General features: G+C 43.5%; 1 protein-coding gene and 2 long non-coding RNA genes across 6 annotated transcripts; 2 read left to right on the top strand and 1 right to left on the bottom strand.

Moving 5' to 3' along the window:
- The first annotated feature begins 32,558 nt into the window (after positions 1 to 32,558).
- LOC146762383 (uncharacterized) lies at positions 32,559 to 35,397 on the top strand. Its single transcript, XR_014942309.1, has 3 exons — positions 32,559 to 32,649; positions 32,886 to 32,965; positions 34,991 to 35,397. It is a non-coding gene; the product is annotated as an uncharacterized LOC146762383 (long non-coding RNA).
- Positions 35,398 to 49,925: 14,528 nt separating this feature from the next.
- Positions 49,926 to 261,864, top strand: GRIN2B (glutamate ionotropic receptor NMDA type subunit 2B). 4 transcript variants are annotated; one of them, XM_032444362.2, is made up of 14 exons: positions 49,926 to 50,484; positions 51,280 to 51,759; positions 84,879 to 85,307; positions 132,977 to 133,575; positions 174,284 to 174,398; positions 219,543 to 219,751; positions 220,088 to 220,259; positions 220,932 to 221,085; positions 222,634 to 222,759; positions 225,789 to 226,018; positions 241,151 to 241,311; positions 243,341 to 243,528; positions 245,529 to 245,767; positions 247,624 to 261,864. In XM_032444362.2, the coding sequence occupies exons 3-14, from the start codon at positions 84,897 to 84,899 to the stop codon at positions 249,532 to 249,534; spliced, it is 4,515 nt and encodes a 1,504-aa protein (XP_032300253.2). In that variant the 5' UTR covers positions 49,926 to 50,484; positions 51,280 to 51,759; positions 84,879 to 84,896; the 3' UTR covers positions 249,535 to 261,864. The 4 variants fall into 4 exon arrangements, with proteins under 4 accessions (XP_032300253.2, XP_032300256.2, XP_032300258.2 ...); XM_032444365.2 differs by lacking the exon at positions 49,926 to 50,484 and adding an exon at positions 50,532 to 50,885; XM_032444367.2 differs by lacking the exon at positions 49,926 to 50,484 and adding an exon at positions 50,945 to 51,083.
- Positions 174,447 to 178,999, bottom strand: LOC107313634 (uncharacterized). Its single transcript, XR_001555103.3, has 3 exons — positions 178,910 to 178,999; positions 177,167 to 177,409; positions 174,447 to 177,072 (listed from the first exon to the last, which is right to left on the bottom strand). It is a non-coding gene; the product is annotated as an uncharacterized LOC107313634 (long non-coding RNA).
- Positions 261,865 to 288,358: the final 26,494 nt, after the last annotated feature.

Here is a 288,358-nt window from a genome sequence, read left to right as displayed (position 1 = left end):
TCTGACATGTCATTAGGCAAAATTTCCCTTATTTCCACATAGAATGCTTCTAGGCTGGTGAAGATGCAGCAACATAGAAGAGAAGGAACTGTCATCATTTCAGGGAGCAGTTGCTGCTTGTATATAGGGTGGCCAATGCAATCAGAGTCATGGTGATCCTTGTACCAGTCAGGGTCTCATTCAGGGAAGTAGAAAGTTAAGCAGAGTATGGGCAGCTGTGGCTCTGCCAATCTAAAGGTAACTACAGTAACAATTAAGAGGAAAAAACATCTTTTTCAGTCTTAACTACCCACTGACAGAGGAAGAAAAGTCTACTGGAATAGCAAAGTGTAATTTTTGTTTAGAAATGCATTTGAGTCAGCTTCCTACAAGCCTGAATTCATGAGGGGCATGGGAAGTGACGGTCCTACTGGCACCTGGCCTGGGAGAGAGTGGAACTGTAACACCACGTATATCAGAGTGAACACCAGACAAGTCAGTTCTCAAACTGCACCAAGAACTAGGATGGTGTCTGGTGTGGTGAACCAAGGGAGTGAAACAAGCACTTTTTACCTCAGGGAATCACTGCATATATTGGTTGGTGTATTGTGAACCAGCATGAGCTTGTGACTACCAGAGAGAAACATGTTGTGTAAAGTTACTCATAACAAGCCTGTCCCTGAATACGTGTGTTTAGTATGGCAGCATGTTTGCTTGTTGGAAACAATGCTGCCAACCCAAACATACAGAAATCGTGTGCCAAGCCTCCTCTCTGAAAACAAGCTTGCCTTTAAAATTTTCGAAATTACAAGATTAAGCCATCACCACCACCAACCTAAAGCAATACATTTTGGCTTCTTTTTATCTGCCTTCTGGTCTTAGAACACTCATTGTTTGTTTGCAAGCTCATCACACTGTCATGAAAACTAGGAAGGTGTTTGAAAAATGTAAGGTTCAGACTGTTGGATAATTACCTGACTGTAGCCTCTGCAAGGCTCATGAAGCCAGCAGGTAGCATAAGAATTGTACTGCATTTGACTCCTCTGGATTGTATGACCAGGGATATCCTCACCTGAGTGCCATGAGGAATATAGATTTGAATGCTGGTTTGGGGCATATGCATATTAACATGTGTTCAATAGAAGACAAATCTTGAGTAAGTTTAGAGAGTGTACAAGATCTTTAAGGATGTAGAGAAGCTTCCTCTCTGAGTCTAGGTGTTGTGGTTTAACCCAGCAAGCAGCTGAACAGTCTTTCACCCATTCCAGTCCCTCCCAGTGGGATGGCTGCCCTCCTGGCCAACTCTCTTCTGTTTTATAGGTTTTTCACATGATGCCATATGGTATGGAACTATCCCTTTGTCTATTTTGTCATAGCTGTCCTGGTTCTGTCCCCTCCAAGCTCCTTGCTCTCCCCAGTCCCTTTGCAGGCAAGACAGTATGAGAGGCTGAAAAACTGAAGTGTCCTTGGTTCTGTGCAGTGCTGCACAGCTGAAACATCGTTGTGTTATCAACATTGTTTTTATCCTAAAGCCAAAACATAACTTCATACCAGATACTGGGAAGAAAATAAATTATGTCCTAGCTGAAAACGAGACACTAGGTGGAGTGATTTAAGATGCCCCAACCTTAACTGTTCAGTTTTCTCCAGCACTAGCAGCTTCTGCCTCCCCATCTGAACTGGCGGGATGTGAAAGATAGTATAGTACAATGTCACATCGACTTCCTCAGCAATTTAAGCTCAGATAATGGACTTTGAACAACAGTGGATGGGGAACATTTGCATCTTCTGCTCTCCTGGCAGTGGGAGTAAGGATCCTACTGATCACAGTGAGGAGACAGGGGGGTGATGTGCATCTGCAGAATGGTAATGTCTTAAGACCTCAGTTTCTCTGTGTGTCTCACCCAAGGCAAGTCTTTAAAGGTGCTGGTAATGTGGCTTGATATTACAGACTCTGAAAGCTCCTGCCTCAAAGGGGCTTTCTGCTTTCTCAAGAGAGACTGTCATAACCCATAGTGCAGGAAGAAGTATGCATGAGAAGCAGAGTGAGCCACAGAAACCATTTTGGGTTTTACATCTGTTTTAGGTAGGAAACTGCATCCCAACTGGGCAATAATGTGTCTTCCGCTTCATCACTGCTCTGCTTCTATCTGTGATTAGATCCATATGGAGCTGTTTCACACAGGGATCTCTGGTTGGATGCTGCTGCTGCTACTGCTTTGATTTAAGTGCCCTGTATTTGGAGTCAGATCCTGATGCACATCAAAAAGCAAACAAACCCCAAGAGCAGGAATGCAGACGATGTATTAATATAAGCTGTTTGGGTGTTTACTCCATTTCTGACATTTATGCAAGGCTCTTTCTTATTCTAGGAATGTTACCCAGCATAAGTATATAAAACAGTTGGTATTAGATCATCCCTTTTATATTCATTGTAGTTTTAAATAATGCTTGCCTGACCTCACATGCTGGGAATGATAACAGCTGTGTGAGTGCATGTGCAGGGATGTACACTGCTCCACCCTGGCTTCCCTCTCCTGACCGTCTGCTGGTGAGCAAGCAAAATGGCTGTCGTGGTGGTTTCTCTGCCAATCTGCATGGTTTTTTAAGCCCATGTCTCTGGCTGAGATGGGAAGAAGGAAAAAGTGCTCTTTTCTGATACTGTATGGCAAAACTCACAAGATTTCCATGTGAGATGAAGACTCTTCAAATCTTGAATCTTTGCAAGGAAACACAAAAATGGCTCCCAGGGCACGTGCTTCTGCCAGTCCCACCTAACTTTTCCTTATCTTCTTTACTGTTGGGAAAGTGTGTCCTGGAAAATGCAGTGGTCTTAAATGCTTACTTTTCCTTTTGACTTGTTGTCTGCAGTTAGGTTAAGATATTGTGTCTAAATGATATTACTGCTCAGCATTCAGGCATATTTTGAGGAGGAATTGGTTATATTTTTGTGATGCCTCAAGTATAATCGGTGAATGTTCCTTAATATGCACCTGTGCAAAACTGCCTGCATGCAATGGGAAGGAGGGCTGATTTTTTATGGTGGCAAATATGAATGTTCTTCTGTTCCACCCCACTGGCACCACTCTGATGAGCCCATCAGAGCACTGAAGATGTGTACAATGAATGCTAAGCACATCGTGCAAATAAGCACAATAATGATAATGTTGAAATGGGAAGTGAATAATTTCTCTAAATGAAGCTTGGGCAAGAACTCAGATAGAAAGTATGCAATTAAACCAAGCTGGAACTTGATCAAAATACTGAAATGGTTCTAGGAAAAAAAAAAAAAAAGAAAAGAAAAAAAGAAAGAAAGAAAAAAAAAAGAAAAGAAAAGAAAAGAAAGAAAAATAAAAGAGAAAAAAGAAAAAGAAAAGCTCTTTAATGAATATTAGCAAGAAGAACCTTGGCTTTTTGTTTCATACAGAAAAAAAAAAGACAACTGCTAGCACTGGGAAAGATTGGATTCCCAAAAGCACGTCCCTCCTGCACCCACATGCTTTTCCATGGAAAACTGCTATCTTGTGTTGCCTAGGACAATACCCATCAGTTCTGGAAGGGGGACAGTTTGTGTGGGGCAGAACCTTCAAGGTATGAGCCTCATCTGATGGCTGTGCTGGTGGCTGTGCAAAGCACACTTGGTGATGTACCTGGATGAGGATACAGGCAATTGGGATATCTGGAGGCAGGTTTTAACATCTGGTTCTACTGAAATGGATGAAGTGGTTGCTTGAGCAGTCTCATACAAGCTCTGACCAGACCTGAACTGTGCTCAACTTGGACGATCCAGTACAAATGTTACTTACACTCATATGAAAATCTTAGGAAGAAGAACAAGCAGCAAGGGTATTCATTCAAGCACAAGCTTTAAGGGCACATTTGCTAGCATGTAATGAAGACTCAAAACTGTTGCTGACTTTATGATAGTCACAGAATCACAGAATGGTCAAGGTTGGAAGGGACCTCAAGGATCATGAATCTCCAACTCCCCTGCCACAGGCAGAGCCACCAACCTCCACATTTAGTACTCATTAATATTAATAGTGGTGATTGCCTTCTCTTAGTCTTCCATGGCTAGAGGGCATAGTAAAGTATCCAGAGAGGACCTCTGTTAGTTGGACAAAGGTTTAACTTTGGTCGTGTATTTGTGGAGCTCAGTGCACAATTATCCTGTCAAAATTCACTCTGAATCCTTACACTATACATGGTCTGAGATCACTACATTTCAGTGAGTACTGTAATGCAGTTTAAAGAACAAATAAAGCACAATGTTGGGATTTGAGACTGTAGAACTTTTGAAAGGATTTGAGGCAAAAGGAGAACCGTGCAGTGCTATATAATGCTTGTGAGGTGCGTACGTGTGCTCACAGAGGCTGGTTGGGCAGTATGTCTCTGCATGAGCTCATGAAGAGAGGGAAAGAACAGGCTGTCATTCCTGAGGTGGAGGCAAAGGAGGTAGAAACACACTGCCAACCATATCATGTACCTGCAGTCAATAGTTGGGAGTGACAACCGCACACGTTTTTCTTTCCATTCCTACAGAAGACAAATGTTGCTTAAATCATGTTTTTATTCCACAGCATGAATACATTCTTGCTGCTCAGTTGGATCCTTCTTGAAGCCAGAGTGTGTCTTCCCTATGCTTGTGACTCTGAGGGACAGTCCCGCAGCCATGGAATGGTGTCTTCGGGGGACTCAGCAGGTGAAGACTTTGCAGGGAAAGGTACAATTAGATGATCCTCAAAGCCTGATCCTCAGTGGTGTTAAGGTTAATAATGTTATGGAAGTTTCTAGCAACTGGCACTCTGTCCCTAGTACCCAGGTGTTGATATAATGCATACCAAGGCTGTGTGACCACGTCCATCTGCAGCTGGTCCAAGACTGACTGAAGTTAGACCGGTGAGAGTGAAGTTCTTTAGAATGGCACAACCATGGGAATGGAAACTCAATTTACCTGGGGATCTCAGAACAGGAGTTGAAGGAGTTTACTGTGGTGGCTCACAGTAGCTGCTCTGTGAGGTAGGCCTGGTGAATGCAGGTGCATTTCGCTTTAACCTTCCCTTGAATTACTCAGTGCTGTTCAAGCTACATCCAGCTTCCCACTGTCTCCATCACCTGGGCTGCACTACTGCCTCTCCATGCTTAAGGTGCTATGAATTGGATCCAAACACGATTTAAAGTAATTTTCCTCTAATTCACAGTCAAGCAATGGAATAAATCTATCTTCTGAGAATCAGAAGTATTAATAACTCCCTTAGATATGGCCTGGAAGCAAATGAATACCCACATTTTTTGGTAAATTTTCATAGTGTTATTGTACTGTGTGGAGAGGAATTCCATTATCAGAACACATGAATTAAAACAAAAGTAGCTTATTTGCATTGTGATTAACCATTCCTGAGATGAGCAGCTCATCTGGGTGTGAATATATGGCAACAAAGATTGTTTCTACAAAATGGCTTTCATACAGAAACAATTTATTCTTACCTACAGCTGAAATTTGTCACCATAGAAACCTTCTGGATTTGGGGGGTGGGGTGCTCCAGGCAAATCTGTGTCTGTAGCCTCAGAAATCATTACCCAAATTGGGTTTCATTTTTCCCCTTGTTAGTTCACAGCTACATGGTTCTTGCACACTCAGGAGCTGCTCACATAACCATATCAGAAGGAGGCCACATGGATTTAAATTCTTGTTTTCTTTCTTGGAAAGAAGTGGTGCTTGGGGCATTTTTTTTCTCTTTTTTCAACTGGTTCCATACTTGGCTGCAGCTTTGAGTCTACCCAGCTCTCTGGGAGCTGCTGGATTGTGCTCTGCTCAGTTGCCTTCAACATCATCCAATGTTGCTGGGGAAACGCAAAAATCCTGAACTGGGGTTTCAGCAGCTCATCACGGGAGAATATTCATTCACTTACATTTGGCTTCAATGTCTTTATAATTCTAAGTAGTTTTGTTTGACCTGCATGTCTGAGAATGACTTAGGACTTGACAGTTTTTTGGCTTGTTTTTGTTAAGGGAAAAAGCTGACACAAATGTACGTGATTAAAACCTAAGAGAACCCTGCTGCGTAATATTGTGTCAGTATAACATTATTTTAGGGAGGTGTCACCATCTTGATCATTCAACTTCTGATTTTTATTTTCCATTTTATGTATCTAACTACTTCATGCTGCATGCCTGTCCTCTCTTTCTGTTTTTTATGTTGCAGTAAAAGTGAGTTTATGATTAAAGCTCTGGACAAGGATTTTGTGGACTGAAGTTGCTATGAATAAACTCCTGGCTCTGCCTCTCACTCCTGATATAACAGTGTTTGAATCACTTCACGTCTTCATGCTTGAGGTCTACTCAGTAGACAACACACAGTCGTCTTATCCTTTCTCTTTTTGTGTGGGTATACAGTGTGGAAAGTGCCAGAATCGGGGATCTTTGTATTAATGCCTTGATTAGTGCAGTAGTGCCACGATTTGATCTGAAGCTTCTTGAAACAACAAGCAAATATTAAATAACAAGTGAAATAAAATAAATACAATAAGATATATATAAATACAATAAAGCAATGACCCAACCTTAAAAAATTTATTTAATAAAACTCCTGGCCCATCATAGGAACTATGCTCATTAAATAAGCGTGTATTAGCCCCCTGAGACTAACATTTACACTTTATTTTATTCCTTCTGGAGAGTGAGTTAAAGAAATAAATTCCTTCAGATTAAAGCAGGGTATGATTTCAAGTGTTGTCTGGCCTGGGCCATCTCTGGCTTCTGTGCTTATCTTTGTTCTTTGTACCTGCCTGCTAATCTAGAGCAGAACCACTTAGGATTCATCCTAAGGAATAAGACTGCATTTCAAAAGCTACTGTGTGAGCTGGTTTATACTTTCTGGAAAGGTCCCATCAGATCTTGGTTTGTACCTGTGTTTGAATATGCTGTAAGTACATCTGAAGAAGGATTCTTAATAGGGACAAAGCACTGAGGGCAGCAATTCCTTTCTCAATGGCTCATAGCTGGTGTTTTATGCCATGACCCTCCTGACACAGCCAAATAGCTGATGAACATCATTTGTCTCCTTCTGAGCAGGCAAGGAGTGTTCAGCAAGCAGTGGCTATTGCAAGGCCACCCCAAATGCATCAGCAAGGTGATAATGTTAGATAGCACGTATACTGTTTCCGGCTGCCAATACCTACTTGCTCTTCTCAAGGATAAAACATTTATTTTGTAGAGTTTGGCAAAAAGCTTAAAGGCCTCAGAGCCATTGCCATGCAGAAGGAAGTATCCTTCAGGACAAAGTGCCTCTTCTTAGCACCTAGCTCATGAGGCTGAGCTGAATATAAATATGCAGCCACCCACTATGCTGCTGTGCCAGTAGGGCTTGAGGGTGGAAAGCAGCATTCTTGGGACTTTACAAGGCAGATGAATGTAGAGCATGAAATAGCTGTGTTCACAGGTTGCCATCTATATTCTCACTTCCTTTCTACCATCCTTTCCTCTCTGTCAAGGGCAACACAGGATGAAAGGGGAAAAAGACAGTATACTAAGGTTGCACTGAGCTCTCTGATGTCTCTTACGCCTTTTCTCCTCTTCTGTATGCTTCCCTCATTCTTAGTTTGAGTGTGTCACGGAGTTCTCTCTAGAGCTCACTCCGGGACAGTGGGCACAAACCCGGGGCAGCAGGAACAAAAGCCCCCCCCCTTTTCTCTAGCGGCAGTGCGGCGCGGCCCGGCGCGGCCCGGCCCGGCCCGGCCACGTGCGTTTAGGGAGACGGGAAGGGAAGGGAGATTGCGATTAGGTCTAACAAAAAAATGAGGGAGAAAAAAGGTGATCTGAGAACGAATGGCAGTTTAATAACCTAATAACACTAAACAACAACAAGAGAGTTTCAACAAAGAGAATACCAAGTCCCCAATCTCACCGATGGAGCTGTGGAAGGCAGGAAGCTCTGACCACATTGTCTCCTCGCAGGGAGCCGGCCAGCAACCCCGTCCCCTTCCTCACTTCCCTTCCGGTGCCACCCCCCACATGCCCATTTAAGGCAGTCACAGAAAAAAAACTTGTCCCCTTTACTCCCATTATTAGGCATGGTGTTCTGATGTGGAATACCAACACCAACCAAATTGCAAAACCATAACAGAGTGGTGGTTCACAAAATGAATATAATTCAGGATGGGACCCTGTCTTTCAGACTTTTATATCTCTCAGGTTACCAGTGTCCCTTGCCTCTGCAGAATGGGGCATATACATTTGTAAGATTTTTTTTCCCCACAGATATTTTAGAAGGCAACTTCCTTTTCAGTCTATTGCACAAACAACAGAAACAGCTTTCTTCAAAAGGAACATCTCCCAGTCACTGTTCCCACCCTCCACTCCACTGCAAAATTTAAGGCAGGCAGGGAGGTGAAAAGCAATGATTTCTGAAGTTATTTGAACTTTTTTTCCATGTCATTTCGATTATTTTCAGGCTCAGATTGGCATGGAGATGAGCGAAGGTTCTGCTGGGTGCCTGCTTTGTTCAAATAAATTGATCCTCTCCCTAGAGTCCCCTCTCTTGTGTGCAACCAAATCGTATGTGTTTGCAGGAGACAGTATGCTTGTGTTTCTCCCACGACCCTGCTGGCTAATTAGTGTTATTTCTGGAGGTCTTGTTTCCACAGTAACAAGCAATTACCATTGTTCCTTGGACTGCCAAAGTTACCACCAGCAACGCAGAGGAAGATGCGTTATTCTCTATATTGGGATAAAATGCCTTCAATATGTCTTGCTATTCACTGAATGCCAATCCTGACGCAGGTCCTGTGCAAATAGCTCACTCCACCCCCTACCAGTGCTGCTTTTGCTGGTATTAAGAGGTGCCAAATTCTCAGACGATCCAAACTGATCTTCTCAGGTCTGTGGCTACACTGACTACTGACAACAAACGGGGTCAGGATTTCAGCAGCAGGGTGACTGTACTAATGGTAGCTCTGGTAGGAATATAAATAGAACAGCTTGAAGGCAGTTCTTTTGCAAGTGTGATTAGCCCTGTTCTAAGTAATGCTAGCTAGTGATGTCAATAAAATATACTTTCTGTCTTTACCTTATAGCTTCTAAGAGTACATTGGTGGAGCTCCCACAGAGGAATCTGGTGGTCATGAAGTGTCTGTACTGCACACTGCCTCCGTGATCTCCTATGGGGTGATGTGTGCTCATCCACTTCAATCCTCTCTTCCGTCAGTGTCTTTCTCTTTTATTTTGCATGTAGATAGAGTCAACTAAAATGGACTTTAAACAGTCTTAAACATATCCAAATTGTCATGTACATATCAAACAAAATATTAGGCAGTTAGGGTGGGTTCTTGCCAGTGAGAGGAAGGGAGTGATGGGTCACTGGGAGGCTGGACTAAGTTTCATGACTTGGAGAGCTTTGTGGTTTTCACACACAGTCACTCCTGCTCCTGGGTGTGATTCTGTATTCTAAAAAGTTCTGGAGTCACACTGTAAGCTCTGAGTGCCTCTTAACAGAGTTTTCCTGTGAACGTGTGTATGTATGGATCTACACATTTTCCCAAATGACTAACAGCAGGTCTTGGAGGGGGAACATGGACTTTAACCTCCACAAACCAGTGAATAGGGAAGTGCAAAGAGGCTCATTCCAAGATAGTCAAAGTAAAGAGACCAAGATAGATGTTTTAAAACTGCAAAGGAACAGGCTTCTGCAGAAGATCTTGGAAGCAACTGTACTGGAGATGTTTGAAACCTGAACTTAGCAGAGAAGGTGAAGGACATTTCATATCAGGCCCATAAATGAGCATGATGTTGAATAGAAATGGCGCTGCTCTGACAACTGCCAAGATCATTCTTCTTTAACTGGTCTTGGGTAAAAAACCAGTAGCAAACACATCATGTTTTCTTGGGAATGGAAAAAAGAATAGGTAGATGCAATCGGTGACAGTCTTTGAGTCTTTTTAAATCCCATGATTTAAAAAGGAAGTCAAATACAAAATGAAAGAACACTCCTGTATATCATGAGTCTGTTCTAGAGCCCAGGTCTAATTCTTAAGTGACTCTCCAATGTGAATGTCCTTAAGTCCAGAGGCTGACTATGGCGTGAAGGCAGCACCACAGAGCAGGGTTAAGGAGATATCCTTGGGTGCTGGAGAATTTTCTTGAAAAAAAATAGTCCTACCTAATAAAAAAAGGCTTACCTTCTTCTCTTCTTTCATGTTGCATGTTCCTAAAGTCTTGAATTTTAGTATGTTCTGCATGATGGAGGGAAAAATGATAATCTTATTTTCCACAGCTAAGCCAGAAGCTTGTGTCTCAGTTCTGTTTGACAGCATACAAAGCTTGGGTGGTTCATAATGAACTGAGACTCGTTTTGTATTGTAAGGAAAACATTCCGCTCTCTTTGCTCTTTATCTTTAAGCTTTAGGGCACACGCTGTCATCCTAAATTTTCAGCCGGGGTAGTGTGCTTAGTTTGCCAGCGGACGCTAGGTGGAAGTCTTGGGCTGCGGTTCCACTGCCTTCCAAAGGCAGCAGGAGAAGACAAATTGCGCTTCGGGAAGGGGGACCTTTCTTCACTGCTCTCATTTGATAGAATGGAAAGTCCAGGTTCTCCAAATGCGGAATAGGACGAGCAGAGGAATGGAGGAGAAGATTCTGTCTCATCCCAGATCCTCCCTGACACAGGATTTTGTAGGCTGGACTGCGGTGGGAGCCTGAAACATTTCTTAGCTCCTGGGTGTGGCTGGGTTGTAGGATTCATTAAATTTTTCACGGTTTATTTTCCTCTCATTTATATATTCCGATGAGGATAATTTTGACATCCTCGAAAATGCATATGGAATGTGTTAAAAAGAGCTGTAAGTGAGTACTGGTGAGCTGGTTTTATTTAGCAACAAATGCTGGTAGAATGAGCTAAGATGCAGTGCAATACTGTATTTTTGACATTTGCTTTCAACAGAGCCTCCAATCTTAAAGCTATTCCAAACTGGGAGACTTAGAGTTAGTATAGAGAATGAATCATAAGTTAAGTGAGAGCTAGATGAAGCTCAAAATGTTCATTTTGAGGGAAGTTTCAATATCTATAATTTCAAAGCTTCTTGGTATTCTGTCTATGAAAATATTGTCTTCAGTGTCTTCCTAAGAACTGAAAATTATAAACACTCAGTTAGATGTTAAAGAAAAAAACAACAGCAAACATCAAACAACTGATATTTTATTCTGAATATTAGTTAAAGTTTGATATAATTTCCCATTAATTGTAATATAGGGTTCTGTTACACCAAATCGAATCTCATATAAAGACATGTTATGCAATCCTACCAGTAACATAGCAAATGAAATATTCTGTTATATAATTTAGTACAGGTGATATTTCACTTTCAAGCAATAAGTAATGAATTTCCTTCTAAAAATGAACCAGCTTGATTAGTCTCTGCTGAATGAAACAACTGAATTTTTCACACTCTGAAGAAGAAAACATGTGCTGGCTACTAGTTAGGGACCACTCATTTTTGATATCCTAGAAGCCTCATTCCAGGCTATTGGAAGATAGTGAAACATCAATATGGACTGGAAATCTGTGCTGCCAGTCAGCTCCTCTTTCTTCCAGCATCACGTAACCTGCATTTCCACAATGTCTGCACAAAGGTACACGGTACACTTGCAAAGATATTTTTTTCTGGAGATAGCATGTGTAGCAAGCCCTCTTTTACTTGTCCTCATCTCTTCTTGTATGGAGTTTCAGTTCACTGTGTTCTCCATCCTACCCCTGAAATACAGCCAACTGTGAGCTGCAGCTATTAACCATCACACAAATAATACCACAAAACAGATTGTAGAAAGTGAAGAAATTTTAAGAAAGGCAACAAATTGAATGAGGATGGCAAAGGTTGTCTGGAGAGAGATATCAAAGTACAATAAGGAAAAAGAAGTAGTTAATATCAGTGCAGAATAGCCTTCACCTTGATGTTCTGGAGATACCAGCCTCCAAATACAAGCTTTTGAGGATGGCACAAAAAGATGTTACTAGTAGTCAGGTTTCATCCAGGAAGACCAGCAGATCAGCTGCCCTTACCGGTGATTTGTTTTAGACTTTTGAAGTCCCAAGGAAATAGCTGCAGGCATCATTGCTTGAAGTTTTAAAACTGGCCAAAGCTTCAAGATGGGATCATGCAGTAGCAGGACAGGTGAACAGTACAAGATGGAGAAATCAGCCGTACCTATGCCCACTTTTTGTGAGCCTGTGAAAACAAGTGGAAGAAAGATAAGTAAGGTCTGAAGGAACCTTGTGTAGAAAGTTAGAAAAGAGTGTGAACCAGCATAATAGAAGCTGTGATGCGACAAGAGAAAAGCTTTCAAAGAGAGTGCTCTGACAAACTGTTGAACTTAGGATTGGAAATGGTTAACCAGAGGATAGGGAAAATGTGTATTAACATAAGTAGTTATTTATGTGAGTGTGGTTCAATAGGAGTCTCATTCGAATTGGAAGAAGGATTGTTGGTGTCTGCATCTCAGGTTACTCAGAGCCTAGTGGCTGGAAGAGAGCACTGTGGCACAAAACCTGCATGTGAATTCTTGCTGCTTTAGGTAAAATGATGAGGATGGAAGGTTGCCAGACACTATCATTGTGCATTCAATGAACAAACAAGAAGCAACTGCAAAAGTCTGTATGCGTCACAAGTTGCATAGCAACACTAAACTGTCAGATCACTATTATGGCAGTCCTTTACATTATCTCCATTATTAGCCCTCTGTAGGAATTGGTTAATATGATGTTACTTGAAAGTCCACTCCCAGCTGGCTGTTTGCCCTTTGCAGAGTGATGCCATATAACTTGCTGCAAAGGTGTCTCTGAGTAGTACAACAGGGAGAAAAGTCCTTGAGGATCCACCAGCATAGGCATTAGGGAGAAAAAGATGTGTCCATTCAGGATGGGACAGGGAGACAGACCAGGGAGCACCAATATCCTAAGACAGTCTGGTGTCTAAGAAAATCAACAGGACGTACTTTACCCCATAGTTCTCAGAGCCGAGTCTTCACAGATCCAGTAAAAAGGCTATTTTGAGCAGTGAGACACAGATGCTCATAAGATGTGCGTTTTAAACTCTACCAGTGCACTGTTGTTCCCTGTGGTTGGATCACTTCCACTGACCATTGCTGCCATGAAATCCTAACTTCCAGCCAGCTGTTTCCTGCTTTTCAGCATAAGCATTTTGTGAGATGCCTTCTGGCTTAGTGATTGTTCCTGATGCTGAAGCACACAAGCAGTCACAGCATCATCATCTTGTCATGCACTTCCACTGTCTGAAACAAGACCTAAAAAGTCTGCTTGTCTTGCAGCATGTGTGCCACATACTTTCTTTCCTGGATGTCTTGTATAACACAGCTTTTCTCTCCCTTTTTCATTCTGATGCTGCTTTTGCTGACACAGAATCCTGAAATGCCCCTGACACCTCTTTGCAGCAAAGGCAACCAGAGTCACTGGAGCCAAGGTGTAGCTAGAATTTTAAAGACAAACTCCTTTATTGCAAACATCAGACTGACATGGACTTCGGACACTTGTTACAGTGGAAATTAGCTTACAAGTCTTTTATACTGGGTGATAGAATCTCTAAGGGTGGCCTACTTAAGTGGATATTTCTCAGTGATATATCTCCTTTCTGAAGAGTGCCTGGCTGTAAACTACACTGTTATTTTTTTCAAGATCACTGCTGCAAACTGTGAAGAAGCAAATAGACCTGAGAATGAAAAAACAGTCTACTCATCCCCTCCATATAGAGTAATGGAATTATTCTGCCTTTTTAAAACAACTGATGAGGAAACAGACAGCCTCGAGATGTTTTTTATGTTCATGTGCCTGGAACCCAGAGCACACAAATGGCATAACAACCAGAGTAGACACTACAAGTTTGATATTAAGGGGACCAAAATTAGACAAGGTATAAGTCAACAGGTGATAAATATCTATATATGACGTTGCTAAAAGAGATTTGATGACCATGGATTTCATCTTAATGAAGCAATGTCCCATCTTATGCAAAATAACACCAATCATCACAAAGAAGAAGAAAAGGGTGTTCATATGTCTTTTCTACTTTCTCCCCTTGAGCATCTCCTGTGAACATGATCTGCTGGATGAGACACTCCAAAGAGCTTATTTTGTCAGAGTCTCCCTCTACCTGTGTTTTGGATTTTTCTTGCTTCCCCTTTGAGGCTGAGGTATTTGAGGTGATCAGACAGCCAGGAGGTGTGGGAATGGTTCATGAGTAGCCCCCAGCTTCGTAGTTCAGCTGTCCTGAGGACTACCGTCAGGAGGGACTTATTCAAGAGTTCTGCAGTACAGATGGAATTGGGTTTCTCATAGCTGGTCTGTATGTGTTTGTTGACAGACCTTCAATGGTACTTGAATGAAGTTGTCAGTCCTGTTGTAATTTATAGGCTGCATCACCCAGACAGAAGAGTTTCATATCACTTTGCTACCATGGACTATCTGGAGGTTGTTCTATGGGGCTGGTACTCATTTCAGAATCTTTTACCTTTTACAGGTTTTCCTTTTTAAGTTAATCATTAAGATTTTGGTGGAGATAGAGCAGAAGGTCTTCTTTGCTGAATCTAAGATTCTTCTACTGAGACCATATACAATGTTGAGATCTCTCTAAGATTTCTGTCCACATATCAGTCTCACTCTGTCTTACTATGTACCATCCTTGCAGTGCCACAGTTTTAATTCAGTCTGTTTTCTATGACCTCTTGAGAATAATGTTTGCAAGTTAAAAAGTGCTGACTAAGGACAAATGAGAAATGCAAAAGTGAAAATACTCGGGTTTTAAGGAAGATTTCTTTAAAACTTCTGTCAGCATTGCTTGCACGTGTGCTCATTTCTGATAAACATTCAAAGGCTCAAATTTTTTTGTGCTAGTAGATGTGAAAAATAGATGTCAGAGTTGCATGACTACTTGCCATAAACTAAGTGTGCACACACACACTTCATCTGGAGGTGCTCATACACTCCTCTTGTCAGAAAATAGAATAAATAATGATCAGAATAATACCTAGAGGTAGTGATTTCTATCTGTAGATGTGTCAGGAGCTTGCAAATGGGATGGAGTTCCTCAGTGAAGTGACTGGTTTGGTAGTCAGAGCTTCCATCTCTCTAGCTAACCTGCAGAGCCAAGTGAGGATGCAGATTTGATTATTTTCTCTTCTGTCCTTGACTGCACCTTTTAAAAGTAGTCACTCACCCTTTCATTTACTTCTCAGGGCATGAAGTTATCCATCACCACCTAGCACATGCTGCTGTCAATCCAGGCTGTGCATGTGTGCTTACTGATGTGTATTTTTCTCTCTGCCTCTCTTCCTCCTTGTCTTGCTGTTTTACTTTAGATCACCTCTGCTTCTGCCTTTGGTGCTCCTTACTGCAGGTGATCTCTCCTCCCCTGCATCTATTCTGGGCTGGCTGGAGGTCTCATGCAGCAAGGTTTCTTGCAGAACAGATATGGTGCATTTGGCTTTTCGGTACCTCTCCCACTCGTGCTTTTCAGGCTGAAAAATGTGTAGTTCCAAGTCCTCTCTGTTCTTTTCTGTGAGGGTTTTCTACCTGGCAGCCCCCAGAATGAATGTGCAGAGATGCAGGACATGAGAGGATTATAAGGCCAGTGTCCCATTTCCCTTCAAGGTGGAAAATAACAATGGGCTTTACAATACCTCTTGAGGTGGACTTGATAGTGGCTTTAAGAAATGAAGTTTAGTCAGAAGGGGCCAGATCAAAGTGTCTAAAGTAACAAATACTAGAAAAGTTCTGCAGGGAATACCTTTTCATTGTGTTTCTCAGTAAATCAACATAGAGCCATTCAGGAAAAAATTAGCCAATACAATGTTCAAGCACTTCATACACTTTTAATTAAACCACAAGGCCGCAACAGGGTCAGGCTTCAGCTCCCCACAGCCCTGTCCAGCTGCAGCCCCTGCCCAACTGGGCCCACTTGCAGGCCCACAGCCTGCCCTGGCTGCAGCCTGGCCACAGCTTTGGAGCCGTGTTCAATACCTGGTGCTGGGGCAGTGGGATGAGCCCTGGGAGGCTTGTGGCCCTTCCAGTGCCCTGACACATCCTACACTGTGTTGTGTGGGCACTGTTGGACCCTGTCAACTGTGTCCCACTTCACTTATGTGGTTTCTCTTAAGCACTGTGCAGCCTATACCACCACTTGCCTCAGCCAATAAAATTTTTGAAGTGGATGATTCCCTCCCAATACACTGCTTTTATCCATAGCAAGAGTCTTAATGCCTGACAGGATATAGAACGGGTTGCGGAGATTGCAAATGCAGTACTTGGACTAGTAAGTCATTTTACCAGTGCTGTTTCTCTTAAAAGTGATCATTGTTAGAAATCATTGATCTTTTCCTTGTCCTCTTAGTCCAACAATATCACAGCTCCAAAATGGGAAGCCTTGCTGTGTGAGCAGAGATACACAGATCAATATCTTTTCTCAAAGCAGCAAATGAAAATGAGTGGTACAAAGGTAGCCTTCCACAGCCCTGTTAGCAGGAACAGCTTGAAGGCAAGCATCAAATGGCATGGCAGCTGAAATAAAAATAAGCGAATATAGATGTTTTTTGCACCACTCTCTCTTGGTTTGGAGTTTATGGATTATTATTTTCAAGATAATTGCGACTTTTCCTTCACGTATTTCTGAAGTTTCAGGAGAGAGGGAGGCAAGACCTTGGCGAAGGCGAGTAGAAGGTGAATAGAAAGGTGAATAGAAATTTGTGTGGAAGTGGCTGTACATCACAGTGCTGGGTACATCCATTTCAGAAAGGCAGCTAGTCAGAAGAGACTGAGGGGATCCATGCTTTTGTCAGCACATGCTCCTGTTCATACTAAAACTGCAGGCTAGAATGTCTTTGCTCTGGATTTACAAGCTGTTGTATTGTACTGTGCAACAACCAAAGTCCCTAATACTAAAATCCATTAACTAAAGTACAGCTAGGGCGAATTTGGTTTCAGATCTCCTAATGATGAGGTATTTGTGCTAGAATTGCTGTATCCAGTGAGGATTTTTTATTTTTATTTTTTATTTTTTTTGTACCACACAGGAGAGAGAAATTGTGGACAAACTCAATTTTGCCCTTCTTTTTATCCAAAAAAGAAAAAGAAAGGAAGGAAGGAAGGTAAGGAAGGAAAGAAAGAGAAGAAAAGAAGGAGGGGGAGAAACTTTTCAGAGCAAAGAGTTAAAAAGCATTGGTGTGCTGACATCCATCTCTTCATTGTTTCCTGTTGTGGCTAAGGGGAGGTGGATTTTCCCCACGTAGTGAACCTTTTGGATCTTTCCAATTTTGATGGCAAGGTCAAATTCCCAGCCCAGCTGCTGTGTGCACTCATGAGGTATGGCTGGGCTGCTGCTCAGGTGCTGCTTGATGGCCTTGCGAGTGCACGACCTGGCTGTGGTTCGGGTCCAAGGAATCCAGTAGGAAGCCTCCACAGTGAGGACTGAACAAGGCAAGGCTGCCTGCATATTAACCTCTTCCCCACAAACACCAAGAAGGTCTCCTAACACTCTCCTTCCCAAACCTCCACCACTTTTCCTCTTTCTTTGATTTTTCAGCTAAAAATAGGGTGACAGAGGGACTGTGGGGTAAGCAGCTGGAGTAGAGCGGAGCCAGTTGCCATAGAAACCAATGAGCCACTTAGCAGCACTTGCCTTGCTTCTTCGCTTGCTGATTTTTTTTCCTTCTGGTGCATGGAGGGGTAGCATGGGGGGAGACAGAGGACCCTTGCTCACTGCTCTTGGCCACTGGTCTGCCACCAGCGCCTCACAAGTGAGGCAAGAGAAAGGGTGAGGATGGCCATCATGCAGACAAAGAGTTTGGATGTGAACATGTGTACACGCACTGAGAGCTTCCCCTTCACCCTGGCGTCTGGTTTTCCTCCCATGCTTCTTATCACTTGGATGGTGCCCCAAGTATTCAGAGAGCTCTCCAGTCTGCTGTTATCCTGCCTTGTCCATAAAGACATCCTGGTGGCAAACAGTTGTCAAAGCAGGATTTTCTGCATTTAACCATATGTTTTGTTACACTCCAGGCTTGAATGATTATACAGTAAAGGGGAGCTGAATGTGAGAGCTAGGAGTGGAAAATGTTGCTCTCATCTCAGGTCTTCATTCCATCATGAAAAATTAACATTTGGGTGATTATTTAAAAGAGTTATCCAACCTACTTTTTGTTCACAGGGGGTGAAAGTTGCTTTAAATTCACTGCGTATGCATTTCTCAGTGGGGAAAACCTACTTCCTTGAAAGATCTGAGGTGCTAAATGGGATACTTGAAATGTATTAAACTACAATTTGGTTACACCTGATATTGGTTTGCATTACCTGCTGTTTGGTCTGTTTTTCTCCTTTTTTTTCTTTTCTTTCTTCCTCCCCCACCCCCCCATGACTGAAGACGTACACTGTCAAGTAGCACATACTTCACTAAGTTTATTTTTAAACTTAGAAAATATTATCACCAGAAAAAAAAAGTATTGAATTGGCAGCTCTTTAGAGAATGAAATCTTCTTTTCATCCCTGCTGTGGCAGAGCCAGTTTTGGTAAAACGTTCCTACTCTGTTCTTTGTCAGTTTGCTCCAAGTGTGGCTTCCTTGTAAACCAGGTCATACTAAAAAGCTCCAGCTGCTCACACCTGCATGCAAACCCCAGCTGTCTGCTTGCAGGTGCTATTTTCTTTCGCATGCTTTGTTACGTGGAATTAGTAGTAGCAAAGACAGTCTTGGTAATGGGTGTTGCCAAAACAGTAAAGCTGTAAGCAATTTGCCAGCAGAATCGTATCTGGTGAAGGTTGCTGATACAGAGCTGCTTCTTCAGGTTGCAGGTTACAAGCAGTTATGAATGCTGTGAGGGAAAGTCTATGAGCCAGAAATCATGGTAAATAAAACTGACAGCTGCTGCTTCAAGTTGAGTGGATAGTTGATGGGAAAAGTGGAAAGTGTTCCTCTTGCTGATCTGAAAATGGCTTCCTCTGTTCATTGTTTTTAACATGCATGTTGGAGTAACCAATAATAAATGACATTGCGGGGCATTGTATGTTGGGAAGTATAAATGTTAAATAATGAATCCTCATAAAATACTTGTAAAATCAAATGAATAGTTTCACTTCTGCTTACTAGAGGACAGAGAAGGTGTGCATGACAGAGCTAGAGCTGGAGTGGTTTTACTAATGTGTCACACCAGGGCCATTCGTTTAGTCACCCATGCTTCTCTCCTTGTTGCAGAGTACAGGGTCTCTGCAGTCATCTTGTGTGCGATTAACATCCTTTCAGCTTTTAACTGAGACTACAGTGCAAAATTTGGACCTGAATTTAAAAGTGGTTCCCAGATTTAGGCAGCTTGATCCAGGTTTGATGGTGGCCCATTTTTCTGTGTGATGTATAACAGCATCCAAGTGTCTTCTCTTGTATATTGTTATGTTTCTTAATTTCATGGTGTGTTTTCTTTGTTTGTTGTAGTAGCCTGAAGTCATGCATCAAAACTCTAACTGAATTCATGAAAACATACCAAAGGCGAGCTTCACTGGCTAATTAAATCTTCTCTGTTGCACATTGGCATGACAAATATAGATTTTAAACAAAACATAATTTGCTATTATAGAGCTGTTCCTATTCTATTCACCTGATGTTATCAGAAGGCTCTGGCCTAGGAGGTAGGATGTGCTCAATGCGATGCAGAAGGAGCAAAAATCTCGGGCAGGTGGGGGCAGAAATAAAGGGGTATTTGTACACAGAGGAATTCCTATACAGTAGGAGAAAGAGGTGAAGATTACAAAGCAAATACTTCCATCAGCAGGATTAGAAGCTGTATGTCTTCTGTTCTCTTTAGGATATGTTCAGAGCTGCAGCTTGTTGGCTGCAGAAAGCAAATGGGATTTAGAAGGAGAGCTGAGCCCTATAGCAACAGCTTGTGGTGGAGGGGAACAGAGAACTGTCGAGCATGCTGAACATCAACAACAGATGGGCTTTTGTACAAAACATGGTACCACGGTTAGAATGGGAAGGAAAAATGATGGCTTTCCATCTCAGTCACAGAGCATGCAGGAGGAATAGATGTGTTTCTTGATGGTTTGAACTGAAAGTGGGGTTCATCTAGTGTCGCCTTCCTCTTTTCCCTGTTTCCTAAGGAAACCTTTTCGCTTTCTCTCTGCTTCTTGTAGGAAACTGGCCCACGAGTAAATGCTATTCCCAGCTTCAAATGGAATGAAATTTTGGTGGAATCTAACTCCTAATGCTACTCACTACCACCACTGTAATGATTTAATACCCATTCTTTGCGGTTCACAGGGTGACATTTGCCATGAATCCTACTGTCTGGAAGCACTGATGAAGAAGATGCCAGTAGATGCCAGGTAAGCAGAAGAAAGTAGTGACAGGGAAAGAAGTGGCTGGATTCACTGCAGGAACTAGCTCTGAGATGGCCTTGCCACATATGCTATGAACAAAACTCATGCATTTTTCCATTGGCTTTGTCTCAGTTCCGATGGAAAATTCCCTACCTTCCACAGCACATGTAGTTTCCAGAGGAATCCTAATACAAAATATCGTATCCTTTTCATTGATGACATTGAGGTTATATTGAGTTTGTGTTGCACAGCACCCCTGTTTTTTACATAGAATGAATTTTTTTTGCACTGGTTGCAGTTCATTGCTGAACCAGGTGACAGGGATGGCAATGAGAGAGCTGATGCTAAGGTGGAGTTCAGCCACTTCCATACAGGGGCTGGGAAACTTCAGGTTCATTTAGGTGATTTGTCCACTTAGATGAACCCAGGATAGCTACTGTTTCTGTTTTAATTAGGATTATATGCCAGTATGCAACAAAGTTTTTATGCCTTTCTAACAAGTGCTGAAGTGTCGCAGAGCTGGCTGAGATAGGAAACTGGAAGAGAATAGAACAGGATGCTTCCATGCTGTCTGCAGATTCAGGAGGACAGCATTGCATCAGACTGAATCTGTTCGTTATTTTAAGGTTTCCTTAAGGCTCTAAGAGTAGAATGTTATTCCCTGAACAATGCAAGATCTTGCAGCTTAAGAAGAAATACTGCAGCATAAAATGTATTCCATGGGAAATTCTGCTGTGGGAAATGGGGGGCCTTGAAAGAAACCCTCCCACCTTGAGGAGAAACTGAATCCCAGAAAAGCGGATGGATTCAATGTTATTAAGCACTAGGGGAATGAGTTCAACTCCATTGCCCTTTTCGGTGAGATTGCAGCTGACAGTTCAGGCAGGAGGATATGTGCAGTGAGTAACGTGAAGTGGGATAATGCATGCAGAACACTATGTGCTGGGAGACTTACATACGGCTCTTGCTCAAAATAGTGTCTTCAGACATAGACTGTGGAGCGTGTGCATAATGGCTTTTTGCTGAGATTTTTGTAACGTATGATTTTTGATGTGAAGTAGAGGCTTCACTTCTGCATAAAACTGTAGCTGCCATTGCAGACTGTTGGGCATGTTCAGTGCACGACATTCTGGTGTTACTGTGTGTGTACACTAATAATACCTAGATGCATTTCTGAAATGATTGAGATTTTCCCTTCATTCCAATCTAGTGTAATGACAGTTCCTCTCTGAAGTGTTAATCTCGACTGCCCCACACTTCAGTGCAAAGGATCTGATTAATTATTTGTATAAAGGTAGCAAATACACTTTCTCCCATCTCTTCTTCCCTCACTCGGATAACTCAGGCATAATGTCTTTGTGGTTTTTCCTGAGGTCTGCCAGAATCCTTTGTCACTGGGATGAAGCACAGGTATTTGCAGTTGTGCTTCAGAACCAAAGGAGATCTTTGGGCCTTCTCACTTTCACAAACAAAAGAGAACCTGTCTGCTTTCTTTTATTCCTTTTTCTAGGCTGATAACTCTGGGTATTGTTCACTGTCAGCACTAACAGAAAATGAATAAACTTAAAATATGAGTCCTTTCAGCAGCTGAGCAGAGAATTTTAGAATGAGAGCCCTTTCTCAAATTTACTTACTGAAAACCATTCAGAGCTTACTGGACTGCTCTCTGTTCTCTGCAGTGCTGTGAATCATGACACGAAGACACTATGTAAATACAAGATATTATTATTAGCTCTGTCCCGTGTTCAAGCCGGCTGCTAACAGCAACTGTCCTCTCCTTTCATTGAGGTACTTGTGAGATCTGTCAGTCATGGCTATGTCAGCAGCACAAGGGGGGGAGGGTGCAAGTACGTTTATTTTTACTGACAAGCGTATTTGCTAATGAGAGAGGAGTCCATTACTAGAGAGGGAGCCTGTGCGAGTTGGTGACTGAGTCAATTTGTTACCAAGCTCTGGCTTTAGTGCCAAGCATTACTTGTGAGAACTGAAAATCATCATTCCTCCACCCCAGCTCCCCTCTGCCTAGCCTCTTACATTCACTTCTGATATTAACAGGAGATCACAGCTGCTGGGAAGATACAATTTTACAAATGGATGTTGTCTGATGTCAACCTTTCCTCCTCCCCTCCCCAAGCATCTGACATTTCTCAACCAAGCGGACAGATGATAGAGCAAAACTGGGATTATTTCTTTATGTTCATAATAATAATGACTTATTTTCAAAGTGCTTTCACTCAGTAAGGAGGGGGAATAGAATAGCATTTATCCAGCTTGCATTCTCCCACCTCATCTGCTGTTTTTTTTTTTCCTGATGAACAGTATCCTCCTTTTTCCATTCGACCTCCTCCTCTTTTTTCTTCCTTTCTGTATTTCTGGTCCCCTGCACACACTGTTGGTCTAGAGATGGCCCCCCACCTGACATCTGACACAACCATCACCTAATTTGCTCTAGAAACTACCCTTCTGCTTTCCAGTCTCTTTTCCTGAATGGAACCTTTTCCCGACCCAGCCTACTTCCTGTGAGATGCCTGGCAAATATCTTGCTGCCTGGGGAGACACGCTTCATTCTCACTGGAAACAGTAGAGCAGTGGCTACTCTTGGTGTAAGCTATGACTGCTGTCTGCAAAGGAGAGAGAAATGGCAGCTCTCATACTGAGAGCTGAGCCTTCTTCCTCACTACTGCTTAAAGCAGCTGAAACCTCATTTTGCACAAGGTGGGACATCAGGACCATTAAAAAGGGAGAAATTGTGACAATCTCCATAGTGTTGGAAGGGATATGGGGCTGTTGGGCAGACAGAATCTTTCAGCTGCAGTCTTTCAGAGATGTGCTCATCCAGAGCTGTCTCCAATGGCAGAGCGCTCCCTGCAGATACACCACACAGCTCCTGCTTCGTCTCCTCATGCTGCTTGTCCTGCTGCTGGCCGGGATGTTTCTGTGGGGTGAAGGCTGATGTGGTGTCAATACAGGCAGGGGAATGGATGTGTCCTGTACAGCCAGTAGTGTCAATTCTACCTCCAGAAAAGACCTTGTTTTTACATCATAAAATCACAGAATATCCTGTGTTGGAGGGGACTCGTAAGGATCATTGAGTCCAACTCCTGGCTCTGCACAGCATCACCCAAAAATTGGATGGTGTGACTAAGAGCATTGTCCAGATAGATTCTCTTTGAACTTTGGCAAGCTCAGAGGTTCTCTGAAGAACCTGTCAGTGGAACTAGGTAAGGGTAAGTGTCAGGTATGGACCCATCCCCAAAACATAAAAATTCTCAGGTATCTACTCTCTTTATCCACTGCAATACCTTTCTCCAGCTTAGATCAGCTCTTCTTCAGTGAAGCAATTCATGTGTGATTCATGACCTGATTTTTGCATGCTCTCCTTATTTCACAGCCTCTTGGCAGCGCCTTGCCTGCACGCCTGGCAGGTCTGCGTGGAAAAGGTCTCCTCATCTCCTCATGCTATTTGTCTTTGATCTGGGTCTGTGCTCCCTTACCTCTCTGGCCAGGTCATGGCACTCAACCATGCCCTTGGTTTTACTGAACAGATGGCTACTGTTTTTTGTAGGTTCTGAAAAAGAATGGAAACCTGTGTTTTTAACCTAGGAGAAAGGGCAGCTGACCTCCTGCCCACAGAGAGTGGAGGGAGCAGATGTTCTGCACAGTGCTCCTCCCTTGTCACCTTCAGGGAAAATGGGTTGATTTTGCTTCACTCATATTTTGCACTGTAAAACCAGGCTTGGAAAGGAGAAAAGGTGGGACTCTAAACTTTTTTCCCCTGGGTAAGAAAGAAACAGGAAAGCTTGAATGCTTCCGTAGTTGCATTTATTTTTAATCCTGTTATGTTGCGCATTATTTCACTGTAACTCACGTGGTGGGTTGCATTGGGGGTAGAAGAGCAGAAAAGAATCTCAGCAGGGGTGCCAAGGAGTAGAGAAGTGGGGAATACTATCTTATGGGCCATATCCCATGAGCCAGGACAACATGAGGAAATGTGGGCTGGAAAAGAGAATAATTCACTGCAGATGTGGAAGAGCTTGGAGGGAAAATGACCAACACTTGTGGGCGAGAGCTGGATTTTTTTCATCTCTGAGTGGCCACAGTCACAGCAGGGATGATCCAAAGTCACCACCCGTTTTCATGAATGCTGCTGTTTTAGGGAATGTCACGTGTGAAAGAGATGGGAATAGGCAGTTCAAACACAGTGGCATTTCCAGAAGAAAAAAAAAAAAAAACACAAAAAAACAAGAACAACAAAAACAACAAAACAAAAATAAAATATTTTAATGTCTTTTTGGGACTTATGCTCTTAAATTTATTCACAGTTCTGATCCTCAGAATGCCCCATCTGTAAATTCCAGCCCACTCCACTTTCTGTACAAAAGGAAAAGCTGTCAAACAAGAGGTTAAACAGTTTGCACCTAGATCCAGGATGAGGCAAAATTTCTTGCTCAGGTTCCATTTCTTGACTGTCTACTAGACCATAGCCTGCTTCCCTCCCTTTCTTCATCTTCAACTCCTTGCTTTCTTCTACTAATCTACCCAGTTAGTGTGAAATCCTCCTCCACTGTTGGTTGAGCCACATAAGAACAGCTTTCTTGCTTTTCTGTCTCAACTAATCGCTTTTTAAAACATTTCAGCTGAAAGTGCATCTTCATAGCCTACGCTCTTGAATTTTTCTCTTCCTCTGCAATTATTTACCCCTCAAAAGTGGTTTTATTTAGCTGCAGTATGTACATTAAATATGAAAACGTGGTTGACTTTTTTAGAATAGTTATTATTATTGGATGATTTCAGATTGCATGATGAACATGAAGTAAATAAATTTTGCAAAGTAGGTAGGCAGTGTCAAGTGCCAAAGGTCGCTTTAATATTTCTTATTAGCATCTGGCTGTAGGTGTCACAATCTTTGAGGGTAAAGGGTGCAGAATAAAGTTAAGCTGCAATTTGTGTTGGAGTTTCCAGGTCTTTGTCTTTATTTTGTAGGTTCCTTAGGTCCTGTATGTCATTTGCTTTGTTCCCAGCATAGCTTATGACACAGCCCAGGAGGTAAGCTTGGTGAGGCAGTGGGAAAACTCATATCCTGTGGAAGGGATTAAACAATATTTTGTGCTTACCAAGGTAGAGGACTACAGGAAAAAAAAAGCACATTTCAGACTCAGAGAGTATGCCTTCAAAATTCGAGACAGTCAAAAAACTTTCTCAGTTAAGCTTGACCTAAAGCTTGCTTGATCTATAATTTAGATCAGGTTTCAGGCAGTCTAAGCCACTTTTGCTGAGTGAGTTCAGCCTCACGTGCAACAGGCTTTGTAATGGAGTTGACAGGAAAATGGTGTACATCTGATCTCTGGGACAGTATAGCTGATTCTGGGATCAGTTTAGCAGTTGAATTTTGAGAAAAAGATTTGCTTTCCCTGCTCTGATGGGACAACATCCTCCAATTGCAGGACAGGCATTGTTTGTCCTAAGCATACTGTTTTCCCCAGGGTTTCTTGTTTGCTGTCCTATCCAGTCTTCACCCAGAGCCAGTTATGGACTGTGCATGATATTTCCATTCATGTGTTTGTGTAATGTCTATTTATTTTATATGTCATTGATTTTATTTTATTATTTTATTTTATTTTATTTTATTTTATTTTATTTTATTTTATTTTAACAGTTCTGCACACTTTTCAATGTTTCAGTTCATAAGACAGAAAGATTTGAACCCTGCCATTATTTGGTAGTTTGGAAGAGAGATGCCTGAGAAGGATATGACAGAGATATATGAGGTTCACAGAGAGGGGTAGGAAGTGACTGTATTCATATGAAAAGTAGGAATTCTCAGTAAAACATTCATCCAGAACCAAAAAAGAGGCACTTACTTTCTTGAGATGGTGCATGTATAAACCAGCGGATCCACAGGACAGTGCATAGAGCAAAATTATAAATAGTTCTGAGAGCTTCTTGACACATTTATGGGGGGGAAAAAAGGACATTAAGATCTATTAAACACTGACGCAGATGTGATCTTTGGCTCAGGAAATCTCTCAGCCATGGATAGCTGGCTGCTGGGAGAGTACAGTGGGAGAAGGATCACTGTGTATTTGCACTGTCTTTCCCTAATCCACTACAGTTTCCTGTTACAGTCCTAGCACTGGGCTATGTGATCCTTAGGGTTCAGACTCAGACATATGCTGTGGTAGTTAGAAATATTTATTTAAGAGAATAAAAGCAACTTGTTGTGAGTCAAGTAAAAAATTGGTGTTTAACTTCATCAGTACAGGGTGTTTTTTTTCTTCTCTATCTTGTCAGAATTTGTTCCTGTATATGATCAAGGGACAACAACAACAGCTCTGAAGTTAGGACAGTCAATAATCGTTTGGAAGAAATGTTAACATATCTTGATTAAATATTAATGTTATGAGTCATAGGGATTCTTGGATATTGGGGAGGGCTTAATTTGCAGTGGAACCTCTTGAGGGGATTATGGATTAAGGATAAAATATCCAGTATGTGTCTGAGCAATGCCTGGTACAAGGGTTGTTCCTAAAATGTTGATCCCTGATGTAAGGGCTGTGTTTTAGCATCTTTTTAACTGGATGAAGCAGAGAACTCCTGGCAGCTCAACTATTGCAAAAGTTTCATTTTCTTTAACTGTTGTATGCATATCTGTAAGCTTAACAATCCTATTTTTAATATATGAATTGTAGCAAGTAAATACGCTATATCTTTAGTTTTATCTTCGTCTCCTTGTCTGCAGTTAGAAGTGCCTTCAGGGAACTTTGAATTCTAGAGACTATTCCCAAGACAACAATGAATCAGATACCACTATAGTGTTTTCAAACCTTTTCTTTATGCTTTCTGGGCTATTGTACCAGAAGTGCTAAGTCACGGCCTGAAACAGTGATTGAGCACCTGGTGGGCAATCAGGGCCAGCCTAGGGGAGCTCAGCTCCATGCAATGCACCTGAGTGGCTGGAAGAGGTGGAGCCAGGATTCACCCCTTTTCAGACTTCAAGTAAGAGTTGGCAGTGGAGGTAAGGGTAGTTTGTTGGAGATCCTGGCAAACCTGAGTCCTTCAAAAGATAAGCAGCTTGTTTGTTTGTTTGTTTCCTTTTGATTCTGTATCCACAAATGCTGAAATTGGGTTTGTCCTTATTTGCTGCAGCTAAAGACTTTGCCACCCTGCTACTATCACTGTATTTTCCATCGCATTATTATGCTACAGTTGGTATGAGAGTTAGTGAAACAAGATGTCAATATGGAAAAGCTGTTTTCCATCAAGAAGGTTCATTGTTGATGACAAATTTTAGCATAAAGTAAACCAGTGAGATCCATTTCTACACCTTAAGGCTCTTTCATGAGTTTGCAAATGCAGGCTAAGCATGTTTTGAAATGCACTGGTGGCAAATCTTAGAGAGAATAATTGGAGGTGAGAGGGCATAGAGTTCCTCTTAGCTATCTCTGACTTCTGTGGTATTTTTAATTATTTTTTTTAACCATAACCAGCAAAACTCTTCATTCCTTATAGTTAGCAAAGTCTTTTGTTTGAATGCAAGGGTATCAGTGTTGGTGTAATTGGAGATCAGGACAGTAGAGGTCTGGTATATGGAGAGGCAGATTTTTTAACTACTTCTGATGTTTCTAATGGCTGTTTAATTAGAAGGATGGAATATGTCCCAGAAGTAACACTTTATGAATCCTGATGACCTGAATGTACAGAGGTGCCAGGGGAAAATCAAGAGTTGCATACACTGCATACTTCAACTCATTGTCTTCCTATCTGAACTCCTTCCAGCTTTTATCTTTTTTGCCTTCCTCCATGTTCACCATCAAAAGGGCTAGTCTGCCCGACAAGTGGTTGTGTCTGACATGATACCCAGCTGCCCTCTCCCTTCCCTTTTCCATGCAATATATACTAAACAGATTCTCCTTATTGTTCTCCAGTAACTAAGCAACCATGAAATGTCAGCCTGGCCTAAATAAATATAAAAGGATACATATCTTTGAAATATATTTTTATAGATGTATGTATAGTTATATATGTATATGGTCATCTAAGCAAGTTTACTTGTTTATCTGTGAAATCTATCTATCTGTGACAATAGTTTGCACTTCCACCTGTGATCTTGAAGCTTTTTGTTTAAGCATACCCATGCTCTAATGACGGAAATACTATCACTGCACCCAAGTGACAGGTAAGTAAGCTGTGGTATAAAGAAATAAAGTGACATTTCAAGGTCACAGAAAGACTCAGCTGGAAATGCAGGAACAGCTTCTGGAAAAATGTGTACATGAAAATCCTGTAACGGATTCAAGTCCTTCACCCCATTACTGTTTCCAGTACTGCAAGCAGCAGGTTGGCATCTCCCTGTCTTTTCTCTACCCATCTGCTCCTTTATTTCCTCTCTCATTTTGCTCACTCACTGCATATCTCTTGTCCCCTCACATTTTCCTTCTTGTTCCCGGTGACTCTTCCCCTTCAGATGATGTACCCATATGAAGTAAAAGGGCCTTTTTCTTAGGTCCTCTCTGGCTCACTCCTCTTCCTTCATTGATATAACTTCTTTCTGCTTGTTTGCTCTCTCACCACCTTTCACATGTATATACAAAACTTAGGCAGCTGCCTAAGTGGTCATTCCAAGTGACAATGGTGGTGTCTCCTGAATGCTGGGAATGCATGCAGGTAGCAGGGAAGAGGATTCTGCAAGCTACAAATTCTTTTCTATGAGAATAAGCAACATGAGAATAATCTGGGGATGGGGAAAGAAAAGACACTGAGTTCTGTTGCTTATGTTTCATAAACTCCTCCTCAACTTCCAGAAGATGAGGATTCCTGGAAGTTTCTCCTGTATGAAATGCATCTGTGCAGATCTTTGTTATAAGTGAGTCATGAATCCTTGCTTCAGCAAAGTAGGACTAGAGGCTTGATTAAGCCTAGAGGCTTAATGAAACAATAATTTAGATGCTGTTCAAGACTTGGGGCAAAAATGAAGTCAGGAAAACATGAGGTATAAGTGGATATCTGGAGTTCTTTATTGCTCACCAAGGGAAGGATTAGTGTTTCACAGGTTGAGGATCACTGTGGTGTGTTGATCAGTACTGAGAGCTGGTCTAAACTGGAGTCTAAGTGTCAAGGAATTCACTTTTTTCTAAGTAATGTGCACTTGATGAACTACAGCAAGAGAAAGTGTCCTGAGTTTCAGTTGAAGATGCATTTATGAAGTAAAGATATTTGCTTTAGCATCACAACTACAACAGCTTTTCCTTTGTAAATTTTGTGGGCTTAAAGAGGAGTAGGAGGAAAAGAGCTGCAGCAGAGCTGGAGGCAAAAAGGGCAGGAACAGCTCCATTAAAACATTAAAAGTTCCATCCTGACTACCATGTTGTTAGCATGGCTCTGGCACAGCTTTACCATGTGCCAACTCACAGACAAAACCTGATTGGTGATGCCTTTGTCCATAGACTGGTCCCAGGGGATGAAAGAGTAGAAGAGTGCCTACAGGGATATGAGCCACACTGTGCCTCTTGTCTTGCAAATAGGACCTGGTCCGTTTTAGCTACTGAGCCAGCTGGTTGCTAGGAGCAGAGGGCCAGAGTGGGTGTAGAAATATTTTCTTCTAAGATCACAAAGGAAGGCAGTTGAGCCACATCCCTGACTTGGCCAGTCAGACTAGGTCACTAAATGATGTTAAATTGCTCAAAAAGAGAAGTAATGGCTTTTAAATGATGTTTCCTCTTTTGTCTTCTGCGAGGGAAGATTCAGGGCAGCTGGTGTTGTAGCTTCATCTACCAGGAAGCAGCGAGTCAAGCTCTGCTGTCAGTCACAGATGGTGTAATTAATTCTTCTAGGTAGTGTAATTAGTCTGTCCTATCAGCTACATATTTTCTCAGTCAAAATTATTCTAAAGCTAATAATACATAAAACAGAAAACAAAAAAGCAACTCAAAAAAAAGGGGAAGCAATAATGGGAGGAGAAGGGATTAGAACAAAATTTACCAGTGTATAATTTTTTCTTGTTGTACATTTCCTCTTCCCTTCAGCTTCAAACACAATTCTGAACAACTGGTGAATGTAGCAAGCAGAATGAATACAAATTGGCTTACTTTAAATAGCAGTGTGTAGGACTTAGCCAAAGTCTGCTTTCAGATGCTGAGGCGCGATAAGGCACAGATCCTGCAACAAAACTCTGTGCGAGCATTGTGTCAGGGCTGTGCTTCTGCACTGTGACATGCCTGCAGGTTTGGGGTACAGGAATTCTGCAGGAGGTGCATGTCTACCAGTGGCTGTTATTCATTCAGCAAGATCTGCTGGTTGGGTTGCTGGTGCATGGGGTGTCTCTGCCGCTGAGCAGAGAAGGGGCACCCTGAATCAGGAACAGGTTTGGGATTTGGTTCCCAGCTGGGTTATTTGGGGTGGAGTCCATAGAGAAGTGTCATGGCCACCCATAGGTGGGAGACTGTAACCCAGAAAAACCCCTGTGGGCTTGTCTCTTTCTTGGCTCAACACTAAAGCAGAGCAGCTTGCTCAAACAGAGTTCTTTTTTCTTGCAACCCAAACCAGTCCAAAATGAATCTGCTGTGGGAATTTTCTTGGGGCTCAAACTGGAGAGTAGAGCCCAGAAACAGGGGTGAAACCTTCCTCCATCGTAACATAAATTGCTTCCCAAGCAGGGTGGGGAAAGGAGGTGACAACTGGCCAGAACAAGCTGGAAATGGTGTCCATGGGGACCTGCAGTGGGCACAGCCTGTTGTCATGCAGTGATATGCTACCCCTGAGATGTTCTGATCCCACAGACTTGTGGTGACCTGATGGGGACGGGAAGGAATGGTTTTGGGGATGGAGATGCAGTAATGTAGCTGGCCCCTATTGGGTGGACAGCATTGTGGATGACTGAGAAGGACCTCTGTGAGCAGGGCATGTCTGGCTTTCCACAGAAGAAGAAAGGGGAGTGAGCATGCTTGCAAAGAAGACTGGTGCTGAGAACATTAAGCTATTTTGGGCAGAAAAGGAGAAGATTCAAAGCAGACTGCACGAGTCAGCCTGGGTAATGAAAGATTTCTGAACATAGTTAATCTCTCTAATCACTTTTATGTGAGCTCTTTGGGGCTGGACAGGCTCTAGAAGGTCCCATGGTGGTCCTGGCTCGATTACATAGACCAGCACATGTTACCTTGGAGCATCCTGTGCTCACAGTTCTTCTGGCCTGGGGCAGTCCCATGGTGCCTGCATAATTCAGTCTTGCTGCAGAATGACCCTACTGCAAATGGAGAGGGGGAGCTGGCAGAGAGTGTAGAGAGCCTGTTTCCCTGGAGATAGTTATCTCTTTCTAAGAGTGGATTTAGCCCAGATGGGAAAAAAAAATGCTGAGCGGGAACAAAGTCCTTTTTTTAGAGCATGTGGAGGCACAGTCTTCCCTACTGCTGACCCCTGAATCTCTAAAGGCACCTTCTCTGGGAAGAGATGGTGGGGCAGCTCAGTTCCTCTGGTCCTGAGCCTGACACCAGCTGTGATTGCTGCCATACTCCATGTCCTGGGAAAGGGTGCAGTGCTCTGGCCCCTGATGGGGGCTGTCCCCTGGGAAGCGTTTGGTGCCACATCTTCCCATCCTTCCACATCTTCAATTCAGCTGGCAGAAGATCAGCCATGGAGATGCTCACTTGCAGTACCTCTGTATGCAGAACAAGGGCAGCATCATGGCTACTCTCTGTGCCCTGTATTAAGAGGCTTTTTTTGTGTGTGTTGAGCTCATACTCAGCAAATGGCAATGCCTTTTGGTCACTATCGAGCTGATATGGAACTCCTGGCACACAGGCTGAAGCACACAAGCCCGTACATCCTCAGCATGGCTTGAGGGAGAGCGGGATGTGTCCCTCATTCCATGAGACATGGTCATGGTCTCCCAGGAAGGATTAAGTATAGAAAGAACTTAGCTACTTGCAAACTGGTCTTTGTCCTTTAGACACTCAAGTAGCTCTTGGCACCATACTGGGGTAATCTCCCTGACAATTTAGTTTTTATCTTTCTCATTAGATTGTGCTTCCGTATCTTTCCCTCCTCCCTCCCCCCCCCCCCCAATCTATCTGTCTCTCTTGTTGCTAGGTAAAAAACTCAGAGCAACCGCAATGGAAGCTGACTCACGGCCTATACATGGGAGATGGAAAAACTAAGTATTGCCAAAGTGAGCTGCCCTGGCTGCATGGACAGCCTTTAATTGTCCTGGGCAACCCTAGCTGAGGCCCCCACCCACACACTGACTCTGCTCCTTGCCATGGGAGCATTTATATAGCCTCAGTCAGTTTCTGTGCTTCAGCTATTTTGTGAACAGGTCAGTTCTTAGCTTTTCTGGGCAATACTGGAGACATCAGTAATGCTTACTTGGGCTTTTCTTTTGTTAGGCTGCCCAAACTAAGGGAGTGTAAGTACATCAGGTCAGCTGGGGAGTGGTCAAGTTTGATAATCTTTGTAGGTCCTTTCCAAATGAACTATTCTGTATGAGAATGTAGTTGTAAGGAGAAAGGTTGATGCTTCTGCTAATTTTTAATTTTTCTTCTCTTATGGTAGTGACTAGAAAACTTTCTGCAGCAACCTGCATGAGATTCCACTTTAGGCCATGTTTCTCTGACAACACAGTTGTTTCCAAGGTGAGTGAGAAGCACACACTGAGTACAATGGTGCACAACATACTGGGCTCAGGACACTGAGATGCTGAATGATTCTAAGGAGATGTGTGTAGGTGTGGGGGTTCATAGTCAAGAGAAGTGGAATTTAAAACACTTCTCAGATTTCTCTTGTTCTACTTGAAAATGTGCAATGACTAGTGGTGCTCAGGTTAATTTTCATTCCCACTGTTACAGTAGACCTGATCATCAATTAGGCTGGTATGGCAATTTCTCTCATTGGTATGTAATAGAAGACTTTTAGGATGCTGGATTTCATGTAACCCTGGAGGCTGATGTGACAACTAACCACCAGCTCTGGAGCTGTAAGCCTGACTTGGAAGGTATCTGAGAACATGCAGGGGCAGATAACTCTCCATTGTAGCTTTCTACTCCTGCTTCTGTTATCCGAATGCTAAGGATACTTCAAATTCATGCTCTTAAATCTTCCTAGAGTACTGAAACAAAGGCTTGATATGGAGGTAGGTTAGTTTGGTATAGTAATTGCCTGAGCTCTCCTCAGGATTGTGAGAGGAGAAACCAATTTATAAATGTAACTGTCTGAGTTTGTAATGACTGCTCATTGCACAGTACAGGAGCTTGTTACATGCAGTTGAAGCAGCTGGGGTAGAATGAAAAGGATTTGCACCAGGGTTGAAAATGGTCTGCTTTAGGTTCTTGCCTTAGTTTAGGTAGAGTGTGGTTGAAGTGGCTGGAATATTCTTGTATTACATAGTGGCTAGAGTTTAGTGCTGGGAGTATGGTCGAAAAGCAGAGCTATTGAAGAGGAGAAAGGCAATTCACTGTATGTACAGTGCAGAGATCTTCACTTAGATATACTGCACAGAATGTTTTCTTTGTAGTGCCCAGGGTCCCTGGAGCTCCCATACACTGGCTACAGTTTCTGACCAGACCTTGAGTGCTGCTAGTTGTGTTGACGAGCTCAGAAACTGTTCCCTGCGATGAAAAGAAACTTCAAATTGGTTCTCCCATGAGGCTGGTGTGAGATCTGGCGATATCTTCACATTTTACATTAATAAAGTGGAGTCTGTTCCCTTCTTACTTATATGTATACTATGCTATATGAAAACAGTAGATATTTTTAACGTTTCAATAGCTTTTATCAGAAGAAAATGGAAACAGCACTTCTTAAATGTATTTTATCTCTATGGCAGTTCCATAAATTCAGATCTGTGCCAGTTTGTTGCAGTCTATTTTCTCCTCAGTGAGCATCTGCTTAACAGTTCAGTGCAGATACAGAGGGATGGGAACATTCTAGCACACACCTAACTCCACCTCGTGGCATGGCAGAAGTTACTTAGGTCACTAATTCATTTTTCTAGCATAAATACTTTGGTCAAGCAGAATGTTTTGTCAACCAAACATGAGGTTTGTGCTCTCTTTCCCCTTTGTGTGCAGGAGTACTGAGAAAAATGTGTTGTATTAGATGTATATAAATTTTGTATACTTTACCCTTATCTATTTATATAGGTATTGTGTTGTAACATAACCTAACTGCTATGACCTGTTGTAATAAGCTGCAGTGCAACAGGTCCCAAGACCTTCTGGTCCTGTCTTCCCCTCCTTCTTTCTCCCCATTTACCTTGGGATTACGATTATTTTTATGGATTATTCAGTCTCAAAACAAGGAACAGATCTTAACATCAAATGGAAAATAAGTGCAAGACTGAAAATGAAGTGCTTTTGTCTAAGTTTATGGTATTGTTTAAGAAATACCACTTTGGTTAAACAGAGCATGGAAACGAATATAATTATCTATGTTCTAGACTGGAAAGAGTGCTGTGAGGAGGGAGGAGGAGGAAGGCTTCCTGCTCCAGCAAAGGCAGGAGCATATATTCTATAGCAGAAGATCCGTCTGTGCTTCTGAGTGACACCCAGTCAGCCAAAGACACTTGTACATGGTGCAAAATGAGGGCAAAATGTCTTAAACTATAAGACAGAAAAAAGATGCCTAATTAATCCTGTGCTTTCTCCCTTTGTTCTCCTTAGAAAGGAAGATGGTTTGGAAACAGTTCCCTGTCAACTGGCCTTGTCCAAATAGTGCTTCTTAAAGGGAAGAGTCTGCTTGGATTGGTCCTGCTGCAGGGCTGGGACACCACTGAAGGGACATCTTCAGTCACTGGGCTCATTCTGACACTCCAACAGGCCTACACAGGTACATGTGTGGCCTTCAATAGATAACACCCTATTTTTAGCATGAATAACTATATACTCATGTGGATGTCTGAAGAGCTGAAGCCTGCATACATGGTAGAGAAACAGGGATATGTCCAAAGAAGTTGTTTTTCTATGAGATGGCCAGACTTCCAGTTGGAAAAGCATATAAAGAAGTATACTGTTATCTTCAACATGCGTTTCGGATAAGATTTCAAAGTTCTTCTCAAGATTTCTATCTTTGTGCCATGCCCTCTGTTCAGTGACCTGAGCTAGCTGCTCCTTCCCATTGCAGCGACACAGCATTGTACTTGCCAGCAGAAGGTCTGGCAACTGGAAATCCACGATGAGGCAGAGCAATATCACATGGGGAACTTTATAACTGTTCTTGGCAGCACTGAGGGCAAACAGGCCAAGGTTTTCTGCTGTACCTTGTTCTTTTTTCTTTTTTTCCTTCTCTTCCTTAAGCCTTACCTTTTGTCTGTAGTTTTTGCTCCCAATCCTCCTTACAGCAAGAGGAAGTGTATTCAGGTTTCAAATCTACCCATCCTCCCATCTTAGCAGTTTTTCTTCCTGTAAGACAAGCAAGTGCCACTGCCCCAACACTGATGCAGTCCTTGGAGAGGACTGTCCCTGCCAGGACACCCTCCTCTAGATTCTGGGGGAGCACTGGCTTAGCACTGCCTATGCTGTTGGCTTCTTTTAGGCATATGAGACTCTTGGAATGGCTTTCCATGCCCACTGCCCTGTGGTGCAGACCCTGTCCCTGACCCCCAGCTGCCCCTCCCCTGGCACAGCTCCATGCCGTTCCCTTGGGCCCTGTCACACAGAGCAGAGCTCAGCGCTGCCCCTCCGCTCCCTGTGAGGAGCTGCAGCCGCCATCAGGCCTCCATCAGCTCCTCTGCTCTGGGTGAGCAAACACAGGGACCTCAGCAGCTCCTAGTATGTTTTGCTTCACCATCTTTGTAGCCCACTGGCAATGCTGTGTCTGATGCACCCCAGGGTACAGCTGGCCTTCCTGGATGTCTGGGCACACTGCTAACACATATCCAAATTGCTCTCAACTGAGAGTTCCCTGAAATCTTCCAGCATGGCTGCTCTCCAGCCTCTCATCCTTTAGTCTGTGCGTAAATCCAGGCTTGTTCCATCCCAGGTGCATAATTTGGCACTTGCTCTTGTTAAACTTCATGTGGTTGGTGACTGTCCAGCTCTTTAATTTGTCAAGATCTCTCTGTTCCTGAGGGAGTTAAGAGCTTCTTCCAGTTTAGTGTCTCCTGCAAGCTTACTTAATATATCTTTAAGTTATTTATTTATTTTTTTCAAGCCATTGATGAAAATATTTAAGAGAACTGGTCCTGAATTGGCAGAAGCCCTCATGTCAGAGCAGAAGCTCTCAGGACAGCTGTTTTGGACACAGAGATCCCTCTGGGAGCCAGGGACCAGTTCTAGTAGGTGTGCTGCAAGAAGCTTTGAGGAGGGAAACATCATCGCACACATTAAGCCCTTGAATAGCACTTGCTCTGCACAGGCTTGTACTGTGAAATAGTGCAGGGCTCCCATGGGAGGCATGTGGAAATCTGGCATCAGTGGCTGAGGCTCTTTTTCTCTTACAGCATGAGAAGTCTTGGTTCCTTGCGTACCTGTGACCTTGGTCTGGCACAGAGTGAATACCAAGTAAGGAGCAGCTTAGTGCTCAGAAGTGTAGCTAGCGAGCTACAGCTGTCTTAGATCACCTTCCTACAAGATCTACAGATTGCAAGGCAGTAATGGGGGTGTGGAGGGGAGAGGATTTAGTCAGCTGATGAGCCTGGCTTTTCTGTCTCTTTTAAGAAAGCGGATTTATTGGTATTAAACATGTCTCTCTTAAAGTGGGTGATTTAAAATGGAAATTGCCTTTGAAAGGGGATTTCCTATTAACTAGCTGAGAAGGAAAAATAGGATAATACCATCATTCCCATACAGCACCCATAGATGAGTTGATGGAACAGCATGATCTGGTTAACTGTTGTTTCTCCAGAAATTATAGCTTCTTTGTAAGAGTAAGAATTGAGCCTTGCCTAAATTCTTCCTCAAGGAATGGTTGTATGGATAGTTTTAAGAAGTTAATTTTATGGAAGAAGCACCTGTCTTACTGGGCTCTTTGTAGTCTAAGGCGAAAACTCATTAAATATGAATTCTGAGATCAGGGACCTAGTTCTTCCACTTGAGGCCAGGTGAAGAGAGAGACACTAGAAGACTGGACTAACAATTTATGTGTTATCAAGTAGTGAATGCTAATCAAAACTTGGATTAGTGAAAGATTTTACTGACAAAAAGAAAGCCTTGTCTATGCGTGAACTTGCACTAATTTAATGAAGGTTGGCCCAAATAACAATTTCATTAGATCTGTGCAGCCATTTCACATAAAAGAAATGATTTACTTATTTGAACCTTTTCAAATCACTCCATTTAAATCTATACAGTGGTATGACCACACCACCACTGGAGGTGGATATATATGGGCAGGGTCTGAACAGACCAAATCCAGAATTTCTGTCAACAGAGTACTACCACACTTGGGCTGATTAATGGCAGGGTACAGACACATTAGTACTATATGCCACCATTTGGATATTTGTAATATTAAATGTACTGTGTTGTGGGCATACCTTGTCAGTCCTGTTACTCAGTTTTAGGACCTGGTCCCTTTCCCAGGTTCAGGATCAGGATATGAAGCAACATGCAATGGAAAGAAATGACCCTCTAATCAGGATGAAACATCTTTGCTTTTCTTGAGTGTGAGCAAACAACATACCTCTTGACATCCCCATTTCCTCATTGCCCTCCCTGGTTGTGCAGATTCCTCTCAATGCTTGTCCCAGGGAGGTTTTGGTCTCCTCCTCAGAGCCTCAGTCTTGGGCTATGTGTGACATGACACAGAGTAAAACACAAATAACTTCATCATAAGACTGCCATGGCCTTCCTGACAATCTTTTTAAAAGGCTCACAGAGCCTTCTGTCCTTACACAGTCATCTTAGAGCAAACTGTCATGGTGTTCCCAACCACTATTAGTGTTATACCTTGTAAAAACAGAATGCCTCAAAAGTGATTTATCTATGTGGGTTGTCCTTAGATGTCAGTCATACCACAGAAAGCTAATGGACAGCAAGAGAAGGGAGTTGGTGTTTGGGACTCGCAAGTACCGGTCACAGGAGGTATTTTGGCTGCCTCAGGAAGAAGCAGAGGGAAGAAAGAGCTGTGCCAGTGTGGCTGCAGCAAATAGTCAATTGAGGATCTCTCTTTGTCTCCTGCAGAAATGGTTTATATATCCTAGTAAGCTTGTTCCAAAGGTGCCCAAGAAAAGCTGTGTCTGAACCACTCTCCTCTACATCATGATCATGCAATGCATTTGCTCAGGATCTGTGAAGAGTGTCTGTGTTTCTAAAGGCAGATGAAAACACTTCAGAGGTTGGGGTGACGCGGAGGAAGTTATTCCACTGCAAAAGCTCTGTCTGGGAGGGAAAACGTGAAGTGGGTGGTGGGTGCTTCAGTGATTTGCCTTGGGCTGCTGTGGAGGAGCTGACCTTGTTATGCAGCATGATTATGAGAGGCATGAAAACAGCGATAGGCTGAATTCAGTGCTAAGCCTCTTTCTTTAGTTTTAGCCTTGGCTATGGAGATGCAGGCAGAGATCCCACAGTCGCTGAGGCATGGAGAGGCTGCAGAGTGAATGGGGTGTAGGAGGTAGGGGTGGGTATGCATGTGTAAGGCCTACTTTGCAGATATGGCTGCTAACACAAGATGCTCTAATCTGTGTTTTGGATGCACGTCTATACAGAGCAGTCTGGTCAGCATGTTATGGGGAGATGTGGCAGCTTTGCATGGGTGACTTGGAACGGTGTCTTGACCTTCTGCAGTATGTGACATCCTCACTGAGAAAGGAGGCAATGGGGGTACAGAAGATTGGAACTCTATGCAAATCAGAGAGGTGCTTGGCACCCATGAGAAGGCCATTCCTGCTTGAACTTCCTTGGCCTCTGTGCATGCATGCTCTGTCTGTGAGCATGTGTTGATTGTTTGTGTGCATAAGGGCTACTCAGCAATCTCACGAGTGCCCACACTGATGCTTTTGGACAACTAGGGTAGAGGAGAAAGTGGATATATGTAGATACTAGCTATGTGTGGGTGGAAGAGCTGCTGAGAGACAAAATGGAGGCAGGTGCACTGGCTTTCAAGATGATCTGTGATGAGTTGCTGTGATCTGCCATGGTTGGCTGCTTGGAGGATTCATGTTGCTTGGCAACTATGTTGTTGCAGTTCAGCTGCCAGTATCAGAGAAGGGAGATCTTCGGAGGACATCACCACCGGGAGGGGAAGGGAGATCTAGGAGAGGAGAGTGTACGTAATAAGCAGTGACCCATTCTGGTTGTGCTTTGCTCAGAGTTGAGGAATAGAGGAGATGCTGTCTGTGGTCATGTCTGTGTGTGTAATACCTCAGGTTTTTTGTGGAGGAGGGGAGCTGGCAAGCATCTTGATGTGGGCAAAGCAGTTGATGATACAGACTTGTGTTTTGAAGAGGTATATGTGACATGAAGGCGTGGGAACATCGGGGAACAATGTGAAGACATAGCCTTTCCATGACCTTGTGGAGGCACACTGGTATGCATAGGGGCTGCAGTCTGCCCTGATGAGATGGGCTTTCTCAGAAAGGCTCAAACGCTGTTCAGAGCCTGCTTTCATGCTTTCATTGAGATTTGGCTGAGAACAGTAAAGGCACCAGATGTTCTCCAGAGAGGTTCTACCCTTGGATATTTTCAAAACTCATCTGGTTAAAGCCCTAAGGAACTTGATCTGATCTCACAGATGGTCTTATTTCAAGCAAGAGATTGGACTGCAGACTCTTGAGGCTCCTCCCAGCCCACCTTATCCACTGACACACTGACTTCTGGAGCTGATGGTGAGGGATGGCTGCCATTCCTCTGTTGCTGCACCATGATACCTGCATAGAGCCAAGAACTTCTGCATAAAATTTCCAGTTTGCTTCCAGCCCTCACGGCCATCTAGGGACTTTAGAAAACAAAAATGTCTCAAGTGCAAGTGTCAGATATGCTTATGGTCACTTAATTGTGACCAACTGCAGTCAATGAAGCCAATTTTTATTCATTATATTCATCCCCCCATGTTCAGTAGGGCAGTATTGCACTCCTTTCATTGCAGCACACAGAGGAGTCAAGGAGTTTTGACATCTGTTGGATTTCAAAAGAAAGAATATATTTTTAAAGAACTTGTCCTTCTGATGTAAACTCCAAAACTGGTCTTTTGAGAAGTAACTCCAGGGGACATTTATCATTTGTACATATGCTAGATGCTTGCAATCTCAGAACACTAAGTCTGCCATTGTTACCTGGGACTGTGTGATTAGTTATTTCAACTCTGTGCAGCTGAGCTACAGCTCCCAGTAGCTGCACAAAAGAGTAATGCAGATCTTGGTGATGGTTTGAAGGGAGAAAGAGACAGTCACCTGCCTGGTACAGTTGTTCCATAGCCTGGGAAGTTAACCAGTACCAGCATTCTTGCCAGCCTCTTCCCACTAAGCAAAGAAACTGCCTGTACAGTCAGTATATATTTTGTGTAAGCCCCTCTGCTCCATATCAATGTCATATTTAAGTGTTATGTTATTGCTAGCATCTTTTCCTGTATTTTTCCTTCTTTAGATAGCAGGCTGTTCCTTGTAAACAAAGGGATTGTCTTTACTGGGGCAGTGACCTCTGTAGAAATTGTTTTCTAATCTGAAAATACGGATAGCTGGCAAAGGCAAGAAGTTGGGGTCCTACAGAAACTGAGTTATGTGAGAGACACAGATCAGTTTAGTAGGACAAAAAAGATGTACAGTTCTGTCAGGTAGTATGAAAAACAGGGCCATCCTTGACCTAGAATAAGGACATGACCAGCAAGGACACAACAGCCTGCAGGCTCACTCTTTATAAGCATGAAAGAACTGGATAGCATGGCAAGCCCACAGTATTGGCTCCAAACCAACACAGGGGCTTGAGCAGAAAGGCCCAGCTGCTCTTTTGCCAGGGGAACAAGCCACAACTCCATGGGAGCTTTGTGTACTTGTTTCTAAAGGTTACAACAAAGGACAAATGGCCTTGTTGAAAAAGCAAACAACACGAGAGTATACAGGGGAATGGCACAAAAAGAACATGGGATGTAGTAACAGTTTTTCCCTTTCTCAGGCAAACCTGTCTGCCAGGGCCAAAGGACAAGGAAATTTTCACATGAGCCACTTTGAGCTGTCCTTCCAAATAAATGTTGCCTTGCTCTAATGCTCAGCCTCTGTCCTTGGACTGGGAAAGTTGCCAGAGTGTGGCCGAAGCTTTGGGTGGCCGTTTTCTAAAGGTGATAAAGGAAGAGGGATAGAACAGTGTGTACTTTTCTCAATTCAGTTCTTGGTAATGGATGAGGAAAAGGCATAACCTGTTCATGTATGTTCATACTTTCCATTTCCCTGCAACCAGGCAATATAAACACAACAAGCACTTGGATCTTGACAGTAATACATGGAGAGAGAGCAAACTCGCAGGCTGTTGGAGGATAGAGGCTGTTCAGGTAAAGCCAAGCCTTGCTTTGTGAATTTCTTAATCATTTTGGAAGTGAAAGAGAGCTTATATGTAAGTAGAGCTTGGTCTTGGGCTCAGGTTTACAGCTGCTATATGGCAAAAAGAGTAGTCAGAATATGACAGCCTGTGTGTAGTGTATGTAGCTAAGATGCTGAGGCTTGAATTTGAGTCAGACCTAACATGAAAGCAAAACCAGGCTTCTGGGCTCCAAACCAGAAGAGGTTAATGTTCTCAGTTTCATTTTGATGGTAGATTAGAAGAGGCAGCTGAGGTGTACCAGAGGTATTTTGCTTACTGCCTCTTCCTAGATGTCTAAGTAAGGGGATATCTGAGTAAAGGAAAGAAGAAGGTGGCGGTTTTCTTTAGAATATAGAGCAGTCTGACAGAAATCTTAATGCTTCTTACGGCTGGAGGGCTGAACTATTGAGTCAGCTGGGAGTCAGCTGGCTCACTTGGATTTCTTTTGCCTGAGCTGTTTCCATCTCATCTGCATAAAGTAATTTGCCAAGAGTAGGTATCGTTTTTTTCAGGAAGGTGTGGTGATGGTGGGACAGCACAATGATCTCATTTGCTGGGGGTAGATTCTCCCTTCTCTGTGTATATTTTGGGTTAGCACATGCTTTTCATTTCACAAAACTACAAAATATGTGGGCACACAAGCAGGTGACCCTGATCCTGCTGGTGCATTGCTGACCACGGATGCAGAGGTTTTCAGAGCTACTTTCTATCTCATTAAACATTTCTCTTCTGTTTGCCTCCAGGAAGAAACTATCTCAGGACCACAGCTGCATTCTAACTGACATCATTTTTCACTTTAAAATGTACCTACAGAAAGCATTTGTCTTAAATTAGATGGTCAGTACAAACATATAATAAGTGCTGGAGCAAGCACCTAACCTGGACCTCATGGGAACATCCCCAACTTGTAGGCTGTTGGTTGACTGGTGAAATCACTGTTGCTTCTGTTTCAGAGAATGCTTACAGACCCTTATTTTTATGTTGGAAAAGAAATCTGCTTTTATAAAGTCATGCAGATACTGGTTAAGAATCCTTGTCAGTGCAAATGCTTTCCTTCACTAGCATATCTCCCCCACTCCTGCTCAGCAAGTTATTTGCAATACCATCTGCTTCACCTGAAGGAAGAATGAGAAGGACAGAGAGACTTAGTGCTGCTATCGACTCTGAACTTTTCTGGGGAAAAGCCAAGTCTGTTGGGAGGTTGTGAATGACAGCGATTGTCTGGATGGCTGCACCAGCAGGGAGCCTGGCTGGTGAGACCACGAAGTGTCTCTGCTTCAACACATTTCCATTAGGGCGAATCCACTCATTTCCCAATAGCTAAAGCAATTGTTCTGGCTTTGAGTACAATGAGAAGGCAGTCAAATCTCACTCTCAAAGTTACTGTAAAACAGCTGTGGCCTCTATACCTGTTCATGTGCTAAATTCCTGCCCATGTGCAGTGGAATTGCCAGGTCACAGGGTGAACCATGGTTGAGCACCAGGTGAAAAGGCACGGCTAATGCACGAAACTCAGGTGCCAGCAATGTTACTGAGTGACCAGGATTGGAGCCTGGATCCACACCTCAACACCCTCATTTAATGGTCAGCAGAATCTTTTTGGATGGAGACTTGTGAGATGTAACTGTAAGAGGTAAGCAGTTTTTAAATTTTTTTTAATTTTATTTTTAGTTATTATTTTTTAATCTACTATTGCTCAGTGGGGTTTGTATCCCACTAGAAGATGCTGTCATTTTCTTCTTTTGCTATATACCATGTGTTGGTGAGTTTCAATGAAGTGAGAACTTCATTGCAGAAGTAGGAAATGTGCAGTCCTGGTGGTCTGGTTGCTCCCAGCTGAATCCTCAGCACCGGGTCATCACTAAATATATATGTATTAAATGATATCAAAAGGTCTGTCATGTCTTGCAGATGGAGGAGGATGTGGGAGGTGGATGCAGACTCATCTTTGCTTTGCATACATCCCTTCCTTAAAGAGTGAAAGGATGCCCTGGACAGAACATATGAACCTTATGTTTTTGGAGAAACAAAATAGTAAGTTATGCTTTGGCAATATTTCTAGGGCCGTAAAGTGTTTAAAAGAATGAATGCAATCCTTGTGAGAAAATCAAATACTTGTGTCTACTGCTGCTGCCAGCTTTTGCCTCAAGGGTGACACGTGCATATTTTTCAGAGAGAAGGATTTATTTTTTACCCATGATAACTTAGCGTTCTGAGAGAGTTTATAATAGTGCTGATTAACTCTTAGCATTTAGTCTGAGTGAAATATCAGCTCTCATGTCTATATTCCTTTTTGCTCCAGACGCTTTTTATCTGTCTTGGAGCTTTTTCACTTCACTTGTTCTTTCCTTGGAAGCTGGTTTGTGCTGTTCAATAGTACATTGCTACAAGCATTATGGATTTGATGTGTGTATAGGCTGCATAAGTGAAGGTGAGGCATTCTGGGTAGCTTGAAGAAATCTGTGGAACAGCAAGTGAAAAGCTGGATATGTCTCACTGTTTCACCTAGATGCTGTTTCAATGGAATAGGGCTTGCCTGGTACTTAACTAGTGTGTAGGCCTTCTCTGTAAGAAAAATGAAGTGCTTATTTATGGTGGCACCGAAATTGTAGTACTTTGACCCTACTATAACATATAGAGCAAAGAAGTGGTGTGTTATTAACTATTCTATTATCCACAGAAAGCAAGATAAAAGGTGAAAAGCAGGGAGTTTAGGCGGCTGTATCTTACTGCTTTGTATTTTTGTAGTGGGCAGTTTCCCTGTTAATAATGGGAGCTGGGAAGCTAAGTATCTTGGAATGCAACTAGCTGAGCTTTTGCCTTTATGTGAATATTGTGTTAAAGGCAAGACTGACTAGGTAGAATTGTGGTATCCAGTCCCTCAGGGTATGTGCAGCAGCTCTCAGTAGCATGAGCAGTAAACTAGATAATTGGTGTGTTGGTCCTCATCCAATAATAACTTATTTCCTAGGAGCAACTTCAAAGCTTAATCCTAGAATTAAATCCCCTGTTCCTCCTTGGGATTTTAATTTAGTTTTGAATGCTCTGATGGATCCTGTGCTAGAACACTGGAGGTGGCTTTCAGACATACAGGTGATTTTCTTAGCTGGTGTATACCCTGTGAGGAGAGTAGGTGAATGCAGGCATTTCCTTGAAGAGAGTCTTTCAGCTTTTCATCGAGATAAGCCGGCAAAAGCTACACCTTATCTCTTACTGAAAGCAGTTTTCCAGTTTCCTTTAAACCATGAAGGCAATCAACCTAATCCATTTTGCAGCTCCTCCAGTGAAGAGAAGAAAGGGTGTCATCACTTCAAACTGGAGAGAACCAATAAGGTTTTCACTGAGCAGAAAAGCTGGTTCTTTTTTGTTTGTTTGTTTGTTTGTTTTTTAATTTAAAGAAAAGAGATATCTGTTTGTCTTGGTAGGGTTGGAACAGAATGAAGATGATTTCCTGGAGGGCTGTGGTTTCCCATTCATTGAAGTGTATCAAAAAACCATGCCTTGTTAAGCCTAATGAGGGAGAACAAAATCTCCAGCCACTGGAATGATCTTTGCACCCTAGAGGCAGAGGAGAAAGGCTTCTTTCTCAGACCTGTGTGTGGCAGTACTTCAACTTTTCCTCTGTGCTTCTGAATCACACACCAAAAGGGGTGGTGTATATATGGGTGATGTTGGTACAGTGCCTTGGTTGACGTGTGCTGCAGCTTTCGATAATTAATAGTTATTAGACATGGTGGCTGTTGACAGATAGGTTCTTCGCTCTGTATGAACTACAGGTAGAGAAGCCACATACCACTTTAAAAATGATGACAGTGTCAGTCTGAAATCTTGTGCATACTTTGGAGTTTAAAAACAACACATTTCATTTTGAAAGAGTGAACTCCATTGTTTCTTTGTTTAATTTGTACGTATTTCACATATAAATGACCATCTAAGAAAACCCATTTTGGTGAGCCTGGCATTCTGTACTCAAGAATAAAACAAGCCTATGAAAACACAGAGAAAGCTATTTCTTCTTTAATCTACTTCACACTCTTTTGATTCTGTGTGACAAAATACCAGTCCATTAGCTATGTAGGATTTCTGGGGACAGACAGAACATGGCAGAGGCAGTAGGAGATGCTGCAATTATTGCAATGTAAAATGATGGGAGCTCAGTTAAGTGTCTTAGTACAACTGCTGAGAGAACACATGTGTTGCTTCAAAGCAAATGCAGCAGTGATTGCTATTCTGTTCTGCAGGGCTGCTGGCCACCCAAGTGTCCTCTGGGGCTGTAAACAGGACCAGTGGTCTCCTTGTGTCCAGAGTATTTGCAGGAGACTGACCAGAACCCCTTCCAGTGGTTCCAGGTTCAGTTATGCTCTAGTATCTCTTAGTCCTGAGCTATGTTCAGAAGAAAAGACATATGGTTCTGTGACAGATCTCAGCCTAGTCCTTCAGCCAGGCAGTTGTGACACTGTCAGATTTTAGTTTCTTTGCTTTCCGTTTAATTATCTGTTAGAATTTATTCATGCAGCATGATAAACAGCGTCCTTTTTTGTGGCTCTGTGTCGCCATTGTTATGGTGATCTGCAAATGTTGCAGCCTCAGAACCTGAGCACTAGGGCTTGCCAGTGTCTTTTTTGTTTGGATAGCGGGAAGATCCGGGACACAGGCAGGGATTTATTTTGCCACTTTAGGCTGTCTGCATGGAGCAGGGCACAGAGCACTGCATAAAAGCAGCTGGGAGCCGTGGTTACCATGCTCTGGGGCAAACACACAGAGGAATCCTATGAAAAACCTTCTCATAGTGTGAATTCTCCAGAGCAATTTTTGATTCATTGTTTGTAAGACATCATTCTATATGGACATGACTTTTCCTGACATTGATACCACTAGATCTGTTCTTGTGCAGACTACCCATGAATTTCCCATCTTCCCTTTGCTGCAGACCCGTTTATTGGAGTGGGTACTGCACTAGAAGTGGACTCTAGTTTTATGAGGTCGGGAGGATGTTTAATGAGGGTTAAACGTAGTGTAGGTGCTTTGTTTGCAGTCAGGGGTGGCAGATGCTGCCCTATGGGAGTCACAGTGGCTTTGATGCTCTACATCCTCCCCAGCTCTGTCACTGCCACATCCAGCCCTGGTTGCTTTTGACATAAGAACTTGCATCCTTTATCACATTCTTTTATCTTTGGCAGGGCAAGTATAATATGGCACTTAATTTATAGTAAACATGGACACATTTAAAATAAATTCCTCAATTCCTCTTACAAATAACATTTAAGAGGTTTTGAATTGAAGAGACTTTTGAAAAACCAATTTCCCATCAGGGATGCTATTTGTTTCATTTTATGTGGTTCATTCATCTTATTTGATTGGAGAAAAAATCAAGTTAGCCCCAGCTAGCGAGAGTAAACAGTGTCATCGTACTATACTGCTGGAGATTCTGCAGCAATTTTTATGTACCTCCTACCTCCACACCCATTATTTATAATAAATACTACATCTTAATGTGAAAGTAATTTGGGATTTAGATGCTGTGTAGAATCTCTAGGAGAAAGTGCTCTGAAGCAGCTGTCAGTTTTGTGTGACCAATTCTAAATGCATAGGTGAGCTTGACCACCTTCCAGATCACATGCTCAGAGCCCTTAAGGGAATTTGGACCTGATGTGTAATGTATACATTCTTTAAGCAGAAAGGCAACAATCCTCACCCTTAAAAGGGAACGACGACTTGGGCACAGCATGCAATTATGGAGTTGTGTTGTTGTAGAAAGAAAACTTACAGTTGATTAATTCCTTCTTCTTAATGTTACAGGGAAAGATAATCTTAAATATTGCTGACTTGCTGAAAGTAATTGTAGCTGTTCTCTTGTGATTGACAGCTCCCTTTTCAGAAATTGTTCCTAAGATACTTCTTAACCCTCCATTTTGTGTTTCTAAGGAATGAGCTGCATGAAAGCCATTCCCTCTCATCTCTGTCAAGCTCCTTCTCTTGTTTCATCTAGAAGAATGCAGGAGGACCCGCACAGTTCCGACTTATCCCTTCTTGCCATAGAGGAAAGACATCCTTTAGCCAAATCCCCTCTGCTATTCTTGTATCATTACTATTATCAGTGAAAGAAATGGGGAAGTCAAATGACTAATCTCTTCAGCTATTAGCAACTTAGCATCACTCTACATTTCTTTCCTCCAACTGCTGAGATACTTTCAGATTACTTCAGGCTTTGGCTAATATGTCTTCCATTTTTTTACTGAAATAAGAATGAAAAAGATCATAGTAAATTTTTTTTAAAGCATGCCTGAATATGTTTGGAAAAATCTTTTTAACAGACCTTACCAGCGCACTCTAGAAGATCCTGGCTGTCAAAATTAAGATCTTGATGTATATTTTTAGCAAGGAGCTCAAGCATGTATTGCTATTGCATGTGGCTGCTGTGGCTACATGGAAAACTGCATTGTACGCCCAGTGCACATGGACACAACAACTCATGTGAGCTCCAGATGGTGTGTTGCTATGTGTATAATTACACAATAAAAAGGTGGAAAAATCTTCTGAGACTCTCTAGTCCAATTCTCAGCCCACCCTCACCATGCCCACTGACCATGTCCTTCAGTGCCACATCCACAGGTTTCTTAAATGCCTCATGGGATGGTAACACATCCACCTTCCTGGGCAGCCTGTGTCCCTGCAGCACCACTCTTTTGGAGAAGGATTTTTTCCTAATATCCAAACAGAACCTCCCCAGCACAGCTTAAGGCCATCCCCTCTTGTCCTATCACTGTTACCTGGATGAAGATGGTACCTCATCCACTCACCATAAGACTTGTTCTCCAGACCCCTCAGAGCTTCATTGCTCTTCTTTGGACATGCTCCAGGGCATCTATATTGCCACGCACAACTTCTCTGTAGAACAACAAAGCCTAGGTGAACTGTGAGGATGGAATTTGAAGACCTTGGAGGTGGAAGATGTTCTGGTGCTTTCAGGTGGCCTTTTTCCCTTGGGAACTTTTGCCATAATAGTGTGGAATCTTGACTTATTTTCATGTTGCCTTGCAGATATACCTGTGACTAAGGACTGGAATTGAGTTTGAGTGCTTGGCTGCTCATTGGAATGTGGTTCTTCAGCATGTCCTTGCTCATCACTTTAGAGAAACCTTCTCACCACTCCTGATACAGAGCCTGCATAGGTAGGAAGAAGTTATGGGTGCCCCATCCCTAGAGGTTCAAGGCCATGTTGGATGAGGCCCTGCACAGTTTAGTCTGGTGGATGGCAACCCTGCCCATTGCAAGGGGACAGGAACTAGATGGGCTTTAAGGGTGCTTCCATCCTAAGCCGTTCTATGTGTTTTATGGGGATTATACTTTTATTGAGAAAGCTGCAAAGGAGAGAATGCGGCCTGGATCAGCACTGAGGCAGGGCATGCGGTGTTGGACCTGGGCTTTGCTTTCTTGAAGTGCAGCTGTCAGGGCAGCATAGGGAGGGCTTTTCCCACTGCTCTTGTCTCTAGATGGCCAAGGTCTGGCTGAGCCAGTCCAAACTTTACATACAGACAGGATGGGTCTTTGTGACGCTTGGATGACTTTATGCCCTAAAGGGTGCCCTTGGCATGCCTGCTTGGAAGGGCTTTGCTTTGTTATCCATTCTGGCTTGCACTGGTTTGGGGCAAACTTCCCAGCATTGCACTGTGGGGCACCTAGGCACACTCAGCTCTGCCTGGGTGCTCAGAGCTGAGCCTGGCTGTGGTGGGGACAGGTAGAGAGCCTTGGCCATAGAGCTCTGCTGCAAGGGGGTGAGGGGGGGGACTGGGGAGACCCAGGGGAGTGCAGACAGGCACCCATGAGTGGGCAGGACAGTGCAGAAGGGAGGTGTGTGCAAACATACTTTGCTTTCTGTTCAGACTGAATTTGTGCTGCTTAGCTTCCAGGGGGCTCCGAGAATAGCAATTAAAGCACTGGGCTTAATTGTGGAGTATCCAATTTGGATATTAGCGTTATCTCAGCTCTCCTTTCTTCTCGTTCAGATCCAATTCCTCTGCTTGCCTGCTGGCAGGGCGCCTATTCCTTTCTTCCTATTATTACTATTTTATGGTTATTGTTAATATTTTATTTATTTATTTTTAGCATTCCTTTCCTTGCTCTCTTCCAACCACGCGGAGCACTGCCCCCGGGGCTGCACCTCTGGTGCACCGAACCTCAACCCTGGCACCGCATCCCGCACCACTGCCCAACGCCCGGGCTCTCCCTTCGCCCCCGCCCGGTGTCGGAGGCTGAGTCCTCCCCCGGACTCGGTGGGGAGGGGTTCATCTCTGGTTCCTTCTCTGTCTCTCCTCCTCCTTTCCCTCCTTTTCTGCTCTCCTGCTTAAGCCGTGATTATTTATTTATTTATTTATTATTTATTTATTTATTTATTTTTGTCCTGTCCCCCCTCCCAACAATTTTCCATGCGTGTATTTTATTCTTAGTAATCATTAAGCTGTTTTATGAGTTTGCCTTCCTGCTTTCTTCACCTCCGGAGAAGCTTTTGTATTGCAGAAGATTTTTTTTTAACATATATTTTTAGGGTGATGCTCTGCACGCTTCCCCCTCACCACCCCATATCTCCTACCCTGGCTGTACCGGCGGAGAGGCAGAAGTTGGGCATATCTGAGGCGGCTCAGCCTTGCAGGGAGAGAGGGGGGCAGTAGCTGCTCAGTGCAGCCCGGTGCTTGGAGAAGGATTTGCCGGTATGTATGTGGGTCTGTGTTTTATGACAGCTGGAAGTATGATGGGAGGGGAAAGGGGGGCATGGTGGGGGGGTGAAAGCCAACACAAAACACTTGCGAGTTCATTAAATAAATGCCTGCAGAGCTATAAACCTGTCCGTGTATGCTGGAGGTGGTAGGGTGGAGGTACGCCCCCACCCTCCCCCAGAGGAAAAAAAAACAACCAACCCACCCAACCCCTAAAGAACCGATGGATGCATTCCCGAGGAGGGGAGGAGAGGCGGGCGATGCGTGTGTGTGTCGGGAGGGGGTGGGGGGTGAGGGGCGTAGCGCGATCCGGCCACGTTGCAGGTGAAGCGGCCCCCCGTCACAGCGCGTGTGCCCATTGAGGCGGGCAGCGGGGCCGGCAGCACTGCAGAGGGGTGGGCACGGCCCTCCGGGGGCTGGGCCTGGGGGTGGGCGCGATGCTGTGCGTGCGTGGGGAGGGGGCCGCGCCGAGCGGGGGGCGCGTTCGCTCGCTGCGATTCACATCGCGCCCGCTTTCCCGTCTCGTATGCATGCCTATCCCGGGAATGGTGTAGTCAGCCCGTAGCTGAATTATTTATAGACTCGTGCCAGCTGTGGTTTTTTTTTTTTTATTATTATTATTTTTTGATTTTTATTTATTTTTTTTTTTTCTGATTCCACTTGTGTGCGCCGTTGGGAAATGCGTTTTGCTTCCCTTTCTTCTCAATGTGTGAATGTCTTTGTCGGGGAGCGGTTTTTATCCCCTTCAGACCCCTCTAATAGCGAATTGATGCTCATTTTTCCCTTCAGGAAGGGGACGCTTTGAGGATAATCATGCTTCACAGAAGAACGGCACCGACCTCCAGTTGCTTTCAACACAACCTCCTCCACTAGGACTCCAGGAGTGAGAAAAAGAGAGAAAATAATCGTTAAGAATAATCACTAAAAGGCGAAAGGAATGCTTACTCTGGAACCTGCATTTGACGATCCTCACGGCTCGCGCTGAATCTCCTCTGAAGTGATGCTCTCCAGCTTTTGAATTTGCACTGCTTCAAGACGCAAGATTGCCACCAAGAATCCTCTGTTTGTTTTTTTGTGTTTGTTTGTTTTTACAGCCAAATAGGATTTTTTTTTTTTAACTTGTTCCCCAACTTTTGTCCCCCCCCCCCCACCCCCCTCGACCCTCATTCTTCTTATGTGGATATGCAAGCAAGAAGAGGAGCCTGGACATTCCCAACATGCTCTCTCCCTTGATCTGTCCGTCTAGAGGTTCTGCTTCTACAAACCAAGGTAGGGAATTTCCTGATGGTGCGTTCCTGGTGGTAGCCTGCTTTCCGCACGCAGCCGTGCTCAGGGAAGACCACTCGTGGTAGAACAAAAGGTTTGGGGCTGCTGCTTGCAGAACCAGATAGAGCTCAGAAAGGAGGCAATGTTCACCAGACATGTTGATTCCCCTTTGGCTCATCAGATAGGAGATACAGGGAAGGCGATAGGGATGCTCCCAGTTACGTGCTGTGAATGGTGGGGGGGGGGAAGTCCCTTAGGAATTTGGGTTTTTTTTTTAGGGAGGAGGGGAGGGGGCTGTGTAGTGTGGGTGCAGATTATGGGAGAGAGAACGTGGCTTTGATAAAGGGGGAGATGACAATTATTCCCATCCATCCATCTGTACGTTGGTTCTTTTTTTCCATCGGTCCAGCAGCTCCGTGTCATGCCGTGATGTGAAAACAGAGCTCCTTAGGAACAACGGTAGATAGAAATGTGCTTGTTATGAGATGGGTGCTGCATTACTCCAGACCCACTCTGGCCTCTCCATTGTGAGCGGCCCTATGCAGGGCTGGGGACCGCCTCAGCACCGCGGCAGGAGCCCGCCCAGTGCTGGGCGAGTGCAGCTGCTCGCGTGGAGGTGGAGGGCTATTTTAAGTCCAAGCACGTCAGGAGTCTTTACCCGAATCTACAAGGCAACGTATTCGGGCTACTTCACGTGTTTTAATCAATTCACCGCATTCCCCTCCTCCTCCCTGCTGTGGGTAGCCCCCTCCTCAGCCTGCTTGCAAAATGGCTATTGTGCATCCAGCCACCGGTGCATCCCGAACGTAGCATGCCATGTGAGCTTTACCATAAGATGGTGGCAAGACAAAGGGAGCAGAGCGCCGGGGGGGTGCAGAGCATGCGGCTGCTGTGCCGCGCCCCGCTGAGAGCGCTGGGTGAGAGGTGCTGAGTTTATTTTAAGCTCTTAGCAGCACGCGTGGGGCTGCATGCCCTCATGACAGGTTAGAGAAGGGGTGATGGGGCTGAATTCCCCCCCTTCCCCCCACCTTTTATTATCACCCTTAGCCCCGGTGTGGGTTCCCCACAGCCCTCCTTCTGCTTGGCACCCTACACCAGATCCAGAGGCCTTCAGTGGGCGGGGGAGGCTCACAGCAGCAGCAGCAGCAGCAGGAGGAGGAGGAGGGAAGGGGCTGTATCCTGCAGCCCCCTGCAGCTTTGCTGCTGTAGATGAGCTCAGGGTGTCCCCATCCCCATGGCACCAAGACCGTTCTTGCTCGCCTTGGTTCTTCCAGTAGCTTGTTTTTTCCTTTTGGAGGGGTTTTCTGGGCTATTGTTAAAAATGAAAAGCAGTTCTGTGCGGAGGGGCTGACAGCCACCTTCCCTGCCATATTCTGACTGTGCTTCTATAAATATCCAAGGCTTCCCAGGGTTTATCAGTGCCTGGATCCTCCCTACCAGAGAGCTCCCTCCCTCTCCCTCTGCATGTGGGAGTAGAAAGTTTACCTGCATGGAGAGAAGAGAGTGCATGAGAGCCTTTCTCCTGCTTCTAGGAGGAATTTCTCAAGCCCTACATCTTGTGCCTGCTGCTGGATCCTCCCAGGACCCCAGCACTGTCCACCTCACTTGGGTCTTATTTCCCCATGACAGCCTCTAAGAGCACAAACTCTGAGGGTGGAGGGGATGCATCCCCATTCCTCAGTGAGCAGGGCCAGGGAAGAGGAGGGCAGATACTGCTCCTTGGGGTGGTTGGAGGGACAGGTGGCTTGGCCAGGCTGCAGAGTGCTGGGTGCCTGTCACCTTCTAATGTCAGCCCTACTTGAAGGCACTGGGCCCAGGTAGGTCCCATATTGCCCCATACCTCTTCCCAGATGTGACCTGGACCAGATTTGGGTGGAGGTAGTGTTGGAGAGGGCTCTTATGGCACTGCTGCTCATGGGAGCAGGAAATGTGGACCCACATCCTCACCCCCATTTACCTCTCGGTCTCTCTTGCTGCTACTTTTGATTAGGATTTTTTCCTCATTTTCCCCTGCAAGCTTCAGCATTGGCAATAGGCGGCACCCTCTGCTGTTGCCTCACGTTGCCAAGCATAGCCACCTCCAGGGGAGTGCAAGCATTGCATGGAGGTGGCTGTTTCAGTGTTGGGTGCACAGGAGAGGCTGGGTACACAGCACATCAAGCTCTTAGGTTCTCAGTGCTGCCCTGCTGTTCAATCCCTAGGGATGCGGGGTGACCTGGTGTGCTCCAGCTGCAGTTCTGAGGAGCGCAGCCATCATGTGTAGGTGTGAGGTGCTCTGTATGTGTGGGTATGGGCAATTTGCAAATGCTCGCCTACGTCCCCCCAAAGAAGCAGCAGTTCTTGCTGCCTCCACATCTCCTAGTCCCGGTGTGCACTAGCATGTCTCCCAGTACTGGGCATGGGTGTCAGGGGATTGGCAGAGGGTGGAATAGACACACAGCCTGGAGTGAGGAGACCTGCTTCAGCTTTCAATCAGCTCTGCCTTGGTGGGTCGAGGTGAATTTCAACAGGGAGAAGGAAAGAAGCGTGGCCAGAGCTCCTGCTTTTCTTTCTGGGATGCTGGGCTCTGGCCTGGCGATGCACACCAGCTCATCTTGGCATGCTTGGATCTTGGTGCCTCGTGTGATCCCTTTGTCAGTGAAACTACAGCTGGGCAAATGAAGGCATCAGGAGCAGTCTCTGCTGTCCTGCTTTGGGCAGTGTTTTTGGGATACCTGTATGGATGGTTGGGTTTTGCATTGTGTCTGCCTATGCAAGAGCATGATGAAGATGGAAAATGCAGAGCAGGGATAAAAATCCTAGTTCTTCATCCTCATCTACTCTTTGTTCTGTTTCATGCTCATTTTGGATTATTAGTTACCTCTGTATAAAACTCTTATCAACCAACAAACCAGCATCCAGTGCCCAACCTCTAGCATACAGAGGGAGAAAGCTGCAATGTTCAGTTTCGTATTTCATCTGCTGTTGGAGTTGAGGTGGGCCTGTTCCTCAAGCTTAGTTTGGAAGAGGACAGGTAGATGCCAGCTCCAGTGCTGAAACCTTTCTGCGTTAGCACATGGAGATGTGCTTGGACTCCCATGCTGGACTGATACTACCTGGCTACCTGGATTTGGTGCTTTAGCACTTGTTGTCTCTGCAGCAGCATGTGGGAGGTCTGGATTTGATTCCCAGTACTGTTCTCTCATAACCCCCAAGCTGGCAGAGGATGAGTGGGGGAGAGAGGATGTATGGACAGCGCTGTTTGCCTCTGCAATGGGCTCCATTCCCTGCTGCTGTCTTTTTCTTCTTAAGATGCACAAAAGCTGCCTGTGAGGTGGTCCAAGAGGATCAACCTAGATGAACTTCAGGGATGCCAGAGCCCTACACTACCTGTACACTCTTTCTCAGCATGGTGTGGTGGGCAGGACAGAAGTTGTCTTGTAGCTAGAGAATATAGAATAGAATATCCTGAGTTGGAAGAGACCCATAAGGATCATTGAGGCTTACACCAAAAAATGCCTTCACATATTGACCTCAATTTATCATGAAGAATGGATCAGTTAATAGAAGAGATGGCTCCATGTATTGGATGATATACAGTGGGATGCTGGTAGCATTCTGTCTGCCTGGCACCTGGGCTCCAGCACTGCCTGATTCTCCTTTGACCTGCCTATGAGACGTATTTATACTTGAGATAGAAAAACAAGCAATGGATGTGTAGTATTATCTGCTATTACCGTGACCTGTCCCCTACATACACATCCACAAGATTTCATCATGAAAACAACTCTCTCAAGTAGTGGCTTCACTGCAGTCAGACAGACCTAGCTACTGCCCTGGGTAAGATGAAGCAGTTTGGAGATAGCAGTGCTGACGTATATAGAAGGAGAACTAGAGGAAAATAAGAGACTTAAAGCTAAGCATGGTCCTCCTGCTATCATTACTTTCTTCCTTCCTCTTGTGTTCCTGCTTTAGCTAAGTGCGTCATTATGAGAATGTAAAGGATAATTTCTCCAGCTACCAAGGGGGCTCCAGCACCCCTCTTGTGCATCTGCCATGCTCCTCTACTCATCATAAGACAGGAGAGTTAGGTTCTGGGCTGGTATAGGTTGGCACTTACTCTGGAAATATCAGTGGTATGGTGCTAACTGGGAGTCAGGACCCACATGGGCTAAATGCTCCAACTACATTTTTATTTTAGGGGAAAAACACCACCACCAAACCAACCCACCCTTTATAGTTAAAGAGCTTATAGCTGCCGTGAGGTACAACCTGCTGGCTCCCTGCTAGAGCTATGTGTTGGCATCTGAATGGCTGTGTGTGAAAGTCAACCAGGTGTATGTCCATGTGCCTTAGGTTACCTGCAGAGGAAAATGCATCCCTGTGGGCTCTGAACCTGAGGTGTGGCACTAGGCAGTGCTGTCATCAAGTCAATTCAAATCATGACTAATTTTGATCTCTTGAGGCTATCCTGCTCTTTGTTTAGCATTTGGGTTTTGTAGAAGTAGGGGAGGGAGTGCTGGGCAGGAGAGACTGGCTTTGGTTTCCCTGATTTATGCACTGAATGTGCTTAATGTGTGAGGAATAAAAGTACTGCTTTCTCTGTACTCAGGGCTACTAAGACAGGAGAGAGGGGAAGGGGGTGTACTCTGAAACTCACAGCCAGCCAATGCTTCCTAGCACAGAGGGTGTTTGGAGATTGTGAGGTACGGTATGTTGGATAGATCTCTCTCCTTTCTAACACAATCAAAGACAATGTGTTTTGGAGCGAGAAAGAAACATAATTGATTAAACTTCTGACAAAAAAGGAGAAATTATGAATGAGAGTGTAGGTGGCTTAAGGTGAAGGGATACAAGGTTGAGACCTTTGCAGTGTTTGCTCCTTATTCTCTATCCTTATGGTCAAGGAAGGTTCAAAACTGTAAAGAGCTGCTGAATGTGGCTTAGGTGAAGTGGTGGGTTTCCAGCTGTGAATACTGAGGATGTATCTCTATTCCCAGAGCACATACAGTGTGACTAATATCAGTGTGCATGTGTGATGGTGCTTAAACACCTATAGGGAAGAAACACTTTAAAGGGAGAAACGAGAATATGATCTTTATGGTCTCTTGGTGGCATGTCCTTGTTGACTGCCACCAAAACAGGCATGGGGCCCATTAATTTGACCTGAATAAGCCATGAGCTAATGTTCTGTTGCTCCTGCTCATCACTTGCATGTTAGGCACACAGGACCTTGTGTCCAATTGATTCTCCATGTGATGAACTGAAGAGTTACCCAAAAGTGATAGAGGTTACCTAGTTGTGAGAGGGAAACAGTTCATGCTTAATGCACTCCTAGGCTGCATTTGAACTGCCAATTAAAAAATGAATCACTCCAGTTACTGCCATCCTCCACTGAACCTTCTCTCCAGCCCATGCATGAGCTTTGTATGCAATCACTAGTACAAAACAGTGAAATAATGTCTAATATCTACTTAGAGATGTAGTTAAACCTCACTTAAATAACTGTGTTCTGTATGGGGGCTGCGCTTTTGAGAGAGGGAAGGACTGGGGAGGACGTGGGGGAGTGAACAAAGGCAACGACTGCAGATCAGAGAAAAGAAGACAGGTAAAGAAAGGTTGGAAGAGCCTCAGGTCTGGAGAGAAAAAACAGCTGTGGGTGGATGCCTAACTGTCTGCGAACACATAAAAGACCATTACAGAAAGAGGACAGGGGCCAATTATTCTCATTAGTCACTGAGGATAGATTGAGAAATAAATGAATTTAAGATGAAGCAGAGAGAATAGAGATTAAATATCAAATTAAATGTTTACTGCAAGAATGGTTTAGGTGATAGCAGAAGATACTGATAAATGTGGCAGGATGGCTCTGACTGAAGCTATTTAAAGCTGGATGTAGGTGCTGAAATATCAGGTTTGTATCTAATAAAGTCTGCCTCAGGTGAACCATAGATCATAATATTTGTGTGCCTAACTAAGCAACTTTAGAAGAAAGTTAATGAGGTCAATCTGTTTAGAGTGTGGGAGACAGGACCAACAGTCCAATCTGTGGAAATACTCCCCATGTGATTGAATCTGGCCCCATTGCTTTAAATCTCATTTGGTGCGTGTAGAACTTCATATAATGGTGTTGAATGGTGCCATGGCTTGAGTTCTGCTTGGAGTTTGTAACGGACAGAAACTCCCCAAAGAGGTCCAGCGATGTTTTAGCACTTGCAGTTATGATGCTTGAACCCTGCAATAATATGGGCTCTTCTAGACTGAGATTTGTGTCCCTTTCTGTAGCAAACTTCACCCATGTGAAAATACGTACCTTACCAATTCATTATATTCTGTTGTCTTGCAAAATGAGCTATAGTTTAAAGGTCCCTTATCCTCATCATATTCACTGCTTCTGGAGAATAATTTGAGAATTTGGAGATCCGTAAGCATAGTGCTTTCTGAGAATCATCGCTTCATTCAAGCTGTTGTCCACGATTGTGTCTCCTTATGCTCTGAGTTGGAGAAACTACTTGTGTAGAGTTGGAGTTTGAATAGGAGGTTTTATTAATAGGTTCAGGGAGGGGTATCCTTACTTTGAATCACTAGAGATTGTCCTGCAGGTAGTTGAGAAGGCTGAAGGTGCCATTTTGAGACAGTGAATTTGGCCAGCACTGGAAAACTGTACTATATGACCTTAAGCCTATTCCAGTTCATCTCTTACTGCACATTACTGAGATACAGCACCGTTTCTTTTTTTCTTCAAGTCCATAACTTCAGCCTCCAGTGTTTCTAAGTAGAATCAGGAGTTTTCTGTACTGGTATCTAGGACAAGCTCAAACTCAGATGGAGGAAGCAACATGTTGAGCTGTCTTTTTTATTACACACAGATTAAACATTTTATTTTTCACCTCTTTTCCTAATCTCTTCGGTAGGGTTGCCATGCACTGTTGAGGAGCTAGGACACACAACTCCTTCTTGTGGATGTATTTATTCTTCCTTGTCAAGCATGGCCTCTGAAGAATTTGGAGGATTTTGCAAATGGAAACAAATATGAAAATTAGAAATTTAGTATTTCTAAACAGGCCAGAAGATGAGATGTTTTCTAGGAGCTAAATGAGACAGATAAGGTTTTGTGTCATGAACCTGCTGATAATTTACTAGCACAACTGCCGTGTCCTACATCAGCTACAGCTGATTGCCTAATGAACAGCAAATTGTTTTCAGGCGATAGACGTAAAAGCCTAATGATATCTGGAGGCAGCTGTGACTGCGTATTGCCTCCAGCTGTTGGCCATGAGCAGGGCACAGCGGATATAGGTAAGTAAGAGGTAAATCTCAATATCTGCTGTTGTGCTCTCCCATGACAAAGGATTCTGGTTTTTTCTCTGTTGTGTGGGACCCCTGCTGCACAACCATTCTCCTGCTGGGAATAAGGTCCTGGAAGTGGATGGTGGAAGATCTTCTAGGAGCCTAAAGCTGGCTCTGGTTCTGAGGGCAATCCTGGATCTTCAGTGTCTGGGGTTGGATGCTTTTGAAGTCAGAGTGGTGAGAAGGGCGGCTCAGTGGATGCGTGGAGGGGAGTAGGTATACTGGCAGCTGTTCTGGGAGGAGGATGGAGAAAGGGTTGCTGCTTTAGACGTCTTTGTGCTGGATAATGTAGGATATTAATTAAATGTATGTGACTGGTTTGCTGGTGAATTTTCATTACTAATCTCTGGTGATAAATGCATTTGAAGTGCATTGTGGTAAAGGAAACGTACAAAAATGCAGTAGCTTGTAGCTACTTGCACTTAAGCATACACTTGCTTGGAAAGCACAGAGGAAGGATATGCACATCCCTGCACCCCTCTCTCTCCTCTGTATTTCTCTGGTGTCACTGTCTGCTGTAGTTAGTGGCCTGAGCATCTCAGGGGAGATTCCCTCATGTCAGACGTGTTTCAGCAGAGTCAGGCTGAAACATCAGAGCCTGACAATCCCCAAGGGAGAGGCTAATGAAAGCGACAAGATGACATAATCTGTTCTCTTTGTCTCTCCTCTCCAGCACTTCACATTTTTGGTGCACCTTGAAATTTTCCTCAAATTTATTGCTGAAGAAGTGAATGTTAGATGAGGATCTGCTCTAAAACTAATGCCTCCTATTTTATGATGTTGTCCCACAATGTCAGAGGCACTGTGAGATGTCAGCAGAGGTCTAACCTTCCTGAAATATCCTGTTACGTTTTGTTGCTGCATGACAGATGGCAGCAGAGGGGCATTCTGACAAAATGGCGTCTGACATGGAAGCATGCATGAAGCAAAGATTTGTCGCTGAGTCACTCCAGTTGGAAAAAGTAGCACCCATTGGCGTTCATTGACACTTGCCAAATGTTTATAGACACCAAATAGCGGATGTTACATAGTGTGGTGGGGGGTGGTGCATTTCAGCAGCGATAACGATGGGTCTCCTCCACTGGTGCTGATTTTTATGAGTGTGGTGTGCTCTCATGCCTTGCTGGTGAAAAAGCATAGCTAATAGTGGTTCCTGTGTTGAAAAATACTGTTTTGTAGCTGAGAATTTGCTCTATCGAATAGTATTACTGTACTCTTTGTAACTAGCTTAGTTTCCATGAAAATAAATAGGAGGTGTTACTGTTGGAGTGACCCACATATATAATTAAAATTGCAAAGATAGGTTCCTGAAACCAGGAAAGGTGAAGTATAAAAGCAACTTGGATGTAATCTGAAGTACCACATATTCAAGTATGCTAGGAGGAAGCTTTTAAATCTCCATCTGGAAGCAGCTAAGTGGTAAATACTACAAAAGCATAAACGTGATCTTAGAAAAGACATTATGATCATTTCATTATGTGATGGGGGGCCCGTGTGCTGAACAGGAGGAGATAAAAGCTAAGTAGCTTAGAAAAATAGGATAGCTGTGGGATGGCTGCTTTGAAAGACATAGTGACTCTCACAGAAGGCTCTCTCTGAATCTCTGGTTTGGAAGTTTTGTGAACTTTCAAAACAGGGATTCAGGGAGAACTTGTTAAGACTTGTGCTTCATCCCCTTTTAATTTGAATGATTTCAATGGAAAGTAATGGGACTAAAAGTCTCTTTGAACCACAGAGACTGTAGAACTTAGCAGGAGCCAAATGCCTGTGCTACAGTGCTCTCTGAAGCAGGAGCTGTGCGCCCACAGCAGGCATCTGACTTGAGCAACTCTGTTGAATGCATTGATGTTTCTCTCTCTCTCTCTCTCTATGTGTATATATACATATACATATACATATACATATATATATATATATATAGGAGGGACACAATAGGAGATCATTGTTGGTTAGCAGCATACCTCACCTAATTTCTCTCACAGTTCTCCGTTAGGATGTAAAGTTGAAATCGGGTTCTGGCTATTCCTTGATCACTGCTTGTCAGAAAGAGCCCTGCTTTCAGCCTATGATGTCAGAGGTGGTGATTAAGGTTTTTGACAGGAGGGATTTGTAATGGAGCAAATTTACCAGGAAATGGATTGATTGCCCCACCAAAATAAATACCAATTTCATAGATCTTGCTAGTTCTGTGCTGAAATTAACTTGATCTGTAAGCAGAAATGTAACTAGGTTTTGGGTGACGCATTCCTGTTCTGCATGCCTTGGAGTGGGGACTTGTTCTAGTCAGCATGAGGGCCTGGGCTCCTGGGTCCTCTGCAGTAATGCTTTCTCAGTTGGAGGTTTTCCAGTTGGAGCTGTTCTACTTTATATAAATGCCTATTCATTGTGCTGGAGAGGGAGTGCTCTAACGACTGGGCTGTGGAGGTATTCTGTTTCTTTGGCCTGGTATAAAGTAATTACTTTATATAAAGGAAAATGACTTCAGCATGAAAGAAATGGAGAAGCAGTTTCCATAGCCCAGAGGCTGTGGTGTCCTCTGAGATACGGGAGACCCAGAAGCTAATTATTCCTCCAAACTACCAGTGAAGGTTTCTTCTTGTTCTGCTTTGGATACATTTATATTTCCCAGTGACAATAAGATGTTTCTTTGTACATCTAGCTTCAGTGCTAACTCTAGGTGGGAGAAAATGTGATAGGAGGAGGTGAATTCCTAAGGGACCTGATCCTCAAGCAATTGCTCTTAAACAAAGGATGAGGGATGAGAACTGCAGAGACTCTATGACAGGAAACTAGAGTTATTGAAGAATTTTCTGTGATGTGCAGGCAGCTCTTTAGAGTTGTCTCTAGATCTTTAAAATCACTTGGGATTTTCATTCCTGCAGTTTGTATCCCTTGGTGTATCCCCTCTTGTCGTTCACGATACACTGGCTCTTATAAGCTTGGTGAGATGTTTGACTTTTATATGGAGAGGGAGAGCATTTGCAAAAGCTAACACTAGTTGTGGGGGACTTGTTTCCAGAGGATATCCACTGAGTCAGTGGAGAAAGAGGGAGTTCCTTTCAAGAGCAGAGGCCCAGTGGATGTGCTCCACGTTCTCCTTTGGAGAAGCTAATCTCTCTTGATTACAAAGGCAACCTATATAGATGAGCTTCCTAAAGTCCTGTAAGTCAATGGTTTGTCCTGTGTGTGTGTGTATATGCTAAGGGTGTTCTAGATGGGGGCTGGAAGAGGCAAGAACTGTACTATCCTTTCATCACTCAGTTTGGAACAGTCAGGAGCTAGGAGAAATGCAGTCTGCTGATCCTGGGTTGTCTGCAGTTTATTTTTTCACTGTAGGAAAAATGGCTACTTGATAGTAAGCCTCTTTTTGAACACAAAGGTCTGGAGGTTCCCCAGTCTCATTCTGGTGTAAACGGTTCCCAAATGCAATTTGAATTTGCAAGAAACAGGGATGTACATGTAGCCGATTCATATATCATCTCTGGACTCAGTCCTTGATTTCAAGCGGTAGAGTAGCAAGTTGACAGAAGAGCTTCCTTAACATGACCAGGTATTGTAGGGCTGGTTCTTGGCCCCTAGCAGAGAACTGTCCCTCAGGATGCTGCAGGTTAAGGAGGGATGGCCAGGGCTTACTTTATCTACAGCCAATGCTTCCCAGGAGAGAATTGGTGTAAGAACAACATTTAATCATGCATCTTTGTACATATCTGCCTGCATAAATTTAGAGGCAGTGCCCACTTCTACCAAGGCAGATGTTTAATAAGAAATATTGCTTGCATGATGAAGCATAAAAATGGAACAAAACAGAAAATTAGAGCTAAAGTTTGTCCCAGCTGTCTAACTGGGACTTTTCAAGTGCACAGGGTAATACAGATATCCATGCATCTTCTCTGAATTAATTGTGTTCTGTAGTAGCGTAGTTCGTCAACTGTGGCAGAACAAATTGTGATGTGTACCTACACAAGTGTTTAGCTGCAGATCAGAAACAGGACTTGGTGTCCCTTTGAAGTTGGACAGAATCCTAGCATTGGTTCTGCTGAGGACTGGGCCAATTTTGGATGTTTCTGTGGTACTAGATGTAATTGCTTGATTTTATTTTTAATCAGCTTCATTTCAAAATATTATTGTTTATAAGCTTGTTCTGCTTTTTTCATCTGAGGAGCATATTAGCTGTGGAGGTACTATCTAGGTTGTTATTTTGATGCCTGTAATGAACGCTGTGTAAATTCTTCATGTTAGCTACATACAGTGGCTGCTACTTTTAGTCTTTGCAGTTGATCATTTCCTTTTTTTTTTTTTTTTTTTTTTTTTTTAAGCATCAAAACAGCATTTCTTTTGCTGCATAAATGTTCAGGTGTTTTCAGGACACCCTAATGTATTGCTTTTCCTGCAGTATAAAACAGCAGTAAGTATAGAATCTGGTTGAGATTCAGTGTGAGGATAAGATTAAGTTGTGTCATGTTTCCTTCCCCAAATCCTCATGGACTATGTCTGGAGGAGAAAAATCAATTACTCTCTGGTAAGAACTTCATAAAATGGCTGCATTTGGCATCTCTGTTTTTTCCTTTTGAATAGAAATTGAGACTTTTAAAGCAACTAAATGGTATTTTCTTATGATCTGAATGAATTTGGAAGAAAAATATAAGAGAGTGTTTTAAAAGTTGCAAGAAAAAGCTTGCTGGAAAATCAGTAGAACTTGATTTTACCATCAGATATCCTGAAGGGGAGAAAAAGGAAAGAGTTAAAGACATGAATTTTGCTTAAAACTAATTTTCTTTCTTATAGGATGTATGAATATTCAACGAATTTACAGAAAATGGCAGAAGGTGTTTGGTCCAATGCTCCTACTGGATAACTTACACATTCTTTAGGTGATGCTTGGGGTTTAGAGAGTTTCATATACAAAAGACTCAAACCGTGGCATTACTAAAATGACACATTACACCAGCTAAAGACATGTTTAACTTGGATAAAAGTGTCTACAGATAGTCCACCCAGACAAGGGGTGGCATAGCAGTGCAGAGAAGGCAAATTTCATGTAGAAGCAGCAGTTTAAGCTGTGCCTCTTAACCTAGTTGGAAATGAGGCATTATATGTACATTCATATCAGTAAGCAGAAAAACATACTGGGGAATAGCTGTGCAACCTCAAGCACTACTTGCAGTGCACTGAGCGTATGGAGTTCTTTGGTGGAAAACCAGAGGGCTTAAAGAAGTTGTAACTGAGAATTTTTTTCATTGCTTGCTAGAGCAGGATGGTAAGAGATGTGCTAAGATTTTTCTTGGCCATAGTCAGCTATCAATTGACTGAAGCCAAGCTGACCTTCTCCATCCTGACTGAGCTGGTCTAGTATATGCTGATCAGCATTTGGCAAAAGGTACCTATCCTTGGTCTGTGCCAGTAGACAATCAGGTGCATTGGCTGGAGTTCCTTTCCTCTAGATGTATGCATAGGTCTAGTCTCCCTTTTGGGCTAAAAGTATCCCCAGTTCTCTGAGCTAGCCTCCTGTGATGAGGATCCACTGTCTTCACATAAGTGTAAAGTGTAGAGCTGAGAGAGATGTGTGCATGCATATGTGCCATCTTGCACTTTCTAAACATCCAAGGAATGTTGTTTCTGCTCCTTGTAGCTTTGTACCTTTGTCCTGTCCACTTCATTTTCCCTCTTCTGAAATGGATTCTGTTATTTGTAGCTAAGATCTTTGTGGTGATGCTAAACACTGTCATAAATCCAACCAATTCACACACTGTGCAGCTTTTCAAGTGATTTGAGTTGTGCTGAGTCTCTTTCCTCACTCCTTTCTCTTGGCGGATAAGACTGAGAAATTAAGCAAAAAACCTTCTCCTGCTGCAGCTCTGGAAGAAGTGGGCTGACATGGGTCATGAGAAGTGGTGGTGGCAGATTTATGCACCTCTTTGGGCTTTTACTAGCAGTAAATTGCACTCTGATCCTGGGAAAGCCTGGACCATGAGAGACTGAGAGAGCTGGGTTATAAATTTTCCTGCACTACCAGTATGTGTTTACAGGAGAAGATGGGAGGTAGAGTTGTCAGTGCTTTATTTTCCCCAGTTTTGTGAGCTGGGAGAGGCTGGTGCTACTGCCTCGAAGTGGATAGAGGTCTCCCTGCACCAAGGGGCAGCAACAAGGACCATGTTTCCTCCTTTCCCCCCCATCTCATTTATAAACAGCTGAGCTGCAACTGCCTTGTGGCCAGAGGAAGCAGGGATGTGCTGAGTACTATCTCCCCTACTGCACTGAACAGCTGCAGGGGCAATGCGTCAGTGCTGCCTGGGGTGAGGTCTCCATCTACCTCTGACCCTGTATTACTCCACCTTCTTCTTACTCCCCTGTTACCTTTTCCCCCTCCTTCAGGCTGGACAAACAGAGTTTGGTGGCATTCCTGCCTGCTTGAGGTCAGGACAGCACTGTAGTGCCTGGTGCTAGTGCAGGCAACAGGTCCCTCCATTCAGAGGGACCTTGACAGGCTGGAAAGCTGGGCTCGGGTGAACCTAATGAGGTTCAACACAGCAAAGTGCAAGGTTTTGCACTTGGGCCGGAAGAACCCCAGGCACCTGTACAGGCTGGGAGGAGTTGTCCTTGAGAGCAGCTCAGCAGAGAAAGACCTAGGGGTCCTGATAGATGAGAAACTTAACATGAGCCAGCAGTGCGCTCTGGCAGCCCAGAAAGCAAATGGGATCCTGGGCTCCATCAGGAGAGGGGTGGTCAGCAGGGATAGGGAGGTGATTGTCCCTCTCTACTCTGCTCTTGTGAGGCCCCATCTGGAGTACTGTGTCCAGGTGTGGAGCCCTCAGTACAAAAAAGACATGGAGATTTTGGAAAGGGTCCAGAGGAGGGCCACGAAGATGATCAGGGGGCTGGAGCACCTCCCCTATGAGGACAGGCTGAGGGAGTTGGGTTTGTTCAGCCTGGAGAAGAGAAGGTTGCGGGGTGACCTCATTGCAGCCTTTCAATATCTGAAGGGAACTTACTCCCAGGAGGGGAGTAAACTCTTCGAAAAGGCTGATAATAGCAGGACTAGGGGAAATGGTTTTAAGTTAAAAGAAGGAAGATTTAGGTTGGATGTTAGGGGGAAGTTCTTTACTAGGAGAGTGGTTAGGTCCTGGAACAGGCTGCCCAGGGAGGTTGTGGATGCCCCGTCCTTGGAGGTGTTCAAGACCAGGTTGGACAGGGCTCTGGGCAACCTGATCTAGTAAAGGTGCATGTTTGGTGGCCCTGCTAGGCAGGGGGGTTGGAACTACATGATCCTTGAGGTCCCTTCCAACCCGGGTCATTCTGTGATTCTGTGAATAGCTGGGGCTGGTGGGCAAGTTGCCTTTCTCTACCTCAGTGCCCTTGTACTTGTTTTTGTTGTTGGATACTCTGGTGTTGGGAGAGGGGAGAGGAAAGAGTTCTAGAAATTTTAGAGGGGCAAAGTTTGGAGAAGAGGGAAAGCTTTTCTCTTCTGAATTCTAGAAAGTTTCCTTTGGCTCCTGTATTGGGAGAAGCTGCCTAGAAGGGCTGTCAAGTCTCTAGAGGTATTCAAATCTTACCTGGATGCTTTCCTGTATAACCTATTGTAGGGAACCTACTTTAGCGGGTGAAATGGACTGTGTGATTTCCAGAGGTCCCTTCCAACCCCTATGATTCTGTGATTGTCACTGCCCTGTTCTCGGGCAGCATCTGGGGTGATGTATGCAAATGTGATGTCTTTGGAGATGCCTTCAGCCCTTTGGGATGAAGGAGAAAGGCAATCTTCAAGAACACCATTTAGGAAACGAAGACGCTGTGCTTCTTTGAGGGTGTATACTGTGGCAGGCAGTGTTTCTCCCTGGCAGAGGCACATTTGGGTGATGCTTAACCCATGGGCTCCCCAGTGCTCCACTCAGGGCTTTGCATGGCTCTGCAGGAGTCACTGCTTTTTCTGTGAGCAGTGGGGCGTGGTGCAAAGCCCTAATGTGGCAGCACAAGGCTGAAAGGCTCCCAAAGCCCAAATGTAGCATCTGAAAACCCTCTGGCAGTTTTCATTGAAGGGCTGAAGAGTGGTGTGTGAGAAACCCATAATGCCTTGTGAATTTAGGGATGTGTCTTGACTTAACTCTGATGACAAACTCTGTGACTTTCCTTTGTGAGAGCATTTTCATTGGAAATCAGAGAGATTTGAGAGATATAGCTGGCTAAGCAGTCATACCTCAGAATAGGATTTGGGGATTAGCAGTGTGGATAATAAATTGAGTAGCAGGAGTTAAAATCAGACTGCACTCGTAAAGAAAGCAGAGACGAAAGGTACACCCCTGGAAAGCAGTAATGCCAGAAATGACGACAGGGTTACACTGGTGAGCAGATGAGATATGGGCTCACAATACAATGCGGCAGCAGAGCAGCGGATGTGGTTTCTGGGTTGCACAAACAGAACTGTTACATCTTGGAGCAAAGAAATATTTTCTTCATGTTTCTAGTCATATTTTCTTCACATGCCTGGTCTGAGTGTACCTCGGCTATTGAGTTCATTTCTGGAGAACTCAGTGCCCCAAAGATGGCAGCAAATTAGAACAAATTCAGTGGAGCAACGAAAATGATTAAGATGCTGGAGGGATTGATCTAAGAGTGGAGATTAAAGTAACTAATTACATTTAGCTTGGCCAGATGACAATTAAAAGGGTGATGTGATGACTGCTGTAAAGTGTGTGCTTAAGAATGTAAACACTGAAGGGAGGGAGAACGTGAAGTATTGCGGAGAGCTGCTGGTTCGATGCCTGGGTTGCACGGTGAGGAGGATGAGCAGGACCGGAGAAGAAGCTGTAATGAAACGATAGGAGAGCGATCGCCAGGAGTGCTGAACGGACAGCGCCGCCGCTCCACGGGGAGCAATGCGCTCTGTGAACAAAAGCAGCCCTGGGAGCTTTGGTAGGGGAAACATCCCAAATCCGTCAGGATAGGAGTTGAGGGATGCGGTGTTCCCACAGCAGCCCTCCCATTGATTTGCAGGATGTGGGGAAAAACTGCTGGTATGTTCTTTTGACTGTGATCATGCAGTGCTGCATCCACATTGGGGTGTGGTTGCTGGAATGAAAACCTGAAAGGCTTTTAGGGGCTGGAGGGGTGCGAGCAAAGCGTCGGGTGAATGTTATCAGACACATGTAAGACAGGCAGAGAGATCCTGGTGTATTCCAGCTAGGGGAATGACAACTGTGGTTAGAAACCTAGTTGTCCGTAATCTGTAAAGGACTGTTATAAAGAGAGGTCGGGCCAATTATTCTCTTTAGCTACCAAGGACAGATCTGGAAGGAAGTGGACCCTTAGCTGAGAGAATTCACATCTGTATGATGGAGAACGCAAAGTATTGGGTGGAAGGATGCTACAAGGGTGTGTGGGAACTGCATGACTGTAGATATCAGGGTGACATTAGACACCTGCTTACCAGGGGATGACACTGGCATGGGGAAGTCAATCTCATTTTAGCAAGGGGGATGGGGCTGGAGGGGCAAAACAGCTGCTGTGACACAGAGAGCTCATCTAATTTCTGTGATTTCAGAGTATTTAAAGGGCTTTTGGGCTTGTAATCAAGCCAGTGATGTGGTGTTTTTGCTTTGCAGGTTATTTGTTTAGGACTTGTTGGCTAATGCTTAATTGCTCTTTTTTTTTTTTTTTTTTTTTTTTTTTTGATCTATTTCAATGCTTCCTTATGCAATGGAGGAAAATACAGACTTATTAAAAAAAAAACAACAAAAAAACAACAAAAACAACCAGACATATTAAAAAAAAAAGAGCTAGTTCTAGCAGAACATGGATTGGTTGTTTTTGTTGTTGTTTTTTATTTTTTCTTTTTTGTCCTTTTGTTGTAGACTTTTTTTTTTGAGGTATGAATTACCTTAACTAGATGATATTTGTTTCTAGTCCTTGTGCAGTATTATATCTTCTCATTTTGACAAGTCCAGGAAAATATCAAGAAGCAAGTGCTATTCTCATGATTTCTTATCAAATTGTATCCAAGACATCCTGCACGTTTTCTCAGAGATGGTCCATTTTCAGATACCAGGAGGATATCGCACACCTGGAAACAATTTCATGAACTGCTTTTAAGAGTGAGCAGTATGGCATCTCTGAGAGGAAACAAGTGAGGATGAGAAGAAGAGCTGTGCATCTGCACAGCCTCTCAGCTGGTGGTTCCAGTTTCTTTGGATAAAGAGCTCTGTAAGCCTGATGTGAAGAACATCATGAATTTATTCTTTTGTGATTCCCGAGTAGAGGGCAGTTTGTAAAATAAGCGTTTCAGCTTAGCTCCATGTGTGACAGCAACTGTGTCCCAGTGACACCGCTAGTTCCTGGGCAATTTTAAGGAGTTCAAAGAGTCATGGAGTCTTGGGATCAAGGAAACAGGTTTTTTCTTGTAAAGTCAGAAGAGCACCTTTTTAAGACAAAAGCTGAAATGCTGCAAGCAGGTGGGGTCGTGCTGTCTTACAGAGAAGACTAAGCTCATGGTGTGGACAGGAGACAGGTCAGAGTGATCCCATATTTGACTTCTCCCTGGATTATTTGTGGCTCTTACTCAATTAATAAACAACTATAGTCATTAAATGCATTTCTTTTTCCTGTCCCAGCAGTTGCTTCCTAAGGTATCCCAGCGCCCTGGCAGTTTTGTGCAAACCCACCGTTGCTGCTGGCTGTAGACAGCCTGTTTGACTATTCTATGGTGTGGCTGCAATGCAGACGCCTCTCCTCATGCCCCTTCAGCTGCAGGCAGCAGCCGTCAGTGAGTAGTGCAAGCTGGGGGTGGCTGTGCCTACAGCCATGGCATGAGGGTTTGTCAATGCCCAGTGTGTGTTCATCTGTGGGTTGGGGCGATGGGTGTGTGCATATCACGACTGTGTTCTTCAGTTGCTCTTTCTTTTGTGTTGGAGAGGTCTGTGGGACTTTGGAGCTGATGATGCCACAAATAAGTACCTTTTACTTGGTCTTGACTTTCAGAACTCTACCCTTGACATTCTTCACTGATTTTGCACTTAGTAAAAGAAATAAAGGAAGAACAAAAAAGCACTTTACAAAGCATATTCTGATGAAATCAGCTCCTTGACCAGCTGTGACAGGGATAGAAGTAGCAACCAGAAATACAGACAGGGAACTATGATGAGGGATTTGTACTGGTGAATACTACTCTGTGATGAGTCCCTTGGTCCTGCAAGCTCTAAGCCTGGGGAAATTACCACCAGTGCTGTTACTTCCAAAATCCACATCCCAGACTCCTCAGACTCAGCAGCCAGTGTTAGATCTGCAGATGTCCTTCATGACATGGGATTTTGGATACTGTCACATTTCATTGTCCTGTGTGAAACAAGTGTACTAGACACTGTTTTTCTCTGCATTTTTGTAATGACTTTTTATGTTTTTTTACTACCTACTGTTATGTCTATCATGTTTTGGAAGGAAGCTGCTTGGTTTGCACAGTTCGTGACTTATCAGTGCCAATGCTATGTTCTGCCCTTGTAGGGTCTTTACAAAGTACTACACCTTTGTTGCTGGTGTGTTGGTTGATGATGGGGAATGTGATCTGGGTATCTGTATGTGTAATCTACTTTGTAAAGCTTAAAATGTTACATTATATTTAAAAATAGTGAAAACTTCATTCTAGAAATGAGTCTGTATAGGATAGCAGAGCTACTGCCAATGCAGCCACTGTGGAGGTTGTATGAGTAGGAGCTGCAGTGGGTGTGCAAATGTACACACGTATATGCCCCTGCTAGCAGATGGCTGTCCCCTTGTTGTGCTGCACTATGTGCTAATGAGGCTTACTGCCCCAAATGCTCCCTACCTGCATGCACTCCACCAGTGCTGCTGTGCCAGCATGTGCTGGCATTAGGTGGCCCAAATGTAGGACGTTCTGACCTGCTTCCTGCCTGACAGACGGCAGAAGCTGATTGCTGGAGGCAACCATTAGTTTACTCCAGATTGGCTTCAGGGATTACACGTGGAGAAGTGCAGGCCATTAGAGCTGCAGCATCGGTGTGACCATGCTGCTGTGGGACTTTACAGTGCTAGAGAGGCATGAACTGCATTATATGAAAATCTCTGAACAGCATCTTGATGTTGCTGAACAACACGCTCATTACACCCACCTTCCATGTGTCTCTAAGCTTGCAGCAGAACCAAAGAACATAAACTGTATCATTCCTGTACCCTCATTCTGCTCCTTTTTAATATCCATCAGCAGTTTTTTTTCCTGCGTGGTACTGCAGGTTGGGAAGGCTGATGGCAGCCAAGGTGAATCACTCACCACATGTTGATGTATTTGCTTTACCTGTTGCTCTGTAGAAGCCTGCAATCCCACTGCTGAGGCTTTAACGGCTCCCTGCCAATCAGATTAAATATTTAGTAGCAATAGGTTCTGGGCATCACATTCCTGACAGTGTGTTTTCATGCATCATTTGCTGTAAACGTTGGGAGATTTTTAGCTACAGCTTGCAAAGCAATTGCCTCTCTGCTACGTCTCTTGTCTTTATCTCCTATTTTCAGTGTCCCTCTGACTTTTCACCTTTACTCTTAGCTCTGCTTTTTCTGCCCTGCTGTCTCCTCCCTCTTGGCTTTCCTCTTCGATTATTGAGGCCACGAGAACAGCAACTGGAATGGGTATCAGCATGTGGTGGAGGAATGGAGGCACCGATGGCATTTCCATCTCCTCAGAAAAGCTCCAGTGACCAGAGCAGGCTGATGGTCTCTTTTGAGCAGTGGGCACCCTTGAGCAAGGAGAACAACCTGAGGACAAGGAAAAAAACCAACTATCTCTTTCATTCCTCTTTCCATCACACAGCTCTTCATGTATCAGCTGGCTTGGTGCCTTTACTGTTGGGTCACCTTTTTCCTTTCAGTCCGTTTCTGGATGAAATCATCTTCAGTAGAAGAGGCAATGGACTCAGTCATCCAGTGACGGTCATCCATCCCCATGGGGTTGCCTTGTTTCACTAGCTGTGGTCTTGCAGCAGATGTCTATGACAACTATGAAGATGCAGCTGGCAGATATTCCTGGTAGATCAGGACTATCAAGAACAGAAATCCAATCAAATTGTGTGGGGGAAGAAAAAAAACAAAGATAACTCTAGTTGGATTTTCTATATGTGATTGTATTTTCCGTACTGACACAGTGCTGACTTCAGGAACTCCTGAAAACAATACAGAAGGTGCAAGGACTGTCTGCTGATTCCTACAGTATGTTGGACAGCTAAAGGTTTCATGTGGACAAAATATGGTTGCCTGGCAGACGCCTGAATTTGCAGGCATGGTGCCTAAGGTGGTGGTCCTTTAGAGTACCTGTTTGAAACCAGGATGAATACCTGTGCTAGAAGTGGTTCTGAGCTGATACTGGGATGGAGAGCATAGTCTCCATGGGCTAGTGATCTCCATAGACTTGTGCTCTACATATTTTATGTTGAGTCCTCTTGAGAGCTTGCTCTCTTACTTTCATTCATTGCTTGAAGTGTTTTAAGGCTATTCATATGGTTTGATTCATTATCCTATTTCGTTTGGTAGTATGTGCATCTGTGCATCTTTTTTCGATTCTCGTTACAAAACATTCTCACTGCCTGAATGTGTCTTTGTAGCCCCAGGGTTGCTGGTGCACCCAGCAGCCTGGTAAAGGAGGCCTGTGATTCTCACTGCCTGTGTGACTGTTGTTCCACACCCCTGGTATCCAGTTCTGACTGCTCCAGAGGCCCTGTATAGCCAGTCCAGGAGATTTCTATCAGTGCTAGTGACAAGTTTTCCACCAGGGTTTCTCTTCCTATTTCTAATAAATTTGCAGCCATCTTGTGAAGCATCATCCTCTTCACATTTCTTTTGGCATGGGATGGATGTTCCTACAAACACTGCTGTTTCTTCAGGTTACCCTTTAGGTAGAAGGAAGATGAGCATGGGCCCATCAGGTCAGAGTGGCTATGGAAAGATGTGTCTTTTTTTCCTCTGCTGTAATAGTCAATAAACCTTACAGGCTGGAATGCGGTATAGCAGGCCTGATGATCTGAAGCAGATACTGGGGTGCTTGGAAAGCTGCTTCAGCAAAAGAAGAGTGAAAGATACCTGCAAATTCTGTAAAGTGCAATTACCGTGGGCAAACCAGCCTTCTTCATTTCTTCTTTTCTCCTCTCCCCTCTCCCGTCTCCCCTCTCCCGTCTCCCCTCTCCCGTCTCCCCTCTCCCGTCTCCCCTCTCCCGTCTCCCCTCTCCCGTCTCCCCTCTCCCGTCTCCCCTCTCCCGTCTCCCCTCTCCCGTCTCCCCTCTCCCGTCTCCCGTCTCCCCTCTCCCCTCTCCCGTCTCCCCTCTCCCGTCTCCCCTCTCCCGTCTCCCCTCTCCCGTCTCCCCTCTCCCGTCTCCCCTCTCCCGTCTCCCCTCTCCCGTCTCCCCTCTCCCCTCTCCCGTCTCCCCTCTCCCGTCTCCCCTCTCCCGTCTCCCCTCTCCCGTCTCCCCTCTCCCGTCTCCCCTCTCCCGTCTCCCCTCTCCCGTCTCCCCTCTCCCGTCTCCCCTCTCCCGTCTCCCCTCTCCCGTCTCCCCTCTCCCGTCTCCCCTCTCCCGTCTCCCGTCTCCCCTCTCCCCTCTCCCCTCTCCCCTCTCCCCTCTCCCCTCTCCCCTCTCCCCTCTCCCCTCTCCCCTCTCCCCTCTCCCCTCTCCCCTCTCCCCTCTCCCCTCTCCCCTCTCCCCTCTCCCCTCTCCCCTCTCCCCTCTCCCCTCTCCCCTCTCCCCTCTCCCCTCTCCCCTCTCCCCTCTCCCCTCTCCCCTCTCCCCTCTCCCCTCTCCCCTCTCCTCTTTTTCTCATTGCTCTGGACCTTTCCACTCCATTCCTGTGCATCTGGTGGCTTATTTCCCTGCAGATGTTTTCTTGGCAGTAACTCAGGCCTGAGCACCTCCCTTGGGGAGCCTTTGCACTGCCTGAGTGCTTTTCTTTCCTTAATGGCAGGCCACCTGATTTTTTTAATATGTATATATACTTTCAGCCCATTGCTTTTCTTAAATAAATAATATTTTTTGCAGTGGAGGAAGCTTTAAGGTAGGTGGAACTGGAGAGGGCAGTCCCTTAGCCACATGTCAGACCAGCCTGGGTAAGTGGATTGGCTGGAGGGGCTGCACAGCTAGCCACCAGCTCAACTCAGCTTCGGGGCCAGGAGATCAGCCATGGTCTGATACATCCTGTGATGCAGGAAAGGAGTGAATGTGCACGTTGCTTTTAGTCTTGTTGAAGTATATTCAGCCTCTGGATGGGGTGGTAACAGGACTGTGTTAGGTGTGGGAGGGGATATAAGATCCCAGGAGGTTTGTAAACTCAGAAGATAAGTACAAAGCAGTGGAAAGGGATGTGAGAGCATTTCAGGGCAGCACAGCCAGGTGATAATGCATATCAGCTTGTTTGTTCCAACTTTTCTCTCTGTCTCTCTCTCTCAAGACAAAGATGTGAGGAGTGACTGAACCCTTTCATGTTACCCAGTGCCTCAGAAAGGTGTTAAAAACCTGTGAAAATTGGGTTTTGAACATTTCCAGATCAGATCACAGGGACTTTACATTCCCTTTTGGCACAGAGGTACACAGAAAGAGGTACATGCAAAAGATACTATGGTGTACTTGAGTATCCTTATACTTATAAATCCACATAGCTTCATAGGAAAAAATGCCTCCTTGTTTGGAAAAGAGCTCTTGGCAGTGTCTTCCTAATGGGAGACCAGAGCAGGAACTGTGTCAGAGAGGCATCTCATCCAAGGGCGTGTGATATTTTTTTTTTTTTTTTCCCCTCTTGCATGGAAAATATGAGAAATCTGTCTCCAAGCTTGCTCCAGTGTGCACATGTTTAGTCAGTGCAGCATAGGACTCTTTCATTCATGGCCTAGTCTGAAGCTGTCGCCTTTAGAATCACCTCTGAAGATTTCTCTGTCAATCCCATATTTTTGGTGCTTCTGACATGCTAGCCCTAGCCAGGATGCTGAGTCTCCAGGCTCCCTGGTGTAAGGACAGGCTTTCTGTCTAAGAGGGAATCAGAGTTTACAGGACTTTCTGGGTGTATAATATGAACCAAGTGACTCTGCTCTGGTACATTTCCCAGATCTGTTGAACCCAGTGTCTGAGGATCTCCACTTCTGAGGTGCTCTTCTAGGAGATCTTATACTTTGAGATTCTGTAAGTGAATTAATACTGAGCTGGGCCACATGTTTCCATAGTCTGGGAGTTGTAGGTACCAGATTCCTTTGATCCATGGCAGACTCACAGGCAGATACCTTGATAAAACTGGAGATTTTCAGATCTGGATTAAAATTGCCAGGAGTATGGCACCTGCTGCTCCGAAGTGCCAGACCTCCAGCCCTGATCCCAGATTCTGGCTGCCCACTGTAGCTCTGTCTCACTCTTCATAGCTCAGTGTTGCTCTTGCTCTTGGCCAGGAAGCTGCTTTGGTGTGAATGTACAAGGAGCTGGGATATTTTCATGAGAAAAAGTCTTAACAACCTGGCATTTGCTGACAACACAGTGTTTTGTAGAAACTACAGTTCAGTGGTATTTTGCAGTTTGACTTAATATGGCAAAGTTGATATTGAATATCAGGGATTTTGCTTGGAAACCATGACCATTTGTGGTATTACAGTGATTCCTTTCTTTCTGCTGCTAGCTAAGCTAGGACTTATTGTCCTGAAGATCTTGGACAGACAGGTTTTAATACACTGTCTTCAGATCCTGTAGGTAATGTTGGGTATGATCTCACAAGAAGACATTACTGCCTTTGGGGAAGTGTAGTGGAAAGTAATAGTAATAATCTCAACTCCTGGAGCTTCTATCACTTGAGAGCTGGAAATACTTTAAATACAATAAATAATTAAACCTTCTGTCTCTGTGAAACGTAGAAGTTGCATCTCCTTTCTGATGAGGAGAATAAGGCAAAGAGTGAAGAAGAAAACAGTGGTGTTTACACTTTCAAAAAATGCTTAATGATTTTTGGATGATGGTGTAAAGGTTTAGAACAAGGCTGCACTGCTTGTGGTTCATCCTCTCCATGCTTTTAAGATGTAAAAGCAGTTGCCTAACAGTGTGAATGCAAATAAGCTGAGAGGTGCCATTGGCGGATCAAAAAATGTGACAGTGCTTGAAGTGAGCTTGAATGACTGTGGGAGCCACGGAGGACAAAAGATGGAGTAGAGGTAAGTGCTGAATGCAGAAAGCTGAGTAGGATGGTAGGTTGGGACATATATTGTAGACTGAAGAAAGTTTGTGGGGATATTGAAATTATGAATTTTCTATTGCATTGAGCCCTTTTATACTGTTTCAAAAGTATGAACTGATTGTAAAGCTTAAGTAACCCATAGCTATATTCTTCTCATGGGATTCGTTTTTCTTTATTGATAGTATATTCTTTACTGTGATTGTTATTTAGTTTTGGTGGTTAGTGACTAGCTGTTGTCCAGATGTGGCTTTGACTGTATGTTTCTATCGCTACAACTCCGTAGGTATGAGGTACTGCTGAGAAGAGGGAGAGGTCAGCTGATGCTGGGTTGGGTCTCTCCAGCTGGGAGAGCTTTCTGGATGCTACTGACTAAAGCTCTTGGTGAGACAAATTGGCCCTGAACTGTGATAGAATTGCAGGCAATACATGGTCTGGTGCACAGCACTAACGTAGTGTAAAAACGTATCCAGCAGCTTGATGGCTGGTGCCTTACAGGTCTTTGAACTGAGGGAGAGTAATACTAGGAAAGGGGAGAGTAAAAGAGGGTAGGAACGACAGAAGAAAGGGAAAAGAAAAATGAAGCTACAAAAAAAAATTCCTAATTTGCGGTCATCAATTCCTCCTACATCCTGACTTTAGTATTTACTGTAAGAATCAATTTTTTCTAAGGGGATGAGTGATTTTTATGATATTGCTGGGGTGAGAGTATACAACTCCAAGCATCTTGAATGACACTTTTTAATGTCGCATAGTAGGTTTCCCTGTTACTTCTCCTAGATAGATTTTATTTTGTTTTCCTTAAAATAGCAATAATAAGAACAGAAAACTAATTTGCTGAAGATCGTAGCTAGGCAAGGAAAGACATGAATTTCATAGAAGCATAGAATGGTTTGGATTGGAAGAGATATTAGAGATTATCCAGTTCCAACCCTCTGCCATGGACAGGACCACCACCCAGGTGGCAGCTCAGACTGCCCAGGGCCCCATTGAACCTGGCCTTGAATGCCTCCAATGAGGGGTCACCCACAGCTTCTCTGGGCAGCTGTGCCAATGCCTCATGCTCTCCGGGTAAAGAATTTCTAACATCTAAATTAAATCTCCCCTCATTTAGTTTAAGGTCATTCCCCATTGCCTTATCACTATATACCCATATAAAAAGTTGGTCTCCTCCTGTTTATGAGCTCCCTCCAAGTACTGGAAGTCCATAATGAGGTCTCACTAGAGCCCTTTCCAAGCTAAACAAGCTTAACTCCCTCAGCATTTATTCATAAGAAGGTACTCTAGCCCTCTGATCATCTTTGTGGCCATCCTCTGGACCTATTTCAGCAGCTCCATGGATGCAGTACTCCAGATGGAACCTCACAAGTGCAGAGTAGAGGAGACAATCACTTTCCTTGCCCTACTGGTAACCCCTCTTTTGGTGCAGCCTAGGATGCAGTTGGACTTCCAGGCTGCAAGAGCGCTCTGCTGGCTCGTGTCCAGCTTATCATCCACCAGAACCCCCATATCCTTCTCCACAGGGCTGTTTTGCCACAGGATGGGCAATTATAAGGAAGGAAACTTCAGAACAGAGTTGTCTGGGTATAGTCATTCATTCTGACCAGAGACTGCTCTGAGCTCCTTCTGACTCAGATTGCTGTGGTCTGTCTTTTCACTTGTGCTAAAACCACCTCTTGGTCCCTCTTACCTCTTGATTAATTCCCCAGCTCTTTTAATGAACAATGTTGGCCTTCTTATGGGGTGACATGGTGACGAACCTTACCTCCCAAAACACTGCGTATCAGTGGCCCTATCAAGAGGCCTTGACTGGCACCAAACTGGAGGGGTATATCCAAAATGCAGATGCAATTAATGGCTGTCACCGTCTGGTTCAAAAGCTTTTCTTGGGGTTCTCAGTGTTGCAGAAGGAATCAGTTTGCCTAAAGAAAGAAGGTCATACTCTTTCAACTCGTTGTGTGTTGGAAGAAACCTTTGTTATGTGGCTTTTACAGTGTTTACATGTGGCACCCAAAGAACCGGCATTGTGTTTGGCAGCTGCCTGCCTGTTTTCTGCTTTCTCTTCAAAGAATTGAATAGGTACTGAGTGCAGTGTATGAGCGTATATGGAACGGGAAAGTCCTTCCATCCTTGGAAGTAAAAAATAATACTTTTTTTAAATTATTTTTTTTCCAATTTTTAAAAAATTCAGTGTCATAATCTGCCAATGCACATAAAATGCAGAGTTGATCAAGGTTGAGTAGCAAGCTTCAAATTAATACAGCAAATAATCAGAAGTGCGGTGGATGTGCTTTTCCAAATCATCTAACCAAAGTTAAAGGTGTTTTTCATGGATACTAATGGGTTGGGGGTACTTAAATCCCAGGTTTCAGAAATCTCAGTCTTTAATATAATTTGGTTATTAATGAGCTGCTGAATTCTGCTTGAAAGTAAAAAGTGGAAGATGAGAATTAAAGAAGGAAGGGAGGGAATGTAGCATGGATTACCACATTGTCCCAGTTCGATTTATCTGGTAAAAATGGTGTTGTTCTGGATACAGCATTCTGCTGCCTGTTCAAACCTGACTTCCCTTAGCCCTGCTCTCTAGGAAGCAAAGCTACTTTCAGCCATGCTGGAATACTTTTGGAGGGGCAGCATGCGTGAAGATGCTTCCCATGCTTTGAATGATTTGCTCTGTGCCTGACACAGAGTAGGGGAGAGTAGGGGATGTTCAAAAGTGGGATATGATGCGTGGTGAAAAGACCTTGAAAGCTTTGAAAAGCTTGTTTGAAATGGAGTGTGTGCAGAGTGACAGCTGCGGTAGCTGCCCCTTACAGGTGGTGGGATCTCGTCCCTTTTCAACTTGTCCAAACAGGGTGCTAGGGGTGATATATTGCCCCGGGAACAGTGGCTCCGGCCTGGCTCCATAGCCAGGCTCACAGAGAGCAATGGCTGTGCCAAGCCTCCATGCCCTGGCATTTAGAAGTTGGCACTGCATAATGCCAGACTGACCTGCTGTCTCGCTTAATGGCTTTTGTATGTCATACTGACTCTCACTGCTCTGCACGTGTGTGCCAGCCTGGGGAAGCAGGTCAGGCTCACTCCTGCTCTCCCTGCCCTGATGCTTCCTTTCTCCTCCTTTCCTCATCCTGCTGAGGGCCCAAGGGGGCTCGGTTTAGGAGTAGGGATGAACAGAGCTGAAATTCTGCTGCCGCAGAGAAAAGTCCTGAGGGGTGATCAGATAACCTTCTTACAAGCATTTTCAGGGTGGAAATGGTGAGTTGAGAGGGAGAAATTGTTTAGGCTGAATGAAGGAGATATTATTGAAGTAACAGGATAGCTGAGCAAAGGGAAAATTTAAGCTGAGTTTAGAGAAATGTTTCTAAATGTGAGCCTTGAAGGCATCTCCTAGCAGTGGTAATCCTATTGTTTGAATTGTTTGAGGGCAGGTAGTGTGATAAAGCAGATGCTGTGGAGATCGTGAAATGACTGGGAGAAGGGCAAGACTGTTAAGCAGAGAACTTCTGTTTGTAATTTCTATGAATCATTTGGTACTGGACTCAACAGAAGCTTGGAGGCTGTGGCTATAGCAGCTGTCCCCATGGTATGTAAAATACGTGGGTGGAAGTAAGTGGGAAGGATGCTGGGAACTTACCTTTGGGTAAGTTTACAGTAATGAGACACAGTTCTTCATCTGTTGGGAATGATTTGGGTTTAATAGATGATCAAAGTATTCTTTATACCTCCTTAACTGTAGAGAGAGAACTGCTCCTTTGTGTGGAACAGAAAAAAAAAGGGAAAGTGCTTTTTTGGACCTTATCATTGGATAGACCTATTGAGCAGACAGAAACAATCTAGCCTTTAGAATGGGGAGGAATAACTATGTAATGTATGAGATGAATCTGATGCTGCCCAGGCTAGTGAAGACTGTTTGCCTATATTGATAAGGGAAAACAGGTGAAAAGATAATAAATTGAGTAGAACTGAAATAACTGAACATACACACCTATTTCCTCTCATGGAGCAAAATCTAATAGTGATGAGAGTACTCCAAGGGCTTTGAGGGCTCTGGTTTGGGATGTAAAAGGTATTCTCTAAAACAAACAGAAAGTTGATTTGAGATTTATATGGAAACACATCTGTGGGTCAGCACCGAAATAAACAATAATACTTGCTGGAGAGGGAAGAGCTGTGAAAAGCAGCAAGGACACCTGCCCAAATGGCCTTGGAGAGATGTTTCTACCACTGTTAAAGGAAAGTTCATGTATCGGAAGGAGAATAGCCAATTTTTGAAAAACACTTATAAAATGTATTAAACTTCATTAGTTGTCGTTGAAGACTACTGAAATGCACTGTAGGGAGCTCAGTCAGGGTCACCACAATGAACCCTTTTGGTACAGGTGCTGGATAGCCATCACTTTCATCACTGGGCATGGAACCTCTGATGTCTGTAGACTCTGCCATTTTCTGGCTCTGAATGTATGAATATTTTCCTGCAGTGTCATTCGTACAGTTTATCAGTACCTGAGGTGTGCAGGTGCTTCCAGGACACATCCATCGTGCCCTAGATCCATCCTCATCTCAGTCTCTGTTTACAAAGTTCCAGGAACAACAGGGCCATGAGCCAGGAGAAGATTTATGAACACTTATGTCATCTAGCTGGTGAGCAATAGTGTGGAGAACATTAGCACAAGAGTTGTTAGTGTACAAATCAGCTGTGCTGAAGCTATGGCAGGAGAATGGTTAAAGCAGTGTTAGGAGGTGAGGGGTACTTCTTCAGAGGCAGGCAATGTGCAGCATGTCCGGAGTAGAGAGGTGGTGATAACTGTGGGAGTGGAATGCTGTACTAAGTTGAAACTGGGCTTACAAAAATCAGGAAGTTGAGGGAAACTTAGATGTAAACTACAGCGTGATTTTTAGAGACTTAACCCCTGGCTTTTATCAGTAACAGTTTGTGGGATTTTAATCAACCCTGCTCCTTTCTTTGTGCGTGTCTTCGGGGCTTTTGCAGCTTATGTGTATGATAGGTGGTAGAGAAAGGCTTAAATACGCACCAGTCTTCTGCAGTAACTTCCCTACAGCACTGCTGGGGCACTGTGCTGTTCCCTGGTGGCGTGTTGGATACCAGGCTGTAAACATGAGGGTTGATTTTTTTTTTTTCATTCATTGTCCAGATCTTATGTTCCTACACTCTTCTGATGATGTTCAGCGTCCTGTCTCAGGAAAGTTGCCTTTAAGGCAGCTTTATGTCTGAAACTGAAGCATCACAGGACTTCCTTTTCTTTTGCTGGGGGTGGGGTTTTGGGGCCCTGCTTATACATTCCTAAAGGCCTGTTGCACATGGCTGCCCTGTTGGCTTGGCATCAGCACACAACAGAGCTGACCCTATCTTTTGCCTCAGTTTCTTTGTCCCACCTAAAGATTGCCTCACTTTGCTCTACGTGGTGTAGCACTTTATTTACACTTAGCCTGGTTGAATGCACAGTGACCTATTTGTGTACTTTCCCAGAAATATCTCTAAACGCTGAGCTGTATTTTTGGCTGTGCAGCTAATAATTTTCTATTAGTACTTATCTTAGATTTGATCTACATAAAATGCACTGTCAAATAAGGTTCTCATGATATTTTTAAGCAGTCTAACCTTTTGGTCCTGGCCAAATTCCAACTGAATAATTGCTGTCTGACTACCTACATTCCTCTTGCATTTTCAATTGGAGAAGTTAGGTCTCCCTCCCTGTTTTAACAGTGATTGTGTAATATTGTTCTGCAGCATTAAGTAGATGCTGTATTCCTCTACAACAGTGGATATGCTTTATTGGTAAATAAAATAAGATTATAGAGCTATAATCATTTTACAGGCATGTTTATGCCTAAATATAGATATGTCTGTAAAAGCACTTTGTCTAGTATCCCTGTCATGCATTCTATACCAGAGAGAAAGGGAGAATATAATAGTGTGAAATAATGTCTTTCAAAATAATAATAATAATTAAAAAAAAAAAAAAAGAGAGAGCAAGAGACATTATTGGCTAGAACTGAGTTTGAGATTTACTGAATTGTTTTGGAGATTCAGAAGCACAGAAAAGAGCTTTCCTGTCACCCACCCTACCAGAGTACCCAACCTGATACTGCCTCAGGTGGATGATCCACGTGCAAGGAACCAGTGTCTGTGTTCCTGAAACACGCTAACAGAGAAGTTATATCTGAGAAAGAGATGGAGGGAGATTTGTCTTCCATGGTTGGATAGGCACAAGTTACTTAAGTATTGCTTTTCCCGAGTCAGGATAGGGCTAATGGCTGAGGATCCACAGTGGAGGGAAATGCCAGTTGGCTGTGGTAGCACTGTGACCTCTTCACATTAGTTTTTTCCTAGCCCTGGCAACTTTCTATGTCACTGGACAAAGACACAACCTCTAGCGCTTTGCAGGGAACCCCATCATCTTGTACTGAAGAGAAAATCTGTATAGGGATACATCCCATAAGCCAAACATTCAGTAGGTTGGCACCTAAATGCTTTTCATGATCTGGGCCTTTTTCTGCTGTCTCTTGAAAGTAGATGCTACAGATTAATTGGCTTTGAAGCAGATGAAGAGAAGGGAATGGGTTTCTTGGCCAGCATTTTTCCTTATGGGAAAAATCTGTGCTTGGGTGTGAAAGCAGGCAGCTGTCACATTTGCCTGTGTAGCTCCTGCATTGCTGCTCTCCAAGTTCTGTGTTGGAAGGCCCTGTAAAGTATTACTGGTGGGAGAGGGGCTGGGAAAAACCTACAGTCTGCTCCCTGCGTATCACAGCTAGCCATTACCTAACCAAGCGTAATATACTGTGTGAGACTATGCAGAGATCGCAGGAGACATATTTTAAAGAGAGCAAATATAGCATTAAAGTGAGTGAGCAAGAGAGTGAGAGACAGAGAGCTTACAGAGTGCATTAAAGTTAATAAAGCATTGCAGAAGTGGGGACTGCATTTCACTGTGAAGGAATCTAATTTAGTGACTCGTAATTGGAGGATAACAGTCCTGCTGGAATGAAGTTAGCTGTTCATTTTGCCAAACTCTCGAAGTCCCTTGGTTCTTGTGAGCATCTCTCAGAAAGTAGATCTGTCAGGGAGTTTAGAATCGATTGGTGCTTTGTACCCGTGGTCCCTTTCAGTCTCCTAAGTGGATTTGGTTCCTCTGGTGCATATTTAATATCTATTTTATTCTCCAGTTATTTATCCAGTAATAACAATGCAGGGTACATTCTCATTGTCTTGCTAAGCAGAGAGAGAGAGCAGGTACTGAGTAAGTGTTCTCCTGGTCAAGGCATGATGGAGTCACATGAACCCTTTTCTTGGGGCTGACTGACATCACACAGGCTGTTGGTATTGTCCCTGCTACTGCAGCCTTCTGTTCATTTGATAGAGAAATGTATGGCTGTGAAGGGCATGGAAAAGTCTGCTCTCTGGATTCCCCAAGGCTTAGAGGGTCAATGGTGTAGTACTGGTATACTTATTCTAAGTGAGCTTGGGACAGCAAAGTGGCCCTGGATAGGCAGGCTGAGCAGTGCTGCTCCCCAGAGGGGTGATGGGTGATGGGAGTTTTGGTAATATTTGCTCCTTGCAAGTGCTGCGAGGATTACTTTGTTAGTGTTTGTAAAGCTCCTTTGAAATGAAATGTGCTGTGAAAATGTGAGGTACTATTAAATCAAGAGTGAATAAAGAGCTAGGAACAATTTTGTTCAGGCAGGAGCTGAAGAGATGACTTCTCTGGGCTTTCCTGTTTCTTCTGTTACGATTATAAAAGGAAGTGGATATGTTCAAGGAAAAGATCACTATAACTTCCTTAGCTGTGGTACTGGAGGATAAGCTCTTTGAGTCCTTCTGCTTCTTGGAAAAAAGTGTAGTCATGGGAGTCTTAGAGAGAATATCCTCTCCATACCTCACTGATTCATTTTTAGCTAAGACCATTAGGAAATCTTGAATTCCTGTCTTTTTAAAAACAAATGTACCTTGTGTAGGTGAAAGACATGAGACTGACTGACTACTGAAGATATGAGTAGTCTGTGTCCCTTGGGTAGGAGGGCTGTATGCAGTGCATATGCAGAGTAACACCCACCCACATCCATCCAATGACCTTGCCCATTTGTCTTTACTCTAGAGATGCTCTGCTGAGGCAGTAAAAGGGAGTCCTGTCTGTCTGGTCCTTTCAACCTCTCTGCTATCCATCAGAAGGCCAAACTGATCACAAGCATTAATAATTCCTTTGTGTTGAGGGCAAGCACTTAGACATAGGCTTGACATAAGCAATTAGTTTCACGAAGACAGCTGAACAGCTGTCAGTGGACAATTCTCCTCAGTTCTCAAAATTGGTTTTGACTTGGGTCTCAGCATGACGTGGGACCTGAGATAGATGACATGATCCCATCTTCTGCTGACAGCTATTCTTTGAAGTGACTCCAAACTCTGGGGTAGAGACCAGAACTTAGTATGTTGCCATGAATGCAACAGAAGGACTGGGCACTGGGCAAGAAAGACTGGTGGGAGGGCAGCTGAGGAAAATTGATGGATCTGTCTTGAGTGCTGAGTGCGTGATTGACTTGTCAATTAATCACTTTCCCTTTCTCTCACTTTCCCTTTTTCCTTTTGTTCCTTTATTTCTCAGGGAGTGTAAGAGCTGAAGATGAGGTCCAGGGTGGAGTACTACTCTCCAAGGTTTTGGCTGGTGCTGGCAGTCCTTGCAACAACAGGAAGCGGGACCCACGCGCAAAAAAGCCACCCAAGCATTGGCATTGCGGTCATCCTAGTGGGGACCTCAGACGAAGTGGCCATCAAAGACGCCCACGAGAAAGATGACTTCCACCACCTCTCAGTGGTGCCCCGGGTGGAGCTGGTGGCCATGAATGAGACAGATCCCAAGAGCATCATCACCCGCATCTGTGACCTCATGTCAGATCGGAAGATTCAAGGGGTGGTATTTGCTGATGACACGGACCAGGAAGCCATTGCCCAGATCCTGGACTTCATCTCTGCCCAGACCCTCACTCCCATCCTGGGCATCCATGGAGGCTCCTCTATGATCATGGCAGATAAGGTAAATTTGAACTTGCTTCGGTTGTAGACTTGCAGATTTAAAGTTGAAACAGAGAGAACTATCTTGTTCTGTGATCCTCAGGTGGAGTCTCCTGGGGCTGAAGGGCTGGGGGGATTAGAGAGACTCAGATTCAAAGAGAGATTAAAAGAGCTAACGGTGTAGCACTGCTGAGGAGAGCCTATTAATCACGTGGAATTATCTGCAACAGAAAAAAACCAAGGAGGGAAAGGAACAGATAGAAGAGAGCTGCAAAAAGAATGAGCTCTTTTCTTCTTTAAGAAGTGTAAAGACTGACAATTGCGATTTTTTCTTTATTGTAAGAAAAAAAGGTTTTATTTTTACCAGTGTTTTACCTTAGAAATGCCAAGAATTCTAGCTTGTGTTTTCCTTGAAAGGAGCTGTAGAACGTTGTGGCATTTTCAGGGACGTTTAATACAGCTTTTACATCTTAATTGAAAAATAATTGAATCTTTAATAAAGCTATTGTCTCTCAGAAATATTAATCACTTCCTGAAGTTAAATAGGTACTAGCTAAAGCAAGTAACCAGTTTGAACTGGTCCAGTTAAGTCCTCTCGTTTCCACCCTGTTTCTTTGTTCCATCATGTCACTGTCATTTCATTTTTCCCTGTCTTTAGTCAGTCTTCCTGGCAGTTACTGCACAAACAGGCCTTTCAACCTCTGCTTTTGGAAGCTGCAATATGCAGAGAGCACCGGCTTTGGCCAGCTGGTATCTGTGAGCTTAGGGGAGCATCCCTGGGTTGCAGTCAGACCCAACAGAAATTTCCCTTGTGGGAGGAGCAGGGGCCCAGCAGTTCATGACTTAGAGTGCATTTGGCCAGCTAGTGTGACTGACAAAGGCTCCCAAATGTGCTGATAGGACTATTGAAGAGAAGTGGGCTGCCTTTTTCCCTGCAGACTTGGTGAGAAAGAGATGAGGGCAGCACCTTTATGGAGAAGAACCTCTTGACTGTGCTATGTGCATCATACAGAAGCAAACGGGGGCACAAGCAGACAGTCTTTTCCTTTTGCAGTCACTCTTCAAAGAATCTGAGACATTTAACTAGGCAGAATCAGGTCTAATTGAATAAAGGGGGGGAATTAAGCTGACCACTGGCAACGTTTCCTCAGAAGGAGATTTAGTGGACTGCGAAATCCAGGCATTTTCTGTTTAATTTAATTTGTAAGTAAATAACCCAGGGCAGGTTATTTTAGATGAGTAGATGGGAATAAATTAATTACGATATTTTTTCTCATTCTTTGACCAAGTGTTCAGTTGCCAAAAGATATACATTTAATACACAGAGTTATTTTCTCAAATCAGTCTTTGAACTAAAGTAGTCACTTAGTAAAATAATTACAGGTTTTTTGGGGGGTTTTTTGGTACTTTTTTTTTCTCTCCACGTGTTACTGAAGTCATTCTGCCCCATTCTACTCACCATGAGACTTTTCTTTCTTTAGAAGAGCTCATAGAATCATAGAATACCCCAAGTTGGAAGGGACCCATAAGGATTGAGCCCAGCCCATAGCTCCACAAAGGACCACCCAAAAATCACACCCTATGTCTGAGTGCTTTGTCTAGATGCTACTTGAACTGTTGAGCTGGGCAACAGTGCTGTTATGAGGCCCTCCTGCATTGCACAGTTAATATCAGTGTAAACCAGATCTGGAGCAACACTTGAATGCTGTGTTTCACACTTATGGTGGCATTTTATACCTTCTTCAAAGAAGCATCAGTATTTTTGATGCCAGACCTCCTATGTGCTGGGAAAAGGTCCTTGTGATTTTGCACTTGGCAGACCAAATTTTGATTTCCAAGTCCTGTAGTGTAAATCCAGCACTTTCCCATCACTTGGGGAAGGATTAGATCAGATTTACTCCACCAAAATTCAAATGGAGATTTGGCCTATTGAACTCTGCAAAGATTTTTCTTTTTACCTCTCTCTCATCTCTCCTTGGGAAGGTGACACCTCATGTGGCTGCCCTTGTATAACCCACCAGCTCAGTTCTAAAGAGCCTATTGGCAAGCAGGCAGCCCACAGAGAGCATGAAGGTGAAAGCATTATGAATGGAGATCTTGTTTTATCAAGCTCCCTTTTTGTAGTTTGGCAGGTAGGAGAAGCAGGTTACATACAAAGATCTGTTTTTTCAGGAAAGGCCAAGATTTCTTTAAACATGAATTAAAAATGCTGACCTTTAGAGCTTCTGTTTCACAGGTGCATAATGTTTAATGGGTTGTATTTGTTTGATGAATTGAATTAAAACTTGGTGGAGAGTAAATACATTGATATTCTGCTAAAAATGCTGAAGTCAGACTGGTAAGTCCCTAATCTGTTTTCCAGAGAGGGCCTTGACGGAGGCATTGCTTTTACTTATACTTAGCCATGTAGTTTGCAAATGAGTTGTGTGGCTGGGGTTTGCTCCTGCAAGCACACATTGCTTCTGTCAGCATCCCCCCAATGCCTGCAGCAGTCAGCTGTGATCGAACTTGCTCAGCATTTCATGGGTTTAGACCTGCACTTACAGTTTTGTTGCATTCCCTCTGCATTTACGATCAATAACACCAGTGCAAACCTAAAGAACAGCACAAACCACAGGCACCTTGGTGTGACAGATAAGCCCCTCTTCTCTGGAAGCTGAAGCAAAAAAAAAACTCCATTGAACCACCTTCCCTGGAGGAATATGAGAAATTGTTACAGCTTCACTGAGGGTTGATAACTCTGTCTGGGAGGATATTTGGGTCCATGTGCGAAAAGAGCTTTGTAATGTACTGTGAAGCTGGTGAATTGAGACACACAGAAGGGCAGGTTAAAAAAAAAAAAAAAAAAAAAGAGAGAGAGAGAAAGGAAAAAGATAATTTTCAGCCTGAATTTACTTTCCTCCCCACTGTGCTCATAGATTGAGATACTGTATAGGTTGCCCTCAGTCAGTGTGCATCTGAAGGTTTACTATGTGCTAGCTGGAGGTCTAGACCTTGCTACTGTGGAGAAGGTGGTGCCACCTGAGGATAGTTCATCCCACCCACATCAGAGAGCCCTGAAATGCTTGTGGGACAGCTCTGTATCTCTCTACTGATCATGGAAGAAAGCTGTACCCCCATTTCCTTCTGATGCCTCAAGTTAAATGCCATGAATCCTGCCCTATGTGTAACATAGCAGGTGGAGGCATGCTGTGGGAAAAAAAAAACCCAACATCTGGATTTCCTGATTGTTTTCTTTAAATTTTTGGCCTTAAATATTGCATTTGGTTAGATTTTGTGGAGAATGTTGGGTTTTCCCTGTTTAGCCTTTTTCCTCAGAACAGTAAGTATGTAGTTATTTGCGTATGTTTTTGCTGTTTCTTTCCTTGGAGTTTATGTCTCTAATCCCACCTGTTTAGCTGTTACAAAGTGTTGCATTTAATCTCTGCCTTATTTGGCATCAGAAGAAAATGACCAGATGATGTTTGCACACTGAGATCTGGGGTTAGTTCCAGGAAATTGGTACAGCACAGACGTGCTGTGCCACACTCCAGCACTGGAGAAACCACTTTGCTGAGAGAGAGACTTGTTCACCACTGGTTCAGCCCCTTTAGACTCTGATGAGATCGTCAGCAGTGACATCAAGCAGTGGGAGCTGTAGCTGTTGTTTTGTTGGTCCAATAGCCCCTGAGTTGGCTTCTTTCAGAGGAGCAGGTCCTGCAGTTATAGAACAGGCTGGAAGAGTGATTGCACTGTTTCAGCTCTACAAACAAATGCCTGCTCCTTGTTTTGGTACCAACACCTTGAAAAAGGATTAGGATCATAGCATCATCTCACCAGGGCTCCTGATAAGAAAGGGAATTGCATGGATCACTGCTGGTCTGTGTTCAGTCTGGAGTAGATGAAATGGAGAGGAGAGAAATTTTCACAAGTGCTAAGATGTAGGGTTCCAAGTGCTTCGTCTGTTGAAGCTCTGCTCCCTTCACTTTTCCTGGTGTTGCCTCAAAGACCTTTCTTCTTGCAGTTTAGTTCTTCCTGATCTTAAGCATTGTCCCGAGGACTGCAAAGCACTTATGACCAGTGAGCACATCTGCTCCAATTCCAGTGTTTAAAATAATTTTTCCTTCCTCCCAAGTTTGAAAGTAGAAATTCGATTACAATATGGAAATACCGAGTTGATGAGGATGCTCTATATTAGGAGACTGATGGTGGGAGGAAACCTTCAAGGCTACAAATGCAGCTCCAGTTCAGATAAGTGTGCAAACCAGTATCTTGTATTTGCAGACCTGATACTGGAAACCTGGGATGGGCTTTTTTCATTATGATTTTAATATTACCTACTATCGCTTCTGCCCAGAACTAGGAGGTAAAGAAATAGTTGCAGAAGAGGAAGTAATAACAGTGTATATTTGACTGACTGGTCTGTTTTATAACAGCAGACTATTTTATTTTGTTTTTTGAATTGCAGGAAAAGTGAACTTGGTAATAATGAAAGTAGGAGAGGTAAGAGCAGGAAGTGCCTTGGGTGCAGCTTTAGAATAACACAATGATGCATAGGCAGCACTGAGGAAAAATATTAGAAGAGAAGGGTGATGATGCTTTCCCACCTTAAAATTCTCCTTTATCATTGCAGCCCTTGCTGTTCACACTCTAGAGCATGTTCACACAAAGTAGCCACACTGATGGAAATAAAATGGCAGGGAAAAATTATATGATAATTATGACTGTGCCCAAAATGCAATCTGCATAAAAAAACTGCATGAAACTAATCCAAAATCTAAAATCTGTATTCTTTTTTGGATAACGTAGAGCTGAATTTTCTGCTACTCCATTCAGTACCTTGCATCCTGCACCACTCTCCCTTCCTCTCCTCCCTGTTCACACCAAAGTACGATGTCTTTTAGAATCACAGAATCATTAAGGTCGGAAAATACTTCTAAGACTATCTAGTCCAACAGAGCCTGTCCCCACCATGCCTCTGCCCTTGTCCCTCAATGCCACATCCACAGTTTTCTTAAACACCTCCAGGGATGGTAACACCACCACCACCTCCCTGGGCAGCCTGTGCCACTGCATCACTGCTCTTTTTGAGATGTTTTTTCTAATAGCCAACCTGGAACTTCCCCTTCTACCTTGCAAGTCCCACAGCATAAATCCCTGTCCCATTTCTTTTTGTTTTCTGAGGTTACTAAGGAACATAATCTCCCTCCTTCATTGCCAAAGTTTGATGTGATAGCTCTGTGCTCTGGCAGAGGGGAGCAAGTCCAGGCTTGGACAGCAGGAGAGGTGTGAATGTAGTAAAATGATGCTACGGGTTCAGGGAAGTCAAAACTAGTTGGATAAGCTGAGCACCTAGATATATGCTGAAAACCAGGACAAAGTCAAAGACACTGGGACAGTGCTGCTAAAAACAGAATATATGTAATTAAAAGGAAAGCACTTTCACTCTCAGGTTTCCAGAGGTTAAATAAGAGAGATGTATGGGGAATGAAAACCTCATTTTTTGGACTTAAATTTGATTCATTTTCAGTAGACCTGACATTGAAAATGTTTAGAGTCTTTGTGTGAAAGAAATTCAGTAAAATAAAGAGGAGGAGTTCCCTTTGAATGGTTTCTGGGGAGTGGGGGAAGGAAAAGGATTGTTTAAAGGGAAAAAAGACACATTTTGATCTGCAAATATTGAAAGAGTATGGTTCAGTGTTGTTAGATTTCTGTTCCTTTTTCCCTCCGAAGCTAAATGGTACAAAGTTGATGTAAATTCACAATATGTTTTCATTTCTCTTAAACTGCACTTGATGACAGTAATAGTTTAAATGTTTTGTAGACTTATCTCATGATTAGAAAAGATCTTATAAATAAATTCAGCAGTTCCCCTTCAAGCTTCTAAGATTTTTATTTAGGACGTGATTATTACTCTTCTTTTGCTTTCGGTACTTGTTTCCTTTTGCTGCCAAAAGAAAGCTCTGGGTAACTCGCAAATAATGAAGTAAATTTAATGTCTCCTCAAACTACATCTGCTGTAAAAGCTGGGGAGGGAGGAAAAAAAGGTAGGTCAAAGATACAGAGAATAAAAGCTGTTATTGTGTGACACTGTTGCTTTTGGTTTGAATATACACTTGTAATCACAGGCCAGGTGTATCAGTAATTTATGTTTACTTGTGCTTAATCTTTCCATACAAAATGAAATTTTTAATACAAAGGAAAACAGGTAGTGTGCCTCTGTTCAGTTTGATTAATATCCCAAACTTTCCCTAGAACAACTTACTACTGTTATTACTTTACAAATAAATTGCAGCATTAAAAATCCCTCAGATATTAGGAAACCTGGAAATGAACTGTTAAGAGCTTTAGCTTCTCCCCAGAGCCATTAAATCCGTCAGTGCTAACTCTCGTTTCCTAAACAAGAGCTGAAGTACTCTTGTTAATATTCTTTCAGTAGAAAAAAAAAAAAAAAGGCTTTTAAGGTAAATGTATTTTTTTTTATTAAATATCATAATACAATAGCATTTTTAATTTTTAAAATTTAATTTCCTTTTTAATTTTTCAAGTTTCCCTCTACTTTCTCTTCAGTGTGCTTAGGAGGAATGCCATCTGAAGGCTTTCAGTTCTTGGGAGGTAGTGTTTTTGAGACTCACAAGAAAAAAGAATGGAGTTTGATTTTTTTATTAACAAGAAAGCCCACTCATTTATATATTATGTACATATTTTATGTAAACATAGCTTTTCTTCAAATGTGCTCTACTTGATGCATTTAATATCTGCCCTGAGCCTTGGACCCCTGAAGCCTGAAGGTGCCATCTTTGCTTGAGTGGCACCAAGGCTGGGGAGAGGAAAATCTGGAGCCACTGGGGCTCATGCTCTGCCAAGTGATCCTGATGCTCTTTTGGGCAGCAAGTCCTAGGACAGACCTGGGACACTGAATGTGAGGGAGCTTATAGGGGTCTGTAGATTACTTTCTTTTGCAGAAGTTGTCCCAGGCAACATATGTCAAACAAACCTGAAGTCTGATTGCTGTACATCAGCCTTGTGTAACTATTTATAAGCTGTTTTATTTTGGGTAATGTAATTCCTCCTGGAGGAGTACTGTTAGCTTTCTGCTGTTATTATAGTGATCTTTTCTTTCGAGTGTCAGAAGACCTTTCCTTGCCTGGCTCTGAATGCAACCACTGCAGCCTACCTGAGGGAAGGAGAAGCGGAGCCAACTCCTTTCCTACTAACCTTTAAAGGAGCTGTTGGCATTGTCTACTTGAAATAGATGTACTGAAATATTAGTGAGGATAAGGTTTTGTTTTTCCTCACGGCTTGGCCTTTACAAGTAAAGGGGCTTTTATGGAAATGTCCTTTTCTTGCTTGTTTCCTTGCCTTGACATTTGTGATGTTTGTGTAGATTTCCAAATCTATGTGCAGTTATCTACAGAAAATCTGTGAGCTTGATGAGATCTAACCTCTTTCTTTGAAGTAATAATAAAAAAAAGTATTAAATCAATTTGTGCAATCCCCAGCTGGACAAAAAGATTAGTTTCTTCATTTAGGAGCAGGCAGTCCTTTATTACAACCCCAAGCAGTTATTTATTGCACAAAATCTGAAATAATTGCACTCAAATTTGTCCTTACTCTAAACTGGTCTCAAAATGAAATTGAAAACATTGAGTGTGAAATTGCCAAATGCAGCTGCTTCAGAACTGCGTATCATTCCCCCCAAACCATGGGATGGGGAGAAACAGAGATTTTCAGAGAATCTCTTCTCTTTGACTTTTATGTGCCTTGTTAACCAAGTTTTGAGGGGATGGATTATGAAGGAAGTTAAGAGAATTAAATATACACAAGCTGGAAAAAAAAATAGGGTGCAGAAAAAGATATTGTAATATGTGAGTCTGTTAAGGGTCTGGAGGAGTCTGATACATGAAGAAAGACTGAAATAGCTATAGATGCATGTTGTAGATTGGCTAAACAATGAGTCAGGTTGTGATTTAAATATGTAGTGAACATAGATAGACTAAAATTAGAGAAGATAATGCTTAAAGTTGTTGCCAGAAGGAGCAATAGGATGAACTGAGAAAAGATATAATTTGTCTGTGTATTGAGAAGAAAGTTCAGGCATTTTTATTAGGATGTGCTCCATCTCCTTAGGGGAGAGCATGAAGTCAGTGTTACCTCAGCTGTTTTTAACCAGGAGTGAACTAAACACTGGAGATTGTGTTACATGACTGGGGTGGAGGAGAGAGAGGAAGAAAAAGAACAGGAAAACTGACAGGGCAAAAAAAGAGAAAAGGGGAAGGAGTGTGTGGTTGGGAAAAGCAATCAAAAACATATAGAAAAGACTGTTGTGGCACTTGTTCTCTCTATACTTTGGCAGTAACTTTTAGCTGTGTATCAGTGAGGTTCCTGATAATAAATGTATTTTTCAGGGGAAGAGGGAGAAGGAGAAATGAAGGAGATGGGGAATTAAAAGGCAAGCAGGAAAGAAAAAAAAAGAAAAAAAAAGGTACATATAATGTGTAGGACTGATACAAGGGGTGCATTGTGGCTAGAAGAGTCACATAGGTCTGCACCAGGGTCCTCATTTATAGCTCTATTCTAAATGAGCATTCTATGTGACTTTAAGAAAGTTGCTCAACTTCTGTCTACAGTAATTTGCCCTTTTCAAGAAGACAGTAATGATGTTTTTGTAAAGTACTTTTTGCTCTACAAAAGGTAAAGGCTACCTAATTGCTAGTGAGCAGTTAATGAGTTTTTCTAGCTGAAGTAAATACTATGCTTGATTTGAAAATCTGAACTCCAGGAGGAGAAGCTGTAACCCCCATTAGAAGTGGCTGAATAGCTGCAGCATGCAGGAGAGCTTATTGTATGCGAGGCTGATAGCACTGTCTATTGTAAGCTTGCCCAGCATTCCCCATTATAAGATCCTCTTGGGGTTTGCCTGTAACTTTGCCAGACTACCACTGCTTGAGCAAAGTTTTCATTGCCAGGTGTATGCCTCAAGCTGATTGATTTATTTCTCTATTTATTTGGAAAATAAAATAGCTCTCTTAAAAACGTGGCAGAAGATTCCTGATCTGTTTGTGTTGAAACTGTTGGCATGTTTTCCTACAAAAGTTGTATCTGAACACCACTGTCTTTAGAGCAAGAGATCAAACCTAGAGAAGGTGTCTTCCAGGGAAGGACTTTTAAACAAAATGTGGTTGATTTCCACAGCAATATGTTGCCCCAAGTTCGGCCTTGCTATAAACTATGAGAAACTGTGTATACGAAGCAGTCTTTTCAGATGCTTTCTACATATCTCTTGAAGAGCTTTTGTGATTTGAAGCTGTGCCTGGACTGGGGGCTACACAGGCTGTGCTAAGGATGGAGGTGGGTGGAACTGGCTTTTCTACAAGGTCCTGTCAGGATCTAGACAGGAGAAACACTCTGTGTAGCAGAGGGGGAGACAGAAACATGTGAAGCCTTGCAGCTGGAGAGTAGATTAGGACCAGAAACCTGACTTAAGGAAGCTAATGTTTGATGAAAAGGTGGGGAAGCTTGCAGTGCTTGGATGAGGCTGTGTTGGGCGTTAAGAGCTGGAGTCAGTGGTGATGAGGAGGCCCACAAGGTTTCCGTGAAGCCTTCTCTTCTCCAAGCTAAATAAGCCCAACTTCCTCAACCTTTCTGTAGAGGAGAGGTGCTCCATCTATGTGAGCATCTTCATGGCAGTCCTCTGGACCCCCTCCAACAGCTATACATCCTTCCTTTTCTGGAGGCCCCAAACCCAGATGCAGTGTCACAAGGGCAGAGTAGAGGGTGCAGTCCCCTCCCTTGCACTGCTGGCCACCACTTTACAACCCAGGATACAGTTGGCCTTCAGGGCTGCAAGGGGACACCGCTGCCTCATGTTCAGCTTTACATTCACCAAATATTTGCTTCGCTTCTCTGTGCTGAGCCAGAAGGAGTGAGAGAAGACTGCTGGGGTGCAGGGAGCATTGGCATCAGCGTTCCCTTTGGAAAAAGGGATAGGTCTTTGTAAAGACACACAAGGCTGGCTCAGCTGGGCCCCTGCGAGCCAGCATGAGACCCCCACCAGCTGCCAATGCCCTAGCTCAGACCTGCACAGCACTTTCTCCTGGCTCCAGCTCCCTTGCATTACTGTTAGCTTTCAGCAAAGTGGATCTGCGTCCTTGCTTCCCAGCTTGCTGGGAAAGTGTGGGGGTGAAGGCTGAGAAGCCTTGCAGCCACAGGACTAGACATCGTGTCCTCCAGGCTGGCAGCCTCACTGAGCCTCCAGAGCCATGCCTGCCCCTTCCCTTCCCCTCCCTTTTCCTTCCAGTTTTGTCACCCACACTTGTCTGTCACTCTCCCCGTTTCTTAATTACTGTTTGCACTGTGCTTTGAAAATGCAAAGTACGGTATGAATGTTAAGTGTTTTTATTATTGTTATTATTTCTTCTTTTCTTTTTCATTTGCATCTCTCACCCTTTATTCTCTCGCTGTTATGGCTTCCAGAGAGAACGTGTGGGCCTACATTATTTATAACTGTGTGAGAGTAATTACAGGAATGATTTAATTACTCGGGTTAATATCTTTCTTCACATCACCAGCTTGACAGGCTGGTGATCCTCTCACCGCAGCTGAGTATGCAGTCTGGTGGTGCCTGTACCACGTCACATACCAGTGGTTAAGGAAAGGAGAGCTTGGGGAATACTCTGCAGTGGCCTTCCACAGAGGTGGATGCTTCCCTTGGGCCAAGGGCTGAGGCTGCTGAGCCCACTGGTCCTTACTGGGATGACCTCTGGTGCCCCCTCAGCTGGGGCAGCCTGTGGGGGTGTGGTGAGTGCTTGCCTGAGGGTTTGTTGTGCCCAGCTGACAGGGGTTCACACTTAGCAGGCTGGCTGTGTGCCTACATCTTGACTTAAAGGGGCTAGTGAAGGGCTGGTAATGGAGGAAAGCTGTCATAAATTTGTTCTTTCCATTTGTCCTAATGATGTATATAATTCTGTCCCAGATTTAACAGGGAATCCTCTAGTAATTTACTACTCATTGTGTATGTGTCTAACGCTTGCTCAAACTCAAATCCACTTGAGCTGAAATTTCAGTGTTCAGTGGGCTGCATTAACCATCTCTTTTCCATTTATCAGAGGCCAGAGATCTGGGAGGCATTTCTTGTCTTAACTTCTGTCTAAGCCTTCCAAATCATGGGTTTCACACATTCTGTATAGGACTGAGTGCAAGGTAAGATCACTATTGCCAGAAACGTTCTTCCATGCAAGTGGTTATGTGTAGTTCAGATCTATTGAAATAAATCATTTTCCCACCCGAACGGGATTGCCTCCTCCTTCTGAGATTCACCCCACAGGAAACATTGTGATTCCATCACTTCCAATTCACAAAGATTTGTCGGGAGCAGGCAAATCTTCTGTTGCTGGTGTAGTTTGGATGGCTGTTGAGAGAAGAATGTGGTATATTTCTCCAGGGGACACACTGAGCCAATGTTTACCAATACCTTGAAATTATCTACTCAAGGTAGTAAAAAAAAACCATGCCTAGTAGAACTCAGAAGATACGTAAGGAAGATTATCTTCTTATGAAAGTACTGTATATAAAAAAGAGGGGTCAATGGATTTTTAACAGTGGAGATAGTTGTTCAGAGAGGAGAGAATTTTGTGGGATAATGGTGCATTTTCAGATAATGGTGTCTGGAGAGAGCATATTGCGAAAGTGCCTACTTCCCATGTCTTGAAGTTGCCTGGCTCCATTTGGGATCCTTCACAGCCTGGGCTCTGGGCCAGGCTCATTCTGTTCCTCAGCGCGGCAGTGCTGGGTGGGCGGTGGGGAGGTTGGGGAACAGGTGGCATTAGGGCTGGTGCAGGGGAGAGCCTTTTCCATGCAGCACTGTGTGCCAAGCTGCCAGGCACAGGACACCTGGTATCTGGATGGGCTCTGCCCACCTCCCAGGAAGCAGTGGAATTTCAAGACGTAGACTAAAATCGTTTGAGCACAAACATAAGGCAGGTTAAGGCAACCCAGATTTGAAAAATTCCATCTCCACCTTCTTAAAGTTGAGCATTTCAGGTTGTATTTCCAGATTGACATTCACTGTCCCTCATTGTTTTTTAGAATATTTGTTACAGACTTTTTTTTTTTCTTTTTTTTTTTTTTTTTTTCCCCCCCCCTTCATCTGGCACACGTAAAAATGAATGTTATGACCTGACATTGTTGGGAAGACAGAGCAAGTGTAAGGGCAGTAGAAGAAGTAGTTTTGTCAGCTCCCAAATGAATGAATCCTGTTTTTAGTTGATTCATGTCTCATGGTTAATTGATTCTTTCACTGAATTATATGCTAAGATTGTAACGTGAGGTAGCCCTTAGTAGACATCAGAGAATCCACAGAGGAGATAACTTGAGCTGTTTGAAGAGATTTCGGTGGAACTAAGCTTAGTGTTCACCCAGTGGTGAGGACTGGAGGGAGTTGAAAGGACCTCATTTTTCTACCCGCCACCCTATTTCAACTAGGAAACATCCAGTTCAGGTGAGCTGGTGTGCCTGTAGAAGCTTCGGTTTTTCAGGAGTTGGCTACTCCTACTCCCTGCTGTAATTCCATTATTCCTCCCAGGTTCTCTGTTGCTTTTTGTCCACTTTGCCTTGTGTCTTTTATGCCTAGTGTCTGGGTAGAAAAACTGTGTATTCTGGTGTCCCAGCGACTGTGCGTACAGGGGTTGCCCACTACAGACATGTTGCCTGGTCAGGATAAAGTATATTTGCTTGCTTAGTGAACCATGGTGCGAGCCTGTGAGTGGGTGAATCATGCATAATGCTGTGGGGTGCAACTGCGTGCAGTTGCAGGGTGTATTTTGTACAGGACTGTAAGAATTTAATTCTCCCCGAGTCCTCTGCCCTATTGTCAAATCAGGTGGAAATTTGCCAGCAGGTTCAAGAGTTACTGGGAAGCCTGACTCACATACACATGAATGCATGTACCAAATTTGCAAAAGCTTCATTTCCTTGCAAAAACAAGCTAAAAATGCACACAGAATGTGAGCGAAGACATGTGCTGGACTGTCTGAAGAGCTGTGATTTCTGCACAAGTGACCCATGCCCAGCGTGTCCCAAACACACTTGCAGCATGCTCACCCTCACTGGCACACGCTCGCAGGGTGACTCACTGTGATTCACCCAGTGCGGTCCTGCTCTGTGTTTTGCATAAGCGAGCATGTAATGCGTGCTGTGCTGTCTCTAGGGGTTGGCTGTTTGGTTCACACTTGTGCATGGTGCACATGTATGCGCTCTGTGACTCATATTAACATGCCACGCTGACTTGGATCATAGAAGCAAATGAGACATAACCATGAACAGACACTTGCTCAGTGCCTCATGCTCCTATCAGTTAGCTTTTGAAGGAGAACATGGCGCGAGGCTTGAAGATTTTAATATTTCCATCCAAAAACAGACCTCTTGAGAAAAGAAATTAGCCTGATGACAGCAACAGTAATTGGATTATTCCGTTAGTATCCTCTGTGGGAGACGAGAACACGTGCCTTTAACTATATTTTCAATGCAGAGACTGAAAAATTGCACTTAAAACGTGAACTGCACCTTGTTTTCTTTTTGAAGTACCCAGCAGACATCTGTTTTCTGTCCCACTTTCCTTCTGCACACCCTCTGAGCTTTTTGTACAGCCTTATCATTGTGGCAAGACTACAGCAAACCATGATGATTTGGTTTCCTAGAACAGCACTGAAGGAGAGCAGGGCATGCTCTAATCAGCAGGTGCCTCTGGTGGGCTGAGGAGGTGCCGACCTCAAGGTGAAAGTAAGGTCAAGGTATCCTTTGATCTTGAGGGGGTGACAAAACAGGAAGGTCTGAAAAGGGTAATGAGATGAAATACAGGGCATGGAGGTACAGGGTGAACTTTGGGTGCATTTCTGAGCACTGAGTTCTCCTTGGATCTGTGGGCTTATCTTTTAGCTGCAGTCTCAAAGCTGAAATAATTTGTGATGGGACTGAGAAAGTTTTGGAATTGATGCAATCTGCTTGTAGAAGACAGAACCTCTTATGGAGGAGGACATAGAGAGGAACTGGACAGAGGATAACCAGTCAGCTTTACATTTCTGCTAGTCTGGTAATCTGACAGGCTTCCCAAATCCGTGTGTCCTTCCTCTCTTTTGTTTTTAAAATTTCTGAGTATCTTCTGTTACACTTTTGCTTATTTGCAGTCTGACGGTGAATGTTGCTGGGCTTTGGGCATATCTAAATGTTTGATACAGCCATTACCTGACCAGAGATATGTATTCTTTTGCAAGTCAGTTGGTTCCTTAATTTAGATTTAATAAGTCACTTTGTGCTCTATTAATTAGGCCATCAAGCAAAATGTTTAATGCCAAAGTGTGCTTGCCTGCAGATGGTGGAACTGCTTCATTTAGGGAATGGCTGGAGACCTCACCAGACTGTGCCGCTCTTCATGCCCACGGCCCATTCTCCCCCAATGAGCCATAGTGCCATTAACCTTTGCTGTCTCTGGTTGTGTTCTGGTGTGAGCCCATGGGGCTCATCTTCTAACAGCTCTTCTCTCACTCTGATCTTCCTGCCCTTGCTGGAGCTCCCTTGGAAGATTTTATGCATGTGTGTGGGTTTTAAGTTTCATCTGCTTAATTGTTATAAATGGAAGCTATGGTTGGCAGCTTTCTTGCCAAAGGGAAAAGGGGCTGGCAAAAGCATGCTGTGATGCTGACCACTGGGAGGACAACTGGAGGTTGTGAGTGGTTTCTATTCCTGTTTGATTCCTGCTATGCTGAGTGCTGCACTTCTATCCAACTGTGTCACTCACTTGGTCACTGTACTGGTCTGGTAGTGTGATGCTGTATGGCTTCAGAAATGCCTTTAATAATATTCAGTAATATACAGTACAAACTGTTAGGAAGTATTTTGTGCTTCTGGAGTGCCAAGAGTCAGCCAGCAGCTCCTGCCGTGTGCTGTTATAAAACACATAAATCTCTTGAATCATACATTGATGGCTTTTTTTGTTTGGTGGTGGAGAACTGAGTTTACTTAGGTAGTTTCCTTTTTTTTCTGCTCCAGTCTCAACTGCAATACTGGGAAAAGGATTTTCTCAATTAGCACATTAGAGCTTCTTTGACTAGGGAGAAGTGTTTTTGTATGAGAAGAGGTAACAGTAGGCAGGTGTAGCTGTGTCACTGTGTTACCAAGCCCATAAGAAGGCATGTCCTCTCCATGCTGCATGCATCTGTGCTATCAAGGAATCCTTTTGGCCAAATGTTTTGCTTCCATTTGATGAATAAATTGGTTATGGAAACAAGCTGACGTGAATAGATTAGACACTTAAGAGGTTCCTGAGATCTTGTTGTGACAATTAATTTACTTAGGAACCTGTAGGGAATAGTCCTATGGGAACTTATCCCCTGGGACTTGTTCCTTCAGTTACAATTCAGGAACCTCCAGAGGATAAAGTCAATTTCTGGCATCTCTCTGCTGTTTGCTTTGCCTTACTCTTCTTTGTAGTGGTCCACCTTGATGTGCTATCAGCCTTTGAGGGGCAGCCCCAACCAAGTCAGTGTGTCTTCTCATGGGGGCTGAGGAAAGGTGGCAGAAGTCTGTCTAGGATAAGGAAAGGATGAGGAAACCTATAGAACTCAGGTGTTTGACAAGGATCAGCAGTGGGGGTGCCCTAAGGATGAGAGCAGAAGGAGGCAAAAGTGATAGGGAGAAGAGAATTGACATGATATTTATTCATTCATAAACTAAAGCATGCAGAAAGATCTTGGAGCAATATCAGATAATTAATTAACAGCCACTGAGATGCATGCTCCTCTCTCAGCCAGCAATATGTGCATTATGCGACTGGAACAGAAGCTGGTGGCTACTGTCACCCCATGCCTTGTGGCCACTTCTTCAGTGACACGTGCTGCCATCTGCACTGTCCCCATGTGGTTTGCCATGCGTTCCCAGTTTCTGCCTTGTCCTGTGAGGTATTTGTAGGAGGTTTGAAAGAAGAGAGCAGGGCCATTTTTCCACTGTTGCTTGGGAGGCAGGATCTGGCAGCACAGCGAGGAGGTGACCTCAGAGCCAAAGCAAAGGCATGAAAAAATGTGTGTGCACATAGCAGCAGGGATAAAAATACAGCTTTAGTCTCAAAAAGGTTCACTTTGCTTGCCAGTGTGCGCCAGTGTTAAAACTCTTTATTACCAAATACTTTCCATTCCCCTGTCACAATAGTATTATTTTTTCTTTATTCGTTTCTCTTAACGGTTGAGCCGTTTAACACCACATACAAAGTCAGATCTGGCTGCTGTGGGGCGATTCTGGGTTGCCATGGCAATGAGGCCTGTCTCTCCAAATTAGGACATTTTCCTGCTGCCTTTTCTACGTGAGGTTTTTTCTCATCTCTTTCTCTCCCTTTTCCTTGATGTCTGAAGTGTTGAGCGCTGCCTCCTCTGCTGCACGCTCCAGGAAAGGGATCAGACTTTGCCCGTCCAAATTAATTCCTCTGAAACCCGTGCCAACTTTGAGTGTGCCAGCTCTGCAAGGGGGAGCTTTGAGTTTCTTATTGGAAGTGGGGAAGGATTGTGGTGAGGAGACAGGGAGGTTAGCAGAGGAGGGTGGTGTATGGCTGTGGTGTGCTTACTGTCTTCTCCCTATGCCATTACCTCATCTCTGCACTGGTGCTGAAAGTCTCCCAAGTCCTCTGTGGTAGCTGGGATTAGTTTGACACTTGGATACCTTCAGCCAAACTTCATTCCCTGGGCTACACCTCTGACCATGGGAGTAGAAAGAGAAATGAGCTGGCACGGGCAGCACTGTCACTGTACAGAAATGGAGGCATGCTTTTTGGGCAGCTTGGTGTGGCTGAATATTATCAAGGACTGGAAGCAGATCTGCTAGTCCTGAGGAGCATTGCCACAATGGTGTGAGGTGATGCATGGCAGGGCAATACAGTCTGGCATTTTCTACCCACCAAGGCACAAATGAAAAGGTTATTTTATTTTATTTTATTTTATTTTATTTTATTTTATTTTATTTTATTTTATTTTATTTACCTTCTATATTCTGGGGCTTCCTTGTATAGCAGAGTAGGAAATGAGGACAAAAGTAGTGAACTGTGCATCTTTGGAGAGCAGACGAGGGAGTAAATTGTGGTTGAGAATATGACTGGCCTCAAAGCCTGTTCCAGCCTGGCCATGCTTTGGCATAGCTGTTTTTCATAAAAGATGCTCTGGAGCTGGGGTCAGTTGCTGTGAAGTGAAAAGCATAGCAGAGCGATGTGCCATAGCTGAAGTCCTTGGGCTCCATCCCATGCGCTTGGCACATTTGACTGCTGTGGGACGTCAGTAATGTCACGCTGCACTGATGACATGATCAGGCACGCACTTGTTCTCCAGGAAGTAAAGAAGTCTTGATTCTGTTTAATGGCACAAATTTTAAAGAAAATGAAGCAGGTGGACTGGTAAATTGGTCTGACTTGTAGCCCCAGGGACTCTTCTGTATTGTCCCAGAATACTTTAATTCAACAGAGCTTCAGTAAATGCTAATTTAGAATTGTGTTTTAGTGATGTGTGATGTGGTTTAAATCAAAGGTTGATTTATCCCAGTATTCTGTATCCACCAGTGACAGATAGAGGATCAGTTATCGATACTTCTTCAGAATATTCTCCAGGGATCCGAGGGGTTATTAGTCAGAACTCTCTAGAGGGTAAATCTTTGTATTTAGTAGCCCTGGATTGGTTTTTCTTCCACACATTTACCTATGTGCAAATTGCTGGCATTTAAGAACACATGCAAGCTTTTAGCATCCAGTAAATCAAATAACGGTAGACAAGCTGTTCCGCTGTTTAACTACTCCTGGGGTGAAGAAGTACCTTCTGTTGGAAACCTGCAATATTCTGCATCACTGCTGTGGAAGCACTTTGACATCTCTGGCAGCCTCTTGTCCAGCTGCTCCACAATGCTTGAGCAGAGAGCAGAGCACAGGGCATGGCTTGGTTTGCCAAGCAAAGCAAGATCTGGGTCACAGGGTAGGATGCAGCAGAGGTCTTGTAAGACCCAACTGATGCCAAATCATTGATGCTTGGGAGAGGGAAAAGCCAATTAAAACAACAATTAAAAATAACGAAGCAAAGTTCCAGAGAGTTCTTGTAATTTCAGCAGATGTAGCTGAAGCTTCCTCAGGTAATGTGCAAGTTTTGGTGGTGCAAGCTGGAAAGATGGCTGAAAACTCAGACTTGCTGGGTTACAGAGACAGGAAGCTTCCCAAATACAAACTTTGCTTCCTAAACTTTCAGTTCTTTTTCCTTCTTGTTGCCACTGAGATATTCTGAAATCTGTCTTTCTAGTAATGCTGTTATTTCTACTGCTTGCTCTGTCTGAAATGCAGAGATAGTTTCAGCAGTTGGAATGTGTAGGATTAAAAAGTTGAATTTTTTGTCATCTTACTTGGCTTGCTCCAGCCCTTGCTGTTTTTGTCCCCAGCATCTTCATTGTTGTGCTGCTCTTACTCTTTCATGCCTTAGTGAACATCAAGGTTGAAAACACATGGGGAAAGGGAAGAAGTATCTGCACATAATAAAATAGCAGTGATGTGTGCCTGTGTCTGCGAGATGTTACTGTGAACAGAATTTATTTTGAAAGAGTATGAAGCTTGTAAAATGGAGGGGATTTAAAAGACTTTGTTTAACATTAATAATGCTACATTATACATGTAAATGTCGTTATGAAATGCTTCTGGGTATTTCAGCAAAAATAATTAGAAAGAAAACTTTAGGGCAACTTGTTTAAATCAAACCAAGAGAGTGAGCTGATGGCAAGAATTAATAATGATTCCCTTTCCTCCTACTCCATCCCTGCCTTCATTCCTACCTCATCCTTTTCCTTAGTCTAGAATAAACAAACAGCCTCAGAACAAAACACGAACAAAACAAGAGCTCTCGGCACTCTTAGCATCGTCGGGTAGAGTGAACCAAAAAATTCAAAGTTCTCTCTCTAAAGTGCTGGGAGAATCAAAGGGGAACTAAGGGAAAGCAACATAAAGAAACTCTCAGGCCTCTGCCGAAGTGCAAGGAATTTAAATCAGTGCTTGTAAAATGCAATGATGAATAAGACAAGTAGGTAAAATTCTTGCATGTAATACCCACGTGCTTGAAGTTCTTGCCAGAAGGGAACGTTTTCTCTCCCTCGCTTTTCTTGAGAAACAATTCCCTTTAAATTGGATTGAAAAATGCAGGATGAGTCTTTACGTGTGTATTACTGCTACAGAATGACTGCCAAAACAGTCGACTACAGTGAACAAAATAGGAAATATAATTATTGCTGCAATTTCAGATCACAGAGAAAGAATTGTAGCAGCCTCTAGGAAAAAAAAAAAAAAAAAAAAAGGAGGCTTAGCATTTGAAGGAAACAAAATTTTAATTTTCCCAGCCACGGAGTCCCACAGGAGAGAGAGCTGGTAGGGAAGATGTGAGCTTTCAAGAAAAGATGAAGTTGAGTCTGTAACCCAGCGTGCAAGTGCAGTATGCACACGTTTCTGTGCGGCAGAAAATGTTCGGGTGTGGCAGACTTGGGCTCTGTGCACTGATTACGTGTGTGTCTCTGGCTCTGTGGCAGATCCTTGTGGTCTTCAGCAAGGATCTTCATAGACATGGAAGAAACCGCTATGCAGACAATAGTGGGATCACAGTCCAAAGCAGCTGGATGCTTCTAACCAAAAATGAGAAGGCAACCAGAGCTTTTGGAGGGAGATGAAGTGACAGAAGCAAAATTGGAGTCCAGCTTAGAATTCCTTTCACAAAAGCTTGTGCTGATCATTTGCTGTTTTATGTGGGATTGATGTTTTAAGGGGCTTGTTTTACTTTTTTCTTTTGTACAGGCACTGTAGATCACAGAATGTGAATTGTTTATGATTTATGCTCACTATTCTGGTATTTACTACATGTTTCTAAATGTACAGTAGATTTCATTGAAAGATTACCGGTGGAACAATTTTCTGCTGGAAACTGTTCATTGTACAGTATTGAAAAGTCCCCTGGGAACGCATCAGTCCTGTCACAGTGGTGATGGAAATGGGGCAGGTCGTTCGGTCTGCACAGAGGCTGTGGCCCTGCCTGATCCCTTGTCTGCCAGCTGAGTAGGTGACAGGCTAAAAGAAATATCTTCCTGTGATCTCCCAAAATGGAGTTTTTTAAATTATATCCTTTATATTTTTGTGAAATATATTGAAGTTTGACTTTTCGTTCACGATAATTTGGAGATTTTTTTTTTACCTTCCAACTTTAAACAACAATGTTGTTTTTTTTTTTATTTGTTTTGTTTTGTTTTGTTTTGTTTGGATGGCTCAAGAAATGCAGCAGAATTGCTCACATATTCCCCTTCAGACAAAACTCATGACTGAAATTCCCCTCAGGCTGTTTGGGATCCTTTCTTATTAACAAAGGAGAACCTATCACCGGTGAAGCTCTTGCCCCATTCTCATGATCTGCAGCCTTCTATATCTCACCACTCCATACATAGATGCTTCCTCCTCCTGAGGACATATGGAGATGCAGATACAGGGTGGGATAGGGCAAAATATTCTGTGTGGTTGCTCTAGTGCTTCTTTTTGTCTGGGGCTCAGCCAAACCAGGCCCTTGCTGAGGACCTGTATCTCCTCTTCAGAGAGTGCCTCATGGGCCTTGTAGAGGAATAAAGGGGATTTTTAAGTGCAGGATCGTAGTACTGAATCTGTATTTGATGAGGAGCATTGATAAGAACATAGAGCTGAAGCTGTCAGAAATCTGGGGAAGTCAGATGAGTTGAGGTTGAAGGATGAGCAAAGAAGCAACATGCACATGATATGTTGAAAAGGGGCTGAGCTCAAGGCTTAGTGCTGATGTTCTGCATAACATCTTATTCTGCGGCATTCAGAAGGAGTTTGTATGGGTCCAAGATGGCATGTTGGCATATTTACATCTACAGATATTTTTTAAAGAGAATAGATTAAAAAATGGATGCGTTAAGAGTTGGCTAGAACATGCTGCTCTCTGAGCCTAGTATTTATAAACTAGAGCTACGAAACAAGTGCATCCTTTTTCTGTATAGATTTGTGTTCTTATGAAGCCTGATGAGTAGCACAGTGTGTAGGAGAGGTGCTTTGCTTGGACTCTATGTGGCAGTTGTCCAAGATGGTTAGAATTTTGCCTTCTGCAATTGTTCTTCTCTGCAATTTGATATGTTGCATGGCTGTGAGCAGCACAGTGTCTTCTGGATCATCCTGCAAGGCAGTGTAGGTCCACTCTACATTGCTTTGTATAGTACCTAGGGAATGCGGGAATGCAGAAATACAGCTCTGTGAGGGGCATGGATGGTGAAATAACTGAGCCAGATGTGCCTGTTAAAGGGAACATATTCTGCAGCTCTGCATGATTGATTGAATCTGTTTCCAGAGTTTGTTACAAGGATGGCCAGTCACAATACAGTAGAATCTGCTTTTTTTACATGACCAGAAGCCCTGGGATAGGAGTGATCACTAGGTCTTTCCAAGAAAGCTTTGGCCATTAGTAGAAATGTATTTTAGAATACATTTTAGCTTGTCATTTCTGAGCTGCCTGAGCAAGTCCTTGCACAGAGGACATGTTCTCCAGGGCTTGTGGTACATACAACTTATAAGATGGTTTGTCAGGAGCCAGCAGTAGGGAGTGGTAAAGAGCTGTTCTCCCTACTCCTACAGTGTGGCCTGTCAGTAAATGCTGAATGAAGTGGGCATCTAGGCTCTGAGCAACTGCTGGAAAACACATGGCAACAGGAGTAAAAGGAGCTAAGAAAACTTGATGAGTAGAAGAAAGAACAGACAAAAGCCTTGCCAGCACCATGTCTCTAGAAATACTGGTGATGCAAGGAAAGATTTGCATTGTAACTGACTCTAAACCTGCAAGCAAAATGAAAAGAGTAGGTAACTGATGTCAGGTCCCATGCTGGGACATGGGCTGTTCTTGGGGTTTTCAGCTGTAGTATGAGGTTACATTTGAACTGGGAGAGTATAAAATGATTTGGCAGCCAGTGCAAATTCAATTGTGGTTTTGTACCACAGCACTAAAAAGACAAAAAAACTGAAGAGGGCTTGTGAAAGATGAAAGGATGAAGACTCTTTGTGTCAATCTAGGAGGTTAAGGCAGTCCCTGGTAAACAGAAAGACGATGGTAGGAAACAACAAAACTCTGTGGGTGATGGGGGAGAGATCACAAACACAGGAGTATCCAATGGTTAACCTTGGATGAGTAGTTTGAATTTTCCAAGCAGAGGAATCACTAAGTCCAGAAACACAGCAGGTTTGGTGAGGAATTCAACATACTGCCAAAGGAGAAGTCTGCAGAAAGTGCTCTGGCCACCTTTCTGCTTCAAAGTCAGCACCCACCAGAAATGGCACAGGGAGTTCCTGATGTTGCAATAAACAATAACCAACTTGGGGCTGACATTTGAGAAAAGAGTGTAGGAACTGCAGTGCTGTGCTTTACTTAAATGCATTCCCAATATAGTTAAGGAAGATGCCAACATCATTAAAACTGGGCAGCTCTTTCTATCTGAAAGGATAGTTTTGCAATAGCAGATGATTTTGTTTTTAGTCTTAAAGCAAGTGGGATACTTCTTGAAGTGGGAGTATGTTAGTCTGATGCCAGAAAAAATGACTTTAGCCTTGAAAGAAAAACTAATGGAAGGAAGTGATAAAGTAGGGAAATTCAGGACATATGGGGGTGAGTTAGATTTTGGAGGGGAGTAACTGAACTAAAAGCATGGCTTACAGCCCAGGGAACTTGAGAAGGAATGATCTGTTGTTCTATGGTTAAAATCATTTGAGATCTCTTAAAGATATCATACAAGGATATTTTCCAAGGATGATGGAAGCTGCTTGGCTGTAGAGTAAAGCAGAAGGAGCCGAGTCAGATGATGATTCATGATCCTAGAAAATTCCCTTTTGATATTAAGCAAAGATTAGAGTAATTGAAAAGGTTTATTCGTCTGAGAATCATCAAGTGGTAAAGGGAAGTGTGTAAAGCTGGACACATAGACTCTGAAAGAATAAATAAATGTTTAAAAATAGATCAGTTCCTGCTACTGCAAGAAGAGAAATTCTAATACGGAGGGTATGAACATTTAGATAGTGGAGATTTTGAGCTGCATTAGAACTTCATAAATCTGTTATCGGAGGATCTGAGAAGCTTTATGAAGAACCAGAACCAATGTAGTGTAAGTGATATACTTGGAAGATTTGTTAGCGTGGGTATATCACAGTATCACCAATATCGCCCTGCTGACAAGGAAGAAGAACCAAGATCTTTGTGGGAAAATCTGTGTCTCGTTTCAGCAGCCTGGGTCTTGACAGCACTTCTAAGCAAATATGTCCAGTTAATATGCGATGAGAGACTGAAGATTATGTAAGTCTAATTTAGGGATTTAAAAGAAACTTGGGAGGAGCCAAACAGGTTTTATCCTGGGCACCAAAGAACAATGATATTGAAGGGGCTGCCAAAGCTTTTCACGGACATAGCAAAAATGTAGGCCAGGTCAAGTGAAAAAGTTAATGGTACAAGAAAGTTGGCCCATTGCAACAAAATAGTCACTCATTTTTTCATATTACCCGTGGAACAAAATTTAAACAATACAGTATGTACTTGTCCTAAGCTATTATTCTCACTTTGAGTGAACCTTATTAGAAGACACTCCAGCTAAGTAGGTGATCATGCATACCAAATTTGGTTCTCCACTCCTGGTACACCTGACATAGTAACATCTAACAATAGGCTACCTTAGCAGGCATGAATTTTAAGTATTTTGCATGGATTTTGACATGTAGCTGCAAGTTTTCTTCACACATGATTTAACAGATGTTATTACTAAAGTAATAAGGAACAGAATGAAAGAGATGGGGGGGGGGGGAATGTATTTGGTCTTTATTAAGCTCTTAAATTGCAGCATGGTATCAGTTGAGTAAGGGGTGCTCTCTGCAGGCTTTTTTGTCTAGGAGATGTCAGGATTCCAGAAGTGAGGACAGAGCCAATTGGGATTTGAAGTTAGTTATGCAAAGGGACAAGTAAGCCAAACTGAAAAGCTCAACAAATCTGGGGTTTGAGAACCTTCCTTACTTCATTAAAATGATATTATTGACATACATGCTGGAGAAGAAAAGCTACAGGTAGGCCTGGTGACAAGGAAAATACTCTGTTTAGGAGACTGTCAGGTCAGGTGGACATATATGATGGAAGACAGGTGACCTTCTTCATGTTCCGTAATGAAATGCAAAGAATCGGTCATTTTGCTCAGCAAGGTGTCAGATGAGATACAGCCAGGACAGGAGAAAGAGACGTTGCCTTGGCCACAACATGACTGATATGCTCAACCCTGCTCCACATGCAGGTCTCAAAGGGGCAAAAGCTAGCTTATGTGACATCACAGGTTGCCTCACAGAGCAGTGCAGTGTGCTTGTTTGGGTTGGTAGTAGACAGGTTATAAATATGCAAAATTTGATATTATCTTGATATTTGTTAATTGCTGTTATTGTGACACTTGCCTGGGAAAGGAAGATTTGAGGGCCTGTGCCTTTGATGGATGCTGAATTAAGGTCCTTCTCCCGTCCAAGGCCTCAATTTCCTCTATTCTTGTCAGAGGAGAACTGCCATTTCAGAGTATATAAAGCAGCTCTATACCATTGGTTGTGGATGATTCCAAACCCCTTTGGGACAGAATTTCTGAGTGTGACCAGTCCTGATAACATAATATCCTTTTCAGTAATCTTTAAGGGAACAGAATTTTGGTGGAGAAGAGACTGGATTTTTCTCAGTCTGGATTTGGTTCTTGTCTGAAAACCTGTGGTGCAGGAACATGAGCAGAAGCTTTTGACTTTTGATCCATGTCTTGACTTTCACTTGGTTTTCCAGTGCTTTTGCTCTAAAATTTAGATCATAATGTCCCTGTTCTAGTCCCTGGATAAAGGGTTGGAGCACTAAGAATTCAAACTCTTCATGATGGCCAAGGCTGTTATGGACTGACCTATTGGGATGCTGGTCTCCCAGCCTGGGGAGGTGGCTTGTTAATGCTCATAGGCTGCACCTGTTAGAGGTATTGAAATGCCCATTCCAGGTATGTGTTGCTGTGCATTTCTCCAAGCAATCAGCAGATGCAGGGAAGAAATAGCATAGATTTTGCACACATCTGTCATGACTTTTCCTTCTCCATTTTACCCACTTTACTGAGCCTTTGTCATGAGGCTTTTTGTTTTTTGTTTTTGTTTTTTAAATTATTATTATTATTATTATTTAATATGATCAATGGGATGGAAAGCACAAAGGAGAAGAAAAAAAAAAAAAAAAAAAAAGAAGAAGAAAAGATAAGGGAAAACCTTTTCCACATTCCAGTAATTAATTAAGTTCTTCCTTTTTAGAAGCCAGTGTTCCAGAAAGACAAAGGCAGGTAAAAGGACCCATTGCCTGAGATTATTGGGTTTGTACCTTAATATATCACCAAGCAAGATTTGACTTCTGTGAATGCAAGTTGAGGAATTTTAACTGCAGGTTTTTCTACTTCTGTGTATAGAAAGGGGGGAAGCAAGTATGCTGTTAGTATTTTTCTTCCAAGCTCAATTTTGCATACAGTGTTCCAGGATGGAACCAAATAGGGTCCACTTTTCCTATGCACTATACCCTATAATAATCTAAGCATGCAGTGAGGTCTGGGGGCTTGTAATGTGGAGGTGGGTGCTGGGGATGAGCAAGAGATGCTTCAGCCGCAGAGGGGCCTGGAGGCACAGATTCGCAGAGCGCGGTTTCCATGGCAGTGCTATGGAAACCAGGTTCTGCCGCTCACTGCTGCTCAGGGTGGAATTTCAATGCTTCACACAGCCCTGGTACCCAAGAAACAGCAAACCCGCAAACAAAACCTCAGCAAACCTGTAGATGCCTCATCAGAGTGCTGTTTCTTGATCAGCCCATATGCTCTGCCCACCACCCTGGAGGAGGAAAATTTGAGCAGGCCAAAATCAGCTTAGATAAAATTGGAGCTTGTTGCACACCTGTGTCCCAGCCTCCAGCTGTGCCCCTCAGAATAGTTTTGGAGGTTCAAAGAACTTTGGTCAGCTCTAGAATCTTTGATCTGCGGTTATATCTGTGCTACTAAATGCAGCTTGGGGGCTGAGTGGCTGCATCACAAAGAGTGGGGATGCAGAGGGCTGCTGAAAAACCAAAGCAAGAAAAGATCCCTTCTGCTTTTGGCTTATCTCTGTACCACGTGGTTTCTCAATGCCTCAGTTTGCCTGCCTATAGAACAGAAGTGATTATGATACGTATTTACTTCCCCAGGGGACAAACAAGTTTGGCCTCACTGGTGAGGGCAAACAAGCACCTGGAGTATTTGGCTTGCTTTCAAACTTAGTTGGTTAGTGTTTGTAAAGTAGTTGGAGGCACTTTGATGAAAGTGGTTTGAAAACTGTCAAATTTTGCTAGTTTCCAGAACAACAACATGTAAACAGTTGTACTTTAAGCATACACAGGCCTTACTCTAATGGTCCCCTTTTATCTGTATTTCTCCTGGAAGATGGAGCACTGACACTGTGGTGCTGTAGCACACAGACTGGAATGTAGCCATTTTATAATATCAGTATTGTGCATGAGGTCTGAAATACAAAAACATCCCTTGCATAGGAGGGAAAAGGAAAACAGCAAAAAGAGTTGATCTTTGATTTTATAACCTTTCAGTGCTGGATGACAGCACTGAAACCTGGTCATCAGTTTAGCTTACTTAAAATTTGCTTATGATTTGCCTGGGATGATGGTGAACATGTTACCGTGTCCAGATATCCTTTGACTAGGGTGTTTAGTCAGAAAAGGACTTAGGATACGAAGTCCTACCCTCTCTTGTTCCATTTCAGTACCAGTGGTACCAGGAACTCCTGTCTGGCACCTCCTAGAGAAGGGCAGGATCCTGGAGGCATGCTGGTGGCATCCTGCTGCCCTCTGTGAGCTCTTCCTTCAGCCACTCAGGCAGTTATGGCTTTCTGTGATGGGTCAGAAGTACAGTGTATGCCTGCACTGAAGCAGTGATTTTTGTGTGAGTACCCCCTATGTAACAGAAATGCTCACAGCAGCTTATGACAGCATAGATGTGCAAAGTCACAGCCATGTTGTTTGTGATGCTGCATGGGACTGGGGAGGAAGCAGGGAGGGAAATGCAGTGCTGGAAGCCCCACACGTGAGTCCCCTGATCTGCTTGTTGCCCTGGGGAGTGCTCTCAGCCCGGCTCTGTTCCCTTAGTGCTCAAAGCAAGCAGGCAGGGGAGGCACAGCACCTCACAGCCTTGGAGGGCTGTCAGGGTGATGGTAATAGTAAGCGATAACTTGCTGCAAGAGCTGCCAGCCTTATAAATACCAAGCCTATGGCAGTAACAACAGGATGGGCCTTAGTCATATGTTGGGCGGAGGATTTTGGAGGATCCTCGGGGGTTCCTGGCTGCATTATCAGAGCAGCACCCTCTGCGTGTCAGCGATGCGAGCATAGCTGGGGCTGTGTCTTATCCCAGGAGCTGCCTTCCCTTGGGAATCAGCTGCCCCTCTCCCCCTGCAGAGAAATTGTCTTCTGCTTAATAAACGTCTGCTTGTAATATTCTGAAACAAGGAGGCTAATCAAAGGCCCTGTTCTGTGGAATAGGAATGCTAAGTGACAAGATTAATTTCAGTAATCAAGCAGCTTAATTTGGACTTTTTTTTTTTTTTTTTTTTTTTTTTTTTTTTTTTTCCCCTTCTCTCTTTTCCGTTGCTAATGGAAATTGAGGCAAATCTCATTCTGGAAAGACACTCCTTCCATGCCTGGCAGCACCACTCTCCAGTCCTGGAAATGGTTGTGTAGGGATGGGAGGAGGGAGAAGAGAGGACTGGGAAAGGGTCACAAAGGACAGTGTCAGGGAAGGTGTATGGACTGCTATTGCTGATGTTTCTCAACCATCTTCCTTCTGGAAAGCTCCCAAAGTGTTTTATAGGCTGCATTGCAAAGGCTCCAGTCAGCACTGAAATGCAGTCATCTTGTCTGGATTGCAGCAAGTCTTTGGAAGGACATGGAAATCTGACAGTTTAGGAGAGGGCAGGCGAGCAGCTAGCTGTGATAGCACTGAAGGGAAATGATTAGGTGGAAGCCTGTGCAATGGGATGGGATTTAGCTGAAGTACACCTGTGGCTGGAAGGTCTCACAATAGCAATTAGAAAAGAATTAACCTTCATCCTCCAGTGAAGCAGAGCACTGAGGGCCCCATTCCCCACACAGCTGGGTACTGCCAGCACAGCCTCCTGTCTCAGTGGAGCACAGTGTCCTCCCCCTGCCCATCACTGCCCCGCTGCCCCTGGCCTCCCCATGGGACTCACTAATCTTTGATGTCACAGTGAGCTGAAGGCGTTCATCTCTGAGCAACTAGGGAACCTCTGCATTGCCCCTACTCCAGTGACAGGGGCTGATGGAGAAGACTGGGAGAACACCCCAGAAATGTGCTTGATGCTGGGGCAGGAAGATCTCAGTCCCTGCTGCTGCCTCATGAGGAGACCCTTCCTCTGCCATCACAGTTGAGACAGGGAACAGTTCCCCAGGGGACATAGCAAAGCTTAGGACTGGGTAAAGTCCAGAGAGGTTGTTATCTGGGGGGTAGTTTAGTGCTGACCTGAAGGGTTAGGTGTGTGTGTGGGCAGGCGGGAGAGGACAGTCTAATAATAGCTATTTACTCATTCCGACGCCTGTGATCTGAGGAAGCCTGGACAGGCACCCAGTGGCGTGTGACAGAGCCCTCCGGAGCAAGCCGAGTGGGTTTAAGGGGATGACGTCCTTGCCTGAGGCAGTGAGGTTTCAGGTCTGGCAGCTTTCCATGCCAGCTTCTCCAGTCCCCCAGTGCTCCTCCAGCACTGGCACCTCTCTCATGCCCCCCCTTCCCTTTCCCTCTCTGTGGGGGGCATCTTTAACTTGGCTCTACCTCCTGCTGTCTTCTGGCTATCGATTTTTTGGAGACAATTCGTGACGTTCCTAACCCCCCCCTTCCCTTTTTTCTCCTCCTTCTCTTTTCCCTCTCCCTCCCGCTGACTTGTTATTATGTACTGCAGCTGCCCGGAGGATTTTAAATAGACCCATAATCGCACAGCAGCTCCTCTTGGAAGTTTAAATATAACCTCCTTGTTAATCTCGCATGTGGCAGCAACACAGCACCTGGGGAAGGGAGTAATGGACAAGTGCTAACCCACGGCTGTACATGACGACTGTGAAGGCTCACCATATTTTTCTTCATACCCTCTGCTTTGAAACTATCAAGAAATTGCCGTGTTTGTTTTAAGCAGAATATCTCTAAGACTGGTGCAAGATGTCAAATGATTTTTGCAGCACAGAATTCTTAATTGCCATCCCAGGTGCAGCACGAATGGAAGTGGCCCACAGCCACCTCCCATTCTGTCCCCAGCTGCAAGTAAGTCCCACTGAGAGGCAGAGTGCATCTCAGACCTCACCCACACTTTGCTTCCCTGAAGAAGCATGCACATAGCAATAGCACTGATGGAGGAATTTTGGATAGATGGGGTACCAATTATCAATAGGTAGCTGGGCAAAGATCCTGCATTTGGGTTTTTCTTCTCAAAATGGCAATGGGCTCACCTCAATCTCATTTCTAGCTTCCCAAATAACTAAATTACCCCTCTGTCTGGAGTGTGGTTTGCTGAACATCATAGTTTGGTGACACTACAGAAGAGATCACAATTAATAATGGATTTTCCCAAAGGACCTGTTCTAAAAGGGCAAATCTAGTGCTCACCAGCCCATTAAATGTGCTGAGACACTTTCAAACAATAACTGTTGCCTGTTGCTTTAGGCTAATAGGATCCCTACTCTTCCTGCATCCCAAATGCAGCCATCTTCTTGTAAAGAGGGATGGGACGTGCGCTAGGGATGCTGTACTAATTGGTTCTTGTGCTTCAGTTTGTTGGATGGAGGATTTATCTGGCTGTTCAGGGATGTGGGCTGTGTTTCCTCTAGTCTGCCGAGCTGGTACATGCCAGGCAGGCTGCTTCTCTACTTTAGTTTCCTCTTCTGTAAAAAAAAAAAGAGGGGAACACTGACATTTGATTTATTTTGAACAGTGCTATAGAAAAACTGAGTATTATTATCTAAATACCCAAAATAATAATAAAAAAATAGTACTATCGATGCTAAATTATCCATCCACTTTAATAATCCAGCCATAGTAATTGCTAGAGCTGGGGGACTAATTCACAACACATAATTTATTCAGTGAATTTAGCTTCTTTTTTAGGCTCATGGAATATCAATTGTGCAGATCATAATTTCCTCAAATTTATTTGAACTTACTCAGTGAACTTTTTGGAAAATATTTACTCTGTGGATTGATACAGGCTGCATTACTTAATTATGGTTGGTCAGAGAGCTCTATTTGGTATTGTTTCTGTTCCCTTGTTGAATGAGCACACAAGGACTTCTGGCTTGAATACTTGCATATGAACATGGAAGATATATGCTTCTGCAAGGTTTTGCACATTTCCATTCACAAATATGCAGGTAGAACTTGTATACAGGAGCACTGATGGCAAACAAATACAGACAAGCTGGGTCTAAGCATTTTTACATTAAAAATATGAATGAAAAAATTTAAAGGGCCTAAATTACTAGGACAAAAGTCTAATTTTACACCAAAGTAACCTGGTCCTTGCTAAATGGCAATAATGGTGTGTTGAGTAAGAACCCAATAATTTATCTCTTTGCTTCTTTCTGCTGCTCAGTGCCATGACTTCCTATAGTAATATAGTCCCCAGCCTGGATTGTTATTATATGAAGACTGTTTTTAAATTTTTATATTTTTTTTAACTGGCTGTATTAATGTGATACCCACTGTAAGTGTGCTTATGTCCTGCAAGGAGTAGTGCTTGTCTGAATGGAGGACCCAATTGTCTTGCTTTGACTAGTTACCTATTTCTGACCTGAATCCCTTGCTTTCACCTCTCACATCAGAAATGAAATGAAGTGTAATCTCATTCTGAATCTGAAACATTCTAAACCTGAGAATGTTAAACATTCCCAAATTACTGGCTCTGGCTTATGGTTGTAGAAGTGTGAAGAATTAGGTTCATGAGGACATTTATGCCTGCTTATGAGCAGTATAATCAATGCAAAGTGGAACGTTGAACATTTAGGGAGAATGGATAGCTTTGAAGACTATGGCAATAAAAATAGTTTGAAAAGCACTTGTGTAAAATCCAAAGATGTGCAGGTAGAAGGATCTACAGTGCTTGATTTGGATCCATGTAGTGGAGCCCATGCTAGTTCTGAAGGACTTGAGCAGGGAAAACTGTATGCTTCTATTTCTTCTGTCTGGTCTGGGTGACTTTGTGCAGTCTGCTGGCCTGTATGGGAAAACTCTTTTTTTACTCCTACTAATTGATCCACAAAACAATGTGATAATCAGTTGGAAGCAAATGGAGAAGAGAAAAAGTGGGAGTATTATTTACTGGTGTGATGACTGAGCTTTCGATATGAGACATCAGCATAAAAGGCAATTATTCTCCTAGGAACCAGGCAGGATATTCCCTGCCAAGGCAGAGAAGTATCAGTATCAATATGAAAGGTTCTACTGTAATTTCCTCTGGGTAAAATTCTGTGTATAATTCCAGTTATCCCAATTGAAGCAAAAATAAGTCAGAAAAGTACCTGGTTAATCAGAGAAGGGAGAACATGTTTTACAAGAGGAGACTAAGACTGTGTGGAGTGTCTAATATGGCAAAAGGCAGGATGGAGGAATATGAAACACTGCCTTCCACTAAAACATGAACAGGGGAAAACACTTAGGCAGTAGGAGAGCTCTTTAACTTAAAGAGCAACTGCATATTAACTGGTCAGGAACAGGCTCCAGCAGAAAGTCATCAGTACAGAGCAATTCTGTCCCAGCTTCCAGACAGTGCAGGGAAAGACGGGAGCATAACTCCTCTTCAGCAAAAGCATGACAGGTTCCTGAAAAGAGTAATATGAAGAGGCTGTCTGGAAGAGCAAGGCTGGGACATCCTTTCCAGATTGCTGTTCCTTAATTACATCAAAACCCATGCAGGCACTCTGTTCTTCAGAATTAAAAGGACTTTAATTCAGTTTAGTTCAATTTTCTTCTAAGGGTTGCTTTAATTTGGAAGCACTGTGTCCATTCAAGGCTAATGTGATTTAATGAATTCATGCTAAACTCACAACTTTAGTTAATTTGGATTAATTTTCCCAATCATTCCTTGTCTGTAGACAACCCTTAAGAAATATGGTAGAAATGGTCGAGAAATGACAAGCAATTCAGTCCTGCTCATGATTGAGCTCTAAGCCGGCAGGGACCTTTTCTGACTGCTGGAGGCCTGGAGAAACATTCAGCCATGACCAGTGCACTTCTTCCTGCTTTACCCTCAGGTTCCAGGCCCAGATCTTCTGGGCCTTGAGAAGCACAGGAGCTGAATGAGCTGTGGGTGCCACATGGGTCATTGCTAGAAGGACGCAGCGGTGGTCAGTGTTGTCAGCATGAGGATTTAGTGGTACACAGTATGGCCATGAAGGCACTGTGCTGCCGCAGTTCTGCATGTTGCCGTGGGAACAAAGTTGGATTCATAATCAGGAAGCACATTAATGTGGACATGAACATGCTGTCTGCTGTCCTCTTGGCCGCTTGCTTTCCTAAGCCTGGCTCGGTCACTGCTGAGAAAGGAGCTACTAGGGAGAAAATCCATTGGTCTGAGAGACACGGGAGAAGGGTCCCAGGTGAGTTAGAGAGACTGCAGTTGAGATGTTTCCTGCTCCCCATGGAGTGGAGAGTAACCTCTGCTGAGGTGGAGGGGCACAAGCTGGCAGCAGGCATAAGTGCCATGGCAGCTGCAGTGGGAAACATCCTGAGATACTGGGTGCCCAAGTGGAGTGCATTGCTGTATGGCACAGTGTTAGGCACTTGGGCAACACCAACTGGCTATCTTGAGGGTTGGTACAATCATGTTATCACAAATTTAGCTCATGGGCTGTACTGGCACCACTCTTCTTCTTTATGGATCTAAGCTAATACTTCTGCAGGATACTGATATTCTGTGAGGGTTTACTAGACTGACCAGGTTTAGCTCTGGCATCTCTGACATGGGACTGTGGCATTAAACAATTCAGGCCTGCCTTTAAGAGCTCTGGAAATGTGAGGATGCTGTTGGGAAGTTGAAATAGTCATACAGTGTGGAAAAAAAAACAGTTTATGCAGATATGGGGGAGCAAACAGATCCCATCAAGTATATATCCTCTGCTTTGAGTACATCTACTCATACAAAAAAGTTGCTAAATGAAAGTCTTTCCAGTTGTAATACGTAGCCCATTTAATACCTGGAGTAGAACACTTCAGGGAGAAACTAGAAGCTATAGCAAAATCTCCTGATGCTTCAAGAAGCAGTAGTCTAATTTCAGAGTTCATAAGGAATGAACAGTGCTGTTATACTCTGAGGTGGTGGTTTGGTGCAAGCTGTAGGCTGGAAAGGGCAGCCCACTCACAATCCTGAAAAGTTCTTTAGCAAGACTCACCTTGAATGGGGCTGGTTTGCATCTTTTGTCCACATCCCAGAAGGAGGGATTGTGAGTAGTCTTCCTGCTGTTTCTATCTGAAATATTGTTCATCTTTACTTTAGATGATAAACTGTTGGGCAGCATTGCTTTGTGCTTTTAAAATGTTGTCGTCAGTGTGCCTGGAGGACAGGTCTTTCTCTGTTGATGTCCAACTCATACAACTGACCTTGCATAAAGAAGTAAACTGCCCTGTTCAGAGGAGACCTAAAAAGGACTGAGTCCAAAGCCAGGAGTGCTTGTAGCATTTATATCTTCTGAAACAGACATGCTGGTGCTAATGGAGTGAAGTAAAAGTCTTCTGAGGACCCAAGAATTTGCTTGCTGCATAGCAGTGAAGTAGGAGAATATGTAATGGGCTGTGCAAAGTCTCACACAGCAGGAGGAACTGAAGGGGAACTTGTGCCCCTCATAAAGGAGACTTAGGACTCTCAGCCATCTATATGTGGATGGAGTACGTGTGTTTTAAAGCATGCAAATGCATAAAAATGTTACATTTTCTTCCTTCTTTGGATATCCTAGGAATGTACTAGAATGAGAGATTCTACAGGAAAGAAGGCTGATGAGGAATATCAGCATTTTCCCACTGACAAATACAGAGGCTGTATTTATAACCTACAGCTGCATGCACGGGGAGGCTGACCACACTCACGTCCACCTATAGAGAAGATTAGACTTTGAAGTTAGTGGGATTAGCCTGCTGAGTGATAGAAGAAAGAGATCTATTAGCAGCTCTGAGAATAAAATCATAGAACTGTTTAGGTTGGAAAAGGTCCTTCACGTCATCAAGTTTAACCATTCACCTAGTGCTACAAGTCCATCACCAAACCATGTCCCCAGCTGCTAAATATCTTAAATACCTCCAAAGATGGGAACTCCACCACTTGCCTGGGCAGCCTGTTCTAATGCTTGACCCCTCTCTATGTGAAAAAACTCTTCCTGATATCTAATCTAAGCCTACACTACTGCAACTTGAAACTATCAACTTATTACTTGTTACCTGAGAAAAGCATCTGAGTTTACTGCAACCTTCCTTCACATAGTTGTAGAGAGAGATGAGGTCTCCCTTAAACTTCACCTTCTGCAAAGTGAACAATGCTAGTTTCCTCAGCCACTTTTCATGTCTTGTTTTCTAGCCCTCTCACCAGCTTTGCTGCACTCCTCTGCACATAATTGATCAACTCAATATTCATTTCTTGTAGTGAGGGACCCAAACTGAACACAATAACCGAGCTGTGTTTTCACCAGTGGGAGCAATCAATTTCCTGGTTCTACTGGCCACGCTACTTCTGATCCAGGCCAGGCTGCCATTGGTCTTCTTGGCCACCTGGGCACACTGCTGGCTTATGTTTAGTTGGCCATTACTGGACCAACAGTAGCTTGGACACACCAAATCAGCTGTAGAGCACTGGATTGATATCTCTCATGCTATATGCTGGTTCCAAGATGATGAATATACATACTTTTTTGTTTCTTCCACTCTTATCACATAGAAGAGAAGGATGTCCTCTGAGATGAAGGGTGCACAGCTGCTGATGCAAGCTCCTGCCCAGTGCAGATGGATGCATAGTGTACGGATGTACACATTCTGTGTCCATCAAGATAATGAAGAGGTTGAGTTTCTTGCACTAGCCACCAGACCTGAGAGAAAGGGTTTTCAGCAGAACAGTTCTCAGGAAGCTACAGTACTTAAGAGGTTTTGCATGAAAAGGAGAAAAGGCACTTCTTCATAACATGCAGGAGTCTCAGAAGGGAGATACCCATAAAAGATGAGTCCTGAAGAACAGTACTTTGTTGGGTAGAATAAGGTCTATTAAATGCATGTCTGTGATCCTTTTCCTCATAGTTTAAAAGCATTAAACCGGGGTGTGGCCAGGCTGTGTAGTGAAGCAGCCTGCGTAATCCTTGGCTTCTCTCTGACAGTACTAACCAGAGGCTTAATTAATGGTGAATGCCTGTGCGGTGATGTAGATGCTGATTCTCAATAAGGCTAGACTGCGCCATCACCTCATTTCATAGGAATCGCTGTCAAATGGTAATCCTCTCCAGGCGCTGCTGGCCTGAGTTGGAGTAGAACAGGCACACTGGAGATGAGGCAGTTTGCCTATCTGGAGCTATCATGCATGTGAGTTGCCTACGTGCATGTGCCCGTGTTTCCCTCTCTCTTTATACCTACATGCACTAGAGAACCTGGAGGCAGCCTCTGTACAGGACAGTGGGAAATAATGAGACAGAAAGAGACAAAGTGGAAGGAAGAGACAAAGCATCACAGCCAATGGCTCTTCTCTTGCAGGATGTGCACTGCTGGATATAGCTTTTTCTTTCCCTTCTTGTATCTTATTTGTTCATCTTTTATCACAAGCCCTAGCCGGGCAATGTTCAAACTGAATAGCTTGTTTCTCCCCAGCTTACTGTAGCTCCTGCTGATGCTTCCATCTACTTCCCACTCCCCTGTTGTGCTGGAGTGTGTCGTTAAGAAAGGGGACAGACAACAGGAGACGCAGGAAAACAAGATGCATTGACTTTGCCTTTGAATCAGTCAAAGAATTACTTCTATACTTTACACGTCTCACCCTGGCTTTTATTCTCACAGATGCTTTTGTTACTTTTATTATTAATGGTCAGCAGAGGCAAATTCTTTTGCTGTTCCATCAATCCTTTTCTCTGCTGTGCTGAACTTCAACAGAAACCTCATTGCCTTGTGTGCATGTGTGATCTAGAAAAAGATATGGCAGTTGAAGACCAGCCTCGGTTTTGTTTAAAGTACAAAAACTAATATAAATAGAAAAACTTAATGTGCAAAAGAAGCACCTCATTTATTATGCTGCTGCCTTTGTGTTTTGTCAAATGCATGGAATATATAGGTTGCACCTTCTATTAACATGTTGGTAAGTCAGGGCAACAAAGCTGGTGAGGGGTCTGGAGCACAGGCCTTATGAGGAGCGGCTGAAGGAGCTGGGATTGTTCAGTCTGGAGAAGAGGAGGCTCAGGGGAGACCTTATTGCTCTCTATAACCACCTGAAGGGAGGTTGTGGTGAGCCTCTTCTCTTGCGTAACTGGTGATAGGACTAGAGGGAATGGCTTCAAGCTGCACCAGGGGAGGTTCAGGTTGGACATTAGGAAATACTGCTTCTCTGAAAGAGTGGTCAGGCAGTGGGATGGGCTGTCAGGGAGGTGGTGGAGTCACTGACCCTGGAGATGTTCAAGAAACGTTTGGACATTGTGCTGAGGGACATGGTTTAGTGAGAAATATTGGTGATGGGTGGATGGTTGGACTGGGTGATCTTGTAGGTCTTTTCCAACCTTGGTGATTCTATGATTCTGTGATTTGATTCAATTACGTGCGCTCTGGCACAGAGTTAAGCTGACTGGAAACGAGCTCGTTGACGTTTGCCGCCCAAGAGAAAAGAAAAAGAGAAATGCAGAACTGAAACTCACAGCGTCCTTATTGCAAAGTCAGATGGACCGATTCCCTCGTTAAATCCTCTTCACTGAACTATGAAGTGTGTCAATGTTCATCTGCTTGGAGCATGGAGATAGATAAAATGACCCTTCCAGCACCAATCACTGTAGCAACTGTGAACATGAAGTGTTCCTGGAACTGTGAGGAGATTGCAAGCTTTACCTCTGCAGATGTCCTGTGATCCACTTCTTTACAAATAATGAAATTCCAATTCACTGGAGTTCAGAAATGGGTTTTCCTAAAATAGCTGGTTTGTGACAATTTGTCTCACTCTCATAACAGCAAGGTGTATGGCAAATAGTTGTTAATCATCAGGACCAAGAAAAGGAACTAAAGATCTGTGATCCCAAAACAAAATAATAGGAAGCAGTAATTCAGCAGATGTGAATCTGGCAGAACATCCTGCAAATGTTTGGATGGATGTTTGAGCATGCAGGGGACTTCATGTATTTGTCTGAAAAGCTGTAGGAAGCCTCCCAGTGAAGTTCTGAGACTTAATAGATGGTAGCTCAAGCAGAACATTTAGGGAGGGAGATTCTTTCCTTTCTAATATCTTTGTAAATAACTCCATGTGCTTTATTGGTCTTAAAGTCTACACAGTGGGTAGGAGGAGAATCAATAATTGTTTAAAACTTTGTGAATCAATTAGGTGAGCAAGACAGGCATGACAGCAGATTTCTGTCACAGATACTGCTCACTGGATGACTAGGAAGGAGAACTAGATAGGAAGAAGATAGGTGCTACCATGCTTTCATCCATCCTAGAGCACAAGAGGTAAATAGCTCTAGCCACAACCTGTGCTGATGGGGATCAGGCCTTCAAGCATTACAAATGAGGCTTGCATATTGAAATGCATATTGCTTGTTAGGGTAAGAATTCTTATAATGCACTTTAGTGATACTGTTGCTTTTTGAAACAGGGTTTGAATTCAGAGTCCAGGCCCTATGGTTCAGGAATTTACTTCTTGTTCATCTTTTTAGGCTTAGAGGCTGCCCAGGAAGGTGGTGGAGTCACCGTCCCCAGAAGTTTTCAAGAAAAAAATAGATGTTGCATTGAGCAACATGGTTTAGTGGTATGGTGGTGATGGGCTGGTGGTTGGACTAGATGATCTTAGTGATCATTCCAACCTTAATTATTCTATGATTCTATTAGAGAGTCCTCATCTAGATAAAAAAAAAAAAACAAAACAGAAAGACTATCGCTGGGGCAGTGCAGGCCAGGATTAGAACTAGTTAGCTCTCCTTTTGTACTGGGTATGAGGTGGAGTGTCCACTCAGTGCTGATGCATGGATGCCTTAGAGCTGTCTCAGGGCTTCTTGTTTCCTGCTGCAGACATGCATGATGAGCTAGTGAAGCAGCTGCTTACCAGCAGTATGTCTGAACTAAAATGGACCAGGGTACCGTTTCTTCATGTTATGCCCAGGCTCTTTTTATACTATCTTGGCAGCATGAGGAAGGTGATAAAAACCCTCTTAAAACACAACATACTGAGCTGCTGTTCTGTTGTTGTTTGTTTATTTGTTTGTTTGCCTTGTGCACGCTGGGTTTGACATTCCAGCCACTGGTGTAAAACACAGGTTGGAGTGAGCTGGAGTGAGTCATGTTGGGGGCAGTTCAGGGCAGGGAGGAGGTGTGCTCTGAGCCAGCAGCACCTCCTTACCAAAGTGATAGGATCTAATCTGGAGCATGCAATGAAGAGTAGAGTAGATCCTCACCATCTCAAGATGCTGTATGAAATGGCTGAATGATTACTTCCAGGCTAAGTAAGAGAAAAGGTGGACTCGGAGTCCAGCTTCCCTTCTTCCTGACTCTCAGGGCAGTCTCAAGGCAGGAAGCCAATGGCCATGGCTAACCAAATAAACCTTGCTGTATGTGTGGGATTAATTTCCCAGGTAAGAATAGTGCATGAATAAAGGGAAATAGTAACACGGACTCAAAGGAGCATACATACTCCTTATGTCCCTTTCCCACCATGGTGGAAAATGGTGCTAAGAAGCATAGAGGCAGTCAAGAACTACCTGGAGGAGGAGGCCTGTGTGTGCAGAACAATGAAGGGTTGTCTTGATTTCTGCAAGGAAGAGGCAGTGTCTTTTCTTTGTCTGTAGATTTGGGGTGGAGTGCTTCAGAGTCCTGCAGTCTCCTAACTCTGAAGCCTTAGATCACACCCTCTCTGTGCTGGGGGGAAGTGAAGGTGTTGATTGGCCTTTATCGCTTTTGAGAGGGATCAGAGCTCTTCCTGGTTATGTGGGTTAGAGTGGAGTAAGAAGAAAAAGGGTACTATCTTACCCGAGATCTTATCTCCAAGGACCCTCAAAAACTGCCCATTTCCTTACCTCAAAGACAGTGAAAGAACAACCACATAGATGAACATCCCTAAGAAGTCGCTGCAGGCTCCCATTGGTCACTCAGCACAAGAGGTCCATGTGGGTATTCTGTCAGGACTCCTCTTTCTGAGCATCTCTGTAGTCCCAGCAGGCTACCAGAGAAAGTGAGGTGGGTGGATGGAGGTAACAATGCCCAGCCCCAGCTGTAACAACTTTGACACCAGTGGACATGCCATACCCTGTGCAGTACTGCAGGGAGCAATGCAATGCCATCCTCTGTGGCTGCCAGCATCCAGAATCAGCTCTAAGGAGCTTATGGCCGTGGCTATATTACGTGTGTGTGGTTGCTAGGGAAACACTGGTTCTGAACTGGAACCAAAGCGGTGGGGGCTGGAACTCTTGTTCTCTCTCTCTCTCTCTCTCTCTCTCTCTCCCCCTCTTTTTAAGGTTTAGAGCCTTGATCTTGATTATGTCTCTTTATGTCTCTCCTGAAGAAGAGGTAGCTAGGTATGGGGCAATGGGAAATGTGTAGTCTCTGTAATCTAGTCAGATCTCCCCTCTTGATTTTGCCTCCATTTTATAAAGGCTGAAGCTTTCTACTGCTCCACAGCATAAGGAGACCGAAGGGCACATCTACACAAGCTTTACTTTCAACTGCTTGCTCACACTGTACTCTGACCTAACGGAGGCAAGCCAGCTCTGAACCAAAGGGTGTGTAAAATCTTTTGGATCCTAAAAATGATAAAAAATGCTTAACAATGACAATCTCTAAGAAAAGATTAAGTCCTGGTCAACTTTGCCTTATAATGACTACTTTGGCCGTGGTGCATCCAGTTCAGAGCATGGGCACAGCTGACTTCACTATCCATAAAGGCTGGGTAGACTTTGGCATCATCAGTGTTCCAGGTGCTACTTGTGAGGACACAGAGGAACCAACAGATTTTCCCACTAAACATTACTGCCTAAATAAGCATTGCAGAATTTGCAAGAAAGGAAAGCATTGGTATGTCATGATTGATAAGAGGAACAAAGGCCTTCACAGGCACATTCTGGGTATAGTACACAGCTGGGCTGCTGTGAGAGGAGACCTTCCTCTCCTGAGAGGCTCAGATGGCATTGGGCACATGGCTGAACTTTCAGGGCTTATCTAAATAGACTCTGTGAACCTTTGGAAGTTCAGCTCATAATCAGGTTTGCTCATAATAAGAGACCAAAGGAATATTTGATGAAATGGAAGAGCAGCTAATTTAGAAATGATAAAAAGAAATAGTATTTCATCTCAGATAGTTCATTTGCAAAATTTATTCAATGACATCTTGCCAAATACTGTGACTGGACTTTTTTAAGAGTGCTGAATAGTTTTATGGCTTCTATTGATTGATATGGCTATACCAATGACATACCATTCAGCTTGCAGTCAAAATTCAGTCCTTAGTCTGGAGGGTAAGGCAGCCAGAAAAGAATCCCTAGGCAAACACCATGATGTAATTGGATGGATGAGTAATGGGGCAGTCTGACTTTCCTCTAACTGTTATGGGTCAGCCATATCAGGATATTAAGCCAATTAGTGGTCTTGGCTGAGCTGAGAGACAGGGAACTAGGCCTGTACTGCCTAGTGTGGTAGTTATGTGGCATAAGGGTAATCTCTCCAGAATGACCAGTGGTTTAATCCCTTATATGTAAGCTCATCAAATGAGGAAGCACACACATACAGAGGTGAAAATGGAAAGGCGACAGGCCCAGTGTGAAAATTGTTTATCCTGGCAGCTTGCTAACTGATATCTCTCCTCTGTGGAAAAGTGCTGGCATCCATATGTGATGCTCTGAGAAGCTGGTGTGGAATACCATCATTTCCTGGTCTGCTTTGGCCAGTGAATGTGTATAAGATTCATAGATAATGGACCTCCCACCTTTGGCAAACAACCTTTGGGGGTTTTTTAGAACTGTATACACTGGGCAATGATCCTTATCTGCTTGACTCTCTTGTTTTTTTACGAACTGCATGTAGTAAAGAGAAACTTAGCTGTTTTCAGCCCTTGAGTCATCCTTAATCAAAAACCTTTTTATTATGGCTTTCAGGAGCTACTTGGATCCTAGAGTACTTGCACAGTTGTCCCTGGGCTAGAGTTTGGCAGCAAACCAGTTTTCACTATTACTAAGAGATTAATGCCCAAATCATGATTGGAAGCTGTGTATATGATGATACTTAAGTATACAGTTAATGTCACTATACATGTGAATCTTGGTTACCCGTTATCAAGGTATCAAAACTGAGCTTCACTAGCAACTCTAGATTTCTTAGTGCAGTAATTCTCAGCAACCCCAAGGGATGACTGCTGCCAGAGAAGTCCTAGAGAGTCAGTAACCATTCTCCTTAGTGCTGCAGACCTTTTTCTTGGCAACTTGAAAGCCCCCCCTCACAGGGAACATGACAGCAGAATGCTCACCTGTAATAAAGGGTTCTTACAGCCATGTACTAATTAGTCACGTTGTAACTGGTTCTGAACAGCATTCAGCCTGTCAAGACTTCCTGATATCATGTCAGTCTGGGCTTTGTTTTTGCCATGACAAGTTTCAGATCGTCGTGTCAGCAGTGGAAAGAGTGAAGCCTGGTTTCCTCTTGTTTTGTGTTGTCTGTCCCTGAAACATTCTTTTTCCAGCTATAACAACCTTAATTTTTCTTTCTCTTTCTTGTGATGTCTTTTAGTATGTTGACTTGTATGCCAGCCACATGGGTGCACAATGTCCATGCTGTCCTGCCTGCCTTTCCATCAGTGGGGACACAGAAAAGTGTTTCTCTTTTTTAGCCATCCACCAGCTTTTATAATCACTTCTCTATAATACCATCTTTGAGATTTGTCCTTCCGTCTAATAAGGACAGAGCATTCTGTAGTTATTACTAGAACAAGTGAGGGAACTGACAAATAATGTGGTTATATAAACCACATTTAGCATCTAACAAATTCAGACTTCCCATTGACAGCACGTTCCCAGAGCAGCTCTGAAGATTTACACCAAAAATGATTTGCTCATCTGAGAATCAGAGCACTGGGAAAGGATTGCACGAGGTCATCTGCTCCATCTGCTGCATAAGCCAATATCAGTAACAGCCCAGGGAATCTATTGCAGTAAGACAGGAGAGTTTTGAAATCCCACTAAATAGTATCAACTAAAAGAGTGACATCAACTAAAAGAGTGACATCAACAAATGACACATTCTAACATGCTGCAACTTTACTTTGAGTAGGTTTTGTTGTGAGTATGTGTTTTTGTGGACGTGTGTATGTGTGTGTTGGATGCAGAGATGCTGTTCCAGCACCCCGTCCCTCCATGGGGGCATTGTGTCATTGTGTTCTCACACACCCTGCTGCAAGCACTCAAGGAAAGGACTCACGGGGTGAGGCAGCACACGGTATTAAAAAGAGAGTTTTATTGTATTGAGTTGTTGAAAACTAAATAAAAAAAATTAAATGTGAGGAGAAAAAACAAATAAGCAGAAGATTCTGTCTCCAGGCTAGCCTGAGGCAGTGATGCATTTGCGGTAAGAATAAACAAAAGTAAATGAACACTTAAGCAACAAAGATTCTGATTTCCTGTCAGATTTGTTATAACAAACGGACTCAGAAATATAGAAAATTTAATTATAAGACTTTGAACTGTTGCAGCATTTTCCATCACGAACAATAAAACTCCCAGTGAATCAGGTATCCCACCAGGACTGTGACAAGTAGGTACACATTTGTGTCTCAATTTTCAAGCAAAGAAGGAAGGGAAATTAAGGTCTGTGTTTTCCCAGAAGTTATTTGGTTCTTGCTTACTCCTTTTTGCTCCTACAAAATCTGTGGTAGGCAGGGCTGGAGTCTAAACAAGATGCAGTTCTATGTGATTTGTCTGTAGGTCATGGAGGAATTTTGCAAATCAAGACAGTACTAAAGACACACGAACAGCTTTTCTTCTAAATCAGGAAAATGAGAACAGAGTTTTGGAAAGGGATAGTGGCCTGAGTCATGAGGATCATAACTGGGGCCCTGGAAAGGAAGAACTGGGCTGACCCTGGTCAATAAATTATTGCTATGCAGAATCCTTATTAGTACATCAGCAAATGGGGTTAGGTATAGAATTGTAAAATCATATAATGGCTTGGGTTGGAAGGCACCTTAAAAATCATTTAGTTCCAACCCCTGCCATTAAGGTATACTGATGTTTCTTGAAGCCTAGCACAAGGGAGCAACGCCCAGAGCAGCAAAAAAAAAAAAAATTTCTTTTGCACCTGTGCAAAGATAGCCCAGGGCATTTTGGAGAAATTATTATTATTATTATTATTATTATTATTAACTCATATATTATTATTAAATTAATATAATAATAATAATAAATTAAAATTATTAATAAAAGAATATATGTATATCCAAATATGAAAAGCAAACACATGCTCCTGACATGTAGGAACCGTCTCCAAGAGCAGTCCTCTTGATGAGTGTCTTTGCACAGAGTGCAATCCAGCCTCCTACCCTAAGGGGTTAAACACTCTGGAGGGGGAGGCAGTACTTGTCCCAGCAGCGGCAAACTTGAGCAGATTTTCTGTGGGAAGCCATCTGTCAGCTGGGGAGTGGTGCTGTGTCAATTGATCAGCTCCTCCTCCAGCTCTGCTTTGCAAACTGCAGCTCCCTGACCTCACAGGGAGACAGTGGGGGAGTAGCAGGATCTCTGGAGGCACTGAGATCCTGTAATGGAGCCTCTCTTCCCCCAGACTGGGTGAGGGACACCCGCATCTTAATTTTCTCTTGAAACAGCTCGCTACAGGGAGCCCAAGTTTACAGGTGAAGGGCTGTTTCAGCCTTTTTCAGGTAGTCATGGGATTGTAATTCACCTGGGTGATGCACAGCATAAGGAACCTCTTCTAACTCAAGCTACCCCTATCCCAAACTTAAATATGTCTTTTAGTAGCAGTGGTGAATCACGTTTGGGCTGCTCCAAGGTGAAAAAGGGGAGGGTGAAGTATGAAATTTCTGCAGTATTAAAATAGGAGCTTGCGGTGCTTTCTGAAAATTTAAATGCCTGGAGAGACAAAGCATTCTTTTTTTATTTTAAACTAATAAAGCACTAATGAACCTTTAGATAAAAAAATGTAGGTCTGCCTCCTGATCTAAAGTCTTTCACCGCAATACTACAGTGAGCTCAAATTCCTGCTCTGATAGCCCCGTGGTTCTCTGTCAGTTCAGGTACCTTGTCTTTTTCCCATTTTTTCCATTATGTGTGGTAAAAAATGAGAGAAGTCATTTTTCTTGTTTGGTTTTTTTTTTTCCCCCTCCTAAAATGCACTCACTGAGAATCTCATTGAGCTCCATCAGCACTTCTCCTGATTTATTGTGAGAGGAACACTTTCTTCCACACTGTTGTATGTCCTTCCTTCATCACCCCTCTTTTTCTTGTTGTCTTCTGAGTGCTGAGTTGGTTAGGGAATGAAGAATATTTGGCTAGCCCAAGTATTGGGGTGATTAAGTGCCAAAAATATCTTGCCAAGCCAAAATCTGGGCTGGCTTGCACCTCCTGAATGCTTTCATTTTGAATAGAAGTTGCATCTTCTTGGAGCTTCTGTAATAAAGACACAGGCAGTTGCGTAATAGCAGTTATCACATGAACGGCCAAATGGTTCGTGCTCTTTGATCTGAGGAGGGATGTATGTATTTCTTGGTAGAGGTGAATTGTTAAGTTGGATTGTAGGAAAGCTGCCTATTTTGTGTATTGATATTTGATGCTCTGCTGTGCTCTGGTTAGTGAGGAGTGCTGAATTTTCTGCCTGAGTGTTTGGGAGTGAATTTCCTTCAACTGTGCTGTGCACTCATGTAGAATGAACTGTCAGCATGTGCTTTAGCTGGAGCGTCTGATGGGGTTTTGAATCACAGGGATGGCAGTACCTCCTGCACCTTGCTACCACATCTAGTAACGCCTCTGAGTGCATGTCCTGAGTGTTCTGCCTTGAAATAACTATTGGATTTACCATCTCATGTCCCTTCTTGATCACCAAGGAAAGCATCCAGATTTCTAGATCCTGTGTGTCAAATCTTTCTGTAATTCAGTAGCCAGGTCCTTCAACTCTTAGCCTCTCTGATTGAAACTATGGCAACTAGCTGTCGATGCAGAGATTCCTATGCATAAAAATAGAAAAGCTTTTGTTGAATTAATATATAAAAAACATAGTTATCACTCACAGTGTAGCAATCAGTTTGCTACAGGTGGCTTGTAAAGGCACAGTGCAATGAAGGGTATTGAAGATGCTTGTTCAGGCTGTCTTCAATATCAGGCAAGTGCTGTGACAGTTATTTAATCTTTCATCTGGCTTTCCTGATTGTCTCTGTAAGCTTCAAAGATAAACTGTATCTCTTTACTTATTTGCTTATTTTTCCTGAGCACAATTGTAGGAGGGGAGAGGTGTGAATTCCAGTGATCAGAAAACTTGAACTGTTTTCCACAGAATGCGAGGCGCAGTTGCTGCTCCTGTCTCCAATTTCCTTTTCTCTTTCTTTTCTCTCTTTTCTTTTTGTGTACGTTTATTTTTCTAGTGAGTGAAGAACAGCCATAAGAGTACTTTCACAAGTGTGTGGGGGAAGTGAATAGAGTTTAATCACCAGAACTCATAGGAAAGGCTTGGGGATCTGAGAGCAAAAACTTTGAATAGGATGTAACCCTCTGGAAGTTCAGGAAAAAGAAACAAGGCTGGTTGGAAAATCAGAGATTTGTTTTGTTTTGGTTTTTTTTTTTTTCCTGGAGTTGCTGAGACTTAGCATATTTTTACAGATAGAAAAAATAGCAATAGGTAATAAAAAGCATGACTAAAGGAGGGATGGATGAACGGATGGACACCTGATTAACTGACACCATCATGGAAAACCAGATTTACCTGCCAAACTGTCAGAGAGTGAATTTGGTAGAAAGCTGGTGTTGTGAAACTCTTGAAACAGTGACTGAGCACCCTGGTGGGAAGGCGGGGCCAACCCTGGGAAGCTCAGCTGCAAACAATGTAACTGAGTGACTGGAAGGCATGGAGCCAGTATCCAGCCCTTCCCAGATTTCATGTAAGGGCTGGCAGTGGAGGCAAGGGTAGCTTGCTGGAGATCCCTGTGTGCTTGAGGTCTTCTATGGGTGAGCAGGCTTCTTCCTTTGTTTCTGTGTTCATGGCTGCTGCATTTGGGCTTATCCTCACTTGCTGCAGTCTAGCTTGCAAACTTTTTCATCACATTATAGTGTTACAGCTGGGAATGTCTTGAGGTAACATTTTTGGGGTGTTTACACAAGGAGTTCCCCTAATCTAAAACTCTTGACTACTTCTTTTTGGATTTCTGGTTCAGCTTTTCTGGCAGGGAAGAAGGTGGGGCTGTTGTTATGTCTTTAGATGTGGTGATTGGATTTGGAGAACTTCCTTATTGTGATGTGAATCTCTGCAGAAAGATAACAGTAATTTGGCCTCTATTGTTTCTGATCATATCCTATCCTGTAAAAATTAGTGGGAGTTTGCAGTTGGTTTTAATTGACAGAGATCATATTGTACAAGAGCATATTAGGAAATATTTTTTTTTTTCCGTTCCTTTCCATCAAGACTTGGCAAAAGCAGGGATTTGGATTTTACTGAGTCTTTCAAATATTGAAATGATGGTATCTTGTGAAAACTTAAGATGAAAAAGGCTTACACTATGCCACTGAAAAGATTATCTGTGCCTTTGGAGTCTTGAAAGTTATAAAATGGTGCACATTTTGGTTTTTAAACAGATGATATGGTAGAAGGCAATGAATGAACACTTGTATAAAATATGACATAAACAAAACCCTGGATGATTTAGATATAAAACATACTGAGGTATAAATACTTCAGTTTGGGAATTAAGCTGGAGTACTGTCCCAAACTAAAAAATAAATTAATTTAAACAAACAAACAAAAATCTGCCTTGTGTCCTCTTTATCCTACATACAGTGTTGTGATAATCCTGGTATTAAAGCTGTTAATTTGTTCAAACATAGTCTATTTTGCATGTATTCTCTTTCTGGCCTCATTTGTGCACCACTTGTTCTCTATCTGTTCAAATCATGCCTAACATTTGAAACATGTAAGTAATTTCAGCAACGTGCTTTTAAAAATAAATTAAGGACAGCTGGTCATAAAAAGGCTTTTACTTCCTTCCCACTTGCTTCACTTTGTTAAAAATCCTTAAAATGTGGCCAAGACATGAAGTGCAAGATTCTAACTGTATACCTCCCCCTCCGTGCTCAATGAATTGACTAGGAACATTGTCTATTTACTTTGACCTATTCTTGTTTTCTCTTTCTCTTTGACTTCCTATTCTAGGATGAGTCATCCATGTTCTTCCAGTTTGGCCCATCAATAGAACAGCAAGCTTCAGTCATGCTCAACATCATGGAAGAATATGACTGGTACATCTTCTCCATTGTCACTACTTACTTCCCTGGTTACCAGGACTTTGTCAACAAGATCCGCAGTACCATTGAGCACAGCTTTGTGGGTTGGGAACTGGAGGAGGTCCTCCTGTTGGACATGTCCCTGGATGATGGAGACTCAAAGATCCAGAACCAGCTCAAAAAGCTCCAAAGCCCTGTTATCCTCCTCTACTGCACCAAGGAAGAGGCCACCTACATTTTTGAGGTGGCCAACTCTGTGGGTCTGACAGGCTATGGTTACACGTGGATCGTGCCCAGCCTGGTGGCAGGGGATACAGACACAGTGCCATCTGAGTTCCCCACCGGGCTCATCTCTGTCTCATATGATGAATGGGACTACGGTCTTCCTGCTAGAGTGAGGGATGGAATAGCCATAATCACCACTGCTGCTTCTGATATGCTGTCTGAACACAGCTTCATCCCTGAGCCCAAGAGCAGCTGTTACAACACCCAGGAGAAAAGGATTTACCAGTCCAACATGCTCAACAGGTAAGGAGAAGGGATGGGCTAGCCTTACAAAAGAGGGGTTGCAAAGAATCTCTGACCACCATAATTTTTGGTAGTCCATTGCTTCAATGCCATGGCCTGTGTTGGCTAGGAACCTGGCCAAGGGTGTTGTGCTGGTGGTGGCACTTGTGTTGCTGTGAGCCTTGAATGTCACTACTGTCACTCCTTTGGAAAGCATCCGTATCATATGAGGAGGAAGACAGCACAAAACAAAGGCACAGTGAAGACATGGTGCAAAAATCTTAGTGTGCCCTTAGATGTACAACAGATTTGCTCTTATTACAGTGTTGAACTCCTTGGAGAGTCTGTACACGAATGGGTTCGTAGGTGGCATGTGGGTTCTTAGTGCAAGTATTGGGGATTGTTGTATTTAAATCTAGAAGGGCCCACGTTCTGTTCCAGGAACCAGCAATGCTTAAGTGGGTGTTCCTTCATAGGTGATGGTTATGTAACCCAACTGGAAAGTTTCCATGACACCTGTTGTCTAAATACTGAGTGTCCTTCTGCTTTCTGCTACCTCTGAATCAGAGTAGAGAAGGAAGTGTGGACAGGTCTGGAGAACTAGATCTGGAGAGAGTTAAGACCAACAATTCTGTTAAACTCCTGCTTTATCCTGGAGGCATTTAAAGCCCTCGGGCATCTTAAGCATCTGATTTACTTCAAAGAAAAGGGACTTATGTTATCATCCTGCTCGTTGGCATCTCATTGGTGACTGTCTGCTGACTGTTTTGGATCTCATTCTCTCTTGTGCACACTGAATAGAGAGCCTAGGCATCTCCATCAGGAGATTAAATTAAACATGGAAAAGCAATTTGAATAAGTATCTGATTGTCTGATCCAGTTTCAGATGTTCTTCAGAAACAGCCTTAAGATGCCTGTTTAAGGTCATAGAGGATGCCTGTGGTGGAACAGCTTCTAGGACAGCACTCTGATTACTAGATCTTCCTTTATCATCCCAGCTAGAATTTTAGTGTGTAGCTAAGCAACCCGGATAATTAGACATGGGAAGAGCTGGGAGGTGCAGTATCTGCAATTAGCCATGTGCCCTCTGACCTGCTCAGCTGTCATTCTCCAGTGTTCTCCATATAATATCCTGGAGCAGGTTGATTCCTTTGCAGTATGAGATGGAGAATCCAGGTAGTAGTTGTCATGAGAAGTGGCTGCAGAGAACACAGCATCTTTGTTCATTTGTCATGATGAATCATGGAATACTGTAAATGTGATGGATTGTCTTGTGTGCTGTGACCTCTCACTACAAATCGTATTAGGCAGATAGAGGGACTGGTGGATTGAAAGGCAGAATGCAATTTTGTATTGCCTGAAAGCTGGGGGCTGAAATGAAAGTCTTCTCTTTGATCTGCAAGGTTGTCCATGATGCTTTCTGCTCTTTCTTTGTCTCTGTGATCTACTGACATATTAGCAGGTGTCACTGTTGTGTTTTCCTCTTCTGTACACTGGCTTTTTGTTGTCTGCAAGCCATTGAATCACCAAAAATGCCCAGTGCATTTATCAGTTTCCATTCCAGCCAGGCGTAGTGAAAAAGGGTGTTTTCTGCTGCTCTGTTGAGTCATCACCTGAATGATTAAACAGGAAAAAAATATACTTAATACATATGAAGCTATTGGGAGTCACATAAAGGCAGGTTGTTTTTTTAAGTGAGTAGAGATTCTAAAGGGGAGAGCATGTTGTGACTTTTCAGCATTTCTTTAGAAAACAACATGTTGTCTCCTGCTGTGAGATGCTGTGTTCTGCAGAGACCTTCTGCTAATTAGCTGATGCATAGCATCATACCTTATAGCTATGCTATGCTATGTATGACCCAGCAGATCTCTGCAAAGCTCTTCTTGGTGTTAGATAGGAGGCACCATCTCAGAAACACTCAAATCTCTAAATATGACAGCACTGTTGTGCAGTGTAGATATGCCCTGGAGCATGGGCATCCCACACTGAAGCAACTCTTGTCAGTTTGGAAAGTATTATATTTCTTCTTTCCTTTGTGGCCCAAATCATGTTGTTCCTTCTCCCTTGTCCACTCTGGGTATAACATTTAAGAGAATGACTGTGGGTACATGTGGATATACCCACCTTAGTTTGGACACTGGCACCAGTCTCTCCCAAAAGCCAAGTCAGTTAGTCCATGCCAAGCTCCATTCTGCCTATGCGTAGATCTCTGAGCTAGTTCAGGTGCCTGCAGCAATCACTATACTGTGTGGAAGTTGGTTCTGCAGCCACAATGTAAATAATCGCTTTGCGTTGCACAACACTGACCTGTGATCTGCAAGTATGGGAGTTCTTCCTCCTGCAAATGTTTGTACCCTGTCTGTATCTTTGAGAGAGATGGCTGAACAGCATGAATTCCAGTGAGTTAAGTGCTTGGGCTTTTTACATGCAATTACTTTCAGACACCTTTTGGCATATTAAAGCTAGTGGTGTCCAAAATCAGCATCTGTCTTTGCAAATCCAAAGATCTAGAAATGTGATTAGCTTCAAGCTCAGCCTTACAGCCTGGGATATAGGCAGGAGGAAGCAGAGGAGAGGGAAGTGGGAAGAAAGCAAAGATGAAGATGTGAGTTTTCCTTGCTACCTGTGGAGGTTCATGGATGTAATCCGTGTTCATACTTTCAAGTCTTGTTGAACTCACTGTAATTTACTATTTGCTAAGCTTTAAACCTGTCCTCTTATTCTTTGGGCTGGACTGAAGGTTCTGGAAAACTAATTTTAGACATGGCCCAGACCTGGCAATACTATATTCAGCCATCTGCAGCTTACAGTTCCCCCTCCGCATGCCTACACAGAATAGAGAAATGTATGTGTGTGGGTTTGATGTCTGGGGAGACTGCAAAGTGTGTGTGACCTCAGATAATACATCACCACATAGCTGGGGTTTCAGAAACTCCTGAGGCTAATCCAAGGTGGTCTGATTTGCTTCAAATCCATTGCTGGAAGGCAGCAAAGGAATCTATCCATTTTATTAATTGGACAGTGACACATACAACTAAAAAATAATCATAATAAAAAATGTGTACTTCAGCTAAAGCACTGTATACGCTAAGGCTGTGAATTTGTCATTTCCCAATTTCTGATTTAGAATCCTTTCTAAATCTCTTTCCCTTTTGCAGTAGTTCTGGATGCAGCTAAAATCAAACGGTCCTACCATTGCATGGACATTTCTCCATGATTTTACCTGCTATTTCATTAGCACTTTTTTTGGTTTTCTAAGTACTTGCACAGAGAAAGCTTTGCTTGAAGTATGGCTACAGGAATAAAAAGAATTGGGATGGTCTGTTATCTAAATGTCATTTCTCACCAATGTAGGTGTTCAGTGTGGATCTCCTCATGCTAATAATGGTCTCATAGCAACTGTTCCTTGTCCGTCTTGAAGCTGGTACTCCTTTGTGTTAGATTTGAACTGCAGAAGTGTGAATTTGCAGATTTTGTCCTAGAAAATGAGCCTGCTAACTAGTAGAACCATAATACCATCAGGAAAGTTTGTTCTACAATAATTGTTATTTTTCTTTCTGAAAGATTTGAAGGATTCTTGAGAAAGTTTTCCATTAGTGAGGGATTTATTTCAATTTATGCTGTTAATAGGCTTAGGTGATCATACAGAATTCAACTATCCAAATACTGTTTTCCAGTTCAATTACACTCTTTAATTCTTTGTTTTATTATTATTATTATTTTAATAAGTATCTGTTTGTTTATTCCTGCAGTGTTCCAGAAAGCTATATGGTTTAAAAATTCCAATCTACTGAATCTGTAGTTATCTTGATAACCAGTCTTCTCCTGAGCGTTCAGCAAATCACTCTGCTCCCTACTTTCTTCTGCCACATGATTCTGGAGACTGAGAAGGAGTTTCTAACATGATTTTCCTCTACACTGATGCTCAGATTTGGAATTCTTCCCTCTTGGCCCTTCCAAGTGGAGTTACTAACCTTCGAGGCATACTGCAGAGCTCATCTACTCTCTCTTCAGCGTGGCTGCTAAGGAGTGAGTGGGCAGAGGAGGATGTGTTCAGAGGCAGCCTTCTGCATATTTTGTTATTTTAATTGATGGGACAGATTTCCTTGAGCTCAGGATGGGTGCTTCTCATTATATTTTAGAAATGGGAAGAAATAACTAAATGATGGGAGCGTTCTTGAGAGATATATTCAGGGATGAGTCATGATAAAAGAAAATGTTTTCTGGCACATGTCATTTGAGGAATAGAAGCACAGCCGTTTTGTATGGATATTCAGTTGTTGGGCTACGCAAATTATGCTTTTATTATAGCCTTCAACAAGACCTAGGTTCTTCCTACTGGTTGTCATGGCTGCTTGTGAATGCTGGGCCATAACTACTAGTTTGTTGTTGTAGGGTTACTAATGAGTTCTCCACTGATTGGCTTTAATAGTCTCTCATTTAACACCAGGCTGCACACACCAGATTTCATTTTAATAAAAAGCGCAGTGAAGCATTTGCTTTGGAATGAAAATACAAATGTGGAATTATACTGCCTTTGCAAAGAAATACATTAAGAGGGGAACAAAGGTAGGTTCAATTCTGCGCTTCAGATTCCTCAAATATGAAAACAGCTGGCAAGCTAGTTTGGTGCATTTTTTGGACATGATACTTCCAGCCTGGGGGAAATACCGGCTTTCATCTGGAGCTTTTCATTCCAGACGGTTAAGAAAGGCCAGACTGGATGGGGCCCTGATCAACCCAATCTAGTGGCTGGCAACCCTGTCTGTGGCAGTGTGGTTGAAACTAGATGATCTTTGAAGTCCCTTCCAACTAATGCCATTCTCTGAGTTTATGAAATGCAAAAGAGCCTCTGAGGAACGGATGGAAAGTTTTTCCTGGGACACCAAGGGCAAGCTCTGTTCTCAGAGGGCCGTGTTCCCCTAGCGGGTAGTTAGGAAGTGCTAGGACTTGGAACAGCTGAATGTGAAAGTAGAGGAAGTACTTGCAGCAGGATTGTATGGATATATTGGTCCCCTGTAGATCCACGACCATAATTATTTCTATATCTGAAAGGTGCTGTCCAGATATCACTCTGGACCTGCTGTGCCTAATTTGGTGCTGAGGATATTTTCCAGTCAGAAGCTTCCTTCCCTTCCTGGGCTGCTCCTAGCCCACCGTCCTGCCTTTTGTTCTGTGGTTGCAATAGCTGTTGCCTGCCATGTCAGACACGAGGATCACTGTGTGTCATTTGCAGCTACTGTTTTGGAGGTTGTCTCACATCCAAGTGAGGCGCACCTTCCCACAGCTCAGTATTTGTGTCATTGTCCTCTATCTTTAGGACAGACAAATGAACACTGTGCTAGCAGCTAGAAGCACTGGCTAGCCCTGAAGTCTTGCTGCCTGTGGGGCTGTTTGCCAGCTGTCTGGGAAGCCCTGATTCAGCCCTTAAACCCCACGCTGCTCCAGCATTGGGAGGCATAGTGCTAGTGCTCACTTCTTCACTCCTCAAAGGAGGAGAGAGAAGAGATAAATGGCGTGTTCCCACAGATGTGAAAATTGCCCTTTTCAGAACTTGGTGGATGAGGGAAAATGTGTAACTTTTGACCTTTCAGAGCCTTTAAGCCAGCATCTTGTTAGCAGCTTGTTACGCTCCTGCTGGTCAGTGTATCCGGTTGCTGTCAGGCTAGTATTGGCTGGCAGGACATGGAGTGAGCGCTGATGATAGATTAAAAATCCCTGCTGTTGAAATCTGCATGTTCCTGTCATGGTTCCAGCAGCATCTGGAGGCCAGGGCTGAGCAGTGCCTTTCACCTCCGATGGGGCCTGTCTCCCTTCTCATGTCTCCTGTTGGATGTCACCTTGTTCTCTGTTGCTCATGTAGTCACCACTTCATAGCCCCTGTTGGATGCCTTGCTAGAGGGCTGCAGCATCAAGCCAACGTGGTGTGCTGATAGGAGACTGAAAACCCCTGCCTTCTGGAAGGGATTATATGATGGAGTGAAGGGGGGCAGCAAAAATGTTTATTCCTGAGATGGTGCAGGATACCTTAGTCTTGCAGAGCAAGGCTTTCTGTGAGGGAGAGAGGAGATGCTCTCTCTGTGTGGACAGCTGGATGTATAATTCTCTATGCAATTAAAATAGGGTGGGAGAATTCAAATGAAGTGATAGGCTTTAGGCAAGGGCTATCTTTTGATTAGAAGACAGCTTCTTTTGTAAAGGCCTCCAAAATCCACCAGCTGGGAGTGAATTTCAGTATGCGCCATCAGTTTCCAGATGGGAAAATGTCCATGTTCTGCTTCCAGCCCTCTGAGACATCTCCTGCTCTGTAGCCAAGTCCAATTAGTGCTAATACTGTGGCAACTTCGCTTGCTGGTCACAATATGCTGTAACTTGTGCGCTCGGCCTCTCTGCACTCTTCTTAAAGGACGAATGAAAATCCTCTGTGGTGGAGCTGAAAGAAGTGGTGTGGAAGCACAAACCCATCTTGGGCTGTGGTTTGGGATCTTTCCTCATCACAATGTGCAGCCAGGGTCCTATGGGTCCGAAGTGCCCCAGGGGATTTGAAAACTTGTGTTAGCAGATCGGAGGTGGGGAGGTGAGAAACAGCTGCCTTCCTTCGGGTACTGCTGTGTTGTGGCTCTGGGTATTTTGGACTCTGGATGTGCACACCTGCAAAAATGGATGGCGAGCCATTTATGGTTTCATTACTGAATGCTGTAAGGAATGTGCTTTTTCTTTTTTTTCTGATAGAGACACTTCTTTTTTCCTTCAGCTTTTTTTTTTTTTTTTTTTCCCCTCAGACTTAATGTTCTTACTATCTTTCAAGTTTTTAAAAATAGGATCTACTGCGTTGCTATGGCTCCCTGTGCAACTCCGGAGCAGCAGCTTTCTCATCCCTTTGATGCAGTTCGGGTTCCCAATGCGGTGTGACAAGGCACCAGCCTGGCACGCCTCCTAGTGGCTCTGATCTGGGGGTTGGAGCAGTGCTCATCTGTGGCAGAAATCCACAAATAAAAGAAAAATTAAATCAGGTTGCCCTTCTTGTTCAAGAGACAAGGTATTAACACTGGTGCCGCTGAGCTGAGATTCATTTGTGACATTCTGCAGTCTTTAAGCCATCCCTGCAGTTTGACTTTAGGCGAGATATTCTTCTCCCCTTTCTGCCCTATACCGCTGTGTGGTGGTGCTGTGAAGAGCTGCTGTGTTCCCATCCGGAGGCACCTGCAACTCAGCAGTGGTTGAAGTGGTCTTTGCCGCATGTGCTCAGCCTACGAAAGCACTGTGCACGTTTCAGGCTAAGCTCGCAGTTAAGTGCTTTTCTGAATTGAGGCTTAGAGTGCTATTGATGGGATGCAGTGCTGAAATTCCTCTCAGAATCGTTGCTTGGAGGGTGTGCTCGAGTCTTGCATCCAAATTTTGGGGAGACAAGTATTTGCATATCTGTGGGACAGCTGAATTCTGATCTCAAATAGACCAAATGGAATGGTGGCTTCAAACACCTGTTAACAGTACAGAATCTAGATCTCTCAGTAGCTCACAGCCCTCTGCACCACCCTATTTTCAGACAACTATAATTTTAAGAACACATTTTATTTCATGTGGCGAGTTTTATTTTTAATTCTTGGTAAATTTTTTTGAAAATTGGAGCAAAAGTAAATATCTGTTCACCTAATTTTGAGTTGTGAAAGTGTGAGATAATGCATTTATTCTGCTTTCAAATATTTATCCAGCAATGGGGTTTTTTGTTGTTGTCTCTGAGGAAGTCAGAGCTTGCTGCACTTCAGATATATGTGTAATGTTAGTTAAGGAATGCCTGATCTGTCAAGGTTTAAAAAAAATAGATTTTGAAACTAATATAAGCATTTGAAGGTGATCTATGTTACCATAGCGATGTTTTTGTGTATTTCAGTATGTTTATACTATATTTTGTGAATTATTTGGATGATGGATAACCTAGAAATGTGGTATTTAAAATGCTTAAATGTGAATGAAATAGGAAGGAAGAAACTAGAAATGGCAGAGACCTGTCAGCTTGTCCAGTCCTCTGCTTGCTCTATCATTCGTACAGCATATTCTCTCCTGATTTAAGTAATAAAACGTCCCCACTCAAGCCTGCAAGCATCTTAATATGAAATGAATATTAAACTATAACCGTAGTGCCCTTGAAATGATCAATCAGGTTGAATGCTGCCAGCCCTCTTCCCACAAAGAAAACTCTTTTCCACTCCTGTGGAGAGATTTCTGAGCTTGCTATATCACACTTAACAGGTCTCTGCACCTGTCGTGATTGAGCAAAGAATTGTAAGGTGATTAGTGCTCCTCTCTACAGAAACACACCATGGAAAATGCTTGAAAAACAGATTTGGGTTGGTCTTCAGGAGGATCTGGTTAGATGGCAGGTAATCAGATGAGAAGACGCACCCTGAGCATGTGGTGATGTGGAAGAAAACCTCCTGCACAGGGCTGAAAGCCCACAGATCCTTGTGGCCTGAAAGGGGTTAAAAACACACAAATGGCTGCATGCTGACTTCTGCTCTGTGTCTTCTGAAGCAGTATTAAAACGAGATGGAAATGAGTTTTCTGTGTCTTGCCCAGTGTTGTTGCCTGTAATATTAGTGTTACAAATGAAATCATTTTTCAGCAAGATGGCTACCTCCAGTAGCAGTGTCAGCATCTTACATTTATTTATGGCAGGCTGTAGTATCTTTTATCTGCAATTCCAAAGCACTTTACAAGGTAGAAAGGGTCAGCTTAATTCACCACTAAAATTCAGCCATCTCTGGGATGACATAGAGGAAAAGTTTAACAGCACGTAGTAGGAAGCAGAGATGAATGTCGTACCTCACTGGTGCTGCAAGAAGCATTTCAGCTGGCAAAATGAAATTGCTGGAAGTGGAATTTAGCCAAGACAATGGGGTTGTTTAATAAGCACAGGAGATTAGCAACAGTGGCACACATGCTTCTCATGTGCCTGTGTGAAGCAGGCAGCCAGCAGTTCCAGAAGTGGTTTCAGGGAAGAGATTGGCAGCTTTACCAGCAGATGATACGTGCTTTCGGAGACCGTCTTCTTCATAAGACTATAACATATCCAGATGCATCCAGATCCTACACTCTTTATCTGCTTGTTTTCCCTGGAAACTCAGCCCTGGGCTTCTTGAGGAAGTCCAACAAGACTGCTCTTTACTGGGTGTAGATGCTGATAACTAGAACCAGCTGAAAAAGGTTGATTTCAGTGAACCCCTGGGAGGATGCAGTCACACAGGCAACAGATGCCATAAATAAAAGATGGTACCACCAAAAGGATGCTGTTTATAGCACCCTCCCTTTTTAAAATGATGTGGCATTTACGGATTAAGCCCTGAGAGTGACATGAGGTACCTCAAATGCAGACTGCTGCAAGAAATGCTTTCCACCCTCTTCTTGAAGATGCTTATGCTTACCTTCTGCATCTAAGCAGTGATGCATGGCGTGGTGAGAGTTAAGAAGAGTGAGAGATTAAGTCATGAAGGAATGCTCTTCAGTATCACCTAGGGACTATGAACACTTTGAGGTGCAAAGTACAAATGCTTAGAGCCTCTGAATAAATCTGGACATCTAGCAACTACTTTTCAGTGTGTCTCCCATGTATTCTAGTCAAGAATTTGTTCTGGGGGAAGCAGGGGATTCTGGCTTCTCCAGCCCTTGACTTACCCAAATTCAGGTGTTGCTGCAGGACCAGTCATTCAGGGTTCTTCGTGTTCTGTGATCCTTTACTCAGTTTCCTTTTCCATGAGAAATGAAGTTGAGATGGCTGGAGGGAGCTCTACTTGCAGATTTATTTTGGTTTTGTAGCTGTAAGGAAGAGGCCTTGCCTTTTGCCAGTGTGAGAACTCTGGTCAGATGAAACAAGCACCTTGAAGATGGTGCCAAGGTGGTTTCTCTCATTGCTGTGGAAGGGTGCTAGTTTGGGGAAAGGCTTCATTTTGACTGGCTAGAGTGAGAAGTTTACTAAAAATAATATACTGATTAGTATTTATTTCTCCAAACAATTTTTCATGGAAAGCTCAGGTTTGAATTGATGGAGGCACAAGCTTAGCAATGCTGTGAAATTGATTTGGGATAGCTTATTATAGTTCCATGAAATTGCTTAACAAGAAAGTTTGGCAGTGAGGTAACTGAATGACAAGAGCATGTCACTCCCAACAGTGGATGGCACTAACAGTACCATGTAAGCCAGTATGGAGGGCATAGGGCATGTAGTCTTTGTGGTGTAGGATTAGCCATAAAGGACTGGAGTAAGAGACATCTATCATTTTCTGTGAGGGATCAGGCAGTTTGTGCTGTTGCCAGTTACCTGTCTTTTTGCCACCCACTTGTGGAACCGTGCAAATCATGGAGAAAGCATCTTACACCTTGGTGCTCAACTGCAGCAGCTCTGAAATCTTTATTGCAGCCATCAGTCAGTAGAGCAGAAGCAGATCACCACTGGCAGAAAGGCAGAGAAGACTCGTAGAGAGGTATTGCAGTAGGAGGAACACTTGGGGAATGAGAAGCATCACTGGGCTTAGTTTTATGGCATTTGCATAGGACATGCAGGCTACTCATCTGGGAGGGCTGTGAGTGTGGCACCAACCTTTATTTCTTTGTGTGGATTATGTTCTACCTTTCCATTTCCACAACTCAGTGGAACTTTTTCACCGCCAAAAGCTGAGGGGCTGTATGGATGTTACAACCTTGGCTTTGGCTGAAGGTGGTCAGTGGGGATACCTACATCATCAAGTTCCTCTAGCCTTTAGTTGTAGTGTGAGGAGAAGTCAAGGGAAAGCAGCCATAGAAATTTGTAATGCTTATGACAGAGGATTATGCTGGAAGCTTTTCTAAGCCTCAGGAAAGAAAGAGTACCACATGGAGATGGCTGAGTAAAAACTGGTTCTTGGTCTTTCTCCTCTTACCATCATAAAAAGCATTGTGTCCCAGAAGAAAGGAGATGTGGGGCTGTGGGTGCATGATCAAATTTAGAACATAGTTATCTGCAGTGCATCTAACCAAAGATGTAAATGGGGAGTAGGCAACAATTTTGTGACTTCCTCCTCAGCATACTTGTTCTAGAAGGTTTCCCACTGTTTGCCTGAGAGAGCACTGAGAGGAGCTGCGAGTGGGACTCGTGAGCCTGCCAGATCAACAGCAGTCCTTGTTAATTGATATTTTCTGCTTTTCCAGTGTAATTTTGTGGCAGGCTTGCATGAGTATGTGTGGAAGGAGAGAACAGTGTTGTATGGAAGAAAGTAACCCATAGGCAAAGCTCTAAAATTGTACTGATGTATCCATGAATCCATTGTTGCGATTTGCAAACTGCCAGGGATGAGCCCACTGTTCTTGCTATCAGTCATGTCCCCTTTGTGTTTCTGTTACTCCCCTGTGTCCCTCCCTCATTTCCATCCTCCATCTCACTCATCCTTCCTTCCGTAGGTGATTCTCTTCTACAGAATTATTAAATCTTATTTTAAAACAGAAGAACCATCCCATTCTTCCCACCTCTTCTCTTTCCTCTCTTTCATCTCTTCTTCCCGTGGAAGTGTTTGAAGTTCCTGAGAAAGGCATTTTTTTTTTTTTCTCTTTGTGCGTTGGTTCTGTGCCCCTTCTTCATTATATCTTCCCTTTGTTATTTTGTTCTGCCTGCCTCGCATCTTTGTTTCTCCCCATCTCTTTACCCTTCTTCAAGGCTCTTTCTTCATTAATATGTTAATTTCTAGCCCAGGAATCTTTCTTGCTTCTCACAGATCACCAGGGAGAGGAAGGGAGAGAGAGGGAGGAAGGAGATGGGAGCAGGACAGTAATTTATGATGGGACAGGACAACAAGGAGTGAAGAAGGAATCTTGCACTGATTAGTGTCATGATGCCAAGATTAACCACACGTCTCTTTTGGGCTAGGCTGATCTTTTCATATTGTTTTGATCTTGGTATCTTCTGAAAAGTGTTCTTCATAGGGAAAAAGAAAACAAACAAGGAAAAAAACTTTTAGAATTAAAGAGTCCTAAATTTCTCCTATTTTTGAAGTAGTCTTTTTTTTTTTTTCTTTTTCTTTTTTTTTTTTTTTTTTCTTTTCTGAGATAGAGAGTCATTTGGAAAGGGAAAATTTCCAAATTATTTTTCACTTCATGTAGAATTTTTGAAACATCACCCCTACCCTACCTTAATGGTTTTTGACTTGATAAACTGCCCAATTCCATCCAAGAAATATATTGCTGGGCAATTCCTAATGAGTGCTAAGAAACTGGTGTAAGGGGGGTGTTTTTATTGCTCTGGTTGACAGTAAGACAGTAGCTTGTTAGTAAAGGTGAAGAGTCTACAAGGGCAGGTGGGGATGAGAGGCAAGGAGACTTTCTCTATGAACTGAGCACACCTGATGGGGATCCTCAGGGACCTCCTGGGGCTTGGAAAGCTTTCCCTTCACCTCTTCTTAGAACCATAGAATAATTTTGAATGGAAAAGTCCTCTAGGATTATCCAGTCCAGCCTGTCAGCCCATCTCCACCATGCCTACTAACAATGTCCTCAGTGCCACATCCACACGACTCTGGAACACCTCCAGGGACGGTGACTGCACCACCTCCCTGGGCAGCCTGTGCCACTGCAGCACCGCTCTTTCTGAGAAGAAATTGTTTCTAATATCCAACCTGAACCTCCCCTGGTGCAACTTGAGACTGTTCCTCTTTGTCCTATTGCTGTTACATGGGAGAATCAGCTTCTATTCTAGTAAAGAAATGTGAAAACATAATAACCGCTGGCTAGCAGCAACTGTGCTGGGGATATGGAGCTGTGAAGTGCTTGGGACCTGTAATTGCAGGCAGATGAGGTAAACCAAGGATTTTCTTTCTGCCTCCCACCAGTACAGGTACTGGGAAGAAGGTCAGAAAGGAGCAAATGGTGGAGGCAAGGACCTTTGCTGCATTGGCTGGAGCTGGGAAGGTTGCAAAAAGACTCGCACTAATACAGCTCTGCTCTGAAATTAGGGAATATCTTGCTGTTGTATTTGCTGCTTTATATCTAACTCTGTGCTTGGAATCCTACGATTGTGATTGCCCAAGCAAATAATTAACAATGCAGCAGTGAAAGTCAGTGTGAGAGAGTTAAGCTATAGTGGGGTAGGAGGCTGAAGGAGACAAAGCAGGTCTGAGAAGGACATGTGGTAAAGGAGGGAGATAGGGAAATACATGCTCTGATACAGTGCTGCAAAACCGGTATGAGCTGGAAGCAAAATAACCAGGGAGGAAAACTCAGGGGGACTGCTGCAATGTTCTGTGAAGTCCAAGGCCCCCGAGCCAAGAGCCTTTCATATATTATGCACACACAACTGTGTCAGACGAATATTATTTAGGTTGCAAAGGCAAGCACTTCAAACAGAAGAAAATGCCAGAATTAAGGTTGCAATCTTAATTTGGCACTGGTGTGTCTGTGCATTACAAAGCAGTGGTTTCAAGCCCGTATTCTATCTTTCAATACAGGACCCTTGCGTGCTTCTGTATGCAGGATGGGTGACATTTCCCGACTGAGCAGTGATTCAGTATTTTATTTTTTTTCTCCGTGTTTAATGTGCAGCCTTAAGCTTTGCATTGTGCCTGCTTTCACAGGCTACTGTAGAGAGAATTTCTTGTCCCAGGGTGCTGTCTGTGGCACACCTCAGGGTACTATCTGAGTACATTGTGAATTTGGTTGATTTTCACCCTGTTCCAGTGAGATGAGAGGACAAAAGCTTCTTTATGTAAATCCACTGTATAGGCAGAGAAATGAGGTGCAGCAAGATTAAGGTCAGAAATGTCTATTAATTTTTTATGGCCCATCTGAGACACCTAGAATTTTGTTATTCAAAGTACTGATCTTTACAGAATGCTTTCTGAGTTCAAAGCAAATTTCTCTTTGACTTCAACCCAGCACTTTCTCAAATTGAATCCTCACCCCCAAATCTTAACTGTTTTTTCACTGAGTTTTTTTTCTTTAAATGCAGAAATGGAGATTTGACAGCATGCAGGTTATATGGGCTGTTTGTGTCCTGTTTGTTTTGCAGAAATCAACTTGAAACCAGGAGAAAAACAAATCAATCTCCAAACCATTTCTCCATTTTAATTTGATTGATTTATTTTATTACATTTTAGATGAAACATTTAATTTCTTTTTCAAAATACTTAATCATTTCAATATCTCTTCATTTACTTGGGGGGAAAAAAAGAATGAAAGGTTTGAAAATGTTCAGATTTAAAAGAGATGGGGCTGAACGATGTTTTCTTTCAGATTAGTCAAAATTTAATACTCACTGATTTGCCAAATTTGGACTCTCGGTACAGCACCAATTATTGCTTGGAATTACCAGCAGAACCAGAGTTTTTATGCAGTTTTTCTTGGGCAACCAGAAAATGAAGTGCACATATTTAGTGACTGTTTGCTAAGAATCTGATTTAAGAGATTTTACCGTCATCAGCACGACACTTGTGCACTGTTAGGGATGTACCTTTCAATTGGCTTATCCATCTGATTCTACTGTTTATTCCAGTAGTTGCCCACCTTGCTCTTGTCCACTTTTCCAAATTGTGGATTTGATTCCTAGTTCAACCCATTTGGTGCACTGAATGAGACAGGGGTCCTGCAAGAAAAAATGTAGTTGGTTGTATCATTCAGGACTGACTCGCAGTAGTTATACAAAATGGGTGCTGCTCAGGTTGCTTGAGCAACTAATGCTGACATTTCCCCTACTTTGCAGTGCCTTTGTTTAATAATATTTTTCATGCAGATTCTACTGTGTATGTGCCTGCAGTTTCCAACATTTTGCAAAAAATGTGAAAGAATCTCCCAAAAATTCCACAGTATGGCATCATTTTGATGCTCGTGTACATCAGCAGTTAGATTGGAAGCTCATATCCTCTACTGAGGCAGCTACTGTTGCATTAAATATAATGCAACAGTAACTGGCTTCGGTAGCAGAGAAGGAATGCCAGTCTCTGCTGTTTTCTTTTACCATTTTTTTCCTTCTGTTTTTGAAATGTTTAAGATTTCACATCTGTGCTAATTGCAAAGAAATATGGGAGGAAGGAGCAGGAGGCTATGCACTGGCAAAGTTCATGGTTTAATGACTAAGGCCTTTCTAGCCTTTCTCTCCACCACGGACATCCTTTGTCTTGTCTCTGCCTGCCTGCCTCATCTCTTCTGTCCTTCAGTCTCCTTGCCCCAGTCCAGCTTTTACCTAGCAAGTCTGCAATATGCCTTACAGGCATCTCACTTAAGATCCAGTCACTGGATCTAGAAAAATCCAGCTAATGTTTCTGGACTTTGTACACCTTGTTTCCTTTCATTTTTGTTTATCTCACCTTCTGGCTCCTTGTCTTGCCTTCCCCTCAGCCCCAGAAAACTCTAGTCTCTTACTGCAAACAATCCAGGTGTAACGTGTCCCGGTTTTCTTTTCCTTTGGTCAGCCTCTTCTCCCAGGTAACAGTGATAGGACAAGAGGGAATGGCCTCAAGTTGCTCCAGGGGAGGTTCAGGTTGGATAAGGAAAAACAGCTTCTCAGAAATGTTGAGGTATTAGAACAGGTTGCCCAGGGAGGTAGTGGAGTTACCATTCCTGGAGGTGTTTAAGAAAAGAGGAGATGTAGTACTTAGGGACATGGGTTAGTGTGCAATATTTATGGTAGGTAGACGGTTGGACTGAATGATTTTAGAGGTCTCTTCCAACCTTGACGATTCTGTTATTCTTTAATTTCTGTACTCTCTTCTTCCAGTGCCTCAAGTCAGTGCATCCTTACTACCTTTCCAGCTCTTTCTTCTTTGTAATTCACCAGCCATCTTTATGTGCAGAAAGCAGGCTGGACAAGGGGAGATGCAAGCCTCAGAGATGCAGTCCTCCTCCGCTTGCTTCCCACATCCAGAGATGCACCTCAGAACCATAGAATGATAGAATCATTTGAGTTGGAAGGAACCTTTAAAGGCCATCTGGTCCAACTCCCCTTCAGTGAGCAGGGACACCCACAGCTCAGTCAGGGTGCTCAGAGCCCCTCCAGTCTGACCTTGAGTGTCAGCAGGGACAGGACAAATACCATCTCTCTTAGAAACCTGTTCCAGTGCCTCACCACTGTGATTGTAAAAACTTTCTTCCATATATTCAATCTAAACCTCCTCTCTTTTAATTTGAAACCACTTCCCTTTGTCCTGTTGAAGCAGACCCTGCTAAAGAGTCTTTCCCCTTCTTTCTTACAGCCCCCTGTTAGATACTGAAATGCTGCTCTCAGGTTTCACTGGAGCTTTCTCTTCTCCAGCCTGAGCAGGCCTAGCTCTCTCATGTCCTTGTAGGCAGGTGTTCCATCTCCTGGACTGGTTTTGTGGTGCTCCTCTGAATGCGCTCCATCAGGTCTGTGCCTCTCCTATGCTGAGGAGTCCACATGCAAATGCAATATCTAGGTGGGGTCTCACAGTTCCGAAGAGCAAGATCACCTCCCTCAGTGTTCCTGGAGCTCTTGAGTGGTAAAAGTACCTCAGCCTTCAGAAGGCCCAGTGAGGATATTTTTGAATGGTTTTGTTTGAAAAGCTCTGTTATGTCTCTGCTAGACAAGTGTAAATTGCAGTATTTCCAAAGGTTTATGACCTGTCTAGGTTTTCACAAGTATGGAAAAAAGTCAGCATGTGACACAAATGGAACCTTTTCTTTCCCCTCTCATAAAAATTCAAGTCCCTTGAAAGCACAGAGCTTGGTAGGACTTTTTAAAAAGGTCACCATTTTTTTCTTTAACGCTGGTAAAGCAGCTTCTTTCATCTTGCCTGTTCCTGGACAGACTGCTTGTGTGAGTCCATTTTCTTCAAATATCTAATCTGGGATAAGCATCTCATGTGGAAAATTTCAATCACACAGAATCACGTAGAATGAATGATCTTTCTGGGATCTCTTGGTCCATCTGCTCCAAACCCTGCTCATTAAGGATGCCCACAGCTGGGTGCCCAAGGCCATGTCCAGGTGGCTGTTGCAATCTCCAAGGAGAAGACCCCACAACCTGGGCAGCCTGTGCCAGTGTTCCATCACCTGCTCAGTAAAGAAGTTCTTTCATACATTCAGGTAGAACTTCCTGTGTTTCAGTTTGTGCCTATTGCCTGTTATCCTGTCACTGGGCACCAATGACAGGACTCCAAAACTACACCAAAAAGTGTCCAAACCATAAAGTTTGGCATAGCTAGAAGAATCTGAGAGGAAGGCTTTAGGAGAGGATGCAGAGAGCAGTATGATGAGAAAATGGCACCAGCCCCAGCAGTGAAGTTTTCAACTATATCTGTGTCTGGAGGTTAAAGAAAGTCTGCTTACTTGCTGAATATGCCCTTGTACATAGGGGCTCAAACATGGAGCTCAGTCAACATATTTGTTTTGTTTCAGTTTTTGTCCAAATCAGAGTTCCTTTAAAAAAAAAAAAAAAAGAAAGAAAGAAAAGCCTACCCCAGGCTTTCAGCACCTTTAATACTCATTTAAAAATGCATGTCACACAATGAAAGAAAATCAGTGCCAGTCCCCAGCGTGGAACTAAAACCAACCAGCCAAGCAGTTAGAACAAACAAGCAAAAGAGTGGAATAAATCCAGCCCTCCACATGCTGTCTTTCTCTTTCTCCTCCTTTCCTCCGTCCCTTCTTGCTTCAGCCATGGGTGTTTGGCTGTATTTTGCAGTCCTGCCTTTAAGTAAGCACTTTAACCCATGCAGCTCATTAATTGTCCCCTAACACAAGGAAGCTCCATGAAAATAAAGCAGTGCCAGAGGTACTGTTTCTTCTCACCTTTGGACAAAATTTCTAGGTGCCCAGTGGTGTGATGAGGTTACAGACTCCAGCTGAAAGCTATGGCTGTGCATTAGAGTGCATTGGTTTGTAAGAAGGGACAAGATTGAAATCAAGATGCTGAGGGAGATTTGATAATTTGCTTCAGCTGGCAAGGCATCTTCTGACTCTTGATGTACCCTCCCTTGGTGTCCTGCAGACCTTGTGACAGTCATTCTCTTCTTCAGGAGAGGATTTCAGGAACAGAAACTCGTGTGGTTCTGGGGAATGGGTGATAGCCCTGAACCTCATCTGAGTACGCCTGCCCATTAATGGCAATGTGGTGGGAGGTGTGAGACAAACAAGGTAGTTTCTGTTCTGAATGTCAGTTCAGAGCTGACATTATCTTTCTTTTGAGCCAGTTCCCATGTCAGGTAGTGGCCTGGAATCATCCATAGGAGAAAGTGCAGGGACCAGAGCAGGACTGAACTATGAATTGCCTGCTCATGGCTGGTAAGTATTCCTTTCTGGCTGATATTCACACAACAGAGGGAACTTCCTTGCCTGCTGCCCAATTTATACCTTTCTTAGGGTTAAATAAAAATCTTCAGAGCCGTAATGAAGCTTCCTCACATGAGTCTGAAATGTACTGATGGAAAGAAAAGAGGAAGCAAGAAAAAAACATCAGCATCTCAAATGATGTACAAGAGGGCTGGTGCCTGTGGCACTGCATGTATTCAATTTCAGTGTGCTGTTTCCCCTCTCTGAAAAGGCAACCTTCAGGCACTCTGCTAAATGGATTGAAAGGTTTGTCTGGTTTTAATGATGCTTCTGAACAGTCTGTGTGTTATTCCTCCACTCGAATACTTCTGAGAGATTTTGCAATGCCTCTTGGTAAACCAGAACATTATGAATACCTTGGCATTCAGCGGGTAGGCAATGTTCTGTTCTGGGACTACTTCAGAAGGAGTGACTGGGGTTAATAAGCTAATGTTTTCTAGGAGAGGATATCCTAATCTGAGAGAATATGGGAACAATCAGCAGATTAATTAAGATGTGTGTAATGGAGTGGTGTGAACATATAACTATAGCAATCAGATGAATTGGAAGCATGGTTTCTGTCTCAGGTGGGATCCTTTAGGGACACAGAATCTATTTGCCCTGTGAAGTACAATTCCCCATACACTTTTACAGCAAACCTTCCTTAGCGGAGAGACAGACTCAGGCTCTGCCCTTGATTATCGTGGTATAGATTTGTAACACCAGAGTGTACAAAATGAGGAAGACTGAGCGCCACAGAAGAACTGGGCAGCAGAGGAAAACTAAAAGATGCTGTGGCAGGTTTATAGCTGAGATACAGTCTCTCTCTGAGGTTTTAGCAGTGGAGAGGGGAACAGAGGGGAACTCACTGAAGTGGTTTAAGAGAAAGGATATCATTCTGGTTTCTCAGCATGATATTCATGAACCAGTATCCAAGGAAAAAAGTCAGAGCAGTGTTTTTGTGGTTTTTTTTGTTTTTTTTTTGCTCACATTCCTGAGTAGTCTGGGCAACATACCAAGGGAGAAGGATGGAACAGCCTGGGGGAGAAAATATTGATTTGGTTGCATGGACTGATATTATTTATGTATGCAAGATGATTGCAGGACTTAGGGAAAAAATCTTGCTTTGTACTTCTGTCATCCCAAGGAACAGCTACTGTGGGGCAGCACATATGTTTTTATATCGGTATGACTGCATCTATCTTAGCCAAAATGGAGCTGGCCCTATAACCCCACTGTGCAGGTATTCTCCCTGGATACTGTGGGCTCAGGCTCCAGGTGCTGCTCCAAGGGAGATTGATCTATTTTCTGTGATATAAAATTGCTCCAGAAGGAAGACTTTAAGTAAAACTGTATTAGTGTATATGGTGACTTCAAATTTAGGGGACCTTCCCTGGGTAGGTTTATTTGAAATCTGAAATGGTCAAACATCCTGGAGGTGTTCAAGGCCAGGCTGGATGAGACCCTGGGCAACCTGATCTGTCTTTCGATTTAGTGGTTGGCAACTCTTGACTGTGTCAGGGGCTTGGAAATAGAAGATCTTTGAGGTCCCTCCCAACCTAAGTCATTCTATGTGATGATGCCATAGCTACTTGCTCTGTCTGCACAAGAGCATCACCTTCTCTTGAGGTCCAAACAGTGTCTGAAGCCATTTTCTCTCATGCATTGCAAAACATGACCCTGGCATTTGGAATTAGTATTTAGAAATTATGTAGAAAGGGCATAGAAAAATAGGCAGGATTAGTGTCCAGAGTGATTTCACTCCCTATATTTTACTCAAGAGAAAAAGAGTGATGTGAAGAGCAGTAACCATTCTATTTCTAAGGGGTGTCATGTCAAAGGGTTTGTTAATACCCTCCTGCCTCCTTCCCATTCCTTGTGCAGCCAGAGTGGCCACTTACTGAAAATAAGTATGGGTATGCACAGGGCAAAATTTCTTTCCAGCTTATTGCATTTTTCTCTGATGAAGCGAACGTGCAGTTAGAAAAAAACACTAGGATGCAAATCGGCAGAGCTCCTTCCTAAAGATGCAGATAATTGTTAAAGGCAGACAGAGACAGGGGTGTGGATGGAGCTGAGTGGGACGGCATGAGTGGGAGAAGAAACATGCCTGACGGACTCCAGCAATGGGGGGTGCCTATTCTGGCAGCAGGTGGGTGAGCATGTGGGCAGCAGTGAGAGTGTGGTGAATATGCATGACTGAATTATTAGCTTGTTTTGCACGTGGCTGAGTCAGGTGCGGGGAGGAAAGTGGTCAGTGGAGCAGATGTCTTCTGTCCTTCTGGTCACAGTGTGGAAAAAAATGCTGACCAGTATTTTGAACGTGTGGGGACTCTAGCAGGGCTCCCAGTGTGCAGTAGATCAGGATGGAACCCATGTTTTCTGCTCTCCGGGACTCGATAGTGTCCTAATTCCCTCTGGGCCTTTGTTGACCAGTTTTCAGCTATTGTAAATTGCTGCAGGGCAACAAATCCATTTACATCCGAGTAACAGAAAATAAGAATTTTGAGCCATCTTCCTTGTTTGTACACTGGTCTCATTTTGTCTCTCTTTCTGCTTTGTCTTCGTTAGCTTTCTCTGGCTGTCTCTTGAAGCTGAAACGGACTGTCTTGTTACCCCTATTGATTCTCCCTTTCAAATATGGTTAGCAGTGATCCTAGACTCTTGACTGTGTAATGCTGTGCAAACAGGAAGGCAAAATAGGACCTATTCACAATGAGAAGCAGCTGGAAGACAGGGTAGAAATGAGACAGGAAGCAGTGGGGATACCTCTAGGCATGAATGCTGAGACCAGAACTCTGGCTGTGAGCACACCTGGAGCTACACTAGGTGCAGGCTGGGGGTTAGCAACTGTCCCAGTCTGGAGAAGGTTCCCATTTTGGCCCTTGGCTTGGGTGGCATTGCTGTACGGGAACATGTAAACTAGAGGCTCTGCTGCCCTGAGTCTCTTCCAGCACAGAGGTCTTTGGAGTAGGCGAGGCTATAGCATTGACAATGTGTGAGAAAGATGGAAGATTAAGGGTGGGGATGTGGAAGGAAGATGTGGGTGTTCCCAAACTGTGTGCATTTCCCACAGGGACTATGGCTGTTCTTCATTGTAAAGTGACTGTATGCTTGGTTAGGGACCGGAGCAAGCAGTAATTTCTGGGCTTGGACCAGTCCTGCTCTGAGTTAAGCATGCCTCTCTGCAGGGCCCCTCTCTTGAGTCTGTGGTTTGGGCATCTGCTCCTCTCCGACTGTGGGAGGCTGAGTCTGATGAGGTGTGTTTGTGTGGTGTGTGTGAAGAAAACACCCCAGAAAATTGGGCTTCACAGCATCCAGAAGCTGTAGGGTAGGAAAAGAGCTTGATATGAACCTCGTGCATTTTTCAGCTGTTGCTTTTCTTTAACTGAATGAATATCACATGTCCTTCCCCTGCATGTCATTTCCCCACCCCCTGACATCAGCCTCCTTAATAAGAAGTGCTCTGTTTTTAGTCCCAAGTCAGTGGCAAGCCCTTCGCTGCAGAGCTTGCTGCTGTCTGAGGCATTTCCAGAACAGCATGGCAGTTCTTTGGGCATGCTGTAAACTCCTAAAGATCCAGTCAGGGCTGGGTACTTGTGTTATGCATGGCAGCTCACAGCCCAGCTCCTATTATTCCACATAATTATCAGAGGCTTGGAGGTAGGATTTTCCTGTCCCGGGAGTTGGCGGAGACATTCATGGATAGCAAGGTCAAGAGACACCAGATAAACTCAGTCAAAAGGGCCCTCCTATTAAAGGCATTAGACAAGTATAAATTTGTACCAGTTGTAACCTAGGACTGCCATGGCTGCAGCAAGATGTCTCCCCATTGAGGAACTCCAAGAGGTACATCCTTTCTCTCACGTACTTCTTCCCCTCCACATGATGATGCCTTTTGCAGTGCTTTCAAACTATTTTGTTTCTTTCATATGAATTTCTCAGTCATTCAGCATGATCCATTTTTTTATCTTTGACAGAGTTCGCTAATATTTCATCCATCTCAGTATTCATTTTCTGAGACTTCCTTCCATGATTCTTCCATGCCTTCTTCCATAGTCCAAAAGTAAATAGTATGTCCTGGAGTTAAGATACAGCAAACATAAAATACGTGAAAGGGAAAAGGCTAAAAGGAGAAGATGTAAAATAGAGTGTCTAGTTTAAGTATGGAAATTGCTGTCTTAAGCAAATATTATGGCAAAAAGCTTCAAAAGATACCGATATAGATTAGGCAGTTCTCTTAATAGTACTAGCCCCAGCTATTACACAAGGCTCAATGGGACTTCATGCATCAGTCCTACAGAGGCAGGAAAAAATTAATTTGGACTATGATGGGAGGGAGTCACAGATGCTTTTATAGCTCTGTTCCAGGATGGGAATCCTCTTTCACTATTGCCATAGATAATAATGAAACTGATGCACAGGGCAGGGCTTTGAGGTGGAGAGCAGGCTCATCTTTATGTGATTCAGCCCAGCCATATGTTAAGTGCTCACTCACTGGATCTCCCATCCCTCTTTGTATTCCACTGTACTTGGTGTGAAGAACTGCAGCTACTTCTCCACTGCCAACATGAGCATTTTCTCAGACTTATAATGTGCACCTGAGTCCCTTTTGACAGAGCAGTTATGAGGGAAGCAGTGGGAGAACCAATGCTGTGGTCAGCATCCTAAATGGGCAGCTGGCACCCAGTGAATCTCCATGGGAAAGAGGATCTGACAGCAAGGAGGTTCCCTTCAATATCTAAAACATGTCTGCTTAGCTCAACTATTTGTAGTTGTTGGCTCAAAAGTGCTAAGCTAAAAACTCTGGAGGACTAAACCTTGCTTGAAAGATTTCCAGTGCTTCTTACTACTGCTAAAACAGATCCAGAAGTTCTCTGTGCCACAACTCTCCATCTTTCCACTTCTCTCTGGCAATCACATTTTTTCCATTCACTCTTTTCCTGATCCAACATCCTTCTTACTTGTTAGCCATCATATTTGGCTGCAGGGTGATCTGCAGTTGTTCTTTGTTATTATTGTTAGATTATTTATTTATTTGTTTATTTATTTTGGTCATTCTGTTTGTTAGAGAGAATGGAAAGTCTTGTTTCTGTTCACAATTGTTTGAAGGCAGGGCTAAAAACTACATGTGTGTGTTGTGCAGGTGTGAGAAGAGGTGATTGAGACATGAAACAGTATGTGAAAAGTAAGTTAATGGTCATAGTTCAATCTTTTGTTACCTCATTGAAAAGTGGGTATGAAAAGATGTGTGAAAAGATCCCCTAAGGCAAGCCCTCCTTTGGGTTGGAGGCTTAGAAGGTCACTTGCAACTGTCTTTTCCAATTTGAGTTTTCTCTATTACTGTAAAAATCTTGTAGTGGTATCTTTGAGCTGTGTTTTTATTTGCCTGTCTCACAGAATGCAGTATGGTGGAAATGGATGCTATCTGGAATCTTATCTTCTAGGCACAGTAATCCAATCAAGTGTTTCTCTTTTCACTGCCTAAACAAAGCTTACATTGCAGGAGAGCAAAGAATTACAATTTGAAGAGCTCATCTATAGAAGTGTTTTCTCAATCAAGGGCTGCAATGCTAAGTAGGGTTAAAGTCTCTACATTTTCAGCCTGAGTCTTTGCTGAATGAGGGCCTGAAGTTGGAAGTGGAAGGCTGAAATTTGACTTGCAAGGGAATTCTTCATCATTAATTCCCACTTTCCCCACCAAACTGGTTCCCTTTGAGAATCTCTGTGGGCTGTACTCAATCTCCTTAGTCTCTGAACTGTCCATCATAGCACCTCATCTCCCTCCTAGAAACTAAGGTACTCTTGCATGTTCTTTCCCATGTCAGAAAAAAACTGAAGGGAAATGGAGAGGTGAGGATGATGGCAGCAACTTAGATGCTCCTGATCTCTAATGGTTTTCCTTCCAAGACACTGTGATAACCGTTACAGCCTTGATTCTGGCTTTCTACAAAGACTCTGAGTAGGATTTTCAGGGATTTCAAGCTGTGTAATTTTTTTAGATGTAAGAAAGCAGAGTCAAGAAACCGTGTTTTGAATGACTGGCTCCCTGATGTAACATAGCAACTTAGCCTTTGGAGGCACTGCAGGCCTAGCTAGCCTCTGATGTCCCTTCTCAGCTACCCCTGTCAGAACTGCTCCAGAAGAAGAGAGCCTGGTATTGACAGATGACATTTGCAACTGGAGAGTTCAGGGATTCTCAGAACATTATTTCAGGGCCATAGCACTGAGCTGCATCCCCTCGCAGCCTTCACTGTGCAAACTTCCTCTTCTGTAGTCACTGGCTACTGTTCTGGGTTGCAGTGTTTGTGAGTGGGTTCCAGGAGCCATGAAGTTTCTTTCCCAAATCTCTGCCCTTCCTCTGCCCTGCACCAGCAGACCTTAAACAGACTTGTAGCACTGCTGCTCTGGCTCAGGCTTTTTTTCTAACATCCCCGTCATCTGTGGTGTTTTTGTAGCCAGCAGAAGCAGCATTTTTTGGAGAGGGTCAGCCTCCCCAGTTCTGCAGGAGCTACTGGGAGAGCTGACTGCAAACAGATTTTCACTGCCCTGATGTGGACTTATGTCAAACAGTGCCCAATGAGAGCTGACAAGCTGACAGACCCAATCCATCAGTGGAGGATGGGGGGGGGGCGGGGGGGGAGAGAAGAATGTCTCTTGCACACGCCTTCAAGAGACAGAACAATTTCACAGATGGGCCAGTAAAGCTCCTGTAAGTGATACAGGTACATATTTTATAGTCTAACCATTTCTGAGGAGGGAGACACAAGCAGAGGAGATATAGAGATAAGTTCAGTGCTGGGCAAAAGAAAAGAGTCCAGCTTCCATGAGGAGGCTCCTGTTTGGTACTGACTGACCAGTAAATGATGAACAGCTGGGAGTGGGCTGCTACTTGAGCTCCCTAGAAGGTCACTGGCACCAGATCTTGGGCTACAAGGTTTGGTGCTTTCTCCGTTTACTCATACATGCTATACTGAAGAGCTCCTGAAAAGTAATTATGATGATAAAGTCTGGGAGAAAATAACTGTGATTGGTTCCAATTATTGGTGCATGGTTAATTGTGTTTACAGTGGCAGGCTCTGGGGTGAAAACTGTCCCTGTAGGAGAGCAGTGTCCTTTGTGTACTCCCCTTTGCTGAAATCAAACGTTCAGTGTGGCTGGAGAGGGGAACTTGTGACTTTTTGGTTGGAGTCAGTATCACCTCAGTTACTGGGTCAGAATTAGGGCAGAGAAGGAGTTTCTCTTGCCCACAAGGCATAGTACCTTATCCAGGCTCTGAATTAGACCTCAATTCACTACTAGCGATGACCTAAACTTTGGCTTATCTGGGCCTATTACTTTGCTTACTATCTGCCCTCATATTGCCTTGCAGAGTAACACTTATATTTCAAGATTTTAAGTGAGCCCAGCCTGAGAAAAAACATCCCTCGTGATCTCAGCTGTTTGAAGGTGGTCCCAGTTGAGCAGCTTGACAAGATCTTCTCAGTAAAGACCTGAAAATCAGCACCAAATTAAACTTAATGTATTTATTACTCTCTGAGCATTATCCATGTTAAAACCTGAAAAGAACTAACCACATGCCAACTTTTTCACATTGAACAGCTTACTGTTTAAGTTCATAAAGGATCATTTTTATTATTTCCTCTCTCTTCCTTCAAAACACTGTTTAGTTTCAGATCCCATCAACAGTCTAAGTAGGAATCTGGTAAAATGTTTCACCTTGATGATGACTTCTTGAAGGCATCAATGATTGTGGTAGGTTAGTTCTAGACACCTAGGAAATTATGGAGTTGAAACGTCATCTGATTTCTCTTCAATGGGGAAGCTGGGAGAAACACCACCACCATCATCCTTGCCCATGACCAGCAGTGAGGACAGGTGAGAATTGGTCTGGTGGCCTGGGCTTGGGCTCCAGTCTCAGTAATAAATAAAGCAGTGCAAATGAATCACTTGGTGATCCAGCCAGGTGTGATTGGGCTCTTTACATGGAGCTTAAGGACACAGATTTTGCTTCTGCTGAATAGTCATGTAGGATTGTCACTGCAGGATGCCTTATTTCATCAGTGTGGGTGATACAAAGAGATAAATGGTACTGAGAATGTTCAGATCCTCTGCTTTGAAAGATGTGGAAATACCAAGTTAATATTATATTAAAAGTTAAGCTACTTCACTGACATTATATGATCAGTAGTAATCCAAACATATTGTTTAGAAGCATGAAGATCTTCATCTGGTCAATGTCCTTTCCTCTGACAAAGTGGAGACTAGTAACTCCCTATTTTATAGATAACCGATTTGCAATCTTTTCCTCCTTCTCCCCCCACCCTGACAGCAGTCTGTCCTCATACTACTGATTCATTGTGCAATCAGATGGGTTACAGCAGATGCTTCAGGAGAAGGGAATCTTCCTCCACAATTTGCTTAGCCAGTTGTGTGGTTGGAGTAGGAGTCAGTTCCTTCCTGCTGACTGCAGCCGTCTGCAGCCTGAAACAACTCATCCATCCCTTTCGATCCTAGGGGTACGACTATAAATACTAGCAAGGGTTCATAGAAGTTGTTGGTCCTTTTTAAGTTCTTCCTCCAAAATCTGTCTTTAACAGTTTCTTATGGCAACAGAAGGCTTCTGTTGAAATACAGTGTGTGAAGGGGTGTGAATGGCTGATTGTTGATTGCACCAAGCTGCTTGCCCTCTGAGTGCTGCAGAAGAGGACTGGTAGGCAGCATTAACTTATGTTAGAGTGATGAGGCAGTGGCAGAGGCTGCCCAGAGAGCTGTGGGTGCCCCATCCCTGGAGGCCTTTGGGGCCAGGTTGGATGGAGTTCTAGGCAGCCTGAGCTGGTGGGTGGCAGCCCTGTCCATCACAGGGGGGTGGAACTGGGTGATCTTCAAGGTACTCTCCAACCTAAGCCATTATATGATTTTATGATTTTATAATGTGCTTAATTTACATTAGCAGAATCTCCTCTTATTCTTCACCTGACCACGATGTGATGACATCCATCATATCTTTGAGATGGATGGGGGCATTTATTGTACTGGTGAGACAGACACAGTCAAAAGGGAGATGTCGCTGTTCAGAGACCTAGTGACTTCTAGTCAGACACAGCCTTCCTTCTTTCCTCAGCAGCTAAGTTTGCAATGAAGTAACATTTCCATCTTGATTTCAGTAATTAGGAGTGACTTCCTCTTTCTACCACCATCTGGGGTGCGAAAACGGTGACATCTGCATGGTCCAGATCGATCTGTAAAGGTGGAAAGCAAACCAGTGGCTACCAGAAGAATCACCCCTCTTTACCTTGCTCCTTCCCGCCTGCCCTGGTTACTTCATTTGCTGATCCATGCTTCCTCCCACTCTTCCACTGAACTAAATTTGACTGTCTGGCAGAGGTGAGGGTATCAGCAGCAGGACTGGCAGAGACTGGGGAAAAGATGGGGCATGCAGGTGATGACTGCCGTGCCCAGCCCCTCCTGGGCCCCCTTCCAAGCCCATTTCTGGGATGTTGGCTGACTTTGGCAGTTGCAATGCAAGCGGGTTTCCATGGCAATGTACCAGTGCATGGAACACCCTCCTTAGCGCTCTGCCTCTCTCCCTCTCCTCACCCCCTTCCCCAGCCCTACTGCTTCTAAAGCCTGTTGCCATGGAAAAGTTAAAATCCACAAAGAATTTCAGCTGCCCTCCCCTCCTTCCTTCACCCCCTCTCCCCCCATTTCTTTTTTTGGTGCTAAAAGTTTGCTTTTTTGTGTGTGGGTGGAGGAGGCTCCATCTGCATCTTTGGAATCTTGTCCCTGGGCAGGGGGAGGTCTCTGCCTCTGTCTTGGCAAGATCCTGGAGGGAGAGAAGCTGCAGAAGGCAGCTCCAGCCTATGGGCACCCAACAGAGGTATGGGTTTGGGAAGTGTTTTCATTGTGATAATTTTCCTTCAGAGCACTGTCTTCTGGAATCTGGAGCCTGGCTCAGTGGTTTTTAAACACCCAAGTAATGCTGGAGTGAAAGGAAGGGGGAAAGATTTCAGAAAGATGCCTCCTCTGGAGGTTGCTTTTTCTGAAAGGATCTTAGTGAGCACTGCCAAGAGAAGATGGTGCAGACAACTCATATGCTGCCACAATATGTGCATGGCAAGAGCTGCGGAAATGATGCAGCTTAAAGTACTGAATGAGACCAGGACCAGAGCTCACGTCAGCCCACCTGGCACTCATGCCAATTCCCAAACTATCAGGCTATGTCCAGAGCTTGGGTGTGAGGTTTGTGGGTTACTTTTTAATGTACTAAGTTAAGCACCAGTCAGAGGTGAATTTATTGAAGTACAGGTCTGAATAAACTCACCTAGATATCACTGGTGCTAAGATGCTTTGATAGCTTTGTTGCTAGTTGTTTGAATTGAAAGGAGCTGGTGCTAGATGTGGGAATTGACTCTCTGTTGCACTCTGCATGGAAATGTTCTGGTCTCACTCGCAGCACACTTGCTGCTTCCATCTGTGCTGTGTTCAGGCTTCCTGCAGTGTGCACTGTGGCCTGGGAACTCCAGATGTATGCTGGAAAAGCTTGTTCACAGTATTTCTAGGTGTAAGGAGTCCTGGAATTCTCCTGAGTGAAGAAATATTCTTGGGAAATTTCCTACTTTGACACTTCAGGAGAGAGAAGGGAAAGAATTCAGATAATATAGGCCAAATGTGGACCTTGTACTTGTTTCAGACCTCCTGAGAATCTTTGATTGGAGGTGATGTTAGCATTACACCTGGGGCTTCTTTAAACTGACCTTTACCTACAGAAGGAGAAATCATTCAGAATCAAATGCAACTCTGAAGTAAAATGGCACATTTACCTCACAGGGGATGCAGCAGCTGGGGCTGAAGTTGACTCTCTCTCTTGTTTATATATATTTTTTAATGTACAGAGAACTACATTCAGACAACCTACTGCAGACACCTAACCTATTCATTATTGTTACCTTTCCCCATTGTTGTGAGTGTCAGGCATCTGAGTCACTCAGCTGCTTGCCTGGCCTCAGATGTCATGGTAGTCAGAGTCTAAATAGGACACATGGAGTAAGTGATGGGGTATAACCCTAAGTCTTTTTAGACTGTTGGAGAAATTATTGATTTATGAAATCATAAAGTCATAGTGCTGGGTCATTGTAACTTGTTTTGTATGTATTCCTGGAAGGTGATGGATTTTCAGCTGCTGTGGATTATGGGCTGTCCTGCAGAAAGTTAAAAGCTTTATGCATCAGTCATACTTTACCTCTTCTCTTATCAATATGCCTTCACTCTGTTCTAAATTAATATAATTCCATCAGTTGCACTATTGCACAGTGTTTTCTGACACTGCTGACAAAGAATCCTGAGTAGTCATGGTGCCTTGTTGAACACTTCTCATGTGGACCCCATCTGTACATTCCACAAAGGCTTCTGAACATCCAACAGCAGAGAAAAAGTCTTCAGTCCCTACCAACCTGGGCTAGAAGTAGAACTGGTGACCTAGAGGCAGATATTTCCTTTCCTTTTACACATTTCAGGTCCCAAGGATGAATCCCAGAAGGTTTTCCAAAATGCTACTTTAGAACTTGGAAATGTGCTGACCACACAGCAGACATAGTCACCCTCCGGTTCTTAGCAAGAGTGTGTGTAGCCCCAGACATCACCATCTTAATAAAAGGAAGGGAGTGAGGACACGTACATTTATTTAACAGAGTCTGGACTATAAACTACATCACAAAACACTCTACAAAGTTAATAATACAAAGCGCAAGTCGGATGTGATATAAATGATGTAAATGTGTGAACTCTGAGTAGGACTTTGGCAGTGTTCCCAGCCATGTTCAAAATGTACCCATGATATTTCTATCTCCCATATTGGGAACCCACTACAGACAATCAGAAAAGACTTAGGTTGAGTTTGTTATCCATATTTATCATACACTTCAGAATAGCGTCTTCCTCCCACACTGATCCTTACGGCACTACATATGCACTCAGCTCAAAGCAGGAGGCTTCACGCTCTGACTTTTGGGGCAAGAGCAGAGAATAGTGAGATATGCTTGAAGTGTTCACAGTGTTCATTGGGCAACCCAAAATAGATGATGCAAGGGAATATGGACCCTATAGCTGTGCAGGTACAGATAATAAAAGGGGGCTGTATACTGTCAAGTGATGAAACTTTGGAGCAGAAAGGAGGCGTGCATGAGTGTAGTATCAGATGAAATGCTAGAAAGAGATTCTTGGTATTACAGAATAATAGGGGCTGGAGGGGACCTCTGGAGATCATCTAGTCTAGGGTTTAAAATACCTCCAGAGAAGAAGACTCCACAGCCTCTCTGGGCAGCTTTAACTCCCAGTGTTTGAAGAAGGGATGATGTCAGTGGAGGAAAGACACACATAGGTGATGACTGTCACTGTGGTAGGGCTAAGCTCTGGGCTGAGAATTTGCAGGGTAATTCTGAGCTTGGACCTGGGATCTAGGGAGCACCTGGATGGGATGACTTTCAGTGCCTTGCTGGCCCACATGTGGGACACAGAAATTGTCTGTGGCTCAGTGGTCAAACTGGCTGCAGTGAAAGGAGCAATGCCCCGGCAGTAGCTGTGTTGAGAATGACAGTGGCTGGCATTAGAGTACCAATAGGAAGAATATCAGAGATGGCAATTTGGGTGGAAAAGCAGTGGCAGAGGGAAGGGTACTGGTGATGACGAGGATGTTGATTGCACCGAGTATTACAGTGGTGTTTGGAGTGCTAAATGCATGCAAAGACAAGAGTGGCTAATTACAGACGTGATTGTGAAGAGAAGAAGCCAGGCTTGAGGAGGAGTGGTGAGATCTGTGATTATGACACTGCAATGAAGAAGCTGCTGCTCATTGTGGAGCTATGAGGGGTTTCAGTGCTCCAACTCCAGTATTAACTGAAGCTGTATTCTTCCCATGTGCCAGCTTGTGGCTTGCTTGCTTCTCCTTCTCTCTTGCTTCACTCTTCAATTTCTTTGCTATTGCAGAGTTTTCCCTGTTTGCATGTTGCGTGGAGAGAAATGTGTTGATGGCTTTGTGTAAAAATAAGTGGAGAAAAAAAAAAAAAAGAAGAAATCTTAAATTAGACACTACCCCACTGCTGATATATCTTGTGCCCCTCATCAGAAAAATTTTAGCTGGGAGGTCTCCTAAGGAAGAATGAGGGTTTCCTATTGCTGCAAGGGAAGAGAAATGACAAGGAAGTTTAAAGGAGAGGGAATTAAAAAAAAAATAATAATAAAAGACCCTAATTGTTCTGAGACCTTCTTCAGCCCAAGGAAGGGTTAATGCTTTAAATGCAATGTAATTTCAGTGGCACTAAAGAACATGTTTCCATGGAAACATCAACCCACAGAGGGAGAGAAAAAGAGAGAGAAGGGAGCTGAGCTGAGAACAGCTCCTCTGGCGGGGATGGGGGGGAGGAGGGGGCAGCAGAATTTGTCCCCCATACACACACACAATCGCTGACAGAGGTGACTGTTTGTTTGTTTTAATCAGTTCCCCTTTAGAGATGTGACGATGAGGGGAGAAACTGATAGGGTGCCATCTTGGCTGAACAGCTACAGACACGGAAAATCCAGCCGCACTTTTTAGACCAAGTGGCCTTACGGGCAGTAACTCTGCTCGTGTAAATGCCACAGATTCACTCTTCTCAGGGAAAACTTCTTCATCATGAGAATGGAGAAACACTGGAAGAGAAACACACTCTTCCTAGAGAGGTGGTTGATGCCCCATGCCTGACACTGTTAAAGAGCCGTTTGGACAATGGCCTCAGTGGCATGCTTTAACTTTTGGCTAGCCCTGAAGAGGTCAGGCAGTTGGATATGATGGTCTTTGTAGGTCATTTCCAAACAAAGTATTCTGATATTTCTTATACGTATTGCAAATAGTGTGTATGCTTTTAAAACTTGATAAAAATTGAATAATCTTAAAATCACTTATAGTTTCTTGGTGGGTTGAAAAAGTTAAGTTAGCTTGCTGTTTCAAGGGGTATAATAAATATATTTATTTCAGTTTCTCCGACTATTTTAGCCTTGTTGGCTTCTTGCAAAAGTGGGGGAACTTTTTTGACAGATGTGAGGTTTTTTTCTGCAAACAAAAAAATCCTGGCACCTCTGGAGGAAAGTTGATGTGCTCACTTGTTTGCTGGTCTTGACTTCTGAGACAGAAACTGTAATGAGCTCTGGATAAATACAGAGATCATAGAATCAGGCACTGCCATCATTATTGCCCATCGACCATGATTCCAGAAGGCTCAGGTTGTGTTTTAACAGCAGGAAAAGGGTACAAGGAACCTTCCCTTTTTGGAGAGAACCATCATTGGATTTTTATAACTGAACAGCAGTAATGTATGTAACAAATCATATTTCTTAAATTTCTTAAGAAATATGATATTTCTTAAAAAGTCGCTAGAACACAGTATATTCAGATATTCCTATGGTTAACTCCCATGACATCAGGTTCTTTCAGACAACAGAAGAGTCTGTTGAGATTCATGTCCATTTGGTCACTTGTTTTAAGCTATTGTCTGTAGTCACGTGGATCAAAAACAATTCAGAAAAGTAAGGCTGTTGTCTGAGGATTCAAATTCACTGTAAGGGGCCAGTATTTGAACTGGCATATTTTTTAAGGCTGTGCAGATAGAAAAAGCTCAAAAACATCATCCTGGGTAAAAGAACGTTGAGCCTTGTTTGACTTTTGTCCCGTGATGGCTTGCCCTACCAGTGTTTGCATGACTATGCACTAAGACAGATAAACAGATCTGAAGGACAGCGATTAGCCTTTCAGTATTTGCCTGCTCCTAGTGGTACGGCTTCCATCAGTGACCTGTTAGGTGGATACCAAGACATAATTATGACCTACTGTCAGCTGTTCTGACAAATGTAATTTTCTATGCTTTTACTGCACCATGTAAATCTTCCACAGCAGCTTTTTAGTCCTTTCTGACAGGAGAAATACCTTTGAGTATTTCCTTCAAAGTGTTACATTATCCATTCTTGATGAAGAAGAAAAGATGGGAAAACGTGAAAATTAAAAATAATGTGTGCCATCAGTAATTTGTAGGACTTCATTAACTTGGCAAAGCTTTGTGGCTTTATCCAACATTGGTCAGAATGTTTAGTTTTTATTTTTCCCAGTCACTGTAACAATTTTGACCTTACAGCTATTTCCTGTTATCTATTTTATATTACTTAAAGGTTCGTTGAGTCAATTTGGAAGCATATATATTTTTATCAAAGCTTTTTGGTTAAAAACACTTTCTGAGAATAGGCTGATTTCCTATGAGATTTATGGATATTTTCAGCTTTAACCAGGATATGTTCTTAATACACTTTTTCTTGTTTCAGTTTTATATCCAGTGAGGCCAGAGGTGTAGAGGTATATTCTCAAGCTATTTGGGACTGTGTCATTTTACCAGCAAAATTGATAGTTTTTGAACAGAAGTTGTAAATCAAATATTTTGGGTTTAAAACGAAATCTTTTGACATGGAAATCCTATTTGCTCTCTCTTGCGACTAGGAGCATGGGAACTTGTTCCTATTTCTCCTCCTTTAAACCTGAACAGACTGAATCTCCAGTGATATCCCTTCCTCTTGCTGAGGTAATGCCGGTCCTTGTAGGACTTGTACAGAGTGGCACATTATGTGTATTTTCACTGGGACTCTTGTCCACAAAAGAAGGGGCAGGAGGACAAGAGCACGACCATGCCAGGAGTTTCATTTTATGTCCAATGTTGTTACAATTTTCAGATCTTATGGTTCCTTCCAACTTTCTGAAAAAATGTTGACTTCTTCACAAGCAAATGTTTTTGTCAAATTCATATCCCTCTTTCCCATTAAGAAGGTGATTTTGATAGGTATTTTTTCTGGCTCCTGTGTTTGTCAAAATGGGCTAGTTAGGATGTGTATGCGAGAAATTTGGCTGTGGTTGAATTTCCAAGGTACTGTTGGGACTGACATAGCAAACAGGAGGGAAATTAATATTTGTCCTGCCCTTTTTGAGGTGGTATTTGATACTTGGCAAAAAATGTTCTTGTGGAAACTCTGAAGCTCACTAGAGACATGGGACAAACTACCTCTCACCTAAGCATCAGTATCATTTCTGCCCCAGATTGGAGATGACCCCATGTTCCCCATTCAAGGGTAATCCTGATGGGCAGCTGTGTGTGCTGCAAAATCCTGTGATACAGTGCTTAAAGTTCCTCAGCATTTTTGGGAGAAGGGCTGGGACTGCACAGACTGTGGAAAGTGAGCTTGTCCTCAGGAATGACCCTGACTCATTGGAATCAAATGCATGTAGGAAATTGTCCCTGCCACTTTTCTTGTTCCCTGTACACTCTAAGGATAGATATATAATCAGTCTTGAATGACTGTCAGCTCTGAATCTTTCTAAAGCGATAAATTCATGATGGGAAATCAAGGAAATGGGAAGGAAAGTGTAAGTGCCATTTATTTTATTATTAAGAAAGGGAGTGATGGAAAAAGGTTCATCCTTCTGCTGTATATGGAACTGTCACTGGGAAGGAGTCACCGGGAAGGCTCACATGTATATTGTCTTCAAAACAACTTTTCAGAGTATGATGGAGGAACAGCAAGGACAGATCAGAATAAATTTATCTTCCACCAGAAATGGATTTTTTCACAGGTCAGGACCAAACATCAAGAAGATTCAACATTCTTAGAGGTGAGAGGCCAGAACCTCAGCAGATCAGACAGCATCACTCCATCAATGTCAGCGGAATATTTATTCCAGACCAGCATGTGCCCTCTTGTCTTTTAGAAAGGTGTGGGCAGCAGGGAAAAAACAAATTAATCTCTTATATCTCTACAATCTTGTAGCCTGAGAGATATTTCCTAATCTAGACACTCTCCTAACCTCTTTGCTTAATGAAAACAATCTTGAGCTTGGGGTATTTCAGCCTGAGGTCATATTGGTTCCCAGTGGTAAAATATGGCTGCAGCCTGAACAGATTTTTTGGTGTAGGACACCTACACAATTTGGAATTTGTTTGCTCTCATTTCTACACTTGTTTTCATTCTTCCATGCACCTTCCCAGAGTCAGTAATAACACTGACAGTGAGGGCAAAAGAAGTAAATGAAGAAGAGTGGGATGCTGTTTCTTTAAGTTTTAGTTTTTCTGTGGCTGCTTCTATTTTTTTTTTTGTCTATTTTGTTTTGGTTTTGTTTTTCATAATTGCGGAAAGAAGAGTCCATGCCCCTTATTATGTTAAATCAGCTGCTCTCATGCCCCTTGCATGGAATCTTTTTGCTGTAAATCATACCTGACATTGGCCAGATGTTATAGGGACGCAGCCAGATGTGCACAGCTTTCTCAGCATCATGAGACATCAGCACCACAACGGCAGGAGTAGTGCAAGGGACAGAGCGATGGGAGAGCCTCCAAGGGCTCACCCAGGGCCAGTACCAATGGTAGGGAAGTTTGATCCAAGGCCCACACAGAACCTATTCTCATCTTTTGCCCAGAGGGCTGTGCATGCCCCGTCTTTGAAGGCTTAAGGCCAGGTTGGATGGGGCATTGGGAAGCCTGAGCTGGTGGGTGGTAGCCCTGGCCGAGGGTAGGGGAGTGGAACTGAGTGGGCTTCGAAGTGCCATCCAACCCAAACCATTCTGTGATTTTATGATCTTTTTGGGAATGAGAAATTGTATTTGATGTCCCCTGGAGCCTGCCTATCTGAAAGGATCTCACATCCTCACAGCTGGGTCCGGATGAATGTGTGCATGTATTGGCTGTCCTCTGAGGCAGAGGCAGGCACAAAAATGTCGAGCAACAGTATGGAGAAATAATATCTGTATTATTTTAAGCTTCCCTTGGGTTTAGAGAATGGAGGTTTACATCAGAAGTTGAAGGGATCAATTGTAGTTTTCTCATTAAAAAAAAAGTGTATGCTGTTCAGTCTTTCAAATGGAAGAAGCTATTAACATCAGTTAGTTCTGGCTATACCTCTATTTGTCAATCACTTGCCATCTGAAGGTCAGAACTCCCATCTTTAGATAGAGGTACTGGTCCTAAGCCCCATTCCCCTTGTCCTTTGAGTCCACCCACTCCTCCGTTTGCCCATCCTGGTCCAGCAGCTGGCATGTGGGAAGGAAGGGAGCTGCAGCTGGAAGCTGCACCAGAGCTGTGTGCACCAAACTGCAAGAGTAATGTGGCTGGAGCTGCAGGCAGCCATGCTAGGATGCAGCAATGCAGCATCCTTGCATGAAGCAGAGCTGGGCCAGCAGCTGTGCCTGCAGCCTGCACCTCTGGCTGGTGACTGTGTAATCCTGTCTGCCAGGGAACAAAAAGGCTACTTGGCCATGCAGAGTTTTGGGGGTAAGCGCTTTGCACTGCTTCCCCTCACTGCCATTACACTGCTGAACTGGCTTCAGTATTTCATACTATGCTGAGTTTCCAGGAGGCTGATAGTCTGTGTCCCCTCCCCTTACCCTGCACCAAATACCTTTTACCTTGCAAATCCTTTCAGGCAGAGATATCCCATCGCCTTTCCTCCCCACAGTCCACCCACACCCCATTTCTCCTTTCCTTCCTCGCTTTTGTGCTGGGCTGCAGAGATGACCCCCTGATGCGGATGGCAAAGAGGCTGCTTTATTTGTACAGCCTGTCTTACTGGGGGAGGCGGTTGGTGTTGGGATAATCAGACCGCTTGTCGCATTGGAGTGTAACAAGCATTGACAGGGCACAGGGGAGCGCCTGTGTGTGTGTGTATTTGTGCATGTGTGATTCAGGGAGTGCTGAGGATGGAGCCAGCACTCTGTCCAGATTTGCCCACCCGTTCCATAGCTGCAGGAGGAGCTGATTCCCAGCAGGACACTGGAGGCAGAAGTCAGAGTGGTTTGTGCTGATTTTAAACACATCCCTTTCAGAGCTGTCTCTAGGGCAGACTTAAATTCAGCTGACACCCTTTCTGCCTCTTCCCACAGCCCCTCAGCCTGCCACGTTTGCTTTTCCAGGCTTTCTCCATCACTAGCTGAAACCATTTAAAATGTCATCATTTCTCTGCTGGTCCTAAATTTGCCATCTGATGTGGTTTTAATGCTCTATTTCCTATGCCAGCCAGCCTTGGAAACACTCACCATTAGCTTGAAAGGTTAGCAGCCTCATCTCTAGGATGGGTGATGTTACCTAGTGGTCTGAGCTTGGGACAGGGAGCCAGCTCCTCTGGGTCTGACTTGCTCTGTGTCCAAGAACGCATTCTATTTGGCTCTGTTCCTTGCTGAGTGCCCTGTGGCACAGGCGAAGAATGTCTGTTTCCTCCATGTCATCTGCATCTTGCTCGCACACAGCTTTGTTTGGGGACTGCAACTGCTGTGTCTGTGCTGGGCTGCAGAGGGGATGGACTCTTCCATGCCTACGATGAGCAGCCCCAGAAACGCCCACGCTAGCAAGAATATTTGCTGAAAGGTGATTCTAGCAAATGAAATTAATTAAAATGATCATGCTCTCTTTCTCCATATTGGAGTCACATACACCAGGGAAATCATGCATCAGACCCTCGCTGCATCTTTCAGGCACAGCTTCATCTTGTGTTACCTCACCCACACGTACAGCCCTCTGCCCTCATGCTGCCCCTGCTGCAAGTATGCAGGGAGTCTCTGAGCCCCTGGGTTGCTCATCTGGGGACTGATTATCCTCTGGCTAGAGTGGGTAGTGATCGTGCTGATATACTGGTGACACAGGCCTAACCCCTGTGAACCACTGGAATGTGGGGAAAGCCACAGAGTGAGCTGCTTTTTGTTTTTTCGCACACTTCCTGCACACTTTTGTAAACATGTTACTAACGGGATACAGAGAGAACCCTCTGAAGAGTTATTGTGCCAAATTTGGAGAATGATTTCAGTCATTAAGGTGTGAAGTGAGGGATTTTTGTGATGCTTTAAGTGTAAATCTCTAAGGATCGGAGTTACTGATGATCCCTCCTTGATTATTATTAGCTGTTCTAATCTTTCTGGTAGAAAATGAACAGAAATTACACCCTCTTGTGTCACATCTCTTGCTGATTTGAACTCCTCTTGTCAGGCTGTGCAAGGGAGATTCTCACAGTGACATCATTCTTGGGTAGGAGGGGAAAGAGGAATGAGAACCACCTAATATTGCTGTTTGTTTAATTAGACATCGACACTGCTTTCTAAATACTGACACATAAAGCTGAAACTCCCATCAGGCTACTGGTGTCCTCATCTTCTTGGAACCTTGCTTTGTAATTTCTCTGAGAGCCATCTCACAGAGGTCATGAAAGGAATATAGATGTAATCTCAGTCATAGAATCACAGCCTTTTGAGTTGGAAGGGACCTTTAAAGGCCATCTGGTCCAACTTCCTGCAGTGAACGGGGATACCTACAGCTAGATCAGGGTGCTCAGAGTGTGGCCCAGTCCACTGAAAGGTCTTTATCACTGTCAGAGCATTTCGTAGGTCAAATAGGCCACACCTGCCCATGGTGGTCTGTGCTTTGCGTTCCTCTCTACCGGAGCAATGCAAACAGCTGGGGATGAAAAGCCAGAAGACCATGTGTGGTCCAGTCGTGGGATGTTATACACTAAGATACAGTTATGTGGCTGAGATTTTCCAGGTGACTGATGATTTGGAGTTCCCTCAGTTTTTGGGTTCTGGATGAGTCTGACTGTTGGAAAACAGCAAGTAGTCTGCCCTTGAAAATAGGCCTATTGCAGCATTTCCTATTGGGCTTCTGTAGGGCTGTGTGTTCAACACTGTGTACATCTTCTGAAGGTCACAACATAGAGCAAGCATGGAATTTCCTTTTGAATTAAATGTAATTGCCAATTACATTTGACTTTGGAAATTAATGGATGAGTTTTGTTGATGAATAAACTTTGGAATAATGTTTTGGGCAATGGAAGAAACTAAAATCATGACCTGCTTTTCTATTTGTTTGAAGAATTTTGCCTACTACCTATACTTGTGTTAAATTAGCATGAAGTTCTCTGTGGGAAAGTGTGAACCCCTTGAAAGAACAGTAATCTGAGTGTTTTTTATTTTTTATTTGATTGTTTTTCCCTTGAAATTGGTTCAAATTAAGTTCAAAGGGACAAACTGAGGCTGAGTATTAGGAAATATTTGCTAGTGTCATGGGTGTAATAGAGCAGAAGAGCCTCTTGCGACTGTAATGGAAATGTTACTTGTGTAATTTACAGGAGAATGGGTGAAGCAGAGGCGGGCAGTGTCCTGGGGCTGCCCTGCAGGCAGCTTGATCACCTCTGCCTCTCCTATGATGTGATGCTACTGGTGCTAGAGCAGGTGTATGAATGCAAAACCTACTTCATGAAACAGGACTGCGAATTGAAATGAAATACATAAACAGGGGAAACTGTCAGAGTGCCGTGGAGATGTCTTATAAGCCACTGAACTGTGAAATGTGTATTTGCTTCCCCCTCTTCCCTACAGTGTCGTTCTGGATGGTCTGACAGTTAAGAAAACAATGGACCTGATTCCCTTTGCAGCAACACCACTTCAGCATGCTCTTGCAATGCAGAAATGCCTGGAAATGAGTGTAGTTGTAATCTCAGTCCACTTAAAGGTCTTCCCCACTGCCAGCTCTGAGTGAAGAGGCCTGAGGATAAATGAGACTGAAGCCTGGACTGTTTAATAGTCCATTTGTACAGCTGACATGAGATGGCCCAAAGCGGGGTGCCTCACATAGCAGAGATGGAGCCTTTCCAGACAAAGGGAATCGTTAATGTTGGCTGCAGGGATCTGCAGGGCTGATCACCCTGTAGTTTGATCTTGCTGGGTACATGGCGTGGCTCTTTCCTTGTGAAAAGGACTTTCACTGGGCTATCTGAGCACTCTCTGACCCTGTTCCTAAGCTGCTTTTGAGGATCACTTTGGGCCCCACAGGACATGCTGGCTCTAGTAGGAACAGGGTATCTCACAAGTGCACTGTTCATTCCTGTGTTCCCTGCAGCTTCCTTTATTGCTGCCTGGATGTTTGGGCAGGGAGGGGGTGTATTCACTGCTTTACCTGTGAACCATTGCTGTCCGCAAATGAAATGTGAAATTCCCCTTGGAGAGTGAGCAAAATGTAGGCTGCGTGGACCATGTTTACACAGCTAATTGCTATGGATTTCTCTGCCCTGTGTGCAAAGAAGGAATCAAAGACTGTGGACACAGATACATATGTGACTTGCTTTCAGGCATTCGGTGAGATCTAACATGGGACATCGCTTCTGTACCCGAGTCCTAAATGTGGGCAAGAGCAATACCTTGTCTGTTTGCCCCATTTTCTGGAGTATTTGTTCTGTTTCTATCACCCACTTACTTTTAGATTTTCCTTTGCTGACCCCAGATTAACAACAGTTGTTTGTAGCGTACTTCTGTCACCCTGGCACAAACTGCAGAGGGGGAGGCAGGCTCTTGTTTCAGGTTCAGTTCCCAAGCATTAATGTTCATCTTGCTCTTTTCTCTCTCCTCCAGGTACCTGATTAACGTCACCTTCGAAGGCAGGAATTTGTCGTTCAGTGAGGACGGATACCAAATGCACCCTAAGCTGGTGATCATCCTTCTGACCAAGGAGAGGAAGTGGGAGAGGGTAGGACATGTTTGGTAATTCTCAAACTATGTCAGGCAGGATGAGGATGGAAGAAGGCTCTGAGCAAGAGATCCCCCCACCTTTTCTACTTATGAAGAGCAGACAATCTCCTTCTTGCATCCTGGGCCATTATGATCTCCAGTACCCAAGCTACTGTCATCTCCATGCAGGATGCCATTACATTCTTCCATTAGCATGCATAAAAAATTCATCAGTTTCCCTTCTGTCACCTCTGAACATAAGTTTTCCTGTCTTTCAGAGAAGAGATCTCCTTTGCACCATGAGTTTCAATGGCATAGATGGAAAATACTTAGCTGCATGGCTGGGAGGCTGAGATTGAGCCACAGCCACACTTAGCAATATGCCACTGTTAAGTGTACTTGATATATCAGGCCACTGTCACTTGCAATGGGCTGGTGTATGCACTAGAATGTGTACATGAGATCATGTCAAGTTGCTCAAATATCTAAACTTGCGTATTTCTGAATAATTTGTATGTGACCCAAAGCACCATTTTAGAAACGGTGTGGATTTCTGTGTTAGTGCAAAGCTTTAGTTTGTTTCACCTCCTACATAAATGTCGGTGGTCCAGACTTGGAACAAGTGTTCCTGAAAGGTTTGAATCAGCTGAGCAGATGGGGTAGCTGGAGGTAGAACAGTGATGGGGATAAGAAGTTGTAGTGAAAGCAAGGAGAATTCAGTAGAGCACTCAACAGATGAAGCAGATCTCAGGCTGGATGTGATCATGTGTATGGCTTAGAAAAATGCCCCCTTGTTCTGCTAGCCAGAAAAAATCCTTCTCTCCATGACTGCATGACCAAAGTCATGAACAATTCATGGAGAAATAGAGGGATGTCAGAAGTGCATTCTGAAGAGGGCCGGACAAACCTTTTCCAGATGCTGACCACTCTCTCAAAGAAGAAGCATTTCCCAATATCCAACCTGAATCTCCCCTGGCACAACTTGAGGCTATTCCCTCTTAGTCCTATCGCTGGTTACATGGGGGAAGAGGCTGACCCCCAGCTCACAGCAACTTCCCCTCAGGTAGTTGTAGAGAGTGATAAGTTCATCCCTGAGCCTCCTCTTCTTCACTATAAACAATCTCAGCTTCCTCAGCAGCTCCCCTTAGGCTTGTGCTCCAGACCCTTCACAACCTTGTTGCTCTTCTCTGGATGTGCTAGAGGGTCTCTTTATTGTTATTGTAGTGAGGGAATCAAAACTGAACACAGCACTCAAGGTGTAGCTTCACCAGCACCTAGGGACAATCCCTTCTCTGCTCCTGCTCACAGCACTATTTCTGATACCAGCCAGGATGCCATTGGTCTTCTTGTCCACCTGGGCATACTGCTGGCTCATGTTCAGCCAAACATTGACCAATACCTCCATATCCATTTCCACTACACAGTCTTCCAGCCACCCTGCCCTAAGCCAGTAGCATTGCCTGGGGTTGTTGTGACCAAAGTGTAGGACTTGGCACTTGGTCTTGTTGAACCTCATCCCATTGGTCTCAGCCCAACAGTCCAGCCTGACCAGGTTCGTCTGTAGGGCCTTCCTACACCCAGGCAGGTCAACACTTTCACCCAACTTGGTGTCATCTGCAAACTTACTGAGGATACTGTTTGTCACAGAGGAACAGTAGTCTGTATAATCATAGAAGGAAAACAAGTCAGTAAGAACACAAACCCTGCTAGGGAGTTTTTTGCAGGGCAAGATGTGGGCAATTGTGGAATGCATTGCAGGCTCTGGGTGGGGGGGATGGACAGACAGGTAAACACAGTCCTGTTTTCACCCTAATTCTCTCATGCAATACTGTGTTGCACACTCAGGGGGCTTTCATTAATGATTAGAGGACCTGTTCAGTCTTTGAAAGGGTATCTGTGATCTCTCAGCTGAGCCAATGAGGGGAAGGGATCTGGTGAGCTTGAGCACAAATGTTTCACCTTGAAGAGGTATCTCACTCAGGGTGAAGATCAGATTGTTACAATCACACTCTGAGCTGTTTAAATGTTTTCTTTCTGGAAAACACTGAAATTCTCTCCAGCATACTCTGATCACAAAACAACAACAACAACAACAAACAAACAAACATACAAAAAAAACCAACAAAAAACAAACAAACAAAAAAACCACACCAAAAAAACCACAAAAAAAAACAAACCCAACAACCCACCACATTTCATATCTGGAACCACAATGTCCCATTATTAATTTTCTCCATTCAGCTGAAATGCAAACATTAAAACATAAGAGTGAAACGGTTCTCTGTGGCAAAGATCATAGTTTTGTTCTGTGTTTGCAGAGGCACACTAAGTGGAATGCTGGCCCTTAACAACAGCTCACAAGCAATGCCACACTATAAACCATAAATTATTCATATATTATTAGCACACAATCCAAATATATTTGTAACTGAATTGCTTTGCAGTGTAAACTCACCCAAACTCTCACTGATTTCTATGAAATTAGCAAGATGTCTCATCCTAGCAACTTCTGAGTAATACACAGAAGAAACTGTGAAGAACAGGAGTTTCCTAGTCAAACACGCAGGCAGTAGGAGATGAGAGATGAAAGTAGCTGCACGGCAAACACTGATTCAGTCCACTTGTGTGCATTCATGACTGCGCAGTCTTTAATTACAGCACTGCACACTCTTATCCATTATCAGATGTTGTGCCTGGAAGGAATATCAAGAGGTCATTTAGTTCCTCCCTCTGCCCAAGGGAAGGATCAGCTAGACTGAAATGATTCCTGACAGATGTTTGTTTCACCTGTTCTGAGAGTCCTTCGATGCTAGAAACTCCATGAAATCCTGAGGCAATCTCTTCCATGCCTTCTTTCTCCTTACTCTGGAAAGTTTTTCTAATGTCTAACCTAGATTTCCCTGACTGCAGTTTAAACCCATTACTACTTGGCATCTCCCTTGTGGACATGGAGAATTGTTTATTCTCTTCCTCTTTTTATCTTCTCTGTATATATTTGAAGGCTTCTATCATTCTGTCTCCTAGTCTGTGCTGCAGATTAAACAAGAATTTGTTCAGTCTCTCCTGTTAGGTCATGTTTTCTAGTCTTATGATCATTCTTATTAGTCTCCTCTAGATTTAGTGGTATAGGAAGATAGATCTTAAAACAGGTGTGAAGCCTTCCATTTTCTTAGCAGCAAAGATGCCAACAGTCCCTGAATCTGTTTCACATTTGTGAAATTTGCTGATTTTGATTTTTCAACTCAATGTGGAAAGAAAAATACTGAGAAATGCACCAGCTATTTCAGAACAGAATTTCATTTTCCAGAAGAGCTACAGCTGTCCCCAGACCCCAATAGTGACAAATCTCCTCCTGTGTCCTTCAGACAAATGAAAGCCTTGCAGGGCTGACAGTCATGAAAAAACAGAGATAGTTGCCACTTTCTGGAAAGGGGCAGTAGCCTGAGCCTTTCAGCTACTGTGGGTATGAGTAACAATTCCTCTCTTCATAACAAATGTTCTGTGCTTCATTCACTTCTCAGCACGACTGTTCCTCAGGGGCAGAAGGCTACATGCCTTCCCTCACTAGCTCTTAATTAGCTGTTCAGTAGAACTCTTGCTTCACTAGCCAAACATAAGCTAGGTGTGTTTTTGAGTGCCTATGTGCCTCTGTTGTATTTGCTGTAGAGGGGCAGTCAGGGGCAGGTGGAGTTGCTCCAGAAGGGTTCTGCCTCAGTGCAGCATTAGGCTGAGGTCAGAGGTGTTGTAAGGCCAGCTAGAGGCTAGGTACTACAATCATTTCTGTGTCTGTGTCTTGTGTTGGAAGAATTTCCAACCAGGCTTTATTTTACTGATTGTTTTCTCCCTCTGCTCTTCTATAATTTCACATATGGTGAGGACTTCTGGGTCTGTGAACAGTTTGTGAGAGCTGGAAAGCACTGCTCTCCAGTTCTTGCTCACATCCACCTTCTCTGCTGAGACAGGGCACAGCAACCATGTCTCCCAGCCCTCTTTCCTCTAGCAACATTGGGAGTGTCAGACCTCACTATCTCTGAGGTTCCTTCCTGAGCATGGCTTTTAACAAAGGAGAGCTGTGAGTTTTGCATCACCTGTATCACTTAGTTGTCCTCAGCCTCCCCCTGGCTAATTTTTTTCCTGCTTTTCTCTCTGTGGATTCAGAGCACCTTTCCATCTGGCGGGCAACAGCAATCTCTTGTGCTGCCCAGAAGCATCCTCTGATTCACAAGTGTCCTAGAGCATGTCTTACCTCAAATGCTCTTATAACTCCTGCTCCTGGCTGGACTTGTAAAACCCCAGGTGATGTGTTTGGCTGAGATGCCACATTAAGCCATTTTAGACAGGAAGTTCATTCCACAAGCTTCATTCTGCCTGATCTTCTGACTCTACAAACCCTCACCTCCTCTGTAGATTAAATGTTTGCCTGCTGCTCCTCTAATTATCAGTGCCTGGCTTTTGACCTCCTAAAAATTAATAATTAGCATCTGTTTTGTTTCTTTTAGCCATTGGGTGCAGCCATGATTAGAAACTCACAAGGTGCTCCAAGCTTGTTCCCCTAATCCATTGCGGATGTTAGTGCCCCCCAGGAATGGAGCCGTTTGCTGTGTGACATTCTGTCAGAAGTCTGAGTGACACTGCAATAGAATGAAAAGTGGTCCCACCACTTGCTGCTGCATGGGTTGTTCAGAAATGTCTTTAGCCTGAGTCCACAGAATCATAGAAGCATAGAGTCATAGAATCATAGAATGACTTGTGTTGGGAGGGGCCTCAAAGATCATCAGGTTCCAACTCCCCTGCCTCTGGCAGGATTGCCAACTGCTAGATCAAGCACCAGCTCAGGCTGCCCAGGGCCCCATCCAACCTGGCCTTCAACCCCTTCTGAGGACAGGACATCTACAACATCTCTAGGCAGCCTTACCTCACCACCCTCTCTGAGGAAAATTGCCTCCCTGACATCTAATCTAAATCTCCCCTCCTTCAGTTTAAAGCCTTTTCCCCTTGTCCTGTCATAGAAAGAAGGTGTGTTTCTGAATTAGTGAACTCATGCAACCCTGTTCCCTGCTTACCACAGAGGTGTTATGCACATCTGAGCTCATAAAAAGTTCCTTTGGAGCATAGGAAGGAGCTGCAAAGAGGAAGAAGGACTGATGGAAATAAAACAGAAAGATGAGGTTTGTTTTATCTAAAAAAAAAGAGGAAGGACTTTGGACATCTGAAATGCTGTTGAAAAAGGACATCATGGCCTGTTGCTTTTCATGTCCACAGTGAATAGGATGAAGAAGAAATCGTGCTAAATTTTCAAGCAGAAAGATTTCAGTTAGGGATGTAGGGAGCCATCTAATTGTTAGCATGGTGAGACATAGCAAGGCTCATTTGCTGGTGAGGCTCATTTGCTGGAGGACACAAAAAAATATCCAGCAGTGCAGGGTCTGTCTCTCTCTTGTCCTGCCTCAGAGCAGAAGGATACAATAAGTGATGTCATATGATTCTCTGCCAGCCTACATTTCTGTGATTGGGTGAGCAAGATGAACCTGAAGGTTGTCTCACAAGAGCCCTCATTTTACAGGAAACAAAAAGTGGGTCATGGATAGGTTGATTAGCAAAAACTTCAATTCTGGACTAGGGAGGACATCATTTCTGCAGGCTTCTACCATGTAACTTTCATGTGAGCAGGCGGTTGGTGCAAGAAGCCAGTTGTTGATGGCTGCAAACAACAGCCCTAATGGAGGTACATGTCACCTCCTGGAGTCTGCAGCTTTGAAGGGCTGGTGAACACCATAGAAATGCTAAAGAGGCTCTACCTTCTGATAGTGAGGCACTCTTCAGAGTGATGAGAAACTAACCACCACCTGCTTCTGCAGGACCAGAAGACGGTAATGACCCTGACTATTTTGTAAGCATCTCCATGTGAATCACAAGCGCAAAGGGAGATTTATCCTCTCTGTTAAGGAAGAAGACATATGGGGCTGGTCTGAAGTCTTTCTGTGTGTCAAAAGAAATATTTACAGTCATTTCCTTCCACAATTCAGTGTTTCCATAGCAGAAATAACAGGGAAGGGAAGGACTGAGTATCTGATCAGTATTGGCTTTCAGTAAGGACCTGCGTGGCACTGGCTATTTCTTGAAGAACCAGCGTGAATCATGGGCACACTACATTGTTCAGCAGAAGGAAGGATTTAGATTTATTTGTTTCCTTGTCTGAAGAAGGCATTTTTGGAGTGAGGCAGGAATGCTAGGATATGAGGTGAAACTTGCAGTGTGCAAATCTGAGCAACTTCTCTGACAACCCTCCCCTCCCTGCCTTTGGAAAGATGACTAGATCATTTGAGGCAGTTTTCTCCTTGTGCTGTCTGGTTCCCACCTGAGCAAGCCTTTCTGATCACCTACACATGTCTGCACAGGTATACTTGTCTCACTAGGAGGGGAAGCTATTTCTGCAGGTCAGGTTCTGCTCTGTGTGCAGAGTTCTGGCATCTTGTCAGCATGTCCAGGGACTTCACAGAGGAAATGTTTTTTATCCCCACCAACTCCTTTTATGGGGAGACAAGATTGAATTGTTTTTGCCAGTCCGTCTTGTTTTGCTAATTTCCCTGTGTACTTGGGGATTTATGACTCATTGTCCCCAAAGAGAAATAGCATAGGAGTTTGTTTAAACCTACTCAGGTTTAGTGACTGATTCTGTTCCCATAGAACCAGCTTTTAGACGGAAGTAGCTTCTCTTAGGGCAGATGCACCTCTCTGGATTTAAGCACAAATAGCTGAAATTAGAATGGGAGTCTGTGTATGCATTTTCCCCCTTATTTGTGGAGTGCTCTTTCTGGACATTTCTCTAAGAGATCATAATTTGCTGAATCACTTGCTTCTCATTAGACAGCAGGCTTGCATCAAAGAATACGTACTTTATGGATACCCCACTCCCAAGCTTGTGCCCCCTAGATGCCTTGTCTAGGTCACACTGATATCTCTGCCAATGACCCTGATTCAATCAGACAACCAGATGGCTTTATTTGTACACCTATGCTGCACCCACTGCCAGGAGTTGGCCTGGCTTCCCACAGTTGCCCAGGGTGTAGCTGTATGGATTTATGGCTAATTTTGGCCATGATAATCTTACATTGATGCCTAAGGAGAAGAGCAGCTGCAAGTGCAACACAAAGCTTTCTTATCAGGTGATAAATAGAATAGCCTTTCTGAAAAAGCCTCAGACTTAAATCTTGTGGGCATTCTTATCAAATGGTATCTTTGCTGACTGATTGTATCAGAGAGTTAGATTAGATTGCCCCATCCTGCAATAACAAGCTAGTCCACCTCTTTGACCAAAGAGGACAGGTGCTGGATGCATCCTCCTATCCACTGTGGATTGCAGCACTATAAGCTGTTTGCACTCTTTGCCTCTTGCTGAAGCAGTTGCTGACTTTGTTTGCTTGAATTTTGGAGTATATTTGTATGATTCATGAGCCTGCAGAAAAATGTTCTGGCTCTCCTCCACCAGGCCCTACTCCTTGGCTACCAGAGAGAGTTCTTACATTGAAACAGCGACAGCTTCTTGGAGAGACCGTGTCCTCTAATGCAAATCAGATATTGGAAAATCTGGGCATCTTTATTTTGCGTGGTCAGTACTGGAGTGCCTTCATTTCCATTCTGGCATAGCTGATTTGGGCGATAGTAGCTGTCTGATCTGTGCTGGGGTTGCCAGCCTGACTTCTTGGACAGGGCAACCCTGAGGTCTGCGTTTGATGTACTGATGTGGTAATGCTGTCAAGCCACAGAATCATAGGATCATTATGGTTGGAAAAGTTCACTAAGGTCACGTAGGCCATAGGAAAAGACTGCTTTTGCTTCTGTTGCATTCTGGATGGGAGTTCTGGTCTGGGACTTTCTTCCAGACCAGTTCCCCATGCCACGTAGTGAGGTGCTCGCTGTACTCCCTTAACACTTGTTATTTCTTGTGTGTTGTCACTGCTTTCCCCAGCACCCAGTGATGGACCCGACACTCTGCACTGCAGGGAAATACATGATAGCTAACCAGAAAGGTGGCTTCTACCCCAAAGTGGTTAGTTACACTTTTAATTAGAAGACAAAAGGCAGCAGATGGGTACAGATGGACCGACGGGGGAGTACAAGGGAACAATCAGACAACATTAGTCAGCTTGGTAGGCAGCAAGCTTTACACACCAACTGCCTAACTCTTGTGAAGAGTTTGATAGGCAGCAGAGAACTGTAACTGGCTTTGTACAGGCTTATGGGGCTTCACTGACAGTGTGAGGGGCCAATGTGAAAAAGCAGTAAAAATGTTTTTGTTTTGTACTTCAAACACAATAATACTGAGAATGCACAACAACTCAAAAATACCCAGTGCTGCTGGAAAGTCTTGATTCTTAACATCTCAGATTTGCTGAGCTGGTGTGCTGGTGCCAGACCCATATTGCTTATGGTCAAAACTACTCCTGCTTACCACTGGATTGGAGGTTTCTGTGGCATGTACCATGCTGCTCTGTACCCATATCCATTCATTGTGGTCTTTTTGTTTATTGTGGAAATATGTTACCCCAAGATGAGTATTAAAGTATGGGTACAGTAATTAAATATTCTTGTCACAGTGCCCAATCAAGGATCCATCCCATCATTCCAGATCAATCAATGACATCCTCAAAAATCTGGAAAGGGAGATGTGATTTGGTTACAAAAGAAAGGAAGAAGCATAGTTGTTGCTTTGAGTTCTTTAGTGGAGGAAAATAAAATCAAATTTCTTTTTGAGTTAACACAAAATATTTTTGTATCTGAAATACATGCTTTCTCAGGTCATTTAAAGGTATTAAAACCATTTTGCAACATAGACCATTTTCTTTATAGAAAAGAAATGTCATCTGAGAATGAAAATTTCTAAAGCTTTCATTTTGCATATTACCATTTTTAAGCAAGTATTTAATTGTGAAATAACTAAGTGATATTTGCTGACATTTTAAGAATACTCTCCCTTCTGATCTCTTTAGGACCAAACTCTGCAAATTTGCAGAGGGAAAAAAAAAAACAGTCAGGAGAAAAACACGAGAATTTTGTTGGCTTTAATTTGAATTTCGTGGATACGTGAGGGTAGAGGGGAAACAAGCAACCAAATGGTGCCTGGAGAAAGCGCTAGCTGAGCTTCTGCTGAAAGAGCCTCACAGGGAGTGGCAATGCCCCTACTTCCCAAGGGATTGTTTTCATCTGTTCAGTTGCATTTGCTTGAGACTCTGTATCATGTTGATGTCTTCGCTTGGCCTCTGATTCCTTTGCTTTTTCTATTTTTACATTTCTTGAATATTATTAACTGGAGGCTCTGTTTTCTTTCCATTGGGTTTGAGAGGAAGGAGGTGATGCTGTGCCCTCATTTGCATATTCATAAGGCCCTGCGTTTTTCTTTAAATTATGATTTTCTTCCTTCTCCTCTCCCCCCATTTTTATTTTTATTTTTCTGGGGGTTTGGCAGTTTGCTTTTCCTGGTGTAGAAGTCTGACCAATGCAACTGAATTAAATGGAAACAACTTTTTCTTAACATGGAATCACTCAGACTTCTGTTCAATGAGTAACCTGCTTGTGGTGTCTTTGGCTTGGTTTTGGCCCTCTGGTATTGGTTCTGGCCAGTGCTTGGTTCTCACATGCTCCATGCTTGGATTTTATTCCTCAATTTGCTTACTGGGTTGGCTTGGAGCTGACGTTCAGAAGTCCCTTCCACCCTCTACAACTCTGCATCTTGGCAGTATTTTTTCCAAGACTGAGGCAGTCTTTTCCCCTGTGGTTTTCTCTGCACTCCTATGTGTTACCTTTGCTGCTGCTCTGCAAAGGTATCTAGTGATAAAACTGGTTATCACTGCAGCTGCTGCATGTTTGAGCTTCCCTCACTGCACATGAACTCTGACATGCACTTAGTGCCATTGATTTGAGCGCACAATATGCTCAGCGTCATTTGTTTTCCCTCTGCCTGAACTGTGTTTTCCCTGAGTCTGTAATTTTTTCAGACTGCCTTCAGTAACGTTAGATGCCAGTGCTCACTTGTTCCTTGCTGCGTCGCAATGTCTGAGTTTCAGTCACTGTCCCTTGGCCTTTCTTCCTCAGGAAAGGGGTTGGAGTTACAGACTTGGGTTTATTTCTAAGATGTGCTGGGGGCTGTGCTGTTGTGTGCTGAGTCAGGACTTTGCCAGGCCTATTTTATTTCCTTCTGCTGAGCTCTCTTCATTCTGCAGTGTCTCCCACCATGTCAAGCCTGGAAGGTTGTTTGACAGCCTTTTTCTTGTTCCTGTTTAAGCTTTCGAGATGGTCTGCATTTTGTGTGACAGTTTCTGGCACTTGTTTCCCTTAAGTTTATTTCCTCAGTTCCTGTATCGATAATGACTTACAATTCCATTGTTCCTTCCTTCCAGAAGGATCCTAAGCACTTCACAAAATTAGTGTACAGGCGGCATTTCACTATGAGTAACGCTCAGCTACTCGTTGGTGGAATGATGTTAGGCTGTTTAATGATGCAGAACAGCACCATGGAGTGGTGTCGGTTAAGAAAGAGGAGTCTCAAGCAAAAGGAGGTGAGGAGTTTTTAAGTTGACTCTGGCCATTGTGTCCCCAGTCTTGGGGGAAAGTGACATGAATCGAGACCAGAAGAGATAAAGTCTTTGTCCTTCCTTTCCCCCAGTGCAGGAAGGATGCAAAGCTGTTTGAGCAGGTCCAGAGGGGGTCATAACGATGTTCAGAGGGCTGGAGCACTTGTCTTACAAAGAAAGGTTGAGGGAGCTGGGCTTGCTTAGCTTGAAGAGAAGGTGGCTCTGGGGAGACCTCATTGTGGCCTTCTAGTATTTGAAGGGAGTTTACACACAGGAGGGAGAACAACTTTTCACATGGACTGATAGTAATAGGACAAGGGGGAATGGCTTTAAATGAAAAGAATGGAGATTTCAGCTAGGTGTTAGGACAAAATTATTTACTAAGAGAATGGTGAGGCAGTGGCACAGGCTGCCCAAAGAGCTGTGGGTGCCCCATCCCCAGAGGTTCAGGGCCAGGTTGGATGGGGCCCTGGGCAGCTGAGCTGGTGGGTGGCAGCCCTACCCACAGCAGAGAGGCAAACCGAGTGGGCTTTGAGGTCCCCTCCAACCTAAGGCATTCTGTGGTTCCTTGAGTTTACAGCTCCAGATGATAATGCTGAGCCTCAGAAATATGGTAGGAGGAACGGATGATTCTGTGAAAAAGTGCTTTGTTATCAATGAGAACATTCATTAATTCTGGTCAGACCTGAAAGATTTCTTTCAGAAGTTTTACTGCTGTAAATGGAAACAGCCATTTCTGTATAAACTCACAAAAGCTCTCAGGTACTGTGCAGAGAGGTGACATGGAGGAGGAAATACCAGCATCTCCCCCAGATCCTGGTGCCTTGTTAGTCAGATGGTGTGGACAGACTCCCAGGCAGTGGGCAAATGGAGCTCAGATCCCTCTGGTCCGATTCAGAACCAAGGCTGAAATTTACAGTTCTGTCACCTCTGAGGAGAGAAGTGGAATTGTTGGTAGGGAGTTTTGTTTTCTTTTGAAAAATGCTGTTTCTTTCCCAGTGAGCAGTCATTTGTTTAGATCCAAATTTCCATCACTTTTATTAATAACATCTGATAACAACACAACTTCTGTGTGCATGCAGAATGGAAGAGTTTGATTAATGGAAAATTGAAAAAAGCAAGCAAACCTGGCTTTATGCCAAAGAAAAACCTTTGATATTTTCTTCAGTGTTTTCAGACCTTGCTTTAAAAAACTGCTTTTGCACAGCCTGATCAAGACACTATCTGGATCAGTGTTGGAACATGCAGGGCCAGCACTTGCAGGGCAGAGTGAAGCTTGCTCCCTACTGCATAACACAGGGTGCACACTGCAGCAGCCCTGCTAATAGGTGCTGCACATCCCTTCATACTCCACTAAATCCACCTTGGTATTATATAATACTGTGATATTTTGTTTTTTGTTCTTTTTCCAAAAGAAATAATGATTGCTGGTAAATCAACTTACAGTGGGTGCGGCAGTGGGCAGCAGGGATGTGCTTGAAGTTCACCATCAGCTTGAGCTCTAAGCAGCATCATTTAACAGTCCCACTCTCCAGGCTGGGACGCTGGAAATCACAGAAAAAGATCTTTCCTCTTCATTCTGCTGTCTGAGATCAGGTCTTGAATGCTGAGCTTAACTGCTTGCTCCAAGCATCATCAAGATGTTTTCAGATTTTGGGATAGTTCAGGTCACTCCTTAGAAGCCAGTGTTTTACTTTTGTTCTATTTTAGAAGTGGGAGCTATTTGCTTTCCTTCTTGGATGTGTGCTCATTTTCACTGAGGCCAGAGTTCTTTGTATCACTGCATTTAATTATGTTTGCTTTGTAGACTGCTGGGATTATGGCAGCACTGCATTCCTGTAGCTTTTCAGCCTTGGAGATGAGCTTTCTGTGGACAGCAGCTTCCCTTGAGCTCCTTCTGTGCATAGTTCAACCTGCATCTGTAGGTTTCTCCAGCTCCAGTCCTCATCCCTTTTCCTACTGTGGGTTGTTATTTGCGGTCCTGGCTTTTGCAATGACCAGGGAGCAAACCAGTGGTGTATTTCAACAGTTGTTCTCCTCCATGCTTTGGTCTGAGAATAAACCCTGTATGTGTACGCATTTTCCTGCTCAGTGCTCAGACACCTTGCTTCAGCCTGGGACTAATGGAGACGCTGTCTTACAAATAAAGGTTAAAAGAGTCCAGTCTGGTGAAATCTGCACTGAGGACTCTCTCCATTAAGAAATTCCCTTATCTCAGATAAACACACTAAAGTATTCCCAGGGTCATCTGCTCAATGTTACTTGAACTTTAGTTAAATCCTACTTTCTCTCAATAGCCTGTGTCTTACTGGACCCTCACCTGGCTGCTGAGGACAGATTTTCCTCAGGCTGCTTTTTTACCAGATGGGGAGTATGACGATTTCCGGCAAATGTTTGAAGAGTATGATCAATAGGATAAGGAAGGACTTCTTTAGGAGAGTACAAGTGGGTGTAATTAAAGAGTGATGAGAAAGCAGGAGTTAAAACAGAAGTGTTTTTATGCTGAAGATCAGGGGGTTCTTTTAGAAGATGCCAGCCAGTTGTCTGGGGAGCATTGTGGGAGCCTTGTTGCTGCAAATAATGAATGTGAAATGGGAGGTAGAGAGGAACTGACTGGAGGGGCATCTGCCACATTTGTTATCCTCCCTTCTCCAAGCTTTTCTGTGTTTGGTTCTGCAGCCCTCCTGGGGAAATCCTCCCTCTCCCAGACATGCTCATCTGTCAGCCAGCCCCTCTGCCCTTCTGTGAGTGGGAGCACCAAAGAGATTTCCCTCCCCTTCTGCATGAAGGGAGGGAGCCCAGTTTGTTCTGAAACACAGAGAGAGGACTGAGAAGCCCTCCAGTGCCCTGATGAGAGTGGCAGAGCTCTGCACTACCAGTGCTGTGCTTGTGCGGGTGGAATTTTCCAGGAGCATCCCCATCCGCCACCACCACCCCTCTGCAAACTTTCAGAAATGCAACTCATGAAAATGCATTCTTAGCACACAGCTGACTTGGTCAACATCTGGTTTCCAAAGAAAGTGCTGCGAGAGATTTGAAATTGCTGTACTATGGAAAAAATGACTTGGGGTAATTATAGATACCTAACAATACAATTTAATTTCTTCTGCCTTATCTTTCCTATATAGTGTATCTGGTAGTGCTTCAAAGAGATAAATACTTCACATAGAGGGCAGTGAGAGGGGTAGGTGAGGGAGAGAAAAAGCCCCCCACAATTTCAGTTAAGATTTGAAATGAAAGTAAATGTAAGCAAAGAAATAGATGTTATGTAGTCCTGCTTCAGAAAGCTAGTCTTACTGAGGGAGGACCTTTGCCTTTATTATGCGTTGGCTGTGGGAAGAGAAGGGGAATGTGGAAGGTTTGAGACAGCTGAGGAAGATGGGACCTCTAAGCACAAATTCGGAAGACAAAGGGAGTTTAGCAGAAAGTCCCCATAGCAGCTGGGGTGCCAGTACTGCTGAGCAGGCTCAGAGCTTGGGAATAGAGGGGAAAGGGAAGTGATGCTTATAACATCAGACCAGTGTTGAGACTGATTGCTCCAGGAGACAGTTCAGAGTGGCTGGCTCACACCCTTTCTCAAAAGCACCTTTGCTTCCTTTGATAAAGGGGGAACCTGCAGAGACCAGCCTCAGCAAGCTGAAGTGAGAATATGCCTGTATCCCAACAAGGTCTCCTCTCTGCCTCGGAAGTGCAGTTACTGTTGGCACCATGGTCCGTAGTTCCTGTGTAGGCTATGTGTGTCTGCAGACAAGGCTCCTGCTGGCCTTGCAGGAAGCAATCATGATCCTTAGGGTGCTACAGTGTAAACTGTATGGGGAACCAGAGGATCCTATAGGATATTACTGTTCTTGTTGGCCAGGAGCACAGCCAGGGTCGCAGTGGACAGGTGGGGTTGGAGGGTGAAAAGGTCCCTCATACCCCTGGGATGCTGCAAACTCTTTCTCTGCCCCTGTGATGGATGCTGTGTCCCACCTCAGTTGCTGGCTCTGAAACAATTACAGCTGTGCAAAGGTGAAGTGAAAGGCAGCAGAGGCTTCCTAAAGGGATGATGGAAGGTCAGCAAGAGACTTCAAGCTGAGGACTTGTCAATTGGTATAGCTTCTACTGGTAAATTGTGCCCTGCAGGCAAGCTCCTAGTAACATTTAATTTAGAGAAATGCACCAAATGGGATGTAATGAAAATATTAATATTATGAAAGTGTGACTGTTATCTGGAAGAAGCGCTGGTTAAGATTCACTTATCTGTCATGCTCACTGGGGCTTGTCTCAGTGATATAATCCTAAGATCTGTTGATGCTGATGTGTTACAGTACTTAAATGTAGTCCTTGGGGGAGAGAGTGGGGCACACCTGAGTGACTGAACAAATATCGCTCACACTGAGTTTACTTACAGAAAATCATCTGATTTTTATTTTTATTTTATTTTATTTTATTTTATTTTATTTTATTTTATTTTATTTTATTTTATTTTATTTTATTTTATTTTATTTTATTTTATTTTATTTTATTTTATTTTTTCAGGGGGGAAAAATATGTGTTTCAGTTAAAATGCGTTTTTTATATGCGGTACTTATTTTTCTTAATACATTCCAAATTTTTGTGAGAAAGCTCACAAGTTTGAAAAGAGACACTCCAGAGTCTTTTGTTGCCACAACCTGTACAAATTGATTTCTTTGGTTTTTTTTTTTGTTGTTTGTTTTGTTTGTTTTTTTTTGTTGGTGTTGTTGTTCTCAAATTTTTCAATACTGTTTTGAAATTTTCAGCAAAAGAATTAGTGTCAGGGACCTCCTCTCATTTATATTCAAATGGATATTTCTGTGTGTTTCAGGAAGCCAGAATATGAACCAGATGATTCTGGTGTTAAAAAAAGAACATACTCTTAGCCAGTGTACCTCCTTCAGAGGAAATTACCATCTCTGCTCCAGAAAGTTCTGAAATGATAAATGCAAAACCATGCAGACGCTGACAGGAATAACTGAACCTTGATTTCTGAAGAAACAGCTAGCGAAGAATAGCAGTGCAAGGTCAAGGTTCTGAAGCTGCAGTCTCTTTCCCTGTTGAGGGCTGATGAAGGGTATGGTGTACATGGGCACAACCGAGCGGTAGGAAAAGCCTAGAAATGGTTGGAATGGAGTATAAAAAATAATGGGAAATATTTATGCAACCTCACAGCTTTGCAGGTTTGTTTCTAGACCTTAAAGCAAAACCAAGCTGCTCTGTGCTTGAAGGGCCCCTCTCACAGGCCATCTAGACATGATCCTTTTAGAGAGCATCATGCAGATCTTTTTCTTGATTCCCTGCCCCCTCTTCCTCTTCCCTTTCCTTCTCTAGAAGTTGCTCTGTTGCTGCAAACTGGACTGGTCCCCTACTCTGTGTAGGGCACAGCAGCACCTTTGTCCCCTGGTGAGCTGGCACTATAGTCCTTGCCTTGCATCTGAAGTGTGCCCCGGGAGCAATTTCAGGCTTCCCCTCCAAATAGCTCTGGTAAGGTACTGGTATAAAGTTCAGCAAAGCCAGAACATTAGGACAGCCGAAGAAAGGGAGAAGGGGTGAGAAAGGGAAAGGTTAAAATAAATAACTCTTGTGATTTCAGTGTTGAAAAGAGATTGATTATGTCATTGTTTAAAAACTCATATTTTGGGGAAGAGACTAAAAAATGCTTATTTTTGCTTAGAATTTTGCTGTTACTGGTCATTCATTTCTAGAACAGTTTGCAGAGCAGTGAGTTGTACATACACTGTAATGTGCCCAATCAGCTACCTACCTGCAGCATAGCATGGACCTTGGTAGAAACTGTAACTGGCTTCACGGATTTTCTGACATCACCTCTGTTGAAAGAGGAACCAGGTTACCAGCCTTCTGTGAGCAACTCCAAGAGACATTGGAAAGAGCTATCTTTTAAAGTAGGTGAGCTCTCTTTTTGCCTGCCTGGCAGAGGCTTCTTTGCAAGATTTCTGAGATGTCTGTCTAGAAGGAGAACTGAAGACCTCAGATTTTCTTCACCTGTTTCAGGCCAAGTTTGGGGATGATGAAGCTGTTAAGGTCATAATAATCACACACACACTTTCTATTAACATATCTGTTTTGCTCCATTCAGCTTCAGGTTAGTTTGAGGTAATTACTTATCTACACACGGGCTCTTGGTCTGGGAAGAATGAGGCTTCCATATGGGTATTAGTCCATATTTTTGGTAGTTTTGAGTCTTGGCTGGAAGAAGGATGGAGTCTCAGAAGCATTAGGCAGTATTACAGTTTGCCTAGGAAAAAAGCCTGGATGGCTGACCTGCAGATACCAGGGTCTTCCATCTATTTGCTGTTAGACATGCAGACAAACAATGGCACCAGAGCTATTAGAAAGCAAACAAAACAAACAAACAAACAAAAAAGTTTCGGTTTTACTTGTTGTGTTTTGTGCCCTTCCTACTGAGTTCATTATCTTTCTTGCTAGTGCATGGCACACAGTGCTATAAAAGAACCTGTGCTGAAGTCATTGTAAGGTTAATCAGTGAATAATACCCATGGACTAACCCTAGAGTTCATCTCTTTCTCAGAGATGGGTCTTCTTTCTGTTGTATTTCTGGGTGCATCTGGAGGTGCTGAAGTTGCTCTCTGGATCCCTCTCTGGATTTATATCCTAAGCATTTTTTAGCGCTATGCTTTAGCCTGCATTGAAATTATGTGGATTAATTGAGCTAAAAATCTGCAGATTTGTTTCTTATGTAGTAGTATGATCTTTGTGCAGCGTACTAGATACTGATGCTTTCTTCTGTGCCCTTGGTAAAATGCATATGACTGTTGTTGACCTTTAAGACAAGTTGCATAGCCTGCTCTCTCAGGCTGTTCCTGAGGAGAATGGTGGTGTAGGGGAGGTGTTGGATGCATTTCTTCTTTATGGGCTGTGGAGGTCTCTAATGTCATTTTCTGACCTTGTGTTAATTGGAAGTGTTTTCATGGATGTTTTTCAATTTTATTGCTATTGCACTTGGAGAGATTGAAATAATACACAGTACTGAATAAGAAATAAATAAAAACAATGTTCTTAGGAAGTTTGGCAAATCTTATGTCTGTGGTGCCTGGAACCTCCTTGCTGGTTAATAAACCATTTGTCCTTTTTCTGTTTTCTCTTCTGGAGAAAGGTTTCTCACAGATTCTTTTACACACAGTGAACACATGAAATACTGCTAAGGACCGAGAGGCAATGAACAGGTGAAGCAGATTCTGACTGGAAGGGATGCAGGGAGGTAGGAAACGAAAGTGTGGCCCCGCCTGTGGTGGGGGGATTGGAGAATCATGATCCTTGAGGTTCCTTCCAACCCAGGCCATTCTGTGATTCTGTGAAAGTATGCAATATGAAGTGATAGAACAATGGTGAGGTATATGTTGGCTCCTTTGTTAATCAAGAAGACAAAAGCGAGGGGCTGATCAAACAATGTGTCCTTCTTCTGGGTTAGGATAATGCCTCTAATTTCCCTAGTGAGATGACTGATCATCTGTAGACAATTCACATCAGAAGTCCCTGAGAATGGGACTTGATTGATAAATGAGGAGCAACACAGCAGTCCATGGATATCCTCAAGCCCTAGTGCTGTAGGAGTGCATAGTGGTGTTTGTTCAGTTCTGCTGGTGCAACAGCAGCAAAATCACATCAGGTTGAACCTTCTGGCTTGTGGATGGATTGATCCACAATGGCCTCCTTTATTATCACTTACCACTGAAGAGGGTGGCTCATGCAGTTGAGACAACACTTTTCTTCTCATTTTATGACAGTCATCTGGAAATACTTGCAGTTGTGTAACCATGGCTATAGAAGAAGAATTTGGTAGAAAGCTCATAAGGATGTCCCTTGTCTCTTTTATTTTGCCACATCCAGATAAAATCCCTAAACTCTTTTGCTGCTGTTCACTAAAACTGTCTTTGATAATCCATTTTCTAAATCCACTTGAAGGAGACACAATTTTATTTACTTTGATTTCCATCCTCAGTCTTGGACAATAAAGTTTGAAAAAGGACCAATTTCTGAAATAAATCAATTCAAGAATGAAAATTTTCTGCTTACTCCCATCTTCAACACATTAATTCATCTGAAGAGAAAGGAAGGTCTTGGCGTTTTGTAATTCTCTGTCCTAATGCTATTCTGAGTGTCAGTGGTTCTCTGGCCTGTGGCCTTGGACAAGCCAATAGTAATATTTAGTGCTACCTTATAAGGGCCAGCTTCCTCTTAAAGGTGTTGCTCGATCACTCTTGTTCTTTCTGTTAATACCACTGGGGTCTGTGTTGGGTGGCATGTGCTATAGACCAACTCATTCTTCCTTCCTCTCTTATCAGTGTACAGACTCACCATGAGGAGCTATGGAAGGACAGATGAAAATGTCCTTATCTCTTCATAACACTGGTCCAGAAGTAACTTTCCTGGCTGCTGAGAAAGCAGAACGTGGAGAAATGGACTCGATGATCTCTAAGGTCCCTTCCAACCCGCACGAAACTATGAAACTATGAAACTATGAAATGGCAGCTGAAATTAAACTGTGGCAAGAGAAAGGTGATAGAGAGAAGTACTATTTGACAGAGCACATCAAATCTAAAAGGTGTCCTTCAGTGCATGGCCTCTGTCATTTAGCTTCATGGTGAACATGACCCACAGGGAAGTAGTGTTATTTTCTTAAGCTGCTAAGAAAGCTCTGCTCTGTGCTACAGGCTTTTCTGTCCATGGCTATGAATGTAGCATCTCCACAGCAGGTTATGAGTTCATTGTGTTTTAATATTGGCAGTAATTGATGTGGGAGACTTCAGAGTGGTTCAGGATGTCCCATTTGCTTAGTAACAAGACAAGACTGCCTTTGTTTTTGCTCTCTGGAGAGCAAAGTGAGTGTGATCTCTGGTCTGTCATTCCAGGCTCTGCCACAGATCCTGAGAACAGTTAAAAATGCTAGTGGAGTTATTTAAACGTCCAGTGATTTGAACTCAGAGGATAAGGCCTTGTCCTTAGGGTATTTTAAGTGTATGGTCCCCAAGAGCTCAGGAAAAGAAAGAAGTTTTTGTGTTAGAGACAAGCACTTTTCTGCCAGACTTTTTTTGCTGAAAGATTCATTCCTCAGAGCTTCCCTTAGGCCAGGACAGTCAATAGAGGTCTATCTACTCATGGTGTAGTTTATACATCATTATATGAACACAGCATCATAGTCTAACCTCTCCAACAGTAGTGCAGCTTGAGGAAAAATAGCCCGTATTTTTAGTTTTGGGGGTGATGTTCTTTTCCATCCTATATCATCTTGTTCTGGCTGTTATTTGGGACTTGCATTCAATGGCCAAAGATATCAGGCAGATGAAATGCCAATTGCGATGTTCTGGTGAAGCAATGTTGTGTCCTACTTGACTTCTCAACATCCAGGTCAGCGTCTAGCTGTCTCTTTCCTACCGCTGCACCCAGTATACCAAATGTAACCCCAGAAACAATCCTCAACATAGATGTGAACAGGCAATTATTGGTGCTGGGTGGGAATCTAGACCTGTTGCCCTGTTTCCAGTAGGTGCATGCTTCAATGCACTGATTGCAGTTCAGGCACAACTTTGCATGTGATACTCTGTGAATGGGACAGATGAGTGGTGTTTGGCATCTACAGAAAGCTGTAGATATGCATGTAGGTTATTTGTGGCTGAGTGCCTGTGGAAGTGTCTTGGTCCTGCTTTTATTTCTATATTTGAATTTGAGATACTGGTCCTTGTAGTTTGTGTGGAGTACTGCCGCATTCTCTCTGTGTATGTGCACTGCCAATTGCTACTTCATTTCTTTCAGTCTTAATTTATAGTCTATATCACTATATCTATTTTTACTGCTTCCATAGCACCAAGTTTTTCCATCTTTGCTTCTTCCTAATCACTGACATTGTAACTGTTGGCATTGTTCTTGATGCTGAGAATGCCTGGTCCTTTCTTCATTTCCTCATACTTTGTGACCTCGCTGTTGTACTATGAATGTAAGCTCCACAACCTGAAGCTCCAGCATGTAAAAGTATTTCCCAATACGCAGAATCATAGAATCATTAAGGTTGGAAATTACCTCTAAGATCACCCAGTCCAACCATCAGCCCATCCCCACCATGCCCTCTGACCATGTCCCTCAGTGCCACATCCACACAGTTCTGCAACACCTCCAGGGACAGTGGCTGCACCACCTCTCTGGGCAGCCTGTGCCACTGCAGCACCGTTCCTTCTGAGAGTAAATGTTCTGTAATTCCCAACCTGAACCTCTTCTAAATGCCTCTGAATGGCAACTTAAAGCTATTTATTTCCTCTCATCACCGTTACCTGTGAGAAGACGCTGATCCCCACCTCGCTACAACATCCTTTTAGATAGTTGACCTTTGTTCATATAACTACTTTTTAATAAAAAGACACTTTGTAGTGGTAGGATTAATCTGTGATGGGTTCATTTTTAACCTTGTGCTTGTTCAGTGGATATATGGCTATTTGCATCTGAGGAAATCTTGTTCATAAGTAGAAAAGTTCTGAGTGATTGTGAATGAATGTTCCTTGAGATTGCAGCTGTTCCTTGAGATTTGTTCTCATTTCAAATGCTCATCAGCTGTGAATCTCCAGAGAGAGCTACACCTGGACATCTGACTTTCTGGAGTTGTATTTGGTCTCCAAAGCAAGAACAAATATTAAATGTGGTCTGTGTCCAATATAAATAGCAGTTTGAGAGGCAGCAGATTCATGATCTTGTTCTACTCAGGACACAGTCTTCCATCTAAAGATATGTTTGAATGTTGGTGGCTGGTTTAGGGTAAGAGCTGTCTTTTTTCCCTAAATAGAGTTGATTTAAGAGCCGAGGATGTTTCATAGCCCATTGAATTAGATAAACATGGCAGCTCTTAACACTGCAAATTTAATTGTGGTCAGGGACAACAGAGCAATAGCAATATGGGAACAATGCTCCTGGGACAACAGTGTGCCCTGGCCTTCTCCTGACTCCAATTTAGGGTCTTTCTCTGAAGCATAGGAGCTGGCCTCTGAGGGTGTGGGCTGCACCCTAAGAAAGAGATGCTGCTCTCATCTCAGAGAGTAGGAAGAAAGGGGGTGGTAGTACAGAAATGTTACTACAAGATGCCTCACATCTTTTGGCAGAAGGAGCTCTTCTTCCCTTTTCTCTGTCTTTCCAAGTCTACTTCTCTACTTCCTTTTATTCTTTTTTTTTAATTTTTTTTTTTTTTTTTTTAATTTTGTAATTTATTTCCCTTCTCACTGACTGGGTTTGTAAGAGCAGCCCAGCTGGGACTGAGGTAGAGCAGCAGACCAGCCTCTTGTGCTCCCTCCTAAATGCCTTTTCAAGCAAGCTCAATAATTGATGAGCACCTGCATCCTTGTCCGCACATAAGAGTGCACGTGGTACTTAGTACATGAAAATGCTATTTTGTCCATCGGAGCTCATCCCTGGAACAACACCATTTCCCCAGGATACCAGTTAATTGTTCTCTCAGTAGATACAGAGAGACATCCTTCCTCCAACGCTCTCAGCTACTTGACTTCTTGCAGTCTACATCTTGTGCCTGATCCCAGCACATGGCATTAACTTCTACTGGGCACCCCAGTGCACAGTTCAGAATCCTTCCTCCAGTGGGTTTCTTCTTGATCACTGCTGCCCAGCATATCCTCATTCCTAAGTGTAACAAGCACAGCAGGCCTCAGATCACCTCCTGGCTTTCCATGCCTCAGATTATCATTCTGAGTCATTACATTTGTTGCTTTCCTGAGATTAGCTGCTTTTGGTCAGCATGGAGGATGCACTGACATAGTTGTGGATGCAGGAGGGAGCAGGAAGTCAGGACTGAAATGTCTTAGAGAAGCTGGTGAAGGACGATGTAGAAGAGCGATTGAGAAGTGTCACATCAGGGAAGCTGCAAGCCGTCAGCTTAATGTTGGTCCCTGCACAAGGGTGGGATGGAGTGAGCAAACCTGAGCAGTTCGAGGTGTGGTTGAGTAGGACAGAGGCATGTTGACAAGAAGTGTGGAGAGAGAAGAAGGACTAAAATAGTTGAAGTGTCACAGATGGGGTCTAAGGTGCACTGACCAAACTGCTTATTGCTGTCAAGGACTGAAATGGCAGGATGAGCAGTAGGCCAGTGCTGTCAACAGGAGGTCTGATGCATGTTAATACCAGTCTCTCTTCTGCTGTCATCACAGTGAGGGAGACTTGCTCAAGGGCAAGGGTGCATGTTTCCCAAGACAGGGTAACCACATCCTTACTTCTGTTGCAGCAGCACATTACATACATAACCTGCCCTTTTTTTCCAAAGGAAATTTTCAGAGAGTGTTCTGTAAATGCACTGCAGTGGATATGCACCTGTAAAGCTGTTACCAGCTAGTATCTGCCAGTTACTGGAGAAACCTGAATGCTTGTCTTTAAAAAAGAGCTAGAGCAGAAAGGGGAGGAGGGGTAGGTAGAGGAGGAAGGAGTTTTGGAATTGCAGATTTATGGAATCATTGTTGCTTAACCCTCATTTTCAGAAAAAAAAATGAATTATCAGCCAAACTCTTTGTCAGCACCTGAACAATAACAAGGCAACATGTAAAAGTCCACTAGGATTTGCTGAGAACACTTCATGTCAGATCAGTCTGATATCTTTCTGTGACAGGGTAACAGGCATTGTGGACAGAGGTGAAACTGAAGGTTTCATCTGCTTTGACTCCAGTAAGGTTTTTACCATCTCTCTCATCACATTTTGTTAGCAATCTAGAGGAGCAAGGTCTCAAGGAGAGCTAATAACAAATGCATGGAGGATGAATAAGAATGTCAAAATGGAAGGAAACACTGGCTGGGGTTCTGTGAGGGTCTGTCCCATGCTCAGTTCAGTTCGATGTTTTCTTTAACAGCCTCAGTGATGGATGAAGAATTTGCATATCAGATTTGAAGATGACAGCAAGCTGAGGGGGACTGTGAATTTGTTGGAGAACAGGATTAGAATTTGTAATGATCTTGGCAAATTGGAGATACACGCTGGAGAAGTGAGATGTAATTCAATAGAGACAAGTGCAAACTATTGTACTTGGGCAGCAATAATCAGCGACATAAATACAGTGCAGAGAAAGATCAACTAGATCACAGTTCTGCAGAAAAGGATTGGGGGGCAGAAAAGAAGATCACGAGCTGAACATGGTTGTTTGTTGTTGAGAAAGAGGCAAATGCTGTACTTGAATGTATAAACAGGAGTTCAGCCTGCAAGGCGCATGATGTAATCACTGAGCTCTGCTCAGCGATGGTAAGGCTGAAAAGCTCGGTGCAGTTTTGTGGGTAGCTCTTTGTGAAAGATCTGGATGAACTGGAACAAGTCTGGAAAAGCTGGAACAAGGGGAAGCAGTGAAAACAGTCATGGATATAGAATATAAGACAAAAAAGCAGGAATTTAATAAACTGGAATTGTGTAGTCCTGAGTTAAGGGGAACTGGGGAGAAAGGGAAAGAAACTGGACAACATGGAACTAATTCTCAGTTTCCGAGCTTCCCTGTTTGCAGCAGTGGCTTTGACAGCACTGTACAATAATACTAGTGACTGTATCTGGACTCTTACCTGGTCCCTGATGGAGGGGTCTGTGTCTATGGAAGTCCAGATGGTTTCTGTCTGTTTGAACCATTCCTTTGAACTGTGGTCAGCATGATGGCACCAGAGGCTTTCTCAAATGAGCAGGCTCATGGGGAACCTCTCTCACTCAGAATACATGGATGCACCAAAACCGAGAATGATTGAGAAACTCATTATATGCACTACACAACAATTGAGGTCCTCAAGGTGAGGGCAAAAAGGCTGTGGGGGGAGGCCACAGCATCTGTAACTGTGGCAGAGGGATAAAGGCTTTATATTAAGTATTCTATTGCTTTCTTCAAGCCAGGGTTCACTCTTCATTGCCTTACTTGGACTTATCATTGACCTTGTCTTTTTCTTTAATCTACATTTTATGAATGCATATATCTGTTCACTGTTTATCTGCCTGTCAAAACTGTATATTCACAGTGGTTTAAGTTGTCTGTCTTCCACTTTCCTGGACTTGTATGTGCCTTCGATCCTCTTCCATCTGAGCTACTGTAATTCCCTTGGACTTTCACCTTTCACTTTAGTATTACAGTGTCACTAAAAACAACTTCCAGAGATCATTCTCTCAAGATGTTGCACAGTACTAGAAGATAAACTAAAAATGGATATGGAGAAAGTGAGAGATCTTGAGAGAAGTAAGGAAGTCAAATACCTGTACTATAGCATGAAGAATAGTGCTTGCAACTTGCTATCTGAGTAGGTGCTGTAAGCTGGGCTACCAACACTTGTAGACATCATTGCTGAAAAGATTTTGAAGGCTGAATCTCATGGTTTGTAACATGATGTCTAGATTTCAGATGGATGCCAGAGGAGCAGATTTAGTATCTGCCTTCTCAAAGAAAGTGAGAAACAAATAGATGCCTCCATGCCTGAAACAATATCCAATTCACTCCTAATTTTCAAATTCAAAATGTATTCACTACATAATGTCATAATATCCATATTTTTTATTGAGTATATTCATAGCCCTTTGTCATGTGCAATACTTCACATATGCTGTGAGTCTGAGACCCTGTGAACTCTTTGACTAGTCTTGTCTGATAAAACTTAGGAGCTATTTAAAGCAACCCTGAAGTGTGGAGGCAATATTTTGGCATAGAAGGGCAGGTGTTTGTTCTTACTCTTTTCAGATGTGAAGTCTGTAGTTGGCGATAAAGAGGGCATGCAGGAAAGCTCCTAGGAAGGCAGAAAACAGAAACGCAGCATTTTTATGGATGAATGAGCTTTTATGCAGTTGCTTTTAAAAGGCGAAATTATATGGCCATTTGCACTGCCTCTTGATTGCTCAGTGCACCAGCTATTCTTTATGCTGCATGCCATTTGCTGTCTTGTATTTAACTTTGCAAAATATTCTGGGATGCAGTTTGCATGAACACTCCTATATTAACACTGTGCAGTTTCATAATCTTAGATGGGGGTAAAATTTCTTCCCGGAGGGCCTGTTAATTCGCAGTATTTCTTGCCCTTATTTTGTGCCATCGCAACTTAGCTGAGCTTTAGATTTGGGTATGACGGATGGCTATTCTGTTGTAGCCTTTTTGGCCCTTTTTCTCCCACTGTCATGCTATGGCTATAAGCTTTGAAGGGTCATTATCTAAATGATTGCACAGAAAAGTCCTTTGGGAGCCAAATTCACCTCTGGCATAAGTGTCTGCAATTCCATTGACTTCAAAGTAGTTTCACTGCTTGACGTCAACAGTAAATTTTTGGAATGTAGACATCAAAATGAACAGTACTAAGGCATAATGGAGTGATTCTGTCCCCAGAATGACCCTTTCTTGGGCTTGGTTTGGCTCATTGATGGTGTTGCACTTCATTTTTCTGTTTCCTTTTGTCCTGAGACCTTCTCCTCTCCTCTCCTCTCCTCTCCTCTCCTCTCCTCTCCTCTCCTCTCCTCTCCTCTCCTCTCCTCTCCTCTCCTCTCCTCTCCTCTCCTCTCCTCTCCTCTCCTCTCCTCTCCTCTCCTCTCCTCTCCTCTCCTCTCCTCTCCTCTCCTCTCCTCTCCTCTCCTCTCCTCTCCTCTCCTCTCCTCTCCTCTCCTCTCCTCTTCTCCTCTCCTCTCTCCTCCTCTCTTCTCCTCTCTTCCCTCTTCTCTTCCCTCTTCTTTCCCCATCCTTTAAATCTCCAATTTCATACACCCTGTACATTCCCCACTCTCTGTTTCCCCTTTGCAGCCAGCTACACTAATACCTAGCAGCAGATGTTGTTGGGACAAATCTAAAATTGCCATCCTGTGATCATCACCACTAGGTCTTATGAGACTGCGGAAGATGCTGTAGACCAAAACCTGCAAGTGCTGTCTCACAGATGTTGCAGTCCAGGAGTTTCATATCTACTTTACACCAGGGAACAGAAACAGGAAGGAATTGTGGAAGCCTATTTTACATGAATATTACAAAACTGAGGTATTCTCAGCAACCAATTCACAATTATTGGATACATTTAGAGATTTATAACCCTTCTGTAGGGGACAGGTTGTGTCATCAGCCCCTGGGATGGGGGGACAGTAGTTCAGGTTGGCAAAGCCAGAACCGATTGACTCTTATTGGCAAGAAACTATTTTTGGGAGCCAATGACGAGAACGCCGTGTACTGCTGCAAGTTTGGCTCTACCTTGCAAGGTTATTATCTGAGAGTTTAATCAGAGTCTGGCAAATGCATGAAATGAGCAGCTAGTGTCTTAAAGTGTGCATTTTGTCTGGTGTCAGGAGGAAGGAGGGACAGTAGGGAGGCTTTTGAAATATGGATGGAATAAAACAGGAATTCATTTTTTGAGTTTCTGCCTTTTTTTTTTTTTTCATTTACAATTAAATATATAAAAGCGATATATATGTGTATATAATTTTTATATATTGTATGTAACTCCAGGACAGACTTTCCATGTCTGTGTTCTCGTGGTTGTCAGGCAGAGGCAGATCTGGAACACTGCAAACCTTTCACTTTCCCCTGTTGCTCTGTGGATTAGTTCTGTTTGTAGAGATCACTTTGCCCTCTGTAAAAATGCAGCCATCCTAACTGGCAGTTAGGAAAGAGGTGAAAATGGAGGAGTAATTAGAAAGAGAAAGCCTGTAATGAATAGCACTCGGGTTGCAATATGGCTGTCATTCACCTTCTTGCAAACAGCAGCTCTGGTTAGATTGATTCATGAACTCTGCAGAAGCGGCAGCTTATGTTTATTTAGATTATTTGTATTACTGTAGTCTCTGAAAATCCCTGCCATTAACAAGTGCTTTCGTTGTGCTGGGAGCAGCACAGAGAGACCAAGATGATTGCCGTAACCGCTAAACACTTACTGTGTAAATATCAGCAGAGAAAACATGGGCGCCGAGAAGAGATGAGGGGGTCAATGCAGAGGAATGCAGGTCGATGAAGAACAGTGGTAAATATACAAGACTTTCTTACTGTGAATACTTCAGAAAGACTCTGTGAAGAGTTGGTGTATTTAATTCATTAATATCAGTGAATCTTTTTGCACTGATCTGCGGGGGAATGCAAAGGGGGAATCAGGCAGTATTTGTGCTTTTTGTGGTGCTGTCAGCAACTTGACTGTTGTCAATTACCTGCAACCATTTGGGCAAAATCAGAACAGAATATGAGGAAAAGCAACACTGTTACTTCACTGGTATTCATGGGACCTCACTCATGAAGGAGGTCAACACTGAAGAAAGGTACACAGGTCTCTAAAATCCTACAGAAGGTGAAACAGGTCATCATTCACATCTAGGCACTGAAAGAGAGATTAGAGGCATCAAGCATCTTGAAAAAAGCACTTGATGTAGCTGAGCAGAGAGGAAAGGGAAGGCTGAAAAGAAAAGGGAAAGATGGTATCTAGGCAAATGATCTCTGAAACAGCCTTTTGAATGGACGTGTGGGGGGTCCCATGGGTATTTGTCAAGGCCATATAAAAAAAGATGAGAGGGCAGTCTGGGAAGGTCAACAGACCTGGATCATAATCCTGTGCCTCAGACCTGCATCAGTGGTGTCAGGAATTTGGCTACGTTCGTGCCCGCATGGTGGCCTCTTTCCTACACTGAGGATTTGGAGCACAGAGCTCTCCTTCATTCAGTCGCACTGATCTGCTTTTAATATTTCTTCAGACTTATGTTTTTGGAGTTATCTTGTCCAACCCTCGTATAAGACCTGATTTTTCTTCACTTATGAGCGTAGGCACCTATACAAGAAAGTTACCATTGCAGAAGTGCAGTAAGCTCTTGCAAGAAGTAGAAAGGAGTTCCTAGTTAGGTGCAGGTACTTTAAAACACAGTGAATGGAGCAGGTGAGCCTTTCAGAATTTCCTGTTTGTTCTATATTTTAGTGTAAGCTGTGATGGGAAAGTGTTTTTAAGCGAGAGAATTCTGTAAAGTGAGAAATGAGAGACCTGGAAACACACACATATTTACTGCAGTGCTGACAGGCAGGGGTAATCACAGACAGCGAGAAGGCAAGGGGTGGAAGGGGCTTGATGCCACAGAAAGCAATCTGCAAGGAGCCTGGCAATTCAGCAGCCACTTTGGGGAATCAGCTGTGATAGCTGTGTGGGGTGAAACTCCTGAGGGATCCCAACCATGCAAATACAGTTATGCTTTGACATCTTAACAGCTGTTTGTGAGAAGAGTGTCTTCATTTCCCACTCTGCTTACAGAGAAGTGGAAATGGTTGAGAGGAATGGGCTGGTCTCGTGTGTTCTGTTGTACATGCCACACTGACAGAACACCTTCATCTCCTGCTCTGGTGGATGCTGCCCACCATTCAAATTTCTGAGACAAGGAGTGCAAGAAGGCTGCCTAGGGGGTGACATACTTTTCTGACTATGCAGGTTTCAGGTAAGAAACCATCTTCTGTACCATTCCTGTAGAGCACACTTATTTGCATATGTGCAGTGGCTGTTCTTCAGATGCCTATAAACAGTGGGTATGTTATTTTCTGATCAGTAAAGAGCTTTTTCCCCAAAGTGTCTCCATTCCCCAAAAGACTCTAACTTGAATCAGTGTAAAATGATAATACAAATGTTCTGCCGGGACAGAAATTACTGAAACAGAGTGAAGCCATGGCTGCCATAGAATCATTCTGGTTGTAAAGACCTCTAAGATCACCTGTTCCAACCATCAGCCCATCCCCACCATGCCCACTGACCATGTCCTCAGTGCCACATCCACATGGTTCTGGAACACCTCCAGGGACGGTGATTGCACCACCTCCCTGAGCAGCCTGTGCCACCACAGCACTGCTCTTTTGAAGAAGAATTTTTTCCAATTTAAACATCCCCAGCGCAATTTAAAACCATTACCTCTTGTCCTATTGGCTGGTTGCATTCACTTTGAATCCCAAGCTCTCAGTGATGGTTTGCCTCCTACCAGAACTCAAACAGCAGCCAGTATCTTTGTATCCAGAGCAGAAAATAAAACCCCTGAGCCACCTACGGGGCCTTGACCTTCCTTGACCTTCTCAACTCTCCAGGGAAGTGAAAAATCTGGGTCAGTCTCCTGAAGAAAAGGTCTCCAAGTCTCTCAGAAGCATCTCCCTCTGACAGCAGCATGCCAGCACATAGAAAATGTCCTCCTCTGACCATTCAAGTTGTGCTTCAAGCCTGATGGTGCTTGCTGCAGGCTCAGTGTGAATGCCACACTGTATTCCCACAGCTCTGCATGAAACTGACTCTTGACTGGATTTTCTGAGGGGTTTTTAGCTCTTCTGGATATGCTGGGAAGCATACAAGTAGTGTGTGGCTTCCTGGGGTATGGCACATTTCATATGATTATTACCTCTCACACTACCATCTTACATGGGTGACATAAGTGGCCAATTTTATACCCTGTTCCCTATAATATCCACTTTCAAACCAGCATTTCTCAAATCATCTAGAAAGGATGCAAGCTTTATTCTTTATTGTCTCAGAGTGACTTGTGAAATCTGCTGTGCTGTGGGTGTAGGCACACATAATTTCGCAGGTGTATAGGATCCACAAGCTGCTACACTTGACAGAGTCATTAATACTGTAATAGCCTCTGCTGAGGTTTGTAGCAGGGATGAGTGTGGGCAGCTCTCTTGTACCCAGACTAAAGGGTACAGCTGGTGTCTGCACCACACCCAGCCAGACCACAGAAGAGGCTCGGAGCTCTTGGGTGTTCACAGCCTCCACCTGGAGTGTGAGAGCAACTGGGAGAATAACAGAGCTGATGAAGCAAAAAAAGGGCTCAACATCAGAAGTTTAGCTTTTTAGCCATGTCTTTGGCATCTCCCTTCAAGGATTTTTCCTCTGTTAAACTCCCCATAAGGTATGTTCATAGTTTTTGGATTTGTGCAGTAGCACTAACTCAGACCTATCTGAAATCAATTAGCTCAAGTCACAGGGTAAGAGCTAGCACTGGGTCAGGGGAGAGGAGGAGATCATTGTGTTTCCAGTTCACATCAGCAACACTCCTCCCAACCCTTCCAGCCATGCCTCTCTTTGTTCCCCCTTGTGCCCTGAGTTCTGCAGCCAAGTCTCTTGCGTGCTGTTCTACATGTTCTGTGGTTTAGTGGCTACTTAAATATTTATTTATGTAGAGTTTTCCCCCCAGGGAATGTCTTATGAATGCAAAGAAAGAGTATTGTGAGAAATGGAGGGAATGAGCAGTCCCTAAAGGGCTCGGTATTGTCTGTTGCTGAGAGGCAGAAGCTGCATAAAACAAAACAAAACAAAAAAAACCTTGTCCTGGAGAAAGATTAACATACAAAAGAATGCCGACATGTGTGCGTATACACATACACACGTATACACTTACACAAACTGGAACAAAAAATATCAGCTGAATGCAAGGAGAAGGAGTACTTGCATCAGTGGAGTGGTTAGAGTGCCAGCTCTGGTCAGTTATGGAATTTGCTTTCTTTTAACCCATAGAACGCTGGCATTTTACAGACCTTCTTTCTGGAAAGATGTCTAAAGGCACAGGAATGTCTAAGGAGATGCATGCAGGGACAGATGGTCTTGAATTTCTCTTAGGCTACAATGAATTGAAGGACAGGCTGTATGTGACTAATGCAAACACACCTGAATTTACCTCTTGATTTAGGTGCTAGTTATTTCTTTGTGGACAATGAATAGGAGAATATGAGGTCTTTTTTGTTGTGGTTGATATTGCATGAGCTTTAATCTTATGCAAGAGGCAGCTCAGCTTGTTGAATTCATTAATTGCTAAGGCGTAACATATTCACTTAATTGGATTCTCTGCTAGATGGTGATGTATTTATATGTATTTGTATATGTGCTTAGTGTACATATTTAGCTTCACAAAGACTGACATTAATGGAATGTTAAGGTTGCCTGGTGAAATAATCAGAAGATGAGAACTGATGGCTGTTCAGTCACAAGCATGATCTTGTCTGTCACAAGAGCAGTAAAACCTGGCTTACTGGATGCTCTTGGCATAGCAGACAAACAGCCAGGGCTGAAGTTGGTGCTGGGGCACATTTGTGTTCGTATGTGGCCATGGGGCTGCTCTGCACAGGATAGACAACCCCATCCCAGTGTCCATCTTATCACCAGGAACAGCTGCTCACCTGGTTCTTCTCCAAGGCTGTTTCTCCTGCACAGGTCTTGGGTGCTTCCTCAGTTTGCAAGTCAGCAGCACAGAGTGATCCACAGCTCTCAGCTGCAGCTGGGGAACTGCTTTGGAGGAGTGCTCAGAGGAGAGTAGAAAGGAGAAGCAATCCTGCCGTCCAAGGATCTTGCACCCACATCCATCCTGTGTTGCACAAACCAACTGTATGGGGTCCTGGTTGGGCAGAGAAGTGGTATGGAGCCATCTCCAGGGGGGTGTGCACTGACTGAGTGTTGCACTGAGCATGGGAATGGTGTGGTACTGCTTCTCAGAGGCTGGAAGGGGCTGGACTGAGTGGTGCTGTGGTGCTGTGCCAGCTCGAGTGTCACTGTTCTCCCTCTTCCAGGAAAGGTGTCTCTATAGAGCCAGGAAAGAAAGCTGCCTGCTCACCTGTGCCACTCAGCTCCCAGAGCAGCTGGAGGTGACCCAAGAATGTGCTCATGAGCTTTAGTTAATCTCCTGATCCCAAACTAGTTCTCAGCAAGTACTATATAAAATCCTCGTGTTCTTTTTACAGCTGTTGGTCCACATGCTGACTTGCTGCATGGCTGCTCTCTCATCAGCCAGCACTATTTCCACTGCTGAGTGCTGATGCACACAGCCACTCTGCAGCAGCCAGCACCCTTCCGTGACAAATGCCTTCCTCATATGTGGGGTGTGAGGTGCTGTAGGGGCAGCCCTGAGCTGCATGATTTCCTCTGGGGTGGGGAAGTCAAGGCATCTGCTTATACTGACTTATGCTGTTGCTCCCAACTCTTGTATCCCTGTTCACATGCAACCCCTTTGCAGTGTAGGGTGGGTTATTCAGAGCCTTTCATGAAGGGAAAAACTGAGCTTCAGAAAGCTTAGATGGCTTGCTTAAAATCGCACAGCAAGCACAGGACAGGATCACAGCCAGCACTTGGGTCCCTTCCCCCCAGGGTATTTGGGGAGAAAGCATCTGCTCTCTGTGCAGCTGCTGCAGCTGCTCAGGGCAAGTCAGCACTGTGAAATCCAGCATGGAGCTGCCTGTGCTGGCGTGGGCTGGCGATGGTAAGTCCACACTGTGCAGAGCAATAAATGCCACAGGGACTTAGCAGCATGGTGGGGTGCAAGGCAGCTGCTTGAGCCTGGCAAGCTGCCTCAGCTTGCAGCTTATCCCTGCTGGGCTAGCATGGCTAGACAGCATCTGGACCATAACTGGCTTGTGTTCAGCCCTCCCAGTGTTCCTATGTCAGATACCTCTTCCCTGATGCTTCTGCTCCAGGGTTACACAGACCAGGCCTGGTTGGTTCTGTCCACGCCTCCCATGCAGATCAGGTCTCCCACTCCCTTATATAAAATAGTTACAAAACTATTGCTGCAAAGTGAGAAACCTGCCAGCATAATCTGCAGCCTTGGTGCCTTCCTTTCCTCTTCTGGGCACTATGGCCACGAGACACCTGCCAGCTTCACCCTCTTCCCGTCCCTCTGTGCTCCCTTCCAGTTTGGCCTGTGCTTTGTTTGCCCCTTCAAACCCCTTGGCAAGGTCATGGATACTGCTCCCATAATCAAGTGGGACTGAATAATCTCTGCACTGGTTCATTGGTTTGCTGTCCATTACTGTTTCTTTATTCCTCTCTCCTCTGCCAGTGCCTGGTGATTCAGTACCTCATGGGCAGCTTTTTCTCCTTCTTCACTGATACTTTATTGGCCCGTTTATTGGTTTTGTAAGGGCTCAAGCACATTCATAGAGCTTTATAAGCAATTACATACAGCAAAATAAATGAACAGTGATTTCATTTTTAGTTTGTGAAGCCAAACTGGGAGCTGCCAGTCTTGTTTCCTGGGCCGCTTTAATTCTTTTGCTTCAAGTGTCTTTCCAATTCAGGGATTGAGGCAGGGACCCCGTGGAGAAAGTTGTATGCACTCATTAATTACAACTTGAATCAAAATGTCCACACACAAGTGGGAAGAAAGAAAGGTTGAAGAGGAAATCATAAACCTCCTATTTTCTAATAATTCAGTATAAGTAAGTTCCCTTCTGTGCAGTTTGCTTTATGTTGTTTTTTTTTTTTTTATTCTTTTCATTTCTTTATTTTTTTATTTTTTTCCCCAAGGGGAAACCTCAGAATCTTTTCTGTAGAAACATATTGTTCATTCTCATATAAACAGAGCCTTCGGTACTGAGTCTGACTGAGGTAACTAACCTGTGTTTGTTCCACAGACAGTCATTACGTGGTTGGCCTTTCTTCTGCATCCTAAATAGCAAAGTGCAAGTGACCATTTCATAGTAAGGTGCATTTAAAAGGTAGAGGAGCACCTAAATGGCTTGTCTCTGTTCTATGAGATGTCTAACATGGCTTTTTTCTTTCCCTTGACCTGCTATAGCTTGGGTGTTCCTTGTTATGACTGTCCTACTGGTAGGGACGTCCCCACTGGTTTACTGCGTTGATGACTTAGCTCTTGAAACATTTATGCTCAGATGCCATTTGGGCTGTCTCCCAGGACTTCTTCAAGAAAGTGACAGGAAAGAAATGATGATTATTTAACAGTTTATAATGCAATTAAGACTGAATGAAATTTGATGGGCCAAAGTAAAAATCATGTCCTTAGCCTCAGGGTACCCTCCTCGCTGACTTTCAGATTCCTGTTGCAAAACCTGGAGATGTTGGCTTTTCTCAGAGAACCAGCCTAAAGACTTTTGTAGTGGAAAGTGTCAGAGAAGCTAATTACAGGCCTTCTACTAACTCTCCCTCTAATAGAGATAACCATACAGTACATACACACACATTTATATACACATATGAAGTCATCCAGCTAATTCCAGACTGTGAGAAGTCATTTCAGATGTGGACTAATATGTGCCTCGGAACACCTTTTGCAACCTGCTGAGAGCCTCAGCTTCATCTCATGTCTCCAAGACTGCTGCTGTGTGCCTGTTCCTCTACTTTCAGGCTGCAGAAAGGGAACTGCACAATATCTGCTTTGTTGTTGTCATGTTTAGGGACAAAATGACAGACGAGTCTTTGAAAAATAGGTATGCCTGAGGTCCATCTGTGCTCAGAGAATGGCAGAATTTTATCTCCCTATGGCCATGCTCCCAGGAGCAGTCCTTGGCTTAACCCTTCTTTGCTAGCTAGGACTGACAAATCAGATAGCTTCTTCTCTCCTTCCCAAGATGTGGGTTTCAAGGTTACCTTTCTCTCTAACCGTACTCAAGTCTGATCATACTCCTTTTGCACAGCCCAGATGGCCTCAGCTGGGCCCTTGGCAGCTCTGGACTCCAAGCCCAGATCAGCTTAGGATCATTGCTGCTGGAGGTACCTGTGTGTATATTTGGCTGCACCTGTGTATGGGTGGGAAAGGAGTGAAATCTTTTGGCAGAGCAGCTCCCTGCTGCTCACAACGCTTCCTAGCTCCAGGCAGCATGGCAGCAATACACACGTGTGTGGTGAACCAGCTGTCCCACTGGTGGACTCTATCCAAGGGTCAGGTCTTGCCTGTAGAGTGCAGGTAGAGATCTCAAGTCTTCTCTACTGTTTGGGCAGAGCATCATGCTTTTCAAGCAAAGCCCAGTGCTTGCCTGTAGCAGTGCATTCTTCAGCTTGTGGGCTGTCCTTCTGGAATCTTTGCAGCAGGGACTGTACATGATGGTGGGGTGCAGGACCACTGTCAGGCAGGTGTTAGGTGCTGAGTGGTGATGGGACAGGGAATCATAGAATTACAGGATCATTAAGGTTGGAAAAGATCATTAAGATCATCTAGTCCATCTGTAAGCTTATCCTCATCATGCCCACTGACCATGTCCTCAGTGCCACATCCACATGGATCTAGAACACCTCCGGGGATGGTGACTGCACCACCTCTCTGGGCAGCCTGTGCCACTGCAGCACCATTCTTCCTGAGAAGAAATTTTTCCTAATAGCCAACCTGGGAGGGAGCAGGACATGCAGACCTTCCCTGAAATCTTGCTTCCAGTGCAGGCAATAATTCCTCTGGAGTGAGGTGTGCTCCCCTCTTGTCCACAGTGAGAGAAGAGTTGGATGTGTTGCATCTCTCTGCCAGAAGTGTTCATGCAGCGATGCCTGTGTGGCTCTGCATGTGGGGCTGTTGCATTGAGGGCAGGGTCTGTGGCTCATGTGTGCAGGATGTTGTAGTTTTTCACCTGCCATGGCACCTCCCCACTGCAAGTTCAGGGATCTCTCTGATATTTTCATAGATGTTTTTCAAAGCAGTGTGTTCCATCTTTCTCTCACAGCTCAGAGAACAGCAGGGTTTAGGCAGCTCACTACCTCCTTCTTTGTGTTGCCACTTTTCCTACCCCACTGGGGGCCTGCTTTGACACAGAGCCTTCCTCAGCACAGAGAAATATCTTTGGCTTTCCTTTGGATCTGCCTTTTTAAGTGTGCTCTCAGCCTCAGTTCCAAAGAGATGTCGGGAGAAGATGTTTGCGCTTGTGTATGGAGTAGGTGTACTGGACAGAGGAACACGCATTAGGGGCTCACACACCACTGTACAGGACCCGCTTATCAGCCAGAGCTCTGAACTGTTTCCCAGATCGCGACATGAATTGACAAATCCATCCCTCCCTCTGTGTAACATGTTTTAGGGGAAGAAAAAAGCCCGAGTGAAAGAAATGAAAGCTCAGCAAAATGCAAACTCAAGCCCAGCACTCAACAGGGAAAGCCAAGGGGAAAAATCATTAGATAGGGCATTACATGCATGGACACGTACTGGACACCTGCACAATGCGGATGCCCTCCGATAGACCTCAAAATGCTTTCAGAAAGCATTTAGATGCCTATACATGTACATAAAAATACACTTATTTTTAAACCTTTGTCACTCCTGAACGCCATGTCACACAAAACATGCAGTCTTACACCAAAATCCCAACTACATTTTCTCCCAGCTCATGATTCTGCAGATGAGAGCTGTACAGATGCTCAATGTGAACTGTTCTTTCATCTTAGGTGAGCAAGGATAGGAGTAATGTAAGCTCCCTGGCTTTCCCCAGATCAGAATCAGAATAGCCTGGTGTTGCTGGTGTTTAGGACACTGTATTAAACTTCCCACTCCTCACCCAGAATCAATTCAGAAAGGCATGATGGCTCCAGAGTCTGCAACATTACTGAAGAGCCTAAATCAGGGGTGTTACTACCTGTTAACTGGAGGTGAGTTGTGTTGGATGGTAAATTCACTCTGTGGTGCTTTTTGTGTCCTTTTTTTAAAAAAAATATTCTCTAATTCTTGCAAAATCCCAATTCTGCCCTCTAGAAGCTATTGCTTTGCTGAGTTCCATCCTTCAGCCTACTCAGATCACAGGCCACACAACCACAAAGTTTCGTCTAACCTCTCCCCTCATGTCTCCCCATTATGCCTGTGCTGATTACAGCATGCACTTCTATAAATCTTAGTCACCCATACATCATGGAGCACTGAGAACCTTGAGCTAATATGTATCTCTGAAAGCCATACAGCTCCTGTGTGCATCAGCCTTGTTTGGATGCACCACTTTCTTGACTACTAAGTTAATGCTGCCACCAGAAACAACACCGTCACCTAGAAGAAGCTATAATTTCAGGCTGTTCTTATGCCTGTAGTGCTCTCATGATACCCTCTGGTTTAGAGGAATGATTTACCAAGGCATCTTGGCATTCATGCAGTCCTGACCTTTTCGTGACACCAGTGGAGCTCCATAGTTCACTGACTTTGCAGAAGACAGAAGCACTCAAAGTATATCTCATTAACCTTCTCATGCTAATCATGGCAGGGGACGGGACCTTAGCAATTGCAAAAAGCATATAAATGCACCAAGAAAGAGATGTTTCAGCAGAAATAGCAAAAGCTATGTAAATGCCAGACCTTAGCAAGCTGGGGAACTGTGTTTCTGCAAAGTGCTTTTATTCCCAGAATTGCAGAAATGAGTTGTAAAGCCAGAGCTGATACTTCACCCTGTCTGCATTATGCACTAAGCCTCTCTCTGTTATATGTTAGGTGCAGTATAAAGATAGAGGAAAGAAAAATCCACCATCTCTTGTCATCTACATGCTTGACTGAAAGGCTGTTAGAGACACTTCCTACTTCTGAAGGTGAAGTGGAAAAAGCAGCCTTCCCCAGCTGGTTGTGGGAGGTGAACTTGAGGTTCACGAAGGAGCGTTGTTTTTGTGTTAATTAATTTCACTTGTTTCACAACCATTTCTTGTCTGCATTGGTTGATGTTGCTAATTAATCACCCTAAGTGTCTGTAAACAGGAGATTTTTTTGCTTTCCGTGGCATCTCTTTTCTATCTGCCTAGGAAAGGATGGAGACCTGTAGCTTCACAGCAATTGCCAATAGCTGTGAAGTCAGCAGTGTAAGTGTGAGAGTCACAGCTTAATGGGTGGAGGCTAAAAGGGATGTTTTATTCTCAAGGCCCTAGAGAAGATCTTGTTGCTGAATGAGGAAAGTATGAACTTAAAGAGGTGGAGATATTAATAATAAGAGCCTTTGTGTTCACGTGGGTTGGCTGGAGAACAGAGATACAAGTTTTGACATCTGCAGACTGCAAAGGCAAAGAGAAGAGGCTTTTCACAGAGGAATTACTGCTCCTGTTTTTGCTTACTTAAGACTAGTGGACTGGAAGGGCTCATCTGGTCCCTTCTCTGCTGCTCTAGGCAGCAACATCATATAGCCCAATGCAAACCCCATTGTAGTTATTTTCACTGCTTCTCCTGGCTGGCTGTTCTAGAACCTCCCTCCTCTGGTGATTAAAAGCCATCTTGTTTTCAAGGCAGATTTTCTCATAACTAGTTGTTCTTGTGCCAACATTGTTTTTCTACTTAAAAAAAATAAAATAAAATAAAATAAAATAAAATAAAATAAAATAAAATAAAATAAAATAAGAAAACAAGACAACTTTCCTTCCTCCCTTGAGTATCTGTCCCCCCTTTATTTATACAGAGCAATCATATCCTCTCCTGGTTTTCATTTATCTAGGTTAAACAAGCCTTTTAATCTCCTCCTTTAAGGTAGGCTCTCTGTTCCCTTAATCAAGCCAAGGTTATTTTTGATAACTTGCTTTTCTGTAAGGTTCTTTGCTGCTCACCCAAACCAAGTGTAAAACAGCATAACCTATTGTCTGTTGAGTAATTCTGAGGTGAAGAAAAGCATCACCAATCAAGTCTGGAAAAATGAGGCATCCAGGTGCTGCTGTTAAAATTTGCATTTGTTCCCTGCCTTATCTAGTGATGCTCAAGTCTTTCCTAATGACTTTGTTTCTGATATAATTTCTCTTTAATAATGGTAAGAACATCTCTGACCATACTGAAGGCTAAGCCTGTGGATCTACAGTGTGTCTCTACATGTAGTAGTTTCAGTTGGGACAGAATTGTTCAGAGTATCTGGTATGATGCTGTGTTTTGGTTCTAGGACAAAAACAGTTTCGATAACACACTGATGTTTATAGCTGCTGCTAAGCAAAATGGTCTGGAGCCCAGGACATTTGCAGTGAAGGGCCCAAGGAGCTGTGTGGGAACAGAATTAGGACAGCTTACTTAAACTGGCCAAAGGAATATTCCATGTTCTATGATATCAAGTAGAACAAGTTTTGAAGGGGATGGAAGGGCATCTGTCTCTCTTCTGCTGCTCAGGGGGTTAGATGGGCATTGATGGTGGGGGGGTACATCATTTGTTATATACATTTATATATATATACACACATGCGCACACATATTGACATAATTATTATCCTTTTCCTTTTCTCTGTCTTAGTAAATAGTTTTATCTCAACCTATGAGTTCTACTTCATTTTCTGTGATTCTCCCTCCCATCCTACTGAGATGTGGGGAGGTGGGGAGCGAGCAAATAACTGTGTGGTGCTCATCCACCTGCTGGGTTAAACCACAGTGCTATTACAACCCCCGTGAAATACCTTAAACTGGCCTTCTGAAAACTGTTTTAATCCCAAATGATTTTATTTTATTTATGTATGACACTTACAGTCTACTGCAGCACAAACCAACTCCTCAGGTTTGCCATTGCCTTTATGTACTCCAAGGAGGACATACCTTCTGCTGGCAGTGTCCCAGTTATAAATATTATTTCTATGGTATTTCTGTTATTCCTATTCCTATTCCCTTTTCAGTCCTGCCTAGTTATTCTGGTTTCTGTATGTCCTCATTTAGAAACTACATGAATTGTACTGACAAAGCTCTTACTTCTCCCCAGACTCTCTAACTTTTCTAGAGGGGTAAGGTGTGCTTTTGCATCAGCTATATTGCCAATAATATGACTGTTTTCTGCCAGATATTTGCATTTTCTATATTTGATTTTCCCTTTTTTTTGGTGTGTGTATTAAAATCATATGTAAAAGTTACATAAGCTCTTTCCATTTAATTGGCAAAAGGATAAAAAGCAGAAAGCTTTCTATACTTACTGTAAGAGTTCCCACATCTAGCTCTGCGTATCTCCCAGTTTTCACAGTATTTCTGAACCTCATGGCTATTTCTTTATTGATTCACTCCATGCACCCCAGAAGTGAGAACATACAATTATTTCCATTTTACACAACGTAGAGTAGAGACATGAGGGTGTCTTTGCAGATCAGGTCCCAGAGGTCCTTGACAAAGCAGGGAATTGGTGCCTTCCAGTTCCTGCCCTGTGCTGTTGCCTGTATGTTCCCCACTGGAATGAAAAAGTCCCTCAGCTCCTGGAAAACAAATTTAATAAAAAGAGGAAAAATGTTTTGGAAAAAGCAGAAAGCATTTGAATTGTGAGTTTGGAATGGTCTTTTGTTCTTTAAATGAAGCCAAATACCTTTTTGTTCCTTTCCTCACATCTCTTCTATACCAGGAGTGTCAGGAAGCTAGATAAAATTTTAATAGAGTAGTGCAAGGCATGGTGCAAATGAAAGCCTGAATGAAACACAAACTATTAAAAGACTTTACCCAGGCATAGTTCTCCTGGTGTCTCTTCAAAATCAGAATCTTAAACCACAAATCAAACACAATGCACCTGAGTATCTTGCACAAGAATAGTGTCTGAACCCCCCATTTCTTTGAACCCTGAATCTTTCTCTCCAATTTAGTCCTTGAAGGACCACATTTTGATGTGGTTTTGTTTCTCCATCTGTTGACATTAGTTGGAAGTTTCTCCAAATGCTTTTGTGGCCCTTCACTGGCATACTACAAGGAACAGAGAGGCTGTTTTCTGCTGTGGCAACAACAGACAGTCTTGGAGGTTTATGGGAGAAGCTCTTCTTTGTCTGCACTGTAAATCTGAGGTAGGGCTTTGTAAATGGTTAGACTGAGTGCTGGTCACTTGAGCAGGCAGTTTCTTTAGCTAATGCAGCATTTAAGGTATTCACGGAATGAGACTACCAGCCCTTGTGTTATAAATATCTTAATGACCTGATAACACTGGAAAGGGCACATGCATAAGAATAAGGAAATACACTCTCCTGGTATAAACTGCAGCAAGAAGATTTAGGTTAGACATTGGGGGGGGGGGGGGTAGTTGGGGGGGTGGTGAAAAAAACACACTTTTTTAATGGCAAGGATAGTTAGACTGCCCACAGAGACTGCTGTCTCTCTGCAAGTGAAAGGACAGGTTGGGGAAACATCTGTCACAAATGACTGTTACAAGCCTTAGCTTCTCTTGGGAGGGGAGCAAAGCTCTGTTAAGAATTAGTTTCAGGGAGCTAATATGCTACAATGCCTTTCATTAGAGATACGCATTAACATACTGCAGAACACTTTTGTTCTGGCTGCATTATACCGCGGTTAAGGCAATTTGCCAGCCTGCTGGAAGGCTTTTGGAAGGCTCTGACTTATTATAGGCAATTGTACCTTTTGTCTGCCTGTTAAAGCTTACACAGGTAGGCAAACGGATAGCATCCTGATTGACTTTTTGTTCTACAGTTGCTCTCACTTGCTTGTTTTCTAAACATGTTGGTCTTCTCCCAACACCTTGTTAATCTGAAGTAGGATCCTGTATTTTAAGGTGAAAGTTATCTTCTCCCTCAGTGCCTCCAGATTAATCCCCAGTCTAAGTGACCTCCCTTTCTTGATGAGGTCTGATGTGATATAGACAGAGAATGGGAAACCAAGGTGAAAATTTGGCTCTAGGAGCCCTCCCCTTGCATACAGGATAATACTTAGGTTTTGGACAATATTTATAAGTGGTTGTTAATGGTCTCTGGCATCCTTATTTTTGCTGATTTTGTGACCCTGCAGTAATCCTGGTGGGAGTTTGGATAACTGGACTCTGATCAGAGAACACCCAGTGAGTCTTGAAACTGCGGGTTGACAAATGTAGGATGCCTGGGATGGTTTATTTTTCCTCTTTTTGCTGAGGCAAGCACTGAGCAAAACCTAAGTAATAACAGTTTACAAGCTGTTAATACCAAATATCCTAAGAGCTCAGAAGTGCCTTATTCTGCTCTGCACAGCTTGGCAGGTTATATTCTTAAAAAGCAGGCATCATTATCTGGACAAATCTGTGACATTTAATTCTTTTGAGGCTAACCTCTGTCCCCATAGTGAATTGCTCCTTCTCTCTCACAGCAGGTTATCTAGCATGCAATGCATATTTTTATTTTCTTGCATTGTCTCTGTCCTATGCTTGAGGTGCTTCTTAGTATGTTCACTGTCATTGTCCACGTGTGGCTTAAAGCCTGTCTTTAACTACAGGTGTACACGTTTGATCCTTGCATGTGTGAGCATGTGAAGAAGTCTGCTCTCCCTCAATTCACAAATCTTTTCTGACTTCCTTTGTATCACTGGTTCATACCCAGTACATGTCTCCAGGTGTATAAATAATTATATGTTATGGTTGATTGTACAGGTTAGCAATGAGGTGCAATATTTGCATGTACACTTGAGACAGTCCATAGTTAATTTAAGTAGGCCATTTCTTTGCATCCTGTTTCCCCTCTTTTTTGAACAATTTATGAGGACTTCACTGGGATAATAATGAAGGGTCACATACAACTGTATTTGCAGGTTAGATTCTCCAGTGCACAGGAGGCCATGACTGTTGCTGTCATCCTAATTTCATAACATCAGCCCATGTAATACAGTGCTGTGAAATGTGCCTAGCATGCAGCCTTATGAAGTCCTCTTTCTGTCCCAGAGAACTTCTGAGTAATTACGAGTTGGGTTTGCCTATCTGATCTAATTTATCACTTAGGGGTTTATATCATGCCTATTACTGTGATATCTAAGTGCTGCTGAGATACTGCAGGATGTCTCTTTCATCAACTGCTTATTTCTATGATAAGTTAATGTTATTGAGCTGAAGTCTGTGCCGTTCTGTGCAGCATCTTAATCACTGCTCCCCCCTGAGCCCTGTGTGTGTAGTTATTCTACTTGTGTGGTGGTTTCACTGAGCTGGTTTTAGGGATTTTAGATCAGTTACTTGAAGACCAAAGTTGTGCTGCAGAAATCTCTGGCTCAGTTGATGATAAATTGACCTGCTTGGTCAATGAGTGGGAAGTGCAAGGCTGAGCAGACTGTAGGTGAGCATATGGGTACATGCTCTCTGTCCCCTCAGGAATGCACTTTCTACATGCAGACTTACATAAGGGTGTGAGTAGAGACTGCTGTTCTGGCCAACATAATCTCATTTATGGGTAAAAGGGGCCACCAGTTCCCTGGGCTCCCACTCTGACGACTTCCACTTGTTGATCAAAGTGTATTTTAAAATTAAAACATCTCCCTACCCACTTGGTGGCCTGCTACATGGCCACTTTCACCTGCTTCTTGCAGAAACCACAGTCCTGCTCTCCACAGGGTGCCATGTTTGCTCTGCAGGGTGGATGGGGAGGTTCCTGTCTCTGGGTGATTTCTTCTGCCTTTCTTCTCCTTCCACCAGCCCTCAGAGTGGGCTTTTTCTTTCATGGCCAGATGAAGCGGTTGTTTGTTTGTTTTGAAGTTGACAAGTGTTTTATGTGAATTCTGGCTGCTCTGAAATGCCAAACCCCAGCTGGGCTTTGAGTTTCACAGAATAACCGCTGACACCTAATGAGCCTCTAATAAGTGCTTCTCCCTCCCTTCTTGTCGTTAAAATAAATAAATGACTGAAATTTGGGGGTGGTGGGAGGTAGTGTTGGATTGCAGTGAAATGAAGCTTTTCTGTTTACCCATCAAGCAGGTACACCACTAAAAGCAGTCACACAAGCTTCCCACATACACACATACACACACAGCCTCTCCCCCCTCATGGCCTGGAGGGCTTCCTTTGAGGATGGAGCAGGAAAGTTCCTTCTCAAGCCCCTTTAGTTTCTTGCCCACTCAGCTCGAGCTGTGAGCCAAGGTGCTAATTAGTGTCAACTGTGATGGGGGGAAATGAGAACAAAGGCGAGACTTTGATAGTTCAAAGTGTAGTTGAAGTTCAGGTGTTTTCTTTTCCTGGAATTTTTTTGCAAGAAGCGGTCTACCATTGGCAGTGGGCGTGCTACACATATCTTCTCTTAGGGGAATGGATTAACTTCAAAACAGCTCTTATTTGTGGCAGTAGGTATAAAACAAAGGAGTTCCCACCCCACCTTTTCTGCTCTCTGAAGCAGCGATGTCTGCTTCAGAAATGGAGAATGAAAAGATGTAAAATTGCGATGCATCTTTATGGATAAATTGTGAGAGTAAAAATCTTAGATGCTGCTTGATTTTCTGTGTCAGAAACAGAACAATTCCTTGTTTCCAGCTAGGATACATAAACATGTCATTGTGAAAAGACAAGAGTAGGTATATTAGTAAGCTCTTAGCAGGGACTAGGAGGAGTACTGGTAAACATGCATCTCTGTATATGATTATCTCCTGTGAAGGCGCACCTAGAACTGCAGAACATCCCCCTCTTCAGTTGCCTCTGCTCTGTCACTTGGAATAACTCAGTCCTGACTAAGAGTGGGCAACCTATTTCCAGGAGGAGTTATTTCTGGATAAAGCTAACTTTGGTTAAGGTGAATTAATGTGATTAATGTCACTGAAAACAAATGAAAACAAAATTTTGAAAAAGAAAATAAGATTTGTTTTGACTTTTTCAAGTGAGCTTTTTCAGCTTCTCTGTTTCAAAATTACATTTTGTTTCACTTTTGTTCTGTATGTATTTCTTGTCTCTTTTAACGGGAAAATAATCATTTTTATTGTGGTTAGCAGGCTGAACTTTTCAGGAGAACTACAAGATACGCGGTTGCTGCTTGGCTGAGAAAGCTGAAAGATGTCATGTCTGTTTGTCCATATTGGTGGTACCCCTCTGGTCATCCATTCACTCTCCAGAGGGTATGACCATCAGAGGGATGAGACACTAACAGACATCTTTCTTAATCTCTTTTCTCTCTTGGTTTGAACCCGTTTCCTCAGAGCCTTCTTCCCCAAAACACCTCTGTCCCATGCTTGGGCACTCCAGAGTGGTCCTCCTGCCTGGGAATCTGCTTAATGCAGAGGGATGGAGCAGCTAGAAGTCTACCTTGTATTTTGTATGTCTCCACAGGTGGGGAAATGGAAGGAAAAGAAGTTGCAGATGAAGTACTACGTATGGCCCCGCTTTGAGCTTTATCCTGATTCTGAGGAACGTGAGGATGATCACCTGAGTATAGTGACCCTGGAAGAGGCACCGTTTGTCATTGTGGAGAATGTGGACCCCCTCAGTGGCACCTGCATGAGGAACACAGTCCCTTGCCAAAAACGCATTGTGACTGAGTATGTACCCCTAACTTTGTCTCCTATTATTGTGTTCTCCTCATCAAGCAGTAGGGTACTGGGCCAGTACTGGCACATCCTGATAATCCTTTTTTAGGAAAGTCACCTCAGTTTGTCCAGCCTGACCTGTGCCTGTTCATGACTGGCCCCACTAGGAAAGTCATTGTAGTGTGACCCTTCACTCTCCTACACAGATATCACAAGTGAAATTCTCCACATTTTACTGTGGGAGGGGAAGCTCACACTAATTATAGAGAGGAATTAAGGGAATTTTCTCTGTTTATTTTTTTATTTATTTTTATTTTTTTTAACTCATTTTTTGTTGTGATGGTTCAGGAACAAAACTGACGAGGAGCCGGATTATATGAAGAAGTGTTGCAAGGGGTTCTGCATCGACATCCTCAAGAAAATCTCAAAGTCTGTCAAGTTCACCTATGACCTCTACTTGGTGACTAATGGCAAGCATGGGAAAAAGATCAATGGGACATGGAATGGAATGATTGGAGAGGTCAGCAGCAAAAGGAGGGTGTGGTGGTCTTCATTCCTGGGCTGGGTGCTATAGGTCAGGTCTGATCTCTAGTCATTATTCTGTTCCCTTTCAGGGAAGGGACAGAAGTGACTCTATAGAAATGATTGACTTCTTTCTGGGCACTGTGTGAATTAAACTGCTCTGACTCTCTGACCATGACCACCTTTCCTGATCAGAGATTAATTATTATTCCTTGTAGTGTCACAAAATTGGCCTTTATAGTCAAAGAAAGAATGTGATATCCGTGCACCAAAGAGGCTGCAGCCTAGATTAAGCTTCGATCATATATAAGATGTATAAAGAATGAAATAAGACTTTGCAGTGTTAGAAGGAGGAGAAAGCAAGGACAGAAAAATGAGATAAGACGTCTTCTTAGTGGATGATGTGTTTATCCTAAGACCTCTGCGGATTTATTTTTTATACACATAGCAGCTTTGAGGGGAAGATAAATGTCTATAGATTCCCTGAAAGAAGAAGGTGTCCTGATGAAAGATTAGAAAGGAGAAATGATAGAAACAATATAGGGAATGGGATTACAGGAGTGAAAGAACTGCATGGAGAGGCAGAATGGTGAGAAGGGATACACACATGATGCTTGAACGGGGCTAGCCCTAGGTCTGTGTGTGTGAAATCTTCTTTTCTTTTCTCTAGGTTGTCACCAAACGGGCCTATATGGCTGTGGGTTCCCTCACAATTAATGAGGAACGATCAGAAGTGGTGGATTTCTCTGTGCCCTTCATTGAGACTGGAATCAGCGTCATGGTGTCACGTAGCAATGGAACTGTCTCACCTTCTGCCTTCTTAGGTATCATTTTAATCTAAAATTAAAATTTAGCCCAGTGTTCATCAAAAATTAGGTGAAGGTTACTTGTGATTCTTAGTCTGAAAGTTCCTTTTTAGGAGAACTCATGGGACAGGTATGTAAAAATAAACTGTGAATGCTTTAGTTCTAAATTCCAAGCAAGCAAAATCCAGGCAAGTGCAAATAGGCACTGCTTAGAAGTTCCAAGGCATTTCTCAGTAATCCTAGCAAAGAATGGGCTCCTCGGGGTTGCCATCTACCCTACAGCATGTGGTTTCCCAGTGACTCAACTAATAGCATGTTCAAGGAGTGTAGGCCAGAAAAAAAAAAAAGATTCAAACATTATAGCTGGTAAGCCAGTGTATACTTCTTAGTGATGACAATTAGCAATGAACTGCTGTACTTTCAGAGATATTATTTATAAAGATTTGACTCGATCTTCGCTTGCTAGAGACACTGGGGGAAGTTACTAACAGAACTTGAAGGGTCGAGCCATCAGTTCTTTGCTAACACTGCATCCCAATAAAATGGTTTCTATTGTTCTTCAGTGCAGGAGGGTAGTTGGAGAATGCACAAGTATTACTGCATTTCCCCATCTTCCTACTATCTACTATTTGGCTTCACAAAATCCTTTATGTTGCAGCAAACAGGCTGCGTGAGTTACATAATTACTGTCTGCTCTCTGCCAGGAACCTGAGAACACATAAAAACAGAAGTAATTTTATATGGATAGGTTTTTTTCCCCCCCCAAACTTCTTGAAGAAGTTGTTTCATTACTACTCACTCTCCAGCAGTTTTTGTCTTTAGCCAAGGAAAATTGACTTCCAATATTCCACTAGTATTACCTGGGGTGTGTAAAAACAACAGGAAAATAAACTCAACATTTTTTAATTGCAACTAAATTGAGGCTTCAAAGTTGACTATAGTGTGGGCCAGAGTTCTAGATTTCCTTAATCTGGTACAGTCCCATCTTTATCTCTTCATGCTTGGAGGTGGAGAAAACTGGCAAAGATTGAGCAGTTGCAGAATGGAAACACTTAAGAATTCTAGAATGAGCCAGTATTCCAATTGCTGCAAGAATAGAATAGCTGAAAAACTACTGTCACTAGGGCTGAACCTCAGAAATTTGGAGATGCTCTTTGGCTCAGTAGCAACTTGAAAGTTGGATGCTTGTCTGAAACTCTGCCAGTTCTGTTTCATTTTCCCCACTCTCTCCAGATGGTGCTGGAGGACTTCCTGGGAACAGCCTTTTATCAATGCACTTTATTTTATCAATGCATGACACAGTAGCTGCGTGTGGTTCCAAATGGAGCCATGTGTCACAAATGTGGCTGTAAGAATCAGTGTAATCATTATAGAAAACGAAACTATGCTTCTACTTATTCAGGATGTTTTTCAGATTAGGGTTGAAGGCTTCACTGTAACAACTTTTTCTCCCAAGACTATTTTGCCACACACTGTCATTGGAGTGCTCCAGAAGGCAAAGAAAGGGAGGGGCAAGGTGGCTGCTGTGTGTCAAGTCTTTCAGCATGGGTTTCTTTTCCCCTCCAGAGCCATTCAGTGCTGACGTATGGGTGATGATGTTTGTGATGCTGCTTATCATCTCTGCAGTGGCCGTCTTTGTCTTCGAGTACTTCAGCCCTGTGGGCTATAATCGGTGCCTTGCTGATGGCAGAGGTAAGGGGGGCCATTCCTTGCCACAGTCCTCTCTTGCTTCCAATTGTGGGTCCTACATTACTGGCATTTCCTTTCCTTAAATGTGATACAGATCTAGCCCACTCTAAGTGGTGTGCTTAAAGAGGGCAGGGAGGGAGGCAGAAAACGTCTCTGTAGCAAACAGATGTGGATAATGGATAATTTGCTTGGCTCGGGAGACTGAGCTGTGATGCTTTCATCTCTAAAGCAAGCACTAGCTCCAATTCATTTCTTATGAAGGGGATAGGGATCCTGGTAGCTGGTGCTGGCAGTGCCTGCAGTGCTGCTCACTCTGAGGCAATCAGAGGGCTCTCCATTTTCAGTCTGCCCTTCAGTGCTACATCTCCTAGGGGAGCAAGCAGCGATGCCGGCCTCCCACTGTATTGCCATACTCCAAATCCCGTATCTGTCAGCTGGGCATTGCCCTTTCCAGATTGGCTCTCTGGCTTGCCAAAGCCAACTGTGAAAATGAGAAGCTCATTTTTCTTGTATTGGGCAAGGAATTATACTTTAAAGGTAATAGGAAAGATAAGAATGAGTGACTTAAATCTACAGTTATGATCTTCGGAAGACAGCCTGATGAGTTAAAGAGAGGATGGCCAGACAACTTGAGAGGCAGAATTTTTTCCTTTATTGGTATGAAGACAATCAGCAAGTTGAGCCTGTTGTCACCTCCTTAATTCATGCCCTAATAAATCAGCATTTCAAACCTTTCTGGGACTTACTGGTCACTTGAGAGTGGTAGGATTGGAAGTTATTAGAAAATGCATTCATTTGCTACCAATTTAGTACTTTGAGTGAACTTAAGGGATGCTAAAGATCATCCAGTTCCAACCCCCTGCCATGGGCAAGGATACCTTCCACTAGATCATGTTGGGGAAAAATAAGCATTTATGGGAATGCAGGCAGAACCACATATATGAGGAAGTGAAGAACTTTTCTCTCTTAAGATGGAAATGTGAGGTGAGATGCCTTCATGGCAGCATAGATCTTCGGATACAAATAAATACTGCTAAACCTGTGATTCTCCTGGGAGGTATTAATATTGATGTGGAACAGGAAGCAGTTCTTAACACAGGTGTGCAGTTATTAAGTTAGGTGAACTGCAGCTGTAATATCAACATTTCTGAGTAATCATGAATGGTACTGCACCATCAGGAAGGTATTATCCCTGACATGCATAACACAAAGATGGAGAAAGCAGCTGAGGAGGCTGCAGTGCCTCTTTGGTAATGAATGCTGTTGCTAATGACATTTTGTCTGCATTCAAATAGTCTGCAATAGTATTAATTTGCCCCTAGAACTGGATTTTCTCTTCAAGGACACCTGAAATTTTCTCTCACAGTTAGGCAAGCATGTCCTGGTCTAGCCCCCAACTACTCTGGTTTGTTGTTCTCGGGTCACTCAAAGTTGGAAATCTTGTCCCTGGTATGGAATCGCAACTCCTATTGCTGTCTTGATTTGTGGGTGAAAGCAAATGGGGTGACTTGTGGAGAGAGGAAGACTGTAGAAAGGAACTTCTTGAGATTTCCTTACACCTTACAGTTCCCACTGATGTTTTACAGGGCTCATGTCTTACTTTACTCGTTACTCATGTCTTAGGACAAGTCCATACCTATACCTTGAAGTACTGTGCCTCACAGAGACCCATGACTCAGATGTCTCACTCATTTGGTGAAGAGGATTTTAAAGTTACCACTCCAGCATGTAAAATGCAAGGAGTGTCAAACCAATTTCTTACACTAACTTTGTCTCCTTGCATCTAGAGGCTCCAGTTTTGCCAAATAATGATTCTACTTAGAACTTAATGTGCAATTCCCAGATTACACGGTGAGCCCCTTGCACTTTTCAGCTGCATAAAGAGCACGCACGGTTAATGCCTTCAGATGATCCATACTTTTCCCTGCTCCGTACTTTGGAGAGGAATCATTGATTGACTTTCTTCTCTTCTGTTTCTCTGCTGGAGCCAACCTTAATCACAGGCAGCAGCACCAGGCTCCCAACTTCCCAAAGGAGGACATGAAGCATGGGATGCTAAACCAAAGGGTTGCAAAGACTGGGTAGCACCGTCAGAAAAGTGACAGGCACTACTTGAATTGTGCCAGAGAATCTTCTCCCAGGAGAATTTTCACAGTGCCTGAAGCAGGATCCTTTGAGTAATTCCAGCTGCAGTCTTAGTGATGGTTTCTCTTGTGCTCAATTTGAGCATATGTTTTGGTTCCCACTAATGGAACCTGCATATGCCAGGGATGTGGGACTGCTGAGAGCCAGACAGGATTTCACAAGGTTTCAGGCATGGTGTTTCATGAGCATGCTTGGCTTTTGGTCTTTGTGTGAGCTTTTACTCTGAAAAGTGAATAAGGGGAAAATATCAGCTTTGTAAACATTGGGTTTGTTCTTGAAACTGCTGATCTTCCTGAGAGAGACTGAAGTATATGCCAGATGTTATCTAGCTTAGATGCAGTACATGGAGACAGAGCTGGGTCCTTCTCTGGCTCATGTACCATCAGCAGACTCTGTAACAAAACACTCTTGCAGATGTGTTTCTAGACCCTTGTTATTTCAGATAATGCTCTTTCTTACACCTGTATAAGTACAGTGAAGGCACAGATATATGGTAGGAGTTCAGGAACAAAACCACTGCTAAACAGCTAGAAATGAGGGTAGAGTTCTTCTGAGAAAACTATTTCTCACGAATACACTTGAACTGAAATGGTCTGTTCTACATCTATTAGTGTACTAAACAGGTACAAAAAAGCTCTTATGTAAAGCTTTGTTGGAAACCTTTGGGACAGAATGAATGCAGAAGCCTGAGGACATTATAGAAAATAACTTTTCAGGGTCACACTTTGCTTAGATATAGTGGTATGAACACAGGGGAGCATAGCTATGGACATTCATCTCATGGGAATAGATACTACCCTTAACTCTGAAGTCATGTATGTAAAGAGAAACACAGACTACTTGTTCTGAGGTGCTCACTGTGGAATCTTGTTTCTCAATCGCTCTAGAGCCAGGAGGTCCCTCTTTCACCATTGGCAAAGCTATCTGGTTGCTGTGGGGGCTGGTGTTCAACAACTCCGTGCCAGTGCAGAATCCCAAAGGTACCACTAGCAAGATCATGGTGTCAGTGTGGGCCTTCTTTGCTGTCATCTTCCTGGCCAGCTACACTGCCAATCTGGCTGCCTTCATGATCCAAGAGGAATATGTGGACCAGGTGTCCGGCTTGAGCGACAAAAAGGTAATGGATCCCCCCTCTTCACAGAAGAGGTTGTGTTGCTCCTTCTCCTCTACTCTTACTGCTAAAATATTCAGATTGTTTCAGTTACAACATTGCTGTAGTCCCTCGTTTAAATAGCACAACTGTTCTTCACTGGTATTCAGTTCAAATTTTACACATTTTAAGCACTTCAGGAGTGAATTATGGAAACAAAACTGAACTGTGCTTGCTTGCATGATCCCAAACTACGCCTTGATTGGCAGCAAGAAATGAATTAATGCTGCTTTGAAGGTGATGTGTATAATGGCTGCAACCTGTTTTTTCAGGATGAACTAATTTGTCTGTGTGGGAGCTGTGACTATTGTGCTAGCAAATATGATCTGTTAGTTTATTCTGGGGACAAGTTCTGCCTTTGGGGGTAAATCAGCTCGGCTTTGATGATTTACTATTGCTTGCATTTTAAGCTAGACTGTCATTTTTTCAAGGCCATTGGAGGCTTAGCACAAAAAATCATTCCCTGTTTCACTGTGTTTCACTGCCTTGTTTACATGCAGTGCGTTTTGTACTCACAGAGCATTTGCTTTTGCTGGGCTTCGCGCACTGAGGATTTTGAGGAGATTGCTCATGCATGCAGGTTAGCGCTGTCTGGTTCATGAGGGTCTGAAGCTATGCGCACTGCTTTATTTTTGTTTTGTTGCAAGGTTACTCACAAGGAATTGAGTTCTGTGAGGCTCAATTGCCTGTGCTGTATTTGTTACTCAGTCACTCTGGCTTCTTAAGGGGTCATGTCATTGTCAGGCAACCACATAGCAACAGGTCACATACACTGCTATTAGGGATAACGGCAAAAAGAGGAATGTGTGTGTTGATTTGCTACTGCTGGTCTGGTTATAGTTACTGTCTCTTTAGTTCCCCATGTCAGTCTAGAAATAAATTATGGTCAGTCCCCCTGTGTATACAGTGTCCTGTGCGTCAGGCTAAGAATTCTTTTCTAAGAGGTTTTTTTGTTCACTTTTTCTTTCCCCCTCTAGATGTTTCTTTTTTCTCCTTGGAAAGAAATATGACACAGAATAATACAATCCGTGCAGAGATGCTCCTGTTATTTGTTTTCATCCCAACCTCAATTTGTTCCACAGTGTCTCCACATTTGCAGTGTTCTGTGATGAGGAGGGGGTGAGGAAGATGCTCTTCTGTCAGGTGGAGGTTGTAGCACAGGCTCCTGAGAAGCCGTGGACTCCCTCAGGTTGAAAGGCACTGTTCAAAACCAACCAGCCCTACCAGAGTTAACATTAGTTTGTCACCATTAGGTTTTCAACCGTCTGAGCTAAATGGGGTAGTTCATACCTCTGATCTATTGTTTCAGGCTGTGCATAGGCTCATAGAAAGAGCTATGCTTAGGCCCATAGAGATAGCTATGCTTTCTTTCTCATGTTTTTCAAAACACTCTCCATGCCTGCAGAGATATGTGTGTGAAATATCAATTGAAGTGGTAGCTCCTGGAGCTTCATAGAGCCTTTGGATATAGTTTTCTAGCCCTATTTCGGTCGATATCACTCTAGGGTTTCTTGTGTGTACTGGATTAAGGTCATTTTCTTTTACTTTTCTTTGCTTACTTACCTGTGTTTGCTTTTGATATCCTAAAGCATGTGCTGTATTTCTTGGAGAAGAGAAAGACCATAGTATATACTGAGGTGGCTGTGATATGCCTCAAACACAGCTGCTAGTGCAGGTGCAACATATGGGTAAAATTATGATCTATGAGAGTATCTGGAACCAGATGAAAATTGTCTCTTAAAAATGAAGGCCAGCTGCTGTCTCTTGGGAATAGACAAGTGGGAAGATCTCCATCCAAAAGGGTGAGCAAGAGACTGATCTGCTGGGCTCTTGGACTTCCACTCTGTGTGTGCAGACACCCTGCAGAATTTGAGACCAGCCACCCAAGTACCCAAGCTCTGCTTCAGGATGACCTGGTCTGGGAGGAGTTCTCTCTTCTGAATTTCTTCTTTTCTCCTTCTGTCTGCACAGTGCTTGCAACCCCCTCAGTACACATACCCTGGAGATGGGGTTGTGCTGCGCTCGTCCTCCCTTCTCCTGCCAGCTTAAATTAGCCAGTTTAGATTTACAAAGGAGGCAGTTGCTGACCTGTGCTGGGTGGCCCAGAGGAATGGCCTAAGTTTTTAGTCTCTTATCTCCATTGTGACTGCTGATATTCACAGCAGAACTGAGGCAGATCAGCTTCCAGTCTACTATAGCCGCTAAGGGCAGCTGTGGCCAGCACAAGGATTCAGCAGAGAATGGAATCCTGATGGACAAAGGTGTAGATACTTTAAAGGATATCATTCCTACTTGTCTAGAAACAGGTCTGCTAGCATGACAGTACCTGGGGAAGACAGAACTGCAGAGCATCCAAAATGCCAGATGCACTCACAAAATCCATTACTATGCCTGGTAGGGGAATGCTCATCAAGGTCAGGCTGGCTGCCCTTCTGGAACACCCACCCAGGGTTCTCTGTGGACAGTGTGGTCCTTGCTCAGAAAGAGCTGCTCTTTGAGGTAAAGGTGCCTACGGCTGTTGACCTGCTACATCCCCAGAAGTGTGGGCTGAATCATTCCAGCTGTCTGAGGACTTGGAAGGTGTCTTGGCTGTTTCCCAGCATTTCTGTTCAAGTGACAAGCAGGACAGGGACTAATGTCATGTCCTTGCTGTGCTGAGAGGATGCTTGAGCAGACCTGCTTGAGCAGGGTCCTCTGTGCATTGGTGGTTGGTTGTAGGATAGGTAGCTGTGAGCTTCAAGGCTTTTGCTGCTCTCTCTCCTGGCCCTGATGGTGTATTTGGGTGAGCATCACTGCTCAGTGCCACCTGTTTGTTGTCAGCTGGCTTAAAATTGATACCAGAGCTGAGCCAGGAACCCACAGTTAGCATGTTAACTCTCATGGCTGCTTAAATCATGTGTCAAACTGTGGCTCTTACAGCTGATGTAGACATGGGAAGATTCAGGGGGGAGAAACTTGCTCCTCCTGGAGAGCAGCTCTGATCCTGCAAGACCTGCAGGCCAAGAGCTGATCTGAGACTCTCCTGCAAATGGCTGGCCAGCAAGATGCCCTGTCACAGGTTGCTGCAGCCAGCGCACGCGCCTGGTTTTGTATGACTGTAATCAGGAGATATAACCCAATTTCCTATAATGGGAGAGCTTCAGACTCGTTAGAGAAACAAGTGCCTGCGGTATTTCAGTCTAACGAAGGCAATAAATACAGGAAAGATTATATAAATGAGCTAATGTGTGAAATAATCTAATAGCTATACATAATTTCCATTCATATACAGAGGTAATAGAATAAAAGCAAATGTGGACAGCCAGCAGGGCATTTAAATAAAAGAATTTAGAATGCAGTAGGTTAATAATAATAATAATAATTAAAAAAAAATAGTATCCATGCCTATAAATTAGTTGGAAATGCCAAAGAGGCTAATAAAGTATCAGAATGGTAATTTTGTAATTGACATAAAAAAGAGAGAAATGGATTTCTGTATACTTGCAAATTAATATAGATTGCTATGACTTCACATGTATTTAACTTACTTACTTTTTGAGATATTAATGAAATATTGAGACATAGAGCTTATTTCTATGAAGCTTCAGTCAGCTATTTTTTGTTGTTTGTTTGTTTGTTTTGGTTTGTTTTTGTTTTTTTTCCAATCCATTATTTCCAGAAAAAAATGAAGTTTTGGAGTTGAAACTGGCCAAAATCTGATATTTGCCCAGGTACATTATTTTAGTGTACTTAAAGTATTTTGATTGATAACTCTGATGTGTATTTTTTACTTACTTATCTTCTAGAGGCTTTAATCATAAAATTGACCTACATTAAAGCAAAGAGGAAAAAAAATAGATTTTTTTTTTTTTATTTATTTTCCCCTGTAATGAAGGAAAGAGTTAATGGAAAGATGAAGCAACACATTATCCTGAGGTGAATGAAACATTTCAGGCTGATACAAAGCAAAATGAATCTGCTTTATTTCTGCAGTAATAGATGCTTGGCCATGAAACTGAAAAATGAATTATTTTCTACATTCTGCTCTGCAGCACATTAAATGTAAATTATACAAGGATCCCAATATGCAGATCACTTAAGCATGTGCTTAACTTTGCGCTTATGAGTGGCGACATTAAAGTCAATGGGCTATTATTCACATGATTGAAGTTAAGTGTCTTTCTGAGCTTCATTACAACAAATACCTGCACTGGAGAAGTTTCAGAGTAATTCAGAGCAAATACATCCATCAGAAGTTTTCCCAGGAGACCATAAGTGGGGCTCAGTGTAGCACCCTGAAAGGTGTGTCAGAGGGGTGGGTGTCTAATTGGTTGGCTTGGAGGCAGCACAAACTTTACTCAGGATTAAGCTTTTACTGTCAGTGAACATTCCTGGTTCCACGGATTTCTGCATGACACAAAGGAAGTTTTATGTGACAGTGTTCAAAAGGAGAAAATATGTAATCCTCTCAGCAGTGTGATTTTTATTGTGTGGAGTCTTCAATGGAGATTACAGGTTAGCTAGATGCAGGCAAGGCCACGCCACTTCCGATCCAGTCCTTTTGTGATGAATCAGAACCTTTCTTCAATACGGATAGAGTTGTGGTCTGGAACACACCTTACTTGGACAAAAATTAAAGAAATCATGCCCCCATACAGTTGAATTTCTTTCCACAGTGCTTCTCTGGTGGGGACATCTTCCTGTAAATGAGCTGAACTGCGTTCAGTTCTTTGTTTCAATATGACCTTTATGTATAACATTAGCAGTACTGACTTAATGCGTGATATAACAAACAGTGCTTCACAGTGAAGTGCAGAAAAGTCAGACCTCTGAAAGTCTCAAGTTTTATGCCTTAGAATCTGATTATTTCTCTTTACCTGTTCATAAATCATCAGTTCCTAAAGACCAATATTTATATAGAAATGGTATATAATGCAGTATATTTCTGTATAATTACATATTACTTGAATATATTCATATTAATGAACAGGCACAACTTATCATGTCATAATGCATCTTTATAATCAATGACATTTATTGTGTACATAAATATGAACTCACGGGGTTTTTTTTACAATCATAGATGGGTCCATTTATTACAGATTTAATCATTCTGCCTTGTTCAGCTTGGCATGATCTTTATGCTCTGTGAGATCCTTTCAGCAAACCTCCATGCCCGTGTGCTGAAAAGTGATTCAGTAGTTTTATGGCTGTAAATGTTTAAAGTCAGTGGGTTTTCAAGTGTGTTCCTCCCCCCCCCAACCCCCCCTTCAGTCCTACTTTCTTTGTCATTCTCCTTGCTCAAGCTCAGTGCTGTGTAGTGCTGAGCAGTGAGAAGGCTGCGCAATGCCTTAGCCTTGGCTTAGCCTCTTAGGATTCTCTCTTTTCTGTCTATCTGGAGGGATTTAGCAGCAGTAAAACTTGTAATGGGACTCTTAAGGATTAGTGGCACTTAAAATGCCGTTTAGTTGAGAACTTGAGTGAGGTACAATGCAAGAGGAGTGGATACACAAAGGAAGACTATAGGCCAAATGCATCCTTGCTGGGAAGGGAGTAATGCAACACAGCACTGTTGGCTTTGTCCGTGTTTCAAGTGGGAGCTGCGGGAGGGGAGAGGGAGGTTAGCTACAGGGCCAAAGCACAGTGCTTAGCTTCCAGCTTTTACATCCCTCCTTACACTTCCAGGGTCTCCACTGCAGCCAGCTTTTCCTTTTCATCTTCCTCCTCACCAGCTCCCACATCTGGCCCTTTGGAGGCACTGGGCAAACTTGGTTGCTTCTGTGCTAATTGCTTGGCAGCCTGGAAAATGTCGTCTTCTGAGAATTGCGTAACAGGGGGAGGGAGGAGGGAAGCAAAGGATTGTCCTGCTTCTTGCGTCGGTGTAATTCAGCAGAGAGAGAAGCGATGAATATTTTTATTTATTATTTATGCAGTGCCATAAATGTACTTGGCCCTCTGCAGTCAAATAAAACACAATGGCCCTGCTGCCAGGATTTGGCAGCCTGTGTCGGGAGTGATGGCTTCCTTTGTCTGAATGATCAGGGATGAAATGCTGGTGGGGTAGGAATGGGAAGATGAGATCTACAGGATTAAAAATACACAACAGCCGCCTACCTTCCTCCGCATTCCCACAGATTTCATTGCTTTCGCCTAGCGACTGAAACACTTTAAGTTATATTTACATACTTGAGAAATATTTGGCAGGCTGTATCTTGCATTCACCTGGTGGAAAGGAGCCCCGTGTCTCCCATAGCCTTTGGCTTTTCAAGGTCAAATTTTCCTGAGTCTCCATGGTCCAGCAGGCTGGTTTGCTTCAGGTCCTCCAGATCTGGGAGCCCGGGATGCACAAGGGCATGATGTGGCTTTTGTTTCTCTGCTATTGTCCACTAATAAGTGGAACAATAGGAGGAAGCTTTCTGTAGCAAGCTGAAAGGAAGCATTATCTCCCATCTCTGGGTTGTTGCTAGGATGCTTCTATTGCCCTGCCTCGAGTGCCATGCTTTTTGCTTTACCACCTGGACTATAAAGGTGCTTTAGAAATTACACTAATGTGATTAATTTTTGTGTTATTTTTTTCTAATTATTTGGTCCTGGTGAAGTCTTCAAGGAGTTTGCCACACATGGGCAGGGTTCCACTGTTCTGCCCAGTGGTTGTTACCCGAGTAAAAGTTGCTAAAACTGATTGGCTACTATCTGTACTTGGAAGATAGGAGACTCTGGCTTGCCTGTCTTACTGAAAAGGGTTGAAAAATGGAATTCCTCTCTCACCAAACTATAGCCTCTGAATTTTCAGGAAGCTTCATAAGCTGTTAACCAGCTGTCTCATATACAAACAAAGCAGATTTCAAACTCTTCTGTACGTAGCTGCCACCTCTCCTCTCAAGGTCTTTTTTATCAGTCAATTTTCTCCTCTCAGTGAACATCTACACTTCAGTGGTATTAACATGAGCATACTAACCAGCATCTTTCTGCCTCACTCATTTCTGTTTTATGCTTGCCTGGGATTATTTAGAATGTGTGTTTTGCCCTGTCGTGTTTGACTTCCAAGGAAGCTGATTTCCATGGATAGAATACATAACATGATTTGATTTGGGATAAGCAGGCTATCTATCTCCAGTCTCTACATACATGCAAGCAAAATTGTGCTATAGCTAATATCACATAGCCCACTTAGTTGCAACAGATAAGACCATGTTCACATAGTACCGTGCCTACTAGTGTTCTGGCTGCACAAGGAGCTGTGTGGTAGTGGTTCCAGTATGGATGTTGCTCTCCGGTCAAACTTTAGATCCCTAGATATGCCTATTTTTCTGGCAGAGGGTGGTCTGATCCTAGAATGGCCCCTAGGCCTGCTGTGCTTCTAAGGCCTGGGTCAGCAGTAGGGCTGTGTGGTCCCAGCATGCACATGGAGGTCTGGCTGTGGAAGAAGTAGGACCCCTGAAATACCATCTGTTAGAAATAGAGCTGTACTGCCTGAGGTTTGCAGTCTTCTGCTCTGTGCCGAAGCAGCTCAAGGCAGGTCTGCACAGAGCAATCCAGCTTGCAAAGAGTCTGCACAGTCCTACTGTGTGCATTGCTCTGGCAATAACTGCATGTGATGGCGGCTTCTTCCACCAATTGGGTCTCTGCTTTCATCTCAGTTATTTTACAAGGACAACTATTTTTAAAGTTGCTATATCTGTACTCCTTTCTTTTGCTTTCACCTACCCCCACCCCTCACACCTCTGCATTGTCCCTAGGTTGCTCTGTTTCCTTCCCTGACCCACAGTTTCACCACCAGACATTCATAGAAATTTTTTTAAATTTTTTTTTTTTTTTTTTGTGTATGTGTGGTTCTGACCCTACACCTTCCTTTAAATGTGGCTTTAATTTAATTCTTTTCCAACTTTGCTGCCGTCAGCTGCAGTAACTGATAACTCCTTTTTCAGACTTATCTAGAGGAATTCATGGGTGAAAGTGCTATGCAAAACAAGACCAGAGAATTTGAAACATCACAGGATATTTAACAATAAGATAAAACACAAAATCAAGGTCTGAGGACACCCAAGGATTTCTTGTGCCCTTCCAAAACTGAGTTACTGAGTTGAACTGGATTGTATGCTGTTCATTCATTCTTCTTCTTCTTCTTCTTTTTTAATTGCTTATAAATCAAGATGTGCTGTTTGACTGGTGGAAACAATAAAGTAGTGTTTTGCACTGCAGTCTTAGGGTTGATTTCTGCCATGGGGCATGACAGTTTGGGATTGCTGATGAGGTTATAGGATTCTGAGCTGCGAGGAGTCTCAGCTACTGCTGAAACCGTGGAAGGTCATGTTATGAGGGGATGCAGAAGAAGAGGAGAAATTGGAGCTAGGAGAAAAGGAAGATCTGAAAAGTTGTGGTCACTTGAGAGTGGCTGTGAGTTATAAGTAAAAACAATGTCAGTAATGTCAAAGCTAGGTGACTGCAGAAGGAAGAAGGGTGCTTTAGGTGTGAAGCTAGAGAAGCATCTGTATGAGAGATTCATGAGTAATAGAAGAAAGAGCAGCACAGTCTCTTTAGTCTGTTGTCTTCACGGATTATTGTACCAGTGCTATGATTTAGGTTTGAAGTATGCTTCTGCAGTTGTGCTGGCGCACTCCTAGCTGGGAAGCTGTTGTAGCAATGTAAAAGTGCCCTGTACCAATGTAACAATAGAACAGTTGCCACACTGTGAATTGTAAATCACCTCCTCTACCAAGATAAGTGACAGGGCACAATTATGTGGAAGTGCCTATGCTGGACAAAGAAAAGAATACAGAAGCCCTATAGGTGGTGCTGGCAATTCTGATTGACATTCTAGAAAGAAACCGATCACCACCTGAGTGTGGATCAGGACACAGTTACAGCTCTGAAAATCTTGCAAACTGCAAATGATAAGAGTAAAAAGCAGAGGGGGAAAGTTATAATATAAAGAGGCACTGAGGAGGGTGATAATGAGCATTACCTCTTACTAGCAACGCCTTTATTTCCTTGGCTTTATGTTGCTGTGAGCTTTTAAAACGTAATGTTCTCTTAACATCTTGGGGTCCTGATCAGACTGTTCTTGGTGCAGTGGAGGCTGGGAACGTGTCTACCAACCAAAGGCAAGTCAAGGAATGATCTACTGGATGCAACCAAAAGACAGCACTAAGAACAGCTGGAAGTGTAGATAACACAGTTTACAAAGAAAGATTGAGAGATTGAGAGAACTGGGCTTCTTTATCCTCAACATGGGGAAGAAACAGCTCGAGGGTCTTCAAAAACATAAAAGTCACCTTCAAAGAGGAAAATACTATTCTGATTTCCCTGTACATGGTGAAGATAACAGAAAATAGTACTTATCTTGCAGCAGGAGGGCTTCAGTTCAGACAATTGGAAGAGCTTCCCAGTAGCAAAGCCCTGGGGTAGATTGCTCAAGGAATGGGAAGTCTTCATTGGTGGCCATCTTCCACTAAAGGCTGGATGAAGAGCTGTCAGGAATGGTGATGTTTAAGGAAGCCTCACTAGAGGAATTAAAAAAGACATCTTCTCAAGGCCAGATCCAGCTCTGTTATTTTGCAGCATTGTTCATGGTGTGGTTTGGAGGGCAACATTGGTGTATTTGGGGGATATTAAAAGGACAAGGCTCCTCTCTTTGAGAGTCACTGGTTAGCTATAAAGGTTTGTTTCTTGGCTGAAACAGAAGATAAAGAAACATGGCAGGTAGGGCAAGACATGCTGCTGTCCACAAGTGGTCTGTCAAGGTTTAAATGACTGAAAATCACTGGCCTAGCCTTAACAAGTTTTGACTGAAACTCCTGTGCAAACATCCCAACTGGACTCTCAGGCAATGAACAAAGTTGCAAGCTGACTGCAGTGATGTGCAGCTGAACCAGAGCAAAAGGGGACAATCAAGGATGTTTGGGCAATGCAGAAAGATTGTGCTAAAATTATTCACTCAGGCATGGACTATGCTTTTCTAGCCTTATGTCACTAAATCTTACGTTACAGTTCACTAATAAATGCCATATTTTAAAGAGATATTTGGCTTATGTTGCAGCAGATATCTGCTGGTTGTAAGGCTGCCAAAAGAGCAAGCAGATTGCTGTTTAGAGGTGTCTGTGCAAAAAGTTTTGACTGATGCCCTGATGGGCAAATTCCAGAGAGTAGTGGGCACTTTGGATCATATGCTACCCACAGCCTCTGGCTACCTATGCTTTTTGTGGGCAAAGCTGTCCTGGGGGCCAAATGGTTAAGTGGCTGGATTCAGTTGTGCAAATGTAGATGTCTAGAGACAATATAGGTTCACTGGAGTAACCCAAATTCCCTCAGGTGGTTGGTGCATAGCCCCACACAGGGGCTATGAGGGACCTGCTTGCAGGGTTAAGTTCTCTGGGGCACTTCAAATGACCCTTACACACTCAGGCAATTGAACTGAACTCAGTATCTAATATGGGCTCAAGATCTTTGGAGCTAGCAGGAAATAGAGAAGCTGAACCTGGGGACCTTATTCTGGAGAGTCAGAGGTTCAAGCAGTAGAAAACTGAGGGTTTGGACCTAAGAAAATGAAAGGAACCCTCACAAAGAAGCTATGTATGTGTAAGATACTACACATAAACTCACTTATACAACATTTTAGAAGCTCATTATGTTGTGTCACATGGAATTATTTTTATTAAAAAGTATAAAAGTAGATCAAGTGATAAAAAAGAGCATTTTTGCTGAAAGACCTGCTGAGTTTGTGAATCTGCATTCAATGCTATTGGCAAACACTTTACAGCGTAAACAGAGCCTACATTAGGCAGATAAATAAGTGCAGATGTGCTTTTCTGTAGGAGCCATTTGGTGAGAGACAAAATCTTTAAAAAAAAATTCTCATCAAATTAATTGTGGCCAATTAGACATAACCCCTTCCCCTCATTCCTGAATCCTCTCCAATCCCAGCTGCCTGAATGGGAAGAGCTCCTATCACCTGTTTCATTATGCAGATTGATATTCGAACATCTGAGAATAATGCTGCTTTCTGCACGGCACAGCTCCAAATTGCTAATGAAACAGCTCTTCCAGACAAGTCACTTAAACCCACTCTCACTGCTGCTGCTGACAGCTCTCATAGCGAGATGCAGGGGGAGCAGGAAAGGGGCTCTCCACTCGGGATGTGCTAATAGCCCCCAGCCTGTGTGCTTATCACTCTCCAGAGCAGTAAGATCTCTGCTTTCTGACTCTGAGAGGTTACTTCTTCAAAGCTGTCATCCAATTTGGGCTTAGTCTTGCTCGATTTCAATTTGTTGAGTGAGGGGTTGAAGAGGTGGGCTGCCTTCAGGGTCTCTCCCAAAGCTGCCTTCTGGCTTGCCCTTCAGGCATGCTTGGTGTCTTGCTTCCCACCCCCAGGTCAGGCAGGGAGAGGACCCATCTGCAGCTTCCACCTCCCTGCTAAATTTGATGTGAAGCCAGCTGTCTCAGGGATCTTCTTTCATGGTTGAGAGACTGTCACGTCACCTTGTGCATGAGGGGAGCATCTCATGACTGAGATCCATGGTGTGCAAATGGGAGGCTGCAACTGGGGTGCAACTCCAGCCAGCATTCCTTGGGTATAGGGCTGCAGCTGAGCTTCTCAGGTTCCCTAGCAGGCAGGGTGCCCACGAGGGAGGTAGGACAAGGTGGCAGGACAGACTCTCTGCAGCTGTATTTGCTCAGCAATCAGTGCAGTTGCTTATCTTCCCTTCCCCTGTCATCTTTTTTTTTTTTTTTTTTTTTTTTTTTTTTTTTTTTGCCAGAGGCTCACGTGGCTCCAGTTTGCAGATGCCCGGGGCAAAGCAGTTGTGACTTACGGCCCTGGCAGGGGTAATGATTACATGAAATGATGTGAGGGCTCTCTCATTAATCTAAATTCAGACCATTTCTGTCAATATCTCTAGTTAATTCCTTTATCAATATTTACTAAAGCCTTCAGATTACCTTTGCATAGGCTGTCTGTGTGTAATAACACCTGCATTGTGCCTCTGCTGCTGTCTCACATCTCTCAGACTCCTAGGCCAGTCTGCCCAAAGCATCCTTGCTTCCTGAGGCTGACTGACATCTTTGGGCTAGACCCACTCTCCCAGCCCTTTGGAAAAGCCATATATTTTTCATTACCAAACTCTCTGACAGCAGTGTCAATTAACCTTATTCATTATGAGTCTATTATAGTTCTTCCACAAAAAGTCCTCCACCCCGCTGCCATGAGAGGACATACTCCTTCCCCATCAATCCCTATGTTTTCCCCACTCCTGAGCATGTTTACAGCCTTTCTTGGTCTTTTACTGTGAGTTGTGTGGGGCACAAGAAAGCTTGGAAGGATGCAGCCATTCCTGGCTCTGGTGAGCTCTTTGGAGATCCTTCCATCTCTAGTCTGAGCTGTGCCCACATGCTGCCAAGCAGCAAGTACAAGGAATTTTCAGCTACTATTTCCTGATAGATAGTTGTATGCCAATACCAGTATTAGTTCTTAAATGTGGAGAAATAGCTGCTTGTCTATGGCTTAATGGGCTGTGGAGTCTATTGGGCATCATGTTTTTTCAGCTTTGCAAACAAACCCAGGAGGCTGGAGATGAGTATGTGTGCTGCTCTTAGACATGCAGCTAAAGATCTCTGTTGTGGGTCCCACGTGGATCCTCTCCAACTGTTTCCTGTCTTGTTGTCCACCACTCTGTGGTTGAAGTATGTGCGCATGTGGGTGTGTAGAGAAGAATTTGCGTTTGCAGGTCTGTTCTGACTGAGGAATTAACAGGGAGTGAGGGATGATAAGCTGACATGCAGTGCAGTATAGTACATAGGTTTGCAAAAGCCATCAACCTGCTTTTTTTCTCCAGAAGCGTGCTTTTCCAGTTGCTAGAAACAGTTCTTTCCCTCAAGAGGAATGTTTTCATTTATTTATTGTTTGCTCAGAATGTTAAAAATGAAATACAGAGCATTTTACTCCTGGCTGGCTGGTGCTAAGGGGGAGCCCTGGAACTCAGGGAAAATGAAGGGTTGTTCAGAGGAAGGGTTGTTTCCCCTATCACAGGTCTGCCTGACACTATAGTCCCTTTTTGCTCCAGTTCACGGCCAGTGTTGGGAGCAGACAAATCTAGAGATTGCATCACTAGGGATGGAGGGAGGAGGCATGAAATGGATGTTGAATGGAACCTCTCCTTCCCTTAATATTTTGTGAGCCCAGAGGGAGGCTCTCATATCCGCTGCCTTTCCAAAGGGCATGCTGAAGTTGAATATTTATCAGGCTTGCCTGCTGCTTGCCCTGCTGGCTTTTCTGTGTTGGAGGGCTCTTTGTGGATGGGGGTTTTCTATTCTGCCCAGAAGTTTGGGTTCTGCAGCCTCTGAAGAAGCAAGCTGCCCACTTTGGAAACTCCAGTTTCAGCGGGTCAGGAGAGAAAGTGTATTCCTTTGGCCTGGAATGGCTTGTGATGGGTCTCCTAAGCTGCTGCTATAACCAGCTTGGTAAGAAAGAAGGTTTTTTGTTTGTTTTTTTTTGTTTTGTTTTTTTATGCTGCAGTGATTTTTCTCCCATCAAAATTTGCTTTCAGTACAAGTTTTGATAGCTTTGAATTTGTCTTCATCCCTTGGGAGTGTGACAAGAGGCACCTTACTGCCTATTTTCTGCTATATGAAACCTCACTTTTTTTTTGGTGATATGCCAGTCTGTGTTTCAAAAAACATACCTGATGTTTCGTAATGGCTTAAAGCAGCAGGGCATCTGCTCTATCTCACACATGCATCTGTACATATGAACCAGTCCATTTTCTCCACCTGAATATGAGTGGTGATTCTCTGCACAGCTGAGAGTTGATTTAGAGAAAGAGGTGCAATAAATTCCTTTTGGTGATGTGAACTGTGTCTTCAGCCTACTCTCAGGCGCAAGTCCTTGTTGACCTTGTTTCTGAAATGCTCTGAATGAGTTATCCTGCTTTAGTAGCTTTGGACTCCTCAGCTGGGTCCAGCAGGTTTCAGACTAGCTTTGAGCAGGACTTAATAGCTAGACCTGGCAGCATGCTTTTGAAGCTATAGCTATAGGCAGTAGCCACATTTCCACCACAGAAGACAGCAGTGCATGATAGATGTGGCAGGAGAACCATCAAATGGCTTTGGCTTGATTGTTATCATGTTCTTAGCATGCTTCTTAAGATTATCCAAGTATACAGTCACATTTGAGAGCCCTAAACTAGCTTTTGATATACTTGATATATTTGATTTTGATATATTAAGAGATGAAGGGGCCTTCCATCTATCTGATCTACCATTGCATCTTTTCTTTTACTGCTTGTTCAGTTCCTGGCTTACAGTTCTGTGCCACTTCCCATCTACTGGTTTTAGGGGTTTTAAGCAGTCTTGATAATTCACATTCTAAATTTTCCTGCTCATAAAACCCCAGAGAGCATTGATTATGACTTGAGTTAAACAAGTGGCATACAAAATCTCACAGCCTTGCAGCTGTAGGGGGAAGTTATGATGAGTGAATTTCTTGGGAGCAGCAAAAGGTTTTCAGCACTCTGCCAGCTCTGCTCTGGGAATCAAATGTTACTTGTAACTTGCAACCGCTAATAGAATTTCAGTTGGGACATCTGCCCAAAAGTTTGAGAGCTGATCCTTTATTTGGTGAAGTGGGCGGGAGCTGTTCAGTGCGGCATCTTTCCTCATTAATTGCTTTTTGACTTGAGTCAGAATCAGGAAATGCAAAGGCGTCAATAAAATGAAAATAGATACTTCTTAGAAACTAAATGACACTATGTGGGTAAAATTCACATCAATTTGATTGAAAATCTTTCTTTGACCATGTTGCAAAAACATTGTTACTTTTTTTTTTACCCCCTTTTTGTTTTCACTTTTCTCTAAACTTTTAGTTTTTGATCATGTATGTACTTTATCCACAGTGGACAAAAGACCAGATTGCTCATTTTCACTTCTTGGACACAAACAGGAAATGTTTGTCTTTGAAAACAGTGAAATACAGTGTCTTCTCAATAATGTTTTCCATCTGATAGTAAAATCAGAACTACATTTGGTGTTGTAATGGGCACAGAGTCTCTAAGGAGAGTGTATTCTCCCATGCAGATGACTGCTTCTTGCTGGATGATTGTGAGAAATGTTCTTTTTCTGTTTCTACAGTTCCAGAAACCCAATGACTTCTCACCCCCTTTCCGCTTTGGGACAGTTCCCAATGGCAGCACAGAAAGGAACATTCGCAACAACTACCCTGAAATGCACAGCTACATGGTGAAGTTCAATCAGAGGGGAGTGGATGATGCCCTATTCTCATTGAAGACTGGGTGAGGATTCCTTCTTCCAAACTTACTGGCTGACTTCTTTGAATGATTGTCTAGGAAATCTTTGTGGGGTTTGGAAAATGAGCATCCATTATCATTCCATGATTAAAAGTATAGCTATACCACAGCAACACAGGAGAATATTTCTGTGAATCTCTTAGACTTTTTTCTTATTATTCACTTCTGCATAAGTGTTTCTAGTTTTGCAATACTTTTAATACTATTGAGAGAGGAAAAAAAAAAGCTGTTTCATGCCTATGGGTCCTTATGTATACACAAGAAATGCTCACAAACCTCTATGGGCAAAGTTTTTTTGAGAACATTTTGCATTGTCATCTGGAAATTCCCTTATTTTCTCTCCTTCTGTGTATAAAAGATTATGTTAATCAGGAAGCTGAAAGAATCTTTGTCAGACTAATCCCACTCCAGTGTATCACAAGCTAATACAGTGTAATGGAAGGTGTGCTTGAAGCAAATAGTTTGCAAGTAGTCCTTCTCTCTGGAATAATATAGTATCAAGAGCTGACAGAGATGCCAGTTGAATAATAAGGAAGTATATTAAATAGGAGTGTCTCCTTGGGTAATTTGGGAAATGTGGGAAAAAGTCATTAGCAGAAAGTATCTTTGAACATCTCACTCTGTCTTAATAGCAGTGAAACTGTAGAGGAGCAAATTTAAAACCCCTATTAGTCTTTGTAAGCCTTTGTCCCTTATAGTTAAAGGCCTCCTCCCAAAAATGCCCGCTGTGGTTGTCAGAACCCAGCCCCAGTGAAATGAAACAACACCTTCTCACTTAGAACAATGTCACACTGTTGTGAGAAAGTTCATTACAAAGCACGAACAAAGATGTTCAGCCAATTTAATTACTAGATTGACTGACTATTCCTAAACCTGTTTGCCAGGTTCAGAGGCACATAGCCCATTATAAATTACTGTACCGTTGTTGGATGCTATCCTGGGGTTGTACATTTGCCAGTAGTCATCATCCAGGAAATAAATATGCTCTCTCCTGGAAATATATAGATGAAACAGAGCTCATCGCCTGTGGTGGATGTCATCCTGGCTTTATATCAACCCTTGGACAGACTTCCCCATGGATATGCACTTGAACTGAGATAATCATTATACTGGCAATATATGTTCAGGAGGCGTATTGAAAAGGTAGTGTGGGTGTGAGAATTTGTAAGGTAGAAGGTCTTCAGTCTTTTATTGGAAAGAGCTTCATTTCAGATCTAGTGGGAGGATTTACTCATTGGCTGTCTCTGGTTGTATAGAAGATGCAGCCCCCTGAGACTACCCCTAAGCCCGAAATCAATTTGTTGAGGTAAGAAGGTTCTCATCAGTCTGTTGTGCTGTCTGCCCATCCTAGCTTATATGGGCATTTCACTGCATTGAAACAGACCCTTTCTTGTGGTTTTCAGCTAAACAGCCTTTACCAAAGAGCTACTTAGCACAGTAAGCCATAAAGCTGTTATCATGGTCATTTGACATTGGTAAAGATCTGGTAGCACTTTTCACAGTAACTAAGGAGTTACAGTGGCCTGGCTACATTTAATTTGAAATATAATACATATTTTACTCTGCTAAGTCATGCCAGCACTTTGAATTGGAAAAAAATCTTTACTGCAAGCTCTGCTATGCTCTCTAATACCTATATATTTTATGAAGTATTTTAGGTTCTTTTCACATGAAAGGCAGTGCGGAAATGTAAGCTATTCTTAGGACTGTAGATCTCCTGGAATTCTTTTTCATTCATCTTTATCTTGCACTATGTTTGTCTTCCAAATTTCCTTTCAGTACAAAAATGACAGTTATCAAAGAGTCAGAGAGAAATAGACAGACCTCATTTATAATCTAGTTTCACCTGTAAACAGATTCTAGGCTCAGATTTTAGTTAACTCTGAAGGTGCAACCTATTGTACTCTATCTGGAAGAGGTTAATTTCTGTCTTAATTAGCAGAGAACACCTTTGCACTCATACAGATTGTATCTTCTCTGTGCTATACACTTCTTGTTTCTTGCACTTGTGCAGGAAGTTGGATGCTTTCATTTATGATGCAGCAGTGCTGAATTACATGGCTGGCAGAGATGAAGGCTGCAAGCTGGTGACAATCGGGAGTGGAAAAGTGTTTGCTTCCACAGGCTATGGCATTGCCATCCAAAAGGACTCAGGCTGGAAGCGCCAGGTTGATCTTGCTATTCTACAGCTTTTTGGAGATGGTAAGTGACAAGAAAAAGAGGAGGTGGAGTTTTCCTAAGAAATAACAAGTTTTGCATGTATAGAATATTTTTCTATCTCCCTAGCTCTGGTGTTTCAGATCCACGTAGAGAACAGGAGATTATCAAAAAGGTTTGTTAAAGACACTGTGCCAGAGATGTGCAGGATGTCGCCTGTTCTATATTGCTGGTGCAGGATATCATCAAAACCAACTTCAAAAGCATTACTGGTTTCATAGAATCAGCTCAGATGTGTGTATGAGCAATATCTTGTGAGAGGAATGTCATGTGAAATCAAGTTTTCTTTTGTGAACTTTCAGCTACCTGTGGAGTTTTGCCATGACCAAACTTGCAAATGATGCTGGACTTTCCATTGTTGCTCCATACTTAATTCTCAACAGGATCCAGCCATGCAGAGTTTAGAGGGAAAAAAAAAAAAAAAAAAAGTTGATTATGTAATCAGCTTTAATAATGGGTGAAAAAGTTAATTCAGATTCCCCCAGATCTCAAAAACCAAACAAACAAACAAGGAAAAATTTGAGACTCAGAAGTATATTTTGGGCTGTTCTTAATCAGAACATTATAGTTACCTCATTCACCTGTTATCTGTTGATAAAGGAGAAAGAGGTGCTTTCAAAAAAGTTACTCATAGGGTAAGAAACTCTTTTTAGAAAAAATTTTCCTGGTTTTCTTTTTCTATGCTATATATTGCACCTTTCTGAGTCATTAAAAATAAATAAATGAATGAATAAATAAAGAAAATTCACAGGTTATTTTATTTATAAGCTTTTTTGCTTTTTTTTTTTTTTTTCCTGAAATCTGAAAATAACATAGGGCACAGTAAATATGAAAAGATGAAAGCTCTGGTATACTTCATCAGAATATTGGCCACCTGACAGATAGGGTGTTCTGTCTCCTGAAAAGCCTAATAAGTGTTGTTTCAGAAAAGATCATAAAATCTCCATAATTCTTTTAAGAGTGTACTATGATGCCATATAAACATATGGATTTTTTTTTTCCCTGTCACCAGGCTGAATGTTGAAACTGTGAAATGCTGACTTCCCCAGCAGCATGAAAAGAATTGCCAACCTATAAAATTAGTTTTTCTGGATGTCTCAGTATGTGTGTGTGTATGTGTGTGTTTTGCTCTCTCTTCTCCTGAAAAATACCATAATGAGAGGAAGTGGGGTATGAAATTAGACTACAGAACATTTGTTTCTAGCTAATACAAATTAGTAATATTTTTCATTGGTCAGAGGGCTCGGAAATGTCACATTTAGGCAAAATTGAAGGGAAGAAAAACTGGTAAAAGTGTAAGAATATTTTAGGGAACATTGCACCTCATTTTAATGACCTGTAGATACTATGGAAACAAATTCAAAAATCAGACATCTTGATGTAAAAAAAATCAGCAATTTTAATTTTAAGCTGGCAGTGTTTTCATTTAAAAGTGACTCATTTCTGTTTAACAGCGTTGGTCACTAATTTTCCCTTTGTTGACCTATTATGAAAGTGGAAGTTTGTGAGGTGAGGTCTTCAGTTATGTGGTGGACAACTTGTTCAGAAAGTCATAGTAGGCAGCTGTAGATAATTGTGTTGTGCAGTAAAGATTTTTGTGCCTAATCTGTGGAAAAATCCTATTGCCTTTTCTGTCACTAATTTCATCTACCCTTATTAGAAGAGCAGTCTGACATGCTTCTTGTTTTCAGACTAACTTAGAATGAGATCCATAGGCAGATCTTAGGAAAAAACTCTTTACTGTGAGTGTGGTGAGACACTGGAACAGGTTGCCCAGTGAGGCTGTGGATGCCCCCTCCCTGGAGGCATTCAAGACCAGGCTGGACAGGACTTTGAACAGCCTCATCTAGTGGGGTGTCTGCCTGCCTATAGTAGAGAGGTTGGAAAGAGATGATCTTACAGGTCCCTTCCAACCCAAACCGTGCTGTGATTCTATGATTGCAGGGCTGGCTAACGTGTTTCTTTCTTTCTCTGTGTCTTTAAAGGGGAGATGGAGGAGCTGGAAGCACTGTGGCTCACTGGCATTTGTCACAATGAGAAAAACGAGGTTATGAGCAGCCAGCTGGATATAGATAACATGGCAGGTGTTTTCTACATGCTGGGAGCAGCTATGGCCCTCAGTCTCATCACCTTCATCTGTGAACATCTATTCTACTGGCAGTTCCGCCACTGCTTCATGGGTGTCTGCTCTGGCAAGCCTGGCGTGGTCTTCTCCATCAGCAGGGTAAGTGTTGTTAGCTAGCAGAGAGAAAAAGGGTCAATCAGGATTTACTCAGATGGTTGTAGGTACTGTCAATGGGGAAATCCACCCAGACTGTCAAACACAGATGTTATAGAGAGATGGTCTGCAGTGTAAAGGATGCCATCTTTCCTGTGTTAATGAAACAAGAGCATTTACTGTTCTTCTGTCATCTCTGGTCTCTGCCTCATTATGGTCATGAAAATGGAAATTTCATGTGGAACTGAAAATGCAATATAAAAAGATGCCATCTGTAATAATCTGCTCCATCTCAGTGAGTTGTAAGCAGGCCAGATCCGGGGACAGTAAGTCGAGTAATGTTGATTAACATGGCTAGAAATTCAGGAGTTTCTCATTGTCTTCCGTGTTGCATCTGTTCACCTGAACTTGTGTTTACTAGAACTGTTCTATCGTGAACATTCAGAAGTCCCTATCCACAAGACCTGCACTAAACCATGCAGAAATCTTTCTAGAGAGGATGACCACACGAACTTAGCAATTGCTCTATGCAAATCTGCCTTAGGGGACAGTATTTACATTTAAAGTAGATTCTAGTAATTTCTGAGTCATCTTCCTGCTATTACTGTAGATAGCAGTGTCCCATTTGGAGCTTCTCTTTATTCCTTCTGTCACTGGTCTGCTCTCTTGATCTATTCTGAAGTGAGGTCTAATCTCAGCATTTTTTACCTCAGTATCTCTTGTAACAGAGTTAACTTTGATTGTCCAATGACTACATGATTGCAGCATAACATACTGTTGAGAAGAAATGACAAGGACTTTGATTGCAGGGACACAGTCTCTCTTCTGTGTCATTAGTTTTTAACCTGCTTTAGTCTAGAAATGAGATAGGGGACTGTATTTGGTGCTTGTTAACTGAATATGTGTCTTTTCAGTCTGGAGTTGTCTGTTAGACTTGGTCCAGGTTGGTGGAAAGTCTGAAAAGAGTGAATCAACTACTAGCTTCTGAAAAACCATGGTGACATGATGTGGTGGTGTCCATTTCACTATTAACACTAATCAGCATGCTCTATTTGGTAGGCTAGGGATTAAATGAGCCTCTTTCCTTCTTCTCCTTGGGGTAGTCCTTGCAAACAGTCTTATCATGGATGAAATGAGCTAGTGGAGAATGTTGAGGGATCAGGCACTTCTGCTGTCTGATTTGAGGTTGAATAGAGGACTTTCAGTTTCAGGGATGTCAATTTGGAGCTTGTTATCACTGCTAAATTTAATAGGATGCAATTAAAAATTCTATTGTACCATACTCAAACAGATGCAATAGAACCAAATACCTGTTCAGCAGTCTTGCGCTCTCTGTTTCCTTTCTAATCTGTACTGGTGATTAATGTAGCTAAGTTTATGACAAATGAAGCTGTTCCCTTTTTACGGTAGTACCTGTCATGTTGATTCACTGATGTCCAGATGAATTTCAAGAGGAAAAACAGACCTTCCTCTCATCCATGCAGAATCCTTTGTCTTGATGTTTCCATTCCCAAGGATATTATTTTCCCTATTTGCAATTCTATGTTATACCTACTAAATTTGAGTAAGTCCTATGGATACTAGCAGTTATTCTTGCATCTCCCAGATACAATATGAACAAAGAAGGAGGATAAATAGAGGGGAAAGAAAAACTGTGAAGGGCAAGATAGAGTGGCAGAAGAGTTAGGGTTGGTGGAACAGGTCTGAGTTCATCTCATTTGCTTGTGTATCACAATGGAAGTCTGACAGTCTTTTGTGCCCTATAGGAATGTGCTATTGCTGCATAGGGTGCTTTCCAGCCTACATTTCCTTTTGTGTATTCTTTGTAGGATCACTCAACTTCATGCTTTCTCTCATTTTAGGGTATCTACAGCTGCATTCATGGTGTGGCCATTGAGGAACGCCAGTCAGCAATGAACTCCCCCACAGCGACTATGAACAACACCCATTCCAACATCCTCCGCCTGCTTCGGACAGCCAAGAACATGGCCAACCTATCAGGGGTCAACGGCTCACCACAGAGTGCCCTGGACTTCATCCGCCGTGAATCATCAGTTTATGATATTTCTGAGCACCGCCGCAGCTTCACCCACTCAGACTGCAAGTCCTACAACAACCCCCCATGTGAGGAGAATCTATTTAGTGACTATATTAGTGAGGTGGAGAGGACCTTTGGCAACCTCCAGCTGAAGGACAGCAATGTATATCAGGACCACTACCACCACCACCACCGTCCCCACAGCATTGGAAGCACCAGCTCCATCGATGGGCTCTATGACTGTGACAACCCACCCTTCAACGCCCAGTCGCGGTCCATCGGGAAGAAGCCCTTGGACCTGGGGTTGCCCCCTGCCAAGCACAGCCAGCTGGGTGACCTCTATGGCAAGTTCTCCTTCAAGAGTGACCGCTATGGGGGCAGTGGGGCCCACGATGACCTGATCCGCTCAGACGTCTCTGACATTTCCACACACACAGTCACCTATGGCAACATTGAAGGCAATGCAGCTAAGCGGCGGAAGCAGCAGTACAAGGACAGCCTGAAGAAGCGTCCAGCCTCTGCCAAGTCCCGGCGGGAGTTCGATGAGATAGAGTTGGCCTACCGCCGGCGCCCACCCCGCTCGCCCGACCACAAACGGTACTTCAGGGACAAGGAAGGGCTACGGGACTTCTACCTGGACCAGTTTCGGGCCAAGGAAAACTCACCACACTGGGAACATGTGGACCTGACGGATATCTACAAAGAGCGTGGAGATGAGTTTAAGCGGGATGCAGGAGGAGGAGGAGGAAGTGGATCCTGCACAAACAGAGCCCACCATAAGCATGGTTCGGGTGAGTTTGGCGGAAGCAATGAACACAAGCATGGTGTTGTGAGTGGGGTCCCGGCACCCTGGGAGAAGAATCTCACCAACCTAGACTGGGAGGACCGGTCTGGGGCTAATTTCTGCCGCAGCTGCCCTTCGAAGGTGCATAACTACACACCATCAGTGGTGGGGCAGAATTCCACTCGCCAGGCCTGCATCCGGTGTGAGGCCTGCAAGAAAGCAGGCAACCTGTATGACATCAGTGAGGACAACTCTCTCCAAGAGCTGGACCAGCCGCCTGCCCCTGTGCCCGTGGCCACCAGTGCCACCTGCTCCTCCAAATATCCTCAGAGCCCTTCCAATTCTGCCTCCAAGGTGCAGAAGAAGAACCGCAACAAGCTTCGCCGGCAGCACTCCTATGATACCTTTGTGGACCTGCAAAAGGATGACTCGGCCCTGGCCCCTCGCAGCGTCAGCCTCAAGGACAAGGGTCGCTTTTTGGAGGGGAGCCCCTACGCCCACATGTTTGAGATGCCAGCCAGTGAGACCACCTTTGCCAACAACAAGTCCTCAGTGCCAGCCACCAGCTACCACCACCACAACAACCCCGTCAGCAGCGGGGGGTACATGCTCAGCAAGTCGCTCTACCCTGACAGGGTCACCCAAAACCCTTTCATCCCCACTTTTGGGGATGACCAATGCTTGCTCCACGGCAGCAAATCTTATTTCTTCAGGCAGCCTGTGGTGGCAGGAGGGCCCAAAGCCAGGCCAGACTTCCGAGCCATCGTTACCACCAACAAGCCGGTGGTCTCAGCCCTTCATGGGGCTGTGCCAGCCCGTTTCCAGAAGGACATCTGTATAGGGAACCAGTCCAACCCCTGTGTGCCTAACAACAAAAACCCCAGGGCTTTCAATGGCTCCAGCAACGGGCATGTTTATGAGAAACTCTCCAGTATTGAGTCTGACGTTTGAGTGAGAGGGAAGGAGCATGGGGAGGGACTGGGGGTGGATGTGGAGCATGGGAGGGTGGGGTGGGATCAATCCCATCGGCTACTCTCCCTGGTCATCCTTAGTTTGTGGGATACTGGAGTTCTGAGTAGTACAGCATTGGTGACAAGTGCCACCTCTTTGGTTTCCCCTCTTCCTCCTCCTCTTTCCCACCCCTCCCCTCTTATCTCTTTTTCCATGTTCTCTCTCCTCCCATTCTCCTCCATTCCTGGCCATTGCACTTTACAGTGACATTGGAGTTGGATATCCTCATTTGTGATTTCACGAGGAGAAGAAGGCAGGGAAGGGGTGGGGTGAGGGGGAGCAATAGTGATTCTAGCATTTCACTCTTGCTGACTCCCAGCAGACAAAGGCATGTGCATGCACACATGTGGCAGGAAGGAGACAGCAGCAGAAGTATAATGGACATGCAGGAAAATATGCTTGTTCAGGCAACTCTTCCTAAAACTGCCTAGAAAAGAGTGATGTTTGAAGATGTGGAGAAAGTGAAGGAGGAATAACATGACTAACTTGATGATGCACTTATATGTTAGGTATAATGAGGTTCTTGTTACATTATTTTGTGAAGACTATGGGGGTTTAGGGCTGAAATATATATATATATTTGCGTATATGCTGAGAATTTTACGCTGACATTTTGAATTGTTTGCTGGGAGATATGGGGTGAGAGAGAGAAGGCTTGTTTGCAGGTCTGGTGAGTGGTTTCACTGTGGCTGTTACAGGCATTGAGCCTGTGACAGAGCAATGGGAGAGTTGGAAAGGAAATGAGCTTTGAGTCTGGGAGAGCAACCCTTGAATCAGGGGGGCTTCTGGGAGCTCTGACAGGATGCTGTTTTGCACTGAAATGAAAGGAATTTTGGGGAAGGGAAGCAGGATTGTTTTTTTAGCTATAAGTTGTTCACTAATTGTGGTTTACTTCAAAGGTGGGAGCAGTATTTAGTATGGGTTAGCCTATACGCGAGTATATACAATGAATTTATACTTGAAATGTCTGTGGAGAAAGCAAAATAAACTCACAATCCTATAAGGTGTCTGGATAACACACAGTGAAACAGAGCTAAAGAGTAGGGAATGGTGGGGAGTTTTGTCACTGTCTCTTCAGAGGACACCAAGCCTGTTTTGGCATGTTCTTTAGCAAGGAGAGCAGGACAAGGAACATTTTCATCCTTCTGCCCTCCCCACCCTTGGCCAGCAGGATGGAAGAAAAAGAATGGGGTGTCCTCTGCCAATGGTGGCATGGTGCTGGAGAGAAAAAAAAAACAACAACACATGAAAAGGTGCATGTAGTGGCAGTGGTGTTGGTGGACTGTTTTGATGCCTCATTGGACATGTAGAAATGGGAAGAGGGTGTTCGCACCTGTGGGAAATACATATGTATATTTACTATTGAATGTACAGGGGAAGTACATAGCTTGTCTTCCTGGCAATGGGTGTGCTTGAATAAAAGCCAGAGAGCACAGGAACTTGTGCTGAGGGCTGAAGACAAGACATGCAAGGCTGAGATGTGTGTGTACATGTACGTGTGCCTCAGTGTGTGAGAGAGATACTAGCACAAGTGCAAAGCTGGAATAGCCTAGGGTTTCCCATCCCTGCAGTTGTAGTGACAGCTTTCCTGGTGCACATAGTATCGATAGGAATGTTTTTATTTTCCACTGTATCATTTTAGATGCAAGTTAAACTTAACGGAAAGGGAGCAATGGTAGGAGTGAGAAGTTGAACTCCCTCTTCATATGTCTTTTTTTTCCTGAGGTCAGGCATGGGCCAACATCCTGAGAGATGTGGCAGAGTCCCTCCTGTTTCTCCTGAGTGTGTCCCAGTGTCATAATTACCATGGCTCACCAGGGAGAGTGTTGAGAGAACCTTGTGCTAAGGGCGTGGGGACATTCCTGGGGACTGACTGAATGGAGACGGCAGCCCCTTTATGAGCCTCTTGGAGCTGAAAGCCACCTCGCTCGCATTCCTCACCGCACCCTGGTTGATTTTATCTTATCTTGCTCTTTTTAAGCCAACAGAAGGCCTTTTATTTATTTACCTATTTATTTTATTTATTTTTTAGAGCTGGGGTGGGGGGAGGGTGGGATTTGCCTGTGAGGTCAAAGAGTGTGAGGAGAGGGTGGGCAAGGTCTGTGAAGGGGACATTTTCTTAGATTTCACTGAGGAAATTGAGGAGGGTAGAGGGGGAGAGTCTTTGTAATGCCACCCCTTAGTCTTTGGGGTAAGGGAACTTCTTATTCTTTCCCTCTTCTCTCATTACAAAGACAAAAAGGTAAAAAAAAAAAAAAAAAAAAAAAAGAAAAAGAAAAAAAAGAAAGAAAAAAAGGAAAAAAAAAAAAAAAAGAAAAGAAACCAAACAAATTAACAGAGCGATCTGCAATCCAGAATACACGGCAGCTCGTCAGATGCCTCTGACAGCAGCCACTAAGAAGGCGTTCCTTTCATTTGTAAATATTTCTTTTTTATTGCGTTTTTGTATAAATTGGTGTTTCTCTTCTCGTGAATATTCAGGTCGTGGGGTGGGAGGGAGGGGAGTTTGTTTCTGTTCTGTTTGTTTTCTACAACTTTTCAGGCTGCGTTTTTGGAAGCGGTTTACGCGGGTCGAGGCCGTATGAATGAGGAAGAGAGAGAGCGAGAGAGAGAGAGAGAGGAAAAAAAAACAAACATGTGTGTTGTGTACCCCTAGGCCCCCCGTATCGCCCTGTCACCTTATCTTCATGAATGGAAGACGCCGGAACGTCACTTCAAGCCTTGCCAGCAGGGTTTCATGTTTTGATGGGAACATCCCCAATTCCTTTTTGCATATAAACTCTCTGTACCAGCATCTCTCTGTGGAGTTTGAGCCTCAAGGCACTACACTGTCTTGGTAGTGGTGGGGTGAACCATCAAGTTGGCCGCTCAGGTTGGACCATCACTTGACATTAAGAGACTTCTCCAATGCTACATTGGTTTAGAAATCTTGGACCTGGGAAAGCTCGTGAGAATTTCTGGTTATTTCCTAAGGGCTTGGGGGGGAACTTGACAGCTGGCAAGGGCAGCTAATCTCATTGGTGGTTATTTCAGTACTTTACGTCCCTCCCCACCTGGAACAAGGAAACCTGGAGGGTGGCTCTGCAGGGAAATTAAGCCGAAAACAAACCAAAAAGAAGTTAATGGAACTTTTTTCAAATCTCTTCTTAAAGGTTCTGATTTTTGTGTTCCAGGGCGAAAGTTGGTTCGTATTTTCTCCAAACTGGTATGTCCCTTGTTCCACTGATTGGCAAATGATAGTTTGCCAAAATCATTATCTAGTGTTGATACTGTGTAGCACTGTTAACACTGGGAGTGCTCTGCAAATATTAACTGTGCCACAAACCACTCAAATGAATGCTCCAGGGCAACCAGAAAAGAAGAACTGGAAATTCTGAACTGAACAACTGGTCTAACTACAGGAGTCTGGTGTTTTGCCTTCTCCCACAATAAATTAGGCCACGTGTCCATCAGGTTATTCCTTTCTCTATAAGTGATCTTTTCTGGTTGCTTTGTTTAATTTAGTTCTGACAGGTCAACAAATTTTGGAACAGAGGTGAAGGGGAGGGGCTGGGAGGGGGGAGGGTGTAATTCATAATCCAGAAAATAAACCAATGATGTTATTAAACTCTGATTATATATTTAGAATTTTAGATTTGGTGTATTTTCATTCTAAGTATTCTAAGTGAATCAATCAGGTAATATTAGCAGCAGGTGTTGTCTATACTAGAATACCACCCATGTGCTGTTTATTACCTGTCTTGAAAAGAACGGGATTTCATACCAGAGCCTGACAAAATTCCACATCTCCTCACTTGCCATTTCCCTCTGTCTCCTGTAGAAACACCAGTATTTTCTGGGGGCAGTGGCTGGGATCATTTCCCCTTTCTGAACGTTTCTGCACTCGTGAATGATGATCAAAAATCATTGCATCCTCTACAGGTGTGTGACTTCTACTGTATATTTGCAGCCAGCCTCCTGGGAAAGATTAGGCGCTTTTGGTAATGTTTCTGACATTGGCCTCCTCAATCTAGTTCTAGGCATGGCTCTCTGAGAGGTATTTCCATGAGCCATGTTGTTCTGAAGTGATACCAGAACATAGGTACTCAGCTGAAGGAGGATTTGTATGAAGGAGATGGAGAAAATATTAAAAATAAAATAAAATCAGGAGTGTGCCATGCACAGTGGAATGCATCTGGCAGGTAGATCTTGCAGCCGTGGATCTCCTCATCATAAACCTTCTTGGGGAATTCACACCAGCTTTTTACTGTAGTGCAATGAAACATGTGCTGGTGTAGCAGTCCTGTCTCCCATCATGCCTTCCATGGAGGGCACAGTCAGAACTCACCTTATCACCTCATAAATAGGGAAGAGGAGCTGCAGTCAGAACTTGTTATCAGTGGAGATAATGAAGCACACCGGCCCCACCTCCTCAGTTAAAAAAAACCATCCTTTTATCTTTGATATCCAGCATACGTCATCAGAACTCTCCAGGTGAGAACTCCAGTATGTTCAAAATGCTCAGCAATATGCAAGCATGAACTTTGCCCTTAGGGAATTGCTATTTCAATTTCTAGCGCGTGGGGGAGGAAGGTTCCTTTGTGTGGTCCTGAAAGATTTGGTGGAGGAGTTAAGAAATGCCAAGATGGCCCTCTTTGCTTCTGACTTCTTCAGAAATTCATACTGATGCTGAGCTACTCACTTCAAGAAGACACTAGCATCCATCTTGAATAAAGCCCCTTTGTACCTTCAAATCAGGGTTGTTTCTCAAAGCAACATTGTCAGCAAAGGAGAGAGGGGGAGATGTAGACTATAGATGGTGATGGTGGCAGGTTAGAGTGATCAGAGATACCTCAGGGATCTTTATAGGCAAGCCTTTGCTTTAGAGCTTTCTATCAAATGTGGCATATCCTCCCACCTCCATTGCTTATCAACAGATGGAAGCAAACCTGGGAACACAGCCAATGATCAGACTTAGGCCTTTCACACATCCTCCACTCCAGTCAAGCAACCTTTGATGAGCTCTTCCTGTGGAGAAGGGTGGGAGGTTGCACTTCCCCATGTATTTTTGGTTGCTGAAATGACAAGAAAAATGGGAGGAGATAAAGATGAGTGCTGATGAAGGGACTTTGCGCTGACTCTTTGTGCTGCTTCTCTAAGGATTGTCACTTCACCCTTCCTGCTCAATTCAAGCTGGCAAAGGGTAGGGTCCAATTCTGCTGCCTCTCTGTGGCATATGCCTGGCAGAAGCCTCTGGGAGCCACGTGTGAGAAAGGAGCTGGATTGCTGGCAATGTATGGGGACAGACTCCAAGCCACAATCCCTGTCTGCACCCACTCTTTCCTATAAGTGCTTCCCTGCTGCTGAACACACCTGGCGTGTCCACCTGGAACACACCTACCATGCTGCTGGATGCTGCAGGGCACATTGAGATAGTAACTAGTGGGACTTGATTGTTGTCCCCACAAGGGCTTATTTTCAATTTGCAGCCAAATAGATTTCCAAGCCATAGACCCTCGCTGCATTCACCCACCTATATACCTGTATCTCCCTCCCTCCTCCCCCTTCAAAAGGCAAACTGGGGCGCTGACTGTCTCATTGGCAATATGAATGCTATTGCTTCATCCTCATCACGGGCTCTCTGGACCTCCCTGGTGCTGACTGCAGACAGACCTGGGTGTCTGCCATTAGAACGGTAACAACTACAACAACAACAACAAAAACCCACTTTGTGATTGGCTTTGAGTTCTTTCTTCATCTCTTCTGCATTCCCAAATTCAATTTGAGTGAATTCTGGCACCCTTCTGTCACTGCTGACAGCAAAAAGGACACAGCGTGAATCTGCCTGTGTATGAAAAGGGCAGTAAAACTGTGTATCAGAGAGCAGGACTCAGGTCTGCCAATGCCAAGGGTACAGTTTCCTGGTGCTGAGGTAAAGGAAGGCCTCTGCAATGTGTTAGTAGCTACACATCTTTTACTCTGCTGGCTTCCTGCCATTCAAGGCTAACAGCAAGCACTGGTATGTGCTCCAGCGGGTCAGACAAATTCCATACTGTAGGGCAGGGGTTCCTCTGGGCATGTGCACACATATGAAATATATTGGGGAAGTGAAACACATGTGAACAAGCCTGGCACAGCAGAAAGCTGTGAGGCTTGTGCGCTTGTACGCACATACACACACACGGTACATTGCAGTATGCTTTATTACTCTGTCCCACAGTGCATTTTTGCCAAGTAGAAACAACGCGATCTTTCCTACGATTCTGCTGGTAGTTATTTAATTTATGTGTTCACTTTGTGACTTTTACATCATCTGCTTTCTTGACTGCAGCATTATTGTGTAAATACAAATGTATATATGTACAGAAACTAACTCAAGCAATTATATTCAGGTTGGGGAAAGGGTGGTTTTTATATCTGTACAGTATTTCCTTATTAAATAATGGCATGGGGGGGAGGGGGAGGGGAGGGCTGGGAAAGTTAACTTCTAAGTTGTGGTTTTATTGGTCTGTGGTGTTTGAAGTTGTTTCAGTGGTTGCTTTTGCTGGTTCAGAAAGTTCATCTGGATGTTATATGTGTGTGCCAAGAAAGGGTCCCCAGACAGGGGAGGTTTGGGATTTGGTGAGGGGTGGTGGGTAGCAGAGGGTGTTAATAATTTCCTGTAATAAAAGCAGTGTTGATTGCTAGGGATTGTTTGTGTGAGGCACAGGGCTGTTTCTTTCTCTATGTGCTTTGCTTTTTGATTGCTTTCTCTTCCCTGGTTCCTGTTGTACTCTCTCTTAGATGTCAGCAGACTACGTTTGTTACTACAGGGATCTCTCTCTGGGCCTTCATTTCCTCCTGACCAACTCTTTCATCTCCCTCTTTTTATGGCCTTCTCTGTACCAGTGGGAGAGGAGATTAGATGGTACCATCTTGGACCCTCTGTGCCATCCTTACCTACTTTACTTCCTCTGCTTTAGATATTCTCAGTCCTTCCTCTGAGCAGAACCTCATTTTCAGGTGTTCTGATCACTCCAGTTTACTGCCTCATCTCCCTGGCCTCTTATCTACTTTTTTCCCATCTTACACATCCTGATCCTCCAATTTCATTTCAACGTCTTTTCCCTCAAAATGACTTACGCTGGCTGTTTGCCCACTCTGCTCTTCTTATTACTGTCTTGTTGCTTTGTGTCTTCATTGGACTGTGCAATGCAGTGTGGAAGAGTGAAGGACAGGACCCTACTTCTCTCCTGGAAAATTCTAGCCCTGACTAGATCATTAGATTATATTTGGTAGCTATTTTTGACTTCTGTTTCCTTCACTGAGGTGGAGTTCTACTCTTAGCCACTCAAAGAATAAGAAATGATCAGTCTGGCAAATTAATCAGTGCAAGGAAGCAGCAAAATCTTCTCTTCTGAGAAAGCCATGAGAGAGAACAGTCCTTCCTTCTTTGGTAGCTGACTGGTGAGTTTAGAGCAGGGGCAGACATAGTTTTTATTTAGTTCTCTATTTCTCACGTCAGGCTCAGTGAAGTCTTTTACTCTATGTCAGTCAAGCAAGGCTGTTGGAAAGGAGTATGCTATCCTTTATAAGCATGAGGATCCATTCATTTATTGCCTAAAGGCCACTGGATTCTAAACACCTACATGATGTTCTGCTGTTGAAAACCTGGGAGTGAGTACCTAGTAGTATTTTGTCCCTTTGAGCCTGATAAGTCAATATATGCTTGTGCTTGACACTAGGTAACCAGGATTTGTATTCTAGCACTAAACCAGTAAGGGAACAGAGTAGCAGCGTGGCACGGTAAATGCACAGAGGCAGTGGCGGTGGTTCTAGACAGATGCCAAAACACCTCATTCTCTCCCTTTCGGAAAACTTGCATTGGTTCTTCTCAAACCTCCATTGACCCACCATTCCCCAAAGGCTGAGATTACCATCCATGGCACTGGCTGCTCATCCCTGAAGACATCTAAGTCTGCTTGCTGGTCACAGTCTGGAAAAAGGTCAGTTAGTCTTTGTGTATGCGTGTGTATTGCCATGTCTCTGAGGGTCTGAGCTGTACTGTATGACAGATGAAAAGGTTTACTCAGAGATTATCAAGAGCAGCAGTCTCCTCCTGGATGCTTCTACCAACTCTTAGTTAGTCTAAATCTCTGATTTCTGGGTGGGAAAAACCTCAGGAGCTAAATGGAAATGGTGCTTTGCTGAGAGGAATGAGCAGGGTAGATGTATCTCTCGTGTACACTTGCTGTAACCTTGATGTAGCTTTCCCAGTGAGATCTACCGTGGCCACTATATTTGCAGATAAATCACTTATCAGTTTGGGAGAAGGTGTGTATTTGAGACTTTCATTTGCTTGACTCTTGCAGAACTCCAAACACGAGTGAAGCCAGAAAACACTGACCCATCTAATGCTGCCCCAAGGATACTTATTCAGTGTACCACAAACATGACATACCTGCAGCATCTGCAGGGCATCTGGAGAGAATGCATCTGTCCCATAGGACTTCTGTCTAGACCCATGAGCAGTGGCTGGCAAGCCCCATGTCACCTGGAGAAAGATTATACCTGCCTCTGAACAGACATACATTAACTAAAGGGATAAGATCATAGCTTTGTGCTTTCTCCTGCTGCTTTCCTTACAGGCCTTGCAACTAGATCCATCAACACAGACAGCTAAACTCCTGTGAAAATCGAGGAGCTCTGGGGAAGCTACCAGGGAGTTTAGATGCCTGGAATGCTCTTTGTGGATTTCTTGCTGGTGTGGGCCTCTTCCTGCAATGCATTTTGCCAGGACTCATCTCCCAGGAACTCACCTTGCTTGAATATAGCTTCGAGGGGTTCCCTCTGCTTGGGATCACCATGTGTATGTTGCATGCCTGTTGCTACTTGTCTGTACTTCTTGCATGTGTCTATTTGTTGGGGGCAGGGGTGGGTTCATAGCGGTATGTGTATTTATGCAGCTTGTTCACATTTGTATGTGTGGTGCCACAGCCTGTATGTGTGCTTAGGTGTGTACACATATTTGAGCTGAATGAAAAGCGTTTGAAGCCGTATGCTGCTAAAGCCAGGTGATAGGTACCTGTATGTACCTTGGCAGCCCTGTTGTTGCTCTTGCTTATCTGGTGAGCCCTGGCATGGCTGCTTTGTTAGGACTCTGGGGTACCAGTCTGAATCTGTAACAAGGCTGGGACACAGGTTCCTCCTGGAGATGGTTTGAATACAGCATCAGAAACTTATTTCATGCTTTCACTCACTTATGTGCTGAATCCACTGTGCCACATTTTCTAACCATTGTGCCACACTCATTACCTACTTAGGCCTTAATCAGTAGCTGGAGCAGGAAGACAAACCTGCATTGACTGGTAAAGTCAAAAGACGTCTAGCCAGTCCTGCCCTGTGACTAAAACGAGAGGCTATCTTGCCTTTCTTTTTGCTGCTTTCCAGGGCAATGCAAACACTGTAATTCCACTTGCAATCAAGCACTAGCCTGTTCTTCCTTGCTTTTGGATCAGATATAGGTGGAATCTGAGTTATGTTGGATTGGTCTCTCACACCCACTACCTGGAAGAATTTCACAGTTGCTTCTTGTAGCTGTGTAGGGATCTTGCAAATTCCAAGTTCTGGGGCAATTCAGTTTCTTCAGAGGAGACCGTATATAGGAAGGATGGGAGAGAGTGAACCTTCTGCAGCCATCCTCCATTCCATTCATTTCCCAGATCTCTACGCCGGTAGCACCAGAGAGAAAAACTTGTTGGGAGGCCCCTACAGTGCCAACCAGAACAGCACTTTAACTGGCCAAACTGCTGACAAGAGACTGCTGTCTTCTGTCAGCAGCCAGAAAAGACAATCAGGACCTGATGAAGAAATGTCATGATTAATCTGAGGAGAAAGGAGCGACACCTGGGGACTAGTGCCTCATCTAAAGTCTGCTTCACCAGACTATTAGTGCTGGTGTCATTGGGCCTCTTGATGGTTTCCTTTTATTTATATATAACAAAATGTAATATAATGGTCTGTGGCTGCCAGTGACTCCTTCAACCAGATTGCGTCCATTCCCCTCCTTTGCTTTATTCCATGTTCAGCTGCTCTTTCCTCTCCATCACACTGTATCCTGTGCTCTGCCAGGCTTGTGTTATATGGAAGAGAAGATATATGTCTGTGTGTGTGTGTATATGTACATGTGTATTTATGTATTGTAACTATTACCAACATGCTATACACCTAAAAGCTCCTAGCAAGCTGGAGCCTTCAAGAGGTGCTTGTAGGAAATTACTTCCCCACTAGACAGCAGTTAGTGTGGATGTTATCAAAGAAAGCTGCTAGCTTTGGAGGCCTCTTTGCCTGTCTGGGTGCTTTTCTTATCTCTGGAGCAGGCTCTCTCTCACATGTGGTCAGAAATGCAGCAAACTGCTCTTTTTAGCTTTGCATTTTTCAAGTTTCTAATGCAGAAATAATATGTTCCTTGATTATCTGTTGATTTCTTTTGTTTGTTTTTGTTTGTTTGTTTGTTTGTTTTGCAGTCCTTTTAGTGGGAACAGGGAGGTGTTTTCAGCAATACAACTTTCCGAGACCTCAGTTCTGTGCAGTTGTTGTTTGTATGGTTCAGCTGTGTTTGGGGTCTTTCCTTTGTACGTGTTTTCCTGAATGGCAGGGCTATCTTGAAGCATCTCTTTGCCAGTGACCAAGGCTCCATCTGTATTTGGAGGCATGGGCTGGTCTATGGAGAAGGCAGCAGCCTTTCAGGAATTAGTAGCTTTTCATCGACTTCCCTGTGGAGTCACAGAAGGCAAACTAATAAACTGATGCACAGGTGGGTTTTGGTTTGGAGTTGTGGGTTTTCTTGGTACTCCTCCTCTTTTCCTTCCTTTTTTTTATTTTCTCTGCTTTTCCCTTAGAAATAAGTGTTACTTCTGTGAGCTTTGGGGTGGGAGAAGGCAAGGAGGGAGTCTGACCCCTGGGTCCCTCCCTCCTGACTCCATTTAGAATTGCCATTGTATGAGAGAGAGAGGCCCTTTTGGGGCTATTTCTATGGTGACAATCAGAGCAGGGTCCTGGTGGCTGCTGAGGGGCCTGGCCTAAAGGCCATGTGTGCCCAAGGTGATCACCCTCTGGCTTGCACATGTCTTGGGGCAGGCTGGAGAGTGGGCTGAGAAGAAAACTCTCACCCACAATTCATGGGAGGGAGGTGGAGGAAAGAAGACAAACAGGCAGAAAGGAGGCCAACAAATCTGTATTGGTCTGAGCCATCCCCGCATCTCCCTGTTTTGCCTCCTTCTCACACAGGTCTCCCCACGCAGGAGTGAGGCCACGGAGATGGGCAGATGGCTGTGCCTGGGCCAGAGCTGTCCAGCATTGCCTCCAGTGGATAGGGCTGACTCTTGGCTTGAACAATGCCTTTTAGGGCCCAGCAGAGTCTCACAAGCCATGAAGTGTGGGTTAAAGGTGGATATCTGTCCAGATATCAATGTCTTGCCACTAGGAGAAAGCCCAGTACCTTCACCCTTTGGCTCCTGGAAGTGGCTGCGAGCAGCAGTGGAGGACTGCTGTGTCTACTGAGGTTGGGGCAGGTAGTAACTTCAAAGTTGACAGAGATTAACTCTGGCTGTATTTGATTTGTAACTAATGTACATTTACTTTTGAGAGCACATTTGATTAGCTCAGTCTATCAACCAAAAGGAAAAGGAATACTCACCTCTAGTGTAAGTCTTCTACTGCCCAACACTGCTACCTCCTCTTGAGCTGTTGGTATCTTGTGATGAACCTGGCCACCTGTCAAGCTGTTGCACACAACGGATATTTCCCTATTCACTTCTGAGACCATCTTTGCCTAAATTTTGCCTCCTCCTCATCCCCTTTGCACACGCACATGCGCGCGCACACACCCACCTCCAGCCACTGCACTGGTGAAAATCAGAGCCACAGAGACATGAGTGCCAAATGACTTTTTGTTTTTCAAGTAAATGATAAAAAATAAGGTTTTGTTTCTTTCTTTCTTTCTTTCTTTCTTTCTCCTTCTTCTCTTTGTTTTTTTAACATATACAAATGTAAAAGGGAACTGACAGCGAATTGGTGGTGGCAAGAGGAAATGGGATGTTTTGTAACCCTAGCTGCAGTTAAAAAAAAAAAAAAAAGGAAAAAAAAAAAAAAAAAGAAAGAAATGAAAATACATTAAAAATATTTAAAAAACACAAAAAGGAGAAAAAAAAAACTTGAACTATTTTGGAAATATTGTGAATAATTTTTTGATATAAAAACTAATTTTTATGTAGCATGAAAACCACCAAAATAAAATTATCAAGAACAAAAGCTGTGCAGAGGGTGTTTTTGTTTAGTTTTTGAGGGGAAAAAAAGGGAGATAGAAGCAGTGGTGTATGAGAGAGGGATGCTGCTGCTGTGGCTTTTATGGCAAGATTAACAATATGTGATGTTTTTCTTCAATCTTAGATACTGGAGTTTTGTGATTATGTTAAAAGGGGAAAAAAAGAAAAAAAGAAAAAATCACAAATCACATTTTATATGAAAAGGATTTTTTATCTCTGATAGCTATGGAGAGAGTCTTGAAAATAAGAACTGAATGAATCCCAAAGGCTCAAAATAAATAAATAAATAAAGATAAAATAAAAGAAGGAAAAAATGGCAAATTAAAGTAACTACAAATTGCTTTTGAGTGTCAACAGTGTTCATGAATATTTTTCGTCTTGATTTGTCCTTTTTTGAGAAGCGGAGGTTGTGGTATTGAGGAGGCAGGCGTGAAGGAGTTGAGGGACTGAGGAAGGGCTAAAGAAGTTCAGGGTTTTGTTTTGTGAGGCACAGGAGTTAAGCTGAGAACTCGTCACATCTCCTGAGTAAGGGAACAAAGTACTGTGCTTTTACATGCTATATTGGCACTGTCATTCATTCCTTAAAAAAGAAAGGTAATACAGGTGTCTTAAAAGAAGCAGTCTTCCTCTCTCCATTCCAAACAAAACGGTTTGTTCTCTCAGCACTCCAGCCCTTTTTAGAAATGATGGAGATTGTCTGCTCCCCTGAAAGAAGTGATTTGCTCATTCTCTTTGCCTCCTGAGAAGCAATTATATTAGGTACTGGAGCATCAGACGGGTAGCAGCCAAGGAATTGTCAGAGCACAGGAGATACTGGTTTCTAGACTCTCCCATGGAAGCTGGTGGGCTTTCCTATGCTTTGTGAAGATTCTGCCATTATATGTGTAACTATAAATACAGATAGTTCTTCCAGTGAGTATCTAGCTATTTACCCTTTGTCCTCTCTCATAGCCCCATCTATTTGCCATCAAATCTTGCCAGCAATTTGTCTTTCTGTGAGGAACAGTATTCCTCTGTGGCCTTCTGGTCATGCATGTAGAAGAAAGGGTGTGTCTGTTGCTTCCTTATGGGAAGAAGCTAGCACTGTTCCTTGTGTTATAAACCAGGAGAGTAGAGAAGTCGTTACACACAGTTTAGGGGATTTTGTTCATTCGGTTTTCTCCACTGACTTGGATATTCCAGGTGCCATTCTTTCAATGAATATGGTATTTTACCTCTCTACCCAGTATGAAATAGCTAGGTGTTTGTATTATCAGCAAAGTGTTTCTGTTGTTCTCTCAAATACAGCAAGACGAATCACAGGGAGCCTGCTAGCTTTAGCCCAGACAATCACCCTGTGTCTGCTGCTCCACCAGCTGCCTCCTATTCGTATGCTTACTATTCCCTTAACAGAGTCAGGTATCAAGGCAGTAGCAGTAGGGAAAGGTAGGAAGAGAACTATGTGAGAGTGACTATATTCTGCTATGCTAGTGTGCAGCATGTTCAACACCAAGAGAATGTGGCATGGAGTGAGAGAGACTCCCACACCTTCTTTTCTCCTCTATCTGGACAGTGGTCCATCTCTCTCTCTCCTCTGGGCATCAGGATGCCCCATGGATGATATAAGACAGGGACCAAGAGCACCTGAGGAGCCTCAGCTTCAGTATGGTAAGTGCATCCTGCACATCATAGCCTGGAAATATGTATCTGGGTGGAAGATATTTTGAAAGCAATGCCCTGGAAGTGAGGGAACAGAGCTAAAGAAAAAGACTTCGGAAATGCTCTGAAAACTCAGATTTCCAAACCTTAGAGTCTGGAACCAGGGCTTTGACCATGTATTATGTTTGCTGGAAGTTCAGCCAAGGGCCATTCTTGCCCTCCAGCCTCTGTGCTTACTCACTTTTCTTTCCCTAGAGTGGATTGCAGGCTCATCTTTTCCTGTAGACTCAAAGGGCTGACTGTGTCAGTAGTGAGGGAGAGAATACTTTCACCCTGGTCTCACTCTGAGAGCAGCCTGCATTTTGACCACCCTGTCTCTGCACCTCACTGCTCACATCTCCTAGTCTTTCAAGGTAGACATTTAACAGGGCCAGAGGAAGGGCAGATTTCCTTGTATGTCAAGGTCAAGAGCCTGGAATTTTTTGAGCACTCCAGCAACAGATGCTCTCCTTGAAATACTTCTTTGTCTATCTTAATGTGAGTGCTGCACTGTTTGTTTTCCCTCACAGGTTATTTGCATGGTCCATTGGGAAACTGAGATTCTGACAGTGGAGAAGAGCTTCCCTATGTGTCTTTTCTGCATCTGAACAAGGGGCCTAAAAACAATTAAAGAAAACGTTGTAAGTCCTGTACCCTTGGAATATTTACCGATGTATTTCACTTACTGGAACAAACAGGTTCAGGGCTTGTCTTTGGCCTTCCATATGTAGGAACTTTTCCAACAGTGTAAATGCACTTCCATAGACTCTACTGATGCTTTTTGCTTGTTTTTTTTTTTGGTGCATATACTCCTTTTTTATCTCTGTCAGCTGAATTTGGCTGTGTTAAGGCACAAGTGAACATATACCATTTGGGACCAAAGAGAACCAGTTGTAATGAACCAGATACCTCTGCTAGCTTTGCAGCTTCATATTTCTTAGGCTCTAACTGTTCAGATGTTCTCCTTCCTTCACATCAGGGCTCTCTGTGTGCCGCAGTGGCAGCCTGGTTTACTGTCCCTGCTGACCTTCCCCTTCTTTATACGCAAAGAGTTAGGGCTTCATGGCCACTTTCCTACCTGAGGCGTTAGATTAAAATTGAGGAAGCATGACATTTTGGACCTGTCTCTGTGGTTCTCTGACAGTTATCCTCACCAAGGTGAGTGACTGAGGTCTGCCAGCTGCAAGATTAAGATCTGGATAAGTGATCATCTTTTGGCTACAAGTTGCTTTTATGCTATTAGAAAGGATATGCACTGGAATGCTAACATGTTTGCTACTCATTCAAGATTTGTACGTACATTTAAGCCTAAGCAAAAGAGAGGAGGCAAGTTAACTTCTAGCCTATATCCACTGCCCCCAAAAGAAAATTTCCTGAAAAAGAGGAAAGATAAGCTTCTGTTCTATAGACTCTGTATTGTTTTGCATTGTTAGAATAGGGCAAATATTTAGCTTGTGCCTATACAGAGGCACTGACTGTGTTTCCACAGCATTTCACAGTCTAGTTTCTGCTACAAAGGGCAGTGCCACTTTCTCTGCCATGTTCATTTTAAGAGATGAGCTACAAGTCCAGAAGTCTCAACACTTTGTGCCTGGGTAGCTTGCATGATATCCTTAATACACCTCCTGGATAGCTGGGGGTGTGTGGGTTCAGCAGCACTGAGTACAGAGAAGAAATCAATAAATGCTTGTACAATTTTCAGCAATTCAGGAAGGATTTTTGTAAGCATTCAAGATATCTATTAAAATAAACTCCATCTCATTGAAAGCCAGCAGTACTTAGCTGCTCAGATGATGATTGAAATTTCTGCTACGAAATTTAAGAGTGTTTATTGTTTTTGAAAATGAATTTATGAAGGAGATGGAGTATTTAACAGTTAGGTAGAGTAACTTAGCTCTCTTACACCTACAAAACTGTAATAATAATCTCAACTAGCAGCTACTCTCAGAGGGGGTCTGGACAGCCCTGATTGGAGCTCAACCTGTGAAGCTCCCACTGGAAGGTGTGAAAGCCTCTTGCTTGGCATTGGGAAGTGGGTAGGACATGGTCTAGGATTTCTTCAGAAAGGTTCACTTGAGGATGCACATTGCATACAAGCAATGATTGGTGGCTTTGGAGCTAATTTTGCGTTGCTTAGAATGACTCCATCTGTAACAATGTTGTTGCTGAAGAGTTGGATAAGGTCAGCATCAGTCATTAATCTGGTGAGTACCAGGTGAACTGAGATGGTAAACCAGCAAGGTGAAACCCTGACATAAAATTGATCAAAACCATTCAGGTTTTGTTTTCAGATAAGATTTGTCCCTTTGATGCTTTGCTCTGCCATAGTCCTTGCTTCAAAGAGTTTGCAGTTTTGATGCTAAATTAAAATATACTGATATTAACATTTACAAGTAAATTGACAGATGCCATAGCTTATGTATATTATGCAAATGCCCTGGAATTTTGCATGTATTTGCATCTAATTTTCTTGTGATTAAACGAAACGTGTACACATTATAGGGGAAAAAATTGAGGTACCCTGTGATCCAGTGTGCTAGGTGACTTGACGTGGTCTATTGCACGAACTATGGTAAAGCCAAGGGGCAGGGGGAAAAGACACCTAGCATTTTCACATATTATATTCATGGTTGCTGTCAGGAGAAAATAGTGCACAAATCTCTTTGGGATTCAGTTAGAAGCAGTGCAACAAACCTGTGCAGACAGAAATGATTTGAAATTTGGGGACCTCAACCTGAAGATACATTCAGGGGCTCAACCTGTTCGTTTGCTTGTATGTTTTTGTTATTATTTGGTTGGTTTGTGTTTTTGTTTTGTATTGTCTTGCTTTGAGATTTGAGCTGCCCTCATGTAAGAACAAGGGTTTCCTATCCAGGCAGAGATTTTCCTACCCAGAACAATGAGGAAGTGAGTATGTGATCCATAAAGGACATAATGCCACAGTAGGTTTAGCACAGATCACAAACATTCCTATTATCGTTTCTTGATATCTTCTTACCCCTCTGGAGGTCAGGAAACGATGACAGTGCTATTTGCAAAATCATGCCCTGAGCAATCAGATTCTGCTACACATGAGTTTTCTGAAGAATGTTATCTTGCTGTTTGGTTTTCTAGCTTCTCCTCACTTCCTCCATTGAGCAGGGCTGTATTACTTTTTCTTTTTTTCTTTTTTCTTTTTTTCTTTTTTTTTTTTTTTCCTTTTTTCTTTTTTTTCTTTTTTCTTTTTTTTCTTTTTTCTTTTTTTCTTTTTTTCTTTTTTTCTTTTTTTTCTGATTCAGGGAGGTGCTGGGCAGTACAGACTCTCTAAGACGTGCAGTGCATGGGGCTCAGCCTCTTCTGCTACCTTACAGTGAATTCTCTGAGCTGATCATGGAGGCTTTACTAGGAGTCAAAACACGACTAATTTCCCATCCTTGGAAGCTCACATATCAAGACCATAGTGTACTATTTACAGGCAGCCTTCTTTTGCTTTTGTAGGGCTGCTACAAGCTTTCAGCTTTTATAAGGAAGGCTGTCAAGATGTTGCATAGATAACATTTTGCTTATTCAGTTCCATCAGTGTGCAGTAACACCTCAGGCTGTTGTACTGGAGAGGCTTCATCAAGAACCTCTTTGCACCATGCACAGTATTCATCCAACTTGGCTTCTCTTGATTGAGATCATCCAAGACAGACTCACCTGTTTCAAAAGTGACTCAACTTCCCAACCAACTTCTTCTCTGGCTTTTCTTCCAAAGTCTTCAGGATGCTTTGAAGTACAGACAAATATGCAACTGGACAGTCTGACCTAACGTCCTTCCCTTTTCAAAAGGGTAGGCTGATAGAAACAATTTTCCTAAGGCTATAGCTCAGCATAGTACAAGTTCCAGCCTCATAATCACACCAACATTTTAGGTCTGTCTTGCCAGTGCTCCTTTAAATTATGCATACTCGTGCTTACAGACTCACTGCCACTCTTCAAATATTCAAGGGTTCCTTACATTTAATTTTGGTAGTTTACTCTCTTCAGGGAGGAGGTAGTGTTTTAAAAAGAAGTTGCTGATGGGAAAAGTACTGCTTACATGACTTGCAGCAAGCAGCAATTTGAGTTCTTAAGAACACGCGTGGCTTGGACATGTAAATTTTACTCATTTGCACTTCAAGGGCACATGTGACCTACAACACTGCTTTCTCATCAAGTAACATTATCTAAGCTTAATGCTTAATGTCAAGTTTTTATTAACGTTTACAACTGCATTGGGAGATTAATTTGTTTACTTGTATTATGCAAAACTGATTTAAGATTGTGGTTTGCATTTACACACATTTACATAGTGTTTCCTGATTAATACATCATAATGCACTCAAATCATGTGTAAATTACAGCCTCACATCTGCAACATAAACTTAGTTCTGTGCAATGTCATTTTTGACTTGTCTGGCAAAAGCTTTCCATCAGTTTGCAGTTGGAATCATGATATGGTGCAGAGGGGGGAAGGAGAAGGATCAAAGGTGATTTATCCGTGGAGAAGTCTTTCCTTAGCACCTGTTACTTGCTGATACCTTACAGGCCTGAAACAGAAGAGGAGGATGCCAAGGATAACTGGCAACAGGATGAATTTCATGTAATGCTGTTGCCCTGGGGCCATGCTGCTGTGAGCAAGCAGCTTAGGCGACTTGAGGCTTGGGATGACATAGCTAAGCAATGACAGTAATGAGTGGGAGGGAAAGGGAACATTGCTGCCCATCATAGCCTTGTTTCGTTACCTTGGTCTCGACCCTCCTGGAAGGACTCTGTTCCCCAGAATACCTCTGGTTGGAAGAACAAGACCAGCCTGTTGGCAAGGGTGTGGGGGAGGGGGAGTGGAGCAGCAGGGTGTTCAGAGAAAAGAACAGCAGTGACCACCATGCACCTGGTGTGGGGCCAAGATGACGACCAAGAAAGGCAGCACCCTTGCACTGAATGTGGTAGCAAGGGGTCACTGTGGATACTTCCCCAGTGCAGCGTCTTCCTAAGGGAAAGCATGGTCAAACTCAGGCTTGCCTCATCTCTCTGAGGCCCTAATCTTATTATCCTTTCTCCACCAGTCACCACCTCATCCTCCTCTTCCCTACACCCTAGCTCCTCCACCCCCCCCAACCCCCCCCCACCCCCACCCCCTTCTTCTTTCTGTAAATAACTCTTTCTGATTTTGGACAAGCAGGGATCAATGGATTCTGGAGGGGGGGCAGAGAAGACACTTGTTTTGTTCTGTTTTCCTTTCTCTCTTGAAGTTTGGTGTTTGAACTTGAAAAAAAAAATAATATATATATAAATTTATAAATATATATATTTAAGGAAATGGTTTTCCTGGAAAACTATGACAAGAAATGATTCCCCACCCCCCCCAACCCCCTTTGATTTATCTTGTTTCTCATTGGGGTTTGTTTTCTGGGGAAGAGGGTTTTTGTGAACTGTTGTTCCAGTTCAGCACTGTTTAAAGGATGTGGAGGGGAAAAAAGAGAGAAAAAAAAAAAGAAAAGAAAAAGAAAAAAAGAAAAAAAAAAGAAGAAAAAGAAAAATCATGAAGAAAACGTGAAAACCTTTGTGATGTACAAAAATACCTGTAAATAGTCAAAGATACTTTCTCTTTTCTAAAAACAAATTATTTCTGTCACTTTATATTCAAAAATAAAGAAAACTACCACAGAGTATCAGGGTTAAAAAAAATCTGAACCCATATTCAGAATATCTTTTGTTTGTCTTGGTTCATTTTACACTTATCCTGAAGAATGCCTGGGAGTGTTGCACTATATCTGTGACGTTTAAAAAGTCTGAAATGGGGATGAGTTGAAATTGGGATATAATGTCCCCTGAGAGATGCCTTTCCCCTGGTGCTCACTAATGGCTGTAGATTGAGCCTGGTATCTTGGGGTCACCTGGCAAGAGTGGAATAACATCCACTGTCTTCACAATCAAGAACACGCACTGAGGAAGAGGCACACAGACTGAGGTAAGAGTGAACCTTTGCAGAGGTTGCCCTGGAAAAAACCACCAGAAAAGGCCTTGGGTTTATAAAGAAGCACTAAGAAGTAGAAAGTTTTGGAAACAGAGCAGTGGATCACCTTTAATGGTGAGAGGGTAGTCAGCCTTTAGATATTTTTAGGGGAACTATAAATAAATAAAATAGACCAGCTGAGCCAGACAGAGGATGTTAGACAACCTGTGGGGTGCAATTAAAAGGGTAGAGCACAGCAGAAATACTCAGACATGGCAAGCAAGACTCAGAATAAGAAAGCAGTGTTCATCTGGGGAGGTTTGTAACAGCTGATAGAAGTTAAACATTAATAAATGCAAATAGTTGACAAGGGGAAGAATATATGAAGCAGGGAAGGAAAATCTATGGCTAGTGGATGTAAAGTTAAAGAGGTTTATATTTATATAAGCACACCATATGGCAAAAGCAAACAAACAAACAAAAAAACAAAAAACTGTTCTCTATGTATCTATCTCCCTACATATATACATATATCTATTTTCAATCTCATCCCATGTGTGTTATGCACAAGGCAGAGGTGCTCACCTTTGTATTTCTGAGTTCAGAACATCTCTATTTAGATAGGGAATCAAGTTTATTTTCTTCTGATGGTGGTATAGATAGTGCAAAAATGAAATGTGACTGTTTGGGGTCAGTTCAGAAAGAACCTGATATTTTTGCTAAGAAAACAAAAGTGTCTTCTTCCAGGTTGGGGACAGAGCTACATTAATGCAGGACACTGCCAGCAAAACTGGGTAACCTCCAACACATCACTGTAATATAGTATAGCTCATTAAAACTTTAGGTCATATCCTGGTTCCTCAGCCAAAAGATGGGGTGTATTTCACTATATTTCACATGCAATCCAGAGCTAAGTCCTAGCTGAAGGGAACTCAGCTTGAAATTCCAAGCACATTCATTCTTCTATCTTTCCAAAATACACTGATTTTCAATACTCTTCATAGTTTTTGTATTTGTATTTTTATTTAATTTTTTTTTGTCCTTGATTTATTACTTAAATTAAATTGGCAAGTTCTGCTTTGAAACAAGAGATGCCTGCCAGTCTGCTGTTTCAGATCTGAAACTTCTCACATTTTGGCCAAGCTGCGTACTTTGAAACTGCTAATAGAGTAAAAGCAATCCAATGGGAAACTAAATGGAGAGCATAAGAGAAAAGCAAAGATAATCATCAGAAGGAATCGAAAAAAAAATATTCAAACAGTAGAAAAATACTTCCTCATTAGGTTTTATTTGTGCAAAATATCACTGAAATAAAATCTGGGCAGAACTTCTCAAACAGCTCAACTGGCAGCTGAAGCAAATAATTTTGAGAAGTCTAGCAATGTTATCAGCGAATGAGATAGCAATGAAGAAATTCAGGTTCTCTCTGAATCTCCTAGATGTAACAGACTGAAACTAGAAAGAGATTAATTAGTTTTCCTTCATTTTTTGACTTTTACCTCAGCCAGGAGCTGGTAGCTCAGGAATAGCTATGGACAAAAAAAGGAAAAATGGAAACATACGGAGGAAAATAATCACCTTATCACTAGCTTTATGATACTAAGGTGTCTTAAGTTTCGGTTTGTTCTGAAGTTATTAGCCCACGCTGTCACCTTTGGTTCTTTGAAGAGCCAAGCTTTACAGAAAAGCTTTTAAACACAGCCCAGTATGACAGTGATAGAAAACAGCTGTTCTCTGCTACAGCCAGTCTCTGGTACCCATGCCACAGAGACAGGTATATATCTCCCTAGCACTCGGTATCTGGTATAGGATGTTTCCAGATTTTTTTCTTTGCTTAGAGCAGAGCAGAAGGCATTTCTACATTTCTAGAATACAAGTCAAAAACTAATATCTGGTTTCAACTGCGCTGAGGTGAGCCTTTCTCTTGATAATTGCCAAAATGATTGAAGTGTGTGTATATACGTATGCATGCTTGTAGAGTCTCACCTAAGCCTTAGGGCTGAAATCTCAGCTACGTGCTTAGGTTTTCACTGAACTTAACTAGCATCCAGTCAATGAACTCTGGAGAAAGTCTTTTTTATAGTCCTGTATAGATATCTCTTTTAGTCCAGACAAATCTCCAAATAAATTAATTCCTTTGGCAGGTCTTTGCTGTGATTCCAGACTCATGGGCACCGTCACCAGAAGGCAGCTAAAGGTGTGTCAAAGGAAGCCCACTTCTGGTATCTAAGTTGAGGTGGAAGAGATGATAGGAGAGATATGTCTCCCTTACAGTTCAGTTGTACTGAGTATCAGGCTCTGAGCACAAAGGATTTCTTTCTGGGACAAATTCTTGGGAACCAGTGCTCCTTTTCTGGAGCCCCTTGGGGATGTCCCTCAGAAAACACTTGCAAATAGATGTAACCCAAGGAGTGGGAAAGGTCTCCTGACTCCTTGCCTTGTTTCAGCTAAGCACCATAAACACCATCTTCTCAGATCTTTTCAGCCTTCATCCCGTGGTATGCAGAAATTTGGTAATTCAAATAAAGGTCTTGTGCCAGGTGTCATATTACCCCATGCAAGGTACAGGCAAAGAAACTACTTCATTATCATCAGTAAAATTCACAAAGCGAGAGGACCCCTTTCCATTCCAGGAAGACAAGCGAGAGTTTAGCAAGCAATTAAGATGTATTAGTGTCCTCCACAGCCTCTACTATCCTGGGCTGCCCTCTTCCTTGAATGGCCCACGGGATGTGAACCCTTCAGCATTCATTATTCTCAAATTAGGAAGTCTTATTAGAGGGCCCTACAGCACAAGTCATTGCTACCGTGCTTTGCATAGGATAAAGCTTTAACAGGAGAGGGAAATTAGGGTTCCGCAGGAAGATCAGTTGGTGTAAGATGTACTTGATGCTCTAAGCCAGGACAGAAAGAGCAGAATGAGGTTTGACAGACAGCTGTGATGTTGTGTTTCCTTTCCCTTTCCCCCTTTTTCTGCCACGTGAAATGTAAATAAAGTACTGTGCAAGTGGAGGTCCCCGTGTGTTGTTCAGCAGTGGCAGCTGTACAGGAATGTTTCCTGTATCTGAATCCTCCTGAGCCATCTTCTCAGCTGGTGCAACACTAACACAAACGTTTGCAAGAGCATGAAAAATAGTGGTGACTGAAGATGGTTTTGCCAGAGATTGGATCTTGACTGATTTACTGGTCAGCAGGGTGGTAGAAAAATTGCAGTCAGGTGCATGATGCCCCATGACAATTGGAACAGAGTGACCTAGCGAGGACTGTGTTGGCTCACTCCTGCTTGCAGAGTGAAGTTGTGCTCAGCATTGTGTCCTCTGCTTCAGTAAGATACAAGCATGTTCAAGCATGATAACACTGTAGTTTCAGAAAGAACAGTGTCCTGGCCCAGTTCCAGCTTGTATAATTGATTTCTTCTTATCTGAAAGTTCTACCTGTAATTTTGAATGGACATAACTGGATTTCTTAATCTCTTTCCAGCCATGACTTCAAACTGCCAACTGTTTTTGTGTTGTTGTTTTTTTTCCCCTTCTGACTCCTTAAATATCTTGTGGCTTCCATATGTACGTGTGCATGCATATTCATATTCCTTTCTTTATCTTTTGCGCTGTTGCAGCAACAAAAGCTATAATGCTTTTTTAATATTTTTTAACTGTGTGATTATGCAATGCACTATATAGGGCTATATGCAATAATACCCTTCTAAGAAAGCCTAAGAAGGAATGATCATCCATACACTGAAAACACCATGAACTCTCCAGTCCTCCTATAGACAGCTTACTGCAGCATAGTGCTCTTTGCATCAACTGTCAGAATGCTGTTCTTTATTCAGTGATCAGCCACATACACAGTGCTGTGTATTTGTCTGCATATTACCAAGCTCAGGAGATGCAATCACAGAATGATTAATCTGTGAGACGATACCTATTCTTTGTAGGCATATTCTCCAGTTAACAATGTGGAAGAAAATGTATGTCCTCAAAGCGTCCAAATCTGCTGCATGCACCTTGTTTTAGGGCCTGGTTGAAGGGCTGCTGTGCAGATATTCTCACTTAAACACCGCCCAAGAATCTGCCCACTGTACGCCATTTGGTAATTGTAGACAAAGCAGCACCAGCATAGAAAAGGTGCCCTGCCCAGCTCAGTACAGCAAGGCTCTGTATAGTCTATCCAGCCAATGCTGAAACCATTCACATTTCCACACTTGCTTTAAAGAGTCAAGGGATGGAACAGCTCCCTGTAGGGACAGGCTGAGAGAGCTGGGGCTGTTCAACATAGAGAAAAGAAGGCTCCAGGGAGACCTGAGAGTGGTCTTTCACTATCTAAAGGGGGGATATAAGAAAGAACAGACTCTTCAGCAGGGTCTGATGGGATAGGACAAAGGGAGATGGTTTTGAACTAAAAGAGGGGAGATTTAGGCTGGATATAAGGAAAAAGGTTTTTTTACAGTAAGGTTGGTGAGGCACTGGCACAGGTTGCCCAGAGAGGTCATGGATGCCCCAGACCTGGAGAGATATTCAGGTCAGACTGGAGGAGCTCTGAGCAATCTGACTGACCCTGTTCATTGCAGGGGGGTTGGACTAGATGACCTTAAAGGGTCCCTTCCAACTCAATTCTCAAATTCAATGCTTTGTGAGCAATACCTTAAACAATTTTCAGTGAAGCGAAGCATTGTTTGACTGTGTGGTAACACGTGCCTGGAAAGCAGTGATTGATTGAGCTGGGAGGTTGCTCTCCCAGAGCAATTAGACACGTCCTCCTGTACAACTTTTATCTACCTGTGATACCAGGCAGTGATATCCTGAGTACCTAAGTACTGCTGACTGCTGGAGGTCACTGTGCTTTGGCAGTGAGTGAAATGATTTCCACGTGTATGTCTGTCACATGGGATTTAGTCTGAGCCTGCAGAGATGCCAGTGGCCCTTTTGCACACACAACTATTGTTTAGGCTTTGCAGCTCAGCCAACAGAGGGTATTTCCAATGGTCCCAGCACTGGGCAGGAGAGGGTGGGAGGGCTGTTCAGGACAACTGTATTGTGTAGAAATTGCATCCATGCCTAGCTTCCTTAGTGTGTGCACAGCTAGATTGGATGGGGCCATGGGCAGCCTTATCTGGTGCCTGATTTAATGGTTGGCAGCCCTGCCCACAGCAGGGAGTGGGGAATAGATGGTCTTTGAGGCCCTTCCCAAATCAAGCCATTCTATGAGATCACAGCCCCACAGTGATGTTATTGGTGGTACTGGGGGGGGGGGGGGGGGGATAAATAAATAAATAAATAAACAAACCCCCAAAAAACAGGTTTAAGTATCTCTTTCAAGCCCTGTAACTTAATCAGTGTGTCGGAAGGAGGCGGTAGCAGTTCTGCCTCCCCAATGTTTCTGCTGCTCTGCTCTAACCCACACAGATGGGAGATACTACTGCTTTTGACCAGGTGGGCCTCCCCAGTCCCTTGGCTCAGGAATATGGTAATCTGAATGTGCGCTGCTGTAGGTGACTTGGTGTCTGAGCCAATTCCTCAGTCAGCAGCACCTGTGTAACTAACGTGGCATTTTGACGGCTATCCAGTCCTTAGCAGCTAAGCTGTTTCAACACCCTGTCATCATGTGTTGCCAGGTGGTTGTAAAACAAGCAGAGGTGTGCCGATACAAACAGAAGGATAAACATGAGGGGGGAAAACAGGAGCGGTGTAATTAATGAGGAGCGCAGAAATCACAGAGGTCCAATGAAGGGCAATTCAAATGATCCAAAGCAAGAGGGGCTGGAAAGCTGTCAGAGGAAACAATGATCTGATATACAGGGAAAGTGGGGATGCTGGAGACTGAGCTGAAGGCAATAAACAGGTAGATGATGAATGATTAAGAACAGGCCAGCAGACACTCTAAGTTAGCCTGGTACAAGAGAGAAAGTCTTAAAGGCAATATGTTTTCCATTTTTATGGATTAAAAGGGCTTACATTTCTCACCCTGCAATTAATCAGTCCCTGGGATTTGCTCTTGTTACATACATCAAATATATATAATGCAATAGCTTTTGTAGAAATTCAGGCAGGGTATTTATTCACAGCAAGGCTGCCGGGCAATGCCCTTAGAGAGACTTACAGCTCTTCCTCCCATTGCTCCAGCTGGCTAGAGTTCTCATTGCTCAAAACACCCCTCAGAGAGGAACGAATTAATCAATTCCCACCTGTCTAGAGCAAAACCACTGTCACAGACCAGCGCATGAACTAGTAAATTTAAAGATTAGACATTTATATAGCAGTACTGTGACCCAACAGGTAGTTCGAACTTGGCTGAAATTTAGCTGAACATGATTAAAAACATAAATTAATCTCTGGCAGGGATACAAAGACATTAGAGGATTACGCAACTGTGGATAGCGTAAGGCTCAAGTACGGGAGAGAAACTGCTTTATCTGCTATTGATGCATCTGGGGTTATAGCAAAGGCCATAGCAAGGGCAAGTTGCAGGGCCTATCTATCATTTGTTCTTGTGCAGAATCAAGCATGTTTTTAGTCTGTAGTTTTCTCCAAAGGTGTAGGCCATAGTACAAACACAGTGTTTGTACTAAGTAAGCCTCCCGGGGGAAAAAAAAGCAACTTGTTTTTGCCACCTCTATCACATTTGTAAGTGCTTAAGCAGGGACTTAGTCCCCAGAGAGGTTTCTTTTTCCAGTGGAAGAAAAGCAGAACTCTAAAGGGTAGGCTAAATACTTTCAGGAACAAACAGCCATGCAAAACCACATGGGCACTCTTGAAAATTAATCCCAAATCAAAAGCAAACTCATGGAGTGAGTTAGTGACTAGAGACAGCTCTGCATGGGAATTGCCTGCTCTTGAGAGTAGCGCAGGATCCATCCTGCTGGCAGGATTTAAGTGTGATCAGCTGGTGAGTACCAGGGCTGGCTTCCCTCTTTGAATAGCGTTAGATATTTGGTACTGGAACTCTTGTACTGTTCTTACACCTGGTGTTCATCTGCTTTGCTTTGTTGAGTGCTGAGGCATTCAACATGAATCAAATATTCCACAGGGAGTTATCACCTGGCAGTAAAGCCCACTGCACTGCCTTTCTTGTGACAGGCACAGAGGAATGATGGGCCATTTCCATGGTCTTCTGTGTCCTTGCAGCTGCAAGGATGTGACAGCAGGTTTGCATGTCAGCTCAAGGAGGGCTGCAGAGGGCCCAGTGCAAACAGACTCAGCCTGGTGGCTGGCTTTATCTACCATATGAGTGATTTGCTCAGTGCCACAGTTTTAAAGGTAAGGAATCTATGGCTGTACAAGGAGGCAGATCTGATAGGGAGAGAGATTGTATCTCTATGTAATCCTGCGGAGAAGGTGCAAAGAGGCCTTGAGGCACACAACAAGGTTTCAACATTATTGTTTTAAACCCCAAAAAGTACCTATACGCCTGAAAAAATATCAATTTTCACCAGAGAGTAAAGGCACTGTACTGTGGGAATACAAGTGACTTCTTGGAACCACATATTCTGATCCCTTTTTGTTAATGTGATATTATATTATTTTTATAAAAGTAAGCATACTGAGCCTGTGACAAAACCATGACCAGAGATAACATCAAGCTAGCAAACTAAAGTCAGACAGTGGGAAAATAAAGCTATTCTAATGATCAAATTATTCCTGGTTCAAGAAAAAAACATCCTTTCTGGCCACTGGGCTGTTTTCAGTTGCTGGTAAATCTTGTTCAGTTCCCTGAGGGATGAGTACCTTTTGCAAACACAGAGCAGGATTAGCAATGCTGTGTGTGTGAAAAGGAGGTGCAAACTCTGTTTCTCTTAGGTGGGTACCTCTGAGAGACATCACAGGCATATAACATGGATGTGGGTGGGCAGAAGTGTTTTAACAGTCTGTCTTTCTACTTTCAGTTAAAACTATTAATTGCTTCTCTTGGGCTCTTGATTGAGCTGTGATTTCTCCAGTGGCAGGCTGTATTTTAGCCCAGGCTCATGCTCAGCTGGTGTCATTTGTCTTTGTACAAGCGTGTCATGGTCACTTTTGCCACATGGTCTCTTTTAGTGGGTATGACACATCTAATTCTTTCTCATTTCTCTAGCAAGAAACAGTTTGACCCTCTTTTTAGAGAGGTCTGTTGTCTGTCCCAGCACATGGCTTTTTGGGTTTGGTTGTTTTTTGGTGATTTTTTTTTTCGACACATAGTTTTTTGGTTACTAATTAACTTAATTATTAATTAATCTTGGATCCAGAGCAACAAATTGCTTCATAGTAACAAAAGTAATTTTTTCCCATTTCATCCATTCTGAACAGTACCCAGAACAAGGATGACCAGTAACCTCTAGGACCTTCCTGGATCCTTTCTCAGTTTGTCTTTAGGGTTTTTTGAGACACCATATTTTGTCAGACTGCCCAACAACTCCTTCTCTGTGATCTCATACCATGGACTGTTAATCTTAAGAAAGTGATCTTTGACAGCATATTTTTCACCCTAAAAGATTTTCTGCTTGCCAGTTAAATTCGCACAATCACGGAATGGTTGAGTTTGGCAGGGACCTCTGGAAGTCATCTTGTCCAGCACTCAGAGCAGGCTGCCCAGGGCCATGTCCAGATGGCTATGAATATCTCTAAGAAGACTCCATAGCCTCTCTGGACAGAGGTACTGCCTGGTGGTGTTCAGAGGAAAACAAACTGTGCTCCAGTTTGTGCCTGTTACTTTTTGCTTTGCCAGTGGGAAGGACATTCATACACATTACCAATATCCCCTCCGAGCCTTCTCTTCTCCAGGCTGAACAGTCTCAGCTCTTCCAACCTTTCCTTGTATGTGGAATGCAGTTGCAGCAACTCAATTGCAACAAAGCAGAAAGACTTTAAGCATCACTCTATCCATTATTTTAAGTCCTGAATTTTTAACATTCTTTTCCCATTGGTAAAAACTTTCCTGTATTTTTATCAGCTGCCTTCCACAGAGGTTCTATTTAACTAATCTTATTCAGTCATTTCTTTATGCTCTACTAAGTACTCCTCTCTTGGCATGCAGTAAAGGAAAATTCATGAACTTCTGTTGGTAGGAAAAAAAAAAAAAAAAAAGAGGAAAAATGTAGTTTTGAGAAAACAAGCATTGATCCATCTGCTGAGTGCCAAAGGGAGCTCTGTTCCTCTGGGTAGCATCTCAGGTCAAGTACTGATGTCTTCACTGGCACATCATCCTGTAAAGTAGGCCCAGGTGAGGTTTTTTACTCCAAGCTCTACTGGCATAATTGGTCCTGGTAATGCAAAGATGTCAGGTTTAGTTTTGCCATATAAGACCTCTTGGTGACTGTTTCAGAAAATGATTTTTATCAAAATGAGTCCTTGCTGTGTGTTGCTGTGCTTGGCTCAATCTCTGTCATGTTTCCTTTGCCTTTTTTATTGTTACCTTCTGTCAATCACGAACCAGTATGTGGTGAAGGCTGGTTTCAAAACAGTTATTTAAATCATCAGTAGGGCTTTGTCCTTCAGAGACATTTCATTAATTTATTTTACATTTATTTCTGCTGGGAACAATATTTCCTCTCTAATGCTTTCCTGATGCGCGCGGCACAGAGCCCTTGCGCCTGGATGTCTTTCAGTGTGCTGAGATTGTCTCTGCTTTACTGCAAGTTAGTCATTGCTGTTTGTCTGCCCTAATATTTGGCCTTTATACCACAGCGTTTTTTAATTAGGTGTATAGTTGTTCCTGCAGTGTTTGCTTGTGCTTCATTCTGGGCAGTAAGTAACTGCTAGCAGTTTTCAGCTAGAGCATTATAAACATTTATTTCTCACAAATGCTGCTGTGATCACTGCTTCAAACACATCTCAGCTGAGAGAGGTAACATCAGAAAACAAGCCTGGCAATCATCCGGTCCTGCCCATTGAGGCACAGCTCTTGCAGCCATGTAAGCAGTCATGGCCATTCCAAGGCCAAGTGGTCAAGTCCACTTCTTGAAATAACTGCTATTTTGGAGCATTAATTATATGACAAATAATCCACTTCAAAAATACTTCAAATTCATATAATGTTGGTTTATTTCTCTGCCATGTTTTCTAATAGGATGATCAATGCTATAGGCTGCCAGCTAGCTTCTGGTAGAAACAGGGCATATTTCCCAAACAGCATTGTTGTCCAGATCAGAAATGTGGTGACTTTTCTATCATGTCCAACAGTGCAGGGTTCAAATGCTTGACTTCAGAACTGCTTTCATAATCTGGGAAGCTGCACTGGGCTGTACCATGTGGTGACCTCTGCACAGTGGCACACAGACTGGTGATCCCTAACTTTCTAGTGCTTTATACCAGTTCCCCCATCTCTTCTCCTCTCTTCTGGGAAGAGAGAGAACCTGTTCTCCACGTGGCAAGCCAATAACATGAGCTCCTTTGTGTTACAGTATATGTGATATGAAATGGGAATACAAATGTATAAATTCCATTTACAAGAATAGGGATCAATATTTTCAGCAGCCTTATGTGTCCCTTGCTGAACACCAATTGCTTCCTCTGGTGAGTTACTCATGGCCCAGCATCTCATGTCACTGAAATCCCTGCTGAGTACCCAAGGCACAGTCCAGTCACTAGAAACAGAAATGAAAGTTTTGAAGGCTGAGGAGTATTACAAACCTCTGTATCCAGTTTTCCATGGGGAAAATGAATATGACAGGGGAAGACCTTTCTTTCCCAAATGCTGGGCACAGGGAATCACCTATCACTCTTTTCCTAGATAAGCAGGTGATGATAAAGCTCTGATGTGTGACTTCTGGAGTTCTGTGAATGACTACTTGTGTTAACAACCAGTCCAATCCTTTCACATGCAGTCTTCGCACCTTCTCCAGTCCTTTATCTCACATGTACATGAAGTTCCCCAGGTGAATACAGGATTTGCCTCTTTGCTTCATGCCCCTGCCTACAACCCTGCAGGCTCTGACCTAGTGGGTTTGCTGCCTTTGCACCCAGGTAATACTTCTCATTGCTGTCAAATCACCTTCCTCACAACAGTTTACCTACTCAGAGAGTGAACCATCTAAAAGCCTATCTCTTTATTGGGCTCACATATTACACGACCTTTCTAACTTCTGTGCTCTCCAGCATCCACGTGGACCTACGTTCTTAAACTGTGCATCTCTCTGCTCTTTGAGGCTCCTCAGGGCAGCTCGTCACCTCTGTGGCTGGCCTGTCACAAAGTCTGCCAGCTCTGTGGATGGCTGCAAGTCTCAAAAGGAGAAAGCAGGACCTAATCACTTACCTGCACAAAAAGCTGCTAGAGCTGCAACATGAAGCAGCTGTACCCTGCTGGCGGATTATGAAGCTGCAAAACATCAAGAACAGCTTTGCTGTCTGCAGCTTTGCATGCTGCAGCAATCTGGACAAGTCTGGGACATCATTGCTGTGCTGTGTTACAGCTCTTTGCACTATCATCTGCAACAGTGAGCAGCAGCAGAAGCTCAGAGCACAGGGCAGGTGATTCCTAAGTGAGACCAAGGAGATGAAGACAGCTCCAGCCTCTGAAGGAGCCAGACCCTAAGTGAACTGACTTCTCATGTCAGTGTACATGCTGGCACATGGGAACACTGATTCGGTGCAGGGCAGCAGAGGCTGTCAGCCTCTGTCAGCCAGGTTGGAACATGAAGTGTGCTTAGGCAAACCAACCCTGCATGGAGCTGAGCAGGTCAGTACTGCTTGCAGGAGTCCTGTTCTGGTGAAGACTGCACAACAAGAGAGAAAAAAAATAATTTGAAAAGAAGTACAAACATTAAAAATGAGAAAAATAGTAAGGTATTGGAACAGGCTGCCCAGGGAGGTGGTGGAATCACTGTTCCCAGAGATCTATGCTTTGTTCTGGTTTCTCTATCATTCTTTGGTGCTGCCTAGTTACAAAGGTTGATGCCTCTTTAGGAAAAGTAGTTGTGGAGACTAGCTTGAGGAACACTATGCTGGAGGCAGTCTGTTGCTGAGAGGAGATATACCACTGCGCTGTGTAGCCTGGTATTCCAATGGCCCATAGATTTAGGGGGTGGGCTAGAACAGCACATTGCTACAGGATCCAAAAAGTAAACCTTATGTGACACTCTGTGTGGATTTCATTTGGTATGTACATTCCTGTGCCAGTAAAAGCGTGTTGTAGCATATGGTTTGCATATGAAAAACACCAGAAAGATCTTGGCATGAACATGTACAAGTGGTCTTTTTGCAGTCTGTCACAGATCCTGTTAGTGACTGATTGTTGAAGCCATTAGCAGTGCCACTGGCCATTGCATAAGAGCCATGCTGAGCAGATCACACAGACTGCTGAGCAAAGCAGAAAGGAAAGCTTGAAAGTCAGGGAAGAAAGCCCAAGGCTAGGAGGAAAGGGACAGTAGGAGGTAGAAAGCTCTTGTGTATGCCTGTATCTGAACATGTCTGAGAGGTTAGCTGTTCACCACAGTATGAGGAACAGGGGTGGGGATGACCAGTGGCCCTCAGAATCCAAACACAGTACTCCACACCTCCACACATGGTGTGCTTGTGACCTGCAGAGCCCAGCCTTCCCTGGTGCAGGGGCTTGCATGGTGCCTCCCTGCCAGCATGCATTCTCCTTGAGGGGTCTTGCTGGTTGGGTCAGTCAGCAGTTCATCTACATAGTGATTGCCCTGGAATAGGGATTTGGCTCCCACCCAGAGCCACTACATACAGAACATTCTCTTCCTTACTCTGTTCACTAGCATTAATGTGCTTTCAGGAGCAGCCAGCTAAAGTCCTTGCAAGACACAGGCGATGGAGTAAGTAGACTGGCCATAGAGAAGCAGCCCAGGCCCCGTTATGTCACCTAAAACCTCCTTCTATTCTTTCATTTATCTGTGTGAGTTAAAACTGGGGGATCTGAAAATGAAGGCACACAGCTATACAAGAAGACAGAAAAGTTACTTCCTTTTGGAGAAAGAAGAGGGTCCAGGCCATGGATCTAAAACCAATGGGGATGATCACTCCTGAAATTTTGTATGTGTTGTAGTGTCTCCTAAGATGGGCAGGATCTGGGGGCTTGGTAAGGATTTTTTCTAACAGTGTGTGCTTCCTTTAGAAAATGCTGAATCACAAGGCTCTTGCTGTTTGGCAAAGTGTGCTGACTTGAATCCACAGCTCCCAATCCACAGATGGGGCTTGGTCATACTAAATATTTGGTGAGACAAGAAAATAGCAGGGAGTCAGATGTTATCCTGCCTCTTACCCCACTTACCTGGGCTCCTTGCTCTGGAGTCCAGGAGCTGGAGCCAGGCTGGGAAATTTATTTTCTTTCTTTTTCTCTTTCATTTCTTTTTTTCCTCTTTTTTTTTTTTTTTTAATTACTATTATTGTTATTATTATTATTAATTTTTTAATTCTTTTTGGCTGCCAGAATGTAGCTGTCCCTTAGGCATTTTCAAAATGAAACATTTTGAATGTTTCATGTGGTGGAGCCACATGGGCTTCAAGCAGTGGAACCAGAGGGGTTTCAGAGCCCATTGCTGCCTTCAGTGGATGTTGCTATCACTTAGTGGAGTCCCTGTAACCAGCTATGTGCTGGCTCCTTGCCTCACATGGTGCAGGCATTCACCCATGGGATCATTCATACCTCTTTCAGTGGTCTGCATGTTTTGTGTTCAGGGCTGCCCAGGAGAAGGTAGTTCATCTTGAAGATAAGACAGATGTCAAGAGGGCAAGGCGAGCCAGACTGAAGGTATGGAAATACCAACAGCATAGGGATAAGGCTCTGACCACAGTGTGGTGTCTCTGCTTGGGTGTGGAAACAAAGCACCTTGTCCAGCATCAGGAGGGAGAAGACTAGGGAAGTCATGGGAGATGTAGGAAACCATCAAGGGGACTGCTGCTGGAAATGCCTGGGGGGTTGTTTGGCTGCAAAACCTTTGTGGGTCAGCTGGTCCCACTGAGCTGATGGGTGTGAGGTGGGAAAGCATCCAACAGAGGACAGTGTGCAGAAGAGCTGCAAACTACTGCAAAGACAGCCTTTCTCATTCAGGCCCAGAGTCTCCAGCTGCAGGTGTTCCTGCCTATGGGGTTCATTGCAGGCCTACCCCAGCCATGCCCAGCTCTGACATGCAGGACTGGTGCCATGGCTGTGTGCTGGGATGGGCAGCAGCAGCTATGTGGTGACTTGCGAAACTCAGCTCTTCCCAGCAGTTCTGGGGTATGATCTATAATTGAAGAGCTCTGGGAGTTTTCCAGGCTTGTGGTTCTCCACCAATTAGGGCTAAAAGGCTTCACTTATTAACAACTGGCTTGTTTAAATGGCAGTTCCCATCAAGTGTGTCAGCTGTGCACTGGCGTGAGCACCAGAACACTCTAGGCCTGTCTGGGCCATTGCATGGTACCTTGCAGGTACCTCTTTCTGTGGCCCCTGTGCAGCTCTGATCCCTTTTGTTAACATCCAGAGGGACATTGGGCCCAGCCCACCTCCTTCTGCCCCCATTGATGTCTACGCACACAAAGACCCACATTGCTTCCCTGTCCTGCTAATATGCTCACGCTCCTGTGCATCAATTAGGCTGCTTTTTGGAGGAAAAATAGATTTTACATTTAGTGCCAGTACTAGTGGGATGGTGCGTTGGATCTTGATAGAAGAGATGATGTGTTGAGTTTTGCTTTCTTTTCTCCCTGTGCTCTTGAGACACACTCATGCAGTGCTTGTACTGCTCCTGCTGAACACATTTTCCCACTCTTGGACTCCACAGAAGCTTTGCAATTATCTTTTTCTTCTTTCTCTGTCAAAAAGGAATAAAACAAAACAAAACAAACCATCATTTCATAACTTCTAGAGTAAAACTTCTACCAGGTAATGTCCAGAGACTCCACGGTGATCCAAAGAAGCAAGGTGGCTTCCTGCACTGCCTTTAGGCAGGTCTACACCAAAGAATTTGGAAATGGAACACCAAAAATGCTTCTTTCCTTGTGATCCCGAAGGGACTGCTGCTGGGCTATTTTGTTGTGAGGAATAGTAGCAGCAAGGCAGAAAAAAGCCAGTGGCAGGGAAGGGTTATCCCCAGTGCTCACTGACCTTCTGCAAAAACATTGGTGGCCATTTTTGAATGGAGGACAGGGGCAAATGGCAGGGCATTAGGAATTGTCCTCTATTAGGTTTAGGGCAGATGCACTCTTCCTCCAACACTTGCTAGTGAGAGCAGCTTTGTTCTACACTGGTGAAGTTCTCACTGAGCAGGGATACACACACACTGCTCATTGCCTATTCAAGAGACAAGCTACAGTAAAAGGCTGAAACTGCAAAACAGGCTGGTGCTGGAGCTCAGGAGCCTTGGAGCTGGGCGTCCCTTTGCTACAGTACAGCATTGCAGCTTTATTCCTGCTTTGTGAGCCCCCATGACTCCCAGGCAATACTCTTGTGAAGAACTGAACTTGAAACTTGTGAAGAATTTATTTTTCTCTCCTTGAGCTGCGGGGGGGGGGGGGGGGGGGGGGGAGAGAGAAAGGTCAAATTATCCTCTCTGGCTCTACTGATAACATTTCATTCATCTGTGGACAAGATGAATGTACTTAGCATCCTTCAGGCAGTCTGGCGCAAATTCTTCTGCCAAACTAGACTCTCTCTAATTCTTCTGCTCCAAGCACCGGTTCCTGGGACTTTATGAAGCAATGAATCTGGGCTTTAGTGTCAGACATGACACCTTCTGCAGTCCCTTTGTAGGATGAAGCTGTTTTATGAGGCCAGTTTTAATTGCTTGTGTTGTGATTGTACTTTTAGTTCAGGTGCTGCAAGTGCGAGGTGCCTCCAAAGGCAGCTTGTACTTACAGAAGAGTACAGATAAAAGGTAATGAGACAGAGAAACCATGTGCTGTGGGCAGGGTAGATGGTGAACAGCCTCATTCGATCTGTGTTTATTTACAGGATACTTGCTTTTGTAATTTATTACAGGTAGAAGTTAAAGTCTGTAACTAGTACCTTACAGCTAGTGGTAACACCAGAGACTGCTGAAAGCTACTGAAGTAAGCTTCCCTGACTTGCATAGGATTTTACTAAGCTTGCTAAGCTTGGACTCTGGTGATTTCATGGAATCTCAGGGGACTTTTGGGAAGTAAGCTTCTAGATCTGGTGTTTGCAAAACAAAAACTTCTCTATGCACATCCTAAATGAATGGCCCCAATTTCCCTCTGGATGGCTGTTGTAATTAGAATGCTATCAGCTCATGCATATAGAACTATAACTTTCTTTCCTTTTTTCCCCTGAATGTTTCATTGGGAAATAGGACACATATAATCTACTCCTAACACACGTGTACCTGCACAAGTGAGGATGTGAACTGGAAGGGGGCCTGAGATGCAGTAACTCAGGCTGGCATTTGGCCAGAGTTTGGCCAGCACACCGTTTGCAAAGAATCCCCATGGGTGCACCTTTATTCAGAAAAATGTGGCTTGTATGTCTGCTCCTGGAAAGCAGTTCCACAACACTCCCCCCTACATTCTGTCCTGGTAGTAAAATTTTCCTTCTACAAAGTGCTCTCCAGGTGCTACCTGAATTCTCCCACTTGTGGGCATTGCCCAGACTACTGTATCTGCACAAAGGATGAAGAAGAAATTTATGCAAGAGGAAAATTATTATTTTCCAGCTTTGTAAGCTTGTTTTTATGTGGTCAGCACATCTGCTCACACATATATAAAACTAACAGCTTTCTGCAACTGGAACTAATTGCATTCTTGTTGGCAGTCTCTGAGGAGATGCCAGAGATGGAGCCAGCCAGCTTCTTCCCTCATATAGAGATACTGAAGCACTGGGAGGAGGAAACTTCTCCGTAACTGTTTGTCTGCAGTATAGGATATCCCTCTCCAACACTGAGACACAAATATCTCCAGCTGGAAACCGACATGGATCATTCCTATATGGAAGGGGGACTTGGCTCCTGAGCTGTCATTGTTCACTTGTATGTCGTACCTTTAAAACTGAGTTGTCTTCTCTGAGTTTCCCAGAATAGGACAGACTTTTCTTAAGATCATCCTCTCAATTTTTCTGTGAAGTACCTCTTGGACACTGTACAGTGGCACAGCTCTCCTTGTCTTCATCTATCTGCCAATCAGAAAGAGAAAAGCCAAGTTGCTGCATCTGATGCATGGACTCAGATGAGAATGATCCAAATTGTTTATTACAAGTTCTCACATCACTTATATATCTTCACAAGTTTTCTCTTCCTAGCTTTCAGAATCACTCCTATATGTCAACAGAACATTCCACAAACACTTCTTCAACCGTTCATGCGGGCGCTTATCCAATCAGAGCCGCAAGCTGTTCCTTCTTCTAGAGGTGTCCTTGGTTCTTATGCTGTTTATCTTACTCCACAGCTGCTGCTCTGTACAGTCCTTCTTGTTTTCCCACACCAAGTGATAGCTTTAATTGCCCTTTCTTCAGGTGGTGGTGGGTTTTTCTCAGCAGCAGGCCCTGCTTCAACCCTCATGGGCTAAATTCAGTGGACCTAAAGGAACAGAGAAATGAGAAAGATAAGGTTGAACAGACAGGAGCAGTAGATCTTGCTTGACACCAAGGATGTCTAAGTGATCAAATAAATTAGCTCAGTTTGAACCAGCGACTGAGCATCTGATGGAAAGGCAGGGACAATACAGAGGAGCTGAGGTGCATGCAATGAACTTGAGTGACTGGAAGGGCTGGAGTTAGGATCCCAGACCTCATTTAAGGGTAGGTAGTGGAGGCAAAGGTATCTCTCTGGAGATCCCTGCATTCCTGAGGCCTTCTGAAGGCTAAATAGAGTTTTTCCTTTATTTCTGTGGCTGTTGTATTTGAGCAAATCCTCACTTGCTCTAGCCCAGGACCTTGCTATTCTGCTGTTACTGCTGTGCTTTCCATTGTGTTATGTTCCCCCCAGCCCCAAGAGGGATCTTTTTCTAAAGACTAGGCCAGCAGGGTGCAGGTTGTTGGAATTCATGCCTGCCTCTATTTGGAGTTTCTGGTAATTCAAGGTGTCTTTGGGGTTTTATAACAGCATCTGAAATCTTGCATCTTACAGTCTTTATGATATAACTTTCCTTTAAAATGAGGCCAAGTAATATCTGCTGTGGAAGGCATTGTGAGGTGTTTAATTACTTTAATGGGCTGTTTCAATGTATAGAACAACAGTAAGGGGATTAATAACTTGGAAGGCAGCAATGTGAAGATGCTCTCCTAGTTCTGTTTCTGTCTTTTTCGGTTGTTGTTTTGTTTTTGGGTCGTTTCTTTTTTGACAAAGTCAGTGTGGGGTCAAGCTTGAAGGAGTAGCCCAGTACCCCTACAAGAAACCTGCAATGATGTTGTCTCTTATAAGTTCTCTGGAAGCATCCTGAACAACTCTGCATCTCTCTTCTGAAGGACTTGGTAGTCTCCAGTTCTCAATAATGCTGGCTAAATCTCTCATATATCGTATTATGCCTCTCAATAAACTAAGCATCAAAGGCTTTCTTCCTCCTCTTACAATAACTTCATTCTTCCTTCCTGGAAATTCTGATAACGTTTCAGTTGCTTCCCAGGGCCAACAGTTTACTTGGAAGCTGCCTGCCTCCCCAGATGAGACCTGAGACCTGCTGTTCCCTGAAGTGCCTATGCCTTCCCAGTCTGCTAATCCAGCTTTCTGGGATTCTGCCTTTAAATGTCCAGAGAGCTGAATTTACTAGAAGGAGAGCAAATATTGTCACAGTTACTAAACGAACAAATTATAATGCCTAAGCAGGAGATTTTCTAAGATCACTCTCTAGAACTGTGTTTTCCTCTTGCTGGCTTACTGTAAGCAGGGATGATCAGAGGTGGTCAGTCTGCCTAACCATTCTCATCATTTACATGGGTAGATAGTGATAGGACAAGGGGGAACAATTTTAAAATAAAAGTGGGGAGGCTTAGATTA

This window comes from Coturnix japonica, chromosome 1 (assembly GCF_054131305.1).
Source record: "Coturnix japonica strain WE chromosome 1, WE-NBRP24, whole genome shotgun sequence".
NCBI classification, from domain to species: Eukaryota; Metazoa; Chordata; class Aves; order Galliformes; family Phasianidae; genus Coturnix; species Coturnix japonica.
Note: the sequence above shows the minus strand (reverse complement) of the source record. Positions and strands in the feature narration are given on the sequence as shown.

Coding starts and splice junctions, on each gene's coding strand:
- GRIN2B (XM_032444362.2), top strand. CDS start 84,897: ATGAGGTCCAGGGTGGAGTACTACTCTCCAAGGTTTTGGCTGGTGCTG. Junction 133,576..174,283: donor CAGTCCAACATGCTCAACAG/GTAAGGAGAAGG, acceptor TCTCTCCTCCAG/GTACCTGATTAACGTCACCT. Junction 241,312..243,340: donor CTATTCTCATTGAAGACTGG/GTGAGGATTCCT, acceptor GCACTTGTGCAG/GAAGTTGGATGCTTTCATTT.